The sequence below is a fragment of the Nycticebus coucang genome, chromosome 13 (genome assembly GCF_027406575.1).
Source record: "Nycticebus coucang isolate mNycCou1 chromosome 13, mNycCou1.pri, whole genome shotgun sequence".
NCBI lineage: Eukaryota > Metazoa > Chordata > Mammalia > Primates > Lorisidae > Nycticebus > Nycticebus coucang.
The window spans coordinates 34670896-34959253 of NC_069792.1; the positions used below are offsets into that span (position 1 = coordinate 34670896).

A 288358-nucleotide genomic window follows, 5' to 3' on the forward strand; every position below is an offset into this window, starting at 1 on the left:
GTAATTTTAGAATGCTAACCTTGGGAAAAATCATATTCTCCACTTGCTTGATTCTGTCTTTGTTTGATTGAGGAAGGCAATACCTGTCCTCTCATCTTCAATAAGAGTAACTAATGTCATTGAGTGGTACTTTATTGTCTTTAATTATCACCAGTCCTTTACCATATAACACCTCAGCATTATTAGAACGTAAATATTGAAACTGAAAAATATTTCTAAAAATCAATAGGTAAATGGCCCCAAATCCTGGGATTTCTAACCGGTTTATTGAATCACAACTATTAAGAGTTGATATTCTAGAAAGTTAGGTAGGTCTCTCTCATGGCTGAAGTTTCTAATTTCCTCCCTTGTCTATAAACAAGAAAAATAGTAGTTACAGAAAAGCAAAAATATATACTGTATAATGTAGGGGAAGGTAAAGTCTTTTGAGATTTAGGGATTGAATCCTATACCCTAATAAAGATATTGTGTAAATTTCACCCATTTCCTAATCTTAGATCCAACTTATCATGTATAGGGGCCAGAGGGTAGGGGAGGGCAGTAGCAGCTGCCCAAGTGAGAAATTGCCTCTCTGATTTAACTCTATTGCTTTATTTCCATAATTATCTGGGAGACATTCCTACAACATGCTGATAGCATTAAGCGAGTCAAAAAATTAAAAGCCTCCATTATCAAAGAGGATATATGTTACATATTTTCTTAACAATCTATGACATTCCATGTCATTTTTAGTCAAAGAAGTATTTAAGCCCTTCAAGAAACATGTTTTCTGAACTTAAAGATTTTTGTCTACCATAAAACAACCACACATTTTAATAGATTCACAGTGAGACAAGAAAATAATTGGCTAACTTACATTTCCTCAAAAAATAATGCATTCAGATGGGAAATATAGTGCCTTAATTTTCAAATGGAAATTATCTCACTCTAGGAAATAAACACACTTTTCTTTCCAAGTTATTGCTTATTTTATATGCAAAAGAAAATGAAAGAAAAGCAGGCAAAAAAGCTAAGCAAACCAAAGATACTCAGTTTCCAATTAAAGTAAAATCTTGTCATCTCTATAGACCATAAAAAATTCCATTTAGATCTTTTTACATATTGGGTCACCTTTAGGACTCATTAGTTGTAACTTTGGTTTAGAATGTTTCTTGAAACAAATGACTCTCACTTGCTGCATGTACAGCTTGTATGTCGAAAGCTGCATGTCCATTTCTGACTAGTGCTTCCAGAGTGAAAGTACATCTGTAAACTCTTGCCCCCCTCCAGAGAAAATGTTATAAGTCCAGTTATTCTACAGTGATTTTCCTTACCTACTTCTTTCATGTAATCATCAAAGTTTTCACTGGAGACAAGTTTCCAGGTGCCCACGAACGCGTCACACATATTGTGAGTTTTCTAGGATTATTCTTCGAGGTGAGAAAAAAGCTACAGCTTTCAGGAAGGTGTTATAACCCTCTTGTGTCTGTTTAACTCCCTTTTAAAGATGTTCAGAACATGTGATCCTAGGAATAACCAATTGGGAATGATATCAGATTATTTCCTTCATTACCAGCCTCTGCATATTTTCCTCTGAGTTATGTTTTTAATAGAAATTTCTCAACTTGGTTCTCCCTGCCAAATTGTCATTGAACTTAGAGTACAAATTATTTTTAACTGCTAACAGGATATTTTAAATGTTCTTGTTTTGACAGCTTAATGCTCAGTGCATTGAATTTCCCTCTATTATTTCCATACATATTTAGCCCAACACAGAGGGAGGAAATCATCTTGGGATAAACTTTAACCCCCTTTTCTTGGATTTTTATTAAAATTGCAATTATGTAGTTCTTTCTAAATTGAGGAATGTTAAGAACCACCTTGGAGATTCTTAAGTAGGTGTGAAAGCTCTTTGGGATAGCACTGTCTCAGGAATTACCCGGCAATTAAAACCAAATTAATAATGGGATTTGAAAGTACTTCAGATTCCCAATTTCAAATGTTTTGCATGAATAAATAAGTATATTCAATTCATTCTTCTGGACTATCAATTTAATTAAAATAATGATTTAGTTTCACTCTTTCCATCTCCCAAATGACAACATAGTATTGATTTCTACAGGTCTCTTAAAAAGTAGGTCCCAATTTAAAATAGACTGAGAAAATTTATTTAGTTCCTGAGCTATCTTACATGCTCTGAATTTACCAGGTGTAAATAGTGTTACTTTTACTTGAATGATAAGAAATGGTGTGATTGCAATCAAAATCTATTTTTTTCTTTTACATAGTGACTAATCTGTGAGATTCATTTTCTAAAGTAATCATGTTTTTTGTGTTTTTTTTTTTTTTTTTTGAGACAGGGTCTTATTCTGCCACCTGGGTAGAGTGTGGTGGCATCATAGATCATAGCAACCTCAAACTCTTGGGCTCAAGCAATCCTGCCTCAGCCTCTGAGTAGCTGGGCCTACTCCGAGTAACAGGTGCCCACCACAACACCCAGCTAGTTTTTCTATTTTTAATAGAGATAGGTCTCAGTCTTGCTCTGGCTGGTCTTGAACTCCTGAGCTCAGGCAGTCCACCTGCATTGGCCTCCCAGAGTATTATGATTATAGGCGTGAGCCACTGCACTTGGCTATAATCATGGTCTTCAATCTTTCCACCCCATACCACAATGATGAAAAATGTTCATATGTGCAACAAATTCCCTATCCAGATTTAGGAAAGAAGAAATTAACATATTGCAGGATGATGTATCCCACTGAACAGTATCTACTGAGCACAGGACTGATCCACAAGCCCACTGGGGACTGTTACATGCATAGGCTACCACCCGGGTTGGGCTTTCATTAGAGATTTATCCATTTTCCCATTGAACAAGATCATTCAGATGGAAAACAAATAAAAATGACTAAATTTAATAGAGGGATAGTTTTGATGATGTTTTTAATTAATAATAGTTTACTTTTTTAAATATATGTTAATGCTTTATTTTTAGTAACAAATTGCTTCAAATAGCTTTGCAAATGATTATCACATTTAAATATACTTGTATATTACCTGTATTGTAATTTAAACATGCTTTAAATTTAGAGATGGATTGATACTTTACTTTCTAGATACACATGACTCATGGCTCTTAAACACTTGAAATACGACTAATGTGATTGTGGAACTGAATTTTAAATTTTACTTAATTTTATTTAAAATGTAGGAAATGAAAGTTGGGAAACTGTTACATATGTTTGGAACAATTTGAGTAGGTCAGTCTACTTTTTCAACTGTAAATTTTATAAAATCTAAATGTTGGTCAACTATTTCAAAAGAAAATTTAGAGTCTGAATTGAAATGGACTGTTAGCATAAAATACATATCATGTTCTGAAGATAATATAAAAAATGTATCACATTGTATTAAAATTTTTACACTTATCACATGTTGAAATGATATTTTAGATATATTAGGATAAATAAAACATATTAATATTACTAAAATTATTTTTCCTTTTTACATTCTTAATATGGCTATTAGAAAATTTTAGATTATCTATGTGGTTTGCATTATGTTTCTCTTGGACAGTGCTGTTTTAGAGTGCCATAATGATGCCAAGATTCATTTGGGGATTTTTTGTATATATGTATTTTTTATTTCATATTAATGTAAGAGTACTACAAATGATTAGATTACATTGACTACATTTCTAGATAAAGTCTAAGTTGTAGTTGAGTCCTTCATCCAGGGGATGTGCTGTATACCCTTATATTGTGCCTATTGGATGAGACCTTATCTTTCCTCTCCTTCCTCCCCTTTCCTCTGTCCCTTCTCTCTCCCCCCCCCACTTGAACATACTTATGTTTTTCTCTTGTGTGGGTATGTAGTTGTTTTTCTATTGGTTTCATATTAGTATTGAGTGCATTGGATACTTGTATTTCCATTCTTATGACACTTTTCTAAGAAGAATATGTTCATCTTCATCCAGATAAATACAAAAAAGGGTAAAATCTCTATCTTTTTTTGTGGCTGGTTAGTATTTCATGGTATACATATACCATAGTTTATTAATCCATTCATGTATTGATGGGCACTTGGGTTGTTTCTGTATCTTGGCAATTGTGAATCGAGCTGCAATTACCATTCTAGTGCAAATTTCCTTGCAATAAAATGATTTTTTTCTTCTGCGTAGATACCTAGTAATGGAATTGCCTCTCCATAATATGGTTCATTTGTTTATTCAATGCGTGAGTCAGGCACCATGCTGACCCCTAGTGATTCAACAGTGAGTAAGCCCCACCCCCATAGGCACTTACTTGCTCTCTTAGAACTTACATTCTAGTGCTGGAGAAGGTATTGTAATAATATACAAGGAGGCAAATAAACCACCAGCATGCCTGTTAAAAAATTTTTTTAAAACTTGAAGAATATTTCTGTGGACTAGTAGCATCATCTTCCTATGTTATCATATTTAGTGCCTGATCATTGCTGGAGAAATGGCATAGTTGAGATTTTCGAGAAACAAACACTGGCCTTTTTAATAATTTCATGTAAATAGGAATAGCAATAGCCTAAGGTAAAGGGCCTTGGAACTTAAATAGCAATGGAAGTATTAGGATTTGAGGGAGTAGTTGAGTCTCCCTCATGAGATAACATGAGAAAATTCCATGTTATCATTCATGGAGAGTAACAACATAGGCTCGGCAGAATTTCTTACCTGAAGAAATGTTGTCCTTTAAAGGCAGTTTTGTCTATCTTCCAAACACAGGTACCATCCTATGTAATGCTAATATCCTTACTATGCATAAGTCCACAAAGTTATGTTTCATGTAAGGGAGAGAACTTTTTCTAGACAATAAGCTGTCTAGAAATTGAATGCAGAGGCCCATATCTCATCCTCTGAGGAATAAGCAGGAATACAGGCAACTGCTCAGTTGCTCCAGAAATTATCTTCATCTCAGTCCCTAACACTTAATCTTGCTGGCATGGATAACGTGGAATCTTCTCTCATCAAACATTAGCCATGTGAATGAGGTAGCACAAAATAAAGAGATCACACTAAAAAGAAAACCTGAGAACGTGGCCTTGGATTCAATGCTCTTTGAACTATATTCTCCCCATGTATTAATAAAGAGAATGTGAATTTAACCAAAATTTCAGTGCTTATTCTTTCTTAAAAACTAGTAGAAATTATTTTCAAACACTATTGCATTGTATAAAATTCACACCGGCAAACAATTTTCAAAAGTCTTTTTTTCAAGCCTGCTATGTCTAAGGTACTGAACTATGTGGGAATATAATAGTAAACAAGACTTGGTTTCTGTCTATCTTTTATGATCCAATTTCTCATTCCAGTTAACAGCCTGGGCCCAAGATAAAACATAAGCCTTTTTAAAGTGTTAATTTTGATAATTATCTTGACATGAACATTTCTTTTTTTTTTTAATTGTGCAAGAATCTTGCTGTTCTAAACATTTTTACACTTTTATTATCTTTTATTAGCATATCACATATACAACAGAAAAAATACTTTTATCTCATCTCCAATCTCTCTTCATTCCTGAATTTCCTACTCTACCTTGAACTTCATCCCATCCACAACTTAAAATTTCCTAGAGTGTTGCTCTTTACCAAATATTTGGATTAATGAATTATTCAACAAAAGGCATGAGGTATGAGCATGGGCTATCATGCTTAATGCTTGTGTATGTGTTTAAAACCAAGAAAGCCAGGGACCCCTGAGTTTTAGAAAGATGAGTACAGTGGCCCTAGAAAGAGTGGATTCTAAAGGTTGCAGTGAGAAGATGCAAATCTGCTTACAAGGCAAGAGTTGAGAGGGGCTGAGCAAGGATAATGCCAGTGACACAATGAAGAAGCAGTAGAAGAAATTGAACAACAGTATAGAAAAGGTGCAGGAAACTACTCCCTTCTGGAGGAGCCTAGTGCCCTGCCCAGAAACAAGGTAAGTGGAAGATAATTTGATTTTGATTATGGAAAGAATTCCAACAGAGGTGACTGTGCCTTTACTCGCAAATACTCAGACCCACCATTAAAATGCACATGCCAGGTGGGAAGTTTCCTCAGAGCTGTGGGTAGAGGTTTTTAGTGGCCAGAGCTTTGTTCCAGGGCTGTGGAGGTTGGGGAAAGGCCCCCAGATACTCAGGGCTGACAGAGTATGGGCACTCTCTGATTCCAGCCCTCTGCCTTGCACTTTGCTCTTCTATGGACAGTGTCCATGGAATGCATCCCTCTGACCTTTGCCTGTGTTTATTTCTTTTAGAGGAAATGAGGGTATTTTTTCTGTCAATTTTTAAGTTGAAGAGGAAACATACCACTCTCTGAATAATGAGAAGTAGAGACAAAACACTGATGAGAGGGAATGTTTGCACAGCATAATTGTAGCAGCTTAAGGAAGGGTTCAGGCCAAGGCTCTCCTTTTATTTGAGACAAAGTTCCTTTCTTAAACCAAAAACTGTATTACCAATGTTTGGGGGCTTGTTAGATTTTTAAGACAAAATTTAGGAAATTTAGGTGTATTTTAGTTTGGTTTTCTCTCCTAACAGATTAGGGGGAACATTTAATATGAGGATTGTTTTATACTTCCCATCCTAGGTTTAAGAGGCAAAGTAAAGGTGACCCTGTATGAGTCTGTGTGTCACTCACTGTATGTAGGTTTACAAGGAGCCATCATTGACTTGTGACTCTTTGACTTCAAATGGGGGCAGTTTTGGAAAGCATGAGTAAGCCATAGGCTGTGTAGCAGCTAAGGGCTTGTGGCTAATTATAGACTTGCATTGTGCCTTGGAGGTTGTGGCCTAACTTCTTCACTTGCTGTCTTACTCATTAAAGAGACTCCTCGTCTGTAGCGTAGTGGGTACAAGTGGGAACCAACAAAAGATCTGGCAAAGCATTTTCTGAATGTGAAGAGTTACCTTCTTTATCCCTATATAATATGGCAAGCATCACTATGAACTCATTGCAGGCAAAAGTTAAAAGCCCAACTAAGAAAACCAGAAAGGAACGTAGAAAACAAAACGTGTGAATCATAAGATATCACCAAGAAAATGTCCAGGGGGTGACAAACAGAAACACACACACACACACACGTGTCAAATTTGTTCTTTTCTTTTCCTAGATTCTTTCCTCTTCTGAGTCCCACATTTGAGCTCTTTGAGGATGGGGCTGTGTTTTATCCATCCTTGTACAACCTGGCTTTAGCCTGAGGTCAGACAATTAAGTTCAACCATATCCTAGAAAAAGTGCTAGCTACTTCCTTGTTGAGTACCACTATGGTCACCCTCAAAGTACTCCTCATAGGAAGCTATGCACTGATGCTAATGCGTAGTCCACCCTTCAAAGAATTTTGGAACTTTTTTCTGAAATGGCCATCAGAGCTGTCATCACTATGGTCACCCTGGAAGTACTCTCATTGGCCATTTGGTGACCATAGTGATATTCAGCAATGATGTATATAGCACTTTTTCTAGGATGAGTTTGCGAACTGTATTGACTGCATATATATGACACATGGTAGTTCATTGTTGAATTAGGAGAATTGATCAGGTTAACTTAGATGGCATTAAGGTATAAATAGGACACAGAATAATCTATATTTTAAAAGATGATCCCAATTAATCCCACAATTTTGTTTGTGACAGAGTCACTCTTTTCAATCCACAAGGAAACACACCCTATCTCTTCCAAATATCTGTCATTGCCTCACCTTTACCAACCTCAACCCACTTACATTAATTATGATTTTTAAATTGCACATATACTATGTAATTTAAAGAATACAAATGGAAGTAAAAGTCAAGATGATACTCAGCAGCGTGCTCGCTAAGTGCCTACTTAGAGTGCCAGTTACAGTGCTTGATGCTCTGGTCTGAGAAGGAATAAAACACAGGTGGGAAAGCATTTGAGGGTAACACAGAGTCAGGAGCGTTATAAATAAAGAACCATGGAGTGAGATGCTTCACGCAGCCTTGATCAAAATAAGGTTGAAGGATGGCTCTGGGTGTCCTGGGCAAAGTCAGGTGTAAGAAGTCGGGTGTGGCAAGGCAGACACCACTTGTAGGGGCACCAAGAGGGAGCCCAGAAACAGGAGGAAGCTCTACCATATGATAAACAGAAAGGCATAGGTGGCTGAAATAAGAGGATAAGAGACAGTACAGCATTAAGCATGGTCAGAGCCAGCAGGCCCTCGCCTGTTGGGAGCCGACCTCCTGGGAGGCAAGGTCCCTTAGTTTTTTGTGTTTTTTTTTTTAAGTTATCTTTTATTTCATGGTACTGCTTTTCTTTTTTGGCTGGGGCTGGGTATGAACCCACCATCTCCAGCATATGGGGCCAGTGCCCTACTCGGTTGAGCCACAGGCACCGCCCAAGTTCCCTTAGTTTTGAGGAACCACATCTGAGGCAAAGACCGAATGCAACCTGGCCCCAGCTGTTTTCCTGTTATGGCTTTTGTTCTTGAACCAGATTACAATGGAGACATGCCCTTTTGGTCATCCCAGACTGCTGACAATGCTATTCTGCTTTTAGGCTGCTTTTAATCAAGTTATGCAATTATGACAAAATCATGCCTTCAAGCATGAAGCCGTGCAGTAAAGTTGAGGTTGCCTTGTCCTATTGAGGAAAGGTCCTCCTGATCCTGCTATTTTCTGTGTTTCTTTTTTCTATCCCGCACAAGTCTACTCCTGGGTTCCTAATAACTTGGCTAGGCTCCTGGCACTCGCCAGCCAGCCTGAGGGTATGGTGTTAAGTTAAACAGAAATATGGAATAATGGAAGAATTTTAATGAGATAACATGGTCATGTTTGAGTTTTTCCATGATTATCCTGGTGGAGGAGTAGAAAACTGATTGGGGTGGAAGGTGGGGATTAGTGCAGAAATTTGAAAATAAAACTTACTAATAAATATCCACCCTGAAATTATCACTGAACATTTTGGTTTATACTTTGTGTATACATATTATAATATTTTCTAAATGACATAATAGTCCACATTACTTTGGAATGAACTTTTTCACTTAATAAAATATTCACAAAATTTATTAACATCTAGTATGGATCAAGCACTATTCTAGATACTGGAATACAATTACAAACTCTAAATATCATTCTGTATCGTAAGTATAACAGTCCCATACCATTTTTAATAACTACAAAGTATTCCACAGTATAGAATATATACCATATTAGAAACTCATGCTGTACAATAAAATGTTTTGTTCTAGTTTTGGTTTTATTTTTTTGCTATTATAGGGAATACTGTACTATAATGACCATCTTCATACAAATATCAGACCAGATGTTTCCAGTGATTTCCTTAGGCTACATTTTTAGAGATGAAAATGCCAGGGTGAATAAACAGATATTTTAAGGCTTTAAAAATATATGGGCAACTATTTTTGCAACATACTTGTACCAATTGATAATCTTATTTCACATGGATACATGTCATAAAACCATTCAGACATTTTAGAATTCAAAAAATGTTTAAAGGTGGAAGGTATTTTATACACACAGAGTGAGGCTACTCTAAAGTTTTGCGAGAAAAAGGACCTAAAGTTGGGCAATCAGTAGTGACAGAGCTGCATGTATGTTTTCTGAATCCATTACTCTTTCCATTAATCTGTGCTCCTCCTATCAGAAAGCCTAGAATTGTTAATAACCAAAGATATTTTTAATCACATCATAAACTTTAGAAGAGTGTAATGTGGAACTGGGTTTAAGGAACCTGAGATCTTAGTTCAGCTCTTCTCAAGAGTGATAATTCTAGGGTCCTGTTGCACCCTGTGCATTGTGACTGTATGTCTGTGATTCCGACCTCTAGACTGTGAGCTCCTTGAAGGAGGAATGTTACATCCAGAGCGCTTCTGTCAAATAATAGGCACAGTTTCTGGTTCACATTAGATACTTAGGAAATAATATGTGCATGAGAGAGTGAAAGAGAAATTAGGGAGGAGAAGGAAGAGCAAAAAAGAAGTGGGAAAAATATCAAGGAAAGAGGGAAGAAGGGAAATAGAGAAAAGGCTCACTTACGATGAATAATGGGCACCCTGAGGTTGCTGACAAAATATGAACCATGTGCTGGAATGAAAATACCAGGCAGTAGCAGATGCCACAATGGACACTAACCGTGACTTGATGCTGACAAAGAGACAGAACAGGAGTGGTTCATCCAGGAACAATTTTGATTACAAGGCCACATTGAGTATTCCTTCTGGGAGGCGCTTTTGCTGTGAGACTTCCCCTAGTGAACTCTGATCGAGTAAGCAAGCACACATGTCAGGCATCTGGGAACTACATCTGCCATCTGGGTGTTAACTTCCCTCCTGATGATGACAATCCTTTCTCACTGGGTGAAATGAGCATTCCTGTGCTTATTCTGTGGCTTGCCAAGACTCTCTATGTCTAGATGCTATTACTCCTGTTGCAAGATTCTGGATGTTGATTCTGTGCTATGAAGATGCTGACATTCTTTATAATTTTGACATTCTATTACACCTTTTGTTCCATGCACACTAGCATACCTGTGACATTTTGTGGTTGCCTTATAATGGTATATAATAGAAAGATCCAAGAGTGTTGGAGTTAAGATGTGTTCAAATTCTATTATTCTATTATCACTGTTCACTAGCTTGTGACCTTTGGCAAGCTAATTAATTTCTACAACACTCAGCTTTCTCGTCTGTACAACTGGAAATCTGTGTCTTATCATTATTGTTTAAATTAGCAATCTTAAAGGTCAAGTATTTTGCATGTTGCCTAGCATATATTTGCATATGTTGCTTAGCATATAAATCACTCAACATGTGGCAACAGGAATGGTAGTAGTAATGATAATAATAATAACAATAATAATAATAATATAGCCCACCCCTAAAGACAAATCACAAACTTGGAGAGGTGAGTCGTAGGCTGGGAAGAATTGAAAAACTTCCTCTGATGAAGAATAGCCTTACTCAGAATCATCTTGGGTCTTAGAACTCTCCAAAGACTGAACATTTTTCACCAATGACTCTGTAGTGAAAATTTAGTTTTGAGACCAATTGCAGCTGTAGAAATTAACGAAATTCAAAATGAGTTTTCATGATATCCATAATTCAGAACAAGAACATTTTTTTGAGAGGTAATACCATGTTAATACTATGTCTCTGCTATGGTGGAAAGTATTCCTCCCCAAATAGTAATATTTTTAATGCTTACAAAATTTAGATAGAAAAATTCAAACTACATAGATAAGAGAAAGTGATTATTTCACTCTCCAGTGATCATAACTTTTAATTTTAATGAGTTTTTTCAGTCTTTATCTCTACAGAAGTAAACATACATATGGAATATGAATATGGATTTAATTAAAGACATCAGGTAATATGTCAATACCGTGTACCTACATATGCTTCCACAACCATTTTCTACATTTAGTAACACACCGCCCCATTGTTCTAGACCATTTTGTGTTGCTTTTGTGTTGCTGAAAATGGGTAAGCTATAAAGAAAAGGAGTCTATTTAGGTCATGGCTCTGCAGGGAGGGAAACTCAAAGGCATGATGGTGGCTTCTGGCGAGTTGTGTTGTGCTACATCATCACATGGCAGAGAAGGTCGAAAAGAAAGTGGCCATGTGTGAAGAGAGGAGAAACCCAGAAGTGTCCGCACACTACCCAGAAGTGTAGCAACCAACTCTCATAAGATCTAATCCAGTCTTCCCAGAGAGAGAACTCACTCTCACTGGTTACCTAAGAACAGGGCCAAGAAGGACCTGCCCCCAGCACTGGAACCCTTCCACTAGGCCCCACCTCACAACACTGCCATGTTGGAGATGAAATGTCAGCGTGAGTTTTGGTGGGGACAAGCAGAATCCAAGCCAGTCATCTTTTCATGTCAATGAATATGCCTCATTTTTTGAAATTGCTACCAAGTATTCTGTTTTTAATAGTGCCACTTTTTAATCAGTGCCTCCACTTTTCATTGTTAAAAAAAAGGTAGCAAACATTCTTGTACATATATATCTTTGTCTAGTTGTGTAAATATTTTTATATAATAAATGCTCTCAGGTGGAATTGATGGACCAATGGCTAAATGTTACTGAATTATCTTCTTTAAATTCCCACCAATAGTGTGAGATGGCCTATTTCCTCTTACTGAATCTGGCTTAAAATAAGGCTTGTTTTCATTGAAACTTATCATTTGGAATAGTCAACATGGCCACAGAGCAAGTAGATTAAAAACACAAACTTGAGTACTAGACCAAGAGCCAGAAGCCTACAAAGGCCTGGTTCGTATCAGTCAGTAGCTCCCCAGCACATATCTGGTGACAGACTGACTATCTGACTATCTAGCCAAGATCTTCAAGGCCTGGCTTGGGAAAGGTAAAAAAAAAATTGAATGAGGAAATAAGAAACTTTATATACAAACTCTGGAATTCATAGTCTTCTGCTTAAAAAATAAAAAGGTGTGTAAGTGAAGAGTTTGAAGATACTTGTCTTGAGAAGGACTTTTTAAAATTCCAGTCAGAAGGAAGGGGAGTATACAACAGTCAACTGTGTATTTTCATCTGCTTTCCAAATACGAGGTATAAAATTGCAGGAACCATATTTGGGTCGTAACTACTCTCTCAAGGCCAATCAAGACCTCACAAAGTATGCTTTTTCCCTTTTGTGCCTTTTAAGTGGTTGAAAATTTGCATTGTTTCCAATGGAGGTGATTTTTTTTCTTTAGTAAGTATAGGAAACAGGTTTGAAATATTATATTTCTTCTAAGACAAAAAGACATTGACATTGTGATTCAAATTCTTTGAATGCTGGCTCTCTTAAGTCTTTAAATCTCAGAGAATGCTTTCCACACATTAAAGAATAGATTTGTCAATCAGGGAACAAGTTTCTTTAATATGGACATAAAAATAAAGAAAAAACCAGCACAAAATCTACTCTAACATTCAGGAAATTATAATGAAAATTTACAGTTTTCCGATGTTGTTATTTCCATGCTAGAGTGCACCATGGGGAATGTTTGCCCTTTTCATAACCTTCCCCTGGTGATGTACACCATGAACCTGCCTCCTGATCATTAATTAGTACCGCATGGTGCAAAAGATTCTATCAATAGCCGGGCGTTGTGGCGGGCGCCTGTAGTCCCAGCTACTCGGGAGGCTGAGGCAAGAGAATCGCTTAAGCCCAGGAGTTGGAGGTTGCTGTGAGCTGTGTGAGGCCATGGCACTCTACCGAGGGCCATAAAGTGAGACTCTGTCTCTACAAAAAAAAAAAAAAAGATTCTATCAAGAATAATTTATTTTGCCTACATAAAGATATAATTCTTCAAAGGCATATCAATGAAAACTGATGCCGAAAAGCTTCTATGAACATCTCTGTTAAAAATTGCTATAGTGTTAAATAATAATAAATGAAAAATTCCAGGCAGCAAAAGTTTCATCTAACATAAATAAAATCCATCCCTTGCTTATTTCTGAGTAGATTAGCCAGGTGTTTGTGTGTCAAGAATCATGCATTACTTTGACCTGAATTAATTTTTTTCCCAAATATTTCCTTTATCTCCTTTTTTCCTAACCCAGAAATTATTTAATATTTTGGCAAAAAAATCTGTGAAAGTTGTTAAGTTCATTTGTACTTCGAAGCCTGTGATTTTTCAAATAATCAGTGAAGTTTAACTATGTTTTTAATATTTGCGTTGTTCTCCAAGATATTCCCTGGAATACACTTTCATTTCTTAGAGTTATGTTAATTATTTATTTCTTAAATCCTCAAAGAAAAGGGTTCTGGCTTAGGAAAAAAATCCAATAGGATTTTTTTTTTTTTATTTTGCCATAGTGTCTTTGAGTATTAAATATGCGTTTCTTTTCTTTTCCTGGTTTAACCCCCCAAAAGAAATCCTTTGAATTATATTAGCAGGCAAGACTATGAGCTTAAAAATTTCCAGTGATACAAAGTAGAATTTTGCTTTATTACAGGTTCCTCTGGGATTTTGATTTCTGATCATCCTAAAATTTGGAAGCAGTTATTCCAACTCTTGCTCTTTGCCCTAGTTGTCTTGCCAAAGTCTGCAAATGTAATTCTGACATTCTCACAAATCAGACCAAGGGATATTGTTCTCGCTTCCTTTTAGAAGGCTTTTTCCCCCTTTGTCCTTTGACATACTTCTGAGTTCCTCTGAACCACAGAACAGGGGCTATTTTAAATCGAGGCAATGACACACTCTCAGTTCCTATATCCATGTTTTTCACTTGGGTGTATGTGTTGTCTTAATTCAATGTAACATTTGCTATAGAAATAGTACAGAGTGCAGCACAGTTATTTCATAGTTGTGAAAACATGTAGAGCATAAAACCTTACTGAACAGATATTTTTTCTTTTAATTGTTGGATGCTTGCTTAAGAACATGGTTTGGATAAAACATTCTAAGTACATAGAAGGCATATAATAATTTTACACATAGGCTCTACTCTTTAATGTTTTAGGCTAATCTTTATAAGATGTTCTTTTTCCTTCAGGGAGTATTGTTAAAAAACTTACTACTTCTATTGTTCTCCTGGATTTCCTCAATTAGTGCAATTTTATAATGATACTTTTTCTAAAAAGTTAGAAAAATTGTGCTGCTCTTATTGACCTCTTATAAATTTTCTTTATTTTATAGATGAAGCAATAGAACCCAAATATGTCATATGGCTTATTTAATATCACACAGATACCAACTCAACCAGCATCACAAAAGAGTTAACTTTGCTCTCTTCCATATTGAAATCTTACTTTCCTAGTGTTTTTCTCAATTTTTCTCAATAAAACTGAAATTTGATTTTCCCTATATTGTAGTCCAATATATACTTTGTTAGTAGTTGTAATATTCACCATCTGTATTGGACATACTTAAGCAACTCTTTAGATTTTCTTGGTAGTGTTATCTGTTGGCACCTCAGCTATTTCCTCTGCCCCAGCTTCCACTGCAGCCAAGACAGTACATCAAAAACAATACTGCACTGTGCCTTTAAACAGATATACCAGGAAGCCCAGCACTATCCCCACAGTCATCTTCTCCACCCTCTCTCTGTCTGGCACTGCTGTGTCTACTTGCAAGTAACTCAGTGTCTAAAGGACCTTAGCAACTGACCTGGGACAGGCACTAGGGGAATCTCAAAAATGTGTCCCATTCCTTCCCCCTTTTGCCCACTTGTGGCCAGACCTTGAACAGAGCAGCACTCCCTAAAGTGAGGTATACAGGCCACCAGTTTCAGAAGCCCCTTGAGAGCTTGTTAAAAAATACTGATTTCTAGAGCCCACACAGCAATTAGAATCCCTTGGAGCTGGACACAAAATCTGCACTTTCTACAACCTCTCCAGGGGAGACTGACATTGGGAATCCCTGCCACAGACTACTCAACAAGTAGTTCTGAAACTGAATCAATTAGCTCACTTTCTTGGGAACTTTTTAGACTTAGCCTTCGAGACCCATCCTCCAGAGACCTGAAGGTCCATGGTCGAGCAGGGAGTCCTGACAGAGCTGGCGTACCTGGGACTGGACACTCAGATTCGGGAACCACTGCCTAAGATTGTCTTCCTGTGAAATTATCCTTCTGCTACTTGAATAAGTGAAATAATTAGTTCACAAACCTTTCCTGGTGTAATTACAAAGGGATAACTGAGTTGTGATTTCATTGAATTGCCACAGAAAGATTTTGAGAAACAAAAAGGCTATGATGAAAAAGAAGGAGGTCCCTCACACAACTTGGGAAAGCAGCATGGCAGATGACCACTGCACTTGCTGCATTAGGGAGTGAGCTTATGCAGAACACCACCTGCCTGGAGATCAGGGATCACCTTTTATCTAATCACTTGCATCAGAGCCATATTCCAGCTCCTCTCTCATTTGACTCAGAAATCTAACAGAACTCCCTTTAGCCTCAATAGACCTGTGATTCCAGTTCAGAAATCAAGGATCCCCATTTTTCCATTTGCTCACCTGACAGGATTTGTGGGGTTCATTAAGCTTGACAGGATCCAATCCAATCATGAACCTCTGGGTGTTGGAAGTAGGAGTTAGGGCAGAGGAATTTGGGATGAACCTGATTAAACAGATGAAAGTTGACAATTCCATGGCAGTGTTTCCCAAACCTGGCTCCACAATATCACTTGGAGAGCTTAAAACAGCAAACAGTAACAACAACAGCAACAACAAAAAACCAGACTCCTGGGACTTGTCCACCATATTAGAATTTAAAGATTATAGTAGAGATAGTTTCTGTGACTTAAAATGAGATTAAAGAGATAGCCAACTGGTAGCAACCCTTGGCAGAGGCTCCTGAGCAGAGGAAGAAAAACTGGATGGAATCAAACTCCATGAAGTCAAAGATGGGGAGCTGAGCCAAGAAAGAAGTTCAGCAAGGAATGCTCTTCCTTGGAGGAAAGGAAACAAATTAGAGGTACAAAGCCTACCTACCAGAGGACAGGAGACCCCTCCCCCAAGCAGAGGGCCTGCCACAGGCTATCTGTGAAAAAGCAGGGAACAAAAGACCTCTCATTTTACCTCACTGGAGAGAGCTGCTAAGCTCCAGGTCTCTTATGAACCTAGACACCACCCCGCCAGGCATAAAATTGAACATATATTTCCCCCGACAAGTCCAAATTCCCAGTCCATCCTTTCCCCATCGCAAGGTGGTCTGAAGTTCTGCACCCTGCAGAGCACAGAGTGTTTGGTCTTGTCCTGAGAGAACTAGGCATAGAGTGGACCGCCAACCATCAGGATGAAATCTGTGACTAATGAGGAAGAAAGAGGATGTGGGAAGAAAGGGACACTAGGCAGGAGGGGGAGCAGTCCCCTGGTTATGACTATGTCCGGCCAGTGGTAGTGTTGACCCTCAGTTCGGGCTGTGTCTGGCAGGACAGGGTGCAGAACCCCTGGCTCTGACAGAACTCACAGCAGGAAAGTGGTTTCCCCATGTGGACTGAGTTTGGCAGACTGGGCTGGTCCCCAGCCCCTGCTGGGCCTGCAAGCAGAGGCTTGATAGGTGTGGACTGCGACCTGATAGCAAGGGTTCAGGTCTTCCAAAAGAACCCTAGAGCAGTGGCTTACTGGGTGTAAACCTAAACCTGAAGGCTAGGGCATGGTCCACTGTCTCCAGTGAGTCTGGTGAGCAGAGGCTTACCAGGTGAGGACTGAGACCTGTGGATGGAGTGTGGTGCCCTGACTCTAACAAAACCTGTGAACAGAGGCTTGCCAGGCAGTGGACTGAGATTGGCAGGTGGGGGCATGTTCCCCTGACTCAAACTGGTCTGTCAAGCAGAAACTAGCCGTGTGTGGACTGAGATAGGAGGGCAGGGCCTGGTGCCCTGACTCCAACAGAGACTGCGAACAGAGGCTTGCCAGGCAGTGGACTGAGATTGGCAGATGGGGGCATGGTCCCCTGACTCCAACTGGTCTGGCAAGCAGAGGCAGCTGGACATGGACTGAGACTGGTGGGTGGGGGTGTGGCCCCTGGCTCCAGCTGGGCCTGTGAGCAGAGAAGCAGACAACAGTGTGAACTGAGTCTGGTGGGTGGGAGTGTGGATCCCTGGCCCCAATTGTGCTGTTGGAGACCCTTGAATTCCTCTCTGTTGGGCAGGGTTTGCACTGCCTGAGACAATTTGGTTGGAACCCATGTCTGGAGCTGTCCACTCAGGGACATCTGAGGTTGACCTTCGAAGTTCTGTAGATGAAAAGAACCGAAGGGTGGGGGCTGGGCACTGCAGCAGTTTGTATCTCTTCACAGTCAAGATTTAAACTCTATACTGTGGTAGGAGTAGGATAGGGTAGAGGTTGGCTGATATCAAAACAGAGCTAGCTTGCACTATCTCACCAAGTATGTCCTCAGAGTCTCTGGCTAAAACTCTGAAAGGGGCCTTTGTAAGGTTGTAGGAGATAAGCCACAATTACAGCGCTTTGGTAAGGGGCTATCTCTACTAGCTGGGAACCCCAATTCAATTTTACTCTACCAGTTCTAATAACCAAATGGTGGAAAATAAATATGGTGCATACCCAACAGAAGAACTCTAGCAATATGAATAACCAGAGTAGATCACCCCTGCAAGAAATGACAAAGGAGACACAACTGAAGATGCCATGCATAGACAAATGGCTGCAATGTCAGAAATTGAATTTAGAATATGACTTGCAAATAAGATAAATAGAATGGAAGAAAAGATAGAAACTGAATTCCAAAGAGTAGTTCTAAAGTCATCTCAAGAATTTAATGAATTCGAAGCCCAAGTCACCAAAGATATGAACATAATGAGAAAAGAGATAGCAGAGCTCGAGGAAATGAAAAAGTTAATTGAGGCGCTCCAAAATACAATAGAATCCCTCAGTAATAGAGTTGACCAGGCAGAGATAAGATCTCCGAAACTGAAGACAAAGCTTTTGAATGTTCCCAAACACTCAAAGAGGCAGACAAATGGAGAAAAAAGAGATTCTCCATCTTTCTTTAAGGCTGCATAAAATTCCATGGTGTACATATACCACAATTTATTAATCCTTTCATGGGCCAATGGGCACTTGGGCTTCTTCCATGACTTAGCAATCATGAACTGGTCTGCAATAAACATTCTGGTACAAATATCTTTATTATAATATGATTTTTGGTCTTCTGGATATATATCTAGTAGAGGAATTGTAGAATCAAATGGCAGGTCTATTTTTAGATCTCTAAGTGTTCTCCAAACATTTTCCAAAAGGAACATAATTAGTTTGCATTTGCACCAGCAGTGTAGAAGTGTTCCCTTTTCTCCGACATCCACACCAACATCTCTGGTTTGGGATTTTGTGATGTCGGTTAATCTTACTGGAATTAGATGATATCTCAAAGTAGTTTTGATTTGCATTTCTCTGATGATTAAAGATGATGAGCATTTTTTCATATGTCTGTAAGCCATGTGCCTACCTTCTTCAGAGAAGTTTCTCTTCAAGTCCCTTGCCCAGCCTGAGATGGGATCACTTGTTCTTTTCTTGCTAATATGTTTGAGTTCTCTGTGGATTCTTGTTGTTAAACCTTTGTTGGAGACATAACCTGCAAATATCTTCTCCCATTCTGAAGGCTGTCTGCTTGCTTTACTTACTGTGTTCTTGGCTGTGCAGAAGCTTTTTAGTTTGATTAGGTCCCTGCAGTGTATTTTTAATGCTGCTTCAATTGCTTGGGGGTCCTCCTCATAAAATATTCGCCCAGGCCAATTTCTTCAAGAGTTTTTCCTGTACTTTCTTCTAGCATTTTTATAGTTTCATGTCTTAAGTTTAAATCTTTAATCCAGTGAGAGTCTATCTTAGTTAATGGTGAAAGGTGTGGGTCCAGTTTCATTCTTCTATAGGTCACCAGCCTGTTAACACAGCACCATTTGTAAAATAGGGAATCTTTTTCCCACTGAAAGTTTTTAATTGGCTTGTAACAGATCAAATAATGATAAGTAGCTGGGTTCATCTCTTGGTTCTCTGTTCTGTTCCATACATCTACCTATCTGTTTTTGTGCCAGTACCATGCTGTTTTGATCACTATTAGTTTATAGTATAGTCTGAGGTCTAGTAGTATAATTCCTCCTGCTTTGTTTCTATTTCTGAGTAATGTCTTGGCTCTTCAAGGTTTTTTCTGATTCCATATAAAATAAAGTATTTTTTTTGATATCTTTAAAGTATGATGATGGAGCTTTAATAGGGATTGCATTAAAATTGTATATTACTTTGGATAGTATGGACATTTTAACAATTTTGATTTTTCCCAGCCTTGAGCATGGTATGTTTTTCCATTTGTTAACATCTTCAATTATTTCTTTTCTTAGAGTTCCATAGTTCTCTTATAGAGAACTTTCATGTCCTTTGTTAGATAAACTCCCAAATATTTCATCTTCTTTGGCACTACTGTGAATGGAAGAGAGTCCTTGACTGCTTTTTTGGCATAACTATTTTTGGTATATATAAAGGCTACAGATTTATGAATGTAGATTTTGTAACTTGAGATTCTGCTGTATTCCTTGATCACTTCTAAGAGTTTTGTACTAGAGTTCCTGGTGTTTTCCAGATATATAATTATATCATCTGCAAAGAGTGAAAGTTTAATCTCTTCTGACCCTATATGGATACCCTTGATCACCTTTTCTTCCCTAATTATGATACCTAAAACTTCCAACACAATGTTGAAGAGCAGTGGAGACAATGGGTAACCTTGCCTGGTTCCTGATCTGAGAGGAAATGATTTCAATTTAACTTCATTCAAAATGATATTGGTTGTGGGTTTGCTGTAGATAGCCTCTATCAGTTTAAGAAATGTCCCTTCTATGTCAATTTTCTTAAGTGTTCTGATCATGAAGGGATGCTGGATATTATCAAAAGCTTTTTCTGCATCAATTGAAAGAATCATAGGGTCTTTGTTTTTTAATTTGTTTATGTGCTGAATTATATTTATAGATTTATGTATATTCAACCAGCCTTGAGATCCTGGGATAAAACCCACTTGATCATGGTGTATAATTTCTTTGATGTGTTGCCAGATCTGTTTGTTAGGATCTTCTTGAATATTTTTGCATCAGTGTTCATTAGTGATATTGGTCTATAATTTTCTTTTCTGTTGGGTCTTTTCCTGGTTTGGAGATCAAGGTGATGTTTGCTTCATAGAATGTTTTCGGTAGTATTCCTTCTTTTTCTATATTTTGGAACTAGGACCTATATTACTCAATATAGGTTGAGTTAAAGGTTTTGTAGAATTCCAAAGTGAAGCCATCTGGCCCTGGCCTTCTTTTTAGGGAGATTTTGTATAGTTGATGCTATTTCAGAACTTGATATAGGCCTGTTAAACATTTCCACTTGATTCTGGCTAAGTCTTAGTAAGTGGTGTACTTCCAAGTATTGGTCTATTTCCTTCAGATTTTCATATTTCTGAGAATAAAGTTTCTTGTAATATTCATTAAGATTTTTTGAATTTCTGAGGTGTCTGATGTTATTTCATGTTTACCATTTCTGATTCATGAAATTAGAGATTTTACTCTTTTTTTCCTGGTTAGGTTAGCCAGAGGTTTATTTTATTTACCTTTTTGAATGAATCAAACCAACCAACCAACTTTTTGATTTATTGATCTGTTGTATAATCTTTTTGTTTTCAATTTCATTAAATTCTATTCAAATTTTGGTTATTTCTTTTCTTCTACTGGGTTTGGGATTGGAATGTTCTTCCTTTTCCTGTTGCTTTTCCTTTTCCAGTATCCCAGAGGTTCTGATAATTCATGTCTTCATTATCATTTCATTATCATTTTGTTCCAAAAATTTAGTAATTTCCTTCTAAATCTCATCTATGACCCAGCTATCATTCAACATAAGGTTATTTAGATTCCATGTTTCGTATGAGTATGCAGATTCCTGTTGTTACTGAGTTCAACTTTTATTCCATGATGGTCCAAGAAGATGCAAGGAATAATAGATTAAATTTGCTGAGGTTAGACTTGTGACCTAAGATGTGATTGATTTTGGAGTATGTTCTGCGGGCTGATGAGAAGAATGTGTATTCAGTTTTGTTTGGATGCAATGTTCTGTAGATGTCTGTTAAATCAAAATGTTAAATGATTAAGTTTAAATCTAGAATTTCTTTGCTCAGCTTCTTATTGGAGGATCTATCCAACACTGCCAAAAGGAGTGTTAAAATCGCCCACTATTATGGAGCTGGAGGAAATCAAGTTGCTTATGATTGTTAGAGTCTCTCTTATAAATTGACGTGCATTCAGGTTCGGTGTATAAATATTAATAATTGAAATCTCATCATATTGAGTATTACCCTTAACAAATATGAAGTGACCATTCTTATCCTTCCTTACTTTTCTGGGTTAAAGCCTATTGTAACTGTGAATAAAATTGCAACACCTGCTTTTTTCTGCTTTCCATTTGCCTGGAATATAGATGACCATCTCTTCACCCTGAGTCTACATTTATCTTCTAGGGTAAGATGAGATTCTGGTATACAGCAGATATCTGGTCTGAGGTTTTGTATGCAGTCAGCCAACCTGTGCCTCTTTAGGGGGTAATTTAAGCCATTGACATTAATGGAGAATATTGATAAGCCTGGTAGAATTTGTGGTATCGTGTTTTTCAAAAGTCCAGTGGACATTTTTAATCCTTTCACCACTGTGGAAGTTGGAATTTGATCAAAAGTTTCTGAGTGGGTTTACTTTTGTGGTGGAGGATTGCAGTGTTCATTATGGAGGATAGATCTGAGAATATCCTGGAGAGCTGGTTTAGTTATGGCAAATTTCTTCAACATGTGAATGTCATAAAATATTTAATTTCTCCATCATAAATTAAACTCAGTTTAGCTGGATATAGGATCCTGGGTTGAAAGTTATTTTGTTTTAGGAGATTAAAATATGATGACCACCCTCTTCTAGCTTGAAAGTTTTCAGCAGAGAGATCTGAATTCCTTCTAATATTCTTCCTCTAGTAGGTTATGGTTTTCTTATGTCTGGTTGATTTCAGAATTTTCTCCTTCATATTAACTTTAGTGAAGTTAATTATGATGTGCCTGGGGGGTGTCTTATTCAGGTTGAGTCATGCTGGGGTTTCGAAACTGTCTTCTATCTGAATTTCAGAATCTCTTGCCATGTCTGGAAAGTTCTCTTTCATAATTTCATGAAGAAGATCCTCTGTGCCTTGGAAAGCCACTTCATCACCTTCAGGGATTCCTATCAGCCGAATATTAGTTTTCTTCAAATTATCCCAGAGCTCTTTGAGAGAATAATTCATTTTTGTTCTCCATTTGTCTTCCTGTCTGAGAGTTTGGGAGTATTCAAAAGCTTTGTCTTCAATGTCATAAATCCTTTCTTCTGCTTGCTCATTCTGTTGCTGAGGGATTATATTGTATTTCTCAGATCTTTGAGGGCTGCAGATTTTTTCTCTATGTGTCAAAATCTTTGGTCATTTTTTCATTGAGTTTGTTGAATTCTTGAGACAACTTTTGAAATGCTCCTTGAATTTCTAATTCTAACCTTACCTCTATTCTATAAATCTAATTTGCAATCCAAATTCTGAATTTGATTTCTGACATCCCAGCTATCTGTTTATGAATGGGATCTTCAGTTGTGTCTGCCATATCTTTCCGGGGGGTGGGGGGGGGTTGATCTACTCTGGTTATTCATGTTACTGGAGTTTTTCCACTGATTCTGCCCCATGATTATTTTACACTGTTTGGCTAGATGAGCAGATAAAGAGAAGTGGGGTGGGGGCTCCAGGATTAGTGATTAACAAGCCCTTTGCCCAAAATCTGAGATTGATGTCTATACCTTTTCCCCTAGAGCTTTGCCAAGGACCCATACAGTGTTCCAGCTTGAGAAACTGGGGACTTGCTTAGTGTGGTGGGGATAAGGGGCTCTGTCTTGTTTTCAGCTGGTGTCTTTTCTACCCCAGTGAATCAGTTACTCTGGGTTGAAGTCTCAGCTGTGGAGAAATACCAGGAATTAAGTCACCCTGCACCCAACAGGCAACAATTGGAAAATAAAAATCAAACCTTCCACAACCACACACCCAGGGTAACAGTTTGGATAGTCATCGGGTGATTGGCCCAGTTCAAGAGATAGAAATCAGTTATTCCAGTCAGCATCAGTCTCAGGTGGGAGTGTTCAAAAGGTCTACAGCAACTAGATAGCACGGGTCTGCTGGAAGCTAAAGTATGACTCTAGTGCTCCATGAGAACAGAAGGACCCACCCAGAAAATAAATTAGTGTGGTAATTTTGATGCCTCCTTTCCCACCTTGCAACTCTGTCACACCCAGTCACTGGTAACCCTGCAGGGCTGTGACCCAGTTCTTTCCCATGAGCAGATGCTCCAAGGGTTTGTGCCTGCCATTAGTCACAGGGAGATCTATGTCTTCTCAGCCAGGCCATCCCTCTCTGCCACTATCCATCAGGGGAAGGTGAGGCCTGACAACCTAGGGTGCTTAATGGAGTCTGGGGCGCTTCACTCAGTTCCAGTTCTGCCCCTGATTGATGTTGCTGATAGAACAAAACAACTTTGCAGAATTTGTTTCTGTCCTGGCTATATTCCCCTGCAGACCAGATGCTGTTTGAGTTCACAGAACCTGCAACTCAGCCCTGGTCTGTGCTGCAGCCCGGTCTTGGCTGCAGTCTCTGTTGGGGCAGGTGCGGTTAGAGCTCACATTCAGCTGTTAGTTCCAGCCTCTGCCTGCACGCCTTCATCTCAGCTATGATACCCTGAGGGCTGGGTGCATCTTAGGCTCAGTAAAGCAGTCGCTTGGGTCAGCCCCACCCTGGGAGTCTGTCATCTCTGTGCTCGGGTGTTCTAGTCCTCATGCTCCACCCAGGCCAGTACCACCTCAGGTATACCCTTTACTCACAGGGCCTGCATTCCATCCCAGATCTGTTCTGCCCGTGGCTGCCACCAGTGAAGATGCCCAACTTCCTCTGGTTGCCCAGAGAGACAGGGAGTGTGTCTGCGGAATATCCCTAGGGATGTGAGCCCTATTATTCCTACTGCTGTGGCTGCTGCTCTGTGCCATAGGGTTCCACCACTTCTGTATGGTTCCCTCTCAGTTGACTGTCTTCTTCTCCTTACTCCCATGCAACAGAATCAGCACAGACCAGCAATAGCCCTTGCCCTGTCCACACCTCTCGAGAAAATGCCCAAGAATCTTGACTCCTAGGGTGACAGGCTTCCAGACATTGGGATGAGATTGGAGGGGAGTGCTAGGAGTTCAGAATTGCATGTAGAGAATATATACAGTGTTATACAGTTTTATGTCTGGCAGGAGAGTGCCATGGCACCCTAGTAGGGGAAGTAAGTCCAGTTTTTAGAGGGTCTCTCCCGTGGAATATAATGGGAGGAGTTTTGAACTCTGTTCACTTGTTTGTATGGAGTATACTGTGAGCCATTCTCATGGGGGAGGGGACACCTGTCCACTTGGCAATGGATTTTGTACCTTTTGTTTGTATCCTTGGGGTTGCAGCTTGCCTCAGCAAGGTTGATGTGCATTCTTCAACCTTCTCTCTACTCTCAGCTCCAAACCAGCCGCTTACTTGCTAAACTTCTGTCCTTTAACTCTCCTTCTGGATGGGAGTCTCTGTGGAAAGCTGGCTCCAGTCCGCCATCTTGTCTCACCTCCTCACTATAGCATTGTTTACAATATACTTGTCAGTTTAAAATTTTGCTGGGAAAAATAATGGACAATGAACATATAGGACAAAAAAAACAGAGAAATGGAAAATTTATTATTAAATGTATCAAATTGTGTTACATAATTACTAATCAACAGTAGGGAGAAATGAAGCAATAAATGTAATATCTTTTAAGAAGTGTTTAAAGTTAGGCCTATGTAGAGGGACCTTGAGGCGGAGCAAGATGGCAGCCGAGTAACAGCTTCCTTGCATCTGGGCACCGTGAGTCGGGGGAGATAGGACTCCAGCCATCTCTGGCTGGTGGGAACTGCCTATCATCACTCCTATGAGGATACAGGGAGTCAGCGAGAGACTTCTGGACCCCAAGAGGAGGACTAAAACAGTGGAAAACAGGCAAGTGGTCGCGTGTGTTCAATCCGTCTAAACCCGCCCACAACTGTAAGTTCAGTAGCAGCGAGACTGCAAACCAGAAAGGCCTTACCTGTGAACTGTTTTGATGTCCTTGGACTTGGCACTGAGTTGAACTGCCTTGGGGAAGGCCTGAGCGGGAGTGCGGAGAACTTTGGCCGTTGTCTAGGGCCCCAGTCTGAGCCGCTGAGCCAGACGGAGCTAATAGTGTTTGGCAGTGGGTCACACAGAACCATTGTCAGTGATCTGCCCCGGCAAGCTCCGCCCTCAGGGTCGCAGAGCTAGAAACGGGTGGGAGCTGGTAACCCAGCAACCAAGTAGCCTAAGGGTGGGGTCTGAGCTGCCTTACAGCCCTAACCCTCAGGGGCAGAGTGAGACCGCTTTTGGCACACTAGGTAAGTGGATAGCCACTTCAGCAGTGATTCCAGCAAGAAAGCTGGGAAAGCTTCTGCTCAGCAAGTTTACAACTTCAAAGTGCCTTTTAAGTGGGCTGAAGAGAGATTTAGGGTGTCTACCTGCTGGGGTTCGAGAAATCAGCAGCCTACAGTCGTATCAGAATTGTGACTAACATCTCAAACCCCAGAAGACCACGTGTTGCCCAGACAATATTCAATAACATATACAAACTGCTTTGTTTTTGGTTGTGTATTTTTTTCTTTTTTTTATTTGGTTGTTTTGTTTGTTTGTTTTTGTTTATTTTGACGTTGTTGATGTTATTTTGTTTTTTAATTTCAATCTTTTCCATACAGATCCCTTTTTCTTTCTCAAATTTTCTAGTTTAATTATAATTTCCCATTGCTGCCTTTTTTAATAACTACAACTTCATTTTTGCTAGTGTTTCTACCGCTATCATTTGGTTTTTCACCCAATTGTATCCCCGTAAAGTTTTCTGTTTGCTAGTTTTGGTTTGATTTATAGCATTTTTGTCTTTCCTCTCTACTTGGTGGAGGTGGGGTACTGGGTCTGATCAGGTTAGCAAAGAGCTGCTGACCTCAAGGGAACCACCCAACTGGGCACCCCAGAAGGTGGGGTTTTTTAAGGTTGTGTCAAAGTACCCTACTGTACACCTATATTGCCCTGTCTCCATCTTTCTGTGCCTCTCTTCTTTTTGTCAATATTACTTATCTCAACCCCCTCTCCTTTCTCTATCTTTCTTTTTTTCTTATCACTGGGTCCTCCTTTCTTTCATCCCTTTTTTGCTCTTCAACCTTCTCACCCTTCTGGTCCTGTAACCCTTAGTCAACAGGCACAAGAACTTAAAGAGAAAGAGGAAATGAAAGGAAAATTAGGGCAAGGAAACAGATAAAACAAATCACTCATGAGGAAGAATCAGCAGAAAACTCCAGGCAACATGAAGAACCAGTCCAGAACTACCCCGCCAAGGGACCATGAGGTAGCTACTGCAGAGGATTCCACCTATAAAGAAATGTTAGGAATAACAGAAAGGGAATTTAGAATACACATGTTGAAAACAATGAAAGAAATGATGGAAACAATGAAGGAAACTGCTAATAAAGTGGAAAATAACCAAAAGGAAATCCAAAAACAGAATCAAATCAGAGATGAACGATATGAAGAATATAAAAAGGATATAGCAGAGCTGAAGGAAATGAAACAGTCAATCAGGGAACTTAAAGATGCAATGGAAAGTATCAGCAACAGGTTAGACCATGCAGAAGAAAGAATTTCAGAGGTAGAAGACAAAGTTTTTGAGATAACTCAGATAGTAAAAGAGGCAGAAAAGAAGAGAGAGAAAGCAGAACGTTCACTGTCAGAATTATGGGACTTTATGAAGCGTTCCAACATACGAGTTATAGGAATTCCAGAAGGGGAAGAAGAATGCCCCAGAGGAATGGAAGCCATACTAGAGAATATTATAAAAGAAAATTTCCCAAACATTACCAGAGATTCTGACACACTGCTTTCAGAGGGCTATCGGACCCCAGGTTGCCTCAACTCTAACCGAGCTTGACAAGACACATTGTGATGAATCTGTCCAAAGTCAAGACAAAAGAAATGATTCTGCAAGCTGCCAGGAGTAAGGGCCAGGTGACCTACAGGGGCAAATCCATCAGAGTGACCGCAGACTTCTCTAATGAAACTTTCCAAGCACGAAGACAATGGTCATCTACCTTTAATCTACTTAAACAGAACAATTTTCAGCCCAGAATTCTATACCCTGCTAAACTAAGCTTCAAAATTGACAGAGAAATCAAATCATTTACGGATATACAAACATTGAGGAAATTCGCCACAACAAGACCAGCTCTACAGGAAATACTTCAACCTGTTCTGCACACTGAACACCACAATGGATCAGCAGCAAAGTAAGAACTCAGAAATCGAAGGACAGAACCTAACCTCCACACTGATGCAAAAGATAAAACTAAGCAATGGACTCTCACCAAATAAGACGAATAGAATACTACCACACTTATCAATTATCTCCATAAATGTTAATGGCTTGAATTCCCCACTGAAGAGACATAGATTGGCTGACTGGATTAAAAAACACAAGCCATCCATTTGCTGTCTGCAAGAAACACACCTGGCTTCAGAAGACAAATTAAAGCTCTGAGTCAAGGGTTGGAAGACAATTTTTCAGGCAAATGGAATTCACAAGAAAAGAGGAGTTGCAATCTTATTTTCAGATACATGGGGATTTAAAGCTACTAAAGTCAAAAAAGAGAAAGATGGTCACTTTATATTGGTCAAGGGAAAACTACAAAAAGAAGACATTTCAATTTTAAATATTTATGCACCCAATTTAAATGCTCCCAGATTCTTGAAGCAGACCTTACTCAGTCTGAGCAATATGATATCTGATAATACCATCATAACAGGGGACTTTAACACTCCTCTTACACAGCTGGACAGATCCTCTAAACAGAAATTAAACAAAGATATAAGAGATTTAAATGAGACCCTAGAACAACTATGCTTGATAGACGCATATAGAACACTCCACCCCAAAGATAAAGAATATACATTCTTCTCATCACCCCATGGAACATTCTCCAAAATTGATCATATCCTGGGACACTAAACAAATATCAACAGAATCAAAAGAATTGAAATTTTACCTTGTATATTTTCAGACCATAAGGCACTAAAGGTGGAACTCAACTCTTACAAAAATGCTCAAGCCCACCCAAAGGCATGGAAATTAAACAATCTTCTGTTGAATAACAGATGGGTGAAGGAAGAAATAAAACAGGAAATCATTAACTTCCTTGAGCATAACAACAATGAAGACACAGGCTACCAAAACCTGTGGGATACTGCAAAAGCAGTTTTGAGAGGAAAATTCATCGCTTTAGATGCCTACATTCAAAAAACAGAAAGAGAGCACATCAACAATCTCACAAGAGATCTTATGGAATTGGAAAAAGAAGAACAATCTAAGCCTAAACTCAGTAGGAGAAAAGAAATCTCCAAAATCAAATCAGAGATCAATGAAATTGAAAACAAAAGAATCATTCAGAAAATTAATGAAACAAGGATTTGGTTTTTTGAAAAAATTAATAAAATAAACCATTGGCCAGACTAACTAGAAATAGAAAAGTAAAATCTCTAGTAACCTCAATCAGAAACGATAAAGGGGAAATAACAACTCATCCCACAGAGATACAAGAGATCATCTCTGAATACTACCAGAAACTCTATGCCCAGAAATTTGACAATGTGAAGGAAATGGATCAATATTTGGAATCACACCCTCTCCATAGACTTAGCCAGGAAGAAATAGAGCTCCTGAACAGACCAATTTCAAGCACTGAGATCAAAGAAACAATAAAAAAGCTTCCAACTAAAAAATGCCCTGGTCCAGATGGCTTCACTCCAGAATTCTATCAAACCTTCAAGGAAGAGCTTATTCCTGTACTGCAGAAATTATTCCAAAAAACTGAGGAAGAAGGAATCTTCCCCAACACATTCTATGAAGCAAACATCACCCTGATACCAAAACCAGGAAAAGACCCAACCAAAAAGGAGAATTTCAGACCAATCTCACTCATGAATATAGATGCAAAAATTCTCAGCAAAATCCTAGCCAATAGATTACAGCTTATCATCAAAAAAGTCATTCATCATGATCAAGTAGGCTTCATCCCAGGGATGCAAGGCTGGTTTAACATACGCAAGTCCATAAACGTTATCCACCATATTAACAGAGGCAAAAATAAAGATCACATGATCCTCTCAATAGATGCAGAAAAAGCATTTGATAAAATCCAGCATCCTTTTCTAATTAGAACACTGAAGAGTATAGGCATAGGTGGCACATTTCTAAAACTGATTGAAGCTATCTATGACAAACCCACAGCCAATATTTTACTGAATGGAGTAAAACGGAAAGCTTTTCCTCTTACAACTGGAAACAGACAAGGTTGTCCTCTGTCACCTTTACTATTCAACATAGTGCTGGAAGTTCTAGCCAATACAATTAGGCAAGACAAGGAAATAAAGGGAATCCAAATGGGAGCAGAGGAGGTCAAACTCTCCCTCTTTGCTGATGACATGATCTTATACTTAGAGAACCCCAAAGACTCAACCACAAGACTCCTAGAAGTCATCAAAAAATACAGTAATGTTTCAGGATATAAAATCAATGTCCACAAGTCAGTAGCCTTTGTATACACCAATAACAGTCAAGATGAGAAGCTAATTAAGGACACAACTCCCTTCGTCATAGTTTCAAAGAAAATGAAATACCTAGGAATATACCTAACGAAGGAGGTGAAGGACCTCTATAAAGAAAACTATGAACTCCTCAGAAAGGAAATAGCAGAGGATATTAACAAATGGAAGAACATACCACGCTCATGGATGGGAAGAATCAACATTGTTAAAATGTCTATACTTCCCAAAGCAATCTACCTATTCAATGCCATTCCTATCAAAGTACCTACATCGTACTTTCAAGATTTGGAAAAAATGATTCTGCATTTTGTATGGAACCGGAAAAAAACCCGTATAGCTAAGGCAGTTCTTAGTAACAAAAATAAAGCTGGGGGCATCAGCATACCAGATTTTAGTCTGTACTACAAAGCCATAGTGGTCAAGACAGCATGATACTGGCACAAAAACAGAGACATAGACACTTGGAATCGAATTGAAAACCAAGAAATGAAACTAACATCTTACAACCACCTAATCTTCGATAAACCAAACAAGAACTTACCTTGGGGGAAAGACTCCCTATTCAATAAATGGTGTTGGGAGAACTGGATGTCTACATGTAAAAGACTGAAACTGGACCCACACCTTTCCCCGCTCACAAAAATTGATACAAGATGGATAAAGGACTTAAATTTAAGGCATGAAACAATAAAAATCCTCAAAGAAAGCATAGGAAAAACACTGGAAGATATTGGCCTGGGGGAAGACTTCATGAAGAAGACTGCCATTGAAATTGCAACAACAACAAAAATAAACAAATGGGACTTCATTAAACTGAAAAGCTTCTGTACAGCTAAGGAGACAATAACCAAAGCAAAGAGACAACCCACACAATGGGAAAGGATATTTGCATATTTTCAATCAGACAAAAGCTTGATAACCAGGATCTATAGAGAACTCAAATTAATCCACATGAAAAAAGCCAACAATGCCTTATATCAATGGGCAAGAGACATGAATAGAACTTTCTCTAAAGACGATAGACGAATGGCTAACAAACACATGAAAAAATGTTCATCATCTCTATATATTAGAGAAATACAAATCAAAACATCCCTGAGATATCATCTAACCCCAGTGAGAATGGCCCACATCACAAAATCTCAAAACTGCAGATGTTGGCGTTGATGTCGAGAGAAGGGAACACTTTTACACTGCTGGTGGGACTGCAAACTAGTACAACCTTTCTGGAAGGAAGTATGGAGAAACCTCAAAGCACTCAACCTAAACCTCCCATTCGATCCTGCAATCCCATTACTGGGCATCTACCCAGAAGGAAAGAAATCCTTTTATCATAAGGACACTTGTACTAGACTGTTTATTGCAGCTCAATTTACAATCGCCAAAATGTGGAAACAGCCTAAATGCCCACCAACCCAGGAATGGATTAACAAGCTGTGGTATATGTATACCATGGAATACTATTCAGCCATTAAAAAAAATGGAGACTTTACATCCTTTGTATTAACCTGGATGGACGTGGAAGACCTTATTCTTAGTAAAGCATCACAAGAATGGAGAAGCATGAATCCTATGTACTCAATTTTGATATGAGGACAATTAATGACAATTAAGGTTATGGGGGGGAAGCAGAAAGAGGGATGGAGGGAGGGGGGTGGGGCCTTAGTGTGTGTCACACTTTATGGGGGCAAGACATGATTGCAAGAGGGACTTTACCTAACAATTGTAATCAGTGTAACTGGCTTATTGTAACCTCAATGAATCCCCAACAATAAAAACAAAAACAAAAAAAAAAAAAGTTAGGCCTACGTAGAATTAGGTAGAGATGTGGGGCCAGTGAGGGGGCCAGAGAAAAAGACAAGAAGATAACACCTGTGACAATTTTGTGAGCTGCTTGCAGTAAAGAAAATAAGTTTTAAAGATCAGGAGGCTGAAGAGTTAGGAAAGTTAAAAAAAATACTTAGGTAATAAAAGAAAAATGTTCAGATATTAAGACTAGATAGGGGGAAGAACTCATTTCTTTTTTTATTGTTGGGGATTCATTGAGGGTGCAATAAGTCAGGTTACACTGACTGAATTTTTTAGGTAAAGTCCCTCTTGCAATCATGTCTTGCCCCCAGAACATGTGGCACACACCAAGGCTCCACCCCTCTCCCTCCTTCCCTCTCTCTGCTCTTTTTCCCACTCCTCCCTCCTTCTTTTTCTCTCTGATTTCCCCTTCCCGCACCCCCACCATGACCTTAATTGTCATTGATTGTCCTCATGTCAAAATTGAGTACATAGGATTCATGCTTCTCCATTCTTGTGATGCTTTACTAAGAATAATGTCTTCCACTTCCAATGCTGGCATGGATGTGGAGAGAAGGGAACACTTTTATACTGCTGGTGGGACTGCAAACTAGTACAACCTTTCTGGAAGGGAGTATGGAGAAACCTCAAAGCACTCAAGCTAGACCTCCCATTTGATCCTGAAATCCTATTACTGGGCATCTACCCAGAAGGAAAAAAATCCTTTTATCATAAGGACACTTGTACTAGACTGTTTATTGCAGCTCAATTTACAATCGCCAAAATGTGGAAACAGCCTAAATGCCTACCAACCCAGGAATGGATTAACAAGCTGTGGTATATGTATACCATGGAATATTATTCAGCTATTAAAAAAAAATGGAGACTTTACATCCTTCGTATTAACCTGGATGGAAGTGGAAGAACTCATTTCTTAAATGATTCTTTATACTGTGCACAGCACCACTGTAAGGAAATCAATAAAAAGTACTGTGTTTAACAGAACCTGATTCATTGCTTATTTAGAACTTCTAGGGATACTGGACCCTGTTTTGGATGCTCTGGAAACAACAAAACAAAACTAAAAACAACAATAGAAATTCCCTGCCCTCTTAGAGTTTACATTATCAAGAAAAGCAGCCTTGTTTTAAAATAATTTATAGTTGCATATAAATTAATTTCACAAACATTTTTTTTCTGCTTTTTGGTTTTTTTTTTTTTTTTTTTTTTTTTTGTAGAGACAGGGTCTTTCTGTGTTACTCAAGCTTATCTTGGACTCCTGGCCTTAGGTGATCCTCTAGCCTCTACCTCTCAAAGTGCTGGGATTGCAGGTCTGAGCCAAAGTACCCAGACTCATTTTACAAACTTAAAAAAAAGTAGTAACATTTTAAGGAGGTCTTTTATACAATAAACAAATGAAATCATTGTGAATTGTAATTTTTTTAAATGAGTTTTCATAGAAAGGATTTGCATAAATCAGTTTATCTTTTCATACTTCATGGTCAGTTCTAAGAGTTCTAAGAAAAAAAAAAGTCAAAAAAGCGGGGTAGTGTGCCTTGTCATTCTTTATTCCATTTTCAAGAGTGAGGCACACAGACCACTGACAGGAGGGCAGGCTTCTGAGGACTCACAGCTATGACCTCATCTTGCAGTGATTATATTCCCATATCAGACAGTCATTGAGCTGTGGCCTACCTTCCTTCTAGGAAGATATTTAAACTTGAGCAAGGAAGCTCTCTTTAGCTGAAAGTGCTTTTGAGTCTTCATTTCTCTCTGTGCTTCACCCTGAATAGATTCTATCACTGTGTTTTCAAGTTCTGTAATGTTTTCTTCTACAGTTTCTAATTTGTTCTTAATTCTATTTAGCAAATGTTTATTTCACATATTGTATTTTTTTTATTTCTAGAGGTTTTTATCTTCCATTTATCTCTTTATTATGCTCAGGTTCATTAAATTTTTGAGCATTTGGGCATATTTAGATGTTTTAAATATTGTGTCTGCTAATGTTATTTCTGTCCTTTCTGGGCCTGTTTCTACAGACAGATTTTATTGCTGACTAAAATTTTATTTTCTAGCTTCTTGTCAGGTATACTAATTTCTGATTGGATTCAGGGAAATTGTGAGTGTAATATTGCTAAGTGCTTGGATTTATTTATCTTCCTTTAAAGAATATTGGTTTTTATTCTTACAGGAATTTATGTTACTTGGAGATCAGCTTACTCTTTTCAAGGCTTATTTTTAAGCATTGTTAAGGTGGTTCTAGTGTGGCCTTTACTCTAGGAGTTTAGCCCTAGTGCCAAGACAAGACCCTTCTGGAGTCTTCCTTGTTCTCAGTTGAGTATGGAGGCTCTCCCACTCTGGCCACAGATAAAATAATTCACATCCTTTTGGTTATTCTTTCCCTGGGTTCACTGAAGTTTCACTCTGTGAACACACAGCTAAGGATTTTACCAAGAATAAAGGGGACCCTTAATATAGATTTCTAGAGTTCTTTTCTTTTTTTTTCTGTAGATTTCCTCTTCTCCAGAGCCCTACCTCACATCTTCCAGCTGTCTCATAGTCTCTACCTTTTAGTATTTCTCCCTGAACTCAGTGAAGCCATTGTGCCCCAGGCAGGAAGTTGGAACAATGATGGGACTGCACCTCAAATGTTTCCCTTTCCTAAGACATCATGATCCTGCTTTTTCTGTTCTCCAATATCTGAAAATAGCTGCTTCATATATTTTGTTCAGTATTCTATACATTTATGGCATAAAACTATATCCAATCCTTCAGACTACATTGTGGGTAGAACCATGTTCCCAAATTCTTTTTTATCTCATCTGTACATGCAGAATAGCATTAATACAATCTCATTTTGATGATGCACACCTTCTATTTTAATAACACTGCTCTTTATAAAAATATCTTGATGCCCAATTTGGGGAGGTAGGGGAGAGCAGAGATTTTGCCCTTTGCTAGTCCTGGAGTAGTTAGAATGGAATTAGGTACCAGACTAGAAGATTGAGAAGAAATGCTCACACCCTTCTGGGTCACAACATGCCAACTCTCTATACTTCTGTATTTGTATAAGAGTTGATAATCCTAGGTCAGTAATGCTCTAGGAAATGAAGGTCAGTATTACAAGGGAAGAAAGTAGGATGAATCTAGATTCAAAATTATGCCAGTGTGAGTTGTTCTAAGTTAGCCAAGTGTTTGAAAGTAATGACTTACCAAGACTTTATTATTTTGAAACACATTTTATTTATTTATTTATTTTTTATTTTTTTTTTTTTTTGAGACAGAATCTCACTGTGTCACCTTCCATAGAGTGATGTGGCATCACAGCTCACAGCAACCTCAGCCTCCCAACTAGCTGGGACTACAGACACCCACCACAATGCCCAGCTATTTTTTTGTTGCAGTTGTCATTGTTGTTTAGCAGGCCTGGGCTGGGTTCGAATCTGCCAGCCCCGGCATATGTGGCTGGTGCCCTAACCACTGAGTTACAGTTGCTGAGCCTTGAAACACATTTTAGACTTTTCCTAAGAGAACAGATGAAGTAAAGATTGCCAAGCATAACATCTTACATCTTGCATGTAATATCTTCTTTAGTCCACATTTGATAAACTTGTGCATAGCGTTCAGAGGTCACTACAAACACCATTATCAAAACTTCATCAAACAATAAATGCCAATACTTGTTTATAGGCACTGAAATAATTTTTATAGAATTCTTGAAGTCAAATTATTTTTCTATCCCTTCCTCAGCCTTCAATATCTTCCAGAACTAAATGATGAGGATGTTGGTTTTTATAGATGGCTATTTATAAATTATGAAAATATATAATAGTAAATCACCCAGTCATGGAGGAAATTGTTATCAGTGCTTGACTTTGGAATGCATTTTTATAAGAGTTGCTTTCTTTTCTTTTCTTTTTTTTTTTTTTTTTTTTTTTTAGTTTTTGGCCGGGGCTGGGTTTGAACCCACCACCTCTGGCATATGGGGCCGGCGCCCTATCCCTTTGAGCCACCGGTGTTAGTTATAAACTTATTCAAATAAAATTATTTAAAGTAACACATAAATAGAAATAATCCTGGGGTAGCCATCATCCTTGAAGTAATTCCAAGACTTAATTTTCTTTCAAAGCACTTTGTCCAACTATGATATTACTTAGTGAAGAAAAAGAAAAAAACGTTTACAGTGTGATATAAATGGATCTTGGAAGTACCATGAGCATCTCCATAAACTTGGGGGAAATTATTTAACTTCTGTAAAATAAGGATGTTTTTATCTACCAGATTGGGTTTTATCAAAATTTTTTACAAGTATAAGTGATGTAGTACCTTGCTTGACACACAGTAGACAGAAAAGTAGCAACCACACATCAAAAAGATTTTGATAAGAGGAATTTTTGAAACTGATACTGGATAACTAAAAAAGTTACATGGATATAACGCAGTGAGTTTTACAGCAGGACTTAGCTATTACCCCTGTGGCTGCCAGAGCAGAAGGGCCAGGGCAGAAGGGAAGAGGTGGAGTATTATAATGTCCATGCTTAGAGGAGGGATCCTGAAGCTGAGACTCAGACTTGTGAGGCCAGAGTATGCTGCCCAGCTGGTGTTGGTACTCCTAAAGATATTCAAAGAGGCTGGGGAAATGATTGGTTCACCTTATCTGTTTCTCTTCTCTCAGGCATCACTGTTCTTTTTGCCTGATGTCCTGTACAATTATTTTCATACAATTTGTCCATTCTTTTTGTTGTTTCAGGTGGAAGGGTAAATCTGGTCCCTGGTACTCCATCTTGGCCAGAAGGGGAAATTGCTGGTGCTTTATACATAAATTAGCCACTTTGGTGGATCAGTTTTATTGGTTCTGTCTTGTGTTTAGTTTCACAGTGAACTTACAGAATTGGGTCATTGTTTTGGCATTGTTTAGTAATGAAATGCTTCTCATAACTGCAAGGTTGACTTTGCTGAAAATGAGATGCAAAATTTGTGTTGGGTAGAGTTACAGTGTAAGCTGAATTTAAAGATTCACTAAATTTCTCAATTGAACTCCAGGATCACTCTAAACCTCTCTCGCCTTTGGAAGAAACCTGTTTTTCAGTGTCTGAAAACAGTAACCTTCCTTTGCCTAAAGGCCTTATCTGGACATTGCCTTGTAAGAGGGTGCCTTTCTTCTTAGGACCCACTACAAACAAACTTGGTTCCCACTCGGCTTGTTCCAAGAGGACAAGAACGAGGTTACCTAAGTGGAAATTGCTTATTTTATAAAAGAAGTTAAAGATGCTAATTTATATTGACAGAAATCTGTGTAACATACATTGGAATGGATTCTCAGGATATTCAACCAAGGGGAATGAGCTATAGTACTTGATCAGTCCACTTTCATTCATGTGAGTTAATTTACCAGAGATTCTTGTTTTAATTTAGTTTTACTTGTGCAGCTAAAATTTTACAATAATGATTTTCTTTTTTGTGTGTGATGGAGTCTCACTCTGTCACCCTGGGTAGACTGCCATGGCATCATAATGCACAGCAACCTCAAGCCCAAGATTGGGGTATCCATCATGGGCTTAAGCTTTCCTGTTGCCTCAGCCTCCTGAGTAGCTTAGACTACAAGTGCCGACCACCACTTCTGGCTAATTTTTTTCTCTTTTTTCTTTTCTTCTTCTTCTTCTTCTTTTTTTTTTTTTTTTTACTAGAGACAGAGTCTTGCTTTTGCCCAGGTTTATCTTGAACTCCTGAGCTCAAACAATCCACCTGGCTCAGCCTCCCAGAGTGCTAGGATTATAGGCATGAGCCACTGCACCTGGCTTCTTATGATTTTCTTGATGAGTTGACTGAAACTTGCGTTCAATAGTGGACCAATATTTAAGGAGATTGAGATGCTAGAATGTTTTGGCCTAATGCCGAGAATAAAGTGGGCATGGTTAATAGGTGCAAAAAATTTAGATAGGTAGAATGAAAAATATGTGATAGTACATTAAAGCTACTATAGTCAACAACAAGTTATGGTATACTTTGAGATAACTAAAAAGGTGGAATTGGAATGTCCTTAATCCAAAGAAATGATAAATACTTGAGGTGATGGATACCCCAATACCCTGATTTGCTTATTATCCATTGTATGCCTGTATCAAAAGGTAACATGTACCCCATAAATATATACAACTGTTATGTACCCATAATAATTAAAAATAAAAAAATTTAAAGTCTGAAATTTTAAAGAAATTAGGATTTTTGGAAGAGTTTATCATATACTAGGCCCAGAAGACACTCCCTTCACTAAAGCACAAGAAAAAAGTGAGTGAGGGTAGTGGCAATGTTCTTTAAAAGCTCTGGGATAGTTGTTTGTAGATTGGATACCATAGTGGGAGGTGCCACCATCACACAGGTCAAGGTCTAGTTGTTTTTGTTTCTTCAATATCCAGCTCCAAAAGGTAATCTCTCTGATTAGGACATGGGAGTTTAGGTAGGATGGATTTCTTTACACATTCAAGTTAATAGTTTTAACTATGCATTTATTTATCATATTTATTATTTACATAGAAAGACTCCATAAGAAATTCATAATCTCAATTTCTGGGGATGCATTCTAGCATCATGGCTGACAAACATAGAGACTTAGTTTTGAACTCTGGCCCTGGTACTGATGAGCTGAGGAAATTAAAGTAAATATTTAACTCTCTGAGTCTTTATACTTCTATAAATATTTCACAAAAAAGACGAGGTTATGAATTGGAAGTTTAAACATAGTGTCTGTCTGGCACTTAATAAGTAAGCAAGAATCTGTTATTACATTTTCCATCTCAGGTTATTGTCAACCAAATTATTCAAATAAAACATTTTCCCAAATGTATTTACTAGATAGGGAATATTCAATATTAACTCTACTGTTTAAATAAATCTAAATATCCTGCATCAGTAGTACTTTTTTTTTTTTTTTTTTTTGGCCGGGGCTGGGTTTGAACCCACCACCTCCGGCATACGGGACCGGCGCCCTACTCCTTGAGCCACAGACGCCACCCAAGTAGTACTTTTCTAATGACTATTCTAGTATAGTTTGGCCAAATCTGAATTAAAGAATGTAATTTAAAAAAAATTTTTTTTCTGGCTTAAGAAAACTTTATACCTCGCTAGGAATAACTCCATATATATTAATTATCTTGATTAATGATTATTGAACTGATTGTACAAGCAGCACCAAGGTTGCAACATAAAAGGCTAGACTCTCTAGGACAGGTGTTGTGAAAAGGAGTAGTAAGAGTCCCTCCAAGATTTTCCCACCAAGACTGGTGTCCTCTCTGCTGATGTGTCTGCCACCCTGTTGCTAGGTATCTCCCATCCCAGGCGAGGCAATTATTCACCAATAAAGTGTTTTTAGATCTTTCTCTCCAGATAGAAACATCTATTTTATAACCTGTGGCTTATAAATTCCCAGAAATTAGTTTGTCCACGTGATACCTTTCCAATGTACCATTTCTTTACTGAGTTAATCAAGGCCAGAAAACATGACCTAGTTCTTCTATCTTCAGCTCTTGGGCAATGCCTAAATAACAATATAACTTTGGAGCAGCAATGTATGCTGTTCAATTTGGTTTACCTAGATAGTTGCCTCAGTCATCCTGAGGAACATACAGTTCCATCAACCACAGTGAATGACTTTCCACTTTAATGATTCTGAGCTAGGTAAAGGAAATGGGAAGAAGGTAGGCATGTTGTGTATCACTCCTGGAAATCTTTGGTTGCTGTTGTACTTTTCTAGATTTGTTGTTGTTCTGAGCACTCAGAGGTCCCTAGACTTCACTAGATTGTTGACAAATAAAATTGTATTAATGTCAATATCCAAGCATCATGTTCTTGTTCACACTTGATACATACATCCTCATACAGAACACAAGCCTTTTCAAAGTCCCCCTTATCCCAGACCCTGCCTACCATGGCTTCCTGAGAGTCACCAGAGATGTCCCTCCTGTGTCCTCCTGGTATCTCTTAACAATCACAAGACTTCTTGTGCTGGCTCCTACTGCCTATGGGAGTGTCTCCATTACCATAACAGGCAAGACACCCTAATACCAATGCTAAGAGCACTGCTGGCCAAAGCTCCTTAGCCACCCAGCGTGGAGGTGGCAGAGCAATGCTAGGCTCCATTCTGGTGGGCAGATTGTCCCCTATCTCTACAGCAAACTGTTACTAGGCCTGAAGCCAAGGTGTTCACATTCATGGTCTCGCATGGGGTCACCGAGAAATGTGCTCCTTCAGCTTCTGCCTGGAATCCTCTCTCTTTTCAGTTCAGAAAGCCCAGTGGACAGATACGTTTCTATGCCTTCCATTGTCTTCTTTATGTTCAGTAAAAATAAACAAGTATTTCTTTCACTTCTACCAGAATACTACGACCCCCTGTATATCAATTTAGACAAATAAGCCACAGGCCACAAGTTCAAATGGCCAAACTCTATACCCTCATCTAGACTATGCTATAGCATCTTGGCACCTGTTTTAAGACAAAGAGAAGTTTATTTATTTATTAGTTTGATGTAGTATTTCACTTGGTTCATAATTGTATACTGTGAAACTATCTACCTAACATCTTTAATCTAAATTCACTTTGTTATGATTATGTTATTAATAATCAGGAAATGTAGATTCTGGTTCCAGTTCTTTCTGAAACCATTTGGGTGATAGCTAAGTGTACAGTTAATTGAAATGGGCCTGCTCTTCCATTTACAAAATAATGTGGCCAAGTCCACGCACTTTCTACAATTCCTCCCAGGGCTAATACTGCATGACATTTGGTGCTAATGAAACAGAATATTCTCCTCTGAAGTGGCTTTCAGTGATAATGGTAGTGGTTATGAGGTTTTATATAATAATGGTTAGATATTATATTAGAGTGTCAGCTATTGCCTTTGGTTCTAAACATGTTTCTTATCCTTTCACACACAGTTGAGGTTGTAATCTGTAAGGTATGCTATGTATCCTAACTAGTTTATAAAACAATTAATATTATTTTCCCAATGTCATACTGATCATGTTGAATTTAGAGGATAGACATAAAAATGCATAATGCCTGTTCATTATCATTTTCATTAAAAATTAAATGCCTGTTTGAATATATTACTCCAGCCCTGCTTTGGCAGCCATCCTGTTTCTTATAGCTGCCAGTGCAAAAGTTCTATATAATTTAGGCATATTTGACAAAGCAAACAAACTTTTCAATGCCTATGCAAAGCATAAGAACAAGTCATAATATTTTACTTTGCAGTTTTATTTAAATGACCTCAGTTGTTTGGATCATAGCCTGAGAAAGCTTAAGGGTTTGAGGCTATGTTTTCTGGGACTCTCTCGTATGTCCGTGTGCAGATAACATCATTCACAGCACTTTCCTAGAAGACAAAAGAAGGATGAAATATTTCAGTACTGTTAGTGAAATGAACTTTTAGAAAAATGCAAACTAAGTAATATCCGTACATAGATTCTTTAAAAGTCTTGGAAAGAGATCTATATAGATTGTATGTAGGACCTATTTGGTAGCCGATTTTGTTGCATTATATATAATATATATGGAAAATCACACAAATATAGTATATATGGTAAATGTGTAGGGAATATATAATGCATATATGTGTGTGAGTATGTATACATTTATATGAAGAAAGCAAAGAGCAGTTTGGAATTTTATTTTATTAAAATATTTTAAATGCCTAGCCGGGCGTTGTGGCGGGCGCCTATAGTCCCAGCTACTCGGGAGGCTGAGGCAAGAGAATCGCTTAAGCCCAGGAGCTGGAGGTTGCTGTGAGCTGTGTGAGGCCACAGCACTCTACCGAGGGCCATAAAGTGAGACTCTGTCTCTACAAAAAAATATATATATATATATATTTTAAATGCCAACATTTAAGCATTTATTATTTCATGTACTCTACATTTTTCAAATAAGCATACTAACTTACATTGATGTAGTATTTTACAGTTTTCAAAGCATTGATACATACACATATTTAATTCTCTTAGAAAATGTCTTATGAAGACACTGTCTACATCTTGAAGGCAAGGAATCTGAATTTTGGAGAGGATAAATGACTTGTCCAAAGTCAAAGTAGTATTGACTGGCAGAGATGGAAATCCACATTCTTAGATTCTCAGTCTAGTGTTCCTCCTAATGAACTATGAAGCCTGTTTATTGCCTTTATCATTATAAACAGCAATAATATCAGTCATCCTTGGTCTTCCCCTTCTGACTTTATAAGAAATAAAATGTACTGTTCTTATAAAAAGAAAAATATATCCCTGTATTAAGAAATAAGGTTATATGTGTGTGAATATATGTGTGTGTGTGTGTGTGTGTGTGTGCATGTATTTTTTTTTTGGTAGAGAGAGTGTCTCACTTTATGGCCCTCGGTAGAGTGCCGTGGCATCACACAGCTCACCGCACTTAAGTGATTCTCTTGGGCTTAAGCAATTCTCTTGCCTCAGCCTCCTGAGTAGCTGAGACTACAGGCACCCACCACAACGTCCGGCTATTTTTTTGTTGCAGTTCGGCAGGGGCTGAGTTTGAACCCGCCGCCCTCGGTATATGGGGCCGGAGCCTTACCAACTGAGCCACAGGCACTGCTCAAGGTTAAATATTTTTTTATTATTATTTTTAAAATTAATAAACTTTATTTTTTAGAATAGTTGTATGTTTACAGTAAAATTGAGCATATATTAGAGTCCCCCCATACATCCCCTTCACTATCATTAATATCTCACATGAGTGAGGCAAATTTGTAAGATTAATGAACCAATATTGATACATTATTAATAAACTGATAAGAATAGATACCGCACTTGATCTTAGCCTGAAGGCTGAGCAGCAACGAAGTGCCATTATCAACTAAAGTTCACACCCTCCTTTAAGCTTTACTCTTTGCGTTGGGAAGTTCTATGCGTCTGATAAATGCATTGTATCACTAAAATTCCCACCGATTCACCCCTCGTTATCTTCTCCCAAACCCTAGGAACCACTGATTTTTGTGTGGTCTCTATCGTTTTGCTCTTTCCACAAGGTCAATGAGTTGGAAGAATACAGAACACAGGCTTTTCAAATTGACTTCTTCAATACCAACATGCACTCAAAGTTCCTCTTTTTTCTTTTTTGTGACTTCATGGCTCATTTGTTCTGATTGCTAAATATTATTACATTATATGGATGTCCACAGCTTATTCATTCATTCACTTTTTGAAGAATTCCTGGTTGCTTCCAGTGTTTGGAAATTATGAAGAAGGCTGCTATAACGATTCATGTGCAAGTTTCTGTGTGGACATAAGATTTCAACACCTTTGGTAGGAGAATTTGGTTGCAAGACTGTATGGTAAGATTAACTTTGTGAGAAACTCCCATACTGTCTTTCAAAGTGGCTGTACCATTTTGCAGTCCTTCCAACAATGAATAACCATCCCTTTTGTACCATACCCTTGTCAGCATTTGGTGTAGTCAATTTTTGGATTTTAGCCACTCTAAGACGTGTGTAGTGGTATCCCATTTTCATTTTCATTTGCAATTCCCTAATGACATATGACGTAGAGCAACTTTTCATGAGTTCAGTTGCCATTTGTGTATCTCTTTGATAAGGAATCTGTTCTTTTGCCCATTTAAAAAATCTTGTTATTTTCTTCCTTTTTTTTTTTTTTTTTTGAGACAGTGTCTCACTATGTTGCCCTCCATAGAGTGCTGTGGTATCACAGCCGGGTGTTGTGAAGGTTAAATATTTTTAAGCCTCTATATGAATCTTGCATATTCCCTTGGAACTATTATTTTATATTATGTCAAAAAATCATCTCTTTATTCATTTCGGTGTAGGTGGGGGTTTAGAAGGAAAATAGTCATTGGCACACATCCTTCCCCTCTGTAGAACTGGGAAAGATGCAGGAAGCCATCCTGAAAGGGAACAGGATGGATTCCACAGAGTATAGAGAATTAAGCCAACTGAATTTTAATCCCAGAACCACTACATTTTTCTACCTATATATTCTTAAATAAGTCAGTGTCTGAATCTCAGTGTCATTACCTGTCATATGGGCTAATAAATATTACCTCACAGGATTATTGAGAGGATTAGGTAAATAACAAGAAAACCGAGGGACATGGGCTGGGTGTGGTGCCTCACACTTGTAATTCTAGCACTCTGGGATGCTGAGGCTAGTGGAGTACCTGAGCTCACGGGTCGAGACCAGCCTGAGCCAGAGTGAGACCTCGTCTCCAAAAATAGCCAGGTGTTGTGGTGGGCACCTGTAGTCCCAGCTACTCAGGAGCCTGAGGCAAGAGAATCACGTGAGTCCAAGAGTTTCAGGTCGCTATGAGCTATGACGCCACAGCACTCTACCAAGGCCAACAAAGTAAGACTCTATCTCAAAAAACAAAACAACAACAACAAAAAAAAAAAAAAAAAACCTAGGGACGTGATAATAATTTAAGAGTAAGTATTAGTTCTTACTTGTGTTAACTCATTCATAGACCAAAAGGATACCTCTCCAGTTTCATTAAAATTCCTTTTCATTTGATATTGAGTTGAAAGAACAGTGAGATATGAATCCTGGAAGGGAGCAGAGGATTAGCAACAACCCTCAATTCCTGCTAACGTCTTTATTGCACAAATACATGCTTGCATTGGTTTATCTGTGAGTCAAGGAATCAGATTTTTAATAATACTTTTTCATTTTTTACTTCTTCAACCCATGCACATTTTATGATATGAATGATTATGCATTTATCAGATAACATTTTTCCTCATTCTTACAAAGTAAGAGAAAAAGAAAAATGGCATTCATCATTGTTTTAGAACAAGTTATTTGAGTGATTTTTTATCAGGGTTGCAATAGATGAGAAAAATAATGAAAACCAGTTCACTCACCACCACCATTTTTCCATCCACCAGTTTCCTTCTTATGGTGGCTTCCTTGCCATCCCAGTCCTGGATTTGAACCAAAGAGTCATTATCTAAGGTCACTTTGCTCTGAAAAATAGCCAAAACAAAATTCAGATCAGATTGTCATACTGAAAACCAAAATTTCATTAGGTGCTAAATTCTTTTTAGCCATTGTGATATTCTCAGATAGTTTTGAATGTGTTTACAATGCCATTTATTTTCAAGACTTGTTAATAGTAAATTTGTCAGCTAATTCTTCTGGGGAAAAAAGTTTGGCAAGAGTAAAAACAATATCTTGAAGAGTAAGTGATACTTTCTTTTTATTTTTTACTACATAGATGGAGTGCCATCTTTTTGAGTAAAAAATCATACCTAAGGGGTGGCGCCTGTGGCTCAGTCGGTAAGGCGCCAGCCCCATATACCGAGGGTGGCGGGTTCAAACCCGGCCCCGGCCAAACTGCAACCAAAAAAAATAGCCGGGTGTTGTGGCGGGCGCCTGTGGTCCCAGCTGCTCGGGAGGCTGAGGCAAGAGAATCCCTTAAGCCCAGGAGTTGGAGGTTGCTGTGAGCTGTGTGAGGCCACGGCACTCTACCGAGGGCCATAAAGTGAGACTCTGTCTCTACAAAAAAAAAAAAAAAAATCATACCTAAACTTCAATTTCAGAAATACATCCTTCTCTTTGTACCGCAACAATATTGTCCAGTTATTTCTTTCTAGTAGGTGTTTTTTAAATTTAGCACAGACATCTTTATTAAACATTTTCTATCAAAAATTTTCTCCCATTTTATATGTACAGGAATTTAAAGTTTCATATTCATTTAGTAAATGTCATGATAATGGCATGAAAGTCTCATTCATTAGGCTATTACTCTTCATACAGCCAAAAGCAATCCTCAAGTTCATTTGTTCAAACAAACAAATATTGAACAACTGTCATGATCAAGTACTGAGTTCTGTAAGATGGGAAATCCTATCTTTGAGAAAGTTACGTTCTGGTGCAGGGAAACAGACAACAAATAAGAAACACGTGGGTAAATTTTGTATTTTGAATAAATAACATATTTCAGTTGGAGCCCATGAGATACAAGTGAAATCTCTGTGTGTCACTTTGAGGTGGAGGCAAAAAAAAAGGCCTGTGTCTCTTTCCCTAGCTTGTTGACTGAAAAGCCTCGAATCTCCAGATGAAGCATCTACAAGGTAATGGAACCTCATCTGGCCTGGATCTCTGAGAGATTAAGAGTGGCAGACACCCTATCCACCCCAACTCATTCATACAAACAACCCCACCTCTACCCCAACGTGGAGGACTGTGAGTTGGAGTAGAGGTGGGGATTTTTGTGGGAATGGATGTTTGTGTGCATGTTGTATATGGACTGTGAGACGAAAATAAATGCCTGAGGCACCGAGACCTTGTGATTTCATTTGTTACCATGGCCTGCCTATAGCAGCTAATAAGTCTAATTCATCGCAATTCTGTGTGTGGCAAACTGCTACAAAATGGAAAGGGAGAAGTTTTGTTTCTGAGAGAAATAAATATTAATCTAAGGAAATGATACTTAAAATGTGTTCTGTTAAGCATTGCATGAAATTCATTAAAAATGCAATTACAGGTGTCTACCCCAGACATCAGAGCCACTGGGGATGGGACAAAACGGTAGGTATTTTTAGCTGTCCCAGGACATTTGTGTATTATTAACATTTAGCAACTTCAGAATTAGGTTTTAATGAAAAGCTTACCATAAAGACTTTAAATATGTTCTCTATAATTGCCTGCTTGCTTTGGTTGATTTCTTACTAATACACATATTCTTATAAAATTTAACTGGCTGGATATTGTAGCCTCACCTTGGTTTTACGGCCACTTGGTGTGGTTTCCTCAAACTCTTCTCCCAGTTTAAAGGAGATCTTATTATTTTTAAAGATGCTTTTGGTTTTTATGGTGATCACTTCTCCATCTGTACTGATGGTCACTCTGGGTTTTGCCAGACAGCCCAGTTTCCTGCTAGCTCTTCCAATTCCTGGAAACCGGGTAAAAGGACATATACTTAAATTCGCTGTTGGCTCCAAGAATTCACATTATCTGTATAATCTCTGCTAACCAGGAGGTTTGTGTGTTGACAAGATTTAATGCTTCATGAATTCACATATCTAAAACTAGTAGTTCTACCACTGTATGTTTTTTTTTTTTTTTTTGTAGGGGGAAAAAACCTTGTATTTTGTACACAAAAAGTCAGTCTCTAGTTGTTGTTAAGTGATTGAACTGTTTCTCTAGTCCAGTGGTTATTAATCTTGTTGATTTATAGACTGCTTTGAAAATCTGATTGAAACTATGGACCTATTTCTCTATTTTGAAATTATATTCATTCACAAACAACCAAAATACTTTCATATGTATTCTTCCAGATCTTTAGCTCTTCACTTACATTCTTATATGTACACAAGAGTTTCTTTCTCTATTATTATTATCTTCAATGTATTTTTATTACATTAAAAATATATTGCAATATATAACATAAATTTTCCATTTTAACCATTTTAAGTGTATAATCCAGTGACCTTAAATGTCACAATGCTGTGCAATCATCACCACCAGATATAAGACTTTGAAAAATATAAATATTGTATCTATTGTTATTCAACTTGCTTTTTCCTCTAATCTGTCTGTCTTATAAATATTTTCTAGGTCAGGATATATAGATATATTTATTTGTAGCTATATGATATTCCATAGTATGTACATACAAAAATTTATTTTATCTAGCTCACTATCCATGAGCAATTAATTTGCTTCCATTTTTGTTTTATAGTAAACAAAATTCTGCAGTGAATGGCCTGGCATACATAGCTTTGTCTATCACATGTAGGAGTATTTTCTTTTGTGTGTGTGTGTGTGGTTTTTGGCCAGGGCTAGGTTTGAACCCGCCACCTCTGGCATATGGGACCGGCGCCCTACTCCTTGAGCCACAGGCGCTGCCCAATGTAGGAGTATTTTCAATAGAAATGGCACTACATACACAGCAATACCTAAATGAAATTTATAAGAGAAGATATATTGGAGAAATACTATAAATGTGATTCATGGAATTGATATTGTAAAATATGACCATGAGATGTGACAAACTGGATAACAGTCCCCAAAGATATTAATATCCTAATCTCTGAATTTTATGAATGTTACCTTACATGCCGAAGGGGACTTTGAAGATGTAGTTAATTTAAGGACGTTGAGATGGGGAGATTATCCTGGATTATCAGAGTAGACCATACATATAATCACAAATTTCTTTTCTTTCTTTTCTTCTCCTCTCCTCTCCTCTCCTCCTCTCCTCCTCTCCTCTCCTCTCCTCCTCTCCTTTCCTCTCCTCTCCTCTCCTCTCCCTCACAGAATCTCATTTTGTCACCCTTGGTAGAATACTATGGCATCATAGCTCACAGCAACCTCAAACTCTTGGGCTCAAGAGATCCTCTTGCCTCAACCTCCCAATAGCTGGGGCTATTGGTACCTGCTAAAACACTCAGCTATTTTTAGACATGGGATCTCTGTCTTGCTCAGACTCGTCTCGAACTCCTGAGCTCAAACAATTAATTGACCTCAGCCTCCCAGAGTGCTGGGATTACAGGATTGAGCCACTGCTCCCAGCCCACAAATTTCTTTATAATTGGGAACAAGAGGGTCAGGTGTGGTAGCTCATGCCTGTAATCCCAGCACTCTAGTAGGCCAAGGTGGAAGATTACTTGAGCTCACAAGTTCAGGTTTGAGACGAGCCTGAACATGAGAAAGACATCATCTATATTAGAAATAAAAAAATTAGCTGGGCACCTGTGATCCCAGCTACTAGAGAGACTGAGGCAGGAGGATCACTTGAGCCCAGGAGTTTGAGGGTCAGCTAGGCTCATGCCACCACACTCTAGCCTGGGCAACAGTGACAGAGTGAGACTCTGACTAAAAACAAAGCATAATAACAACGACAATCAACAACAACAACAAAAAAAACAATAAAAAAAAGAGGGCGAGATGAGGGATGTTAGACCACAGAAGAAAAGATAGTGTGAAATGGAAGCAAAGATTGGAGTATTGCAGCTACACGCTAAGGAATGCCAGAGCCCCCAGAAGCTGGAAAACAAGACCTAAAGACTTCCAAAGATTAAAGCAAATATTTGTAAAATATCCTTGTTTTTAATAATTCTGTTTTTTTGTTTTAAATCATTTATTAAATCATTCACTGTTTAGTATATGGTACACTCATATTTTGTTTATGTAAATCCATGGTAAATTACATAAGGGATTATGCAATTCCAACCTAGCTTTGAACAGTCTTTTGGTGCTCAATCAATATTTATTTTTTCTATGTGAAAAATCAAAGGGTCCAATAATAAAATTACCATCTACAAAGCAAATTCTGTACTATCAAAACTCTAATTTTTTTGGCTGTGATAAGCAAGTAAACATAGCTCACCCAATTCTTTCATATATTCTTGGAAATTTTCACAAGAAATGGATTTCCATGTTCCTTGGAGCTGATCAACCATTCTGTCTGAAATAAGTTGATCTCAAAGAAAAGTAGCTTCATAGGGATATGTATGTTGTTGTTTCCTGCAATAGTAATGGAATCTATTTTTAATACAATTTTGCATAAAAGTGCAATGAGAAAAGTCAGGAGAAAAAATAAGAAACTTTCAATGTTGCAGTTTTCCCTGAGTACCATCAAAAGCAGATAAGCTCTTTTAATGTAAATTAGGAAGAAAAGGAAAACATGGTAGAGTGTTTAGTAGGCATAGATATAACTTTTCCAGCACTAATTTAGGCTTAAAACTAGATGTTACTTCCCTTCCCTAGCACCTGCCACGCACAATGCAACATACACGGGGTGGGGTGGGGGGTCCCTGGCCCACTAGGCTGTGCCACGGGACTCCAAGGACTCTCTCATTCTCTGACCATGGGTGATGCAGAAAAAAGCTAATTTGTTGGCCTCGTGAAAATTTAATATTCTCATTCCTGATGATTTAAACCAAAAACCAGATAGACATCATAGATGGTATTTGTTATTGAAGTGAAAAATTTAGTAAGGGATGGAAGGACCATTTTAAGCCATGTGCATACTGAGCAAGAAAAATGGAACGGAGAATAAAGAAAGAGATTGTGTTGTATGAAGTTTAGAGAGTGATCAACATGAGAACACCCAATATTTTCTTAGCAAATCCTCCTTAATTTAGGCCAGTTTCTGTTTCTTTTAGCTTTCACTGACATTCTGATGTTCACTAATGTGTGTAAGAAATCAGAACAGGGGACAACAAGGAATATAACAGCAAATACACAAACTAAAGGGAAGGAGACTCCAAATATTAACCTAAAGGACAAACACACCCTTTTACAGTGGCCCCTGAGGGCCTTGTTGTTATTCTAGGCAGAGCTTGATGTCCATGTGTTGGCACAGAGTTATTAAGAAAAACCTAAATTTTAAAACTTTTTAAAATAAGAACAGGGATATGGACTTTTATAATAATTCTTATTAAAATGTTAACTTTCCAAATTCCAGTACCTATAGAGGCCTGGACAAGTGCCTTACTGATAGTTATTCAAATAACATTTACAGAGCAACTAGAATTATCAACTTAATACAAAGGCTAAGAAACTTTCTATACACTATAGATTTAATATCCAGCTGACAGGTAAAAATAGCACACTTTCTTGGTTAGTTTTCCATTCCTAAGTAAGGCAATGTAACATTATGATTTTTTTTACATTAATGTATACAATTTATAAGGTTATGTCCATTCAGTTAAACACTCATGAGGCTGAAGCTCGGAAGTGATCCATCACTAAGGATACTGTGGGCACTAAAATTAGGCACAGAAGGCATGAAAACTCTCAGCATTTTTAAAGAAAGTGTTGTCACATGTGTTGGATGCACACTGATCCTCTATCCCAAGGAGAATCCCTGACTGAAAATCAGCTCCTTGAAGAAGGTGTCATGCTGGGAGAGCTGTTTGTCTCTCTTGATGGCCGATTAGACTAGCAGAGGCGTCAGTAGCTGAAGCATGACACAGAGCCTGTGTGTGGCCTGTCTCTCTGCCACCGCAACCCCCCCATTCAAGTGTCCATCCTGTCACCTCAGAGACTGGCTAATGTCAACTGGCCTAGACATTTGTCTACTTGGTGACAGTGATTCTTCTGTGATGGGTGTTTTCTGGTGTTCATTAATATGTGAGTAAAGAATCCTCACACGTAATGCCCACTCCCATATGTCCACCCACATACCTTCACAACAAACATCTTTGTCTGCAATTTTTCAGTCTGTTCCTTCTAATCCCTGGCCAGCTTATCTGACTGTTCACCTTTATCAATGAGTATATATATATATATACACATACATTACTGTCTCAAGCCACTGCTCCCTCCACACAAAATGGGTAACAGGTGTACATGTATATACTCTGAGCTTTGTCCACTGAGGTGATTTTCCTTCACCAGTTCCTCAAGCCCCCTCCCACCTCAAGTGTATTAAAATGACTGTTCATTTTCTTTTCGTCCCTCCACACACTAAACTGACCAACCCATTGAAGTTCAGGATTTTTCTCCTCCTTTAGCTGGTCACATGGGACAGCCATATTGTCCTAGGCATCAGGTGAGAGAAGGATACCACCATGGCCATGGTGGGTGACATGGGGATCTGGGCCACCTGCTCAGGCAGTTACCTTACGACTTCCAGTCTTGGTCAGGCTTGATCCTTAGATGCACAATTTCAGTCTTAAGATGGACTGCTACTGGGTCTGCCTGAGGTTATGGCTCATGTGTTCAGTAGAACCCAGCTCATAATGGACAGTTCCAAACACATTGTTCCTTGGTGTCCTGTAGTCAAGAATTTTGTAGACACGGCTCCAGTAACACACGTGGCAGTATTTTTTAAAAGGCATATGAGTCTCTGTTGTAGATGGCATGGCTTTGCTCCAGGACCTCAAAAGTCTGTGTTGTGGTGCTTATATGTGTGTGTGTACACATACACACACAGCAAACTGCAACTTTTCCTATCACTAACACCTCCAACATCATAAAGTTTGCCAAGCATAAACCCTAAGCGCCTGAAAACCATTTTCTGCTCCAGGCCCCACTCAAAGCAGGGAGGCTTTCACATGACCCAGTATGTAGGGTGGAACACATTCCTAAATATGGACTATGTCACCACAATAGGTAAAGGGTCCTACAAGACTTTTGGTAGAAGAGGCAAAATACAGCAATTTTTCTGAAAAGATATCTTTACATGCCACAGAACCAAACTGGACTGCCCCGTCACCAATGGTGGAAATTTCCTCAATCATCACCAGCCCTAACTCCCATACTCGGTACTGTATGTGCCTTACCAAGGCCTCCAGTGTGCGAACCACTCGTGCTTAGCCTCCCTGATCCACATGATGTTGTGCAAATGTCCAGAAGCCCAGAAGTCATCAAATTACATTATGACAGAGAGTTGGAGTTAACATAATCCTGGGACAAAACTGTAAATATACAGAGGATGCCAAAAAATGTGTATAGATTTTAAGAAAGGATAAAACTGTATTAAAATTGTAATACTCAAGGCATGCTTGACTTCTGCAATTGCATGAGGTTCTCAAACCTAACTCACATGTATCTTTTATTATTGATATATATTGAGTATTACAATTGTAACACAGTTTTTTCCTTTCTTAATATGGGTGTACTTTTTTGGCACCCTCTGTACATGCATTTTTGTCTGTTCTATGTAATGGAAATGGTTTCTGATCTTTCCTGATTGGGGAAGAAAAGAATGTCAAATGCATATCTTCATACCTTGTACCTGATGCTGTGATAATCTGCACTGGCAAAGCTATCAAACCAAGCACAGTCGCTGCAATTGCGGTTGTTAGTTGAGTTTTCAATAGCCTAGGAATTCTCCAAGATTCATTTCATTTTTGTAGTGGGTGGACTTGTGAATTAATCACTGCTATGATATGGACCACTACACCCTCAGTTCTTAATTCTTTACAGTAGCCCTAATTTCTGCCATTCTTCCCCATTGCCCTTACCAAATAGAGTATTTTTTGATTCTCCACCTTAGCCCAAACGGGAGAAAGGTAGGAGTGTGGGAGTGAAGTTTCCTGAGCTTCTGCTTTGCCTTCCCCGCTCCGATAAGCCTCGTTTGTTTCTTGAGGATTCAAGATCAAGGTCACTCTGCAGCCAACTGAGCCACCCTCACTATACATTCAAAGTCTATGGGAATGGCCTCCGGATGAGTCCACAGACACACTGGGCCTACTGAGAGCTCAACTTTGGCCAAGATTCTGTTTATTAGCTAGCAACCCCCTCGCCACCCCCTCAGGTCTTCCCTCTTAACATGATACTTTGGAGCTCTGTAGATCGATGTTAAGTCAGAATACCCTCAAAATAATCTGGATATTCCTCTTTCCCCATTGCATATGTTCTCAAGTAAATATCAGTCTCTTTTGAAGAAAATGGGAATAATCAGCAGTTGTTTTTGTCATGGCATTTCAGGGCTCTTTCTCCTGCAGGCCAATAGCATTTAGGTCTGAAACCTGTCTTAGGTCTGACATTTGGGACAAGAATCACTACTTTCTTTTTATTTTTTAAATTAATTTTATTTTTGGTTAGAGTTGGAGCATTGCTAAGTTTCTTAGGCTCTTCTTGAACTTCTGGTCTTAAGCAACCCCCACCCTGGCCCGCTGGTCTCAGCCTCCTGAGTTGCTGAGATTATAGTCATGAGCCATCATGCCTCACTAAGACCATTACTTTCTATAGGGTGACTGTCCTTGCCTTTTTTTGATTGCACATGGTAGGCAAAATCCTTAATGTCTATCCATTTGTTTTTACTACAGACTCAAAATGTTCTTTTAATCATCTTTATAACCCCCTCCAGGTCAAACCCTCTTAGCTATGGCTTGAACCTTGCCCCTGTTGTCCTAAGTGCAATGCCCTGGCCTCTAGCAGTCACGTGCTGCCATCTGACCCGCATTGCTTCAGATTCTCCTCATCCCCCTTGCCGTTCATGAGCCAAACTCTATACAACCCTCTAAGCAACCCAAAACACATAGTGATACTGTGGTCCCTCCCTTGGTAAACGGTATTTTCTGGATTCTCTTTTGACATGTAATCACCTGATTGCTCTTCTATCACATATGTATATAAACATATACACACACCATATATATTTTCTCTTTCTATAGAAAGTCATTGTGACTGTGTTGATACATAAAAGAAGTACAGGTTGCATACCTTTCCTACAAAAAAGGAGTAAAGAATCCCACCATATCAGAGTCTCCAGGCTTTGGCCATATTGAACTTGAATTATTTCATCTGAGAAATCTGAATTGTATTGGAGCCAGACAAGGCATGCTATGCACTCTGCAGATACCGGTGTTCAAGAAAGTCAGGTCTTAATCATTTGCTGTTCATTCAACAAACCCTTGAGTGCCTACTAAATAAAAGTCTCTATGCTGAGTCTTTCCCATCATTAAGTAGGTATCGAGAGAGAAAGATCCAAATGTTTCTAACGCTATGATAGAGAATCTGAAACTATGCTAAATTCCATAATGTGTTAATGGATATCTAGTTATATGGTAGGCAGCTAGAGAACAACTTGATAATTTAGGGCAGGGACTAAAAACTATAACTCATATGTTAAATCTAACTGCCACCTGTTGATAAAGTTTTATCAGAACGTAGTCATATTTAGTCCTTTATGTATTATCCATGGCTGTTTCCACACAACAATGCAAAGTTGAGCACGTATAACAAATAATGTATGACCTGCAAACCCTAAAATATTTACTGTCTGGCTCTTTAAAAAACAAGGTTTGTCAACCCGAATTTGAGAGTCTCAAGTCTGATTATTTAAAACTGGGGATCACAACTTATCAACTGCTATATTTGTTGCTTTGTGTGCTTGGGGTAGAAGAGTGGTAGATATGACTTTTTATTTTTAGCTTTTATATCAAGAAAAGATATTTTTATAATTATGTCATGGATAATGCCAACAGAAAATTTAACATAATGACCCAAACCCTGGCATTTTATAAAAGTCACATGAGCTAGTTATTAGTCAAGGATAGGTGACATATTTTTAAAATTTTCTGAGAGTGCTACAAAGCAGAAAGACACAAGAATTAAAAATTAAGTAAGCAAGAAAGAAACAGGGTAAGAAAAACTTCTCTACTTTTGCCTCTTCCTGAGCCTAAGTTCAAGACTAATGAACCTGTTAAATTATAAAGCTTTCTTCAAAAATAGCCCTCAGTGCCTTTACAGTTCTCCCACTTTTTTAGTCATCTTAGTGATTTGAAACCTTCAAGTTTTTCATGTGGTTCCAATGTACTTAAATCAAAATCATGCTGTAAGAAAAAAATCTATAATGGTTTTTTAAAGAAAAATGTATTGCAAATAGGGAGATGACACTACCAAAATGTAAGCGTGGTGGCAAACAAAAAATAGTGACTTAAATATCTGCACAATTCTCTTCTTGTATTGAGTGGGCTTTGTAGGAAGGGCCTTAGTGGAATTTGGGAAGGGCACAGTCTTCCCTGGTCATACTCAGTGTTTGCTAGTTAAGGACAAGGGGAAGGGGCTGGAAACTTGGCCATTCCTGAGGCTCAGAGTCTACTACGCAAAAGAGCAGCCTGAGCAGTAGACAGGAAGCGGAACTGAGCAGCTAGGAGGGCGCACATGGGCACCCAGGAGAGTGGGAGGGCACTGATCATGCCCATGGTCCTCACACATTCACTTAGCGTTTTCTAATAGGGTTGGGAATTGCAGTGCATTGAGTAGTGTCCCCCAAAAAGATAAGTGCAGGTTTAACCCCAAGTACTGAACTTGTAAATATGATCTAATTAAGTTAAGGATCTTAAGATGAGATTGTATTGGATTTAGGGTGCAAAGGAGAGAGAGATTGAGACACACAAAGGCAGAGAGAAAGGGCACATGAAGACTGAGAAATTAGAGGGTGGCTATAAGCCAGAAAGCACTAAAGATCACCAGCTGCCACCAAAGCCTAAGAGAAAGCTGAAGGATGGATTTTACTCCAGAGCCTCTTATAGACTCCCAGCTCCTTAATTTTGTACCTCTGGCCTCCAAAACTGGAAGAGAATTGCTACCAACTTTGTAGCAATTTGTGGTAGCATCCCTAAGAAAGCAATGCAGGGAGAAAATAGCTGTAAAGAATTTGGGATTCCTTGATGTTTAAAATAGGGAGCTTATTTCCATTTTTTATTTTTATTTTTTTGAAACAGAGCCTCACTCTGTCACCCTGAGTAGAGTGCCATGACAAACTCCTGGGCTCAGGCCAAGCTACTCCTCAGTGTTTGCTAGTTAAGGACAAGCTATTCTTAGCTTGGCCTGAGTAGTCCTAGCTACTCCTCAGCCTCTGGAGTAGCTAGGACTACAGGCTCCGACCACCACACCCAGCTAGTTTTTCTATTTTTAGTAGAGAAGGGGTCTTGCTTTTGCTCAGGCTGGTCTTGAACTCCTGAGCTTAAGCAATCTACCTAGCTTGGCCTCCCAGAGTGCTAGGATTACAGCCGTGAGCCATCATGCTGAGCCAAGTTTATTTCCTTTATGTAAATATCTTTTAAACTTATTTGAAATTGTCTTTATTTTGCTGAATAATCTCTATTTTGCCAGTTAAAAATAGTAATACCAGTCATCATATTTACCAAAGATATAGGTGAAAGTAATTATGATTATGAGAATACAAGGCTAAATGATAATAGTAAATATTATAACTATGTAATAAAATTATATGAATTAATTTTTTCTGAAGCACATGTAAGAAAAGTATTTTCCTATTTTTCTATTTTTTTATCTCTCCTTTCCCATTGCCTCCCCTCAGTTTTTTATATATATAATATTCAGAATCTAAAATTCTTTGGGGTGAATATTGAAGGACTTAAGATGTAAATGATAAAACAAATTAATTGATGCTGGTGAACAGAACTCTGCTGTGCTTTATTCAGTAGACTGCTCACTCAGGCCTAGTCTTGGGGTTGGGGCTAGCTTTCCCATGCTATCCTCTTTTGAGCAATCCTGTGATGCAGACAAATCAAAATAAGAGAAAGACTTCCTGGAGGGATGAATAAAGACTGCAAGGTCAGAGGTAGGCAGCTGGAAGGCCTGTGATTCAGATCCTGCTGGGTTCCCAGGCTCTCCAGCCCTTTGCTTTCTATAGCTGGAGCTGTTGGAACCACACCTGCTGCCTGAGCACTGCCCTGGGACTCCCTCAATAATTACCCTTCAATCAGATTATTGAAGAGTAGTATTTACCCCAGTGGTTTGCAAGCCTGACTTGCATTTACAAAAAATGCCTACTCCTATGAGCCACCCTAGATCTTCTTAATCAGAATTGCCCAGGACAAGAGCTGGGAATATATATATTTTTTAAATTTCTCCTGAGCAATTCTGACCCAAGTTTAAGGGTGAGCAATTAAGGACAGATGCTCTAGAACAGCGAGTTCTCATAGCATGGACCTTGGACCAGGCATAGCATCATCACCTGAGAAATTTGTTGTTGTTGTTGCAGTTTTGGGCTGGGGCCAGGTTTGAACCCACCATCTCCAGTATATGGGGCTGGCACTCTACTCCTTGAGTCACAGGTGCTGCCCATCACCTGAGAATTTATTGGAAATGTAAATTCTTGGGCCCCTCCCCAGACCTGCTGAATTGGAAACTCTTGGAAAGAAGCCTAGCTTTAACAAGCCCTCCAGGAGATTCTAATACAAGCACTCAGACTGACTCTCAAGAACAGAGTATAAAAGGGGGAAAATACAACTCAAGAAACCTGGTAGATATCACTTAACCAAGTGATCAAGTTGAACATCTCCAGGGCAGAGTCATACTGACATTATGCACCCCTGAGATGATGCAATACGGAGGTGCCTCACTTCCGTGGTCTTCTTTCTACACACTATAACCCAATCTAATCATTATGTAATACTGACACATGGAGTACAAAATACTTTTCAAACTGTCAAGGTCATGAGTAATAAGGAAAACCTAAAAAACTGTTACAGATTAGGGGAAAACTAAGGAACCATAATAACCAAATGTAATGTGGGAAGTTGAATTGGATCCTAGAACAGAAAAGAACATTAGTAGAACAATTGGAGAAATCTCAGTGAAGTCTATAGTTCAGTTACTATTGTACCAATGTTCATTTCTTAGTTCTGACAAATATATGCTATAATATAAGATGTTATAAGGGAAGCAAAATGAAGGGTCTATCAGTATATTTGCAACTTCTCTGAAATTCTAAAATCATTCCAAAATTTAAAAAAAATTAAGAAGAAACCAAGGAAAATTAAAAGACAGAAAACCCTGTGATTCAAAGATCTGGGTCACCTGGAAGCTTGTTGGCAATGCAGATTACCAGAACCCACCCAGATTTGCTGAATCAAAATTTGCATTGTTCAAAAGACTCCTCGGGTGAAAAATATAAATTACAATAACATTTGAGAAGCTCTCTTTGCCATAAACCAGGCATTTAACATTGGCTCAACTTTGGACCTAAAATGTGTGCCAGATTTGATTTGTGATCTAAGAGACCAAAATAGATTCCCCTGTGTCAACCAAGATGAACCTTCAGATTAAGGAAATAAAAATTACCTTCAGATCAAGAATTCAGGGCCTGGTTGACATGGCAAATTTACAGCTAGGAGAAAAACCATGCCTTTGCTAAACTCACTAACAATAGGATTAATCAGGCTGATTTACAACCCAGGTCAATATAACTTTGATTCCCAGCTAGGAGAAAACCCACACCCTTGGTAAACTCTCTAACGATAGGAAGTATGGGTTGATTTATAGCCCAGATCACTACAACCCTGATTGGGACCAGCCTTACAAATCTCTTTTTCTGGTATGAAGCTGAGCACAAACTGTGTCCTGTATAGCTCATTTTTTCATGTTAAGAGCCATACATATTTCACCTCATTATCATGCTAAAATCCCACCTCAAAGTGAACATGGGACATGTGTTACATATATGTTTACCTATTGTGAATATGTCCAGCTCCCCTCATAAATATGTATAGTTTCTCCCCCAAACTTGCTGAGTGTTTATGAGGCAGTACCCGTGAGGTGAAAACACCACCTGTCCTTTTCCTCTTTGAAGAGAGAGCACCTTTGGTACGTATTGGACTGCCTTTTCCCAGTATGCAAACTGACATTATCAGTAAAGTTCTCCTTTCTACTACGCAGCCATCTTGGTGGTCCTTTGGATGACAGATTATTGAGTCATTTGTCTACTTTTGAGCCCCATACTCAGTTTGGGAACTAATTCTAACCACTAACTTTCTTCCTGACTCCCTAGGCCTCAGTCTTTGCATGGTAACACCTCTGATGATGTTCAGACCATATCTTGAGTTTGCAAGACATTTTTGATTTTAAATGACTGGATTCTTGCCTTTGATCTTTCACTCTGGCTCTGCTACCTGCCACAGATTTCCCTCTTGCTGACAGCCAGTCGGCCTGGTGTTTTAAGTACTGCCTCCCAGAAATGTCCCCTTACACCATTCCCTGTGTCTCCCTTGTTGAGCAGTGCTGGGATCTACACCTATTGTCACTATAACCTCAAAGGTTGTACTTTACTTGCAGAAGTATCTAAAGGACAGAACTTCCCCATTAACAGCTCAATGAAAAGGACAGGACTTCCAGAGGTACCATGTTTCAAAAAAAGTTTCAATAGGATCTGAGATCAAAAGTGATAGCTAGGAGCCGCAGGGGCCTGGGAATAAAACTAGAAATGTAAACAATTTCTTCTGTGGCCACACTTCTTTTTATTTTTTTCTCAGTGAAGTCTCAGAAGAAAAAGCCTACTGATTCTATAAAGATAGTTTGCTAATGGAGTGTTATAGAAACCAGCTAGAATGGAGAAAATGGAAACTGTTCCTAGAGCTGTTGGCCTTGACATTCTTCTCTTAGGGAAAGGGAATAGGGTAAATTGCTGAAGGTTAAAAGCCAAGAGAACCTACTCCTTGAAAATGGCCTAGTCTGTTGTAAGGAGGGGCCTGCTTTTTGTGGGATAACACTGGACACTCATGTTGTGGTACCTTGGCAAGTATCATCTCCATGAAACATTGTCTCAAAGGAACCAGTTTACATGAGTTTTTCAGGAAACAGGAGCATCAGAATTCCCAATGACGGGAGCAGCTGAGGCAACTCCAGAATGATCTAAAAGTTAAAACTAACCCTAGTGAGGGGCCATGGGGAAAATTTGTGGGATTCCATACCTCTCTGAGCCATGAAAGAGCTCTGGATGGGGCTGGATACTTCCAAATCTACAGATCGTGGGTAGGTCGTGGATAACCAACATGCAGCTCCCTGGGCTGCTGAGAGTGCTCAAGTCACAGTGACCTGGAGACACGCATTTGTGCCACTAATCCATACTTAAAAACACACCATTTCTAACTATTATGTGTGTTATTTCTTTTAATCTCTTCTGAAAAAAATCTAACCTTGTTGCTGATGAGCAGCAACAGGGCAGGATAGACAGATCAATATATTTCACAATATCAATGATTGAAACAGTTGTGAAAGCTGGAGAGACCAGAGGGGAAGGGAGGGCAGGAGCAAAGGCTACCTGCGGGCACTGACCCTTTGCCTCTTTGCTGCTATAAAGAAGGTAACCTATGACCTAATGGTTGACTTCGGTACCAGCTGTAGGAAGAAAGCCCACTATTTTATCAAAAGGCTTTATGGAATAGTCTGATATCATCTCCTACCTGAGACATTTCAGCTTAAAATTTTGACATTTTAGAGTCTAAAACTTGCAATGAGATATCTAGTAATGAAAGACATGGTCATAGAAGGCAGAGCATTTCCATCCCTGGCTTTGGGATCATACTTTGTGCAACGAATTAGCTTCAGGCTAGGCGGCATATGAGTAATTTATTCCTCCCATGTTAATATCAACTGTAAAATCTAAAGTGAATGATGACATTCCAGGAACAATTGCATATGATAATTCTTCAGCAGGTTTGGGCAATGTAGAGGGCTGTCATGAGAGAATACATCATCTCACGCTATTTTAATGATGATGGTTCCACTGGAAAGGAACACAGGGCAGAAAACTAATTTAGTGTCTGGACTCCGTCTTCACTCTGTCTTCACTCCAAGTGAAGATGATGAGCAAGTACTATTTTGAAGTTAATTTAGGAGATTGTTGGTAACAGATGAAGAATTATGTTTCAGAGAAGTCTATAAACAAACACTAACAATTTTGAAAAGTAATTGAGTTTCCTCATTCATCTATGAGTTTAAATATGAAAAAATTGTGTAATAAGATGACTGGAACAAAGTGACTCAATTGTTAAAGTTTATTTTCCTAGATGGTGAGGCTGTGGTTCAGCGGTTTTTTTTTTTCTGTTTGTCTATTTTTCTATAATTTCAATTTATGTAAAATTGTTCTATAGTTAGAAGAATAAATTGTCTTAAAAAATAAGATACATTCAACAACGATTTTGTGGGGCTGATAGGATGTGGGAGTTTACATCAGAAATTGTTGTAAATTTCCCTCCTAACAATGGCTCCAGGCAGAAAATAGGCCATCAAAAACAGTCTTATACAAAAAAAAAGAGATGAGTACATTTTTAATAGCCTATACTATAGTCAGTTTAAATTGTCAAAGAAGCAGTTGGCTTAATAGATCTGGAGCACAGAAAATAAAGATTAGGATTAGGACAAAAAAAAAAAAAGAGTTGGTCGTTTGGTGATGAAGTTCCTCCCTCTAGGTTAGACTGTAAAATGAGAGGTTTAGATACAGAGTAAGGGGAAAGCTGACATATGAGGAAAGATCAGAATAAAAACCAGCAGGGGTGACTGAGAAAGGGGGAGTATATTAGATTCCTAGGGCAATTGTAACAACAGTGGCTTACAACAGATATGTATTCCTTAGGAATTCTGGAGGCTAGAAGTCTGAACAGCAGGTATTGGCAGAGATATGCTCCTTCTCAGCACTCTAGGGAAATGCCTTCCTTGCCTCTTCCAACTTGTGGTGGTTCCAGGCATTCTAGGCTTGTGGCTGCCTCCCTCCAGTTTCAACTTCCATCTTCATATCACCTTCTCCTCTTCTCTCTAAGGAAATTTGTCCTTGGATTTAGAGTCTACCGAGATAATTTAAGATGATCTCATCTGAAGACCCTCAATTTATCTACATTTGCAAAGACTAACGTTCCAAATAAAATCATCTCTCCAGGTAGTTTTCTCCCATTAGGGTGTAGACATCTGTTTTTGAGGGCAGCCATTCAACCATTATAGGAGGCGAATGTCAGACAACTGTGATAACTATGTGGAATATTGGTGCGGTGCCCGTAGCTAAATGGTTAGGGCACTAGCCACATACACTGGGGTTGGTTCAAACCTGGTCGGGTCCTGCTAAACAACAATGACAACTACAACCAAAAAATAGCTTGGTACTGTGGAGGGTGCCTATAGTCCCAGCTACTTGGGAGTCGAGGCAAGAAAATCACTTAAGCACAAAACTTTGAGGTTGCTTTGAGCTGTGACGCCATAGCACTCTACCAAGGGCAACATAGTGAGACTTTGTCTCAAAAAAGAATAAAAAAACCTATGTGGAACATGGTCCCTTTGTGTCTTTGTATATATAAGTCAAGTGATGAGAAGTCCTGCAGTTTAAAAAAAGGGGGGGGGGACATGCTTAATTTGGGGTAACACACTTTCTCCAAATGCTTTTGTCACTCTCCTCCCAGGGTACAAACACCATGATGAATAACACCCACTCACAGCCCTCATAGAGTCCAGTGGTAGAGAGAAGTATGTAATCAAAATAACTACACTGTGCTGGTTAAGTGCTAAAACAGAAAAATATCTTAAGTATGATAGAAGCTCAGTGAGAGGAAAAGTAATATTTTACAGGATCAAAGCAGAGGTCAGTGGGTGGAAATTGTGATTTAAAAACAGGGGATGTGCTAGCACTCTGGGAGGCTGAAGCAGGTGGATTGCTTGAGCTCAGGAGTTCAAGACCAGCCTGAGCAAGAGTGAGACCCTGTCACTACCAAAAATAGAAACTAGAGGGTGTTGTGGCAGGCACCAGTAGTCCCAAGTACTCAGGAGGCTGAGGCAGGAGGATCTCTTGAGCCCAGGAGTTTGAGATTGCTGGGGGCTATGATGCAGTGGGACTGTATCGAGGGTGACAAAGTGAGACTCTGTCTCAAACAAAAAAAAAAAAAAAAAAGAAAGAAAGAAAGAAAGAAAAAGAAAAAACCAAACAAACAAAAGAGAAAACCAGGGTGTGTGTATAATTCCAGGAGAGGTTTCATGAGCAGTCACTTGGAGGCCTGGATGTGCTTATGGAGTATTTAGGAGAGTGAGATTTTGGGTATCTCCTGAGGAAGCATTGGGCATAAGTGAAAAAGAAGTTGTGGGGCGGCGCCTGTAGCTCAAGGAGTAGGGCTCTGGTCCCATATGCCGGAGGTGGCAGGTTCAAACCCAGCCCCGGCCAAAAAAAAAACAAATAAAAAAAAGAAGTTGTGGCAGACACTGGGGCTATCAGCAGAATATTGGCCTTGTCTGGAAAATTAAAGGAAGCAAAGGATTTGTTTGTTTGTTTTTTTTAAGTGGAAAGGGACATGATTAGATTTCTGTTTTAGAAAGTTTACTCTATGGGGATGATTGATTAAAATAGAAACTAGAGTCTGAGAGACTGATCAGTGTAAATTACTTTAAGGCAGCATTTTCAAAAACTGATTTATTGAAAACTGGTCCAGTAAAATGCTTTTTGAAAAGGTCTGTGATCAAGTAAGTTGAAAATCGATAAAGGTTATGAGTAGTCCTACAGTTTTTTTAAATAAGAGCCTGCTTAATTCAATGTACATTTCTCCAAATGAATTTGACCCTTGCTTCTCACAGTGTAAAAGAACAATACTCAATTATTTCTTGTCTCCTTTTTGTTAAAAAGTTTAATGTTTCTAATCACTTCAAAAACTGGTCTTCTGTTTCCCAAGATTGCAAATAGTGTTTAAAAAGTTTATTAGACTTAAAAAAGAAAGACCATATTATAGAGGTTTTGTCAATCCAGAGCACTCGAGGGCACTCACTCTCTCCCCATTTTCCTTATCTCTCTGTAAGTTGGCCAAATCTGTCCCAATGGAAATTTCTAGAAAGAAAGTTGTAGATTCATTCTTTGAATGCAGCCCACTCTCATCCCTAGATTTGTTCCTTTAGGCTAGATACACAATTAGGCACCAAAATTTTACAATTTAGCAGGTGGTTGACCTGTCATGAGTATCCCGGTTCTAGCAAGGTAGGACTCCCTCACACATTCTTCCCTGAAAACAAGTTACTAGACTTAGTAGGAGTGCACATTGACATTTTATGGGAATAGCACTGGTTCTTACAAGCAGCCTTAATGCTTTTTTTTCACTTCTCCTTGGATACTATTATGAAGCCAGCCATACCCAAGTTTGTTTCTTGCCAACTTATCAAAAAAGAGATGAAAATCTGAAGCATTGTTTTAACAACTGATTTTTGTTTTGCTTGCCAAAACTAATATAGTCAGTAAGCACTGGAGTTTAGTTTCTCCCTTGAAATTATAGGAAATTTTACTATTGTGTTATAAATTTTTAAATAAAGCACAAATTAAGTTTTCTGATATACTCAATATTTCAGAAGGCTTAAAGTTAAAATTTCCTGGCAGAAACCTTGGAGGCCCCATAGTCTTTCTTGTCTGCCTTGCGTAAAGTCCCCCATAACTGTTCACTCCCCTGCCTGCTACTCACTGTGCTCTGGATGTTCTAAGCTTCAAAGTCTTTACATTTGCAAGTTTACCTGCCTGCAATCTTCCCTTGGATCTTCAGGGAGCTTCCCCTTCTCCTTGTTCACATGCCAGCTTAGGTGTTGCAAGTTCATAGAAGCCCTCTCTGCCCATCTAATTGAAATTGTCTCTACCCATAGGCACTTTCTAACACATCCCAGGGTTTTACTTTCTTGTTAGCACTCATCGCTAAAGTTGTTTTATTGTTTATTAATCTACATCAGCAAGCCTCCTCACCCCAGTAGAACACCAACTTATAAAGGACACATTTTTTTGTCTACTGGTAATATTTCAGGAGCTTAGATTTACACCTGGCACATTGTAGGTGCACAAAAAGTATCTGTTGAACAAATCTTTATATCTAGTCAAACTCTAGTTTCAATGTGCCTACTTTCCACCATAGGAAACACATCCTAAGCCAATTCTGAAATTTACCTCTCTGAACTCTTGCCTTTGCTTTTTTGTCTACAATAGGTTCTTTCATAGGTCAGGTCATTTCACTCATTTCACTTGATGGTCTCTTGAAATTTTTGAAGATACTTTTTATTCCTGTTTGAAATCAGACCTTCCTCAGTTCACCAGTGTTTATTTGACTAGTGTTGGCTCAGGGCAAGGACTGGGAAATAAAGATAAATATAATTCAGTCCCACCATGAAGAAATCCATTTGATTACTATTTGTTCTTTTAAAAAAAAGGATGACAAGCTATCATTATAATACTGGGCAATTCATTTCAGATTTAGAACAGTATGAAATCAAACTCACCAACACTAATCATTTACTTGACTCTGTTTTCTAGGCATACCTCATTCTATCATGTTTCCGTTTCTCTGGCTTAATAGATACCACATAGTGTACAGATTGAAGGTTTGTGGTGACCAGTGTCAAGCAAGTCTGTGGGCACTGTTTTTCCAACAGCATGTGCTCACTTTGTGTCTGTGTCACATTTTGGAAATTCTTGCAATATTTCAAACTTTTTCATTATAATTATATCTGCTGTGATCTGTGATCAGTGATCTTTAGTATTACTATTTTAATTGTTTTGCTGTGTCATGAACTGTCCCCATAGAAAATGGTAAACTGGATTGATAAGTGCAGTGTGTGTTCTGACTGCTCCATTGGCAGGCTGATTTGTCTCTCTTGCTCTCCTCAGGCCTCTCTCCTGTTTGACACATGGCAATTTTGATATTAGGCCAATTAATTACCCTACAATGGCCTCTAAGTGTTCAAGTGAAAGGAAGAGTCATACAGCTCTCATTTTAAATCAAAAGCTAAAAATTATTAAGCTTAGGGAGGAACACATGTTAAAAACTCAAGACAGTCCAAAAGCTAGGCCTCTTACATCAAACAGTTAGCAAAGTTGTGAATGCAAAGGAAAAGTTCTTGAAGAAAATAACAAGTACTAATGCACTGAATCTGTGATTGGCAAGAAAGCAAAGCAGCCTTATTACTTAAATGGAGAAAGTTTTAGTGGTCTGGATAGAAGATCAAACCAGCCATGACTTTCCTTTAAACCAAAGCCCAATCCAGCACCAGGACCTGATTTTCTTCAATTCTGTGAGGGCTGAGAGGTGAGGAAGCTGCAGAAGAAAAGTCTGAAGCTAAGAGAGGTTGGTACATGAGGTTTAAGAAAGGAAGCCATCTCCATAACATAAAAGAGCAAAGTGAAGCTGCAGGTGCTGAAGTAGAAGCTGCAGCAAGTTACCCGAAGATCTATCTCAGATCATTGGTGAAGATGGCTACACTAAACAACAGAGTTCAAGGAAATGAACAGCCTTATATGGAAAGAAGATACTATTTGTTATAAATAAAAAATAAAATTTGTGACTTTCATAACTAGACAGGAAAAGTCAATGCCTGGCTTCAAAGGACCAACTGACTCTCTTGTAAGGTATTAATGCAGCTGGTGACTCTAAGTTGATGCTAATGCTCATTTACCATTCCAAAAATCCTAGGGACACTAAGAATTTGCTAGATCTATCCTGCCAGTGCTCTAGAAATGGAACAACAAAGCCTAGATGATAGCACATCTACTTCTAACATGGTTTATTAAGTCCACTGTTGATACCTGCTGCTCAGAAAAAAAAAAATTCTTTCAAAATATTACTGTTTATTACAAGGCACCTACTCGTACAAGAGCTCTGCTGGAGATGTACAAGAAGATTAATTTTTTATGCCTTCTAACATAACACACATTCTGCAGCCTATGGATCAAGGAGTAATTTCAACTTTCAAGTCTTATAATTTAAGAATTACATCTTCTAAGGCTTTAGCCTTCATAGATAGTGATTCCTTTGACTGATCTTGGTAAAATAAGTTGAAAACTTTCTGAAAAGAATTCACAATTCTAGATGCCAGTAAGAATACTTGTGATTTATGGGAGTATGTCAAAACATTAACAGGAGCTTGGGAAAAATTGATTCCATCCCTCATGGATGACTTTGAGAAGTTCAAGACTTCAGTGCATGAAGTAACTATAGATGTGGTGGAAATAGCAAAAAAAAAAAAAACAAACTAGAATTAGAAGTGGAACCTGAAGATGTGACTGAATTGCTACAATCTCATCATGAAACCTGAACAGATGAGGACTTGCTTTTTTAGGGAAAAGCAAATAAAGTGGTTGCTTGAGATAGAATCTACTGCAGTGGTCTAGTGAAAACACCATAAACACTTTTGAAATGAAAAGAAATTATAATATTTCATAAACTTAGTTGATAAAGCAGTGGCAGGATTTGAGAGAACTGACTCCAATTTTGAAAAAAGTTTTGCTATGGGTAAAATGCTGTCAAACAGCATCACATGCTACAGAGAAAACTTTCATGGAAGGAAGAATCAAACTTCATCATCGCCTTATTTTTAGAAATTTCCACAGTAACCTCCACCTTCAGCAACCACCATCCTGATCAGTCAGTAGCCATCAACATTAGGGCCAAACTCTCCACCAGCAAAAAGATTACAGCTCACTGAAGGCTCAGATGATTATTAGCCTTTTGTAACAGTGAAGTATTTTTAATTATATAATATTATTATGATGTTATTTTAGACATAATGCTATTGCACATATACTACAGCATAGTATAAACATAATTTTTATAAGCACTGAAAAACCAAAAATCTCATGTGACTCACTTTATTGTGATATTTGCTTTATGGTAACAGTCTGGAACCAAGTCCAGAATACCTCTGAGGTATGCTTGTGTGGGTTTGGAAAACACAAACAAGTATAGTTATGGGCCCTATTCCTAAGAAGTTTCTATTCTATTTAAGAGAGTGCAAAAATCATGCCATTAAGATATTCTGCAACAGAATAATTAATGCTAAGCCAAAAAATGCTCATAATAATTGCTTTAGAAATACATTTTCTGGTGGTGAGGGGGTAAATAGGTTAGCATGGACTAAAATAATCCTTTAATTCCTGGAATGAATGGAAATGGATTTATTCCATATTCATGTCTGGAATAATTCTATGGTAAAGGAAAGTATTATTCTTTGAATAGGCTGCCATAAAGAGACAGCATTTCAGGTAGTAGAAACCATTTGAGGAAGAACCCAAGCATAAGTACATGTTCATAGAACAAGAAAAGAAAAATGACATGTAGAAACAAATATGGCTGTCTGTTGCCACAGAATTTAAGGAATCATTTCCTCTGCTGGCTCTAGCAATTGAGATTAAGACACTGAACACAGGATTTCAAAAGTTAAGTGAAAGGAGGATGGTTTGGAATGAATTGGCTGGAAACAGGCGGAGTCATCAGATAGAAATCAGAGGAGATAGTAACAAGCAAAGGAAAGGTTTAGAAATGAATGACCTGTTGGACATGAGTAGGGGTGCTCTCTCATAGAGGCAAAAAGCAAAGATGCCTCTGGATCTGTCAGCTTGGAGGAATGGACTGGAAGTTACATCACAGAGAAAGCAACCCCCGAGAAAAGAAATGGAGAAGTCAATTTTACAAGTCCTTATCCACAATTTCAAATGTAAATAGCTCTGAAAAGCCAACATTTTCAAAATAAGTTAGGTGCAGCTCACTTGATGGTGAGCTTAATCTGAATTAACATGAGGCTATTTGTTAGAATGAGTAGTCTCCCATTCTGCTGAGCAAATACATACTGTGCTTGACTACGGGGTGTTGCCTCTGTAAGATATGGTACATGCCTCAAGTTACCTTTCTCAGGCCTGAGAAACATCAGATATTACTGATTTCAAGGCCTATAGGTTGTGGAGAAGAAACTTTGTACCTGTAATGAGTTTAGATTAAAAGTTAGATTTGAGGTGTTCAAAATGAAAAGACTGTGTCAGGGCAGGAGTGGGTGTACAAAGATTACAAGTGTGGAAAATGGTTTTCAAATGAACTAGAAAATTTCTGTAGAGTGGGAATTTTCAATGGGAAGTTAAAATAATCCAAAAAAAATTCATCTCACAGGAAAAGTTGCTTAGTTAACTTTAATTTATTTAAACAAACTCCTCAGTAGGCTAAAAGTTAAGGTTAACTATGTATGGTAGCTCCACATAACAGATTTTCCCGTATCATTTTTCATCCAAGCAAACATCTGTGAGAAAATGTCAATGGTAAACTTTACAGAGTTTGTTATTTGTGTTTTATGTTTCCACTTCTGAGCTGTTACTGAGTTAAGTCAGTCCAACACGGTCAGCTGCCTGTCTTCTCATGCCTCATGCCAGTCACAGAACACCCAAGTTTCTTTTGAAGCTAGGCCTTCAGAGTGCAGCACCTTCCCTCAGGCTACTATGACTTGTTCAAACAGGTTTTCATGAGTTCTTTCTAAAAACTCACTTGTTCCCTTTATGTTTCTTTCTGAGTAATGTGGGGAACAAAGGAAGAGAAAAAAAAAACAACAACAGAATTTCTCATGCTTCATAGCTAGAAAGAAGAAATGGAGAAGTTGAACAGTTATCAACAATTCAGAAGTAAACGTAGTCCTTCACCAGCTCAGACTTCTGACATGGACCAGTTTAATTCAACATTGTGAATATCAAAGAGTGCGTTATCAAACTGTGCATCTGTGTGTGTGTCACTACACCATAGATAAATGAAGGGACAATTTGCAATTGTGTTTCTCTGTCCCTTTGCTATTCAGTCCCAACTCTACGCATGAACTTTATGGTCTCTGGGAGTCAATGAAAATAAAACATGTTATTGGATGTAAGGTTTGGGACCAAGTGAGTTCATTTGATCACATTCCAGGTTGTTCAATTACAGCGTGTTCATCTTTATGAGAGAAATCACACATAAAGTATACATAGTAATTGCTCATCTCTTTAATTTAGCAGGTGGTGGCAGGAATATTATGGCATTAATAAATTGCAACATATCCTACAATTAACATTCACTGTTTTACCAGAATGGAAAAGTGGAGTCCAGAAAGCCAGTAATTAAAATGAGATATTACCATGTTTTAATCCCAGTTTAAATCACTCAATACTGTATCTATCATTTATACAACTCATTCATTTACTTAATGCACATTTCACATGTATTTAAATTGTTGTGCTCATAGCATTACTGCCAGTGAGCACCAAAATAGGATGAAGACAATCTTTGAAATGGAAGGGAGTTTGTTTTTGATGAGTACATACTATCTGCCAAATAAGTTATTTTGTCACCTCATTTATTCTTGGAAACTATTCTTCTTGACATAGATATTGTTATTCCTGTTTTATAAGTATGAACTAAGGTTAAGAGAAGTGCAAGAACTTTCACAGAATTGATACAGCTAAAAAACCAAGAAAGATTTGCCATTACTGAGCATCTACTACCCAGTTGGTAGTGCCCTGGGCACCTGGGTACAACATTATACCAAAGGGACAAAGGTCCTTTCCTCTTACCTCTTTCTACAGTAACTGTAGCTCTTGGTCCTGATTGAGAACACACTAGAATAACCTGAAGAACTTCTATAACATGCCAATGCTCAATGTCCACCCCTGCAATTAAATCAGATCCTCCAGAAGTGAAACTAGAGCATTTTTTAAAGTTCACCAACCAACCATTTTAAAGTGTATCCAGGGTTTAGAATCTTTTCATTTATCAGATTATGCTACATACAAGGTCACTACCCTCCAAACACACTATACAGAGGTTAGAGATAAATGCATACAAATAGAACACAGAAAAAAATTTTAAGGGAATAAGAAAATCAAATTGTGTGGTATATAGTTTATAAAAGGAAAAATTACTTTTATATTGGGGCAGGTTTAGGAGAATATAACTTTTTTTTGTTTTTGTTTTTGTTTTTTAGACAGAGTCTCACTTTATTGCCCTCGGTAGAGTGCTGTGGAGTCATAGCGCATAGCAACCTCCAACTTCTGGGCTTAAGGGATTCTCTTGCTTCACCCTCCCAAGTAGCTGGGACTACAGGCACCCACCACAACCCCCAGACATTTTTTCTTGCAGTTTGGCCGGGGCCAAGTTGGAACCCGCCACTCTTGGTATGTGGGGCTGGTGCCCTACCCATGGAGGCACAAGCACCACCTGCAGGAGAATATAATTTTTTTAATGAAGAGGAAATAGTGGGACCATTTCAAGGGAGGGTTAATATTTTTTTCCTTTTTTTTAGACAAAATCTTTGTTGACCAGGCTAAAGTGCAATGGCCTCAGTCTAGCTCACCACGGCAACCTCAAATTCCTGGGTTCAAGTGATCCTCCTGTCTCATCCTCCCATGCAGCTGGGACTACAGCCACCTGGCACCATACACTATTTTTAGTAGAGATGGGGTATCCTTGCTCAGACTGGTCTCAAACTTCTGAACTCAAGTGATAAAGGAGGGTATACTTTTGAATAGAGGAATGGTCCTCAACTTTGGTGTGTATCAAAATCATTTATGCAACTTGGTAAAATGCAGATACCCAAGTCCTATGCTACTTCCACAAGCTTGAGTCTCTCCATTCCTTGTTAGCTTAGATGATTCTAATACACACTATGGTTTGATAATCATTAAACTAGAGGGAGAGAATTTTGAAGACATTATTGGCAGATAAAGAAGTTATTGTTCTTGAGGGACAAAGAGAAGTCAGAATTAATATGATATGTGTGGTGGGAGGGTGGGGACTAATAATGGTAAGGAAATCTGCATAATTGAGATAGAAGGTGTGATAATTGGTTTTACATGTTAATGTGGCTGGGCCACAGTGCCCAGATATTTTGGTCAAATATTATTCTGGATGCTTCTGTGAAGGTATTTTTTGGATGAGATTAACCCTTAAGTTTGTAAACTTTGAATAAAGCAGATTACCCTCCACAATATAGAATGTCTCATCCAATGAGACAAAGGTCTTACTAGAACAATGACCTCTCCCAAGCAAGAAGGAATTCTGTCCCCAGAGGGCCTTTGGGATGCAAACTATGACTTTTCCTGATCTCCAGCCTACAAATTTTTGACTTGGATCTCCATAGTCCCAAAAGCCAATTGTCTCTCAATCTCTCTCTCCTCTAAACACACACACACACACAAACATACACACACACACATATACACTCACTGTGAGTTCTGTTTGTCTGGAGAACCCTAACTAAAAGAGAAGTTAGAAAAATGACAGAATACACTGATGAAAGGCTTTGATGGACAACGTACAGAATTTGGTCTTTATCTGATTTGAACTATGAGATAGTCTAACTTCTTTTCAAATAAGCCAGCTGAGTCTTCAGAGTACAGATTTTGCCTTTGGTGCTCCCTGAAAGAGCAAACATCAGTCTAGAGCAGTGGTTCTTAACCTATAGGTTGTGACCCCCTTGTAACAATGAAAATACATCCTGCATATCAGATATTTACATTAAAATTCATAACAGTAGCAAAACTACAGTTATGAAGTAGCAAGGAAAATAATTTTATGGTTGGGGGTCACCAGAACATGAGGAACTGTGTTAAAGGGTCATGGCATTAGGAGGCCTTAGGAAGGTTGAAAACTACTGAGTGTGGGTGAATCCCTATTGTTCTTTTCTTTAAACTGGCACTACAGAAAGAGAAGTAGCTGTTTCGAAACGTAACTTGTCAGAACAAGACTGAACATTTCACTCAGTTGTTAAGTTTTCGTCATTGTTATACCAAGGAACCACTAACACATCGCAGGGATAAAGTACGAGAAGAGGCAAAACAGAAAGCTGAGTAATGAGGCTGTAGATGCCAAATCTTTGACGTGGGTGTTAACCTCCTGCTGCTGCCACTTTGTGTGATAATACATCTGTACCTTTTTGTTGTAGTGACCATGAAAAATAGCCTAGAATTTAAAAAAAATAAATCAAGGTAACTTCAAAGAATTTAAACAAAGAACACTAGGAATTTTATAACCTACAGTCTTAACTTGGTTTTAAAGATATCTTCTCCCATACATCTTGTGTCCCTAATGCATGGGTTTGTTAAAAACTGTTGTTGAAATGACATATACTTATTGCATTCTTATACCTGTGTGTTAAGCAAATTTTTCTGCTATAGATCTCTTTAGATTTTCTTCTTAGTTTGTCTGAAAGCTATCTGTTCTCTTTCCAGTGTTCTACACTGGTCTGTATTCCTCATTCATTCATATATTTATTCATCCCATTCAGGATTTATTAAATATATACATCCCTACTACCTACCCCAAGTCCCACACTGTGCAAGGTATGAGGAATACAGTGTTGATCAAGACAAAAGATAACAATCTTGTTCTCATTATATTTTTATGATATCTTAAAATGATGTCTTGAAATGAAAAAGATAAATCAGGAGAAATGGTCCAAATGACAGTGACCCAGACACCTGCTGGCTTTGCAAAGGAGCTGGGGGCTTTCTTTGTTGGTCTTCAATTTCTAGAATCTTCATGGAGCAGAACTTTCATGAGTGGAAATTCTAATTGACATAAAATACTTTTCAGGGGACATGCAATGTGAAATAGTTTCAAGATTCCCTCTCTCCTCAGCTGAAGATCTTCAGCTAACAAGTGTGTTTAAATCCCTACTATGGACAAGTTTGGGTGAAGATTTGACAAGTGAAAGCACAGACTTTTCACTCCTACAGCTTACAATACAGTAGAGGAATGATACAAGACTAAAAAATAACCATACAATTGAACCTAAGCTCTAATATTAGTGCAATGATTGAAAGGCACACATAGAAATGACTCAGGGAGATTAGTCTGGAGGTTCAGAGAAGGCACTCAACAGAAGTACCTTAATATCTTTTCACAGAAAATTATCAAGTTCTAATCATGCAGTTTCTCAGTTCACTTAGTCTCAATAATTGCTAGGAATAACATGATTCCTTTCTCTAAAACACTTTATAAAATGTCTACTATTAAATACTCCAGAGGAGGTTACTTGTGGCCAGACAACTCTATTCCATGATTGTGAGGCCGGACAATCCTCCCTTTGAGGATTGTCAATTGAAAATTGATCTCCCATGGGGAAAAAGTTGAGACAACCAAGACACACTCTTCTATAATGACATTAAATGTCCCTTCTAGATGCAGAAGTCCAAGCTGCTGCTATTTAGTCAAGACGCATGTTTGCCAAATGGGCTACAGAAATTGTTCTCCTTAGGATCACCTGGACAGCTTAAATACTGACTTCTGAGTCCCATCTCCAGGCATGTTAGTGGTCTGATTTAATTGGGGTTTCAAAAAGTTCTCCAAGTGATTCTAATATAAAAATATGATTTATAGCTTATAGAACCACCAGGTATCAGTGATCTCAATCCTCAGATGATTGTTATTCCAACTACATAAACTATACCTTTCAATGCTGTTACTGGGGGCTCTATTAGTGTGCGGCTTCTGGAAGAGAGGTCTTAGCACTCAGAATTCAAAAGGCCCTCTATGCCAGTCACATGTGATTGACCATGGTTGGCTAATACATTTTAGGGACTAAAAACTTGTTTTATGAAAGGTCTTGAGGCAAAGAATGTTTGAGGTACACTGTGAAATATTGTGTTTGGGCTTCAACCTTCTGACACAAAGTCTAGTGGGGATGTATACTGAAGCACATTCAGCTTGACAGGCACTTAAAGTAAAGCAAAAATCTGGGCTCAGCACCTGTAGCTCAGCAGCTAGGGCACCAGACACATACACCAGAGCTGGTGGTTAGAATCCAGATTGGGCCTGCCAAACAACAATGACAACAACAACAACAATAGCTGGGCATTGTGGTGGGCGCCTGTAGCCCCAGCTATTTGGGAGGCTGAGGCAAGAGAATCACTTAAGCCTAAGAGTTGGAGGTTGCTGTGAGCTGTGACACCACAGCACTCTTACCCAGGGCAACAGCTTGAGAGTCCGTCTCAAAAAAAAAAGGAAAAATCTGCAGTTACAGTGATTATAAATTTTGGACCAGAATGTCAGTGCTTGAATTTCTATACAAATTAAACTATATTTAATTTATAGTAAAAGTATCCAGTGATGTGATATTTATGAAATCAAGAATCCTCAGAAAATGCATGGTTTAAGGGAATAAAAAAGGAAGACAGATCTTCTACCTTGGAAGAACTCCACACACAGACACAGACACACACACACACACACACACACACACACTCTCTCTCTCTCTCAAATGGAACTAACCAAGGCGAAAATAGGCAAGTCATATTCTATAAGCCGCGTGAAGTGATCTGAGAGAGAAATGGATGTAATGATTAGGAAAGCTTCCTGGAGACAGATGAGTCAGAGTAGGTCTTACAGGTGAGTCAGGAGAGGACAGGAAATGTGGGAAATAAAAAGAAGGCATAACATGAAAGAAGGGTGGAGGGTTGGTCACAAGCATAAGAGGTTCAAGAAACAGGGAGGAAACCATCCAGTGGAAGTTGTATGGAGAGGGAGGGCAGGAGAGGAGAAAGGAGAAGGCCAGATGTGTAACCTTGGAGAAGAAAGCTGGGTTAAGACAATGCACCATGGTAGGAAGTACTTTTAAGTCCGAGTAGGAAAAAATTATACATTAACTTCTAGACAATGAGAAGAACCCAAAGTTTCTTAGCAGGACATTGCTAAGGTGGAATTTTGATTAACATTAACCTGTTTGTAGTTGCAGAACAGAAGCGAAATATTGGAGGGAGGAAAACTAGGCAGGAAGATTTGACAATAACTTACCTGTAAAGTCATGAGAGTCTGGTTTATCTTCTTTGAAGGCCCTTTTCCCAAATACAGTCACATTCTATGATGCAGGAGAGATAAGGACTTCAACGTATGATTGTTTGGGAGGACACAATTCACTCCCTAATAGCTACTGTGATCTCGATTATTCTTTTTGAGTTACCCAATATCTGCGGATCAGAAAGTTAAAGTATTTCTGAGAGTTGGGTTCTAATGTAGGTAAAAAAAAAATCTCTCCAGTTCCAAAAAGGATGAAAGTATTTTAAGCTTTAGGAATTATGGAAATGAAACACATCATACAACTAAACTACTTTTTATCCCTATAAATACTCTAATCATTTCAGATGCAATCAAATCACCAAATCCTACCTACCTAGAGTTTTATGCTTACCGTTCTGGTATTTGGTGGCCATCTCTTCAAATGTTCATTTCATTCATTTATTTGTGTATTTGTTTATTTATTTTTTTAATTGAGACAGAATCTTACTTTGTCACCCTCAGTAGAGTGCAGTGGTGTCACACCTCACAGCAATCTCAAAATCTTGGGCTCAAGAGATTCTTTTGCCTCAGCCTCCCTGGTAGCTGGGACTACAGGCACCTGCCACAGCACCTGGCTATTTTTTTTTCTTTTGTTTAGCAGGCCTGAGTTCAAACTCACCAGTCCCAGAGCATGTGGCTGACGCCCTAACCACTAAGCTACGGCACCCAGCCTATATTTATACATTGATTCATGTAATAAATATTTAAGTGTGTACTCTGGGCCTCAAACTGTGGTAAGTCCTAAGATAGAGCAGGGAACAAGGTGAGAAGACCCTGTGATGCAACACTTATAATCTAACTAGGAGCACAGACAAGCTAACAAGCAATCACAGCAATCTGATAAATTCAAGGAGAGGTCTGAGGTGCATGCCACAGAAGCTAAACATAGGGATAATTATCCAACCTGTGGGATTCAAAGAAGGCTTCCCTGAGAATATGACACTAAAGCAGTAACTTGATGAATGAATAGGAATAGCAAGAAAAAGAAAAGAGTGGAAAAGCATGTTACAGGCTGAGAGAAACAGCCAAGTACAAATGCTCCAGGTGTGAGACGTCCTGGTGCAATGTCCTTAAGGGCAGTTGGAAGAAGTTCAGTATACTAGAAAGTATTCTAGAAGTTCATTCAGTCTACTAGTTCAGGAAGTGCCAAGATAAGGAGTGTCACAACAGGAAAACAGAGTGAAGAAAGGCTCAGGTCACAGATGTGGTTTCAAAGAGATTAGGTGGTACAATAGGGCCCTGGAAGCTGTTGAAGAGATTTCTGTTGGTGAGATATTTGATCAGATACAGATTTTAATATGTCAATTTAGGCTACTGTGTGGAGAGTGAGTTGTAGGCAGGATGAAAAGAGACTTGCCCAGGAATTAAGAATGGATAATGCTTAGAGGTAGGATAATGACAGTCAGATGAAGAAAACGGGATGAATTTGTGAGAAAGCTAAGAAGAATGGAGGGGATCAAAGCTTCATTTAAATTCCACAGAGGAAAGTAAATTTGAGGGGTCTATTTTGTTCATTGATATATCCCAAATGCCTTAAGTAGTGCCTGGAAAATAGTAGAAAACTGATGAACATTTGTTGAATGGGTTGATTGGATATAGTATATAACCTGCAAGAATGTGAATATTACCCAGTTTCTTTGCTTGGAACACTGGGAAGCTAGTGGTGCTACTTACGGAAACAGGAAGCAATGGGGGCAGGGGAGTACAGGCAGAGCAATGGGATGGATCATGTTTTAGTTGTGTTTTGTTTGACACGCCTTTAGGAAAAGCATCCAAATGTAAATATGAACTAGGTAGGGAGAATTCAGAAGAAAGTTCTGGGCTGGGGAATCAGTAAATCATATTTTATATGATCATGGTTGAGATACCCAGGTAGGAGGTATAGACTTAAAACAGACGAGGATCTGGGATGCATCCTAAGGAACAGGATGCTTAAACATTGATGTTTAAGTAACCTGAAGAAGAAGAGCTTTCTCTTTCTCTCTCCAGAAACCCATTTTCCACCTTCTTCACCATACGTACACCGCCAGACCCCTCCCTTCCAGGAGCTCTTATTTTATAGATCTTGACACAAGAAGGGAAGAAAATGACCTCTTGTAATTTCTAAACTCCCTTAGTATTCTAAAATTTTGTGACTTGGTGATCATTACTTTACTCTCTATTTTAAGTCTTTGTAACAAAGATTATGGAGGAAGGCATGGTTCTGCTGAACCAATTTATCCTATGTTAGCATTTAATATTCTAATGAAAAACACTTCACATAGATCTTCACAGTCACCCAGTTTCATTGTAGTTATTATTTTTATCCACAAAGCAGTTATTAAGTTTAGAAAGGGAAGAGCCTGTAAAAAAAAGCATCTAGTATTATGCTTTTATTTTACAAAGGGAATTGGCATCTTACCTAAGACTATTTAGGAGCAAAGTGGAGGTTTGAAGATGATTTCCTAGCTTCCATTCAGGCTCATCCCATCATGCCTCTCCATATTGTACACTTCCATGATTTTCAGTTTCTGTGCTCATTGAGATTAAAATCCCATAGAGGCAGAGACCACATCACTTTTGCATTGTTTCTTGATCCTTCATGTGCATAATGTAGTGTTCAGGACACAAAGAAGGAAGCAAAGAACCCTGGGGCTAATGTGCTGGAGGTCTCAGGGTAACTATTCAAAATGATTGGACAATGCCCTTGCCACACAGTAAAACTTTCTTTCACCTAAATAATGCTGGTGTTGAAGATTCAGGCAACACAGAGAGGCCAAGTACTTTAGAGAGTTGTCACATTCCTTTGGCTCTGACTTCTTAATTGACCTACCCTATAGGTTAAATCAACCCCTTTCATGTGCAACCATGCAGTGTATCAAAATTAAGTATTACCTTAAAAATCAGAAACACACATAGAAATAATGTTAGCTTATGATACAGCTATTGTGAGGGCGTCATTCTGTCCTCTCAGTTATCTATACACGGGGCACCTAAGTTTATCAAGGATACCAAAGATAGTGGTGAGGGAGTGACGGATTATCCAAACACTGTATTTTCTTACTGGATGCTAAAATTATAAGATAATCCATATTTGAAGGCCTACTGTGTACAAAGGCTCATACCAGATACCTTGAATACATAATCTTATTTCAATCCTTAAAAAGACTATGAGGTACAGAAACCAAGAATCAGAGATTTGGGCTGATTTTCCTAAGGGTACACAGTCCATAGTGGCAGAGCCAGGAATTGAACTCAGGTCTGATCCAAAACTAATTCTCTTCTCAATGTGACACATTGAAATCGCTGAATTTCGTCCTTAGGCTGATCTCTCAGTAATTGGATGAAATATTTTTTTCCAAGAAAATACTTTATACTTGTGTAGGGACTGGGAAAGTAATCAACTTGTCCTGCCTCCCTCATGAAATACCACCTTCAGGCCCTGACTACGTCAACCCAATCCCTGAGGCTGAGGGAAGAAACATTTTTGAGCCGTGACCTCAGATAAAGTGGTTCTGGCCCCCAGCCTAAATTTCTCTCATAGGAGTTTAAGATTAAACAAGGTCAGAGCCACATTTTCATGTTTTATTCCTATGAATTGCTTGGATGAGGTTACTATCTCAAAACATTAAAAAAAAATAAAGAGGAAAACTGCTACTAAAAGTCTTAATACTGATGAGGAAGGGAAAATTGTGGGTTAGAAAGAAGTCACATGTTCCTTAGGGTGGGGAAAAAAACACATAATTTTAATTTTTAAATAACTAGATAATAAAACTTTGAGTCAGAAAATATATTAATTCATTGCCTATTCTGAGGCAGACATTATTCTAGGGTATGGGTGCACAGAACAGCATGAGACAGGCAATGTCTTACACCCTGTCATGTTGACATGTATGAATATTTGCTATATCATACAAATTATGGGGAATATTGGACAAATAAACACAAAACTTCAATATTTATCCTAGGGTTTAGAAAATCTAATTTTAATAATTTTTGAAAACTTTTAAAATCCAAAGTCCTAATGCTGGACAAATGGTTTAGATTTTTTCTTTTTCTTTCTAAATTAACATTATAATATTTGGGGGGGGTTGTTTTTTGATTTTTTTTTATTGTTTGTGAATCATTGATGGTACAAAGAATTAAGTTATACTGATTGCATTTGTTAGGTAAAGTCCCTCTTATAATTTTGTCCCCCTCCCAAGAGGTGTGCCATACATTGTAATCCCCATCCCCCTCCACCTTCCCCTGTCCCTGCTCCCTCATTATAATATTTTGAAAATGGAAACCTAGTTTTAAAGTGAAAATACATTCAGTGATTGATAAAACTTCCATGGGAACATTGAGAAGAATAATGCGGCCTAAGATAGTTCCCTATCTTTGATTGTTTTGTAATCTTTGGTATGTTAGGGAGTTTATCACAATTCTTGATCAGTATTCTTTATTACCTTGTATTAATCAATTGAAGCAACATCTTATACCATACAATACAGCTATCCTGTTAAACTCCAGCTTGGAATAACTTTTAAAATGCATTTTTTTCTTAAAAAAATTTTAAGAAAAGAACACAAAAGAAAATTATCTTATTTCTAAAGAAACTAGGGAATAAAATTAGCTCAAAGGTGATGAAGGACTCTAGAAGTTCTAGTTTTTTAAAAAATAATTAAGTAAATTTTGATTTTGGAAAATTGCTAGAATGAATTTTTGAATATAGTTTATCAGCATGTAGGAAATGAAATGATGATTTCTAAGGAATCATGAGTATCTTAATAAGAAATCATACATTTTTTTTTTTTTTTTTTTTTTTTTTTTGTAGAGACAGAGTCTCACTGTACCGCCCTTGGGTAGAGTGCCGTGGCATCACGCAACTCACAGCAACCTCTAACTCTTGGGCTTACACAATTCTCTTGCCTCAGCCTCCCGAACAGCTGGGACTACAGGCGCCCGCCACAACGCCCGGCTATTTTTTTGTTGCAGTTTGGCCGGGGCTGGGTTTGAACCCACCACCCTCGGCATATGGGGCCGGCGCCCTACTCACTGAGCCACATACATTTTTAATGAGCACAACCAAATATGCTATAAACACAGTGCTTTCATTTTTCTTTACAGTCAGTTACCTTTTTTATTAATATTAAATCATAGCTGTGTACATTAATGCGATCATGGGGCACCATACACTGGTTTTATAAACAGTTTGACACATTTTCATACACTGGTTAACATAGCCTTCCTGGCATTTTCTTAGTTATTGTGTTAAGACAATTATACTCTACATTTACTAAGTTTCACATGTACCCCTTGTAAGATGCACCACAGGTGTAATCCCACCAATCACCCTCTGCCTTGATATTTGTAAATCATTTCCAAAAATATTTTACAATACATCTGTAAATAAGATTTTTTTAATTGCACATGCAGCATTGCAGTTAACAAGTTCCATTCCTTGTTCTACAATAAGACTGATTGATGGTTGGAAGAAAGCTGGCAGGAATGCTTTATACCTGTTCCTGTTCTCTTTAACATTTATGTTCACAATTTAAACAGAGATACAGAAGGCATGTCATTAAATGTGCAGATGCACAAAGTTTAGGGTAAAAGTTAATGTATTTGAACAGAAAGATTAGATTAAAAATATCTTGATTAACCAGAACAATTGGAAAGGGCAGCCTTGTCTGGCTACAGCATGGAAAACTCATTACTACCCTTGCTGCTTTTCTCTTGGGTTTGTTAGAGCCAGAATCCAGAACTCATTGAGTACTGAGTTTCACACCACATGTAGCAATTCTTTACTACTGGGGGAAAATAATAGAACCATAATAATGGTCCATAAGGGACTAATTTTAATGGTAAATGACTGATAGACTTTGTTTTTGTTGCTGTTTTTTTCTTTTTCAAATGAATGAAAGTACAAAATATTAAAGTAGGAGAAAAATCCCGTAGAAATAATGTAATACAATTTAACTTTTTTTTTTTCAATACACAGATCTCCCATGATATACCAGGTATTTGGTTATCAAGCTTTTTCTATTTTTTTTCTTTTTTAATGTTTAAAATGGTGCCTAGAACTTCATCATTCAGAAAACATTTGGTGATTGAATGATTTTAGAGACCAAATGTGGTACCTCTCTTAAGTATTACATTTTATTTCCAGGAGTCACCAATTTCTAAAATGGCCTTCATTATACTACCGTAGTCAACTGCATTTTTCCATAATTCCCTACTTATGAGACAGAATATCATAAATATACTTTCCTAATGTGGACAAAATGAATATACTTGTCTTCCAAATATCTTAAGATAGTTAACATGTTCCCTTTAAGTACAATAGAACCTCTGTAAGTTGACCACCCAAAGGATTGCAACAAATTGATCAATACCCAGACATGGTCAACATAAGGAACTAGGCCTACTGTAATGATACATACATGTGGTGCATGTCTGGTCTTTGAAAATTAGGCCAACTTAAGGAGGTAGTCATTGTAGGGAGGTGGGCAATTATGGAGGTTCTACTATATTTGTTATTCTTTCCAAGTAGAAGTTAACTAACTCCTGAACCTTCTTCATATAACATAGTTTCTTATTCCTTAATCATTTTTATCATTCTTCTCTGAATGTGCCTCAAATTTTCAAAGATTTTTCGTTAAATGTAGTACCCTGAACTAAACAGCTCTCCAAATGAAAGCTGATCTGAGCACCATAGTGTGTTATTGGGAGATTAGATTTGCTGTCTGAAAGACTATGTAAGTAGTAATCATTTCACCTCAGTCTTAAATCAAGTAAAATCTTTAAAACTAAGGAGGTCCTAGGTGATATCTGTGTTAAAGATGTCAACTTTTTTTCAAAGTGAGATTGTATTTTCCATTTTGTTTCCTACAGCGAGACTTTTATTAGCTGAAGGATAAAAATAAAAGCGCCTATTATAAAGAAAAAGGGTGTTTTGTTTCTTTTCTAGAATAATTTACATTGGTTTTAAAGTCCCATACAGGCCTAATCAGATAGACGCTTGTTGTTCTGTGTTCAGCCCTGAGCTTTGGGAGCAACACCCGTGGCCTTGGACCTCCCTGGGCAGGAAGCCTGTGGGGGCCCTAGGTTAATACAGAGCACCCGGGAGGGGAGTCTGAGAAGCCAGTTAGGTGAAAAGCTACTGGAGCACAGAAGAAAGAAATCGCTTAACTTCCCTCTAGGCCAAATGGACTTGAGAATTGCACACATACTGTTGGCAAATAGAGAAATTTACCACTCTACACTGTGCTCTGGGAGGAGGAGAAACCGTAGGATTCTTCTCCCCAGAGGGAGGAGTTAAATAACCGCAAAGGCACGTAGGGATACATTCCTCTCAGCCCTCCTCACACACTGGAGGGCTAGAATAGAAGTTAGAGGGGAGTCTCTATACCCTCAGAGGGTATAGGGTAGTGATTAGAATAAAGATTCTGCCATGTCATCTTTCAGTAATTTGGATTTTGAGCTATTTTCTGCTCCCAGAAGGGCAGCAGTAGAAGTAGGGAAGCCACGTCTGCATTTACAGGAGCCCACTCCTCCACCGCCTGCCCTAAAAGGAGCCAGGCCTGCCCAGTCTGCTCATCTCTCCTCTAGGCTGCCCCCTGCCTGGGCCTGCTCCACACTAAGGCAGTGCCACCCAGCAAGACTCTGCTGCCCTCATGGTCACATGGACAAGATACTTTTGCCGTTTAAGTAGACACAAATTGGGTGATAACTTGCAGGGGCATGGCAGAGAAGGGGGACTGCTGGTGGCAGGGAAAAATCTCTCTAATGTTCTGACAATTCCATGCCGGCTCCAAATTTGCATAGTCCATTCAGCCATACACAAATCTGGCTTAAGGAGACCCTTTCTCCTTAGAAGGGAGGTTAGCAACTGTATCTAGTTCCTAGTGCATTCTCCTTTGGAGTCTTCCCTCACATTCTAACCACCCCAAGCCACTTATCAGAGTATTCCTTTAAACCCTTCACATTTCTGTCCCTGGAAGGAATTCCAGGGATGAAATTTTCTGTTTTATAACATTCTCAGTGATGCTCAGGGAAATAAATGCCCTGCTGGCCTGATAAAATAAGGGATAGACAAAGGGTCGACCCCACGTTCTTTTTACTGCAGTCTAAGCCCCACTTCCTTTCCCCGGATCAGGATGGTAAGTGGACTGGTCCCAATGGAGCCCATAGTGGTGTGGTGGAAAGGAGCTCTTTCCTTACCTGCCTTGTCACATAGCTTCTCTCTCTTGCCACGTGGCTACCTTTCCACAACTGTAATAAATGTAGGATGAAAGGTAAGTCTTCCCTGGTAATATAGGCTAACTCTTTGTAGAAATTTCAGTGTCTGATACTGTGTTCTTGAGAGTTCAAAGTAAGCCTTCTTACTTACAACACTACTGTGCCCTGGACTGGGGAGACTGAGTACTCTAAAAGGTTATAATTGGTCTGCAGGATGAGGTGATCAACCTCTATAGTCTAGCAAGGGAGGAAGTAATTTAACTTCTGAACTATTGAACCATAATTCACAAGCAGAAAAGATTCCCACTTACAGGAATATAATTTGAGACATCACTATATGGGAAAATACTGTGTTCTGGTTTTTTTTGTTTGTTTTTTCCCTCCGTCCAGCCTCATCTCTAGCCATGCCTTAATCTTTTTTCTTCAATTCACTTTGAAAAAAGTCAATGAAAAATATCTTCCCAGCAAAAGATATTTTTCTTTTCACACTCTCCACTGTATTTATATATGGCTGCATCATTGGTCTCCTGGTACAGTGAGACAAAGATGTACAGGAAAGCATTGGTCTCCTGGTACAGTGAGACAAAGATGTACAGGAAAGCATGTCAATGGAAAGAAATACAGAAACGGCTAATTGGGCATAATTGCCCCCACTGTTTCCCCCACCTTCCCCAGCAGACAATCACTCTTATTCTCTACTTTCCTTCTAGGTTACTTATGCTGAGATGATAGGATTTGGAGAGACCCACCCTACCTCCAAACTCAAGAGAAGAAGCAATAGTAACCCTCCAGGTCAAACTGACACTCAGCTCTGCAACTTCAGGTCATCACTGTGGCCTGAAGTTGTCAAGATGCTATGAGGTGCCCTAATCACCCTGCTGAGGAGGGAGAGACCTGACCACCCTTCCCGGAGCACAAGTCTCATCCACTCCATGTGTAGGATCATATGTCTTTCCTGAGAACCTCTCCCCAGCATGTAGAAGTGACGAGGTTTGGTGAAAATTGGGGAATGTTTTTGTTCCTAGTCTGCTCTACTTCTAGTCATTGTGAGATCGTAGGCAAGTCATAACTATTCTCTTTCAAATCTCTAAAATAGAGTAATTATTTCCCATACTTCCTGAAAGAATCAAAACATCACAGTGTATATTTCCTTCAAAAATGGAGAAATAATCTGTAAGATACCCTGGTCCAAGCTTAAGTTCCAAATATTGGGTGGATGTGTTAGTTGCTACGAACCCACTGACAAGAAATGAAGTTGCATAAACTAATTTTTTTTCTTTTGCTAGTATTGTAAATAAGATTCCAAAAGATGTTGGTGTTTACCATGCTGATTCAACAGAAGAGGATTTTTGTAGAAACTAAGGTAGTCGTCAAACAGGTTTTTTACATTGTGGTTTATTGTGCGTCTCTGTAGTGTAGCCAAATTAAACAATGACGAGGATAAACGGTGATGCAGCATCAAACACTGTGGCCACAGGAGCTGGCGTCTAGAAGAAGAAACAGTCTAATTCTGCAGTCTTAGAAAGGGAGCAGATGACTTAGCAATTCTGTCCACATTTCCTCTGTGAGGTGAGGTTAGCATAAAAAGAGAGCAAAGGCTGAGGTTATGCCTCTTTTCATCTGCAACGAAAAGAGGCTGATTGAACACAGCACACGCTCCCTCCAAGGCTGAGTAAGCTGTTCTAAACCATGACAGCCTGCTCAGAGGACTGCATTTATTTCAAGAAGTTTTGGAGATAAAATAAATTCCTTTACATCTGCTTGTCATAGAAACATTCCCTCCAGGTGATCACTGGCCATTTTCCTTAACATTACAAAGTGGTTTCAAATATCCTATCTTATTTTATGTGAGGAAGAATTATTCCCTTCTTACAGATAAAGAAACAAAATTTCAGAGAAACAAAGACACATAGCTAGTAGCTGACAAAGGCTAAACTTGAACCCAAAGTGTCTTTTCAAATATCATCTATGTTTTCTCTATGCCCGATCATTTTAGACTTCATTAGCAAAATGGTGACATCATTTAAGTCCACTGTGGTACATTCAGGGAAAACAACTAACAAACGCAAGGCAACGCGTGTAGTTTACAAAACTCATTTATTCCAGACTTTTCAGGGTAACCCCAATTTGACTTCCTAGTTGCTGTGCAACAACCCTTAAACCTGTCATAACGTACTTCCAAAAATATGCCCACTATTAATGGATTTTTTAAAAATTCTATAGAACTGGAACATTATTTTTTAAAGGCTGAAATTTTCTTACCTGTATGTTCTGTCTCTTGACTTAGAATGTGAGATTTTCAAGGACAGGACCAATGCAGCCATATCGTTTTACGTTTCAATGTAAAATGTCTGAGATATCCAGTTCTCTGCATGCTTCTAAGCTCTTAGTATTGTCAGTATTTTTATTTTCATCATTCTAGTGGGTATGTGGTGATTTTAATTTGCATTGCTCTAATGGCTAATGATATTCAACATCTTTACATAAGCTATTTGCTTTGTGTATATCCTCTTTGGCAATGTTTTTTGTCTAATTTCTAATTGGATCATTTACTTTCTTGCTATTGTTTAGAGATCTTTATATATTGTCATCAATATATGCTGTTTGACTAGCAAATGAATTCTGCCAGCCCAGTGACTCATCTTTTCATTTTTTATATGGGATTCTTCCAGGGCAAGTTTTTCTTTTAATATTTTAAGTTTAATTTCTTGATTTTTTTCATTTATGGATCGTCTCTTGGACCCCATATTTTTTAAGCACCTCCTTATCTCACTCATGCCCTCTATCATATCTGAAAAATTTTGTTCTTAAAACTTCCTGGCTCTGTCATCCATATTCTGGGGCACTGCTTTTTAAAATTTTTTATTCTGCTGTTAAGTTCCCAGTCCTATTCCAACTTTCAGGCAATTTATTAAATTCTATCAGCCTTCAATGTGGGTAGAAATATGGGAGAACTTGCTAAGGAGTAAAAGCAGAGGAAGCCATCCTCTTGAAGCATTTGTTTAGATTGGAATTTGTGAAATAGTTAAACCATTAGGAAATGAGGATTGTGAGGCAAGGGATAAAGGATAGATGGAAGATGTTGTATCTCAGAGAGTATGTGTGCAGTGAGACCACAGTGTGTTTCAGCAGACCCAAAAGTCTGTTGAACATGAAAGCACAGGCCTTGGGGAACAGGACAAGAAACGTTCCACAGAGATCTGACCTATCTCCCACAGAAAGGCTGTACAAAGATCTCTGAGGGTTGAATGAGTCTTGTGAGATGTGTTGGGAACAGCACAGGCAGCTGGCTCCTTGATAAGAGAGATAATCTCTTGGGGTTAGATAAGAGAAGTTATTTCTTTCTTCCCCACTCCCAGTAAGAGTATGGCATCAGCCTATCTGCCCAGCAAGGACCCAAAGACTTAATTGCCTCTTGTGGAAACTGTGTGCATGGTCAAACCTGCTGCTTGCTCTTGCATCCTGCTTCTTTGTTTCATTAACTGCATACCAATTCTTTAGTTTATAAATAACATAGAGTATAAATAGTCAAAGAACAACTTAGCTGATGTGGTTAAATAGCTAAGTTAAAGTAGTAAATACCACAAATGATGATACATAGTGCAGATTTTTTTTGCTTTCCCCCATGATTATTCATTTGCTAATTTGAAGACAATGTACATAATAAATACTGAGTTAACTCAGAGCACAGAGTCTTAGCTATCTCTCACATCAGTGGTGTTGGTCCCCTGGGCCCACTCTTTTTAAATCCTACATTTTTTTTTTTTTATTGGTGGAGCAAGATGGCGGCTGAGTAACAGCTTCCCTGCAACTGGGCACGGTGAGTCTGGGGAGATAAGACTCTAAGCATCTCTGGCTGGTAGGATCTGCCTATAATCATCCCTTTGAGGATACAGGGAGTCAGCAAGGGACTTCTGGACCCCAAGAGGAGGACAAAAACAGTGGAAAACTAGCAAGTGGTTTCATGTGTTCGATCGACCTAATCCTGCCGGCAGCCATAAGTACAAGCAGCAGTGAGACTGCAAACTGGAAAGGCCTTACCTGTGAACTGTTTCGGTGTATTTGGACTTGGCACTCAGTTGAACTGCCTTGGGGAGAGCTTGAGCAGGAGTTTGGAGAACTTTGGGCATTGATAAGGGCCCCAGACTGAGCCACTGAGCCGGATGGAGCTAATAGTGCTCAGCTCTGGACCACAGGGAGCCATTGTGAGAGAACTGCCCTGGCAAGCTCCGCCCTCAGGGTCACAGAGCAAGGACTGGGTGGGAGCTAGTAACCTGGTGACTGAGCAACATAAAGGTGGAGACTGAGTTGCCTTACAGCCTTAACCCTCAGGGGCACAGTGAGACTGGTTTTGGCACACTGGAGCTCGGGCTGTTGCCCTGGGTAGAGTGCTGTAGTGTTACAGATCATAGCAACCTCAAACTCCTGGGCTTGGCACCGCCCAGATCTCCATAAAAGCTGTGCTGCGACCCCCAACATGCGACCCATGCCCGCCGGGCCTCCATATGCCTGGAACAGGAACTATGGGAGCTGCGCAACCCTGTGTCATCCCTTCTATACCCTCCCTACCTCCACACCAGCCTGCTTGTCTGGCCAGGGACTCTGGTAGCCGCGTGGCCTCCGGAGCCCTCCCTGCCTCTGTACAGAGCCCTTCTCCTGGCCAGAGACTGCTGGAGCCTTGGGCTACCTGTGACAAAGTCACTGGGCGCAAGGCACTCCCAGAACTGGGTGCACCACCTCCCGCCCTGTTGCTGGATCCGGGTGTGTCACACGCCAGACCTGCTTCCACAACCAGAACTCCCTGGCTGAGGCAGCCCCAGAGGAACTACATAGGGTCACTCCCTACAAAGATCCAGCAACAATAGAGTGATCCCCATGGGGTCTAATCTTGGAAACACATCTCCCCAACTCTGAGGACAGCCAGAGGCAACAGTGAAAAACAATTATGAGGCTAAATCAACAGTAAAACTCTGGCAATATGAATAATCAGAGTAGATCAACTCCCCCAAGGAAAAATGGGGCAGACACAGCACAAGATCCCATGCACAAACAAATAGCTGAGATGTCAGAAATCAAATTCAGAATCTGGGTAGCAAATTAGATCGAATTAGAATTCCAAGTAGTAACCCAAAGAATAACTCAAGAATTCAATGAATTCAAAGACAAAATGACCAAAGATTTTGAGATATTGAGACAAGAAGTTGCAGCATTCAAAGATCTGAAAAACACAGTAGAATCCCTCAGTAACAGAATGGAGCAAGCAGAAGAAAGGATTTCTGACATTGAAGACAAAGCTTTTGAAAGCTCCCAAACTCACAAAGAGGAAGAGAAATGGAGGGCAAAAACACATCACTTTCTCAGAAAGCTCTGGGATAATTTGAAGAAAACTAATATTCGTCTTATAGGATCCCTGAAAGCAAAGAAGTGGCTTCACAAGGCAGAGAGTCTCTTCTCCATGAGATTATGAAGGAGAACTTTCCAGACATGCCAAGAGATTCTGAAATTCAGATAGCAGACAGTTTCAGAACTCCAGCATTACTCATCCCAAAAAGACATCCCCCAGACACACCATAATCAATTTCACTAAAGTTAATATGAAGGAGAAAATTCTTAAAGCAGCCAGATGTAACAAAACCATCACCTACAAGGGCAAGAATATTAGAATAACTGCAGATCTCTCCGTTGAAACCTTTCAAGCTAGAAGAGGATGGTCATTGACTTTTAATCTCCTAAAACAAAATAACTTTCAACCCAGGATCCTGTACCCAGCTAAACTGAACTTCATTTATGATGGAGAAATTAAATACTTCAATGACATTCACATGTTGAAGAAATTTGCCATAACTAAACCAGCTCTCCAGGATATTCTCAGACCTATCCTCCATAAAGACCAGCATAATACTCCACCACAAAAGTAAACCCACCCAGAAAATTTTGATCACATTCCAACTTCCACAGTCGCAAAAGGATTAAAAATGTCCACCAGACTCTCAAAACCCTTGTCAATATTCTCAATTAATGTGATGGTTTAAATTGTCCTCTAAAGAGGCACAGGTTGGCTGACCGGATACAAAAACTCTAGCCAGATATCTGTTGCATACAAGAATCACATCTTAGATTAAAAGACAAATACAGACTCAAGGTGAAGAGATGGTCATCTATATACCAGGCAAATGGAAAGCAGAAAAAAGCAGGCATTGCAATCATATTCGCAGACGCAATAGGCTTTAAACCAACCGAAATAAGGAAGGATAAGGATGGACACTTCATATTTGTTAAAGGTAATACTCAATTTGATGAGATTTCAATTATAAATACTTATACACCCAACCAGAATGCACCTCAATTTATAAGAGAAACTCTAACAGACATCAGCAACTTAATTTCCTCTAGTTCCATAGTAGTTGGAGATTTTAACACCCCTTTAGCAGTGCTGGATAGATCCTCCAAAAAGAAGCTAAGCAAAGAAATTTTAGATTTGAACTTAACCATTCAACATCTGGAATTAACAGAAATATGTAGATCATTTCATCCTGACAAAACTGAATACAAATTCTTCTCATCAGCCCACGAAACATACTCCAAAATTGACCACATCCTAGGCCACAAATCTAACCTCAGCAAATTTAAAAAAAAAAAACAGAAATTATTCCTTGCATCTTCTCAGACCATCGTGGAATAAAAGTTGAACTCAACAACAACAGGAACCTGCATACCCATACAAAAACATGGAAGATAAATTACCTTATGCTGAAGGATAGATGGGTTATAGACAAGATTAAGAAGGAAATCACCAAATTTTTAGAACAAAACAACAATGAAGACACGAATTATCAGTAACTCTGGAATACTGCAAAGGCAGTCCTAAGAAGGAAATTTATAGCACTGCAAGCCTTCTTCAAGAAAATGGAAAGAGAGGAAGTTAATAACTTAATGGGACATCTCAAGCAACTGGAGAACGAAGAACATTCCAACCCAAACACAGCAGAAGAAAAGAAATAACCAAAATCAGAGCAGAATTAAATGAAATTGAAAACAAAAAATTATACAACAGATCAATAAATCAAAAATATGGCTTTTTGAATAGATCAGTAAAATAGATAAACCTTTAGCTAACCTAACCAGGAAATAAAGAGTAAAATCTCTAATTTCATCAATCAGAAATGGTAAAGACAAAATAACAACAGACCCCTCAGAAATTCAAAAAATCCTTAAGGAATATTACAAGAAACTTTACTCTCAGAAATATAAAAATCTGAAAGAAATTGACCAATACTTGGAAGTACACCACCTACCAAGACTTAGCCAGAACGAAGTGGAAATGTTGAACAGGCGTATATCAAGTTCTGAAATAGCATCAACTATACAAAATCTCCCTAAAAAGAAAAGCCCAGGACCTGATGGCTTTACATCAGAATTCTACCAAACCTTTGAAGAAGAACTACCTATATTACTAAACTTCTTCCAAAATATAGAAAAAGGAGGAATATTACCCAACACATTCTATGAAGCAAACATCACCTTGATCCCCAAACCAGGGAAAGACCCAACAAAAAAAGAAAATTATAGACCAATATCACTAATGAATATTGATGCTAAAATACTCAATAAGATCCTAACAAACAGAATCCAACAACACATCAAAAAAATTATACACCATGACCAAGTGGGATTTATCCCAGGGTCTCAAAGCTGGTTCAATATATGTCAATTTATAAATGTAATTCAGCACATAAACAAAGTAAAAAATAAGGACCATCTGATTCTTTCTTTTTTTTTTTTTTTAGAGCTTTCAATGTTTTATTTTATATAGTGCTCACAACAACTCCCATCTGATTCTTTCAATTGATGCAGTAAAAGCTTTTGATAATATCCAGCATCCCTTCATGATCAGAACACTTAAGAAAATTGGTATTGAAGGGACATTACTTAAACTAATAGAGGCCATCCACAGCAAACCCACAGTCAATATCGTATTGAATGGAGTTAAATTGAAACATTTCCACTTAGATCAGGAACCAGGCAAAATTGCCCATTTTGTCTTCATTGCTCTTTAACATTGTAATGGAATTTTTAGCCATTGCAATTAGGGAAGAAAAGGCGATCAAGGGTATCCACATAGGGTCAGAAGAGATCAAACTTTCACTCTTCACAGATGATATGAACATATATCTGGAAAACACTAGGGATTCTACTACAAAACTTTTAGAAGTGATCAAGGAATACAGCAATGTCTCAGGCTACAAAATCAACACCCATAAATCTGTAGCCTTTATATATACCAACAATAACCAAGCTGAAAAAACAGTCAACAGTCTATTCCTTTCACAGTAGTGCCAAAGAAGATGAAATATTTGGGAGTATACCTACAAAGGACATGAAAGATCTCTACAAAGAGAACTATGAAACTTTAAGAAAAGAAATAGCTGAAGATGTTAACAAATTGAAAAACATACCATGCTCATGGCTGGGAAGAATCAACATTGTTAAAATGTCTATACTACCCAAAGCAATATATAATTTTAATGCAATTCCTATTAAAGCTCCATTGTCATATTTTAAAAGATCTTGAAAAAATAATACTTCGTTTTATGTGGAATCAGAAAAAAACTCGAATAGCCAAAATATTACTCAGGAATAAAAACACAGGAGGAGGAATCATGCTACCAGACCTGAGACTGTACTATAAATTGGTAGTGATCAAAACAGCATGGTATTGGCACAAAAACAGAGAAGTAGAAGTCTGGAACAGAATAGAGAACCAAGAGATGAATCCAGCTACTTACCGTTATTTGATCTTTGACAAGCCAATTAAAAACATTCAGTGGGGAAAAGATTCCGTATTTAACAAATGATGCTGGGTGAACTGGCTGGCAACCTGCAGAAGACTGAAACTGGACCCACACCTTTCACCATTAACTAAGATAGACTCTCACTGGATAAAAGATTTAAACTTAAGACATGAAACTATAAAAATACTTGAAGAAAGTGCAGGGAAAACTCTTGAAGGAATCAGACTGGGTGAATATTTTATGAAAAGGACTCTCCAGGCAATTGAAGCAGTATCAAATATAGACTACTGGGACGTGATCAAACAAAAAAGCTTCTGCACAGCCAAGAACATAGTAAATAAAGCAAACAGACAGCCCTCAGAATGGGAGAAAATATTTGCACGTTATACCTCCGATAAAGATCTAGTAACCAGAATCCACAGAGAACTCAAATGTATTAGCAAGAAAAGAACACATGATCCCATCTCAGGGTGGGCAAGGGACTTGAAGAGAAACTTCTCTCAAAAAGACAGACGCACTATCTACAAACATATGAAAAAAAGCTCATCATCTTTAATCATCAGAGAAATGCAAATCAAAACTACTTTGAGATATCACCTAACCCCAGTAAGAGTAGCTCACATAACAAAATCCCAAAACCAGAGATGTTGGTGTGGATGTGGAGAAAAGGGCACACTTCTACACTGCTGGTGGGAATGCACAGTAATACGTTCCTTCTGTAAGGATGTTTGGAGAATAGTTAGAGACCTAAAAATAGACCTGCCATTTGATCCTATAATTCCTTTACTAGGTTTATACCCAGAAGACCAAAAGTCACAATATAACAAAGACATCTGTACCAGAATGTTTATTGCAGCCCAATTCACAATTGCTAAGTCATGGAAGAAGCCCAAGTGCCCAGCGACCCACAAATGGACTAGCAAATTGTGGTACATGTATACCATGGAATATTATGCAGCCTTAAAGAAAGATGGAGACTTTACCTCTTTCATGTTTACGTGGATGGAGCTGGAACATATTCTTCTTAGCAAAGTATCTCAGGAATGGAAGAAAAAGTATCCAATGTACTCAGCTCTACTATGAAGCTAAATTATAGCTTTCACATGAAGGCTATAACCCAACTATAGCATAAGACTATGAAGAAAGGGCCAAAGGAGGGGAAGGGAGGGGGGAGGTTAGGATGGAGGGAGGGTAATGGGTGGGGCCACACCTACGGTGCATCTTAGAATGGGTACAGGCAAAACTTACTAAAGGCAGAATACAAATGTCTACATACAATAACTAAGAAAATGCCATGAAGGCTACGTTGAACAGTTTGATGAGAATATTTCAGATTGTATATGAAACCAGAACATTGTACCCCTTGATTGCACTAATGTACACAGCTATGATTTAACAATAAAAAAAAATCCTACTTTTTCTCTTTGTTTTTATTTCTTTCATTCTCTCCTTTCCACCAAGCACTGGGGATAACCATGGGTTATGTGGGGTCTGGCCCCCTATACTTTTATAGCCCACATTCTTGTCTACTCACATTACCATCACATTGGGTCATCAGAGGGCAAGAGAGGTAAATGCTTGTGTTCATTCCCCATTTGAATAAGAATTTGCTAGAGTTTGCTGCTGTATATTTAAGGTACTATTTAGCAAACTTACTCTGTAAAGGGCCAAGCAGCAACATGTTAGGCTTTCAGGTGATACTATCTCTATCATGACCACTCTGTAATTGCAGACTAAAAGCAGACATAGACAGTACCTAAATAAACAAGCATGTCACTGTTCCAATAAAACTTTATTTACAAAAAAATGAAGAATAGGTCAAATTTTGTCTATCGGCTGTAAATTACTGACCTCTGATTAAAGGACATGAAGAATGTGCTTGACAGTGCCCATTAGATCTACAAACATTGAAAAATATAACTCAATACCCATGAATTGACTTAGAGGAGGTCAGAAGCAAGAGAATCCCAGAGACTAGCACCTGAGATATGGTATCTGAATCTTAACTTACCAATCACCTGCTTGTTATATAAAATTTCATATTTCCCTTGTTATTGAACCCAGCTTTCTATTTAGCCAATTGAAAGCCTTTATTTGCAAGCAAAGACATCCTAATTGATAGAAAGCACATGTGTTTACAATTAAAATGACAATTTTTAATCAATTAATATTTGGAGACTTTCCTCCCCCAAATAGTTGACCATAGACAAATGCCTTTCTTTCCTTTTAATTTCTAAAGCTTTCCTTATGCTCTGACTTGAGTAATTTAACAATAGTGATAAAATCTCAAATCACAGACACACACACACAAAAAATCTTATTTCAATGTCACATTTGTCAGACTGGCATTTAGAGGGGCCTTAAATTTGAATCTCTGCATGTATTTCTCTAAATTTAATTTTTTAATAAATAATATTTTCAAACAATTAAAAACAAAAGTATGTATGTAAAAAGTCTCCCACTCTTGTTCTCCATCAAGTATACTTTTTCTTAGAGGCAATCAAAATTTCCACGGTCTTCAGAATATTTTCACAGATGATCTATATTACATATAACTAACATAGCACACACACAAACACGCATTTATGCTATATGTACTGTTCTACACCTTGACTTTTCCTACTTAATAATATATCTTAGACAATACATATTGAACATCAATCCCTAATACATTTTCTTCCGTATTACAATTGCCTTGAATGTCATTAAATAGATAAGCTTGTTAGTCTAACCTAGGATATGTTGCAGTAATAAACAATCCCCAAACCACAGTGGCTTAAAACTGCAAATGTTTATTTCTGTCTCATGCTACACGTTTATTGTGGGTTGATGGGAAGTTCTATTCCACATCTACATCATTGTAGACCCACGAAAATGGAGCCGCTTCTAACCGATCACGGTGGCAGTAGGAAAAAGAATTCTAGGATCATGCTGAAATTAAATGATTTGGTGGCAATTGTCATTTCTGTTTACAACATTGAACAATGGGTCACATGGCCACATCAACCACAATGGACCTAGGAAGTGCTGAAAGTACATCTGTACACATAATAACAACCAAAGGCTATATCAGACTTTTAAATCTGCTTTCTATTGTTAATCCTTTTGTTGTTTTCAATCCTTAAAAATTAAAAATAAGACTCTGATACATGTGGACATGCCATTTTGCATGTGTGAATATACCTATAAGAATGTATTGCTAGATGTAGAATTTTGCATGCATCCTGAGAAGTCCACATGTGGCCAAAAGCACCCTAGAAATCTAGTTTCTCTATACTTGATATATACCAAACACATATTATTAAAATTATGTTTTCCTTGTTTACGTGGCAGATGAAAGCAAAGAGATACCTCAATGGAGGTATTTCCTTTAAATATTCCAAGCATGCGTCATGTAATTTTGACTTGACTAAATGCAGTAGATAAAGAATATTATGTATGTGGCCTTCAGCTGCTTGAATATATTTTGTTATTATACGTAATTTCTTTTAGAATTATTCCAGGGACACGACTGGCTGCAGCTACATTCTCTGAGCTTGAATAAGAAATAGGAATGGCTACAATATTTCATATTTTAATTCTAATCCCAAAATGCTTATGAAATTACTTTTCAATTTCAGTCAAGTCGGGATTGATGTTGTGCTGAAGGCTGAGATTTCGAAGATGGAATTCTTTAATCATTTGTTCTTAATAGGTTTCCCAATAGTCCCATGGGAGGTTGATATGTGTCATATGATTCTAGGATTAAATTACTTTGGGAAACATCACATTAAGCAAAGCTAAATTTTTTTTTTGAGACACAGTCTCACTATGTCACCCTCAGTAGAGTGCTATGGCATCACAGCAACCTCAAACTCTTGGGCTTAAGTGATTCTCTTGCCTCAGCCTCCCAAGTAGCTGGGACTACAGGCACCTGCCAGAATGCCTGGCTATTTTTTGTTGCAGTTGTTTAGTTGGCCCGGGCCAGGTTCAAACCTGCCACCCTCAAAGTGGCTGGTGCCATAAACCACTGTGCCAAGGGTGCCGAGCTAAGCAAAGCTAACTTTTTAACCACAGGACTTTTCACAACCTCATTTAATATGGGTACAGACATTGTAAATTTTCAATAAAGAATATGTCAAGTAGTTTCTCAAATATATTTGACTGCAAAGTCAATATTTTATGAGGTCTGCCCAGATAGCCTAATTCTCAACAGAACATATTTAGGAAAGTATTTTATAGTATTAAAAACATAATCCAGCAAGGCATTATTAAACATTAGTTATATTCTCAACATATGTTAATGATTCAGTGGTTACAGAAAAGTAGGCTAAACTCCTCATTTCAAAGAGCCTACTGGCTCTTGGGAAATAAGACAAAATATAAAATAATCACTTCAATTTAAATGAAATATAAATCAGCATTTTCCTGAGACAAAAGATTTCATTAATTCTACATATAGAGTCTGGCACTTTTAATCAAATCAAGCTTCAATTTTGATGTATAATTACAATTTCATTTGCAAGGAAATAAAATATTCAGCACAAGAGTAAAACCTTTTCTATTAAAATGTCCCACAATAAAATTCTAAGGAAACAAATGTTAGCTCCGATGATTCATGCTTTAACTTTACTGTTTCCAGATTTCTCCCTCAATGGTGAATCTAAAAATTGCCTGACTAAAGAAGATTCATCTTATGGTATAGATCAGTGATCCACAACCTTTTTTTGATATGCATTTGTGAGCAATTCATGTATTATGGTCTCTGTGCAGTCAAATCTCTCTGCTAATGGTAATCTATATTGGCAGCCGCTCCCTAATGCTAGCATCACCACCTCAGCTCCACCTCAGGTCATCAGGCATTAGATTCTCATAAAGAGCAGCAACCTAGATCCCTCACATGCACAGTTTATAGTAGCATTCATGCTGCTATGAAAATCTGCTGCCACTTCTGACCGGACAGGAGGCATGGCTCATATGACAATGCAAGCAACGGGAGTGACTGTAATACAGATGAAGCTTCACTTGCTCTCCTACTGCTCAGTTCCTGCTTGTGTCTGAGGGTTGGGGACCACAGATTTAAATGACTAAAGACCCACTACCAGAATAGAGAAAAGGAAACAATCTCTAGGAATGAGTTTCAAATAGAAAGTGTTTTGAACTTCTTTATTTCCTAATTTTCTCAGCTGTGATACAAGTGCTTAGATTGACAAATATGCTCTAAGAAAAGTCATCACATAAAAATACCTTAAATCAAACATTATTTTTTTTTTTTTTTGTAGAGACAGAGTCTCACTTTATGGCCCTCGGTAGAGTGCCGTGGCCTCACACAGCTCACAGCAACCTCCAACTCCTGGGCTTAAGCGATTCTCTTGCCTCAGCCTCCCGAGTAGCTGGGACTACAGGCGCCCGCCACAACGCCCGGCTATTTTTTGGTTGCAGTTTGGCCGGGGCCGGGTTTGAACCCACCACCCTCGGTATATGGGGCCGGCGCCTTACCGACTGAGCCACAGGTGCCGCCCAAATCAAACATTATTTTGATGCAATTAATTCTGTATTCCTCTTTTGCACCTGCTAAGCTGTACTTACTAGGGTGTTACTACTGTAATGTCCTTAAATATATTAATATCATTGATGATTGTGTTCATAAATACATTGAATTGTCGTGAGTAAGGGTATAAAAGAAATGACTTTGACAAATGAGTGTTAGAAAGGGAAATTTTTTGAGAAATTTCTCTGATGATGAGAAGTCAAAGCTTTAAACATACATTCTTTAGCAAAGATCTGAAGATGGATTTCTATTCTTAAAGAAAAATAAGAAGTTATCTATTTTATTTCCATTTATTCTCTTTTTTTAACCTCATGAAAAAAAATAAAGTAACAGATGATTGCTAGAGGGTGTTTTACAAAGGAAAATTGAGTATTTTTCTGATATAAGGCAAAGATATAAACATGCTGATTCAAAATTCATGTATAAAAATAATTCACAGACTTACTTAACAATACTTGCCTGAGTGAAAAATCTGACTACTATTTCTATACCATTGTGTTTTGACCCTTTGGGGCCATAACTGTCAGCTTCTGCAGAGTCCCTTCAGGCCCCTAAATAAATGGACCCTTCACATACACCTAGCCACTTGCCAAGCCTCACTTACCAAATCTCTAGTTGATACTTAGGATGAGACATTCGGTATGTCTGTAAGTATTCAGGTTGTAATTATAAACATACTTAATTGATTAAAGAATTTTTATAAACTTGAATTTGTTGCTACTTTATTTGTCCAATTTATTACTACTAATAGGAATTGAAACTAATGCAATTACATGTCTTAGATAATCTATAATTTACTTTTTAATAATTCATAGTAATTTCTGAGCATTAGCCAAAATGGTAGTTTCATTTTAAGACACAATTTTTGCTCTGAATATATTGGCCATCAGTCCATTAAATAAAACTGTTATTGTAATTCAAAAAGCCACTGATGTGCTCAAGCAACTGCTTTATCACTCTATATACAGGGCAGACAAACATTCAATATGTCAGTTAAAACACAGACTTATCACAAAAAAGGATAAGAAAGACTAGCATCTAGTGTTCCTGGTTTATTTTTAAGACACACCCCATGGATGAAGCTCATAACTTCCTATGTGAGAACATAGATGTTGGTCATAATCTAGTTCCTCAGAAGTTTCCACCATCTTCAAAAAGCAAAGTTCTGTCCACTTCTGCCACTTGCACCGGGGCACAAGTCTGGCTTATGCCCACACTACTCAACTGCTTCCTATGACAGGTCTTTCTGTGCATGTTTCTCCATTTTTCTAGAAGGAGAAGCTGTGGTAAGATAAGAGACTTCAGAAGACACACCACGGAATAATTTATAAAGACATCAAATTCCATCTCATTCTTCCTATTATTTAAGATTCAGGAAAAAGTGAGGGTTTTCTTTTCCTGCTTTCCTAAATATTTCATTCAAGTTAATTTATCCTGGAGACTCTCCTACTCAGAGAAGAGAAATAACAAGACTTTTTTTTTTTTCAGGAATGGGAGAGCCCCACAGTTTTTGCTGGGAAGAAGCACTGAACTTCTAGGGCACCAAGGACATAATGAAGGCTGAACACCAGGCAGTGAGGTAAAGCCCACTCAGAAAATTTCTTCCGACTTCACTCAGCCCAGAGGGGCTGCTCACACGCAGGGCATGGACAGGGAAGATTTTTAACTATGACCAAAAAACACCTATTGCCTAATATCTTTACCTGTAGGACTACTCTCCTGCATTCAAAAATTTGATTTTATTATCAGGAGAGGGAAGGAGTTCACTACAACTTAACTGAGATTAAATTTCTTAGCATCCTGGGACATTAAGCTCAGGAACAGATTTAATTTGATTTTAAACAAACAAAAAAAAAGGGAATGTGCATTTCTTAGACCCTGTGCAGCAAATCCATTGTCACTATACATGCCCTTCCTCAACCCTGCCAGATACTCAGAGGTTTCAGCCAGATTCTTCTAGAGGAGAACATTAAAAATAACCTCTTACCAAAGATTACTGTGTAAAATGGGAAACTGGGAGGGTTTCCAGACTTGATTAACAGCATTATACAATTATTTACTTATTTTTTTTTTTATTAAATCATGATCTATTTATGTTATAAGTACAATGGGATTCGTAAGCTTTAAACCTTGCAAATAACACTTCACTTCAGACAGAGACTGGGTCCGCAGACAGCTGGGAAGCTGTAACTGTTTAGCTATATGAATCACAGCTGGTTTGGCAGATTTTTGTACCAGGAGTGGGGAACCTTTCATGTGGAAAGTCTGCATTAATTTAGCTATGATCAAATACAGCATCATTCAAGAAACTTCAATTAGATATACTTAATATGTACCTTATTTTGTAAAATCTAAGTAATATGTACTTAATAATTTTTAAAAATGAAAGCTACTTGTTAATTTTAAAGTTAATTAACCTTATAATGACTTTGTTGTGTCTGCTTTTTGTTGAGAAGCATTTGAATATTTGATTGCAGCATGGAGGTCCACAATTTCAGTTGATCCTATAGATGGGTATCAGTCATTTGTGACTTTAAGGCTTTCTTCATTTGGGTTATGTATGAAAATGTGGATCTGCAGGAATAAGGGGTTGAAAAGCAAGAAACCATTTGGGGGCACAATGCCAAAGGCCTGAATATTGCACTGCATTTTTCTGTGTTTCAATTAGTTCTTTCTTAGCATCAAACAATGACTTTTAAATGTCATTTACTACAGCTTAGTCAATTCCTCTCTAGTTCTTTAGGTGCCTTGTTGCTATCAAGTAAATGAGAATGAAATGTTAATTTGAGTATGATGTCTTGATTCTCAAAGTCAGTGAAACTTTCGTTGCATTCTTCAATTCTATAACAGCTGCATATTCTCCAAATGATTTGCATATATCATCCTGCTCATCAGTGACCTTTGCTAATAGGAAAAATATTAATGTAAAGTTTCCTTTTGAAGAAGAATTATCTTGAATAAAAGATAGCTTTTAGTGAAATGCTTATGTTTTTTTACCACATATCATGTATAGACATAGTTTTACATTGTAAAGAAATAGTCAAATCATTTTAATTTAACATAATAGCATGCAGAAATGCTGTGTTCATATAGAAATCTTCTTTCAATAATTTACATTGCTGATTCTATTTCTTCCTAAAATGTAACTATCTGTTCTCACGGAGATAAAATTTTGGCTAATGCCTGTCCCTGTGATATTCAACTAGCTAACACAGTTTAGAATGATATGGCACATCCACACTGGGTATCTGTTGGTTCAACTTTAGCATGTTACGGACTTGAAAATATCATGTTGCATGTGCATGAAGATAGGTCACAATACTTATTGCAAAATGTCAGGCAAAATAGATTTAGCAAAGAGATTTCTCTGATGCAAGACACATTGAAAAGAATGAAAACTTTTGGATCTCTTAATACTTTTTAAAACTGTGCAATAAACTTTTCATGCTTTCCTGTCATGGAAGGTGTGCCATCTGTACATATACTCACTAAATTGACTAAATTCAGTCCAACTTCATCACATTTTTCTTGAAAGTTGTTATAGATATCTATTCTCTATGTTCCGTTCACAAGAATGCCCAAAGTGAGTAACTCTTTAGAACAAAAAAATCTTTTGTAATGACCTGAATGACTTGAACCTGTACAGAGTTAGTAGTATTAGTCGATTCATCTAAAGTTATTAAATAATATGTATTTTCTTTTGAAGTTTTGCAGGAAGTTGCTCTGTTTTTTTTCTTTCCTTTTTTTTTTTTTTTTTTATTGTTGGGGATTCATTGAGGGTACAATAAGCCGGGTTACACTGATTGCATTTGTTAGGTAAAGTTCCTCTTGCAATCATGTCTTGCCCCCAGAAGGTGTGGCACACACCAAGGCCTTGGAAGTTGTTCTGTTAACTTGAAGGCTAATTATCACTTATGGTTCTTCTTGAAAAAAGTGGTTGGTTGTACTTTGAAATGCTATAGGGGTCCAAGCTTCCTACAATTTCAACACTGCATTCATTAGCAATTTCTACATCACTGAATGACTTCACTTATTTCCCAAGTATGTAAACTCCTTTATAAGTTGCTTCAGTGACATGATTTCCAGGTCTTAGTGATGCTAAAAAGAATTGTCAAGGCTTTTTTTTTTTTTTTTTTCGACCACTAAACAACTGAGTTTATTTTCTTACACACTTAAAGGTAGAATATTAAATCTTTTTTACATTTAATGAAAATGGCTTTCCCTTCAATTAAAGGGAAGTTTTGGGGTTTACATATTTGCTATTTTATAAACTTTTACATATTTGAATAGTTTTCTTTAAGTCTTTTTTATTATATCTGGGTTGTATCCAGATAAAATTATTTTGTTGTTCTTTTTTTGTCATAAATAAATTCTTTTTTAATTAAATCATAACTGTATACATTAATGCATTTATAGAGTACAATGTGCTGATTTTATATATATTTTGGAATGCTTACATCAAACTGGTTAACATTGCCTTCCCTTCACTTACTTAATTATTGTGTTAAGACATTTGTACTCTACACTTAATATATTTGACATGTATCCTTGCAATATGCAGCATACGTGTGGTCCCACCATTTACCCTCCCTCCATCCACTCTCCAACCTTCCCCTCTTCTCCCTCCTCTTCCCTCCTTCATCCTGGGCCATAGTTGTGTTTTATCTTACATATAAAAGTGTGGGTGATTACAGGAAAAAATGCTCATCATCTTTAATCATCATAAAAATGCAAATCAAAACCACTTTGAGATATCATCTAACTTCTACAAGAGTAGCCCACATAACAAAATCCCCAAACCAGAGATGTTGGCATGGATTTAGAGAAAAGGGAACACTTCTGCACTGCTGGTGGGAATGCAAGCTAATATGTTCCTTTTGAAAAGAAGTTTGGAGAACATTTAGGGATCTAAAAGTAGATCTGCCTTTCAATCCTACAATTCCTCTACTAGATATATATCCAAAAACCCAAAAATCACTTTGCAACAAAGATATTTGCACTAGATTATTCATTGCAGCTCAATTCATAATTGCCAAGTCATGGAAGAAGCTCAAGTGCCCATCAAACCATGAATGGATTAATAAATTGTGATATATGTATACCATGGAATATTGCACAGCCTTAAAAAAGATGGAAACTTTACCTCATTTATGTTTACATAAATGGAGCTGGAACATATTCTTCTTAGTAAAGTATCTCAAGAATGGAAGAAAAAGTATCCAATGTACTCAGTGGTATAAGGCTTTTGTTTTCACCTTTTAATTTCTCCAAAACAACCTTTTGTACTTCTCCCTCTAATTTAAAATATTTGTGGTCCTTACAAGTGTTATAATGGTGATGAGCATTACATTTCTTTAATATTAATATTGCAGTATCATAAAGCAAGAAAATCATTTTATCTTTAGCAGAAATAAGATAATATTGTAATTCCTGATCCTCATTAAAAAAAAAAAAATCTGCTTTCTTGCTTTAGTGTTCTCTTTGACATAATGGGCTGACTGTTAAGCAGACAGAATTTAAAAATACTATTGAGCTATACAGCCATTCACAAATTCCACTTCAACAGAAACACAGTGCACCATTGTCAAAAGTTTATATCAGACTGGTGTGCTCCACCCCCATAAACTCTTGCTAATCAGCATTGTGAGGTAGTAGCACCAGTCAGGCAGGGGATGTTAGAACTAAATCATGAGTGTAACAGCTGTCAGTTTAGCCCTTATGGCTTCCTAATGTTCTAATTGTGCTGGTTAATCTAGGAGGACTACTTCATTGAAACTTATTTTATTCTTTGGTATTTAAAATACATTAATTAAAAAAATAAAAATATAGAAGATGAACAAAAATGTATAAATAAAAATATAAAGATTTGTTCTGTAAAATTTGGATTCAGTCAGAAGGCTGCACTTAAGGATCTAGAAGGTCACATATGGCATTAAATCACAGGTTCCCCACCCCTGTTCTATACATTCAAGGGAACAGTCAGCTCTGCTACTATTAGTAGTTAAAGTGTGGCAGAGGAGCTCATGACTTGTGTCTGGAGACAAAAATCGCAACACTAGATAAACCCTGGTTTAAAGTTGAACCTATGGGAGGTAGGAAAGAGAAAATGATTCATGATCTTATATTCCTTTTCAAAACAGGTATTCTTTTTCATATTAATAGGTTTTATATGGAAAACAAACAGATACAAACAAACAAACAAAAAAAAATGAAGGTCAATAAAACCAAAGTAAGTAGTTTGGACTTGAAAGTTTTAGTTCCTCAACAAACTAAAGTTTATATTTTGTAATAAGAAGTACTAAGGGGCTTCAACATGTTTGACTAGAGGGTTCTCATACCTTCTCCAACAAAGAACATAAACATTTAGTAGAGAATAACACTTCTCATAGCTCATTCAAAAGATAACACTGGAATTCAACAGAGAAGTGACATGAACCACATAAAGCAAGGGAGACAGATAAGTGAGATAGTCTGCTCTTCCAGGATCAACTGGGAGGCTAGAAAGACTTTCTCCTGTGGAGAAAGGTTAAGTTAGAGACTGTATGGTCCCCATTCCCACCATGGACTCCTGAAATTCTAGACATGGGAGAGCCCTTTAACCCTCACAGGCCCTGAAACTAATGTAGGAGGCTACCTGGAGACTGCACGGTGGTGCAGTTTTAGGGAGGGTGCACACACTGAGTCTACTACAACACTGAATTGTAAGCAGCTATAGCAAGGGGGCATATCAAGAGCCCAGCTTCCAATGTACTGTACCCTGGCCTGGGGATAAACATCACCTGCAGCATCACATCCTCGGAGCCCCACTGACATCCCTTGAACAAAGCTACTGCCAAGGCTGGCTGCTGCCACCGGGGCTGAAATGCAGGTCATGGGCAGCAACCCTGTTGACAGGAGCAGTACACTGCCCATTGTCATGTGACCAAACAGAATCTCTCTCTCACAGCTACTGCCATTATGGGTGGCCATCGTCAGAACTGAAGCACAGTCAGGCACAGGATGCCAATACTGCAACTAAATGTGAGCACAGCATGGGCTGCCACTGCCAGAGTTGAAGTATGAATGAGGCACATGTTTCTCACCCATATGCATAATGTTGATGCACTGAAAGCAGCTCTGTCCTTCCCACTGGGGATCCTGGGGACACCCCAATTCTTCCTAGTATAGTCAGAATCTGCACCCACCATCATGGTCCCTGAGAATGTCCAACCATGTGGTCTGGGGGCCTGGGGATCACCTAGTTCAGATACTTATTTTGTATCTCAATACACAGTCTATTCTAAAGAATGTTCCATTTGCTGATGAGACAAATATGTATTATTTTCTTGCCTGTTAGGTTCAGGTATAATATACAGTTAAATCCAATGTTTCTTTGTTAATTTTATCTCTACATGATTTCTAATACCAAGAGTGATGTGTTGAAGTCCTTAGTTAATGTTATATTGGACCCCAATATCTTCCTTTAAATATAATATTTATGGAAAAAGATGTAAACTTGTTCCATGTATATATTTATTTATATATATATTATATATATGTTTAGAATTATTATATCCTTTTGCTGAATTGATCCTTTTCTCATATAATGACTTTCTTTGTCCTTTTTACTGTTTGACTTAGTTACTTTTATCTAATTTAAGTATAGTTTTTTTTCCCTCTTGGTTTTGTTTTCTATTTACAGAGAATATATTTTTTCATCCCTTTACTTTGTTCTGTAAGTGTCTTTAATGGTAAGACAAGTTTTTTGTAGGCCCCATATATTTGGGTCATTTTTTAAAAAGCCATTCATCAGTTTCTATCTTTATTTATTTATTTTTTTTTTTTTGTAGAGACAGAGTCTTACTTTGTTACCCTCAGTAGAGTGCTGTGGCATTAAAGCTCACAGCAACCTCCAGCTCTTGGGCTTAGGCGATTCTCTTGCCTCAGCCTCCCCAGTAGCTGGGACCACAGGTGCCCACCACAACGCCTGGCTATTTTTTGTTGCAGTTTGGCCAGGGCTGGGTTTGAACCTGCTACCCTCAGTATATGGGGTCGGCGCCCTATTCACTGAGCCACAGGCATCTTTTTTTTTTTTTTTTAATGCCTTAAAACCTTTATTTCAATCATTAATGTTCAATTTGAGCACAGCTGGTAGGGATAACTCATCTTTTTTTTTCTTAATTTCAGATTAATATAAGGGCACAAATATTTAGTTTACATTGTTTTTATTTCAAAGATAAAGTTCAAGTTGGAGTTGAGCCCTTCACCCAGGGGCATTCTGAACATCTCCACATCGTACACATTAACTGAGATCTTGGCAATTACTCTCCCTCTTCCCACCTCTCCTCTCCTTTCTTTGCCCTCCCTCCAACTTGAACTGAACCATATTTTTCTCTGTAAGGGAGTGTATTAGTTTATCTACTGGCTTCATATAGTATTAAGTACATTGGATGATTGTTTTTCCATTCTTGTTACACTTTACTAAGAATAACATGTTTCAGCTCCATCCAGGCAAACAAATCTCCATATTTTATCATGGATGAATAGCATTCCATGGTGTATATATATGCCACAGTTTGTTAATCCATTCGCGGGCCCATGGGCATTTGGGAAGCCTCCATGACTTGGCAACTGTGAACTAAGCTACAATAAGCAGTCTGTTGCAAATGTCATTGTGGTAAGTCATTTTTTTTTTTTTTTTATTCTGGGTAGATACCTAGTAATAGGATTGTGGATCAAATGGGAGGTCCAATTTTAATTCTTTGAGAATTCTCCATACTTCTTTCCATAAAAGTTGTATTAGTTTGCAATCCCACCAGCAAGGCAAAAGTGTTCTCTTCTCTCCACATCCATGCCAGCAGCTGAAGATTAGGGATTTTATGGTGTGGATTAATCTCACTGGAGTTAGGTAATAACTCAGAGTGGTTTTGATTTGCATTTCTATGATGATTAGGGATGACTTGCATTTCTCTGATGATTACAGATGGATGTTGGCCATTCATTAGACATCTTCAGAGAAGTTTGTGTTCAATCTCTTGCCCACTTATAAACGGGGTTGTTTCCTCTTTTTTGTTGATTGAGTTCACTGTAGATTTTAGTTATCTTTGTCAGATTCATAGCATATAAATATCTTCTCCCATTTTGAAAGCTGTCTGCTTTAGTTGTGGTACCCTCAGCTGGGCAGAAGCTTTTTAGCTTGATCATGTCCCATTTATTTATCTTTGGTATTGCCACAATTGCCAAGAGGTTCTTCTTCATAAAATCCTTTCCCAGGTCAACTTTATAGTTTTACCCAACTTTCTTATAGAATTTTCATTGTTTCATGCCTTAAATTTAAATCTTTTATCCAACGAGAGTCAATTTTTGTCAATGGTGAGAGATGAAGGTCCAACTTCAGTCTTCCACATGTGTCTAACCAGTTCTCCCAGCACCACTTATTAAATAGGGTTTCTTTTCCCCTGTGCATGCTTTTGTTTGGTTTACCACAGATCAGATGGTGATATGTGAATGGGTTCATTTCTAGGTTCTCTATTCTATTTTATAGATCGATATCTCTATTTTTATGCCAATACCATGCTGTTTTGATCACTGTAGACTTGTAGCATAATCTGAAGTCTGGTAAGTGTTGCCTCCAAATTTGTTTTTATTTTTTTTAATTTTATTGGCTATTTGGTATTTTTTCAAGTTCTTCAAAGTACGATGTTGTTGCTTTGATGGGAATTGTATTAAATCTGTAGATTGCTTTCAGTAGTATGAACATTTTAATAATGTTGATTCTTCCCAGGTAGGAGCATGGCATATTCTTTCACATGTTAATATTTTCTGCTATTTCTCTTCTCAGGGTTTCATTGTTCTTTTCATAGAGATCCTTCACATGCTTTATTACATATATTCCAGGTATTTAATATTCTTTGGAGCTGCTGTGAATGGTGTTGTATCTTTGATTTGATTCTCAGCTTGACTGTTACTGGCATACATAAAGGCTAATTATTTGTGGACATTGATTTTGTATCCCGAGATGTTATATTTCTTCATCACTTCTGAGAACTTTGTAGTTGAGTCTCTGGGGTTTACCAGGTATAAAATTATGTCATATGTGAAGAGCAAGAGTTTGACCTCCTCTGTCCCCATTTGAACCCCCTTGATCTCCTTCTCTTGCCTGATTGCATTGGCTAGCACTTCCAGCATTATGTTGAATAGCAGTGGCAAAAATAGGCATGTTTGTCTCATTCCAGTTCTAAGTGGAAATGTTTTCAGTTTTACTCCATTCAATATGATATTGGCTGTGGGTTTGCTGTAGATGGCCTCTATTAGTTTAAGAAACATCCCACTTATGCCTATTTTGTTAAGCATTCTACTCAGAAAAGGATGCTGAATTTTGTCAAATTCCTTTTCTGCATCATATAGTCTTTGAGAAAATCAAATGGTCTTTGTTTTTTATTTTATTTATGTGGTGAATACATTTATGTATTTACATATGCTGAATTAATCTTGCATCCCTAGGATAAAACCCACTTGATCATGCTGTATAATTTTTTTAATGTATAGCTATATTCTGTTTCCTAGGATCTTATTGTATATTTCTGTGTTGATATTCATTAATAATCTTGATCTATAACTTTGCTTTTCTGTTTTGGAATCAGGGTGATATTTGCTTTATAGGATGTGTTGGGGGAAAATGTTTTGGAAAAAGTTATGAGATATAGACTAATTCCTCTTCAAAAGTCTGGTAGAATTCTTGTGTGAAACCATCTGGTCCAGAAAGATTTTGTATTGCTGATGCAGTTTGAGTGATTGATATATAGATCTAAACAAAATTTCTAATTCTTTCTGGTGGAGTTTATGAAGATGGTATATTTCCAGATATTGGTTCATTTCCTCCACATTTTCAAATTTTTGAACATCAAAGTTTTTGTCATAATTATTGAGGATCTTTTGTATTTCTGTGGTATCTGTTATTATGTCCTCTTTTTTATTTCTTATTGAGGCAATTAGATGGCTTACTTTTCAATTTCTGGTTAGTATGGCCAAGGGTTTATCAATTTTATTAATATTGTCAAAGAACCAACTTTTTGTTTCACTGGTCTTCTGAATGATTCTTGTGATCTCAATTTTATTTAATTCTTCTCTGATTTTTGTTACTTCTTTTCCTTTCCTAAGTTTGGAGTTGCATTGTTTATCCTTTCCTAGTTGCTTAAGATGGTAAATTAGGTTGTTGACTTGCTTTCTTTCTATTTTCTGGATGAAGGTATCTAATGCTATGAATTTCTCTCTTAGGACTGCCTTTGTAGTATCTCACAGGTTTTGATAGCTTTTGCTTCGTTATCATTTTATTCAAGAATTCTAATGATTTCTTGCTTAATTTCATACTTAAGGCAGCTGTTGTTCAGCATAAGGCTATTTAGTTTCCATGACTTTATGTAAACATGAAGATCTCTGTTGGCGTGGAGTCCAAATTTTATTCTGTGATAGTCCAAGAAGATACAAGGAATAATTTCTATTCTTTTAAATTTGGTTTGTTTATATTTGTACCCCACAATATGATCAATTTTGGAGGATAATTCATGGGCTGATGAGAAGAATATGTACTCAGTTTTATTAGGATAAAATGTTCTATGTATGTCTGTTAAATCAATTTGTTCTAGGGTTGTATTTAAATCTATTACTTCTTTGTTTAGTTTCTGCTTAGGATCTGTCCAGTTCTGTCAGAGGGGTATTGAGAACTCCAACTATTATGGAGCTGGAAGATATCATATTGTTCAGATAATTTAGTGTTCATTTTATGTATGTTCATTTAGGTTGGATGCACAATTTATAAGTATAGTGGAGTTTTGCTCATCTTGTTACAGTCTCTTCATGTTGTATGCTTTACCTGAACAATATGGAGCATTCATCCTTGTTCCTTATTTTTGTTGGTTTAGATCCAATTGTATCTGCCAATAAGATCGAAAGACTGCTTTTTTTTCTGATTTTCATTTGCCTGAAATATTGTTTTTCATCCCTTCACCCTGAGTCTTGTTTTATCCTTAGATGTTAGGTGCATTTCTTGGAGACAGCAGATAATGGATTTATGCTTTTGTTTCCAGTCAGCCAGTATGTGCCTCTTTAGTGGAAAATTCAAGCTATTCTATAAATGAGATAATTTATAAGTATAGTGGAGTTTTGCTCATCTTGTTTTGTGGAGGTCTAGTACTCAGTTTTATCCCTTGTGCTGCTGAGAGAACTGGTTTAGTTCTTTAATTTCTGGTTGTGTTTTTCTTTGGTGATGGACCATTGTGCTGGTCTATTGGAGGAATAGGTCTGAGTACTTCCTATAGAGCTAGTCTAGTTATGACAGATTTCCTCAACATTTGCATATCAGTAAAATGTTTGATTTCTACTTTGCAAATGAAACTCAGTTTAGCAGGATGCAGGATACAGGATCCTGGGCTGAAAATTTTCTTGTTTAAGAATGTTAAAGGCTGATCCCATTACTGGGCATCTACCCAGAAGGAAAAAAATCCTTTTATCATAAGGACTCTTGTACTAGACTGTTTATTGCAGCTCAATTTACAATCGCCTAAATTTCCAAAATGTGGAAACAGCCTAAATGCCCACCAACCCAGGAATGGATTAACAAGCTGTGGTATATGTATACCATGGAATACCATTCAGCCATTAAAAAAAATGGAGACTTTACATCCTTCATATTAACCTGGATGGAAGTGGAAGACATTATTCTTAGTAAAGCATCACAAGAATGGAGAAGCATGAATCCTATGTACTCAATTTTGATATGAGGACAATTAATGACAATTAAGGTTATAAGGGGGGGAAAGCAGAAAGAGGGACGGAAGGAGGGGGTGGGGCCTTGGTGTGTGTCACACTTTATGGGGGCAAGACATGATTGCAGGAGGGACTTTACCTAACAATTGCAATCAGTGTAACCTGGCTTATTGTACCCTCAATGAATCCCCAACAATAAAAAAAAAAAAAGAATGTTAAGGCTGATAACTATCCTCTTTAGGCTTTAAAAGTTTCAGCTAAAAGGTCTTCTGTCATCCTTCATAGGTAAGACTTTTCTTATGTCTAGATGCTTACTGGATGTTCTCCTTCATATTGACTTTGGCAAAGTTAATATCTAGGAGATGCTTTGTTTGGATTGAATTGTTCTGGGGTTCTAAAACTATCTACTGTCTGAATCTCTGTGTTTCTCACAATGCTTGAGAAATTCTCCACCATGATGTCTTGAAGTACAGCTTCAGTAATTTTAGGACCATCCTCTTCTCCTTCAGGCATTCCTATAATTAAGATATTCAATATTTTAGAGTAATCCTATAACTCTCTCAGGGAATAATCTGGTTTTGGTGTCTTTTTATCTGCCCATTTGAATGACCAGGTTAGTTCAAAAGTCTTGTCTTCAGTTTCTGAAATTCTTTCTTCTCTATGTTCTACTCTGTTACTGAGGCTCTCTACTGTGTTTTGAAGCTCCTTGAATGCCTCTTTCAATTCCTTAAGCTCTGTTACATCTTTCCTAATTATGTCCAGATCCTTGATGACTTTGTCTTTAATGTCACTGATTTCTCAAGATGACTTTTGGACTATTTTTTGGATTTATTTTTCCATCTTCTCCTCAATTTCATTCATTTTATTTGCCATCCATATTCTGAATTCTATTTCTGACATTGCAACAATTTCTCTATAAATGGTATTTTCTGCTGTATTTCCCTTGTACTCTCTTGGGGGAGTTGATTTGCTCTGACTTTTTATATTGTCAGGATTCTTCTGCTGGTTCCTCCCCAAGTGTATTTTCAGCTTTTTAAAAAATATTAATTATACTGTTTAGCTGAAATATTAGGTCATCCCTTAGTAGTTTTTGAGAGATAATCTCAAAAGGCAGCACCACAGAAATCCATTTGGCAACTAAAACTGAGAGGGTGAGATCAGACCTGGAGGCCCCAGGAAATGAAGCTTACCACCCATTCATCAATGAGCTAGAGCTTGTGCTTGTGGCTCTTCTCCAGCAGCCTCGCAAAACTGCAGCTCTTTCAGGGCTGCAGTGTGAGAGTCTCTGAGGGCCAGCCTTGCTTAGATAGGAGAAACTGATTCTATCCTGGTGCCAACCTGACCTCTACCCAGTTTAAAGAAGCTGCCCTATTTCACTGAGTTTCTACTATAAAATATTCAAACTGCTGCAGCCCCCCACTGGAAAAAGAGAGAGGAGGGAAATCTGTGAACAAATCCACTGTTCCTACTCCCCACAGTCCCCTACCCCTACTTTCACAAATTCAAATTATTTGCAAACCCACACCCCTCCACCAGTGGCAGCTGGAGAATGGGAATCTACCAGACAGTTCCAACAGCTCCTGCTACAGCAGCCTGAACACTCCTTGCACAAACAAGTTCACAGAAGCCTTGGTTGTCACCCCATCCCAGTCCTGTCAGTGGACTAGATACAAAGATCTGTTTCCTGAACCTTCCCAGGATGGGTCACCTGTGGATAGGCCTGTCTTTCTCCAACTTGGCAGGAGGGAAGCTGAGGGTCACCAGGCACAGACTCCGGCGAAAGGCCTTTCCAGAGGTAAAGGGAAAGATCCCCAATAACAAGAAGAAGACTCAGGAGAGAACACTCAGGAGAGAACCACTCCAAAGATAGTCCTATAGAGCCACAATTTCTTCTCGCAGTGGGGAGGCCTCTCAGAGAATTCTCCAAGCAATCTGGCCTCTGCAGGGGGAAGTCCCTTAGGCAACCAGAAAGGGGGAAAGGTGGGGTGTGGGCTCATGATTATCAAGAGAAAATTTGTTCACTTTTGCTCCAGGCAGGATGGGGAACCACAGGTGGAAATTCCTAAGTATAGGAGAACTGGAACTTCATGGCTCTCTCATGGGATGAGATGAGAGGTCCTTCGATCTCCGCTGGCTCGAAGAAAGCCCACAGCAAGCCTCCCAGTTGGGGGGGTCTCCCTTCCCCTTCTGCACCAGGCAACTTCAGTTAGTCTCTCAGGACCTGATCTCTGTTATCTTTCTTCCATTTTCACCCTCACAGTTTATCTCAGTGGGGATAATGTGCACCTTGATTTCTTCTCCTTATGTTCAACTACCCAATTTTTACTTCTCTGAGTTCACTTCAGTCCAACTTTTCTCCTCTAGCTCAGTCCTAAGCTTGGTCCCCTCCACGGCCAGCCCCCAGCTGTCCTGTCCAGCTGGCCCTGCCCTGCTGCCTGCACTTCCTTGCAGCTGCGAATCTCACCTCCCCATGGCATCCTCTCTCAGGCTGGAAAGGACACAAGGGATCCATCGTCCTCTCCTCCTGGCACCACAAGCATCCCTGACCCCACTCCTTATCTGCAGTCTCTGAGATACAAGGTACCCCGGACCTCTCCCCCTGCTTAAGGAGGATACAACAGACCCACAAGCCCCTGACCACACAGACATCTGAGGGAAAAGTATCCATTTCTCTCTTGTTCAGATGTCACCGAGCCTGATGGGGATTCTCTTGGCATCTGCAGCTCTTGGGATTGCTGTGAGCAAATCATCTCTCACCCTGTAAACTGTGCCTTCCAAGACAGGTTGAGTCTCTCCCTCCTCAGGCAGGCAGCATCTGAACAGTCTCGCTCTGTAGCCAGCCTTTTGGGGGGTAGTTGGCTTTAAACACAGGTGCACCTTTGCATTGGGTATTTGAACCATAAATTGCTTTTTATTCATAACTTGGAACCACTGAAATTCCTAACAACATGAGAGATTTCAAATAGCATCCCATTGTACAAATACGATAAATTCAACAGGCATGTCTACAACTGTTATAATGATAAAATAATCTGCATTTAAGCAGTTGGTTGTCCTACCTTAGAGTTCCGGGAAGTCACATAACAGTCCTCTGAGGAAGGAACCTGGGACTTTCACCTGTTGTGCAGAGGCAGCGGATTTCCAGGCTGGTAGAGGATTACTGCTCTGTTTATGCTCCTGTCTGTCATCTCAGCATATGTTCAATATTGGTTTTATAGAGACTATTTGTACTTTATAACTACGTCCAAGAGTGGTAAACGGAAAGAAGTCACTTTTAATGAAAAGCAAAATGTGTAATTCTCAAACTATCTGGATCAAACATGCAAGGAAACGAGTAAAAAGTGAACATATGTGAACTTCGATTCCTCAATCAGGTGGTAACGTGTCCATAATGGTTTTCAAAGCACCCATGAGTGCCCAGGGTTAAAAATGAGCATATGTTCACTTTCATTACAAGAGATTTTGTTCATGTTGTTAATGAAATAAAAATATGCAATTTCCTTAATGTTTAGTCTTCTGTTATGAAGGAATTACAGTTTGATTATTTCTTTTGGTTACTACTTGATTTGCTTTGAGACCAAGTTTTTAACCATCTCCTTAAATGAAAATGTGCAGGATGAGCCTTTAGCCCTAGTTGTTGTCTCCTTAACTTGTTATCAAAGCTGCTTCAGCTGTGCTTGGGAAAGGTGGAATGGGTCAAGTAGTATACTCCCTAAAGGATGAAGACAGAAAGTATTTGATTACCCCATCTGAGGATTAGTTATGTTTTCAATTTCTGAGCTCTATTTGTGAGCTCAGAAGGTTCCCCTAAAAATTTACATTTTGGCACATTTTGTTGGCCATGGATGCAGCAAGCAGTCTATGAATTGTTTTTTCAGTTGAATTTTATCTCTGCTGTTGTCTTTTTTTTCCCCCATAATGGTTATTTTCATTCTTAAAGTCATACAGCTAATGTACGTTACTGAACATCTGCCTTGTGTCAGGCACGGCTCTCTGCACTGAGGTTATAGCTGTGAATGGACAAACAATTCAAAATCCCCTCACCAGGAAACAAAAAAACAGTATCAGTTAACGTTCATTGTATGCTGCTTATATGCCAGGCCACGTATTTCATGATTTTCAATTATTATTGAGCTAAATCCTCCCCACAACTTAGTTTGGAAACCAAGAAGCTAAGAATCTTCCCTAAGATTACACAGACATGAGACAGAACACCTCAGCCAGCTTCTCTGACCATCCAGACGGTTACAGACCACCCAGGAATGCTGAGCCTTGGAGCCTTGTTTTAATTTTTATGATATTTTTAAATTGTCTGTCTCCTTCAACTAAAACATAAGCTCCATAAGAGCAGGGACTGTGTCTGCTTGTTCCCCACCATAACCCCTGCACCTAAAACCTACCACTGTTTGTTCTCCAGAAATATTTGTTTAAATGACATGAAGATGATAAAAGAAATTAACAGAGCATTGAACTCTGGACTGTTTGACTCCAAAGCCTTTCTTACCAATGTCTCTACTGCCTCCATGAGTCCAGAAGTAGGAAGCAACCCCTTACTGCTTGAATTTACTCAAGTGAATTATTTTAAAGCCATATGTCCTCTCCCTTATCTTAACGAGTTGACGCATTAAAAATGAGTCTAACACGAACAACATCTGATTCTTTAAAAGAGTCAAAATGTTTAAACAGATTCTCCCCTGGAACCTATCCTGAGTTTTACCACTAGAGGAAAGAGGGAGAAGCCAAAGGTGCATTTGCCTTTGGTGGAATGGATTCTCCTGAAAGGGACATTCATGCTTTGGGGATGGAGGGTAAAGATGGACAGAGAGGAGCTGCCCTTTCAGGTGCTGGGAACCTGCTATTTGTAGAGTTTGATCGTCAGTGTAAAGGGATCCATTTCCATGGTGGTATTATTCATTTTATCCTAGTTATTTCCACAATCATCATATACTCTATAATATTACTCACCAATAATCAAGCAACTTAAGAGTACAAGAGCTATCATTCTAATCTATTAACCTTTCCTTAGGTGTTTAAAAGCCAGTCATTAGCAGTGTAGTGGCCTCAACCTCAACGGCAGAACAGTAAATATTTAAAGAGTAATCTTGCCCTTTGAAGTGTTTCTGGCTGGAATAAATATTTCTTCAGCTTGTAGCACTGCCCAGATAATCACTCCATAATGAGGCGGGATTACGGTCCAGTGCTGGAACAAGCAAAAATATTACTAAGTGCAAGGAAAAGTTTTATGGTGGATTTCTGTTAACCCACGCTTCAGGCTTGTATTTTAAAGGGGAATTATCAGTATCTGCTTCTATTACACAGGACACAGTAAATTAAACCAAAAAGAGAAAACTGGAAAGAATTTAATTCAGGCCAACTGTTAAAAAAGAAAAGTAAAAGTAAAATAAGGGGATCCTGGATATCTCAAAGAGTCCTACCCTGTCATCCAAACTTTACTAAAATTACAGGGTGGTTCTTCACTCTCTGTTAAAACTTTTAGGTATAAGCAATTTTGAAAGATAAATCTGCCATTTCATTATATGCAGCGCTGCCTTCATTTCACCAGGTTGTTTTCTGCACAAAGTGTGCTTATAATTGATAACCAGTCTCTTGCTTTGAGATATCAAGATACTGGTTTCTGTCAGAAGTTCAATGCTCTTAGTCACTATTTTTATTTTATGCAGAACAACATCCTGAATAATCTTTCTCCAAGACCCAAGAGGATCTTTTTTATTACAGTCTCTGATCTTGCCCTTCTGACTTTCACCTCTTCTCTTACTGTGTCCAGTATCATCTCTAAGCAAACTCCCCATCTTCCTAATTTTCATTTACAAAATTTAGCTGGCTACTCCAACTGCCCTCTGGGCATCTCTGCCAAGATTTCCTACTCTTGCTTAAAGCTCCATATGTTTCAAATATGCTCCTAATCATTGTTCAAATCCTATGAATTATGTCTCTACCGAGAGTTTTGGATCTGTTCCCTTCCTATGAGTTCATGGTGCCCACAGCCAAGTTGCCCTCACTTGTTCTTTCTTGAACTGCCATAAAAGTCTTGAAATGGCTCCCTCCTTTCCAATTGCACTCCTGTACGCAAATTGTCCTTCTCCCATCTCTAAATCCTGCATGCAGGCTGCTACTAATCTCTCTGTTGCTCACTAATCTTTTACCGGCTATTGGCAAAGTCCAGAGCCCAGGCTGGCATCCAGGGTCCTGCAGCTGAGGATTAAATATCCATGGGCAAGTTTCTCATCCATTCTAGGTTTAGTACCTTTATTTGTAAGAAGGGAGTAACATTCCACTTTTTCAAATTAAATTAAATCATATATATTAACTATCAGATTAATATACATTAAAACGCCAGCTCTTACCGAAGGAACCCCTTCAGTGGGGTTCTTCCTGCTGGCCTCTTGGACCTACCCTACATGCTTCCTAAATTGGACTTCCCACCCTTCCCTAGGCTTACAAATCCTTCCCTGACTCCAAGGATTTTTCATGCTGTTTCTTCTAGATGGTAGGCCAGTCTCACCTCTGTCTTTCCTATTTCATGCATTCCTGAAGGCCTTCAAATACAGAGCCCAACTTTTCCATGACGTGTATTTCCTTCTAAGGAGAGTATTCCCTCCAAATCTTTATAGAGAAATGTTGATCTATCTCCAACCTACTTTCTGCATTTTCTTCTTCTTGGTATTATAGCTATTGATTTATGTGTCTTATTAACCCACCCTGCACACGCACACACACACACACACACACACACACACACATTTTCTCCTTATACTGGATGTTGAACAGTAGGTAGGAAAAAGAAGCTGCTTGAGAGCCTAATTCTAATACCTACCTAAATATCCATGGGCAAGTTTCTCATCCATGCTAGATTTAGTACCTTTATTTGTAAGAAGTGAGTAATACTCCACTTTTTCAAATTAAATTAAATCATATACATTAACTATCAGGTGCTCACTAAATGCTGGCTCTTACTAACTATAACAGTCTGAAGGACAGAACTCCATCTTCCCTGCAATGCCTCACTCACCCCCTGCACGAATGTGTGCTCAGAATGTTGGTTGAACTGAAGGACCTTGTCTTTAGGTGGGTCCCTTTGCTTAATATTTACCGCAGAATTTGGGAGCATTTAGATGAGCTCTGTGCTGACCTACAGACCACTAAAGGGCATTTTCCAGTTAGATTAATCAGGCTCTAGGGTTTCACCTGGACCAAATGTCCCAGCTGTTACCCAATTAATATAAAGTTGCTCTTGGTATGGTGAGGCCCAGCCACTACCCCAGGGACGCTGGAGCCCTGTGACACTGAGCATCCAACAAAGTGAAAACTCGGCAAATACTGCCGCCCGACAGCCTCCGTCCTGGTTTCTAAGGCAGAAAGGGGCATCACAGTGCACACTCCATTGGCTCCCAGAGGCCATTCAGCTGAGAGGTCTCAAACTATTGTCTCATTGGAGCATCTTCATAAAAATGACAGGAAGAGTGAAACAAGGTAAGAAAATCTGGTTTTCCCAGCTGTATGCATGCCTAGTCATCAGGTAGGTACAGCAGACAGTCCCTATGTGGTATAATTCACAGCCTTGGCCCCATTTATATTGATTTTCACAGGCAGGTGAGGTGGTTTTCGTAAAGACAGAAAAGAATAGAGTAAATTTCCTAAATGTAAAAATACCAAAACAATCTAGGAGTTGCCTCCACTTCCAGTGGTCTTGGAATTACTCCCTAAAGCTGCTATCAATTAATTATAGAGATTAGCTAGCAAATGACAGAGAGGAGACAAGGATTTAGGTGGAAAGGTTTGTGGCCAAGTAAGACAGGATACAAAAGGGGGCAGGGATTTGTCCAATCGAAATGTCCATATCACCTTTTCAGATGTGTTTTCTAGCTGGTATATAGACTGTGAGCTTAATGAAAACCAACAAGGAAGTGAAGCTGCTTTTTGATAGTAGAAGTCACTCAATGATAAGTAAAATAGTTCTCTAATCTCCATCACAACCTCCTCCTCTCTCACTTCCAGCAGAAGTGAGGGCACACACACATCACACAACACACATGTACACACAGGGCCTTCTCCACTTCTGCCAAGAGCACTTACTCTGCACCAAGTTCCAAGAATATTTTTTTTCTCTATGGAAGCTGAGTGCAATAATTACTTTATATTTGGCTATCCTACTGTTTCTTGTCATGTTTCAAAAATAATTAAGATGGTTTGTGTGGATATGTAATATGACAAGAATTTAAATTAGAAGTGAAACAAAAGAAAAAATATGAAGAATCAAAGATGAAAACACATGAGATGGTAAAAGAACTAAAAAGCACAAAGCTCTACACATCTACTAACCACATATTTATCTCTAATCATTCCAGTGGCCAAGTTTGTAGAGAAACCTAGTCAGTCACATAACTGTCATCTACAAGAGGGAGTCCCAATCATTTGTGTGTATCTGAGTTATCCAAAGATCTCATAAAACTAGAATCCCTTGGGTCCCACCTACAGAATTTCTAATTCTGTAGATTTGAGGTGAGATCCTGGAACCTATAATTTTAGAAAGTTCTCATTGATTTATCAGACAAAAACAAAGTACCCAGGATAATAGCAGTCATTTTTGATGTCAAAATCATGGAAGACTTTCTTCAAGGGAATAACAAAAAGAACTTGTCAAATACAATGACATTCTTACAGAGATGCAAAATGAATTTCAGGGGTCACAATGTTGTTTACAATAACCTTCAAATAGGTTTTTACAGAATGATGTAAAAATAATTATGGTCAGATTTGGTGAAAGTGTGGGTGGGACCAAGAATAGAATAATGTTTTCTGAGAAGTTGTTTTGTTCCAAGTTTGGTCTCATCCAGAGTAGTGGCTAAAAAGGATTTCATTCAATTCCATTATCTTTCTACCAAGCAAAAAAGTAAAAGCCTCTTAGTAAATATGTCAGCAAAGCATACAAGATTTAGGACCATGACAGTACTTAGGTTTGTCTACAGACTATTATGTAGTTTTAGAAGAAGGTACCCTAGTTAATCTTATCTATAAAGTTTATTCTTCCTCAGTGCTTGGATTCTGATGAAGGGAGGAGGCAGAGGTAGTAAGAATGGAAGGGTGTGAGCTCATCTTTGCTCTTTGTGAAGACCGAAATCTGTTTTTAGTGAGCCCAACTCATCTTAAGTTCTCAATATAGTAAGGTCTCAATATACATGAATTTTGCATGATTATATAAAGTTGCATTCACTTTAATTTTGTAGCAAAAGAGGCAAATTTTATTATGTTTTTTTCACAGCTCATATATGTCACTTTGAACCTGAAGTGAATCTGCAAGAATTTGGGTTGCTATATAGAGTTTTGTTTTGCTTTATTATTATTATTTTTGTAGAGACAGAGTCTCACTGTACCGCCCTTGGGTAGAGTGCCGTGGCGTCACACGGCTCACAGCAACCTCTAATGCTCGGGCTTCCGCGATTCTCCTGCCTCAGCCTCCTGAGCAGCTGGGACTACAGGCGGCCACCACAACGCCCGGCTATTTTTTTGTTGCAGTTTGGCTGGGGCTGGGTTTGAACCCACCACCCTCGTCATATGGGGCTGGCGCCCTACTCACTGAGCCACAGGCGCCACCCTTTTTTTTGTTGTTGTTGTTGTTGCAGTTTGACCGGGGCTGGGTTTGAACCCGCCACCTGCGGTATATGGGGCCCACGCCCTACTCACTGAGCCACAGGTGCCACCCATGGGCTTCTCCTTTGGTTTTCTGGAAGGTGGAGAATATGGACTGGTATTGGGAGGTGGGAGAATCACTTGAAGCCATAAGTTTGAGAATGGACTGGGAAATATAGTAAAACCCTTTCTCAAAAAAAAAAAAAAATATATATATATATATATATACATACACACATATATAGTATAACAACTATATAGCATTTACATTGTACTAGGTATACTAAGCAAACTAGAAATAATTCAAACTATCTGTGTGTAGGTTATATAAAAATACTACAACATTTTATATCAGGAACTTGAGCATCCATGGTATTTGCTATCCACCAGAAGTCTTCAAACTAAAGTCCTCTGTATACCATGGCCACTGAGGCAGGACAGTATAATCAAACCAAAGCAAGATAAAAAAAAGAAGAAACACAGTTTGTTGTGCCGGTCTATAAGATAGAAGAGATTTGCTACCAACGCTGAAACAAATGCAATCTGATGCCTACATGAGTGTATAAGGCTGTGGGTGAAAAGGCTGAGATTTAGGGAGAAGGAGATCAGAGCTTAAACGGCCTTGCAAATGTACTAAGGAATTTATACTGTATCCCAAGGGAACTGAGCAACCATTAAGCTGGTGATCATTTACTTGCATTTAGAGAGATTACTAGAACCTCTAAATCCCTTCACACCTCATATTTCATCATTCTAAGGGTAAGATGAGTGATATTAGATATATTACACCTGAAAACCTAGGATGCTGAAAGTAATTTAGAATGGAGAAGGCTGCTGCTGCTTGCAAAAGCCCAAGCATCCTAAACAGGTACAGTCCTGACTGCCCTGAGTACACCAACTCAGTGGTGGCTGGGCATAGTGGGGCCATTGTGAGACCAGGGAGAGGAAGGTACTTCGCCAGCTGTAAAACACTAAATCAATGACAACGTTATTATGTAGTTCCTCAATATAAGCAGTACATTGTATTCCTAGCTTGTTTTTCACGTACCCTACCTCCATATCTCCATCATCCAAGCACCATTTCTAGGGGAAAAGAAAAGTGAACATACAGTGGTGTCTAAGCACTCTCTGCCTTGTTCTGCTGGAGATACAAGCTCCCCAAGAAAGGTAAGGAGGATACTTGCAAATGTTTATGTCAGTGGGCCAATTATTAACAGGTAAAGTGAAATATATTGGTGCATATATTTCAGGTATGTTCTCAGGTATGACAAAATAACAAGGATTTAATTTTATATATGTTCGTGATTAATGAATACCTTTTAAAAGCTGAAACTAACTGGAAGACAACTGACATCCAGGCCGTAATATATACACACAGGGCACCTGTAACTTTTTAAGGGAGAGTTAACCCACAGTACAGAGTACAGAAAGTCCTTGAATTACAAACATCTGACGTACATATGATTTGCACTTACAGAGGCTATTGCAGGTAACGGGTAATTTCAACCTACATACAAATTCAACTTAAGCACAAACCTATAGAACTTATCTTGTTCACAACACGAGGACTGTTCTAAATCAATTTATAAAGTAATCCTATGTTTTTAATTCTATATTACTATACTCAAATATTGGGTAATTAAGTATTTCAAGAAACAAATGTTTCCAAAACTAGATGCTTAACCTAAAGAGATTCCTATGTGTAGGTTGCCATCTAGTGTTAATTTGTGGAAGTGAAAAAGGCTGGTACAATAATTTTCCAAGCAGGCTCATCAGGTGACATAGGGATGGCTTACAGAAATATTTCCATTTTAAGATCTCAAATTGTGCCCTAAAACCCTCAGAAAATTGTGGAGTCAGGAGAATGGGTGGGTGGGGGTGTTGGTCACTTCTAAGAAATTGGTTACTTGTGGAGTCAGGAGAATGGGTGGGTGGGGGTGTTGGTCACTTCTAAGAAATTGGTTACTTTTGAGAAACAAGATGGTTTTTAATTCTGGCTACCTGACAATCTCACCTGAGAAAATTTTAACAATACAGATGGCCGGGGAAACACTCCAGACCTGGTAAGTCAGATGCTCTCAGGGGGCCACAGTGGTGGGATTTTCTACAAGCTCTCCAAGTGGCTCTTATGCGCAGGCGGGTGAGCACCACTGGAAAGGTATACATAGTTCCCCCTGCCTTGTACTGCTGAAAATAGCAGTATCGCTGGGCAGTGGTTCACACCGTGGCCCTAGCTGTGTCTCTTCAGGAGTATCGTCACTTCACTGCATCATCTTGAGCAAGGAAATTGGGATAATTAAATAACATCTATGTGCCTCAGTACAAAAAATGATAACCACTTCCCCTGTGGTTATTGTGAGAATTAACTATGATCACGAATATCAAGTGCTTACCATAATGCATAGTACATTGTAATCAACAAATATCAAGTGCTTACCATAATGCATAGTACATTGTAATCCGTAATATTAATAACAATATGATCAGTATGAATAATATGAGCTATTTAGAGAAATAAACTGACAGGGCCCGTAGCTCACTGGGTAGGGTGCCATCCACATACATCAAGGCTAGCGGGTTTGAACCTGGCCCAGGCCAACTAAACAACAATGACAACAACAACAACAACAAATAGCCAGGCCTTGTAGCAGGTGCCTACAGTCCCAGCTACTTGGGAGGCTGAGACAAGAGAATCACTTAAGCTCAAGAGTTTAAGGTTGCTGTGAGGTATGATGCCACAGTACTCTACCGAGGGTGACATAGTGAAACTCTGCCTCAAAAACAAAAAAAGGAAGAAAGAAAGAAACTACCAAAGTGATATGAACAAGTCACATATAGGATATATGTGCCAGCAGGGTTACACAGTGCAAGCATGCTAGGCCTGTACATAGAGGACATATTAGACATTGAAACATATTACCTATGGCATATTTTTATTTTTCTTAAACAGATAGTCTTGGTGGGATCGTGTTGATATCAATCTCAGTCTGAGGGCATCCACTCCTGAGAAGCACATTCCTTCTTATCCAGTGCTGACCTAAAGTGCTTTACTTCATATTGTTATTCCCAATCATTCCCATCTGTGTTTGGGTACAAAATTCCCAATTCCCCAGCAAATTTCATTTTTCTTGCTAGAGTCATATATCCTCTCCTAAATTAATCAGGGGCCATAAGCACACATACCATAGACATGGTGATGGTAGGTACTGGAGGCAGTGCCCAAGGAAGGGAAAGTGACTGCAATGTTGAGGTATCGTTGAAATCATTTTAAAAAATCTATTATTACTGTACCCTGGGCAGAAGGAATCTCATCAAAAGAGACACAGAGGAGTCCATTGAAGAGGTAATGTTTCAGTTTGGCTGGAGTTTTGGTGGGAATGGTAGGTGGGGCCAGATCATGAAAACTTGGCTGAGAAATTGGATGTAGGGACTAAGGCAGTGGTTCCCAACCTTTCTGATGGCCACAATGCATTTTCATTGTTACAAAGGGGTCGTGACCCACAGGTTGAAAACCGCTGAACTAAAGAAAGAGAAATGTCAATAGAACAAATGCTGATTTAGAAAAGCAGAGGGAAGGCAAGCAGTAGAGTAGGAGAACATTCTGAGCAAAAATCAGTTTGTTTTGAGACATGTTGACACAGGGCAGTCAGGAGGGGACACCCAGGAAGGACGGAGCTGGAGATTTGGGGTGAGAATTCAGAAGGGGCAGACGGGCTGGTTCAAGATTAGAGGTCAGTAGGGTAGAGGTGATGGCTGAAGTCATGGCAGATGCATGAGTTTGCCCAGAGTGACTTGACAGTCAGAAGATAAATCCCTGTGATAGCACAGTACAGAATAGCATCGCCACCAGAGGAAGCCAGCAAAGGGAGACTAAGAAATGGAAAAAAATGAAAATTCCATTGTGTGCTTTTAAAAACAGAGAACAAGCAAAAGGGAAGTACTGAAGAGAGGTTAAGTTAAAAGCAGAAAAGATTTGGCTTCTGTTAACTATTAGGACAACACTAGTGACCCCATAAAGTATCGAACCATTGGAGTGATAGAGGTTGAGCCAGACATGGAATCTGTAGTCCATTTTTTAATTGCTTTCTCATGTTCACTATAAGACTAGACCACACTTTAAAAAAAAACAAAAACCTTTCTGTTGTGAATAAGAAAATAACTGTTTCTTATGTAGGGCTATTATAAAATAATGCCTCTATGGATATACTTGTGCATGCCTTTTGGTGAACATATGTGTGTATTAAAGAGGGGTAAACGCTGAGGAGTGGAGTTTCTGGGTCATAAGGCAAGCATATGATGAGGTTTAGTAGATACTTCCATAGTTTCCCAGAATAGTTATGCCCATGTCTTCTCGGTGTTCGAGAAGGCAAGATGCTTCACATGCTCACAAACCCCTGGTATTGCTGGGGGTTATTTTTGTTGTTGCTGGATTTGTGTTTTGCCTTAGCCATTCTGTACATGTAGTGGTATAAAATTATTGCTTTAATTTGCATTTTTTGAATGACTAATGATATTAAGCACTTTTACATTTTCTTATTGTTTGGATATATTATTGTGTTAAGCATGTATTTAAGTTATTCACCCATTTTGTAATTGATTATCTTTTTCATTGCTATACAGGAAAGCACCAGATATCAAGACTTGTTATAGACCTTCAAAAGTCTATAACAATACTTTGCATTGCCAACACTGTGGGTTGTCCCTGTGATTCTGTTAATGGTGTGCGTTGATGATAGATGTATTAATGTAGCCCAGTTTATCAGCCTTCTTTAGGGTTAGGTGAAAAATACATTCTTTTTCTAGAAGCTTTGTTTTACCTTTTATATTTAGCTTTAGGACCATGTGGAACTGATATTTGTCCATGATGTGATGGGATCAATATTCTTTTCCTCCCTTTATTATGGATATCCAATTAATTCCACACCATTTATTGAAAATACTGTCCTTTCTTATGGAACTGCAGTGACATCATTATCATAAACTAGGTAGTTCCATAGGTTTGAGTTGACTGCTGGATACTCAGTTCCATTGTCTAGTCTAATCTTGCGCCGATAGCACTGTTTTAATTTTGGATGTCGGTAATAACCTTGATATCTGACACTCTTGTCTTCTGACTTTGCTCTTCTGTTGTAAGATGGTTTTAGCCATTTTGGCTTGCTTTATTGCCACATAAATTATCAACCCACCCACTTTATCTTCCTCCCCCAACTTTTTGGGGTTTTGGTTTAGTTTGTATTAAATCTGTTGATCAATTTGGTAAGCATTATCACCTGAGCAATATTGATTGTTCCAAATAATAAACATGGCGTATCTTTTGCTCAGTTTTTAATGGGATGTTTTTTTCTTGTTGATTTGCTTGAGTTCTTCATAGATTCTGGTTATTAGCCCATTATTAAATGTATAACTTGTGAATATTTTCTCCCATTCTGTAGGTTATCTATTTGCTCTGTTAATTTTTTTCCTTAGCTTTGCAGAAGCTCTTTAATCAAATCCCATTTATTTATTTTCATTGTTATTGTGATTGCCATTGAGGTCTTTTTCATAAATTCTTCACCTTGGCCACTATCTAGACAAGAATTTTTCCTATGTTTTTTTTCCTTAAAATTCTTACAGTTTCATGCCTTACATTTAAGTTTTTATCTATCTTGAATTAACTTTTCTGAGTGGTGAGAGATAGGGGTCATGTCTCATTCTTCTGCATATGGCTGTCCAATTTTCCAAGCACCATTCATTAAATAGGGCATCTTTCCAACAGTGTGTGTTGTTATCTGCTTTGTCAATGATAAAATGGCTATAGGTAGGTGGTGTTGCATTTGGTTCTCTATTTTGTTCCACTGGTCTATGTCTCTCTCTATTTTTATACCAATACCAGGCTGTTTAGGTTACGGTAGCTTGCAGTATAGTTTGAAACATGATAAAGCGAAGCCTCCAGATTTGTTCTTTTTAAGATTGCTTTGGCTACTCAGACTCTTTTCTGCTTCCAAATGAAGCATAAAATTATTATGTTTGAAATATGCAGTTGGTATTTTGATAGAGATTTCATTGAATCCGTAAATCACTTTGGGTAGTATGGATATTTTAACAGTGTTGATTCTGCCAATCCAGGAGCATGATATGTTTTTCTATTGCTTTGTGTCCTCTGTGATTTCTTTCCTCAGTGTTTCATAGTTCTCCTTGTATAGATCTTTCACCTCCCTGGTTATATGTATATTCCTAGGTATTTTATTTTCTTTGTAACTATTGTGAATGGTGTTGAGTCTTTGATTTGATTCTCAGCTGGACTGTTACTGGTATATAGAAAAGTTATTGATTTATGTGCATTTTTTTTTATCCTTAGAGTCTGATGAATTTATTTATCAATTCCAGGAGTCTCTTGATAGGGTCTTTGAGGCTCTCTAGGTACAAGATCATATTGTCAGGAAAGAGCAACAATTTGATCTCCTCTTTACCAATAGGATGACTTTATTTTTCTCTCACCTAATTGCTCTGGCTAGAACTTCCAGCACTATCTGAATAGAAGTAGTAACAGTCGAATCCCTTATCTTGTTCCAATTTGTAGTGGGACAAACTTGTCCCCGTTCAGTATGATGATGACTGTGGGTTTGTCATATATGGTTTTTATAATTTTGACGTATGCTCCTTTTATGCCTACTTTATCGAGCATTGAAAGGGTGCTGGATTGTGTAAAATGCTTTTTCTGCATCTATTGAGATGATCACCTGGTCTTTGTTTTTGTTTCTGTGGTGACTCACATTTATTGATTTGTGTATATTGGACCATCCTTGCATCCCTAGGATAAAGCCCACTTGATCATCGTGGATTATCTTTTTGATGTGCTGCTGAATTTGGTTTGCTGGCATTTCATGGAAGATTTTTATATTATTTATAATGATTATTATTCTAAAATTCTTTCTTTTTTTTGTGTGTGTCTTGTTTTGGCTTTAGTATCAAGGTGATATTGGCTTCATAGAATGAGTTGGGGGAGAATTTCCTCATCTCTGTTATGGAATAATTTCTTTAGAGTGAGTATCAGCTCTTCTTTATAGGTCTAGTAGAAATTGCCTATGGCTCCATCTGATCCAGGGTTTGTTGTTGTAAGATTATTTATTATTGCTTGGATTTTGTTGTTCATTATTGGTCTGCTTAGGAATTCTATTTCTTTCTAATTGAGTCTTGGGAATTTGTGTGTTTCCCAAATGTGTCCATTTTCTATGTCCATTTTCTCTACTTCTTCTAGTTGATTTCCATAGAGATTTTCATAGCGTAATACTTACACTCTTTTGGTGGGACTGTACAATACTATATTACAACTTTTATACAAAATGGCATGGAGATTCCTCAAAGAACTAAAAGTTGACCTGCCATTCCATCCAGCAATCCTACTACTATTTACCAAAGGAAAAGAAGTCTTTCTAGCAAAAAGACACCTAGACTCAAATGTTTATTGTAGCACAATTCACAATCGCAAAGATGTGAAATCATCCCAAGTGTTCATAAATTCGTAAGTGGATGAATAAAATGTGGTACATATATATGTATACTATGGAGTACTTCTCAGCCATAAAAAGGATGAATTAATGACTTTTGCAACAATTTGGATGGAACTGGAGACAATTCTCCTAAGTGAAGTATCTCAAATTAGAAAAACAAACACCATATGTTCTCATTATTAAATTGGAACTAATCAATGAGCACACATGTGCACAGAGGGAAGTAAAACTCAGAGGAAATCGAGAGGGTGGAGAGGAGGGACAGAAACTTACCTAATGGATATAATGAACACTATTTGGATAATGGACACACCTATAACTATGACTCAAGCATTACAAAAGCAATCCCTGTAATGAAAAACATGTGCATTGCCTTACAATTTTGAAATAATAAATAAATGTGGTATATTACTCTATTTATTATGATCTTTGCAAAAATTTTTAGCAACATTTTTGTAGTTTTCTGTGTGGTATCTTGTGCATGTTTCATTAGAATAATTTCTATGTATCTGACACCTTTTGAAAATCCTACTATAAATGTTATATTTGATAACTGCTATCTTATGTGTTGCTAGTTTATACAAAGGCAATTGATTTTTTTACATTGACCTTACCTCCAGTGACATCACTAAAGACATTAATTCTAATTTTTAGATTCATCTAGATTTTCTAAGTGAGCAATCAGACTATGAATTACTTTTATTTCTGCCAATCAATCCTTCTATTTTATTTCCTTCCTTGGTCTGCTTAGGAATTCTATTTCTTTAGAATTCCTTTAGGGCTACATATTTTTCCATGAACAATGCTTTACCTTAATCTCAAAAGTTACATCAAAAGATGCTCAGATAGTTGAGGATGTTCAAAAATGAAAAAAGATCAAACCAAAACACACAAGCAAAAACCAACAACTGAAACTCAGGAACTTGAAAACGATGAAGTAGGGGTTAGAATAATATTTAAAATATATAAAAGAACAGCCTAAGAAAAAGAGCATATTTAATCAATGAAATAAAAACAGGATATTTTAGAAAAGTTAATAGGTGGGTTGGAAGACACAGTTATGAAAATATCTTAAAACAAATCAAAAAAATGTTAAAGATCAAAATAAGCTCCATTGTCATATTTTAAATATCTTGAAAAAATAATACTTTGTTTTATGTGGAATCAGAAAAAAACCTCGAATAACCAAAACATTACTCAGCACTAAAAACAAAGCTGGAGGAATCACGCTACCAGACCTGAGACTGTACTATAAATCAATAGTGATAAAAACAGCATGGTACTGGCACAAAAACAGAGAAGTAGATGTCTGGAACAGAATAGAGAACCAAGAGATGAATCCAGCTACTTACCGTTATTTGATCTTTGACAAGCCAATTAAAAACATCCAGTGGGGAAAAGATTCCGTATTTAACAAATGATGCTGGGTAAACTGGCTGGCGACCTGTAGAAGATTGAAACTGGACCCACACCTTTCACCATTAACTAAGATAGACTCTCACTGGATAAAAGATTTAAACTTAAGATACAAAACTATAAAAATACTTGAAGAAAGTGCAGGGAAAACTCTTGAAGGAATCAGCCTGGATGAGTATTTTATGAGGAGGACTCCCCTGGCAATTGAAGCAGTATCAAAAATACACTGGGACCTGATCAAACTAAAAAGCTTCTGCACAGCCAAGAACATAGTAAGTAAAGCAAGCAGACAGCACTCAGAATGGGAGAAAATATTTGCAGGTTATACCTCTGATAAAGGTCTAATAACCAGGATCCACAGAGAACTCAAACATAATAGCAAGAAAAGAACACATGATCCCATCTCAGGGTGGGCAAGGGACTTGAAGAGAAATTTCTCTAAAGAAGACAGATGCCTGATCTACAAATACATGAAAAAAAGCTCATCATCCTTAATCATCAGAGAAATGCAAATCAAAACTACTTTGAGATATCACCTAACCCCAGTAAGAGTAGTCCACATAACAAAATCCCAAAACCAGAGATATTGGCGTGGATGTGGAGAAAAGGGCACACTTCTACACAGCTGGTGGGAATGCACGCTAATATGTTCCTTCTGGAAGGAAGTTTAGAGAATACTTAGAGACCTAAAAATAGACCTGCCATTCCATCCTATAATTCCTTTACTAGGTTTATACCCAGAAGACCAAAAATCACAATATAACAAAGACATCTGTACCAGAATGTTTATTGCAGCTCAATTCATAATTGCTAAGTCATGGAAGAAGCCCAAGTGCCCAGCGACCCACGAATAGACTAGCAAATTGTGGTACATGTATACCATGGAATATTATGCAGCCTTAAAGAAAGATGGAGACTTTACCTCTTTCATGTTTACATGGATGGAGCTGGAACATATTCTTCTTAGCAAAGTATCTCAGGAATGGAAGAAAAAGTATCCAATGTACTCAGCTCTACTATGAAGCTAAATTATAGCTTTCACATGAAGGCTATAACCCAACTATAGCACAAAACTATGGGGAAAAGGCCAAGGAAGGGGAAGGGAGGGGGGAGGTTAGGGTGGAGGAAGGGTAATGGGTGGGGCCACACCTATGGTGCATCTTAGAATGGGTACAGGCGAAACTTACTAAATGCAGAATACAAATATCTACATAAGAAAATGCCATGAAGGGGGCAGCGCCTGTGGCTCAAGGAGTAGGGCGCCGGTCCCATATGCCAGAGGTGGCAGGTTCAAACCTAGCCCCGGCCAAAAACCAAAAAAAAATAAATAAATAAATAAAATAAAATAAAATAAAAAATGAAAAAAAAAAGAAAATGCCATGAAGGCTATGTTGAACAGTTTGATGAGAATATTTCAGATTGTCTATGAAACCAGCACATTGTACCCCTTGATTGCACTAATGTACACAGCTATGATTTAACAATAAAAATAAATTAATTTAAAAAAGGCTTTTGATAAAGGTTCAACACTTGAATAACAGAAATTCTAGAAAGAAAGAACAGAGATTAAGGAAAAAGGGAAATTGTCAAAGAAAGGAAACACTAAAGACTTGAGGAATTTCAGGAATGAAAAAGAAATAACACAAAGAATTAAAAAGGCATAAAAGAATGCTTATCATAGGGAAATTAGAAACCTCTAAAAATAAAAAGAAAATCTTCCAGAGGAAGAGTATTCTGAATTGACCAACCGATCACCTTTCCATTAGCAACACTGAAAGGTAAAGAGAATGAAGCAGTGCTTTAAATATTCTGAAAAAAAATTAATTTCAACCTAGAATTCTGTTTTTCTGGATGTAGCTGAACTATAGATGAAGTAAGACAATTTCTCGCATGGAAAAGTCACAAAATTTTATTTCCCTAGTACCTTTTCACACAAAGCACCCAAGAGATGGGTTCACCAAAGAGTCCAGAACAAGGCCAGAACACAGAAGATTCAACATAAGGGAAGCAAAGGGGAGCCTTGAAGGACTATGCCCCACACCTAGCCAGAAACTAACCCAGAAGAAAAGGGAAAAGGTTGCAAAAGGTCTTTCTCCAGAGACAAAATAAATAGTACTAATAGAACAGAATACCTGAGTGTGAACAAATAGAAAAAAAAAAAAAGTTTTATAATTCTATGAGACACCTGTTAATTTCAGAAAGAACAAAACTTTGCATAGGAAAGAAACTTTAATCATGATACACTAATTTTTAGCTAACCAGCAAATAAAAGTCATAAGTTAAACAATGGATATTATTTTAACAACAAAATGTATATATACTATAGTAGAAAGATGTAAGGAAGGAAAGAAAGGTGACTCATGGGAGTCTTCCTCCATAATAGCAAGTTAATAGAGAATGGATAAGAACAATAAATAAAGATGTAGTAGAACATCACTGCCCCTTAAAACTGCAGCCCCCAACTCGAGTACTGGTCCATGACCTGTTATGAGCCAGGCTGCAGAGCTCCACCTCCACACTCATTTGGAAAAATTATCTTCCACGAAACTTAAGAACCTGGCCATTGGAAAGCAGCTTCATCTGTATTTACAGCCACACCCATCACTCACATCACCACCTGATCTGAGCTCTGCCCATCCACTTCCCTAGCCCCTAATCCAGGGGAAAATTGCTTTCCTTGAAACTGGTCCCCAGTGCCAAAAAGGTTGGAGATTACTACTTTAAAACAATGAAGATAAATACCAGAAATAGCTGCTGACAGGGCTTGGGGAGAGGGACTCAGGGGTGGATAGAATGGAATAAGAAAATGTTATTTTCACTCTGAGTTCTATAGTATTATTTGAAATTTTAAAGTGTGTATATGTATTAATTAGATAACAACAAAAATACTTATTTCTTCCAAATAAGGCAGGGTAAAGATAGGGACCTGAGGCAAAAGGGAATGGTTTTAAATTTCTCTTTCTTTCTCTCTCTCCTCTTTATTTCTTTCTTTCTTTTTCTTTCTTTCTTCCTTTCTTTCTTTCTTTCTTTCTTTCTTTCTTTCTTTCTTTCTTTCTTTCTTTCTTTCTCTTTCTTTCTTTCTTTCTTTCTTTCTTTCTTTCTTTCTTTCTTTCTTTCTTTCTTTCTTTCTCTCTCTTTCCTTCCTTCCTTCCTTCCTTCCTTCCTTTCTTCCTTCCTTCCTTCCTTCTTGCTTCCTTCCTTCTTCCTTCCTTCCTTCTTGCTTCCTTCCTTCCTTCCTTCTTTCTTTTCTTTCTCTAAATTTGGTATCTTAGGCTCTAGACTAGATCTTGAAGTTAAGGATAACTGAGTTATAAAGACACGTATCACAGGCTGACATTGTAAACCATTTCTAGTAATAGCTAGTAATTCATAATAAAGTTAAAGAGTGCTTTATAAAAAAATTATATCTTAGAATGAACACAATTTTGTTTAAAAGGGGGAGATAGGATGTTCACGTGTATGTATTTTTCTATGTGCATACACATACAGAAAGATAATATACTTTGCCTACAACATATACATGTTAGGCCTAAGAAGTCCCATTAAAGAACGATTTTCAAATATTGTGGGATAATTCACCAATCGCCCTTTTTCAATATCTAAAAAATAAAATTCAGCCACAAAATATTCAGTTGTATTTGGAATAAAAAAATGTAAAAGCCACCTATGGGACAACACTTTTTTTAAAAGTGTTTCTAAAACGTGGAAAAGCTATAGGCAAAAAGTAAAAATTTACATTCAATTACAACCTCAAGTTTCAAACATTTGTAATCAAACACAAACGCCTAGAAGTAATTTAAACTATAACTTTTAATAATATAAAGATCAATTATACTTTTATTTTTAAATGTTATTCATGACACTCTTCTTAATTAAAATAAATTTAATTGCAAAACAACTCATCTCATAATAAAACAGTGTCAGATGTTTTAAGTGCATGTGATCTACAGTACAAATATAGTAATTATAGTACTCAAATCTTAGTATATACTTAATTACACTTACACAAAATAAAATAAGCCCATACCCTGAAAACTTTAAAGAAGTACTTTTCATTTTGTCAAATACAAGGCTCATAGAAACCTATAGTAACACTTAGTAGTCAGTCCATGTGCCGTGAACTAAACAATAAATTAATCCTTTAAAAATTCCTATGAGCCATTAAAATTCTTTTGAGTTGGATAGGCCAAAGACTAGAAGGGAATATTTAAAAGCTAAATAGAATGCAGCAGCAATAAAATTAAATAAGGAGTTTGGGAAGAAATCAAATAGTTAATATTAACAACACAGCATAGTTGCCAGCATGATCAAATCTGTGTAAATATCTTTAAAATACTAATATTGGATTTACTAAAATGTTACTGTATCTAATTAATTCAGATATGGAAGAAGTATGGTTTGGGAAACAGTTTCTCCTCTCTTCTTACACAAGGACTTCAAAGCAAATCCAAATAGATACTGTAACAAAGTGCTTTTGAAAATGTATTCACTGCTGAAATGCCCTCCATAAGCAATGCTCTCTTGCAGCATGGTAATAGGAAATGGTATGGTAATGTGAAATATAAAAAAGAGAACTAGGTGATTTTTACTTCAACACCCGAAGCAAAAAAACAGCATGGTGGGCTTTTACTTATGTATCTATTATAACTAGGAATTGTTCCCTGCAAATTATTCATTCTTATAATGTTTGTTTGTGGATTGCCTCCTTTCGACAAGCACTGTACTAAGTGCTAACCGGACATTGATGAATAAGCGAAAAAGTTTCTCTGCAAAGAAATAAAACTTGGTCAGGAAAGTACTCTTTATATCCTTACAAATTTATTTAAATACGGCTTTTGAAACTAATGAAAATTTTCCTTAAAGGTAACTCTCTGAGTGTTTATGTATTTATATGCAGTGAGTAAAAATTTCAGAGGACCTTAGATACTCAGAAATGCAAAATTAATAATTAACTATTTCATTGATGTGGTCCTTATCTCATGAACTATACTTCCTGTGTGTTTTTTCTAAAGTATATTCTTACATGTACCCTTTTTTAAAACAATGAAAGAAACATTATGTATTCTGCAAGCACAGTCAGTAAAATACAGACCAAGTTCCAATTTTTTTAATCTGAACAAAGACAATTCAAACCAAGTATCTGAAACAGATATCCATCAGTGAGTCAGCAAATCTGGGGAAAAGTAACTGTGACTGAATATGAGGCTATTGTAATCATTCTTCATCATCTCGTTGAAAAGGTACTACCTCAATTTCTTTGATTATCTTTTCTGCTAGTGTTCTATTATTTGCAGCAACTACTCTTCGTGACATCAAGTCAAATGGTCCACCTAAGTGCAAATCAAATATGGAAAATAGTTATATCTGGCACAAAAATAATTCAATACAAAACAAGTATAACAATATATACTATGGTAAATCATAACATTTTAATACTTTTAATTTTCTTTTAAAAATCTACTCTGTCACTTAACTACAATGTTTAAGCTTTGTTATTATATAACTGAATTTCTAAGCATCTTTTTTGAGGAAATATCAGTTTCTGGTTTGATATCAGTTTCTTAATACCTCCACACTGTTTGAGAATCTATGCACAGTAAATCTGACACCAAGGCATTTTCCTACCACTGTCCTTCTCATTTCCTTATTACTTTTTGCTTTTCTCCTAAATCACTGTTGAATTCTGTGAGCCCAGGTTCATGATTCCCTTTAAAAATTTCACCATCAGCTCAAAAATCACTATGTATTTAACCTCTCTAAGGTCCAGGAAAGAAGGTGGTGATAGAAGTCCATCATTGACTATCACCATGGCCACCATTCAAAAACCTTTGATATAAGCCTCAGACTCAGTAACTACCCTGTTTCCCTGAAAATAAGACATCCTCCAAAAATAAGACCTACTTACAGGAAAGATAAGATGTCCCCTGAAAATAAGACCTAGTGCATCTTTGGGAGCACACCTTAAAATAAGACACTGTCTTATTTTCGGGGAAACAGGGTATGGAACGCTCTCTGTGATCTCTCAGGAATCCTTGTTGCTCACATCTGAAAAGGCTGAGCCATTTATCATCACCAGTCCCACATTATCAGGAGCTCTTATTCTCACCTCTATCTTCTAATGTTTGTTTTGATTTTGCACAAAATTACATAGTTTCTTTTTGCCTTAAAAGCTAAGGTATAACAATTACAAAAGATTTTTTGAAAATCTAATATATGGAGGGAAAGTTCAACAGATGTGGAGAGAAAACATGCTTCGCTGTCCCATAATTTTACCTGTAACGTCCAGTAGCACTCCACCAGCTTCAGTAACGATAATGGCAGCTCCTGCGATATCCCAGCAGTGGATTCCCATTTCAAAATACGCATCTGCTCCTCCAGTTGCCACAAGGCACATGTTAAGAGCTGCTGTTCCAACACCACGGATCCTACCAAACACCATTTAAGAAAAATAAAATTGGGTTTTTAAAAAAAATTTTTTTCCCTGCAAGATAGCTTACTAGAAGCATTTCAAACATACCTCATCTACTTAAAAGAAGCAAAATAGTGTGTAGACAATCACAGTTTGAATACATTATCCAGGAGGAAACATGACAGTTCAACGGAAAAGTGAAAGGAAACTCCAAAGTCTGGGAAGGAGGAGGGAAGCAGGCAGCCTGTATGGCTAAGAGCTGGCTGACAATTGGAGTGACTCCCCAGTACAGGACAGGGTGAGCATCTTTCTTCAGTCCTCTTTCCCACTGGGGAATCATATAATCCAGGCCACACGAGAGCATCTTCACCCTTCCAACCGCTTATCCAGGCCACACAAGAGCACCTTGATACTTCCAACCCCTTATTCTAACAAAGCAACTAGAAGACTGTGAGAAGGAGCTGCTTTAGAAAGTGTCCTAAGCCCTTCCTCAGACCTAAGTGGCTACAGTAAGATCACGTTCCTAATCCTACCTGTTAGCAAACTGTATGATACCCAGCAGTCTTAGGTGTTGGGGAGACTGAGGCTGCAGCTTGAAGAATGAGGGCTAGAGCAGGGGACTCCTCAACCAAAACTGAGAGGTAAACAGGAGGTAGGCTGCAGCCATTGGCGCTGAAACCAGGCACTGCCCCCACTCCTGGGACCTGACCAGGATGAGATGCTGTGGTTTCTTGATCCTTGGAGTTTCACAAGCCAATCTACCACTGATGAGACATGAGTGCTTCTCCCAAGGATCAGAGGTTCCAGAAATAAACAACCTAGTGCTACAATCTCAGCTGCCAATACCACGTTCAGGTCTGGATGTTGACTGGGACAACCTATTGCAACCACTGCCAACACAAGAGCAGAAGAACTAGAAGACCATCTCACTACCACTACTACTGCCCTTGTCCATACTGCCCTGGTTTCCCCAGAGCTTGATAGTCTGCATACCTTTCTGGTACACCAGTACCACAACTGGCCCCCAAGAAAGACACCTAGAGCCCCAAGGTTCAGCCTGCTTAGAATTGTCAGCACAGGTGCCAAAACACTGTGCCTCAGGTTGTAAGGATAGATACATTTAGCCCACCACCTCTACCCCTGAAACCTGAAGATGGGTCCCACCTGACCTCCCAGTCTACAGTACAGCTTTACCACAGCTAGATATATACTAACACACGAAGGAATCCACAGAGGCCACTAAGAAACATGCAGAGTCTCTTCTGCTACACAACCCAATAGAAAAACTGGAAGGACTTACCCATCCAACATAGTCACACCTTCAAGAAAAAATTCCCAACCAATGACAATAAATTCAAAAATAAAAAGAAACAACTCTTACATCACATGCACAAAAGACAATGTAAATGTTCTTCTTAGCAAAGTATCTCAAGAATGAAAGAAAAAGTATCCAATGTACTCAGCCCTACTATGAAACTAATTTATAGCTTTCATATGAAAACTATAACCCAATTATAACCTAAGAATATGGGGAAAGGGGAAAAGGGGAGGGAGGATGGGTGGAGGGAAGGTAATTGGTGGGACCACAACTATGGTGCATCTTACAAAGGTACATGCGAAACTTACTAAATGTAGAATATAAATGTCTTAACGCAATAACTAAGAAAATGCCAGGAAGGCTATGTTAACCAGTGTGATGAAAATATGTCAAATGGTATATAAAATCAGGGTATGGTGCCCCATGATTGCATTAATGTACACAGCTATGATTTAATTAAAAAAAATTAGTAAAATGTTTCAAATAAAAAAAAAAAAAATGTAAAGACCCAGGAAGTGCAAGAAAGCTAGGAAATGTGTCTCCCAAAAAGGAACACAGTGATTCTCTAGCACTAAATCCTAATGAAAAGAAATCCTTAAACTAAAAAAAAGAAAAGTATTGATTTTTTTGCCAGGCATAGTGGCTCATGCCTGTAATCCTAGCACTCTGTGAGGCCAAGGTGGGTGGATTGCTTGAGCTTAGGATTTTGAGAATAGCCTGAGCAAGAATGAGACTCTGTCTCTAAAAATTGTCAGGCATTGTGATGCATACCTGTAGTCCCAGCCACTTGGGAGGCGGAGGCAAGAGGATCACTTAAGCCCAAGAGTTTGAGGTTGCTGTGAGCTATGACACCATGGCACTCTACCACGGGTGACAAAGTAAGACTCTGTCTCAAAATGAATGAATAAATAAAATAAACAAAAATATTGATTTTTAAAACAAGGTCAATGAGATGCAAAAGAAATTAAAAACCAATATCTTCAGAGAATCATTTCAGGGTACAAATGAGAAATATACCAAAATGATATTTTTTTGTTGCAGTTGTCATTGTTGCTTTAGCTGGCCAGGGCTGGGTTCGAACCTGCCAGCTTCCGTGTATGTGTCCGGTGCCCTACCCAGTGAGCTACAGGTGCAGCCAAACCTCTATCTTTCCTTGAAAGTTTAAGGATAAATGTAAAAGAGGTATTTGCTTTTAATTTTTTCACTTATGAAACTGTGGGATTCTGAGGTTTAGAGTATGACAGTGGCATGCTGATTTTGAAACTATCTATTATGCCCCTTGGGGCAAAAAAGTCAACAAGGAGGACAAATAAAACATATAGGACCCAGTCCTTCAGCACTTCTAGGAATCAGAAAGCATGAACTCTCAAACACTGTATAAGGAGAGGGAAAGGTGAATAACAAATGAATTGTAACAAAGCCTGGCAAGACTGCAGCCATAGAGAATCGGAGTGAAGAGGCAAAAAAGACTTTGTGACAAAGAACAGAGAGAACCCACAGAGAACACAGAACCCAACCTCAGAAAGAGCAAGTGAGACAATGCTCGCAAAACTATGGAACACAGGGCCGGGCACAGTGGCTCACAGTCTGTAATCCCAGCACTTGAGAGGCTGAGGTAGGTGGATTGCCTGAGCTCACAGTTTCAAGATCAGCCTGAGCCAGAGCAAGACCGCATCTCTAAAAATAGCCAGGCGTTGTGGTGGGCACTTGTAGTCCCAGCTATATGGGAGGCTAAACAAGAGAATTGCTTAAACCCAAGAGTTTGAGATTGCTGTGAGCTATGACGCCACCGCACTCTACCAGGGGCGATGAAGTGAGACTCTGTCTCAAAAAAAAAAAAAAAAAATACAAAACACAGATCAGGACTTGGTAATTTATACTCCAGCTACAGAGAAAGAGCAGAAAACATGCAGAACCTGACCAGGCATCTCAGGGAAGCTGCAATGTTGGAGCAGTAGCAGATAAGATAAAAGACATGGTACCTCTTGGAGACAAAGAAGTGAAGAAAAAATAGAAAGTAATAGTGAAAAAATGAATGAGAACAAGACATGCCAGATCCACTTACCCCTGTACTTAACCAATATTCAGAAAAGAAACTGCACATACGAGAAGAACTGAGAAAACCAGAACCCTGATCACAGAATGAACAGAAACAGAAAAGACTAGATAGACACAAAATGACTACAAAACATCAGGCACTGATGATAAAAATGTTATTTTTTTGCTGTAATTTCTCTGCCCTAAAAAAGGTGAAGCAGAATAAAACTGAAACATCAGTCCTATCTGAATTAAATATCTTCAAACAAATACTTGTGAATATGGAAAAAAAAGTTAAGTTGGAATATCAAAATTGGGAGTAGAAATTGACAAAAAAATAAAAAAATAAACAAGATTACTGAAGTCAAGAAAGAAAATGGGGGAAAATAATAAAATTAATCAGGCATGAAGAAGAAATTAAAAGAATGATGCCCCATGATCATATCAATGTACACAGCTATGATTTAATAAAAAAAAAAAGTGAGCAAAAATGAGTTGCAAAGGAAAACGTAATAAGAAAGGATGAGGAAAAGCAAGAAAAAAGAGAAGGAGAATAGAGAGAAAGAGGCTGAATGAAAGATATGAGGAGATGGACCATTCCTCTGGCTGTCTCTGAAGAAGAAAATGAGAACAAAAGTGTACTCGCTTTAGAATTATATCTCAATAAAACTTCCCTCAAATTAAAAGAAAACAACATAGATCTAACATTGAAATAAAACCCAGAGAGAGAAATTCTAGCTATATTTTTACAAAACTATTAGCCAAAGGTTAAGAAAAGTAAAAAGAGCTCCAAGTAAAAGATGAAATAATGTAAAGGTCATGGTAATTAGTGGCATCAGATTTCTCAAGAGAAATATACAGAGAAAGGCAACATAAAGCAATATTCTATGCTTTTGTTCATTAAGGATATTATATCCTTTATGTCTCAAGGCCACAGAAAAACAGAACGAGATATTCCCAAACTCAAACTCAGCAAATACTGTGGACATGTGCCCTCTCCAAGGAATCTGCTGGAGCAGGATGAGCTTCCTCCCATGAAGAGGTGACTGGAACACCATACAGAAGGGCTGTGAGCATTTTATGAAGTCATATGAAGAACTGACATGAAAGGCAGGAGCATGGGTTGATTAATATGTAGAAATAATATGTTCTGACTAAGTAGAAAGAAAACAACTTTACGAATGGGATAAAAAGAGATAAAAGAGGGAAAGGAAAGTAATTGCTATTATAGGCAAGAGGAAGAAGCTAGAAAATTCTGGAACCTTTCCAGATAGCAAATGACTAAGTGAAAAAAGAATAATAAAGGTGTTATAAAAGCTTTAATACTAAAGAAAGCTGCTAGAATAAAATTTAATGCTTCATAAGTACAAAAAGAAATTGCTTTTCATAAGCTGAGAGGACATATTAAATACATACAATAACTATAATATATATGAAAGTAAGTATTTCAAAGTCCAAGCTGTAGGAACTTTAAATTATTTTGGCCCTTAAAGGAACTTTTTTTTTTTTTAATTTTTTTTATTAAATCATAACTGTATACAATGATATGATTATGGGGCATCATACACTCACTTCATAAACCATTTGACACATTTTTATCACAGTGGTTAACATAGCCTTTCCGGCGTTATCTCAGTTACTGTGCCAAAACATTTACATTCTACATTTACCAAGTTTCGCAAATACCCCTATAATATGCACCACAGGTGTGATCCCACCGATTCCCCTCCCTCTACCCACCCCCCCCTTTCCCACTTCCCCCTATTGTTAAGTTGTAGCTGGGTTATAGCTTTCATGTGAGAGTCCCAAATTAGTTTCACAGTAGGGCTGTGTACATTGGGTATTTTTTCTTCCATTCTTGGGATACTTTACTAAGAAGAATATGTTCCAGCTCCATCCATGTAAACATGAAAGAGGTAAAGTCTCCATCTTTCTTTAAGGCTGCATAGTATTCCATGGTATACATATACCACAATTTATTAATCCATTCGTGGATCGATGGACACTTGGGCTTTTTCCATGACTTAGCTATTATGAATTGGGCTGCAATAAACATTCTGGTACAAATATCTTTGTTATGTTGTGATTTTTGGTCTTCTGGGTATATGCCCAGCAGAGGAATTACAGGATTGAATGGCAGATCTATTTTTAGATCTCTGAGTGTTCTCCTTAAAGGAACTTGCATATGGGGCCTGAGTCACATAGAAGGCGGCTATAACTTAGGAAGCTGTAATATTTGTTTATCTGATTATAAACTGATAACTATAAATATATTGTGTTGTAAAATACTCTAATAGGCTAAAGGGCACCAGAGAAAACTTCCTTCCCTCTTCACTGTTTATTTTCATTATAAATTAACTTTCCTCTTCCCTCTCTCACAGCAAGACTTCAGGTCTGTCACATTGTCTAGGGTGGAATGTTATATACAATCTTTTAAATTAGAAAAGAAATGAAAATAAGCTGAAAGGAAAACAATAGTAATTGTTATAATTTCTAAACCAGTATTGCACAATAAATATTATAATGCTACTAAATTTGTTTTCTGCCTATATAAGCAAGACATTAATATTTAGTTTCAGAGTATTGACTCCCCTTTCTCTAGAGTCTGTGTTTTCCAGATGGTTATGTCTAATTTTTTGCTTGAATAAACTCTTTAAAATTAGATTCGAATCCTTTTGATTATTTCAGATTGACATATAATATACACAATAATTACAATGTAAGATGATATGACAGAACTGAAACCAAACCAAACAGCCACATCAATAAATCAATAGGCCTAACTTGTCCATTTAAAAAAAAGAGATTTAAAATTAACTTGTAAAGTGAAACTCAACTCTATGTTGTATGCAAGATATGCAGCTTAAAATGCAGTGATTTCAAGGGATAAGAATAAAGAATGGACAAAAATTTACCTCACAAATAGTAACAATAAGAAAGTGGAAATTTCAATTCTGATTTCAAAGTAGACCTGGAGCTAAAAGCACATGAAACAAGATGAATGATACTTTATAATGTGAAATCATACAACAGAGGTGTAAATTCTTTTGAATAAACATTAAATAACACAGTTTCCACCTGTGTAATAAAAAAGCTACAAGAGTTGCAAGAAGAAACACAGAGAAACACGCAAATAATTGAATAATCTAACCTATCACTCTCACTATTAGGCAGGGTAAATAGACCAAAACTAAACAACAATAGCAACAAAATAAGGTAAATTTTTTGTCTCTATGTTGAGCTGACACCTTGAAAATAGAACATATATTTTTTTCAGTGTATATGAAACTTTTATAAAAATTGATCACAGTAAAGCACAAAGAAAACATCAGTAAATTCCCATAAAATAGAATTATTACAGTACAGTGAAACTGCAGATTAAAACTGAAAAAATTTCATATGGCCTCTATTGTAGTTTGAATGTTTATCCTTTCTGAAATGCATGTTGAATCTTAATCCCTAACGTGGCAGTATTTAGAGATGGGGCCTTTAAGAGGTGACTGGGTTGAGGGGTTTGCCCTTATAAATGGATTAATTTATTCATGCATTCATGGACAGTAGTTTGATGCGTTATTACGGGAGTGGGGTATTAGTATTGCGGCTGCTGGTGACTACACAGTTCTTCTATACCTGAAAACGTGGAAGCAGCTTAGAACTAGGAATTGGAAGACACTAAAAGAATTTAAAGGAGCAGGCTAGGAAAAGTCTGAAATGCACTGAGTGGAACACAGATAGAGATCCTGGTAGGGACTTAGAAGACAAGAAAACTAGGAAAAGTTTGGAACTCCACAGAAATTGGTTAAGTGTTTGTAACCAGAATGCTGATAGAAATATGGACAGTAATGGCCATTCTGGCAAGGTCTCAGGTAGAACTGAGGAACAAATTATTGGAACATAAAGTAAAGATCATCCATGTTTATAAATGGATAAAGAAACTTGCTGAACTGTGTCTACGCCTGAGGGCTTCCTGGAAGACCAAACTTATAGTAATGAACAAAGGCATCCGGAAGAAGAAATTTCTAAGCAAAATATAGAAGGAGCTTCATGGTTACTTTTGGCCACTTATACCAAGTTTCAAGAACAAAGGCAATATTTAAAGGCAGAATTTTTAACTAAAAGGGAAGCAGAACAAGGATTCAGAAAATTTTCAGCCTGACCAAGAGTAAAAATGTGTGTTCTAGAGAATAAAACAGGGGCGTAGCCCAGCAAGGATTTAAAGGGACTAGCACAGATAGAAGGGAGCCAGGTGCTATTTCTGAAGATAGTGGAAGAAAGACCATAAGACATTTCAGAGATCTTCAAAGCCACTCCTAGAATTAGAGGCCCAGAGGCGGAGGAAGGCAGAATGGTTTCAGGGACAGGAGAGGTACATGGGTGGCTGCCCAGGAGAATTCTGGACTGTGCTCCCTGCACCCCAACTGGTCCACAGCCACTTCAGCTGAGGTCCAGTAAACAAACCCAGGCAAGGCTCATGCCACAGTTCTAGAAATGACGAGTTATAAATTTTGGCAGCCTCCACCCATATATTAATGTCCCCAGAAACCTAGGAGCCTAGACAGAGACTTGTCCCTGGGACAGAGCCAATGGTGAAATGTGGGGTTGGAGCTGACACAGAGTTGCCATACCTGCCTAGTGGAGCCATGGAATGGGATCACCAAGACCTTAGAACTGTATAGTCATCAGCAGCCGCAACATACCCCTGGGAAAGCTTCCGGCACCAGATTCCAAATCATGCCAGCAACCATGTGGGCCACACCCAGCACAACCCTAGGGGTAGGGCTGCTGAGAACTTGGGGGAGAATCTCCTTCCAGGAATAACAGGTGCAATTATAAGAGAAACCAAGTGGTCACCTAGCAACTGTTTGCTAAACAGATTAGCACAGATAGAAGAGAGCCAGGGAGCAAGGTGCTATTTTTCAAGATATTAGCAAAATGTTTCCAAAGGCATTTTAGTAATCTTCAAGACTGTCCCTTCTATCATAGTCCCAGAAGTCCAGGAGGACAGAGATGGTTTAGGGAGGAGACCTGGGGCATTCTCTACAGCTGGCCTTCTCAAGGCCAGCTTGGGTTCTTTCTCTCTGCAACTCCAACTGTGGTTAAACAACTTTAGATTTGTCTCATGCCACAGCTGTAGAAGCGACAAGTCATAAACCAGTCAGTATGCACATGATGCTATTCTTCAGGCTTGCAGAAAGCAAGAGCTATGAAAGCTTGGTGGACTCCACTCAGATTCAAAGAATATCACTGAAAGCCTGAGTGCCCAGGCCAAAATTTGTCCTAGGGCTACAGCCACTGCAGAGAGCCCTGCCTCAGCAATGTGGACCAAGAACGTGGCATTGCTGCTGACGAGGGGAGTCCCCACCAGCATAATGCCTAATAGAGCCATGCAAGTGAGGCCACGACAGAGTCCCAAGAATGGCCATACCTAGTGGAACTGTGGGAGCAGGACCCCCACCTGGACCCCAGAACAATAAAGTCACCAGCAGACTGTAAGTCATACCTGAAAAAGCTTCAAGTATCTGACTGCAGCCCCATATGAACAACCATATGGACTGCACCCCAATGTGGGCCCAACCCTTGCCCCAATGTGGCACCTGTGAAGACAAAAGAAATTATTCTCCAACTTTTGTTTTTTTGAGTCTCACTATGTTGCCCTTGGTAGAGTGCCATAGCATCACAGCTCACAGCAACCTCAGACTCCTGGGCTTAAGCAAGTCTCTTGCCTCAGCCTCCCAAGTAGCTGGGACTACAGGCGCCTGCCACAATGCCCAGATATTTTTTTGTTGTCATTATTATTGTTTAGCAGGACTGGGCTGGGGTCAAACCCACCAGCCCCTGTGCATGTGGCCGGCGCCCTAACCACTGAGGTATGGGCCCTGAGTCTATTCTCCAGCTTTAAAATGCCAAGTTTTTGTTTATAAAACTACCTCAGGCCATTTTCAAGATCCCTAAGTCATTAAAAATGATTCAGCAGCAGAGTATAAAAAAATAATTTAACATCTGTTTTGCTGTGTTTCAAACTTACTTCGGACCTGTTAATCCTTTCTCCTTTCTAATTCTCCTTTTAGAACAGGAATGTCTGTCTTATGTATATACCACCATTGTATCTTGGAAATAGGTAACTTGGGACTTTGGGACTATGGGTATCAAGTACATATATCTATAAAAAAAAACATGAGTTTTGGGGACCAGGGTGAATGTTATGGTTTGAATATATCCTCTCTAAAACTTGTGCTGAAAGTTAATCTCCAGTGTAGCAGTATTGACAGGAGACTTTTATTTTATTTTATTTTTTTTTGAGACAGAGTCCCACTCTGTCACCCTGGGGTTGAGTGCTACGGCATCGTCATTGCTCACAGCAACCTGTCTCTTGGGTTCAGGTAATCCTCATGCCTCAGCTTCCCAAGTAGCTGGGATCACAGGCACCTGCCACAATGCCCAGCTAATTTTTTTCTATTTTTAATAGAGACGGGGTCTCCCTCTTGCTCGGGCTGATCTTGAACTCCTAAGTTCAAGTGATCAACCCACCTCAGTGTCCCAAAGGGCTAGGATTACAGGCCTCAGCCATCAGGACTAGCCTCGCTGACAGGGGACCTTTAAGAGGTGATTGGGTTAAGGAGGCTGTGCCTTCATGAATAGATTAACCCATTCATGGATTAATTGGTTCATGGGTTATCATAGGAATGGAACTGAAGAAGAAGAGAGACCTGAGGTGGCATGGTCATCCCCCTCACCAGGTGAGGCCCTATACCCAGTACAGCCTGAGGACTGTGCTAAGTCCTCACCAGCAAGAAGGCCTTCACCACATGCACCCCCTAGACCTTGGATGTCTCAGACTTCATACTGTAAGAAATAAATTCCTTTCTTTATGCATTACCCACTTTCAGGTATTCTGTTATAAGCAACAGAAAATAGAATAAGACAATCTCTCCTTGTAAAAATGTAAGAATTCTACTCTGAGTAAAAGCAGAAATTCAAGCCAATTACAGAGTTTATGAAATTGGCTCAGTGAGAAGGGTGCTGGCCCCATGTACCGAGGGTGGCAGGTTCAAAACCAGCCCCAGCCAAACTGCAACCAAAAAAAAAATAGCCGGGCACTGTGGCGGGCACCTGTAGTCCCAGCTGCTCGGGAGGCTGAGGCAAGAGAATCGCCTAAGCCCAAGAGTTAGAGGTTGCTGTGAGTCCTGTGACATCATGGCACTCTACCAAGGGCGGTAAAGTGAGACTCTGTCTCTACAAAAAAATAAAAAAGAAAAAGAAAAATAAAAAAAAGAAAAATAATTATAATGAAAAGAATACATGTCAGATTCTATGGGATACACCAAAAGCAATGATCAGATGAAAATTCATAGTCTAAATACTTATATCAATAAATATCAAAAAATTAAAATAAATTTTCTAATGAAAAAGGAGGGGGAATGGAGACAAAATGACCCAAAATAAAGCACAAGGATGAAAATATTAGAACAAAGAAGGAAAAAGTAGGTAAAAATAATCAAAATCTTGGCTTTTTAAAAAAAAAATAAACAAAAATCAAACTAAAAAGCTTCTGCACAGCCAAGAACATAGTAAGTAAAGCAAGCAGACAGCCCTCAGAATGGGAGAAAATATTTTCAGGTTATACCTCGGACAAAGGTTTAATAATCAGAATCCACAGAGAACTCAAACGTATTAGCAAGAAAAGAACAAGTGATCCCATCTCAGGGTGGGAAAAGGACTTGAAGAGAAACTTCTCTAAAGAAGACAGATGCATGATCTACAAACACATGAAAAAAAGCTCATCATCCTTAATCATCAGATAAATGCAAATCAAAACTACTTTGAGATATCACCTAACCCCAGTAAGAGTAGCCCACATAACAAAATCCCAAAACCAGAGATGTTGGCGTGGATGTGGAGAAAAGGGCACACTTCTACACTGCTGGTGGGAATGCACACTAATACGTTCCTTTTGGAAGGATGTTTGGAGAATACTTACAGATCTAAAAATAGATGTGCCATTCCATCCTATAATTCCTTTACTAGGTATATACCCAGAAGACCAAAAATCACAATATAACAAAGACATCTGTACCAGAATGTTTATTGCAACCCAATTCACAATTGCTAAGTCATGGAAGAAGCCCAAGTGCCCATTGACCCACGAATGGACTAGCAAATTGTGGTACATGTGTACCATGGAATATTATGCAGCCTTAAAGAAAGATGGAGACTTTACCTCTTTCATGTTTACATGGATGGAGCTGGAACATATTCTTCTTACCAAAGTATCTCAGGAATGGAAGAAAAAGTATCCAATGTACTCAACCCTACTATGAAGCTAATTTATAGCTTTCATATGAAGGCTATAACCCAACTATAGCACAAGAATATGGGGAAAGGGCCAAGGGAGGAGAAGGGAGGGGGGAGGTTACAGTGGAGGGAGGGGCCACACCTATGGTGCATCTTAGAATGGGTACAGGCGAAACTTACTAAATGCAGAATACAAATGTCTACATACAATGACTAAGAAAATGCCATGAAGGCTACATTGAACAGCTTGATGAGAATATTTCAGATTGTATATGAAACCAGCACATTGTACCCCTTGATTGCACTAATGTACACAGCTATGATTTAACAATAAAAATAAAAAAAAGAATAAGACAACTGCATAAATAGAAAAAAAAGAAAAAAGAAACAAAATAGATAAACTACTAGATAATTTAATCCAGATCCAAAAAGTGAAGTAAGAAAAAAAGCACAAATACAAAGGGTGCCAAAAAAATGTATACACATTTATAGAATGGGGGGAACTGATTATTAAAATTGTAATACTCAGGACACATTTGACTTCTGTAATTACAAAAGACACAAGATACAAGATAACATTGTTGGCACATATTGCGTATACAATTTTAGTGTAGTATTTTCCTTTCTTAAAATGTGTATACTTTTTTAGCATCCTCTGTATATAAACTAAGAGGTGACAAGGAGAAAATAACTAGCAATAAAAAGTCTACTTGCAGACTGCAACGCAAATAATTGGAAAACCTAAAGGAAGTTAGCCATATCTTAGGGTCTGGAAATGTTCCAGATTAAAAGAGGCTAAAGACAAATGATAACTAAATGTAGCTCTGATCATAGACTTATGTCTGCACTGGAGAAAGAAAAATGCTATAAAAGACATGATTAGGTCAACCAACAGACAACAATATGGATGTTATATCAAAAGTATATTTATAAGCCAATTGTACCATGGTTATGGAAGAGAATATCTTCATTCTTAAAGGGCCATAATATATTTAAATTATTCTAAAATGGTTCAGGGGAAAAAATGTATGTTTGCACACACATATACAGAGAGAGCAACAGACAGCAAGTACAAGGGCCAGTAGGCACACATGAGTGACAGGGAATAGTAAGAAGGTAAAGCAAATGGAATAAACTATTCACAATAGGTGAATCTGAGTAAGGAGCATCCTATTGCTCTTTCTAATACTTTATTTCCACAAATTTTTGTTATATTTGAAATTATTTTCAAATAAAAAGTTTTCTACATGACATTAAAAATTAGAATTATGTTACTGATCCTATGCCTGTTAATAAGAATTTCATTTCTAAAGGAAAAGTCATGCCTTTAAAATATTAAACGGTCTGAAACTTTATGTGGGAAATAAAAAAGAGCTTACCCATGAACAGGAATGCAAAAAAGCTTTTCCATATTAGAAACAGTTGTTTTCACAATATCTGGTGTTCTGGTAGAGCCCAACTCAGTCACCAGGAGTGATTTGGTAATATCTAAAACAAAAGTTTTAAATAATCACTAGATTTTAATAATTAAATTCTAGGAAAAATTAACATTTGTACTTCAGAATAAAATAGAACATTTGAATCTCTAGTTTTATCAAATTTGTTTCCAAGGTTTTTATATATCAAAATACTGATAAATATATTGTCCCCAAGTGATCTTTATGAGCATTAAAAAGTCCAACTTCAGAGACCATTCATTCCCCTAAGAGTGAAGAATATAACCAATTTTCCTGCATATATGACATGTTTAGAAGGAAATAAGCAAATATTTTAAGTATAAAAGGAGAACCTGAAACTTAAATGCAATAAAAATTATATAAAAATTTTATATATAGATTTGAAAATTTTTTAAAAGTTACAGTTACATAGTAGGTCTTATCTGACTCTCAGGTACTAACTCAAGTGATTTTTCCAGTGTTTTCCATTCTTCTCTGACCTGAATGAAGCTCAGAACACACTCAGCACTCCCAGCATTTCATCTCCCACCAGCTGAGATGTGTGATCATCAGCTGTGTTTGTTCCTAACATTATTAACATAGTTGTGCTACTTCTAACAGTTGCATAATTTAATATTATGTAAAGCGAAGAATGACTATGCGAAGGCAAGAATTATTTCTATGAAAGCCAATACATTCCTTCATTGCTAAGATGCACATTTTTTCACATTAACATCCCAAAAGTTAGGATGCATCATCCAATTCTTGGAGTCTTCAGCGTTCAATAAAAAGAAAATGAAGGACAGGCTCCATGGCTCATGCCTGTAATCCTAGCACTCTGAGAGGTCGAAGCAGGGGATTGCTTGAGCTCAGGAGTTTGAGATCAGCCTGAGCAAGAGCGAGACCCATCTTTACTATAATAGAAAAATTAGCTGGGTGTTATTGCAGGCATCTGTAATCCCAGTTACTTGGGAAGCTGAGGCATGAGGATCACTTGAGCCCAAGAGCCATGGCCTTCAAGCCCAGAGCCACAAAGTGAGACTCTGTTTCAAAAAAAAAAAAAAAAATGAACTAAAAATCTGCTCTCAAATTGAGTGTTTGACTGAAGGGAAAATATAAAAATCTAGAAAGATTCTGCACTCAGGTTGTTTTGGAAGTATATTTTAGGTTCTTGCTGCATTTAAAAGAATCTGAAAGTGTAAACTGTGGAAAATACTGGATGTGGTTTATGGGAGAAAGGTAACTCAAAACATCAATCGGCTGTGAGAAAGAAAAAAAACACTTTTTATCTGAGGAATTTAAGCCCCTTTAAATTATCAGGCGGCCCAAAGAAGCATTTAAAATATAAGAGTAGTCACGTCTCATTCCCCCTTGAGCTAAATAATTACCTGTTGAAGGCACTGGCTATGCGGGCTCTAGACTAACTGACGCCAGGTAGCCATAAAATGCCATGCACCTTATGGTTCAGCAATGTACAGGCAATTGCTAACCAACATTATTTCTGTAAACCAGTGAATATTCTTGAAGAACAACTTTTGTAATCTCCCCTTCTTCTGATTCATCTTTTTTTTCTTTAAAAACTCTTTTGTTTTTTGGAACACTCTCCAAGACAACCTGGAAATGTGTCCCAGGCTTCAGTCTTCAACCTTGGCCCAAATAAACTCTTCATATTAATTTTGCCTAAGCCACTTCCTGCTAGCTCAACAAAGAAAAAGAAGACTGAAAATCCTCATACAGTTCATGAAAAATGAATATGAGAATATGGAGAAAATAAATGTATTTTATGAGTCAGTGAACATTTGGAGAACCCCATAGGTGAAATAAAAAAAAAAAATCAAATAAGAGTATACAATATTAATTGCAAAAAGAATTAGAGACTAAACCTACCTTCCTGCTCTGAAACCTGTAGTTTTTGACCATTGCAAAAGGCACCTTTTCCTTTCTTGGCAGTGTACATCTTATCTTCCACACAGCTGTACACAACTCCAAATTCCACCTACAGAAGGAAAACAAGTTTCTTTTACCAAACCTGAGCATTTTTCTTCAATAAATCAATACATTTCCAGCCTAATCAGACAAAGGGGTCATCAGACCTGAAATCCCCACTCCCCTCCCATCCACATCCAGAAGAGCTCCCACTTTACCTCTCTCCCTCCTGACCTAGATGAAGACAGATCTTTTGTATTTTCTAAGGTGCACACTTTCTCCCATGTTATGAGTCCTACCCTCTCATACAGTCTCTAAAACACTGTTCCATCAATGACCTCTCTCTCCTTAGATTTCTCTTTTTGTGCCTTCCACCAAGATTCTCCCTCCCTTACAAAACCTTCACAGTGTTATCTATTTTTCCCTTCACTGGCAGAGTAGTACCCACTTCCATGTCCTGTTTTCCTCTTCACACACTACACTTTGGCTTCTGCCCTCATCATTCATTTGTCTGAAACTCCCACACAGAGAACATCAATGAGCTCTTCCTCAATTCATTGAAGAACTGGAGACAGTGGCTGTCCATCGTCAAACCTTCTTCAGCACTTAATTTACTACCTCCATGTTTCTGGCATCACTCTTTAGTTCTCTCTTGCCCATTAATCCATGTCAGAGTCATTATGTTAGAACCTTCTTCTCTGTCCCACCTTATAAGTTGTGTACTTCAGGATTATTTTCTTCTTCCATTTCCCTCTCAGTTCTCCATATTCTTACAGGTTGGCCTATTCCAGCCCACATAACCCACTACCACCTAAATGTTGGCTCCCATCAACCCTCCATCACAGGTAACAACCTATGCTTCAGAAGCTAGTCCTGTAGAAGCCTCTATCAAAGAGATCAAAAATCACTCATTACCTGCTCACCTCCCAGTCCTTCTGCACAAATTGCTTCTTTTAAATATTATCTTAAAAATGCTTCCTGATTTGGGCATTTCCTTGGCTATTCTCACTGCCTCACCTTAGTTGAGAATCACCCACTCCCTAATATAATCTCTACATTGCTGGTATTATCTGTCACTTGTCACTTTGAAACCTTTATTAATTTCTCACTAAGGAAAAAATACTAAATTTTCTCATGTAGACAGGCCACAATGCCTCACAGTAATGCCACAACTAATTTACCCCACCACCCTCTTCTCTGACCACTTTCAGAGTTTCCCCCTCAATGAACATCTTGCTGTGTCCCATATACATCATACTTTTCAATTTCTCCAAGCTCTTCTTTATGGTTAAAAATGCTTTCTTTTCTTTTTGATCTAGCAAATCCCTAATTTTCTAAATGTCAGCTCACATGATCAACCCACCTTGCACTGTGGGTCTTAGATTCCCCCAATTCACTCTTTGCAGAATTGGCTCCACCTCACTTGGTTCCACACTAACAGGTTCCACACTGTTTATAATTGTAACTCATCACTGAACTGTGAGTTCAATGACAAGGACAGCACCTAGCCCAGGGAACATTATATACAAAATGCTCACTTAACTCCTTTTGAATATTTTACTGATTTATACAACCCTGTGGCTAAGCTTTTATTTGTATTAATTTGTGCTTTGATTTTTAGAACATTCTTAGCTGTTTTGTGTACATGTTGATCAAACACATCTCAAGTTCACTGAAGACAGGTAGTGAGATGTTAATAGACATTCATCACTGTTTGACCAACCAAATAGCTAAACAGCAAGGAAATGCAGTAGCTATAAATGTTACTCTACTGGGCTTTGGACATGAGTAATCAAAATGTTCGGGTTCTAAATGTACTTTGGGTTTTCCAACCATGGTGTGGACCCACTACTGTCTGGTCTCTGAATATCTGTCTTCACTGACATCTATTTAAGCATTCCTTTCTCAAATCCCACCTTTTACTTTAGGAGGCACTTTAGATCATACATCAACTCCTATCATATCTGACCCTATCATATGTATAATGGTGACGAAATAATGAATTGTGTCTCAGTTACCTGTGTATATTTTCTCCTTATAGCTTCTGATTCTCAGAAAACATTATTTTTTTTCACTAAATAAGTACTAAGAGAAATTTAATAGTCCTTCCTGTAGCTTATATTCAATATAATACAGTTATATAAATTGAACATAAAGACATTCTAAACTTATTATGAAGACGCATTTTTTCTTGCTCAGAAAATTAGAGCAAGGCATTTTACCAACCACACATTTAAAACAACATACCTTTTTATTCACAGTAAAGCCAATCGAAACAGCTACAAAAGGAAATCTTAAATGAAAAACAAAAAAACTAATTTACCAAGACATAACTTACTTTTAATAAAATTAATAAAATTTATCTTTGTTTGTTTGTTTGTTTTTGCAGTTTTGGCCGGGGCTGGGCTTGAACCCACCACCCCAGTATATGGGACCGGTGCCCTACTCCTTGAGCCACCAGTGCCACCCTAAAATTTATCTTTTCATAAGGTAAATTCTTATAAAATATTTCATGTAAAAAGTCTCATCCTTCCTCCTCCAAAAATGTTAGACATAGAACAGTAGGTACAGTATGCAATCCTTTGTGTAAATAGAAGGGAGAAAGGGGAGGGATTTTATATATACAAATATACACATACAGGATGCTTCCACGGGCATGAAACATCTCTCCTAAAAGGATTTGTGTGAAACTGATGATAATGGCCATGCCCGTAGGGAGATGGATCCTGCGAAACCAGGACAGAAATGGGAAAAGCATCTTGTACTACATGCCATTTTATAACTTTAGGGTGCCAAATGCCAGGAGTATAGTAACTATGTAAACACATTTTTCAAGAAAAATAAAAATAATTTCCTTTACCTTTTAAATTGATTGTGGTTAAAAAGAAAACATTACTTGCAGTTATTTCCCCCATAGCCTGAACCACCGATAGACACAACTCCTGTACTGTATGGAATAAACTGTTGTTACTTATCTCTGCTCCAACTCCAAACCTGGAACTTGACATCTAAAAAGTTAACTGGCTGCATGCCAGTATAAACAGAGGTGTAATTTCTGTCTCAAAAAATAATCAAGATGAAGAAAATAGATAAAACAGTTTCCATGTAACTACTGAAAATAAAAACTAAAATATTTGAGTTTTTATTTTAACAAAAACAGGATCATACTGTACTCACAGTGGTATACAATATTGTCATATTACAATATATCATTAGCATATTTTCAGATTTAAAAGACATAACATTTCAATCACATATATGCCTTAGCTTTTTAGACTTAAACAATTCCGTATAAATATAACATCAATGTGTAGTTCCACTAAACCAGGCTATTCATTTTAACTCTCACAAGCAATTCCGTTAGACTTTCTTCTAGTGATAATATACTGTGTTATAACATACTTACTCTTCCAGGCACTATGCTAAATTTTTATATAAATGTACAAATCATTAAGTCCCAACAACAAACAATTCTATGAGGCAGGTGCCAATTATATCTACATTTTATAAATTTTTAAAACACTGAGACTTAGGAAAATTAAATAACCCCAAAGGTCACAACAAAAAAAGAACCAAAATTGAAGCTGAAGTGTATTGATCATAACAGCTCTGCCCTTTGAACCCTATTTGCTCTTCTGGACTGAATTCATTCTATATCCTGAAGTGACAACACTCCAGGAGTGACCTACTTAGTTTCTTTACCAATATCAAACCATCAATGTTTTTGCATCCACTTTTATATGGTTCCAACAGTGAGGGAAAAATGGTAAATAGAGCACTGTGAAGTACAAGACAGGATCACACATTAATCTTTCTTTATCTTCTCTACAGCTGATAAGAAGTCTTCATAATGCTCTACTGTTATGCTTTATGTGACTCCCTTAAGAATAAAAGCATAAATAAATTACACAATTCTCTTAAGCATATATGTTTCTCAACAGAGTACTCTCCAAGGCCAACCAGTTAATATACAAACAGTGATTACATTAAAAACATTGAAACATACCTATGTACAAAGTTAGTTGTTCCATCAATAGGGTCAATGATCCACGTGGGGTTGTCAGTTAAGATGCTTTTTTCCCCAGCTGCCACAGACTCCTCACCAATGAAACTAAAAGTAAGAATAATGGAACCCCAACTTTACATCGCTTTCATCAATTTCTGAGCCGTAACACCCCCTTAGCTACAGAGTCTACTATAAAACACTCTGTGCCCTACTTTTCTAATATTGCTCCTTTTTCTTTCCCGTAAAGATTAATAAAAGTGAGGAAGCTTCATTTCCCACAGAATAAATTCATGTAAAAAATTATAGAATTCATTCCATAATGTCCCACCAGGGTTAGTAAAGGCACATGCATGTGCACTAGTGAGCACGCGCACACCAGAAAGGAGCACTGAGAGCAGATGAGAATTGTTAAGAAAATGTGGTGGTTTTAAAAATAAGCCCACACATTCTCTAATCCCTCTTCCTTTAAGAAGTAGAGGAGCCTAATACCCTTTAGTCTTGAGTGTGAGTTAAACTAGAGACTCCTTTCTAACCAATAAGGCAGAAGTGACCTTGTAAAACTTTGGAGGTTCCTTCATAAAATGGCCATGTGGTTTGCGTCTTACTCACTCTGTTTCTCCCTCCCTGACCCACCGGCTCCTCATGCCAAGAGAAGTCAACTGCCATGTTGTGAGCAGGTCTGTGAAGAAGGCCTCATGGCAAGGAACTGAAAAACCCTGACAAATCCTGAAAGGCTGAAATGTGTCAGCAATGACACAAGTGAGTGACCCTTCAGCCCTTAGTCCAGCCTTGAGATGACAACAGCCCTGATAGTGCTATGGCTGTAACTTCAGAGGAGACCTTGGCCAAAACCAAGCAGCTAAGATACTCCTACGTTCTAAAACTCTAGGAAATCGTGAGATTATAAATGTTTGCTGTCTGCAGCTTTAAGTTTTTAGGGTAATTGCTCTGCGGTTATACATGATTGATACTGACAACACTAAGTAATCAGTGAGAAAGCAAATCACCCAAACTACTGTGTGTGTGCCTTACACTATGCAGTAAGTCCTATGGAAATTCCAAAGATGGTGTCTGGTTCATTGGTTTTCTTCTTTCCTATTTCCTTTTTTGTTTACTTTCCTTTAATTAACACTGAAATGTAGCTTTTTGTAGAAAAGTCATTTTCATGACTTTCTTTTCTCTCTTTTTCTCTTAGCTGAAAACCTTTTTACTGTAAGGAAGTATATTTAGCTACAGCTTTGATCATTTTTTCTTCTAATGGTCTTCTAAAAGACCAAGAATTGCCAGTGGCATGCCTAGAAAGAAGTACAAAATGACAAAATGACAGTGATAACACTGTAAAATGATACCAATGTTTTGCTAAATTTCTGTGTCTATAAAAGAGCCCTGGATTAGGATTTTCTCTTGAACTCACTAAAGCTACTGCTACTCTACCATATTAAGAATTTTATAGTATACAGAATAAAATCAAACTTCCAAATCATGGCAGCGGCAGCCATTTGTCATTGGCTTCCCAATGTTTGGGATAAACATTCCTCTTTATCCATATGTTTGGATAAACATTCTTCTTACTGTGAAGAAATGCTAGCATTCCCTCTTCCCTACTCCCTGGCAGCTTGAGTTGGACAAGCATCCTGAGCTCAGAAACCACATGCTTCTGTCCAGAATCTGTCATCTTAAAGCTAATGAGATCAAGATAGAAGGCTAATTAAAATAGTTCAAAACCATCAGAGTCAAGAGTGAGGCCACCAGCAGCTTCCTAAGGCAGGGCTCATAGTCACCTAGGCGTACACCTCCTCCTCCTTCCCTGGGCTCCTCCCTCAGCTGCCCACCACCCTCAACCTCCACTGCTTCTCAGCTTAACTAAACTCAGTTTCTGTGTCTAGAATGAAATTGTTGTCTAATATTGACTTCAACTTCGGTTTCATTTTTTCATGTGAAATTGAATAAAGAAATACCTGTGAGATGGAAACTTTTCCTTTATGGAAGAGATGAGCATTTTTTCAATTTTTTGGTCAGTTGCGGTCACCAAATCAACAGGAGAGCTTTTCAGCATAACGTTCTTTTCATTTTTTAGAGCTTCACGGACCACCTACAAGGATTTTTTGGTAAGCAAACAGAAAAGGCATAAGTAGTTTTATTACACCTGTGGTGCATCTTACAAGGGTACATGTGAAACTTAGTAAATGTAGAATATAATTGTCTTAACACAATAACTAAGAAAATGCCAGGAAGGCTATGTTAACCAGTGTGATGAAAATGTGTCAAACTGTTTATAAAACCAGTGTATGGTGCCCCATGGTCGCATTAATGTACACAGCTATGATTTAATATTAATAAAAAATAAAATAAAATAAATAAAAAGTAGTTTTAAATCAAAAAGATAAAATACAGAAATGGTTTAAGGTATTCTATCTAAGCTGGGTGCGGTGGTTCATGCCTATAGTCTCAGCTACTTGGGAGGCAGCAGCAGGAAGATTGTTTCAGCCCAGGAGTTCCAGACCAGCCTAGGCTACAAAGCAAGACCCCATATCACAGAAACAAAATAAACATTCAATCTGTCTTACTTTTAATAGTTGGAACCTGTAAGTACAAAATTATATAATCTCACATCCTATTTCAGATTCATGATGGTCATCACAAAAAGTTTAATAATATAAAAATTAAGTATTCACTCTATTTAAAGGGTGTGGGAAAAGGAAAACAATTGCATATTAATCAAAATATGCATTTTATTTAACAAGACAGTCACACATTGTATACACTCACAGCATTATGGCTGACAAAGTTTTAGTCCATACCTCTCCAGCTTGTCTTGCTAGGGTTATAGCATAATCCATGCATTCCTGCCAAGGATCGGCCATCTTCTGAAAATATTTAACACATATCAGCACAAGGTAGTTATAATTCTCTAATGATAATTATTTCACAAAAGCATCTTAATTACCAACAGACTTTCATGTCAAGATTCACCCCCACCTTATTCTAGAAGTCAATTTTTCCCCCAATATTTACTCCTAGGCCTGGATTAAAACATTTTTTACCTAAATTACTTCCACTATAAAAATATTTTCATAACAAAATTCTGTATGAAATTGTCTACCAATTTGTCCATAGAATATCACATTAGAAAAACTAATCAAAACACTGGTTTGGAGAATAAATTAGAAAGAAAAGAAGAAATATTTTCTATGATAGGTAACTATTTGTGTAGAAAATAAAGTAAAAATAAGGAATACTGGTAATACCAAAATAAAAGAAGTTTAAAGGAAAGAAGAAAAAGCACATGTATTAACTAAGTCTCAAGCATTTAGGTGCTTTGCACATGAGATTTTCTTTACACCTTTAATAAGGGTGTAAAGATAAAGTACATAAGGCTCAGTCAAAGATAAAAAATAATTTGCCCAAGAATACACAGACAGATGACACAGTCAGAATTTGAACTCTATCCTAATTTTAAAGTTTATTGTTCTTTATATTGTAACAGTCTGAGAAGAAAAGATTATAGGCCTCCAGAAATAATAAAAAAGAAAATGGAAAATTTATTTCCCTAAGACTTGGGAAGGCGGGAGAAACAACATATTTTTGTCCTCTGAACTCTCCAGCCTTTCACTGACTTCTGAAGAATAACTCTTCACTGACTTGACCATACTCTAAAATGTCGCCTAGCACAGTGAAGCTTTTTACGCTGTCAGACTCAAAATTCTGTGTGGTCATTAATGAAGCTACCCTAGTTTTGTCTCCTTTATAACTGAGAATAACTGACATAGAGTTGCATCTTGACAACTACTCAGACATCCCTACTCTGGCTCACATTACAAGAAAGGGCAGGGGGAAGGACCCATTAGTGAGTTTCTGCTGGTTGCTTTTCTTCTTGATAAAAAACATTTTATAATTTTTTAAAAGAAGTCTACTTTGTAAATTAAAGTATCTCCTTAGAGCTTTTCAAGAATTATTTCCAATTATTTTTTTTCCTTTCTTACTCCCATTCCACTCTTCTAGTCTTTTCAGCTGCACCTGCTTCCTGCCATGAAGGTTCTAGCCACTCACACCTACAACTTCCAAAAGCAATAATACTGTGTATCGTTCCTATGAATTTGTCAGGGCCAATTTCAACAGCACCATGTGTTCTATGGATTCTCATCCCGGAATTCACAGTTTGTTTAATTGCCTGTTTGCTGAGTATGTCTTATATGCTACGCACTGCACCATGGATAGAAAATGCAGGTCCTATTCACACTAACCTTCTCATGGAGAGTCACATACTAATAAAAACATTACTGATTACATGCAAAATCATAAGTGTAATCATCAAAGCTAAGAAGAGAAAGGCAATGAGAAGCATTTAACAGGGGAGCTTTTATCGGCATCTAGCATCAATTCAGGTTTTCTTGAGGACAGGATTAAAACAAGGTACAAAGGACAAGTGACCAGGCATTATCAAACTCAACTGTAGGATATCTGGTCCCTGAATAACTGAAAGCCTAAACTTGAAAGCTCAGAGATCAAAGGAAACAGGCAAGGAAGTAGCAGGGACCATCCTTTCCAGGGCCTTAGAAGATTCAGATGAGAACTTTGAGGAAGCACTTCTTTGTGGCTACTGAACAGAAAGGACTGGGGTGTGGAGCTAAGGGCAGAGAGTGAGTGTAAGAGGATGTTTAGTAGAGTTAGATTCAGGATGCAAAAGACCAGAGGGGACCTGGTATCAGCTTGACCTGGGGACTGGGGAGGTTGTTACTGACAGAGAAGTTAAGAGAGTCAAGAGAGATCTGCTTTGTGAAAACATTGGGGAGACTTAGTAACCCATTGGATATGGTATCTGAGGAGAGGAAGACTTTAAGGATGCCCAGATTTCCCACTTTGGCAACTGAATGAATAATGGTGACATCTACTGAAACAGGGAGCAACAAGACAAGAGTGAAGATTGAGATTCGGTGGCAGGTTGGAAGATCTAGAGTTTAATTAGCAGAGGATGAGGGGACTCTGTGAATTCAAGAAGAGATGTCAATTAGACAGCTGAACACATTCATCCTAAGCTATAAATACATAAGTTATTTGAGTAGGCAGCAACTGCAGTCCTCAGTCTGCACTTGATCGAGCCAGCATGATTGACAATCATGGAGAAATGTGATCCCACAAAAAGAGGGTGATGTGATACTGATAGACTGAGTGGGAATACAGCAAGGCCCATCCATTCAGTCCCTTCTTGGCCCTCTGTGCAACACGTCTTCCTCCATGGGATGGGGTAGGACCCTTTCTGAAATGGGGGTCTTAGGACCTAGAATCAGACAAGATAGGTCAGAGAATTTCTTTACGGTCCGCTCCCAGAAGGAAAGGCTGTGAAGGTTCCTCCCTTGGGAGAAAAAGGAGCAAGTGAAAGGAGGACTGGTGAAATAGAGAAGGAAAAGGTCAACGAGACCCTCAAGAGACCCTCTGAGGCCTGCAGCCCTCAACATTTTAAGTGCAGATCGTAACGAGGGCTACTAGAGGATGAGCCAGTAACTGTGGAAGAAATTCTATACACACATCCTAGTATCACAACGAAAATTCCTCGATGGAAAGGGGCCATAGTCACTTCATTTCCCAAAGACATAATAAACACGTGAAAGTTTCAAACTGTGTCTGTCCTGATCACAGTCTTCTCAGCAGTGGGGGCCACACCACCTTCCCCTCTTTCCCCTGCCCCTGCAGCGCCAGATTGCGCAGGAAGGGCCCTGGGGAGCTGCCCCATCACTGACGGTGACTACCTAACCTTGGGAATGTGTCAGGTCTCCCAGCTTCTTCGGAGTGGTAAAAATTAAAAGGAGGCACTTTTTCTACATAAGCTTCCACAGGGTTAGAACCGCGGGGCACAAGTCACCCAGAGGCGGCCTCCGCCCCAGCGCCGACCCCCGCCCGGTCGACCGCTCTCGCCTGAGTCCCTCGGCGGAGAGGGGCCGCTCCGCGCCGCCCAGGCCCACAGCGCCCACCGATCGCCCAAAGGGAGGCGAGGGATAGCGGGCAATACGGTCTCACCGTAGCTGCAGCGCGTCCTGCTGGCTTGAGGCCCGCGGTGATCCGCTACTCAGCTCTAGGAGGAGAGGGGCTGCCCAGGACAGAAAGTTCCACCTTCTTAAGCCCCACCAGTGGGGGCGTGGTCACCGTGGACCCCGCCCACGGATGCAGCCCCGCCCCCAGAGGTCCCCTGAGAGGCTTCCGCCTAGTAGGGCAAGGTCATGACCTGCTTGGCAGGTGAAACGTGGCCGCTTCTTTCTCACTGTTAGCTATTCGAAGGTCCTTTCTCCTGCTTGCCTCTTCTACACTATTTTAATTTCTTTACTCTTTATTTTGTCAGTTTCTTCTATGGTTTTCCATTTATTCACGTTTCCCATTTCCCTTTTCTTCTCAGATTCTCTCATTTATTCCATACTACTATTTTGACAAAGCACCAGTTGGAGTTAGGACTCCAGTTGTGCAGCTTTTATTTGGTAAACTTATACTAGTTTCCCTCCCTTCCTCCCTTCTTTCCTTCCTTAACCTTTTCTCTCTCTCTCTCTCTCCCCCTTCCTCCCTTTCTGTCTCTCTCTCTCTCTCTCTCGATAACTGATAACCAAAAGCAACTATTCCTATTCTCAATATTTCCTTTATATACCATTTATTGAGGACTCGATGTGCTTCAGGAAATTGTGCTTTTATATGCATTATTTTACTTAAATGTTGCCACTATGAAGATAGGATTAGCCTCATAACACAGATGAGGACACTGAGGCTCAGGGTAGTTAAGGATTTGTTCTCAGGTTACACAGAAAGAACAGGGAATGAAATTCTGACTCCAAAATGTTGAGGCTCAGAAAACCGTACTCCAAAATAAATGCCTCAGAAGCAAAAGATCTGCCCTCCTGCCTCTGGGTACCCTCTACTCCCCCAAGGCCAGCCATAGAAACAAGAATTCTTCCTCCCTAAGGCAGGTTATAGAAAGAAGAACCCCTATTCCCCAAAGCCATCTATAAAACCTAAAATAATTACTTTAACTTTCCCCCTGACTTTCTGTGTAAAAATTGACCATAAAGAAATTATCAAACCCATCTTTTCTAATTGTAGGTCATAATACCCCCATTCCAAAGAGTGCCCAGTCCAATATTCAGAAGGAAAGAATGCCGCACAGACAGGCCAGAAGAATCTAAACAAACAGGCATTTCTGGGTTTCCTCGCTCAGTCTATTAGCATTAGATTGGACCCTGTTTGTTTCTCATATCTTCACATGGCTGTCCACACTTCGTTAAATATAAGCATAAATATGGACTCTGCCCCGTATCTTTGAGTCTCCATTCTGAAGGCTCCCAGATCATATAAAACGATGATCACATAAATTTGTATTCTTTCCTTCTATTAATCTTCTTTTGGTCAGATGATTTTCGGGAAACCTTCAGAGGACAACAGGGAAGTTTTCCCTTGGTCACTGTGAAAAGCCACACACAGAGAATATGTGGCACAATGAGGTTGCCTTATATGAGGTACAAGGGCTAGTTGGTGGTCCTCAAACTGTTTCCTCTACTTGAAAGGGTGGTGGCAGCATGTGTGTGTGTGTATATATATATATATGTATCTATCTATCTATCTATCTATCTATATATATATATATATCTCATATAATCCAAAAGGATTGCACAGATGTCCTAGCCATGACAGGACCATAAAAGTGAGTTATTTGGCTCCTTGCTTATGAAGTAACTATTTCCCTTAGCTTAATCAAAAGACAAGTTATTAAGGGAGTAGAATGATGCCCTGTCTGTGAACACGATACTCCTCCAAAGCCTCTATAGCCTTATTCAGTACATTTTATTTCCCATCCCCTGCCTAAAATGCTGAGAATGTCTACACAACCACTTTTTTTCTGGTCTCTTCTCTCAAGCAAGTCAAGCCAGCCATGCTAGACTTGGTACTCTCTGAACATCTCTATTCAGGCTTCTCCAACACTGATGTAAATCCTACTCTTTCTTTTGAGAAGCCTCCTTGACCACCAGACCCTTGTGAATCTCATCTCCTTCCATTCTGGCAATACTTGCTAGAACTTACACCAGTATTAGATCTTGTTTCTCTCATGTGTTACTTCACTTTCTAAAAATGTCAAACTCTGAGGACAGTATCCTCAGAGTGCAAAGCATAAAACTTAGCATCTAGAAGGAGCATAATACAAATAGAATTTTACTATTAACAAAATGATTTCACCTTAAAAAAGGTTGTCACTAACATATTGCAAATGAAATAGTTCTCAAAGATGAATGATATAAACTGTGAACCCAAATTCTATACCTCACAAAGAGCAAAAAACTTGTCTTTATTCTTCTAAAGAATGGTACCCTTAGAGTCTGATTTGGATGCTGTTATTTGCCTATCAAATGATATTTTTGTTTTCTTGCTTTTTTTAAAAAAAGCCTTCATAGGCTAATTTTTGGTTCTTCATGGTGAATAATCTTAAAGATCTTGCCAATGGTGTGCTGGTGAATGCTGATTCGTAACCAAAGGAAAGCCTCCAGGCTTGTGTAGAAATATCATCAGTCTTTTTTAAGTCATTTGTAAATAATCCTGGTGCCACTGGTAATTGCTAAATTACCATAACCAATTTGAAGTAAGATAGATAAAAGATGGAATGTCTTATTTTTTCAAGTTAAAACCATTTGAGTTTCTTTTGTCAGATGTGCAGGAAGTCCAGTTTTTCTCTACAGCCCTCTGTTGCTACTTCACAATGCTTCTCAGGCAACTCAGTTTTCTCCAGTTCAAAGAGGCCATTCTGCTCCAAATGCCTTAGTGAAAGGTAATGGAACATCTGCCACTGCACAGGGAAGCTTCGTGTTCAGAGGTGGCTGTAGCAGTGAGCAGACTGGTCCCATGCAGTCCAAAGAAACTTTTGTCCATTCCTGTGAAGGTCATTCAGGTGGCTGCAGAGACTTCAGCACCTGATGCCTGTCTTGGGTTCCCTAAAGGGGCATTTTTTTAAAGCTACAGTGACATCTGTAGCCATCATTCCCAATCCCAGAGAACATTTGCTGTGCCAAGGTGTTTGTGGGAGGCAGGGGATGGGTTCTGGCCTCAGCCACACACTGTGCCAGGATAAAATGGGCTTCTTGGAGTAACGTATACCTCATCTGCCTTCCATCCCTCCCTTGGGGTGACTTCTATCTTGGAGGCCTTGGTAGCCTGTCCTGTCAGCTGACCCCCCTCTACGAGACAGGCTGCACCCCAAAATGGAAGAAGTGAGATCCAAAGCCCCGACACCTCCCCCAGACACCTGAGTATACAGGAGAGAGGTCTGGGGAAGGACCGCAAAGTGGTCTGGTCATCCTTCCCCATGGGCAATTGTACCTAATTGCCGTGTTTGTGTAATAAAGAGGGACTACCACAGGAATTACTTCTTCAGAAATTGTGGGCATCTTTCTAACTCTACTTAGTCTTTGGAATAAACTTCTTTAAATGACAGATCTTTTCATTAAAAAATTGTCAGGTTCCACATACAAAGACTTTCTTAGTTAATAGTTAATTGTTGGCTCGGCACCCTTAGCACAGTGGTTATGGTGCCAGCCACATACACCGAGGGTGGTGGGTTTCAACCCAGCCTGGGCCAGGTAAACAATGACAACTGCAAGAAAAAATAGCCAGGCGTTGTGACGGGCACCTGTGGTACCAGCTACTTGGGAGACTGAGGCAAGAGAATCTCTTAAGCTCAAGAGTTTGAGGTTGCTGTGAGTTATGATGCCACAGCACTCTACCCAGGGAAACCAAGTGAGCCTCTGTCTCAAAAAATAAATAAATAAAAAGTTAATTGTTAAAGTGGATTTTAATTTAAAATGAACAAATTTACATATGATGTACAGTTACTCAAGAGCAGAGTGTCCAGGATATCTAATAAGATTCCATGTTTTAATAAAACATAAGCTAGAGATTCAGACATTGGTAAGACCTCTGACATCCCCCTGAAATGTCAGCCTTTCAAAGATATAAGAATATATATCATATAATTGCTATTATACAAACAGTGTATCATGGATTTATCCTTCTTAAGGGCTAGAAAGAAACACTTAAAAAAAAAAAGAAACAAAAACTGGTCTAAGCTCTTTAGCTTTGAATCTTTTGTCTAGGCAGGTAGGGCTGTGTAAAATAGTTGGGGTGAACTCAACCAATGAGGAAGTCTGCTTTATGCCTCTTCTTTTTACAAAAACAAAACAAACAAAAACAAAAAGAATAACTTGGATCACTCATCCCCATCCAAAGTTTTAGACAAGTTTACTATCCAAAATCTATCTTCTCTGATTCATCTATAAAAAAAATAAAATAGATTCCAAATTCTGTCTATGCACTTTCAACTGCTTTGTAAGGTATAACATTATTCAAATAGCCATAGAGTAAGCAAAAATAATAGTAGAACCTACTGTGTATTAGGAAATTTGTGAGGACCTTGCTCATATTAATTTATTTAAGCCTCAGAGCAATAATGTGAGTTAGGTACTATCATTTATCCTCATTTTCCATATAAATTTGGGCATACAGAGATTAAGTAACATGACCAGTGTCAACCAGCTGGCAAGTTGACAGAGCCCATACATAATCTGGCTCCGGAGTATATGATCTTGATCTTTATAAATATTACTGATTGATCAATTAATTCAATAAATGTTGAATGAGTGCCAGCTATGTTCAATACATGGTGCAAAACTTGTAGTGGTTTCAAAGAATAGTACAGGGTCCTTGCCCTCAGGAAGCCCCTAATTTGCTTGTTGCCCTAATTATTATTTTTTTTTTTTTTGATACGGAGTCCCATTTGTCTCCCTTAGTAGAGTGTTCTGTCATCCCAGCTCACAGCAACCTCAAACTCTTGGGCTCAAGCGATTCTCTTCCCTCAGCTTCCCAAGTAGCTGGGACTACACGTACCCTCCACAATGCCTGGCTATTCTGGGGTTTTTTTTGTAGAGACAGGGTCTCACTTTTGCTCAGGCTGGTTTCAAACCTGTGAGCTCAAGCAATCAACCCGTCTCAGCCTCCCAGAGTGCTAGGATTATAGGCATGAGCCACTATGCCAAAATGCTTGTTGCCTTAATTAGAATGCAAAAGCAGTCTGGGTATTGTCCTGTACCTAAACTTTCTTCTCTTTAACCCATTGCCCTGTCCATGGTGCTAGATACTAGAATTTTAAACCAAAATCACAGACTTACAGAGTTGAGCAAGATCTTAACCTCAGTTGAATTTCTTTTTTTAGGGAACTAAAAATTAAAGTGCAGTGAAGTGTCTTGTTTGAGGTCACAAGTTTATTAATTAAACACAACTAGAAATGTAGTTTCCTGTTTCTTATGTAGTAAAATATATTTATTTAAATGTATGTAAATTAAGCTGGGCAGGGTGGTTCACCCCCATAATCCTTAACTTTGGAAGGTTGAGGCAGGAGGATTGCTTGAGGTCAGGAAACCAGCCTCCGCAAGAGCGAGACCCCATCCCTATAAACAATAGAAAAATTAGCTGAATGTGGCAGGGGCCTGTCATCTCAGCCAGTTGTGGCTGAGACAGGAAGATTGCTCGAGCCTGGAGTTTGAGTCTGCAGTGAGCTATGATGATGCCACTGCAGTTTAGCCAAGGTGACAGAGCAACAACCTGTCTCAAAATAGAAAAATAGTATGTAAGTTACATGTGTATAAATTTAATTATGCATGTATTTTATACTCCTAAATAGAGATTTCTGTTTGAAGGAGTTAAATATTCCACAAAATCAATTATCATTTTATAAATCAAATAATCATCCACTATCATGTCAAAGCAAGTATTTTATAAATCTTGGTAATCAGATTCTGGAGTTGGTGATATCAGAGAAAAAGCTGACAAAGAAAACAAAGATTTTTACTAGCTGGCAAAGAAAACAAAAATTCTCTAATATTATGAGTAAGATGTTCAATGACATTTATAGGAAAATGTGTAAAGTTTTAGGCTCTGTCACACTTAAGATATTGCTATTTCAAACTAGCAGCAGATGTATCATGGTTAGCGGTTTAAACTTTGATAAAATAATAATAATACTTAACATTACACTCAGTAGGTGCCAGACACTCCTGTAAGCAGATTAAATATGTACACTCATTTACTTCCCCTGCCATCTGATGGAGTTGACACTATTGTCATCTAAATGAGGACACTGGACTGTAGGGAGACTAAGAAATTTACATACAATCATAAGGCTAGTAAATAGGGAGAGGGGATCGCTTAGAATGATATTTCCTATTCATGCCCACATTTTCTTCACAGAAGAGTGTAGACTAAACCTAGATACTAAAAATTTCCATTAAAATACAAAAGTGGCACAAAAAGAACATATTATTCATTTGGGCCCTACTCTGTGTTTCAATATTCTATTTGAATAAGCATGGAGAAAATATCATGCTAGACATGACAGGGAGTATTAATATGAATAAATATAATTATTTTGTTTAAGAATGTAGAGCTGGGCAGTGCTCAATGGAGTTGAGCTCAACGGAGTAGGGTGCCAGCCCCATATGCCAGAGGTGGCGGGTTCAAACCCAGCCCCGGCCAAAAACTGCAAAAAAAAAAAAAAAAAAGTTAAGAATTTAGAGCAAAATAGGAAGGATATGACCGGAACACAAATAGCTGTAAAGCAAGCCAGGTTGGCTGGCATGAAGAAGAGAATATTCATGACATACCGGGTGGTGTGACTGCTGCAAAGACTGTGCTTAAAAAAATAGGAGAGGAGATAAAATTGGGAAGATAGATTAAGATCAGATAGTAGAGGGTAATAAATGGCTCACGGAAAAATACAAACTTTTTTGGAAGGCCAAAAGGCTTCCTTGCAGGGAAATTACATGGTCAGGAAGATTACTCTCTCAAGGATTGGAGGCTGCACACAGACGCCAGAAGTTTAGATAGGTTCCAGGAAGAAGCAACATAGTGCAGAACAAAAGTGGTAGCCCTGGGAATGGAGATGAGACTGATAAAAGAAATCACGGGACACTGGCCATCAGAAATAGGTTGACTATAAAAAATGGAAAAGGAAAAGGGCAGAAGAAAGTAGGAGAGGGAGGAGAGCGGTGTAAAGTGTAGTGATGCCTTTGAGATGAGATGTGGAAGGCAGGAGGAAAGGCAGCTCTGGGAGTGGTGATGCTGCATTGACTTTAAGATAAATATTAATTTGGGCCTAGCACAGTGGCTCAGCATGTCTGGAGTCCTGGCTACTCGGGAGGATCCCCCAAGCTCAGGCATTCGAGGTTGCAATGAGGTAGAAGGATGCAACTGCACTCCAGCCTGCTTAAAACAAACAAAATAAAGGAGACATGTTGATTTATTTTTGATTAGCTAATGAAAGATCCAAATAGAAATTTATATGTTCATTTACTGAGTGAGCAAGTACCAAATGTCTGCTATACGGACATCCTTTCTTTAAAAACTTAGAATGCATTGTAATCAGTACAGTTGGAGTTTTCTATCCCACACTCCCAAACCAACATAGTTGAAAAGTCTACTTCCACTAAATTCCTGCATAGTATTTACCATCTATACCATGCATGAGCTGCTTAGCATGTATGATTATACATGTATCTATATCTAACTATACATATTATATACTATCTAACTATATATAACTCTCTGGATAACATACACATTCTCTCTCTCTCTCTCTCTGTATATATATATAGATTCCTCTCTCTCTATATATATATATATTCCTCCCTCTAACTAATGTCAAATTTTACACATATCAAAAGACACTTGAGAGCAGGTGTAATTTTAAATATTCTTCAAATCTCCCACAGAAGTGAAGGAATAAAAGAATGCTTTAATTGTTGGAATATGGAAGTCTTTTTCATTCATCATTTACACTAAAGAGACATCTATTTTTAGCCTTGTAGCTCAGAAGGATCAGTAATATTTCACATCCAGAACACATGGCTACTGTACAAGAAGCCATAGAGGCTAACTCTGCCTTGGCCTGAGTTGATGGTGAGAAAGAGAGCTGAATGATGGTGAGTGCTAAGAAACTATTTAAGGTCCCACTTTCAATAGCAACTGTTTTATAAACAGGAAGAGGCAACATACACACTTTAGCAAAGGAGTACCCAAACAACAAACCCAAAGCAGGAACTAAGAGACCCAACAGAAGCAGCCCCACATTAGCTGTCCTTAGGAACATTAATCCCATTCTGAAAGTCAAATAAATCCCTGTAAAAATTAAAATAAAACTCAGAGATCCAATTATTCTCTCTAAGTCATTTGCCTTTTCAGATATTCTACGCTTGATGACTATTCCCACTGATACTGGTGTAAGTAGGACAAGGAAAGTGAACACAATTTTAGCAACAGTAATGTACAATGTACCTGGTAACCCTAATATCTTACTGAATCTATAAGAATTGAGAGATATTATTATCAGAGCCACGAATATTGACATGCAAGTCATCAAAGTGGCCAAAGTGATATCTCCTCCTGGAAGCAGGAAAAGAGATAACCCCACCCCCTCCTGGGCATGTGAGGGCATTACAAATCCAAAAACTTGTGCTTCAGGTAATGCCAAAACCTGAGACAAAAGAAATCCACACGTTGGCATAAGAAAAAAAATAGAATTGATCTCTTCAATCTCACAGCCAAATGCAGATTTATTTAACAATATCACTGGTAAACTAAACATTTTATGACTAAACAGGTCATTTTTATCAAGACACTTTCTTTGTACAGTTGAACTGATGTTGACTTGGGTAATACTTGTCTTTATGGGATCAAAGTCTAGTAGGAGTGACTACTGTGTGTTTCAAGTATAAATCTATCTATTAAAAGATACAAACTGTTTAACTTGCAGGTAAGAAAATTTAAAAGCCATGGCATTTATCAGATTCCATGTATCACAACAGAAACCTAATCCCTTTCATCTTGACTGCCTCATTTCTGCTACTGAAAACATCAGCTTCTTATTTTCTGTAATTTAAAACATTGGTGTCACTTTTTAGTTCTCTTTCTTTTACACTAATTGTAGTCAGGATCAAAAATCTAAAACAAATACTGCAAAGGCCTGGAGGTCTTTTGTTATTTTATTCATTCAAAAATCAAATAAATATTCAGTGAACATCCCTTTGTCTCAGGCACTGAGCTGGTCGCTGGCTATACCATAATGATCAAGCCAGAAGGAGTCTCTGCTCTCTTAGAGCTTTGCTGGGCTGCCTGTTATCACTAGTTATAAACTGCAGAGCCCATGCAGTCTTGGCAGGATCCTTAGGCTTCTAGTAATGCTTTTACAACTTTAACTTTCCTATTATCTGTCAGGCAAAAACCTGTGTCCATAGTAGAAAAATAATTTCCTAAATGGTTACTGGGTAACTTGGGAACACTGGAAAAGTAGGTGGCTGGTACCAAAGTTATACCCTGGTTAAGGGGCCACTGCTACTGAACACTTGAATCCTGACACAGTGAGTCAATGAAAGGATACTGCATTAATTCCAATCTCTTATTCCTTCTTTGTAATGTAACTTTCAAAGTTAAGGACAAGAACATTCAATTGACCCAACTTAGGTCATATCTCTTGATTTCCAAGAAAAAATAAAGCATCAGACTTCTTGGACTTTAGCCCACAGATTTACCCAATTGTGTATTTCCTTTTTTTTTCTTTTTTTTTGGGGGGGGGCAGGGGACAGAGTCTCACTATGTTGTCTTGGATACAGTGTTGTGGCATCATAGCTCACAGCAACCTCAAACCTGAGGTCAATCCTCTTGCCTCAGCCTCCTGAGTAATTGGGACTACAGGTGTCTGCCACAATGCCTGGGTATTTTTAGAGACCGGGTCTTGCTTTAGCTCAAGCTGGTCTCAAAATGAACTCCTGAACTCAGGCAATCTACCTGCTTTGGCCTCCCAAGATGCGAGGATTACAGGATGAGCCATCAGAGGCAGTCAACAATTGTGTATTTCCAAGCAAGAGGACAGTGTTCTGGTGTTAAACAGAAAATAAACAAACAAACAAAACCCCTAACACAACTGTCTACTCTGCAGATCTAGTCATCTCTAACACATGACCATTTCAGCAGTTGCTTAACGAAATCATGATACAATCTGTTAAAGGAAAGTACAGTTTTTATAAGTATTTTATGTAATAATTTCCTATTTTAAACTATGAAAGGCATTTTTATTAGACATTTTGATAAGCTTTTTTAAAAGTCTATTGTTTATGTAGGTTGATATTTTGAACAAAATAGACTTTAGACTTCAGGAATTTTATTTCCATGTACCACATTAAGAAATACAAGATATCTTGTCCCAAACGTAAGAATAGGGAATGGCTAAGGAGAGCAAGATGGCGGCCGAGTAATAGCTTCCTTGCATCTGGGCACTGTGAGTCTGGGGAGATAGGACTCCAGGCATCTCTGGCTGGTGGGATCTGCCTATCATCACCCCTGTGAGGATACAGGGAGTCAGTGAGAGACTTCTGGACCCCAAGAGGAGGACTAAAACAGTGGAAAACTGGCAAGTGGTCGCGTGTGTTCAATGAGTCTAAACACGCCCGCAACTTCCACAGGCATGAGAACTTAAAGAGCAAGAGGAAGTGAAAGGAAAATTAGGGTAAGGAAACAGATAAAGGAAATCACCCATGAGGAAGAATCAGCAGAAAACTCCAGGCAACATGAAGAACCAGTCCAGAACAACCCCACCAAGGGACCATGAGGTAGCTACTGCAGAGAATTCCACCTATAAAGAAATGTTAGGAATGACAGAAAGGGAATTTAGAATACACATGATGAAAACAATGAAAGAAATGATGGCAACAATGAAGGAAACTGCTAATAAAGTGGAAAATAACCAAAAGGAAATCCAAAAACAGAATCAAATAAGAGATGAACGATATAAAGAATATAAAAAGGATATAGCAGAGCTGAAGGAACTGAAAAAGTCAATTAGGGAACTTAAAGATGCAATGGAAAGTATCAGCAACAGGTTAGACCATGCAGAAGAAAGAATTTCAGAGGTAGAAGACAGTTCTTGAGATAACTCAGATAGCAAAAGAGGCAGAAAAGAAGAGAGAGAAAGAAGAACATACACTGTCAGAATTATGGGACTTTATGAAGCGTTCCAACATACGAGTTATAGGAATCCCAGAAGGGGAAGAAGAATGCCCCAGAGGAATGGAAGCCATACTAGAGAATATTATAGAAGAAAATTTCCCAAATATCACCAAAAATTATGACACACTGCTTTCAGAGGGATAGCGGACCCCAGGTCGCCTCAACTCTAACTGAGCTTCTCCAAGACACATTGTGATGAATCTGTCCAAAGTTAAGACAAAAGAAAAGATTCTGCAAGCTGCCAGAAGTAAGCGCCAGTTGACCTACAGGGGCAAATCCATCAGAGTGACCGCAGACTTCTCTAATGAAACTTTCCAAGCAAGAAGACAACGGTCATCTACCTTTAATCTACTTAAACACAACAATTTCCAGCCCAGAATTCTGTACCCTGCTAAGCTAACCTTAAAAATTGACAGAGAAGTCAAATCATTTACGGATATACAAACATTGAGGAAATTCGCCACAAGACCAGCTATGAAGGAAATACTGCAACCTGTTCTGCACACTGACCACCACAATGGATCAGCAGCAAAGTAAGAACTCAGAAATTAAAGGACAGAACCTAACCTCCACACTGATGCAAAAGATAAAACTAAGCAATGGACTCTCACAAAATAAGATGAATAGAATACTACCACACTTATCAACTATCTCAATAAATGTTAATGGCTTGAATACCCCACTGAAGAGACATAGATTGGCTGACTGGATTAAAAAACACAAGCCATCCATTTTCTGTCTGCAAGAAATACACCTGGCTTTAAAAGACAAATTAAAGCTCTGAGTCAAGGGTTGGAAGACAATTTTTCAGGCAAAAGGAGTTCAGAAGAAAAGAGGAGTTGCAATCTTATTTTCAGATTCATGTGGATTTAAAGCAACTAAAGTCAAAAAAGACAAAGATGGTCACTTTATATTGGTCAAGAGAAAAATAAAACAAGAAGATGCTTCAATTCTAAATATTTATGTACCCAATTTAAATGTTCCCAGATTCTTAAAACAGACCTTACTCAGTCTGAGCAATATGATATCTGATAATACCATAATAACAGGGGACTTTAACACTCCTCTTACAGAGCTGGACAGATCCTCTAAACAGAAATTAAATAAAGATATAAGAGATTTAAATGAGACCCTAGAACAATTGTGCTTGATAGACGCATACAGAACACTCCATACCAAAGATAAAGAATATACATTCTTCTCATCACCCCATGAAATATTCTCCAAAATTGATCATATCCTGGGACACAAAACAAATATCAACAGAATCAAAAGAACTGAAATATTACCTTGTATCTTCTCAAACCATAAGGCACTAAAGGTGGAACTCAACTCTAACAAAAACGCTCTACCACACACAAAGGCATGAAAATTAAACAATCTTCTGTTGAATAACAGATGGGTGCAGGATGAAATAAAATAGGAAAGATTAACTTCCTTGAGCATAACGACAATGAAAACACAAGCTACCAAAACCTGTGGGATACTGAAAAAGCAGTTTTGAGAGGAAAATTTATCGCTTTAGATGCTTACATTCGAAAAACAGAAAGAGAGCGCATCAACAATCTCACAAGCCATCTTATGGAATTGGAAAAAGAAGAACAATCTAAGCCTAAACTCAGTAGAAGAAATCTCCAAAATCAAATCAGAGATCAATGAAATTGAGAACAAAACAATCATTCAGAAAATTAATGAAACAAGGAGTTGGTTTTTTGAAAAAATAAATAAAATAGATAAACCATTGGCCAGACTAATGAGGAATAGAAAAGTAAAATCTCTAGTAACCTCAATCAGAAATGATAAAGGGGAAATAACTACTGATCCCACAGAGATACAAGAGATCATCTGTAAATACTACCAGAAACTCTATGCCCAGAAATTTGACAATGGGAAGGAAATGGATCAATATTTGGAATCACACCCTCTCCCTAGACTTAGACATGAAGAAATAGAGCTCCTGAACAGACCAATTTCAAGCACTGAGATTAAAGAAACAATAAAAAATCTTCCAACCAAAAAATGCCCTGGTCCAGATGGCTTCACACAAGAATTCTATCAAACCTTATTCCTGTACTGCAGAAATTATTCAAAAAAACTGAGGAAGAAAGAATCTTCCCCAACACATTCTATGAAGCAAACATCACCCTGATACCAAAACCAGGAAAAGACCCAACCAAAAAGGAGAATTTCAGACCAATCTCACTCATGAATATAGATGCAAAAATTCTCAACAAAATCCTAGCCAATAGATTACAGCTTATCATCAAAAAAGTCATTCATCATGATCAAGTAGGCTTCATCCCAGAGATGCAAGGCTGGTTTAACATATGCAAGTCCATAAACGTTATCCACCATATTAACAGAGGCAAAAATAAAGATCACATGATCCTCTCAATAGATGCAGAAAAAGCATTTGATAAAATCCAGCATCCTTTTCTAATTAGAACACTGAAGAAGAGTATAGGCATAGGTGGCACATTTCTAAAACTGATTGAAGCTTTCTATGACAAACCCACAGCTAATATTTTACTGAATGGAATAAAACTGAAAGCTTTTTCTCTTAGAACTGAAACCAGACAAGGTTGTCCTCTGTCACCTTTACTATTCAACATAGTGCTGGAAGTTCTAGCCAATACAATTAGGCAAGACAAGGAAATAAAGGGAATCCAAATGGGAGCAGAGGAGGTCAAACTCTGCCTCTTTGCTGACGACATGATCTTATACTTAGAGAACCCCAAAGACTCAACCACAAGACTCCTAGAAGTCATCAAAAAATACAGTAATGTTTCAGGATATAAAATCAATGTCCACAAGTCTGTAGCCTTTGAATACACCAATAACAGTCAAGATGAGAAGCTAATTAAGGACACAACTCCCTTCACCATAGTTTCAAAGAAAATGAAATACCTAGGAATATACCTAATGAAGGAGGTGAAGGACCTCTATAAAGAAAATTATGAAATCCTCAGAAAGGAAATAGCAGAGGATATTAACAAATGGAAGAACATACAATGCTCATGGATGGGAAGAATCAACATTGTTAAAATGTTTATACTTCCCAAAGCAATCTACCTATTCAATGCCATTCCTATCAAAATACCAACATCCTACTTTCAAGATTTGAAGAAAATGATTCTGCATTTTGTATGGAACCGGAAAAAACCCCGTATAGCTAAGGGACTTCTTAGTCATAAAAGTAAAGCTGGGGGCATCAGCATACCAGATTTTGGTCTGTACTACAAAGCCACACTGGTCAAGACAGCATGGTACTGGCACAAAAACAGAGACATAGACACTTGGAATCGAATTGAAAACCAAGAAATGAAACTAACATCTTACAACCACCTAATCTTCAATAAACCAAACAAGAACATACCGTGGGGAAAAGACTCCCTATTCAATAAATGGTGTTGGGAGAACTGGATGTCTACATGTAAAAGACTGAAACTGGACCCACACCTTTCCCCACTCACAAAAATTGATTCAAGATGGATAAAGGACTTAAATTTAAGGCATGAAACAATAAAAATCCTCGAAGAAAGCATAGGAAAAACACTGGAAGATATTGGCCTGGGGAAAGACTTCATGAAGAAGACTGCCATGGCAATTGCAACAACAACAAAAATAAACAAATGGGACTTCATTAAACTTCTGTACAGCTAAGGAGACAATAACCAAAGCAAAGAGACAACCTACACAATGGGAAAGGATATTTGCATATTTTCAATCAGACAAAAGCTTGATAACTAGAATCTATATAGAACTCAAATTAATCCACATGAAAAAAGCCAACAATCCCATATATCAATGGGCAAGAGACATGAATAGAACCTTCTCTAAAGATGACAGACGAATGGCTAACAAACACATGAAAAAATGTTCATCATCTCTATATATTAGAGAAATGCAAACCAAAACAACCCTGAGATTTCATCTAACCCCAGTGAGAATGGCCCACATCACAAAATTCCAGGTATTTGCATCCCACTCCGGTTTTGCAAGAACAGCCTGCACTTTCAGCAGAGGCAGCTTTCTCTCACCCAGTGGTACAAAGCGGCGAGCGGAGGTTTCCAACCGCTGCTCCTGAGTTCAGCTTATCCAGCAAACCAGACAAGAGCACAGATGCGCAAGTTCTCTTGTCACTTTCTAATTGTCATGCTTCCTCTGACTTTCCGCCTCAGTCACCGCCTGTGCTTCCATGGCCCCTGGCACAGCCCGTAACAGTGGTAAACTCATCGTTGGCCCTGCTCGGTGACCTTTCTCCGCACAGCGAGCGTACAGCTTTCCATTAGGAGCATTCCAGACCCTCCAATGTTGTGGGAGCATCCCTGTCCCCACGCAGCAGCGCACAGGCACAGGCACCTGGCCAACGAACAGCCCCACGCCACACAGATGAGGAGGGCACGCAGACGGCCCTGAGGAGGCGTCTTTCCCCTGCTCCATGCACTGGCTTCCTGGCTCCAGGCTCGCTCATCACTTGTTGTGTGAACGGGCCATCCTGCAAAGTGACCCCCAAATGCTGACACAGCCAAGGAAACACAGAAGGAGGCAGACAAATCCAGTTAGTTGGCATAAGATCATTTAATAGGGGGACTTGGACGAAGTTGGTCTTGGGTAAGCACAAGACAGGTAAATCTCTGCACCACAACGCCCCCAGACCCAGGGCCTGTATGGAAGGGAAGACGTGCTCAGAAAGGAATGTGTTGGTGGCTGAGAGAATGCTGCCGGTGTCACAGTGGACTAGCAACAAAGGTTGTTTTGGAGGAAAGGTGAAATGGGTGAAGAGGTTTTTCTATATAAAGATAACACAGCGCCCTGACATTTTGGAGGCCTGCCCAGTCAAGCCAATTAGCATTTAAAAATAAAGTCACTCTTGTCCCTACAGAAACGACTCAGTCTAAATGTGGCAATGTCACTTGGACAAAGGGGTTATGTGGCCACCTACAACCAAAATGGAAGTAGGAAGTGCTGAAAATATTTGAGTACCCCTAATAACAACCAGAGGATGTACCATCAGTTTTCTGTTGATGACCCTTTGTCTTTTGCTATCACAAGTAAATAGTGTGATAAATGTGCACATGTCACTTTACACATGTGACTATCTCTATAAGATATATTCCTGGAAGCAGAATTTCACATGCATCTTTAGAAATCCACCTATGGCATAAACCATCGGGGAATTTAGTTTCTCCACACTTGACATATACTAAACAGAGATTCCTAAAACCACACTTTTATTTTGGGGGTGAGAGTTGAAGGCAAAGATATATTTCAGTGGAGGTGTTTCCTTCAAATATCACAAGAACATGTCATATAATTTTGATTTGACTAAATGCATCCAGTGAAGAATATTGTGTGCTTAGCCTTTAGCTGCATTAATAGTTATTCTACATAACTTCTTTTCAAAGACTTCCAGAGACATAATTAACTATAGCTAAATTCTCTCAGCTAGAGTAAGAAACAGGAATGATTACAATATTTTTTATTGTAATTCTAGTCCCCAAAAGTTCATGAATTACTTTTAAATATCAGTCAAATTAGAATCCAAGCCATTGTACTGAAGGCTGAAATTAGAAGACAGAATCCTGTAATTAAAAAAAAGAACAAAATTACATCAGCCTTCAAAGAAATCATGGTAGACTCCTTTAAAATAAAAAATGTAATCAATTCCATTTGTACTTTGCTAATATTCAACGTAAAAATTTTCCTTAAGAAGCAAGGAAAACTAAATATACAACATTTTAATACAATGTTTTAAAAGAAAAAAAAAATCCTCTAATTATTTGTTCTGACTAAATTTCCAAATAGCTTCATGAGTGGTTGGTATATGTCATATTAAAGTATGATATTATGACCAAATTAGTTTGGGAAACATCAGGTTAACCAAAGTTAACTTTTTAACCACAGTCATTTTCACAGCCTCATTTAATGTGAGTGTAGAAATTATAAATTTCCAATGGAAGATATACCAGGTAGTTTTTTTTTATTTATTTTATTTTTTTTTTATTAAATCATAGCTGTGTACATTGATATAATCATGGGGCATCATTCACTAGATTCACAGACTGTTTACCAAGTTTCACATATACCCTTGTAAGATGCACCGCTGGTGTAATCCCACCAATCCCCTTCCCTCTACCCACATCCCCCCTCCCTCTCCTCCCTTTCCCCCTTCCCCCATTCTTAGGTTGTAACTGGGTTATAGCTTTCATGTGAAAACCCTAAATTAGTTTCATAGTAGGGCTGAGTATATTGGGTACTTTTTCTTCCATTCCTGAGATACTTTACTAAGAAGAATATGTTCCAGCTCCATCCATGTAAACATGAAAGAGGTAAAGTATTTGAACATGGAGCTAATGTTTTATGAGCTTCTACCTAGATAGCCTAATTCTCAACAGAACGTATTTAGGGAAATATTGGTTTATATTATTAAAAACATAATTCAGCAGGGATTATTGAACATGAATTATGTTCTAGCCCTATGTAAATCATTTTGTACTTACAGAAAAGTAGGCTAAAGTCCTAATTCCAAATAGTCTGCAGGCCCTTGGGAAATAAACAACACAAAAATTACAATGTCACAGCAATTTACACAGAATATAAATAAGCATTTCTTGAAATGAAAGATTTGTTTAATTTTTAATGTATAGTCTGCCAATTTTATTCAGTTTAAATTTCTCTTGTGGTGTCCAATTGTCATTTCATTTGTAAAAAAATAAAATATTCAGCACAAGATAAAACCCCTTCTTTCAGTCTGAAGTGTTCCCCCAAGAAATACTAAGGAAGCAAAGTTTATCTCAGATGATTTATGTTTTAACTTTACTGTTTCCAGATTCCTCCTTCAGCAGTGAATTAAAAAATAGCCTGACTTTAGAGCAGGTATCTTATGGCTTAGATGGCTGAAGACCCACTACCAAAATAGGCAAAAAGAAATGATCTCCAGGAACAAATTTCAAATTAAAAATAGGCAGGTCATGATGAAAGTTTTGAGATATATGAAAATCAAGAAATGTAAAATCCATGCACATGGAAACAAATGAAGCCCTCCCAGCCCAGCGAGTTGAAATGTGCATGCATGAATGAAAAGGGGCACTGTCAACTGTATCTCTTGGAAGTGAAGTAATAGATCATAACACAGTCTGCCTCAAAACTTTTGTAGTGACCCATGTATGTAAGTGTCTTGGACTTTTTTATTTCCTAATTTTCTCAGCCATGACACAAATGTTTAGATCAAAAAATGTGCTCTAAGTTTAAATCTTTCATCTAATGAGAATCAATTTTTGTCAGTGGTGAGAGGTGTGGGTCCAGTTTCAGTCTTCTGCACATGGATAACCAGTTCTCCCAGTACCATTTGTTAAATAAGGATTCTTTTCCCCATTGCATGTTTTTGTTAGGCTTATCAAAGATTAAATGACAGTATGTGGCTGGGTTCATCTCTAGATTCTCTATGCTATTTCATATATTGAGGTCTCTATTTTTGTGCCACTATCAGGCTGTTTTGATTACTATGGCCTCATGATATAACCTGAAGTCTGCCAACATGATCCCTCCAGATTTGTTTTTATTTCTAAGAACTATATTTATATTCAGGTTTTTTTTCTGGTTCCATATGAATTGAAGTACTGTTTTTTTCAATATCTTTAAAGTACGTACTATTAGTGTTTTGATGGAGATTGCATTAAATCTATGGATTGCTTTGGGTAGAATGGACATTCTAATGATGTTGATTCTTCCCAGCCACAAGCATGGTATGTTCTTCCATTTCTTGACATCTTCTGCTATTTCCTTTTTCAGAGTTTCATAATTTTCTTTATAGAGATCTTTCACTTCTTTTGTTAGATATATTCCCAGGTATTTCATCTTCTTTGGTGCTGTTGTAAAAGGAATAGTCTTTGATTTTGTTCTTGGCTTGACAATTGTTGGCATATATGAAGACTACTGATTTGTGGGTACTGATTTTATAAATGAGAAGCAATTATATTTACACTAGAAAGTTTATTGTGGCTCAATTTATAATTTCCAAGTTGTGGAAGCAACCTAAGTGCCCATGAACTTATGAATGGGTCAATAAACTGTGGTATATGTACACTGTGGAATATTATTCAGCCATTAAAAAGATGGTACTTTATATACCAAGAATGGAAAAATAAATATCCAATGTACTCCATACTAACATGAAATCAATATTTAAAGAATTACATGTTCATTAGAACAATAAAACAGGAGGGGAGGCCAGGGTATATGGCAGAAGGGGGAGGGCAAGAGGTGGGATCTCACCTAATGTGCACACTGTGAGGATGTATAACACACCCTCTGTGTGAAGGGCGCTTACACAAATGGAACTATTCCCTGTGAGGGAGAACAATATAACTTAAATATTTTACCCTCATATTAATTTGAATAAAGTTTAAAAAAAATGTGCTCTAAGGAAAACTACCACATAAAAATACCCTTAAAGCAAATGTTATTTTGATGTAATTAATTCTAGATTCCTCTTAAGTTTTTCTCTTGGCACGTTACCACTGCAATGCCCTTAAATATGTTAATATTATTAATGTTTGTATTTATAAATACATTTTTATTGAGTTTGGATATAAACAAACTGACTTTGAAATTTCTTGAAAAGTTTCTTTGATGAAGTCAAAAGTCAAAGCTTTCAACACACATCCTTTGGCAATGAACTTAAGATGGATTTCTATCTGTACAGAAAAATATAGACATGCATATTTAATTTTTATTTACTTTCTTTTCTTTAACCTGATGAAAAAAATCAAAGTAAAGATAGATGGTTGTTAGAGGCTATTTTACAAAAGAAAACTGAATGCGTGTTTCTTCTGAAACAAGTCTGAGATATAAACATTCTTATTTAAAGTTTATAAAAGTATAATGTACAGACTTCTCACCTAAAGTCTGAGAGAGAAAAGTCTGACTATTGTTTCTACACTGTTATATTTTGACCCTATGGGCCAGTAACTGTTGGTCCCTGCAGAGCCCCTTCAGGTACCTAGACAAATAGACCCCTGACTAGCCACCTTCTCGACTTACTTCTTCCATTCCCTAGGTTCTAATTACAAATACATTTAGTTTATTGAAGAAACGAAATTTAAAACATAATCCAACTTATCACTACTAATTGGAACTGAAACTCATACAATTACATGGCTTTAGATAATTTCTAATTTACTTTTTATTATTTCATAGTGATTTTTGACCATTAGACAAAATGGTAGAGCTTACTCTAAGACATAAAACTTTTGCTCTGAATCTATTGTTAACAAAGTGAGTCTGTTAAGTAAAAGTATACTTTTAATTCAAAAGGCCAGTTGTCTGCTCAAGTAATTGCTTCATCATTTCCTATATGGAGTACAAAATTCAACCCATCAGTTAAAATATAGACTTATCACAAAAAAAGAGGGACAGTATCTAGTGTCCCTTATGTGTTTTAAGATAAACCCCATGAATGAAGCACATACTTTCTGTATGAGAATCCAGATGTTGGTCACAATCTAGGCCCTTGGAAGTTTCCATCATCCTAAAAAAGTAAGGCTCTGTCTACTTCTGCCACCTGCACCTGGACACAAGTCTGGCTTATGCCCACGCTGCCCAACTGCCTCCTATAACAGTCTTACTGTGCATGTTTCTCCATTTTTCCAGAAAGGGAAGCTGTGGTAAGATAAGAGACTTCAGTAAAACACAACACAGAATAATTTATAAAGACATTTAAATTCTATCTCATTCTTCCTGTTGTATAAGACTTAGGGAAAAGTGAGATATCTTTTTTCTTGCTTTCCTAACATTTTTGATTCAAGTAGATTCATCATGGAGGCTTTTCCAACTCACTGAGAAGAAATAATAGGACTCTGTTTTGACAGCCTGGCCTGGAAGGCATTCTGGAGCAAACCTCTGAGACAAGAGTGAGAGGAATTGACAGGAGAGTCGGAGGACTAAGAACGGGTTGGCTTAGAGGAGTGGTAGAATCCCCGAGTCTCTTGCTGGGTAGAAGCACTGAACTCTGATAGGGCACAACAAGGATATGGTGAAGGCTAACGATCAGGCAGGGAATTGGAGCCCACTCTGGAAGACTCATGACTTCACTCAGATCAGGAGGCCACGGCTGCCCACACACAGGAGTTGGGCGGGGAGAACTGTGACCAAAAATACCCACTGCCTAATCCTTACTTGTGGAAACACTGTCCTACTTTCAAGATTTTGATTTGACTGTCAAGCAGGGGAAAGAGTTCACTACAACTTGACTGAGATTGAATTTCTTAGCATCCTGACAAGGTAAAGCTCAGAGCCAGGTTTAACTTGATTTTGAACAAAAAGGGACTGTGATATTTCTTAGACCCCACATAACAATCCATTGTCACTACATGTGCCCTGCCTCACCCATTCCAGATGCTGAGGGAATTATTCAGCCTGATTATTTGGTCAGATAACCTAGAGGATAACATCTCTAGGTAAAAATCTCTCAGTAAAGGTCATTGTTTAAAATGGAAATCTGGGAGGGCTTTCAGATTTGTTTAAATCAGATTTAATTCAGATTTGTTTTATATCATTTATTATTTATACAATAAGTAGAATACAACTCACAAGTTTTAAACCTTGCAAGTCCCACAGCACATTAGCTATGAGAATTACAGCCAAAGATTGGTTTGGAATATTCTGTACATTCCACACGATGTCATGATCTGGTCAAAGCCTCAAGGGGACAATCGGCTCTGGCACCATCAGTGGTGTGGGGCACAGCAGAGGAGCTTAGAGAATGTATCTAGAAACCAAAATCTCAATACTGGATAAGTGAAGCTGGGTTTAGGGTTGAGCTTATAGGCAGCAGGAGGGAGAATATGATTCGAGTTTGATCTTTGAGGTGATGTTTCCCCTTTACAACAGGCTTTTGCAATGTACTGGATTTCTGATCAGTAATTTGAAACCTCGTAGGTCTGTGTTCATGGATATTTTGAATGCCTGAGATAATTCGGTTCAACAAATACTAATTAGCAATCTGCCATGTACAATGCACTGTACCAGACATGTGAGAGAGATAAAAAGTTCAGAAGACAGTCCCATTCCATTCTCTTATAGAGCTCACAGTTTAACCCATTATGCTAGAGGTTGAAAGTTTCAAATTTTTTGCATGACTTTTCAACAAGCTCCCAGCATGTCAGTATCTGCAGCAGTGACTAATTCTATGCACCTTGTGTGCACAGGAGGCAGACGTATGTGAAAACCATGCCTCAGTGATGACTGTGAACAGTAGGCTATAAATAACTCCCACATCACTACCATTCCAATAATGGAATGTGAGGCATGAACAAGATTAACAGGAACGAGAAGGACACAAACATTAGTAAGTCTAATTCAAGAAACATTTGTCATATATTAAAAGAAAATAACATTACTTAGCTACACTCTTTTAAAAGCCTTTTACTAACTAAGCTTTTATCTGCACAACAACCCTCTGAGATATATACTATTATTATTTCTACTTTTTAAATGAGAAAATTGAAGTCTATAGAAGTTAAGAAACTTGCCCAAGGTTCTATAAATAAGAAGGGTGGATCTAGACTTTGAACTCTGAGGCACCAATCCTAGAACTCAAACTCTAATCTCTACAGTGAAATATAAATAATGTATAATTAAAGACTTAGAAAGAGGTTAGGTTATACTGAGAGGAGGGGAGAGCCCACGAATAAGGACTTCTTGATCCACTTCTTAAGAGAAGTGGCAAAATGGACAACCTAAGTATTAATTTTACTTGCAGAAACAAAATCCTTTCATTTATTTATTAACTCTAATACAGACTGATTCTTTGGAGTCTTCAAAGAGTAAATGTGTAATGTAAAAGTCTCAGCAAAATAACTAAGAAAATGCTATGAAAGCTAAAAAAAAAAAAAAGAGTAAAATGTTTTTTGTTTAATTATTTTGTAGAATATAAACTTTTCCATGTATATTCTCCTATAGATGGACATTTCTCCTATCCTTGCCATAAAAATATAATCTTCTTCTTACTGTGTTTGACTTTGAATAATACAATTTCATTAGTCAGTCTTTATGTCTACAGTGAATTAGGATGTTTAAATAGAATAATAGGAATATCTTGAATTGATGTCACTTTTTCTCTCACAAAATCATAACCCTTCATGAAGACATGGTCTTCTCCACTTTCAGGAGATACATTTCATTAACTTACAGAAACACATATTTAATAGAAGAAATTAAGTAAAAAAAGAATATGTGATTTTTCTGGAGTTATTAATTACTCTTGTGTAATCACTCTTGTGGAAATTGTGTTAGGATATGTAACTTCACTTCTAATCTAGCTACCATACCACAAGAAATAGCAAAGTCAGTGAGGTTTAGTTGGGTAATGGAATACAATAGAAACCATGTAAACAACAAACAAAAAAAGCTAATCAGTATGTTGTCCCTAAAATTATTCCTAAGACATATGTGATGGAAAGATTATTAATATCCAAAATAGCCACTTTGTAGGGTTTTTTGATTATAAAATGTCGGTTTCTTCATTATTGTCACAATTGTATGTTACACCATATGTCATGTCATGTTTACCATGATGGAGATACTCATATCCTTTGCTAGGGTTTGAGCAAAGGAGGAAAGAGAAGGAAAGAACAAGCACTTTCAGGAACAGAAGTCTGGGAGTTCAATATTAAAGTGTCAGTTTTAATCACATCAACCCTTTTTTTATATATATATGTATATCTTTAGAAGGTGGGCAAATCCAGTCTTATCAGAGGACATGCTTTGGGCAGGTCTGCCCTTTTCTTACCTGAACTTTACTCAAGGCCCAGCGCATCTATGATTGAACTCATTCTAACATTGCCTTCAATGGGGGCTAAGTCTTTAGTCAGAATGAGAATCTCAAGGCCAAACTGCAGAGTCCTTGGGTGTTGACTTCTACAGTTTTAGTACAGTTCAGTTATTTTCACAGGGCCTGGAAGATGAGCAGCTATTCCTCCTGAGTGAGGTTAGTGAGATGCTGCTTCAGAAGCAGCCATGCCCTAACACAAGAGTGATTGTAATCAGAGAATCACTCCTGGTTACAGGCTCCTGAATTCTGTCACTACAGTCTTTCTGCATTAAATAGCCTCAGAGGCCAAGGGCCCCACACCCAGAGATATCTACTCACAACACCAAGGGACCTTTGGAGCTAGCCCCTTGCTGCTGTGTGTTTGGGAATTTGAACAATTGAAATATTTGGTTTGGTTTCTGATTCAAGAGTAAGGAGTGAGGGCATTTTGCACGAGTCCTGTGTGCATGTTGGCCATGTTTTCCGCTAGTTCTGAGTCTCCCCAGCCTCTCCCATGCACTATATTGCCAAAATGTCGCTTTCTAGCAAGCTGACTCTGGACAAACTGGACGTGAAGGGGAAGTGGGTCGTTATGAGAGTGGACTTCAACGTTCCCATGAATAACAATCAGATAACGAACAACCAGAGGATCAAAGCTGCAGTCCCAAGCATCAAATTCTGCTTGGACAGTGGAGCCAAGTCAGTTGTACTTATGAGTCATCTGGGCCGGCCTGATGGTGTCCCTATGCCTGACAAGTATTCCTTAGCGCCAGTTGCTGTAGAACTCAAATCTTTGCTGAGCAAGGATGTTCTGTTCTTGAAGGACTGTGTAGGTCCAGAGGTGGAGAAAGCCTGTGCCAACCCATCTGCTGGGTCGGTCATCCTGCTAGAGAACCTCCGCTTTCATGTGGAGGAAGAAGGGAAGGGAAAAGATGCTTCTGGGAAAAAGGTTAAAGCTGAGCCAGCCAAAATAGAAGCTTTTCGAGCTTCACTTTCCAAGCTAGGGGATGTCTATGTCAATGATGCTTTTGGCACTGCTCACCGAGCCCACAGCTCCATGGTAGGAGTTAATCTGCCAGAGAAGGCTGGTGGTTTTTTGATGAAGAAGGAACTGAACTACTTTGCCAAGGCCTTGGAGAGCCCAGAGCGACCCTTCCTGGCCATCTTGGGCGGAGGTAAAGTTGCAGACAAGATCCACCTCATCAATAATATGCTGGACAAAGTCAATGAAATGATTATTGGTGGTGGAATGGCTTTTACCTTCCTTAAAGTGCTCAACAACATGGAGATTGGCACTTCTCTGTTTGATGAAGAAGGAGCCAAGATTGTCAAAGATCTAATGTCCAAAGCTGAGAAAAACGGTGTGAAAATCACCTTGCCCGTTGACTTTGTCACTGCTGACAAGTTTGATGAGAATGCCATGACTGGCCAAGCCACTGTGGATTCTGGCATACCTGATGGCTGGATGGACTTGGACTGTGGTCCTGAGAGCAGCAAGAAGTATGCTGAAGCCGTCTCTTGGGCTAAGCAGATTGTATGGAATGGATCTGTAGCGGTATTTGAATGGGAAGCTTTTGCCCGGGGAACCAAAGCCCTCATGGATGAGGTCGTGAAAGCCACTTCTAGAGGCTGCATCACCATCATAGGTGGTGGAGACACTGCCACTTGCTGTGCCAAATGGAACACAGAGGATAAAGTCAGCCATGTGAACACTGGGAGTGGTGCCAGTTTAGAGCTCCTGGAAGGTAAAGTCCTTCCTGGGGTGGATGCCCTCAGCAATATTTAGTACTTTCCCGCCTTTTTGTTCCTATGCATAGCTGCTAAGTCAACTTAGTGTTTTTTGCATCTCTGCTTGGGATTAGCTGAAACCTACTTCATGTCAAGATTTAGTTATTATCCAAGAGATGCAGTGCCAGGAACTTAAAAACAGTTGCACAGCATCTCAACTTATCTTTACTGTACCCTGGATTTGCCTATATTCTTCAAGATCCTGTTTGAATTTCTTAGTGACTAAACCGTTGTGCATTCTAGAGTGCAAATACTTATATTTGGCCTGTTAAAAGAAAGTGAGTTGTGTTAGTTAGCTTAGTTCTCTTTTTGCAGTAGCTTATTCTGATTAGCTTTGTCACTATTTTACTACTCAGCATGGAAACAAGATGAATTCCAGTTGAAGGTAGGGAGACAAAGTCCACGATCTGTTAAATAAACAATAAAAATATCCATTGAAACTGGGAAAAAAAAAAAAAGAGTAAGGAGTGAGAGGTAGAGATAGGACTTCAGGGTCACCAGAAGGTGATGGCAGCACAGGGCAAGAGATGTGAGGGACAGTCCTACAGACCTGACGTGGTAGACACAGATTGTCAGCAGTCAACAGTGTGACAGCTGAGAGGTGTTCTTCATCACTTCTGGGAAGTGGGTCTACTTAAAGAGGCTAAGTTGGCTGGACAGTCACTGAAAGGCACAAGATACTCATCTACACAGAGACACATACACTTGGGATTCAGAAAAAAGTGTCTTTGCAGATGTGATTACATTAAGGATGCTCATATGAGGAGACTGTCATAAATGCCACCACAAGTCTCTTTGTAAGGGAGAAGCAGAGGGAGACTCTCAAATAACATGTGAAAACACAGGCAGAGATTGGAGTGATGCCACCACAAGCCAAGGAATGCAGGCAGAAGCCACCAGAAACAGAAGGAGCAAAGTACTCCTCTGCAAGGAGTACTCCATCGTTGACATTTTGATTTGGGCCCAGTGATAGTCAATTTCAAATTTCTGGACTATAGAACTGAGAGAATAAATTTCTGTTATTTAAATTATCAGATTTTGAAAATGCACTACAATAGCTGAAGGAAACTAATACAAACTATTATCTAATCCCAACACATTTATACACACACATACTCTCTCACATAAACTGGGGATTTAGGAAGAAACTGGACCAATAATCCATATCTGAACCTGGTCTGGTGCAGAAAGGTTGATTTGAGGGAAGTTCCTAAGATTGGCTCCAGAAAAACACCCTCCTCAATGTCTGAAGTTGAAATGGACATTGTAATGAGCCATGTCATTAATGGTGCCATATAAATTGTATGCTCTTAAAATAACCCTCTTAAAATACAAAAAAAGCATTTTTGCATGCTGTTAGCTCATTATTTTTGTTCTCCCCATTCACCAGAAAAATTGTGCTGATTGTTTCCTACTAATAGCATCTAAGCAATTAGTGCTTTCGCCTAGTATAGCACTTCGGATTTTTGCTGTTTTGGTTCGTTTGTTGTTTGTTTGTTTTCTGTCACCCAAGCTAGAGCACTCTGTCACTGAAGCTAGAGGACCATGGTGTCATATCTCACAGCAACTTCAAACTCTTGGGCTCAAGTGACCCTTTTGCCTCAGCCTCCCAAGTAGCTGGGACGATAGGCACCTGAAATGATGTGCAGCTAGCATTTCTATTTTTAGTAGAGATGGGGTCTCACTCTTGCTCAGACTGGTCTTGAACTCCTGAGCACAAGCAATCCACCTGCCTTGGCCTCCCAGAGCACTGGATTTTAGGCATGAGCCACTGTTCCATGTGTAACACTTCAGTTCGTTTGTCAGTTGTATGTTTTTAATTATTTCATGTCATCGTGTATACTGTATTTAAGATTACTGAGAGTTCTAGGAGATGGAAGGAAATTTGAGAGTTTATCCATGCTTAGCATATTGGTTTTTACATCCCTTCCATTGGACATGTGGACCTGATTTAGACAACTGCCCTTAACCCTGGCCTCTGTTGCCTTGACACCTCCAAGAGCAGGTTGAGGACCATAATAGAGTGGTTTGTAATTTCTATGTTGATAGAGTAATAGTTATTACTATTGGGCTTTGGATACGTTCAGGACAATCTCTCCATTTGAAGAACCAATAATTGTACTAATTTTATGAAAGTAGATGAATGTTTTTCCCAAGCCCCGCCAAACTGTCAACTTCATTTTGCTATTCACTTTCCCAAATTTGTAAACTGGTTCTCCTCTCTCCAGATCCTCTCTGCATGTTTTTTTTTTTTCTCAGATACCAGAGGAATCAGTCATTTCAAATATGAAGATAAAGTCTCTGGTTGTAGAGATGTATAGCCACCTGTCACCTAATTGCCATCCTCTCTTATCTGTGCTGCAACCGGTCAGTAATGGAGCTCACTTCTGACCAATTCTGATTATCACAGAAATCTTGTTTCATTCCTAAAGACTCTTTTCTGGTCATTTAAAAAGATCAAATCACAGGCAACGCCTGTGGCTCAAAGGAGTAGGGCGCCAGCCCCATATGCCTGAGGTAGCAGGTTCAAAACCAGCCCCAGCCAAAAACTGCACAAAAAAAAAAAAAAAAAAAAAGGTCAAATCACAGTTTTAACTTGAAACTCTCCCCCATGGCCGCAGCTTGGCAAGACCCAACTATCTAGTTCCAGTGTTTTTCCTATAGGGAGGGGGCATGATGTGCTCCATCCCCTCTTCCCTTTTCTAAGCGCAGGTTCCTTCGGTGCCTTGAAAAGTATAAACTCATCCTTACTTAGGGGCATGTGGGTCTGTTGTGTGGTTGGAGCCTTCCCCTTGGTTGTCCACAGTTGCTAATCTGGAGTCCTTAGGGAGGGGAAGAGGCTCCAACATGCACTGCTAAAGTGTGGCTTCAGCCTTTATTTCATTTATTTATGTATTTATTTATTTATTTCAGACACAGTCTCACTTTGTTGCCCTTAGTAGAGTGTTGTGGCATCACAGCTCACAGCAACCTCAAACTCTTGGGATCAAGCAATTCTCTTATCTCAGCTTCCCAGGTAGCTAGGACTACAGGAGCCCACCACAACACCTGGCTATTTTTAGAGATGGTGGGTCTGGCTCTTGCTTTGGCTGGTCTTGAACCTGTGAGCTCAGGCAAACCACCCACCTAGGCCTCACAGAGTGCTAGGATTACAGATGTGAGCCACTGCACCCAGCCAGGGCTTGAGCCTTTAAAGCTCCCCTCGCTCAGCCCGAAGCTTGGTCCCCTCCACTGCCAGCCCCTAGCTGGCCCATCCACCCGGCCCTGCCCTGTGGCCTGTACTTCCTTGCTTCCCATCCTGTGGTTTCCCAGAAGACCTGCAGCTGCGAATCTCACCTCCCCACGGCATCCTCTCTCAGGCTGGAAAGGACACAAGGGATCCATCGTCCTCTCCTCCTGGCACCACAAGCATCCCTGACCCCACTCCTTACCTGCAGTCTCTGAGATACAAGGTACCCTGGACCTCTCCCCCTGCTTAAGGAGGACACAACAGACCCACAAGCCCCTGACCACACAGACATCTGAGGGAAAAGTGCCCATTTTTCTCTTGTTCAGATGGCACCGAGCCTGATGGGGATTCTCTTGGCATCTCCAGCTCTTGGGATTGCTGTGAGCAAATCATCTCTCACCCTGTAAACTGCGCCTTCCAAGACAGGTTGAGTCTCCCCCTCCTAAGGCAGGCAGCATCTGAACAGTCTCGCTCTGTAGCCAGCCTTTTGGGGGGTAGTTGGCTTTAAACACAGGTGCATCTTTGCATTGGGTATTTGAACCATAAATTGCTTTTTATTCATAACTTGGAACCACTGAAATTCCTAACAACATGAGAGATTTCAAATAACATCCCATTGTACAAATACGATAAATTCAACAGGCATGTCTACAACTGTTATAATGATAAAATAATCTGCATTTAAGCAGTTGGTTGTCCTACCTGAGAGTTCCGGGAAGTCACATAACAGTCCTCTGAGGAAGGAAAATGGGACTTTCACCTGTTGTGCAGAGGCAGCGGATTTCCAAGCTGGTAGAGGATTACTGCTCTGTTTATGCTCCTGTTTGTCATCTCAGCATATGTTCAACATTGGTTTTATAGAGACTATTTGTAGCTTATAACTACGTCCAAGAGTGGTAAACGGAAAGAAGTCACTTTTAATGAAAAGCAAAATAGTGTAATTCTCAAATTATCTGGATCAAACATGCAAGGAAATGAGTAAAAAGTGAAAATTTGTGAACTTCGATTCTTCAATCAGGTGATAACGTTTCCATAATGGTTTTCAAAGCACCCATGAGTGCCCAGGGTTAAAAATGAACATATGTTCACTTTCATTACAAGAGATTTTGTTCTTTTAGTTGTTAATGAAATAAAAATATTTGATTTCTTTATGTTTATTCTTCATTATGATGTTTAAAAAATTGTAGGAATCACATTTCGATGATTTCTTTTTGTTTGTTTTTATTAAATCATAAACACAAAGATCATGTATACATTAATGCATTTATGGGGTACAATGTGCTGATTTCATATAGAATTAGTAACACTTATATCACACTGGTTAATATATATCTCATCTCATTTACTTAATTATTGTGTTAAGACATTTATACTCTATACTAATAGATATGACATGTACCCTGGCATTATGCACCATAGGTGTGATTCCCACCATTCACCCTCCCTCCATCTGACTCCCCCCCCCCGTCCCCTCCTCCCTCCTGCATCTTGGGCCATAGTTGTGATCATTCTTCATATGAAAGTGTGAGTGATTGGGCGGCGCCTGTGGCTCAGTCGGTAAGGCACCGGCCCCATATACCAAGGGTGACGGGTTCAAACCCGGCCCCAGCCAAACTGCAACCAAAAAATAGCCAGGTGTTGTGGCGGGTGCCTGTAGTCCCAGTTACTCGGGAGGCTGAGGCAAGAGAATTGCTGAAGCCCAGGAGTTGGAGGTTGCTGTGAGCTGTGTGAGGCCACGGCACTCTACCGAGGGCCATAAAGTGAGACTCTGTCTCTACAAAAAGAAAAAAAAAAAAAGAAGAAGAAAGTGTGAGTGATTGTAAATTGGTTTCATAATAGTACTGAGTACATGGGATATTATTCTTCCATTCTTGAGATACTTTACTAAGTAGGATATGTTCCAGCTCCGTCCATGTAAACATAAAAGAGGTAAAGTCTCCATCTTTTTTAAGGCTGCACAATATTCCATGGTAAACATATACTATAATTCATTAATCAATTCATGGGTCGATGGTCACTTATGGTATAGAATTGAGAACCAAGAGATGAACCCTGATACTTATTATCATTTGATCTTTGATAAGCCAATCAAAAATATAAATTGGGAGAAAGATTCCCCACTTAACAATTGGTACTGGGAGAATTGGCTGGCAACTTGTAGAAGACTGAACTGGATCCACATCATTCACCATTAACAAAAATCGACTCTCACTGGACAAAAGACTTAAACTTAAGACATGAAACTATAAAGATTCTTGAAGAGTGTGCAGGAGAAACATTTGAAGAAATTGGCCTGGGAGAATACTTTATGAGGAGGATCCCCTGAGCAATTGAAGCAACACCAAAAATACATTCCTGTGATCTGATCAAACTAAAAGGTTTCTGCATAGCCAAGAACACAGTAAGTAAAGCAAGCAGACAGCCCTCAGAACGGGAGAGGATATTTGCAGGTTATGCTTCTGACAAAGGTTTGATAACTAGAGTCCACAGAGAACTCAAACTTATTAATAAGAAAAGAACAAGTAATCCCATTTCATTGTGGGCAAGAGACTTGAACAGAAGCTTCTCTGAAGATGATAGGCACATGGCCTATCATTACATGACATGAAAAAATGCTCATCATCTTTAATCATTAGAGAAATGCAAATCAAAACCACTTTGAGATATCCTCTAACTCCAGTAAGAGTGGCTCACATAACAAAATCCCCAAACTACAAATGTTGGCGTGGATGTGGAGAAAAGGGAACATTTCTGCACTGCTGGTGGGAGAGTAAGCTAATATGTCCCTTTTAGAAAGAAGTATGGAGAATACTCAGGGATCTAAAAGTAGACCTGCTGTTTGATCCGGTAATTCCTCTACTAGGTGTATATCCAAAACATTAAAAATCACTTTATAACAAAGATATTTGCATCAGATTGTTCATTGCAGCTCAATTCATAATAGCCGAGTCATGGAAGAAACCAATTGCCCATCGACCTATGAATGGATTAATAAATTGTGGTATATGTTTACCATTTCTTTTTGATCTAAGACCAAGTTTTTAACCATCTCCTTAAATCAAAATGAACAGGATGAGTCAATAGCTCTAGTTGTCTCATTAACTTGTTATCAAAGCTGCTTTAGCTGTGCTTGGGAAAGGTGGAATGGGCCAAGTAGTATACTCCCTAGTGCAGTGGTTCTCAACCTTCCTAATGCCGTGACCCTTTAATACAGTTCCTCATGTTGTGCTGACCCCCAAGTGAATTATTTTAGAGCTCTATATCCTCTGCATTGACTTAAGGAGTTGATGAATTAAAAAATGATGAATAAAAAAGGAGTTGATGAATAAAAACACAAACAAGATCTGATCCTTTCAAAGAGTCAGAATGTTTAAACAGAAAATAATTTTATGGTTGGGGTCACCACAACATGAAGAACTCTATTAAACGGTTGGTGCATTAGGAAAGTTGAGAACCACTGCCTAGCGAATGAAGACAGAGGGAAAGTATTTGATTCCTCCATTTGAGGATTAGTTACGATTTCAATTTCTGAGCCCTCACGATTATTTGACATGGGTTCCCCCTAAAAATTTACATTTTGTACATTTAATTTGCCAAGGCTGCAGCAAGCAGTCTATGAATTGTTTTTGCAGCTTCATTTATCTCCATCTTTTCCTTTTCTATCATGATTCTTTTTATTCTTAAAGTCATTCAGCTAACATGTATTTATTGAATGTCTTCCATGTGCCAGGAATGGCTCTATGCACTGAGGATACAGCAGTGAGTGAGCAAACAATGCCAAGTCCACTCATTCGGAAACTAAAAACCGTATCAGATAGCGTTCATTGCATGTGTCTTGCCTGCCAGGCCATGTATTTAGTGACTTGCAGTTTTTATTGAGCTAAATATTCCCAACAACTTAGTTTCGGAACTGAGAACTAAGAATCTTGAACAAGATCACGCAGACAGGAGAGAGAACCCCTCAGCCAGCTTCCGTGGCCATCTAGGCAGTTACAGACCACCCAGGAACCCTAAGCCTTGGGGCCATATTTTGGTTTTCATGACGGTATATTTTTCATTGTCTCCTTCAACTGTCACACATGGTCCATGAGAGCAGGGAGTGTGTCTGCTTGTTCCTCACTATAACCCCAGCACCTAAAACCTGCCACTGTTGGTTCCCCAAAAATACTTCCTTAAATGACAGAACAAAATAAAAGAGCAGAGAGTTGAATTCTGGACTCTTTGACTCCAAAGCCTTTCTTACCAATGTCTGTACTGCCTCATGGGTGTCCAGAAAATAGGAAGCAACTCCTTACTGGTTGAATTTACTCAAGTGAATTATTTTAGAGCTCTCTGTCCTCTCCATTGACTTAAGGAGTTGATTAATTTAAAAATGATGTATAAAAAAGGAGTTGATGAATAAAAACACAAACAAGATCTGATTCTTTCAAAGAGTCAAAATATTTAAACAGATTCTCCCCTGGAACCTATCCTGAGTTTTACCACTAGAGGAAAGAGGGAGAAGCCAAAGGTGCATTTGCCTTTGGTGGAATGGATTCCCCTGAAAGGGACATTCATGTTTTGGGGATGGAGGGTGGAGATGGACAGAGGGGAGCCGCCCTTTCAGGTGCTGGGAGCCTGCTGTGAGTAGAATCTAATGTCAGTATAAACGGATCCATTTCCATGGTATTTTTTTTATTTATTTTATAGTAGTTATTTCCTCAATCATTATATGCCCTTGTGTAATTATTTGCCACCAACCAAGTGACTTAAGATTAAGATAGGTATCATTCAAATCTATTAATTTTTCTTTGCGTGTTTCAAAGTGTAGTGGCCTAAGCTTCTTGTCCTCTGAAGTGTTTCTGGGTGCAAAACTGTTTGTTCTGATTGTAGCACTGCCCAGATAATTACTAAGTAATGAGATAGGATCACCTTCTAGTGCTGAAACAAGCAGGAAAAATTAATAGATGCAGGAACAGGTGTTCTGGTAGATCTCTGTTGTGTGTTTTATATTACACAGTACATAGCGAAAAAAAAATAGGAGAAAATTGAAAAAACTGTTATGGTATACCAATAATTGAGAAAGCAAAAACAAAAACAAAAAATAGTTTCTGTTGGGTTTAAAAGCTCTTAGTCACTATTTTTATTTTATACAGGTCAACTTCTGGAATAAATCTTTCTCCAAAGAGAATCTGCTTTTATTAAAGTCTCTGATCTCATCCTTCTGACTTTCTGCAATCACCTCTCCTACAGTGTCAACTATCACCTGTAAGCAGACAACTCTTGGTCTCCCTAATCCTCACAAAACTCAGTTGGCTATTCCAACTGCTCTCTGAACATCTCTACCAAGATTTCCTACTCTTGCTCAATGTTCAGTATGTCTCAAATGCACTCCTGCATCACCATCCCCCTAATCATTACTAAAATCCTACAAACGATGTCTCCAACAAGAGCTTTGGATCTCTTCCTCGCCTCTAGTTCATGGTGCCCACAGCCAAGTTGCCCTCACTTGTTCTTTCTTAAACTGCCATAAAAGTCTTTGAAATGGCTCCCTCCTTTCCAATTACTCCTGTAGGCAAATTGTTCTTCTCCCATCTCTAAATCCTGCATGTAGGTTGCTACCAATCTCTCTGCTGCTCCCCAATATTTCACCAGCCGTTGGCAAAGTTCAGAGCCCAGGCTGGCATCCAGAGTCCTGCAGCTGAGGATTAAATATCCATGGGCAAGTTTTTCATCCATTTTAGATTTAGTACCCTAGTACTAAATGTCTATGCACAGGCAAGTTTAGTACGAATATCTATGGGCAAGTTTTTTATCCATTCTAGATTTAGTGCCTTTATTTGTAAGAAGGGAGTAATACTCCACTTTTTCAAATCAAATTAAATCATGTATATTAACTATCCGGTGCTCACTAAACTCCAGCTCTTACAAACGAACTTCTTCAGTGGGGTTCTTCCTGCTGGCCCGTTGGACCTACCCTACTTGCTCCCTAAATTGGACTTCCCACCCTTCCCTAAGCTTACAAATCCTTCCTTGACTCCACAGGTTTTTCACACTGTTTCATCTAGATCAGTGGTTCTCAACCTTCTGAATGCTATAACCCTTTAATACAGTTCCTTATGTTGTGGTGACCCCCAACCATAAAATTATGTAATGAGACAATAATATGTAATTTTATGTACAATTGTGTAATTTTATGGTTGGGGTCACCACAACATAAGGATCTGTATTAAAGGGTTGTGGCATTAGGAAGGTTGAGAACCACTGATCTAGATGATAGGCTAGTCTCACCTCTATCTTTTTAAATTTCATCCATTCTTTAAGGCCTTTGAATAGAGAGGCCAACTTTTCCATAAAGTCTATCTACTTCTCTTAGGGAATGTTTGCCCTCCAAATCTGTGTACAAAATTGTTGGTCTCACTCCATTGTACTTTTCCTATTTTCTTCTTTTTGGTGTTATCATTACTGATATACACATTTTATTTCTCTTTCACACACATGCATGTGCACACACACGATTCCTACACATGCAAACACACTGCTCCCCATGCTGGACATGGCACAGTAGGCAGAGGAAGCACCTGCTGGGGATCCTAACTCCAACACCCATCTGCACCGCTGTAGACAAGTTTCTTGTCCATTCTAGACTTAGTTCTTTATATGTAAAAAAGGAGTAATGCCCAAGGTTTTAAAATTAGATCATATACATTAACTATCAGGTGCTCACTAAACGCCGGCTCTTACTAACTGTAACTGTCTGGAGGACAGCACTCCATCTTCCCTGCAAAGCCTTGCCCACCCTATAGGAATGTGTGCTTAGAATATTGGTTGAACTGAAGGACCTTGTCTTTAAGTGGGTCCCTTTGCTTAATACCACAGAATTTAGCATTTGGATGAGCTCTGTGCTGACCTACAGAGCACTAAAGGGCTTTTCCCAGTTAGATTACTCAGGCTCTAGGGTTTCACCTGGACCAAGTGGCCCATCTGTTACCCAGTTAATATAAAGCTGCTCTTGGTATGGTGAGGCCCAGCCACTACCCCAGGGACGCTGGAGCCCTGTGACACTGAGCATCTGACAAAGGGAAAACCCAGCAAATGCTGCTGCCCGACAGCCTCAATCCTGCTTTCTAAGACAGAAAGGGACATAACAGTGCACACTCTAATGGCTCCCAGAGGTCATTCAGCTGAGAGGTCTCAAATTATTGTCTCATTAGAATTTCTTTATGGGAATGATGGGGAGAGTGAAACAAGATAAGTCCCAGCCTCACCCATATCCAATCCTCAGGTAGGTACAGCAGATAGTCCCTATTGGTATAAATCCCAGCCTTAACCCCATTTGTAGTGATTTTGACAGGCAGGGTGGTTGCCTGTCAAGAGAAGAGAGTGAATTTCCCAGATAGAAATACATCAAAACAATCTAGAGTGTGCCTTCATTCCCAGTAATTCTAAGAATTATTCTTTAAAGCTATTATAAATACCTTCATAAGAGTGAGCTAGCAAGTAACAAAGACAAGAAGTAAGGTGGAAATTTGCAGCCAAGCAAGACAGGGCACAAAAGAGGGTAGGGATTTGTCCTATCAAAACATCCACATCACTTTTTCACATGTGTTTTCTAGGCCGTATATGTACCATGAGTTTAATGAAGAGCAACAAGGAAGTACAGTTGCTTTTTGATTGCAAAAGTAAAACTCATTGACTGATAAACAAGTACAATAGTTCTGATTTCACATGCACAACCTCCTCTTACCTCCAGCATGACTCACACACACACACACACACACACACAGGGCTTTCCTCAGGCCCTCCAAGAATCTTCACTCTGGAGTGCCACATAGAAAAGTTTTGTCTTGCTCTGTTCTTTTTTTTTTTTCTTTTTTTAACAAATGAAGTACTAGGTTGGCTGGTCCTTTAATTTTCTGAAAAGGACAATTTGGTCCAGTTCTAGATAATCTATTATTTGCATGCATGCATCAAGTTTCTGTTGTCTACCCCTCAGTATGAAATGGCAGAAGAGGGGTGCTATTAGATGTTGAGACATCATTTACAGAGATCTGGTTATGTGTCAAGCACTCTGCTGGATGTTGAGAATATAAGAATGAGCAAAAGTCTCCCTCCATGGTGTTTATAGTCCTGTCTTTACCAACAAAAAGCAATCATCACATAGGTCAATAGTCTGAATGAAGAAATGCACAACATTTAGGAGAGGAAATAAATGCATGGTTAAACAGCTAGGGAGGCTTCCTGGAGGAAGTTGTGTGTAAGCTAATAAAAAATATGTAGATAATGTGTAGGTAGAAGTTAGACATATGGAGGTGGGTTAAGCATGAGTGGCTATGGGTTCAAGATGAAGGTGGCGGAAAACAAAAAACAAAAAGGAAAACTCAGTTTGTTGTGAAGTTTAAGGTAGAAGAAGGTACGCTGTTGAAGCTGAAAAAGATCCAGTCCCATCTCTGGGTGGGTATGTGAGGCCTGGGGATTGGGACGGAAGGTTGAGAGAGGGAGGGGAGACAGGTCTCAAATGGCCTTGTAATCCATATTAAGGAATTTAGACTTTACCCCAAGAGAACTGAGAAGCCACTGAGTGGGTGATCATTTACTTGAACCTCTAAATCCCTACACCTCACCATTCACCATATGTGGGGTCAGATGAATGATGTAAAGGGGCTAACACTTTAAAATGTAAGGTAGTGAAAGAAATTTAGAATGTAGAATACTATTGCTGCTTGGAAAAGCCCAAGCACCCTGCACAGGTGCACCCCGTCCCAAGTGCTTTGAGTACAGCAGCACCTTGGATGTGGCTGGGCAAACTGCAGCCACTTTGAGATCAGGGATGTGGGGGTATTTTGCCCATCACAAAAAGACTAAATCAAGGATAATGTTCTTATATTGTTACACAACATAAGTAGTACGTTGTGTACTTTTTCTTCTATTGTTCCTTTTATATTCCACTTTTATATCTCCATCATCCAAGCAAACAGTTTCTAAGGAAAAGGTCTATGTGTCTCCTGCCTTGTACCCCTGGAGATATGACAAGCTCCCAGAGAAAAGTTAAGTAGGATATTTGCAAACATTGTGATTAGTGGGTCAATTTTTTAACAGTAATACTGAAATATATTGGTCTAAAGTGCTCTCATATATGATAAAACAGTACATATTTCATCTTATGTTTGTGATTAATGACTACTTTTCAAAAACTGAAGTTAGAAGACAACTAAAATCCATAGTATATACAGGAGGCCCAAAGCTCTGCTTAAGGGAATGCAAATTAACCCACAATACAGAGTAATTCAATTTATGAAGACTTCCCCGGGTTTTCACACTATAATATCAAATATTGCCTAATGAGGGGATTTGAAGAAAAGGAAATGTTTCAGAAATGGAAATGCTTAACATGATTCTTATGTGTAGTTTGCCATCTAGTGTTAACTGGTGGGAATAGAAAAGGCTGAGACAACAATTTTCCAAACAGGCTCATCAGGTGGCAAAGGGTTGGCTCACAGCAACATTTCCATTTTTTAAGATCTCAAACTGTGCCCTAAAATCCTCAGAGTTTGTGGAGGCAGGTAAATGGGTGAGTGGGTGGGTTGGATACTTCTAAGAAATTGGTTACTATTGGGAAACAAAATGGTTTTCAATCCTGGCTACCTGATAACCTCGCCTGGAAAACATTTTGACAATACAGATGGCTGGGAACACTCCAGACCTGGCAATCAGACGCACTCAGGGGGCCCACAGCAGTGACAAGTTCTATAAGCTCTCCAGGTGGTTCTAATGTGCAGGCAGGTGAGCACCAGCAGGCAGTGGTTGACACTGTGGACCCCTGCTGTGTCTCCACAGGAGTTTCACCACTTCACTGATGCATTACCTCGTGCAGGGAAATTGGGCTAATTAAATAACATGGCTGGACCTCAGTATGTAAAGAATATTATCCCCCCCTGAGGTTATTGTGAGGATTAAACATGATCCTGAATACCAAGTATTTAGCATAATATACGGTACCCTGTGCTCGCAAATGCTAAATGTTATTAATAACAAGGATGACATATTATGTAGGACATATTAGAAATAGTTGCATATGCAACTATTCCTCTTAAGTAGGTGGTCTTGTTGGATTGCATGCTAACACACAGTTCAGTTTGAGGGTGGCCATTCCTGAGAAGCACATTACTTTTTAATCTAGTGCTGATCTGAAGTGCCTTATTACATGTTAAATTATTCCTAATAATTCCCGATCTGTTTTGGGGTTCAAAACTCCCAGATCCCTGGCAGATTTCATTTCTCTTGCTTGGGTCGGATGTCCTCGGCTGAATTAATCAGGGGCCAGAATCACACTGTCTACAGAGGTGGCCTCAGTAGGTACAGCCCTGCTATTGGGGGCAGCTCTCAGGGAAAAGAGAATCACCATGACTTAGTGGTACCATGATTATTAAAGAAAATTCATAAAAGCTTCTGCACAGCCAAGAACACAGTAAGTAAATCAAGCAGACAGCCCTCAGAATGGGAGAAGATATTTGCAGGTTATGTCTCTAACAAAGGTTTAATAACCAGAATCCACAGAGAACTCAAACCTATTAGCAAGAAAAGAATAAATGATCCCATCTCAGGGTAGGCATGGGACTTGAAGAGAAACTTCTCTGAAGAAGACAGGCTCACGGCCTGAGCATATGAAAAAATGCTCATCATCCTTAATAATAAGAGAAATGCAAATCAAAACTACTTTGAGATATCATCTAACTATAGTAAGATTAGCCCACATCACAAAATCCCAAAACCAGAGATGTTGGCATGGATGTGGAGAAAAGGGAACACTTCTACACTGCTGGTGGGAATGCAAACTAATACATTCCTTTTGGAAAGATGTTTGGAGAACACTTAGACATCTAAAATTAGACCTGCCATTCGATCCTATAATTCCTCTACTAGGATATATCCAGAAGACCAAAAATCACATTATAACAAAGGTATTTGTACCAGAATGTTTATTGCAGCCCAATTCATAATTGCTAAGTCATGGAAGAAGCTCAAGTGCCCATCGATCCACAAATGGATTAATAAATTGTGGTATATGTACACCATGGAATATTATGCAGCCTTAAAGAAAGATGGAGACTTTACCTGTTTCATGTTTACATGGATGGAGCTGGAACATATTCTTCTTAGCAAAGTATCTCAGGAATGGAAGAAAAAGTATCCATGTACTCAGCCCTACTATGAAGCCAATTATAGCTTTCTTATGAAAGTTATAACCCAATTATAGCCCAAGAAGAAGGGGATAGGGGAGAGGAAGGGGATGGGAGGAGGGAGGATGGGTAAAAGGAGGGTAATTGTGGGACCACACCTATGGTGCATCTTATAAGGGTACATGTGAAATTTACTAGGTGTAGAATATAAATGTCTAAACACAATAAGTAAGAAAATGCCGTGAAGGCTATGTTAACCAGTTTGATGAAAATATTTCAAATTGTATATAAAACCAGCACACTGTACCCCATAATTGCATTAATATACACAGCTATGATTTAATAAAAAAAAAAAGACAGAAAATTCATCTATCATTACTGGAGGAAGGAATAGCATCTGAAAAGCCTCCAAGGAGTCCAGTAAAGCACTAGTATTTCAGTTTGGCTGGAGTTTCAGTGGGAACATTAGGTGGGATCATATCATGAAAAGCCTGGTATGATAAATTGGATGTAGGAACTGGGGAAAAAGAAATATCAGTATGTATGTAAGTACAGTAAGTGCTAATTTGGAAAGACAGAGGAGAAAGCAAAGAGTAGGATAGCAGAAAACTCTGAGAAAATTATTTTGGTTAGAGACATGTTGATAGAGGGCAGTCAGGAAGGGGTATCCAGAAAGAAGCTGGACATATGGGGTGAGAATTAGGAAGGGACAGATAGACTGCATCAAGATTTGGGAGTCAGTAGCATGGAGGTGATGGTTGAAGTCATGGGACATGCGTGAGATTCCCCAGAGTTAACTTGACCGTCAGAAGATAAACCAGCGAGGATGACATGATCGTCAACAGAGGAAGTCAGCAAAGGAGACTGAGAAGTGGACAAAGAGGACAATTCCAAAGCAGGACTTTAGAAACAGAGAGCAGCTGGGGGAAGACCTGCAGAGAAGGCCTAGTGACTTCATAAAGTGTAGAACTATCGGAGGGAGAGAGGTGGAGCAGACTGAACATCATCCACCTTGTTGTGTACAGCTATAGTCCATTTTAAAATTGTGATGTAGCATTTGTTAAATGGTTAGAGCACACTTTAAAAAGAATCCATTCTGGGCGGCGCCTGTGGCTCAGTGAGTAGGGCGCCGGCCCCATATGCCGAGGGTGGCGGGTTCGGACCCAGCCCCAGCCAAACTGCAACCAAAAAATAGCCGGGCGTTGTGGCGGGCGCCTGTAGTCCCAGCTGCTCGGGAGGCTGAGGCAAGAGAATCGCGTAAGCCCAAGAGTTAGAGGTTGCTGTGAGCCGTGTGACGCCACTACACTCTACCCGAGGGCGGTACAGTGAGACTCTGTCTCTACAAAAAAAAGAAAAGAATCCATTCTGTTATTGATGAACTTTTAGATCATTTCCCACTTAATGGCTGTTATAAAGTAGTCCTATGTGAACACAGTGGGTAAGTGCCAAGGAGTAGAGCTGCCAAGTAATAGGGCAAATATATATATATTAGTAAATACTTATATTTTAGTAGATACTTATGAGTTTCCCAAAGTGGTTATACCAATGTCCACCCCTGCCAGTAGTGTAGGAGAGGGCAAGGCATTTCGCATGCTTATCAACCCTTGGGTTTTCGTTGTTGCTAGATTTATGTTTTGCTTTAGCCATTTTGGTATATGTTGTGGCATAAAATTATTGTTTTAATTTGCATTTCTTAAATGTCTGATATTAAGCACTTTTTCATTTGCTTATTGTTTTAGGATATTGACTCTTAATGGTTTATTTTAATGATAGAAGTTTTAATATGGCACAATTTATCATCTTTTTTAGTGTTAGTACTTCTTATATGTCAATTACTAAGTCTGCCTATCAACATTGAAAAGATACGGTATCTCCCAGAAGCTTTCTTCTACTTTTTATAGTCAGGTTTAGAATTTATCTGGAACTGATTTTTGTACATTATGTGATATGTACAATATCAATATTCTTTTTTTCCTCCCTGAACACAGATATCCAATCGATTCCACACCACTATGGAAAAGACCATCCTTGCCTTACTGCATTGCAGTGACATCATTATCATCAACTCTAAGTTCTATATTTTAGGTTGATTTCCAGACATTCCATTTGTCTATTTGTCTAGCCTTGGGCTAATATCACTCTTTCAATTACAAAGGTCACAACTCCTGACATCTGGTAGTCTAGTTTTCTAACTTCACTCCTCTAAGATGATTTTACTTTTCTTGTGTTGTTGTTTTTGTTTTTTCTGAGACAGAGTTTCACTGCTTCCCTGGGTAGAGTACCGTGGCATAATCACAGCTCACAGCAACCTCAGTCTTTTGGGCTGAAGAGATCCTCTTGCCTCAGCCTCCCAAATAGCTAGGACTATGGACACCCGCCACAAAGCCTACTTTTAGTAGAGACAGGGGTCTTGCTCAGACTGGACTTCAATTCCTGAGTTAAGGCAATTCACTGACCTTGGCCTCCCAGAGTGCTAGGATTACAAGCCTAAGCCATAGTGCCCTGTCTTTAAGATGATTTTAGCTTTTTATTCTCTCTCTACATTTTCAAAAAAATTGTCAATCCTCTCCTAGTGATGAGTAAAAAAAAAAAAAAAAGAAAGAAAATTATTAATCTTCACCTTCCTCTCCCTAACATTAGAATTTTGACAAGGATTATACTTCATCTTTAGATCAGTTTAGGAAGGACTGACATCTGAGCAATACTGAGTGACACTGAGTGTTTAAAACCCTAAACATGGCACATTACTTCAGTCACTATCATCTTTTAAAATATTTCTAACTAATGGTTCATAGTTTTTACTATATGGAACTCTTGTATATCATTCACCAGAATGAAACAACTGCTAAAAGAGTTTGGGGAGAGGAACTCAGAGGTGGAATAGAATGAGGTTATAAAATGCTATTTTTCATTCTGAGCTTCTAAGCATTATTTGAAATATTAAACTATATACCCATATTAATTGGATAACAATGAATGAGTATATACTTTATTTTCTAAATAAAGCAGGGTAAAGATAGGGACTTGAGACAAAAGGAAATAATTTGATATGTGTATTTTTTTTCTTTAGTTATGACATCTTAGGCTCTAGATTAGATCTTGAAATTAAAGACAACTGAGTCATAATGACATATATTGCAGGGAAACCACTGTAAACCATTTCTAGGAATAGCTAGTAATTCATATTAAAGCCAAAGAATAATCCACAAACAAGCATATGATAGAACTATCTCACTTTGTTTAAAAAGAGGAGGACTGTTCAAGTGTATACATTTTATATTTGTGTGTATGCATATTATAGAAAGATAATATAACCTGCCTATAACATATACTTGTTAAATCTAAGAAATCCTATTATTCAAAGACTTTTGGGATACTTCACTTGTCAATCTACCTTTTTCAGTATCCAAAGAAATTTCACCAGCGTAATATCCAATTGCATTTAGGATAAAAAGATGTAAAAGCTACCTATAGGAAAAAACTTTTTATACTTTTAGAAAAGTTGGAAAAACTATAGCCAAAAACTAAGAAAATATATTCAATTAAAAACTGTAATTTTCAAATACTTACAACTCAATACAAAACCCTTACAATCGTTTAAACTATACATGTTAATAATATAAACACCAATCGCACTTTTTATTTAAAATTTTATTTATGGTTGTCTTAATTAAAATAAATTTCATTGTAAAAAACAACCTATCATAGAATAATACAAGTATCAGATGCAACCATCCCACTACAGTAATTATAGTATTCAAACCTTACCATCATGTACACTTAACATTCTGCTACATGTATGCAACAGTAATTCTCTACCTTGCTTGAAGTTTATAGAAGCACTTTTCATTTTATCAAACATAGGCCTCACATAAACTTATAATAAAATTAAGTTGTCATGTCAATTTCACATGATGAGGAACGAGGCTAAACAATAAATTCATCCTTTAAAAATACCTATAACCAGCGCAATTTTCTTTTTGAGTCTAGTAGGCCAAAGACTATTGAAGACCATTTAAAGGCTGATTAGAACCTAGTAGTGAAGTTAAACAAGGAGTCTGGAAAAAACAAGTAGTTCAATATCAACAGCACAGTATTTGCCAGCACGAACAAATTAGTGTAAACATCTTTAAGACATGAATGTTGAATCGAGTAAAATGTTATACTCTATCTAATTATATCAGATACCTGAGGAGAGTGCTTTTTGGAAACAGTTTTATTCTGTTGCACATCAGGGACTTTAAAGCAAATCCAAACACACTGAAAAAGTGGTTGGAAAATGCATTCATTGAAGAAATGATAAACAATGGTATTTGAGACACGGCTTTGCTCTGCTGCCCAAGTTAGGGTGCACGGGTGTCACATCATCATAGCTCACTGCAACCTCAAACTCTTGAGGCTCAAGTGATCCTCCTGATTCAGCCTCTGGAGTAGTGACCACAGGCATGTGCCACCATACCTGGTTAAATTTTCTATTTTTTGTAGAGATAGGGTCTCACCATGTTTTTCAGGTTGGTCTTGAATTCCTAGCTTCAAGCAATCTTTCTGCCTGGGCCTACCAAAGGGTGGGAACTATAGGTATGAACCACCAGGTTTGGCCAGACAATGCTATCTGTATAGCAGTATAGTAAGGTAATGTGTAATGTTAGAAAGAGAACTAGAAGTTTTTTACTTCTGCCTGGGCCTACCAAAGGGTGGGAACTATAGGCGTGAACCACCAGGTTTGGCCAGGCAATGCTATCTATAATGCAGTATAGTAAGGTAATGTGTAATGTTAGAAAGAGAACTAGACACTTTTTACTTCAAAACCTAAAGCAAAAATACAGAATAGTGGGAGCTTATTACTTTATGTATCTATTATAACTAAAAAATGTTTCCTTCAAATTATTCATCCTTACGATGTCTGTAGATTGCCTTCTATTTCATAGGTACTATACTAGGTGCTATGTAGACACTGATGAATAAAATAAGTAAGGTTCTCTGCAAAGAGAAAAATTAAGGTCTAGGAAGTACTCATTATATCCTTAAAGATTTAAATAAACATGGCTTTTAAAACTAAAAAGAAATATTTTTCCAAAAAGGTAACTTTCTGAGTATCTGTGTGTATGTATACAAATATCATAAGTCAAAATTCCAGAGGACCACAAGTACTCAGAAATGCAAAATTGCTAATTGATTTTTTCAGTTGGTGTCCTCCTTATCTGATGAACTGTACTTCCTGTGCATTTTTCCTAAAATACATTCTCACATGCAGAATTTTTTAAAACAATGAAACAAATATTATAGCTCTTTTTACATAGTCTTAGTAAACATGGACTGTGTTCCAATTTTTTAATCTTGACAAAGACAATTTAAACCAAGCGTATCATACATCTGAAACAGATATCCCTCAGCAAGTCAGCAAGTGTGGGGAAAAGCAACAGTGACTGAGTGTGAGGCTGTTGTAATTATTCATCATCTCGTTGTAAAGGGACGACCTGAATTTCTTTGGCTATCCTTTTTGCTAATGTTCTACTACTTGCAGCAATTACTCTTCGTGACATCAAATCAAATGGTCCACCTAAGTGCAAATCAAATATGGAAAATAGTTATATCTGGTACAAAAATAATTCATACAAAACAAGTATTACTAATACGTATTATGGTCAATTACAACACCGTGATACTTTCCGTTTTGAAATACTTTTATTTGAAACTTTCAGTTTTCAACACTTTCATTGTTTAAAAAAAAAACTACTCTATCACATATCTACAATGTTTAACCTTTGGCATTCTATGAACAAGTTTCTAAGCGCTCTTTTTGAGTAAATATTAGGCCAATTAGGCAAGTTGAAGGGGGAAATCCTAAGTCACACCAGTCAGAAAATGTCACCTTTTCTGTTTCTATTTCTGTTGTATACTCTTATTACCTGTTCATTGTTTGAGAATTTATGGACAGTAAATTCCTACCACTGCCCTTCTCATTTCCTTATTACTTTCTGCCTTTCTCCTATAAGGCTGATAAATTCTGTGAGCTCCGGGTTCACCCTTCACTTTAAAAATTTTACCATCTGGCGGCGCCTGTGGCTCAAGGAGTAGGGCGCCAGCCCCATATGCCGGAGGTGGTGGGTTCAAGCCCAGCCTTGGCCAAAACCATAAAAAAAAAAAAAAAAATTTACCATCAGCTGAAAGTAAGTATTTAACCTCGCTAGGTCCAAGGCAGAAGATGATGGTAGAAGTTCACACATGGTCATTCAAAGTATCAGCCTCAGACTCAGTGACTATGTAGACGGATCTCTCTATGGTCACTCAGGAATTCCTGTTATTCACATCCAAAAAGGCTGAGCCATTTATCATTATCAGTCCCAAATTACCTTTAGCTCTAATTCTTGCTTCTATCTCCTAATGTACATTTAGATTTTGTACAAAATTACATAGTTCCTTTTTGCTTTAAAAGCTGAGGTACAACATATATAAACACAGATGTGAAGAGAAAAATGCTTCGCTGTCCATAATTTTACCTGTAACATCCAGTAACACTCCACCAGCTTCAGTAACAATAATTCCAGCTCCTGCAACATCCCAGCAATGAATTCCCATTTCAAAGTATGCATCAGCTCCTCCAGTTGCCACAAGGCACATATTGACAGCTGCTGTTCCAACACTCCGGATCCTAACAAATAGCATTTAAAAATAAAACTGGAAAACAATAATCCTTTAAAATAAAGTTTTTTCTCTTTACTCCCAAAAGAATTAACTTCATTTTGAGAACTAGCTAAGATCGTTTGGACTAATGTAGAGGATAAATGTAAAAAATGGTGGTAATCATCATGATGTACTACATAAGTCACAAAACTAACCCTTTTAAAGCAGTAAGATAAAAAATTAAAACTGATCTTTGGAGAGAAAAAAACTGAAGAAAATGTTATAATTCTACTATAATGGCATGTAGGTATATTCCTATTTTTCTAATCACAGGCACTACAGCTTATATTATTTTATTCACATATACACACCACAGGGAAAACACTCCCTATGAGAGTGTAAAACATCCTGATATTTTCATTCCCAACTAAGTGTGCATCATACATGTGCCTAAGTAACAACAGCAGGACTGCACTCTTCATAAATCTTGGCCTGCCTCGGGAGATGACTGCAGGTTTACCCTTTCATAGCTTCTCTTCCTTGCTACGAAACTGAGTCAATACCAAGTTAAGAAAAATGTGGGTACTACTGGATAGCTATTATAGTAATAAGTGATTCACGAAAAGAAATCATTAATAAATGGTAAAATTAGTGGGTGAAAGTTTGACATTTACATAGTGTCAAAGTATCCCTCCACAAAAATACAGAATAATTACAACTGAAAAAAATGACAGCTTTACAATTTCTTCCCTTACGGAATGATCAAACTTAATATTACTCATAATGGGACAAAAAGGTACATGCCTCCTGATATGACTCACTGAGAAAGACAGAATGGTACTTCTGGGCAGCGCCTGTGGCTCAGTGGGTAGGGTGCCAGCCCCATATATGGGGGTGGCGGGTTCAAACCCAGCCCTGGCCAAACTGCAACAACAACAAGTACGGTACTTCTATGCATTCCTGCCAACAATGCATAATCTAAAAACAACTGTGGGAATGCAGACAAATTCAAAGCAACACGCATACTACAAAATAATTGGCCCATACTTTCAAAAAATGTCAAGGTCATAGAATACAAAGAAAGACTAAGGTCTAGAATAAATGAAGCTGATGAAAAATTATAACTAAATCATGTGTTAGATCTTGTTTTAAAATTTTTTCAAAATTTGAATAAAATCTTTAGATGTATTAGGTTACATATCAATGTTAATCTCCTGGTTTTTATAATTGTACTGTGGTTATAATAGAGAATGTCCCTTTTATTAAAAATAATACACTGAAGTGTGTATTCAGAAGCAAAAGGTCAAGATGTCTGCAAGTTATTTTCAAATGGTTTTTACACAAACTCCATTGTAACTATTTAAACCTCTGGAAATAAGGCAGTGAGTTCTGCTCACTGAGAATATTCCATGGTTTATTATTTTTTTAAATAATGGAAAATTGATGACTAATGTAGGATTTGCTTAGCATCTAAAAATAAAAATGAAAAAATATTGCAACTAAGTACATCTTCTACACCAAGGGAATTTTTTTATAAAAAGGATTTAAAATGACATGATGTTTCTCATTTGGTATGTTCTTCTGTTTATGTTTCTAAATAAATTTAAGAAAGAACTAGCAAGTACAACAAATTTCTAACAGATGTTTATTTCTCAAATAAATCAAATTAATTTTACTGGATTTTTTAATAAAGGTATATTATTCCTCCTTTTCACATAAGATATGCAATTGTTCATCTCTCACATTACAGAAAGCAGGTAATAAGATCTTTCACAAATAATCTGGTATTCTACTCAAACAGAATCCTGGGCTGCCAGAAAGACAGTGATACCTAATAGCAGTGCTTCTGTTTACTTCTAATAACATCCTGGTCTCTCAGGAAAGGGGTCTTGTAGTCACCAGGAGTACATTCTTTTAGTGACAAATATTATCAAAGGATTACTAAAAAGCTTAATAATAACCAGGTAATTAAGGCTCTGGTTTAGAATCTGCACTGTGTTCTGAATCCTTTCTTAGTCTGATCTTCCTACACAGTTAATATAGTAGATAGTAAAAAGACTGTGGTGTCACAAAGATTTGAGTTTGCTTCCACATTCAGCTGCTTAAAAATCATAAGTTTGATGTTTCTTCTTTAAGTTTTAGCTTTCTTGTCATCAAATGGGGATCCCAACTTACCTTAGGCCACTGTTATATGAATACAAATTATATGTGTAAAGCACTTAGCAGAGTGCCTGTCATATAAAAGGTCTTTAATAAAAAGTAGCTATGTTTATTTAGAAATTATACTCTAAACCAGCGGTTCTCAACCTGTGGGTCACAACCCACAGGAACTGTATTAAAGGGCCATGGCATTAGGAAGGTTAAGGACCACTGCTCTAAACCATGATGATAGAAAATATTATATAATATAGCACATTTTATCTAAATTAGTGCCTAAAAAGTAAATGAAGGAAAAGGATACACAATAATTGACTTTGTCTCCTAAATGTTATTTCCTACTTCAGAACAGTTTAAACTGCTTTCATTTGTTTAAGATATTCATTAAGATTATGACTCTCTTTAGTTTCATTTTGTTTTTAATATGTAGTTTTGAAATCATATTGAAAAACTAAACAATCAGCTGAATAAAGCTGAAAAGATAAAAGGAACAACTAAGTCAGTGCTCCTCCTTGGTAATATTTACCAAGATTTTCTTTTTTTTAATTTTGAAGTAAAAATTATATTATACAGGGTATCCATAAAGTTCGGTACTTTAGCCAATGGCAAAATTAAAGGTTAAAGTTGTAAACCACTTGCAGCTTTCTTATGGCTAACATAACCATTTTATTGCCTGGGACTAAAGTCCCTGCTTCAGAATAGCCACTGCAGCAGCAACTTTACTGCTCTTCCCACAAGGACATCATTCTGGGAGGGTCTATACCTACCTGACAGCAATTCTCTCTTTTTCTCTACTCATCCTGATATAGACCACAGGTTTGCAGCCCATAATTAGTTTGTACAAAGGTTAAATTATACTTTGAAGGTCCTAATTCCTGAAAGGAAGTCTAATATTAAGAGAAAAAGAAATGATTTCAAAGCAAGGGTTTTAGTCATATCTCCATCTGTCTGTGTGATCTCAGGCAGCCAGTTCACCCTTCTGAACCTCATCAATAAATTAAGCCTGGCTTACTTGATGATCTTCAATCAGTTCTATGAGTCATAACCCAGTGATATTTCCAAAGGAAAAGATAGGAACAGTGAAATAAAGTAATGAATATTTGTTACTTCAGAACAAAATCTGTTGTATAATAGATTTTTATTATGGCTTTTCATGCAAACAACTACACTAAGTGTCAGACAAATGCTATTTAATATAATATCGACTATATTAAATTTGAGGACCTTAAACTTCTATATTTTCTTGAAAATTTAAGGATAAATGTAAGGATAAGTATTTGCTTTTAATTTCTTCATTTATGAAATTGTCATTACAGAAGGATTCTTGGGTTTAGAGCATAATAGTGGCATGCTGATTTGAAACTCCCTATTACACTCCTTGGGAAAAAAAAATCAACAAGGAGGACAAATAAAACATATAGGACCCATTTTTTCAGCACTTCTAGGTATCAGAAAGCATGAACTCTCAAACACCCTACAAGGAGAAGGAAAGGTGAATAAACAAATGAATTCTAGCAGAGCCCGGCAAGCCTGTGGATACAGAGAGTGAGGGTGAGGAGGCAAAAAAGACTTTGTGACAAAGAACAGAGAGCACTAGAGAGGATCCACAGGGAACACAGAACCACCCTCAGAAAGAGCAAGCAAGACAACAAATACAAAAATACTGAACACAGATTAGGATTTGGCAATTCATATTCCATGCAAAAAAAACATGCAGGCCCTAACCAGGTTGCCTCAGGGAAGCTGTGATTCTGGAAGAGAATCAGATAAGATAAAGGAGGGGTCTCTGAGAGACAAAGAAGTGAAGAACAAATACAAGGACTGAAAATTTAAGGATCCTGCAGAAATGAATGAGAAACAAGACAAGCCAACACTACCTATCACCACTACTTAAGAGACAGTCATAAAAGAAATGGCACAGAAAGGCAGAACTGCTAAAATGAGGAGCTCTGAAACCAGGAACACTGTTCACAGAATAAATAGAGATTAAAAAAAAAAAAGTAGACTAAATCTACACAAAACAACTGGAAAACATCAAGCATTTCTAGTAAAAATGTTGTTTTTTTATTTTTGCTGTAAATTCTCCTCTAAAAACCAACAATGAAACAGAAGAAAACTAAAACATCAATCCAATCTGAATTAAATATCCTCAAATTATATGTGTATGTGGAAAAATCATTATATCAGAAATACAGAAACTATGAACAGAAATGGGTCCCCCCAAATTAAAAAGTAGAAAAAGATGATTGATTTTAGGAATAAATTGGGAAAAAAAAACAAAATTATATCAGAAGTAAAGAATAAATTACAAAGGACCTAAGAATGGTATGCAAGAGAAAACCTCAATTAAGGGGTAAACGTCTAATAAAGGGAAATGAGGAAAACAATTAAAGAAAGAAGTAAAAAGAGACAAGAGATGGGAGATACAATGGAGGTAGAACATTCCTACCAGTGTCGCTTCTCGGCCTTTTGGCTAAGATCAAGTGTAGAACATTCCTACCAGTGTCTCTGAGGAAAAAATGGTAAGAGAAGAACACCACTAATATTTAAAATTGTATCTTGCTGGGTACGGTGGCTCACGCCTGTAATCCTAACACTCTGGGAGGCCAAGGCCGGTGGATTGCCTGAGCTCAGGAGTTCAAGACCAGGCTGAGCAAGACCTGAGACCCTGCCTCTAAAACTAGCTGGATGTTCAGCTACTGGGGAGACTGGGGCAAGAGACTCACTTGAGCTCAAGAGTCTGAGGTTGCTGTGAGCCTCAGCAACCCTCACTCTATTGAGGATGACTCAATTAAGTGAGACTCTATCTCAAAAAATAAATAAGAGAATAAATAAATAAATAATAAAATTATATATTAAGAAAACTTTCCAGAAATAAAAGAGATATGAATTTATATGCTGAAACAGAAAATTGATCTACGATGGGAAATTCTAGATATATGCTTATAAAACTTTGCCAAAGATTAAGGGAAAAAAAGAACCTCCAGGTAAAAGATGAAATAATGTAAAAGCTAAGAAAATTAGACTAGCATCAGATTTCTTAAAAGCAATATACAAAGGCAACAATGAAGTAATATTTTCAAGAAATATACACTTTCTTTCATTAGGATATTATATCCAACCAAATTGTCCTTAATGTCTCAAGGCCACAAAAAACGGACTGAAATATAACCAAACTCAGAGAATACTGTGTACATATACCCTCCCTGAGGAAATCTACTGGTGGATGAGCTTCCTCCCATGAAGAGGTGACTAAAACACTTAACAAAAGAACTGTGAGCATTTGACAAAGTCAAATGAAGAATTAAGATTAAAGGGTAGAAGCATGGGTTAAAGAACACATAGAATTAACACTAACAGAGAATGCACTGTGCAAAATTGGATAAAAAAAAGAAAATGGAAAAAGAGTAAAATCATTGACTGTTAAACAGGAAATAGGAGAAAGCCCAAAAATTCTGGGAACTTTATAGGTAGTAAAAAGTTAATACAGGAAAAGAGCATTAAAAGTAATATGAAGAGTTATAATACAAAAAAACCTCTAAAATAAAATCTAACCTTTCGTAAACCTAAAAAAGAAATTGAAAGGAAAAGCAGAGAAGGCACATCAAATGAACACAGTAACTATAACATACTACACATGACAATTATGGCATAGAATAATACAAAAGAAATGAAACCAAATAAAGCACTCATATCAATAAATCAATAGGCCTAACTTGTCTGTGAAAAGAAAAGATGATCAACTTGACTTATAAAGCAAAACCCATTTAGTGCTGTATGTAAGAGACAAGTTTAAAATGTAGAGATTCAAAGGGCTAAAAATAAAAGGCTGAGCAAGCAAATTCATCAAGCAAGTAGGAACTATGTATATACAAAAGCAGGAATTGCAATTCTGATTGCAAAGTACACTGTAAGCACAAAAAGCATGAGAAAAGACAAATAATATTTTATAATGTTAACATTATACTATAAGGGTGAAAGATATAACTATTTTGAGTAGTAATCAAATAACCTAGCTTCTAACTATATAAAATAAAAACTACAAGATGAAAGGAAAAATACAGAGAAACACATTAATAATAGAAGGCTTTAATGTATCACTTTCAACGTAAGACAGAGAAAGTAGAGAAAAAAATTTAATAAAGTAAATCCTTTGGCTTTATATTGAACATTAGACCCTGAAAATAGAGAACATCCTTTTTTTCAAATGCATATGGAAGTTTAATAAAAATTGACCAAAGAACCAGCCCACGGTGCATCTTACAAGGGTACATGTGAAACGTACTAAATGTAGAATATAAATGTCTTAACACAATAACTAAGAAAATGCCAGGAAGGCTATGTTAACCAGTTTGATGAAAATATTTGAAATTGTATATAAAACCAGTGTATGGTGCCCCATGATTGCATTAATGTACACAACTATGATTTAACAACAAAAAAAAATGACCAAAGAATAGGGTAGAAGGAAACATCAGTAGGTCCCACAAAGGAGAATTATCACAATGTAATACAACTACAGATTAAAAATAAAAATTAATACCTTACTGGGGTATTTGCAAAACTTGGTAAATGTAGAATGTAAATGTTTTGGCACAGTAACTGAGATAATGCCAGGAAGGCTATGTTAACCATTGTGATGAAAATGTGTCAAATGGTCTATGAAGCGAATGTATGATGCCCCATGATCATATCAATGTATACAGTTATGATTTAATAAAAAAAAATAATAAAAAAATAAAAATAAAAAAATTAAAATTAAAATTAAAAAAGAAAGGCTTCTGCTACAGTTTAAATGTTTTTCCCCTCCAAAATGCATAATGATATTTATGGCAGTATCACTATGGCTATGTGGCAGTACTGAGGTGGGATCTCTAACAGATGATTGGGTCATATGGGCCCTGCCCTCAAGAATGGGCTGGATTCATGAATTAATACGTCATCATGGGAATGAGTTGTTGATAATGAACATCTGAAAATGTGCAAGTGGCTTTGGAACTGAGTAATGGGCAGAGGCTGGAAGAATTTGGAAAAGTGGCTAGAAAAAGCCTAGATTCCAGTGAGATCTTAGATGACAAGAAAACTGTAACAATAACAGTCAGTCCATCTTAAAGCTAACTAACAACTCTCTTTTACAGTGCCTAATTGTGTGCTTGCAAAAGAATTCCAGGAACTAGCCTTGAGCAAGTAACTATAGAACCAAGATTGTGGGCACCCTCAGTTAACTTGCAATTCTACTGGGTCTGGGGTGGATGGCTCTTTACTCCAGATAACCATCAGAACAAGATATGCTCACCCAGAACAAGCCATGCTGCGCAGCACGTAGCCAGCTACCCCCCAAGCCCCTTTATAAACCACTTGGTCAGCTGCGATGTTGGAGATAGCCTTTCTGAAGGTAGTCTGCCATATCCCCAGGATGTTTTCTCCTTAATAAACCTGCTTTTCCTTCCATCAACCCTTTGTCTCTCAAGTCTGGCTTTTGAGTGGTAAGCAATTGAGTCAGAGTTCAGTTATAAAACTAGAGGAAGTTTGGAACTTAGAGACTGGTTAAACAGTCATGACCAAAATCCTGATTAGAAATGTGGACAGCAATTGCCAGTCTTGGGTTGAACTGAGGAACAAAGTATTGGAACATGAAGTAAAGGCCATCCATGTTATAAATGGACAGAGAAACTGGATGAATTCTGTCTATGCCTGAGGGTCTTTTGGAAAGGCAAACTTGACAATGATGAACAAAGGTATTTGGCAGAAGAAATTTCTAATCAAGATATAGAAGGAGCTTCATGGTCACTTTTGGCCACTTACACTGAAATTCAGGAGCAAAGGAAAAATTTAAAGACAGTATTTATAACTAATAGGGAAGCAAAGCAGAAAGATTTGGAAAATTTTTGACCTGGTCAAGTAAACAGTAAAAATGTGTGTTCTCCAGAGGAAAACAAGGGTATAGCCCTGCAAGCGTTTAAAGAGATTTCACAGATAGAAAGGCGCCAGGTGCTATTTCTCAAGAAAACAGAAGATCTCAAAGGCATTTCAGAGATCGACAAGGCTACCCCTAGAATTACAGGCCCAGAGGCAAAGGAGGGCAGAATGGTTTCAGGGCACAGGACAGGTATACTCTCCATGGGTGGCCCCAGGACAACTCTAGACTGTGTTTCCTACACCCCAGCTGTTCCACAGCCACCCCAGCTGAGGTCCAGTAAACCAAACCCAGGAGAGGCTCATGCCACAGCTCTAGAATTTACAAGTCATAAATTTTGGTAAGTCATGCAATTCTGCAGGCTTATAAAAAGCAAGAATTGTGGAGGCTTGGCAGCCTTCACCTAGATTTCAATAGATGTCCTCAAAAACCCCGACAGAGACTTGTACCAGAGGCAGAGCCAATGGCAAAATCTGGGGTCGACACTGACACAAGGTTGGCAACACCTAGTTGAGCTGTGGAAATGTGACGACCACGACCAGGACCTTAATGCTGTGTAGTTACCAGCAGCATGCAACATACCCTTGGGAATGCTTCGGTTACTGAACTCCAACTCATATACAACTGAGTAAAGCTTATAGGAGCAGGGCTGCTGAGGCCTTGAGCCCCTACCCCCACCCAGTGTGTCCAGGAGGCAGAACATGTACTCAAAAGAGATTATTCTCCAGTTTTCAGATTTGCCATGGGCCCTGCTCAGTTTGGAACTTGCTTTGAACCTGTTAGTCCATTCTTTTTGCCTATTTGTCCCTGTTAAGATGGGAATGTCTGTCTTATGCATGTACCACCAACGTATATTGGAAGTGGATAACCTGTTTTAATTTCACAGGCTTACAAATGAGACTCTGGACTTCTGAGTTGATGTGAGAATGAGTTAAGACTTTGGGATCGCTAGGAGTGGTGGATCAAGCTGGAAAGCCAAGGCAGGAGATCAGGAGTTTGAGACTAGCCTGAGGAACATAGCGAGACCCCTACCTACAGAAGAACAAAAAATCAGCAGGGCATGGTGGTGCATGCTGGTAGTCCCAGCTATTCAGGAGACTGAGGCAGGAGGACTGCCTGAGCCCAGGAGTCTGGGGTTGCAGTGATCTATGATAACACCACGGCCTTATAACACAGGCAACAGAATGAGACCCTGTCTCCAAAAATATAAGAAAAAGGAAAAGAAAAACTTTGGGACCATGCAGATGGAATGAATATATTGTATGTGAGAAAAACATGAATTTGGAGGGTTGGGGTAGAATGCTATGTTTTGAAGGTTTATCCCCTCAAAACTCATGTTGAAATTTAATTCCCAATGTAGTAATATTAAGAAGTGGGATCTTTAAGAGGTGATTGGGTCATATGGGTTTTTCCTACATGGATTAATAGATTAGTCCATTCATGGATTAGTACATGAATAGATTAATGGGTAATCATGTGAATAGGACTAGTGGCTTTATAAGAAGAGGAAGAAAGAGCTGAGCTAGCATGCTCACTCCCTTGTCATGTGATGCCCTTTACCGCCTCAGGACTCTGTAGAGAGTACCCACCACCAAGAAGGCTCTCACCAGATATGGCCCATTGACCTTGGACTTCTCGCCTCCATAACTATAAGAAATAAATTCTTCTTCTTTATGCATTACCACATTTCAGGTATTTTTTTTTAATCAACCAAAACTGGACCAACACAGACTCTTCTGAAAATTTAAGAATACAATTTTGGGTGAAAGAGGATACACAAAATAAATTACAGAATTTATGAAAAATAATTATAATGATACAAGTACATATGAGAATATATGGGAATACACTGAAAGCAGTGATCAGATGAAAATTCACAGCCTACATACTTACAGCAATAAAAATCAAAGAATTAAAATAAATCTTCAACTTAAAATGAAAAGAAAGCACAAGGATGAAAATAGGGCAGAGGAAAAAAAATCAGTAGATAACATTAATAAATCAAAAGCCTGATTCTTTGGAAAAATACAAGGGTTATCTGGAAAGTATCTGCCCAGGTAATACAAAAACAGTATTAACAATGGCTGGAAAATTTCTGCATAGCTCTCATATAATAGACAAACCACTAGGTCAAGTGGTTAGTGGTCAAATCAAGACAGAAAAAAAAAAGAGAGAACAAAGAAAAAAAAGCACAAATTTATAAAATAAGAAATGACAGGGAGAAATAAATACTGATAAAGAGAAGCCAGAAATTAATTATAAGAGTCAACCGTACAGATTTCTATGCAAATAATTTGAAAACTTAAAGGGTTCTGTCAGTTAACCACCTAAGGGACTGTAACAAATTAGCCAACATACGAGGTGGTCAACATAAGAAACTAGGCCTACTGTACTGATATATACATGTGGTAGATGTTTGGTCTATGAAAATTAGGTCAACTTAAGGAGGTAGTCAACTATGGAGGTTCTACTCTAATTTCTTAGACTGTGGAAATGTTCCAGATTAAAGGAGGTTAAAAAGACGCGACAACTAACTGTAATGCTGACCACAGACCAAATCCTTCACTAGAATAAGGTGAATGCTATAAAAGTCATTCTTACATCAATTGACAAACTGAACACAGATGGTAAATTAGATAAAAAGTATATTTATGTAGTCAATTGTACCATAGTTATGGAAGAGAATGTTCCTCTTCTTGATGCTATGATGTACATAATTAGTCTAAAATGGTTTAGAGAAAAAATGTATTTGTATACACACAGCACATGTGTGTGAGAAAGAATAATAAACTGGTAAAGCAAATGGACAAAAATATTCTCAACAGGTAAATTTGGGTTAAAAAAGACAAAAAAATCTACAATTTTTTGTAAATCTGAAATTATTTTCTAATAAAATGTTTTCTAAATCACATCACAAAATTACAATTATGATACTGATAACATCTATGAATAAAAATTTCATATATAAAGGAAATTTCAATGCTTTAAAATGTTAAAAGATCTTGCCAAGTGCAGTAGTTCACGTCTACAATCCCAGCATTTTAAGAGGCCAAGGCAGGAATATTGCTTGAGCCTAGTTCAAGCCTAGTGTGGGTAACTTAGTGAGATACCATCTCTACAAAATAATTTAAAAATTAGCAAGGTGATAGTGTGTGCCTTTAGTCCCAAATAATTGGAAGCTAAGGTGGGAGGATAATTTGAGCTCAGCAGTTCTAGGCTGCAGTGAGCTATGCTGGCACAACTGTACTTCAGCCTAGGCAACAGAGACAGAGCAAGATCCTGTCTTAAATTAAAAAAAAAAAAAAAAAAGTTGGGGATCTGGAACTATAAGTGAGAACAGAAAAGAGCTTACCCATGAATAGGAATGCAAAACAGCCTTTCCATATTAGAAAGAATAATTCTGACAGTCTCTGGTATTCTGGAAGAGCCCAACTCAGTCACCAAGAGTGATTTGGTAATATCTAAAAAAGAAAATGTTGAAAATATTAACAAATGGAAAAACATACCATGCTCATGGCTGGGAAGAATCAACATTGTTAAAATGTCCATACTACCCAAAGCAATATATAATTTCAATGCAATCCCTATTAAAGCTCCACCGTCATACTTTAAAGATCTTGAAAAAACAATACTTCGTTTTATATGGAATCAGAAAAAACCTCGAATAGCCAAGACATTACTCAGAAATAAAAACAAAGCAGGAGGAATTATGCTACCAGACCTCAGACTATACTACAAATCGATAGTGATCAAAACAGCATGGTATTGGCACAAAAACAGAGAAGTAGATGTCTGGAACAGAATAGAGAACCAAGAGATGAATCCAGCTACTTACCGGTATTTAATCTTTGACAAGCCAATTAAAAACATTCAGTGGGGAAAAGATTCCCTATTTAACAAATGGTGCTGGGTGAACTGGCTGGCAACCTGTAGAAGACTGAAACTGGACCCACACCTTTCACCATTAACTAAGATAGACTCTCACTGGATCAAAGATTTAAACTTAAGACATGAAACTATAAAAATACTAGAGGAGAGTGCAGAGAAAACCCTTGAAGAAATCGGTCTGGGTGAGTATTTTATGAGGAGGACCCGCCAGGGCAATTGAAGCAGCTTCAAAAATACACTACTGGGACTTGATCAAACTAAAAAGCTTCTGCATAGCCAAGAACACAGTTAGTAAAGCAAGCAAACAGCCCTCAGAATGGGAGAAGATATTTGCAGGTTATATCTCCGACAAAGGTTTAATAACCAGAATCCACAGAGAACTCAAACATATTAGCAAGAATAGAACAAGGGATCCCATCGCAGGCTGGGCAAGGGATTTGAAGAGAAACTTCTCTGAAGAAGACAGGCATGCGACCTTCAGACATATGAAAAAATGCTCATCATCTTTAATCATCAGAGAAATGCAAATCAAAACTACTTTGAGATACCATCTAACTCCAGTGAGACTAGCCTATATCACAAAATCCCAAGACCAGAGATGTTGGCGTGGATGTGGAGAAAAGGGAACACTTTTGCACTGCTGATGGGAATGCAAATTAATACATTCCTTTTGGAAAGAGATATGGAGAACACTTAGAGATCTAAAAATAGATCTGCCATTCAATCCTGTAATCCCTGTACTGGGCATATACCCAGAAGACCAAAAATCACATCATAACAACGATATTTGTACCAGAATGTTTATTGCAGCCCAATTCATAATTGCTAAGTCGTGGAAGAAGCCCAAGTGCCCATCGATCCACGAATGGATTAATAAATTGTGGTATGTATATACCATGGAATATTACGCAGCCTTAAAGAAAGATGGAGACTTTACCTCTTTCATGTTTACATGGATGGAGCTGGAACATATTCTTCTTAGTAAAGTATCTCAGGAATGGAAGAAAAAGTACCCAATGTACTCAGCCCTACTATGAAACTAATTTAGGGTTTTCACATGAAAGCTATAAACCAGTTACAACCTAAGAATAGGAGGAAGGGGGAAGGTGGGGGGAGAGGTGGTAGAGGGAAGGGGATTGGTAGAATTACACCAGCGGTGCATATTACAAGGGTATATGTAAAACTTGGTAAACGGTCTGTGAAGCTGGTGAATGATGCCCCATGATTATATCAATGTACACAGCTATGATTTAATAAAAAAAATAATAATAAAATAAAATAAAGAAAATGTTTTAAATAATCACTAGACTTCCATTATTAGAATTATTGAAAAAAGTTGACACTCATAATTCAGAATGAAATAAGACATTTTTATCCCTCACACAAGCATTATCAAATTTGTTTCTAAGTCTTTAAATATTAAAATACTAATAAAACTATTCTCCCAGGGTGGTCATTTTTATAAGCATTAGAATGTCTAGCTTAATAGACCAATACAAAAAGTATAAAATATAACCTATTTGCCTATAAGTATGATACCTTTCATGGGAAATAAATATACATATAAATATATGTTAAATACAGACCATCCAATGCTTTCTCTCTAAAATGTCTAATTAAAGCTCAGAACATGCTCAGCACTCCCCACACTTCACCTCCTTCCACCAGCAGAGATGGGTGGTCACCAGCTATGTTCATCCCCAGTATTTTTGTAACTGTTAATGCACTTCTGATAGTTACATAATTTAACATTACACAAAGTGAAGAATGATTATGTAAAGGGAAAAAGTTGTTTCTATGATTATGTAAAGGGAAAAAGTTGTTTCCTAACACATTTCTTCCTTGCTTAGATGCACATTTTACACATGTTAACATCTCAAAAATTAGGACGCATCATCCAATCCTTGGAGTCTTAAGAGTTCAATAAAAAGAAAATGAAGCAAAAAACTGTACTCAATTTAAGTGTTTGATTGGGAGGGAATATAAAAGTCTAGAAAGAGTCTGAACTCAAATTGTTTGGCAAGTATCTTTAAGTTCATGCTGCACTTAGAATCTGAATGCGAAAACTGTAGAAAATGTTGCATGTGGTTTATGGAAGAAAGGGAACTCAAAACATCAATCAGCTTTGACAAAGAAAATAGAAAACTTTTTATCTGAAGATTTCAGGCTGCTTTAAATTATCAGACCCTCTCTTGGCATTTAAAATATAAAGGCAACCATGTTTCTAGGCCTTGAGCTAAAAATAATTGCCTCTTTAAGGCACCCTCCCTTTTTCCTTTATAACTTGAGACTTAGTTTTCTGGAGCTCTGTCCAAGGCAACCCAGAAGTATGTCCCAGGCTACAGTTCTCAATCTTGGCCCAAATAAACTCTTTATATTAATTTTGTCTCATCTTCCTCCATTTAGGTCAACAACAGTCACAGAAACAGACTTAAAATGCAAATCATCCTGCTCATAAAAATGTATCTGTATCTTTTAAGTAACTCCTAGCTTTAAAGGCCTTTTGCCCTTTAGTTACTTTTTAATAACTGGTCCCAATGGTATCAGATTGGAAGAATTCTATGAAAACTCTTGAGATACAGTGCCTAACACAACAAACCTTGAACTCCACTAGAGTAAAATGCCAATCTTCATCACCTTGCTCTCTCCATAACCTAATACAACTCTGAGCCTAAAATGTTTGGTCAATTACATTTGCTTTTCCTGCTTCCACTCCACATTCAAAATACAAAATGAAATAAAAAAAATAAAGGCCAGGTGCGGTGACTCACACCTGCCATTCTGGGAGGCTGAAGCATGAGGATCCCTCAAGCTCAGGAGTTTGAGACTAGCCTGAACAAGAGCAAGACCTTGTCTGTACTAGAAACAGAAAAAAAATTAGCCAGGTGGTGTGTGGCAGCTACTTATAGTCCCACCTACTTGGGAGGCTGAGACAGGAGGATCACTTGAACTGAACAGTTGGAGGTTGCTATGAGCTAGGCTGATGCCACAGCATTCTAGTCTGGGAAACAGAGTGAGACTCTGTCTCAAAAATACATACACACATACATACATAAATAGAAAATAGATACAATTTATGAATTAGTTATAACTTGGAGAACTCCATAACAGAAATTAAAAACCAACCAAATAAGAGTACACAAAATCAATTGCACCAAAAATTGGAGACTAAACCTACCTTCTTGTTTTGAAACCTGTAGTTTTTGACCATTACAAAAGGCACCTTTTCCTTTCCTGGCAGTATACATCTTATCTTCCACACAACTGTACACAACTCCAAATTCTATCTGCAGAAGGATGACAAGTTTTTACCAAATCTATTTTCGTCATTAAATCAATACATTTTTCTAAGACACTAACAAGAAAATTTGAAATACTAATAATGTACCAAAATAGCTAAACAACAAAAGACTTACAAGTGTTTCCAGAGTAATCAGACCTGAAATCCCCACTCCCCTCCCATCCACATCCAGAAGAGCTCCCACTTTACCTCTCTCCCTCCTGGCCTAGATGAAGACAGAGCTTTCCTATTTTCTTTTTTTGTTTGTTTTTTCAAATGTTTTTTTATTTTTTTATATATTTTTTTTTTTTTGTAGAGACAGAGTCTCACTGTACCGCCCTCGGGTAAAGTGCCGTGGCGTCACATGGCTCACAGCAACCTCTAACTCTTGGGCTTACGCGATTCTCTTGCCTCAGCCTTCAGAGCAGCTGGACTACAGGCGCCCGCCACAACGCCCGGCTATTTTTTTGTTGCAGTTTGGCCGGGGCTGGGTTTGAACCCACCACCCTCGGCATATGGGGCCGGCGCCCTACTCACTGAGCCACAGGCGCCGCCCAGAGCTTTCCTATTTTCTAAGGTGCACACTTTCTCCCATGTTATGATTCCTACCCTCTCATACAGTCTCTGAAACACTGTTCCATCAATGACCTCTCTCTCTTTAGATTTCTCTTTTTGTGCCTTCTCACCAAGTTTCTCCCTCTCTTACGAAAAAACTTCACTATGTTATCTATTTTTCCCTTCACTGGCAGAGTAGTGCCCACACTACACTTTGGCTTCTGCCCTCATCACTCATTCTTCTGAAACTCCCACACACGGAACATCAATGAGTTCTTCCTGACCATGTGCCTCATCTAAGAATTGGACCTGTCCATAGACAACTCTGAAGGCTGTCCATCGTCAACCCTTCTTCAGCACTTAATTCAGTACCACCATGTTTTTGGCATTACTCTCGGTTCTCTCTTGCCCATTAATCCCTATAAGAGTCATTATGTTAGAACCTTCTTCTCTGCCCCACCTTAAAAGCTGTGTATCCCAGGGTTTTTTCCTTTTTCCTTTGCTTCCATTTCCTTCTTAGTTCTCCGTGTTCTTAGGTTGGTCCTTCTCAGACCACAAAATCCACTATCACCTAAATTCTGGCTCCCATCAACCCTCCATCACAGATAAAAACCTATGTTTCATTCAAAGAAGTCAAACTCACTTATTGCCTGGTCACCTCCTATTCCTTCTCTACAAATCTCCTTTTTCAAATTTTATCTTACAAACACTTCCTGATTTTGGCATTTCCTTGAGTAGACAGGCTACCAGGCCTCCCAGTAAGGCCACAACTAACTTACCCCATCACCCTCTGCTCTGACCACTTTCAGAGTTTCCCCCTCAATGAACATCTACCTGTTCCCAATATAAATCATGCTCTTCAATTTCTTCAAGCTATTCTTTCTGATTAAAATTTTTTCCCTTTTCTTTAATCTGGCAAACCCCTAATATTTTAAGTGCCAACTAACATGACCAATTTCTAAGCCCTGTCTGTTGGGAAGATTTTCAGAACCTATAGTGGGTAGAATGGGTTATATTCTGTGTTCCCATGGTATTTTTTTCTCATGGTCCTGGCACATACAATCTTTACCTGTTCACACAAGTAAGTCAGCACTGAACTCTGAGTTCTAGGACAGGGACAGCACCTAGCTCAGAGGTCATTATATACAAAAATGATCACTTAGCAACTTTTGTATTTTCTTGCTGATCAATACAACCCAAAGGCTACGCTTTAGTTTTAATTTTCAGGTATTTCTTATTCTATTTGCATGTTGATGAAACATATCATAAGTTCCTTGAAGACAAGATATTATCACTGTTTGACCAACCAAATAGCCAAACTGTAAGAAAATGCAACAGCTACAAATTTTGCTTTAGTGCACTTTAGATAAAAGTACTCAATTAGAGGTAGATTCCTAAATATACTCTGCATTTTCCAACCAAGCTTTGACCCTGCTACTTCCTGGTCGTTGAACATCTCTCTTCACTGACACCCATTAAAAGCATTCTCGGTTCAAATCCTACTTCCACAAAGCATTTTCGATCACCCATTGAATTCTATCACATCTGATTCTACCATAACAGTGCCTAAATACTGAATTGTACTTCAGTTACTTGTATTTTCTCTTTACAATTCTTGCTTCTCAGAAAATAATAAATATTCTTCATTAGAATATTCTTCATTCTAAATTTTGATAGTCCTGTGCCTTATATTCAAAATAATGCAATTATATGAATTGAATATATGAATAAAAATCTGACTTTATTATGAAGATAGTCATTCCTTCTCAGGACAGCAAGGCCTTTTATCAACTAATACCTTTAAAACAACATACCTTTTTATTTACAACAAAGCCGATCGAAACAGCTACAAAAGGAAATCTTAAAAGAAAGATAAAACAAAAATTTATAAAAATAGAACTTATTTTTAATAAAATTTATAAAATTCATTTGTTCATTATATAAGTACTTATAAACATTTTCGTATAAACAGTCTGATCCTTCCCCCCCTCAAGAAATGTAAGATGCAGGGTACAGTATACAATCTTCCCTTTATATAAGACAGAAAAGGGAGGTATTATATATGTATACACATACAAGATGCTTCTATAGGCATAAAACATCTGTCAAAGGATTTGAAAGGAATTGATAACAATGGTTACTGCCAGAAATGGATCTTGGGAAGCCTCAGACAGAAGTGGAAGAGCACCGTGAACTATATGCCATTTTACATCTTTAGAATGTAAAATGCCATGAATATAATAAGCAGATAAAAACATTTTTTCAAAAAGTAAAAATGATTTTTCAAAACTTTTGTATTGATTGTAGTTAAAAAGAAAAGACTTTTTTGAACATTTTTCCTATAGCCTGGATCCTTGATACAAAGAGGTACTATATTATACAGAATAAATAGTTGTTACTTCTCTCTACTCCAGCACCAAACTTGAAGCTTCACTGCTGAAAAGCAAACTGTTAACTACGACCTATTTATATGGTTGCATGAAAATTAGAACAAAAGTAGTAATTTCTGAGTTATAAGAAAAACAAGATACAGAAAATAAGAAAAAATAAATCCAAGGTAATTACTGAAAATAAACAGTTTAAAATATTAAATGCAGTTTTTATTTTAACAAATATAGGACTATAATATAAACACCATAGTACACAATCTTCTCTCTCTCTCTCTTTTTTTTGAGATGTAGTCGTTCTCTGTTGCCCAGACTAAAATGCCATGGCATCAGCCTGGCTCACAGCAACCTCTAACTCCTGGATTAAAGCCATCCTCCTGCCACAGCCTCATAAGTGGCTGGGACTACAGATGCCCACCACAACGCCTGGCTAACTTTTACTACTTTTAGTAGAGATGGGATCTTGCTGTTGCCCAGGCTAGTCTTGAACTCCTAAGTTCAAGAGATCCTTCTGCCTCAGCCTCCCAAAGTGCTAGGATTATAGGTGTGTGCCACCACATCCAGCTTAATCTTCTCTTCTAATATTTCGATATAGTATTAGCATCATTCCAAATTTAAAAGATACAACATTCTATCACAAATAGATTCTAGAACTTAACTTTATAGACTTTAGTGATTCTATATACAGCATAGATGTATACAACTACATGGCAACTTCAAGTATAACATCTATGTATACTCTCACCAAACAAGGCTATTCATTTTAACTCTCACAAGTAATTCCATTGGGCTTTCTTCTGGTGATAACATATGAGTTATGTAATATACTTACATTGTGCCAGGCACTAAACTAAATTCTTATAGAAATATTCCAACCACTGAGTTCCAATAACAAACAATTCTACAAGACAGGTGCCATTAATAGAGTCATTTTATAAATTGCTTAAACACTGAGGCTTAGAAAGATTAACTAACTTGCCCAATCACAAAAAAAAAGGCACCAGAATTGAAGCTGAAGCCTATTAATCTTAACAACCCTGCATTTTGAACCCTTTTTGCTCTTCTGGACTGGACTTATTCTATATTCCGGAGTGACAACATTCTAGGAGTGACCTTCTTAATTTCTTTACTGACATCAAAGCAGCAATGTTTTTGCTTCCATTTTTTATATAAATCCAACAGTGAGAAGAAGAATAGTAAACACAGCACTTTGCAGCACAAGATAGGATCACACAATATTTCTTCTGCTCAACATCTGGTGAGAAGTCTGTATAATGCATTTTGCTCTACTATTGCATTCTATATAGACTTCCTTAGAATAAAAAGCATAAACAAATTACACAATTCACTGAAGTGTGTGTGTTCCTCAGACTTTAAAGGTCCATACAGTTAACAAACATTAATTATATTAAAAAATTTAAAAACATACCTATGTACAAAATTGGTTGTTCCATCAATAGGGTCAATGATCCACGTGGGGTTGTCGGTTAAGACACATTTTTCCCCAGCTGCCACAGACTCCTCACCAATGAAACTAAAAGCAAGAATAACAGAACCCTAACTTTACATTGCTTTCAACAATGTCCAAGCCATAACAGCCCCTTAGCTACACTATAGAGTCTACTATAAAATAAAACTCTGTGCCCTACTTTTCTAATATTGCTCCTTTTTCTTTCCTGTAAAGACTAATAAAAGTGAAGAAGCTTTATTTTTTTCCCTTAGAACAAATTCATGTAAAACATTACAAAATTCAAAATTCCATGTCATACCAGGGTTAGTAAAGGCACATTCGTGTGCACTAGTGAGCAAGCACACACCCGAAAGGACATTGGGAGCAGATGAGAATTGTTAAGAAAATGTGGTGGGTTTAAAAATAAGTCTACACATTCTCTAATCCCCCTCCCTTCAAGAGGTAGAGCCTAATCCCGATATAGGGTGGGTGGCACCCCAGCCAGTGTGGCTGGAGCTGAGGGAAGGACCTGCTGTCTCAGCCCTGAGGGTATTGGTGCAGCAGCAGCTAGCAGAGTAACCAACTGGTTGGAGCGGGGTGGAGGGTGCAGGAGGCTCCAGTGGCTGGAGGGGCCTGACAACTGCAGCAGGATGAGGAGTACCTCCAGGTTGCCAGCTCAGGGAACAGGTGGTGTCTCCACTGTCTCCCTCCCTTCCCACCTGTGGCTGAACAAGGAACCCCTCATTTCCCAGGCCTGGTCAATTTCATGTAAGTTTCCTAGGCTAGGTAACCAAAGGGATTGTATCCATTCATTTGTTAGGCTTTAGGTATACCCATACACAAAGGACCTAGGGTAACACTTTTTCTGACTCGGGTTTTTCTCTCTGTCAGAAGCTCTGGTGTTGTTTCTGTGTTTTTTTTTTTTTTTTTTTCTATAAAACAAATCCTGTCTTACCACTGATCTGTGGTCTATAATTTGATTCTTTGAATCCGCAAGACCAACGATCTACTGAAGAAGAAATTACCGTAACAATACCTCCCAGCTTTAACTGTGAGCTAGCCTAGTGACTCCTTTCTAACTGATAAGGCACAAGTGACCGTGTAAAACTTTAGAGGTTCCTTCATAAAATGGCCATGTGGTTTGCATCTTATTCACTCTGTTTCTCCCTCCCTGACCCACCAGCTCCTTGCTCTGGGAGAAGCCAACTGCCATGTGAGCTGCTCTGTGAAGAGGCCCCCATGGTAAGGAACTGAAAAAGCTACCAGCTGACAACCCTCGAGGGGCTGAACTGTGTCAAGCATTGACACAAGTGAGTGACCCTTTGGTCTTAGTCCAGCCTTGAGATGACCACAGCCCTAATAGTGCTTTGGCTGAATTTCATGGGAGACCTTGGCTAGAACCAAGCAGCTAAGATACTCCCATGTTCTAAAATTCTAGGGTACTGTGAGATAATAAATGTTTGCTGTCTACAGCTTTAAGTTTTTAGGCTAATTTGCTCTGCAGTAATATATGACTACACAGACAACATTAAGTAATCAGTGAGAAAGCAAATCTCCCAAACTACTGTGTTGTACAGGCCTTCCTAAATCATGCTATGCAATAAATCATATGGAAATTCCATAAATGTAGTGTCTGATTTATTGGTTTTCTTCTTTCCTGTTTTTTTAAAATTTATTTTCCTTTATTTCATACTGAACTATCCTAATAAGCATCATCTTCTTCTTTATTTTTTGTCTTTTAGCTGAACACTTTTTCACTGGGAGGAAATATATTTAGTCTCGGCTTTAAGCATTTTTTCTTCTCAATGGCAAAAAAGACCAGGAAAGACCAATGGCCCAACTAGGAAGAAGTACAGAATGATGCTGCTAACCCTGTAAAATGATGACAATGTTTTGCTACATTTCTGTGCCTATAAAAGAACCCCCAAATAGTATTTTTCTCTCAAACTCACTAAAGCTACTCCTACTGTACCATAGAGAGAATTTTACAATATAGAGAATAAAATCAAACTTCTAAATCATGACAGTGGCAGCAGTTTGCCAGATTGACTCCCCAGCATACAAACATTCCTTTTACTATGAGGGAATCCAAATATTCCCCCTCCCCTACTCTCTGGTAGTTGAGCATGAACAATTTAAGCTCAGAAACCACATGCTTCTGTCCAGAATCTGTCATCTTAAAGCTAATGAGATCAAGATAGAAGGCTAATTAAAAGCATTCAAAACCATCAGTCAAGAGTGAGGCCACCAGCAGCTTCCTAAGGCAGGGCTCCTAGTCACCTAGGCATACACTTCCTCCTCCTTCCCTGGGCTCCTGCCTCAGCTGCCCACCACCCTCAACCTCAACCACTTCTCAGCTTAACTAAGTCATTTTCTCCATCTAGAATCAAAATTCTGCCCTACTATATTCAACCTAGGCTTCATTCTATCATTTGAAATAGAAAAATAAATACCTGTGAGAAGGATACTTTTCCTTTATGGAAGAAATAAGCATCTTTTCAACTTTTTGGTCAGTAACAGTAACCAAATCAGCTGGAGAACTTTTCAGCATAACATTCTTTTCATTTTTTATAGCTTCACAAACCACCTGAAAAGATTTTTTAGTAAGCAAACAGGAAAGACATAAATAATTTTAAATCGAATAAAAAGATAAAATATAGAAAGGTTTTAAAACATTCAAACTGCTTTAAGTGATATTCTTTAAAGATATTCTTAAAAATGTCCTGCAAAAATGTTTTGTTTTTTTTTTAAATAAGGTTTTAATGGTGATGACCTATGAGGGACAAGAATTCTAAATACTCTTTCATCCTATTTTACAAAAACAAGTGTCATAACAAAAAGTTTAATGATATAAAACTGGAGTAGTCACTCGATTTACAGTGTTTAGTAAAACGTTTAAAAACAAATGTTATCAAAATACATATTTCACTTAACAAGGAAATCACACACTGCCCTCAACCATCATGTTATGGCTGACAAAGTTTTAGTCCATACCTCTCCAGCTTGTCTTGCTAGGGTTACAGCATAATCCATGCATTCCTGCCAAGGATCAGCCATCTTCTGAAAATATTTAATACATATCAGCACCAAGTAGTTACAATTCTCTACTGATAATTATTTCACAAAAGTGTCTTAATAAGCAACATACTTTCATTCTAAGATTCATCTCTGGCCCTAGTCTAGAGGTTAATTTTTTCCCCAACATTTACTCCTAGGCCTGGATAAAAACATTTTTTACCTAAATTACTTCTACTGTAAAAATATTTTCATAACAAAAAAAATTCTATGAAATTGTCCTTCAGTCTATGTATAACATAGTAGAAAAGACAAAACAAAACAAAACAAAATATTAGTTTGGACAAGAAGAACGAAATAGTTTTAAAGCTAAGTAAATGTTTGAGTAGAAAATAAAGTAAAGGGCGGCACCTGTGGCTCAGTTGGTAAGACACCGGCCGCATATACCGAGGCGGGTTCGAACCCGGCCCCGGCCAAACTGCAACCAAAAAGTAGCCGGGCGCTGTGGTGGGCCCCTGTAGTCCCAGCTACTCGGGAGGCTGAGGCAAGAGAATCGCTTAAGCCCAGGAGTTGGAGGTTGCTGTGAGCTGTGTGAGGCCACGGCACTCTACCAAGGGCCATAAAGTGAGACATAAAGTCTCACTTAAAGTCTCACCATAAAGTCTCTACAAAAAAAAAAAAAAGAAAATAAAGTAAAAATAAGAGAAAGAACACGTAAAATACAGAAACAGACCCCATTTGAAAGGAAGAGCAAAAGATGTAGGTACTAACTGAACACCAGGGAGTGAGGTACTTTATACAGAAGATTTTCTTTTCATAAGGTGGTAAAGATAAAGAACAGAAGGCTCAGTGATGAGAAATAGTTTGCTCAAAAATATACAGATGACACAGAATTTGAATTCAATTCTGATTTTAAAGTTCATTGTTCTTTCTATTATAAGATTCTGAAGAAAAAAATTCCAAGTCCCCAAAAATAATAAAAAAGAAAAAGAAAAATTTCTTTCACCGAGATTCAGACAGGAGGGGAAAAAATAACAATAACATATTTTTGTCCTCTGAACTCTCCAGCTTTCCACTGACTTCTGAAGACTAAAATAACTCACCACTGGCTTGACCACACTCTAAAATTTGTACCTAGCACAATGAAGCTTTCTAAGCTGTCAGACTCAAAAATCTGTGGCATCATTTATAAAGCAACCCTAATTTTGTCTCCTTTACAACTGAGAATAAATGGCAGAGAGTCGCATCTTGAGGACTACTCTGACATCACATTATAGGAAAGAGGGGGAAGACCTATATAGCAAGTTTCTGCTAATTGCTTTTTTCCTGATGAAAGCATTTAAAAACATTTTTAAAGGTGCCTACTTTCCTTATTAGGTATGTAAGTAACTCCTTAGAGCTATTCAATAATTATTTCCAAACTTTTTTTTTCATTGTTATTTCCATTCCATTCTTCTAGTCTTAAGAGAACTAGATATTCTGAACTACATCTGCTTCCTGCCATAAAGGTTCTAGCTGAATAACTGAAAGGCATAAATGTGAACGCTCAGAGATGAAGAAAAACAGGGAAGGATGAGGCTTGGGAGGTAGTAGGGACCATCCTTTCCAGGGCCTTAGAGAGAGGAGTCTGATTATAGACAGCCTTGAGAAAGCACATCATTGTGGCTACTAAACAGAATGGGCTGGAGGGTGGAGGGAAAGGCAGAGAGGGTGTGTAGGTAGATGGGTAGTAGACTTGGATTTAGAATGCAGAAGACCAGAGGAGACCCCATGTTTGACTTAAACCTTAGGAAGGAGGTTCTGTTGGCAGAGAAGTTAATCAAAAAGTCAAGAACTATCTGCTTTGGTAGATGACTGGGGAGACTTAGTAAGTACATTGGAAATTGGGTATGAGGAGAGGAAGAGTTCAAGGATGCCCAGATTTCCCAAAGGGGAAATCCTGTGTTTCTCTTTCTACTTTGGCAATTGAATGGATAATGGTGAAAGCCTCTGAAACCAGGGGCAGCAAAAAAAAGTGGAGTTTGGGATTTGAGTGTTAGGTTGGAAGATCAAGAGTTTAATTGGAAGAGAATGAGGTCCCTCAGTGAATTCAAAAGAGATGACAATTAGGCAGCTAAATATATGGATTGTGAACTCAGAGGAGTTTGAAATAAGTTTCAAATCCTGAGTTTGGATTTCACTGGACAGGCATGATTAACAATCATGGAGAAAAGTGATGTTATAAAAAACTTAAATGATCTAATACTAATATTAGATCACAGCAACGTCCCTCTGTTTAATTTAGAGTCTTCTTGGCCCCTCTGTGCAGCATTCTTTTCTCCATGGTATAGGATAGGACTCTTTCTCAAATGGGAGGTCTTATAACCTACAATCAAACAAGATAGGTCAGAAAATTTTTTTATGGTCAGCTGCAAGACGGAAAGGCTGGGGAAGATTCTGGCCTTGGAGAGAAAAAGGAGAGGTGAAAAGAGGAGAAGAGAAGTCAGAGAGAAAGATTCCATTCTCCTGCAACAGCCCCAACATTATAACAAAAGACTTAGCAAGAGCTATGAGAGTTATGAGCCGGGAACGTATAACATATAAATATGTATATATGTGCATGTATAAAAATCATATGTAATATTGTTGCAGGAAAACAGCAAATTAAAATTGACAGACACACCAAAAATATAGAGGAAGGAATACTTTAAATGCGGGCGAGAACTCAGGTGCCTCAAGGCGTAAAATGCTGAGTTCCGGGGAACAGTTCTTTCCAAACTCTTTTATATTTTCTTCTTAAGCTCAATATCAGCTGTATAGTTATAGTTACAACAAAGAGTACAAAGAGTTAATGATTATATTTCTCAAGAAACAAGGGTGCTGTTATTTGTTAGATAGTTTTTTTTCAAGGTTATTTTAGCTCACTGTAAAGTTTGTTCTTATCTTTGGAGGAGGAGTTCTGCAGCTGCCTGATGCCTTCTCAAGATTATTAAGAAGTATAAGATTTATTATTCTTTCTTCAATATATACAGAGGATGCCAGGAAATGTATACACATTTTAAGAAAGGAAAAAACTGTATGAAAATTGTAATATTCATACAGTTCTGCAGCTGCCTTCTGCCTTCTCAAGATCATTAAGAAGTATAAGATTTATTATTCTTTCTTCAATATATACAGAGGATGCCCGGAAATGTATACACATTTTAAAAAAGGGAAAAACTGTATGAAAATTGTAATATTAGATATATACTGATAAGATGAATACAAGTCACATTGAGCACCTCTTGCATTTGCAGAAGTCAAAGGTAACTTGAGTATTACAAATTAAAATATATTTTATGATGGAAAGGGGCCATAGTTTATTCATTTTCCCAAAGACATGAAACTTTCCAACTGTGTCTGTCCTGATCACAGCCTTCTCAGCAGTGGGAGCCACATCACCTTCCTCTCTGTCCCTTGTCCTCAGCACTTGACAGCGCACAGGACGGGAAATGGGGCACTGCCCCATCCCTGACAGTGAGTACCTGACCCCGGGAACCTGTCAGGTCTCTCCGAGTTTCCTCCGAGTGGTAAAAATTAAAACGAGGCACTTACTCTATATCAGCTACCACGAGGATAGGATCGGGTGGGTGAAATCGCTACAAAAAACGGTCTGTACCGCTCCTGGTGCCGCTCAACACCGCAGGACACAAGTCACCTAGATGCGACCTCCGCCCAGCACCGAGCCCCGCCCCGACCGCGCCCGCCCTCGCTCCTCAGAGGGGAGAGGCCGCCCACGCCCACAGCGCCCCACAGATCGCAGAGAGTGGCAAGCGATAGTGGGCAACGGTCTCACCTCCAGTTGCAGTGCGTCCTCGCTGGATGCCCGACGTTAACCGCTACTCAGCTCTTCCGGAGGCACAAAGGCTGCTCAGACAGGAAGTCCCGCCCCTTTAAGCTCTGTCCTTGAAGGGTGTGGTTGCCGTGGGCCCCGCCCCCGACACGCCTATCAGAGGAGCCTGCCTTCCCTGGCTGGGTTGCGACCTGCTTGCCAGGTGAGATGTGCCTGTTTATTTTTTTTTGTTTTTTTTTTTTTTTTTAGAGACAGAGTCTCACTGTACCGCCCTCTGGTAGAGTACCGTGGCGTCACACGGCTCACAGCAACCTCCAACTCTCGGCCCTACGCGATTCTCTTGCCTCAGCCTCCCGAGCAGCTGGGACTACAGGCGCCCGTCACAATGCCCGGCTATTTTTTTGTTGCAGTTTGGCCAGGGCTGGGTCCGAACCCGCCACCCTCAGCATATGGGGCCGGCGCCCCACTCACTGAGCCACAGGCGCCGCCCGTGCCTGGTTTTTTTTCACTACTGACTCTCCCAGCTTCCTTTCTCCTGCATGCCTCTTCTACTTTATTAAAAATTCCTTTCCTTTTTATTTTTCCCATTTCTTTTTTCGTCTTACATTCCTTAATGTTTTCCCATTTTTCTTTCTTTCTTCCTTCCTCTCATTTATCCCATACTACTGTTTTGACAAAACAAAAATTGGAGATACAACTCTAGATGTGCAGCTTGTTTTGCCAAACTTATACTAGGAAAACTGATATAACTGGTATCCCAAACTAACTGCCCTCATTCTTGACATTCATTCACATATCATTTATTGAGGCCTTAATATGTCTCAGGAAATTGTGTTTCCATATCCATAACTTTAATTAAACTTTGCAACAGTTCCATTAGGAAAGTATGATTAGCTTCATTATAAAGATGAGGAAACTGAGGCTAAGAAAAGTTAAGTGATCTGTCCTCAGTTCACTCAGCAACAGCAGAGAGTGAAACAGATTGACTTCGAATTGTTGCGGCTAAGAAAAACATTCCCCAAAATGAACATCCCAGAATCAAAAGTTTTTCTCTGACCTTCTGCCCGCCTGCTTCTGGTCTTTAATTCTCACCCAAGGGTAGCCACAGAAATTAGAATCCCTCTTCCCCAAGGCAGGTCATAGAAAAAAGAACCCCTTTTCTACCAGCTTTTCTGTGTAAAAATTCAATGTAAATTATCTGATTTTTTTTTTCTGATTGTAGGTCATAGGACCCCCATTCCAGAAAGGGCCCTGCCCAATATCCCGAAGGAAGGAATAATATAGAGTCCAAGAGGAATATAAATAGCCAGGCTTTGCTGTATTTCCCCACTCAGTCCATTAGCAGTAGATTATACCCTTTTTGTCTAATCATATTTCTCCACAGAAATTTTCTCCATACTTCATTGACCTTAAGCATAAACATGGCTTTTCCCCATTTCTTTGGGTTTTAGTTCTGGAGGCTCTGGGCTACATAAAACTATGGTCACATAAATTTATATCCTTTTCTCCTACTGATCTGCCTTTGGTAAGCTGATTTTCATCAAACATTCAGAAGCCAAAGGGGAAGTTTTCCCTTGGCCCCTGTCAAAGTCCATAGCCAAAGAATATATGGCACCATGAGGTTGCATTATATGAGGTACAAGGGCTAGTCAATGGTCCTTCAATGTATACTTTTCTTGAAAGGGTGGCCATATGATATATGTGTACATACATATGTAATTTATAATATATGAAATCATAATGCAGTATGGAGATATAAGATGTTCTAACCATCTTATATGGACCAGGAAAGTGAGTTATTTGGTTCCTCACTTAAGGAGTGATTGTTTCTTAGTTTAATGAAAAGACATGATGTCATCAACATGTTGCAAATGAAACAAGTCTCAAACACGAATGATGTGATCTGTGAGCCCAATTCTCGCACTTCATAAAGAGTATGAAATTTGTCTGATTTGGATACCTGTATTTGCCTATCAAATGATACTTTTGTCTTCTTGATTTTAAAAGCCTTCAGAAACTAGTTTTTGTATTCTTCCTTGTCAATCACCTTAAAAGGAATGTCTTGCCAATGCATACTAATAAATAAGTCTTGATTCATAACTAATGAAAAATTTCCAGACTTGCAGTAATCTTATCAATTATCATTAAATCTTTTGTAAATGATTATGGTCCAACTGATTTGGCAAAGCTACTAAAATCAGTATAACCAATTTAAAGTAAGATACATAAAAGATGGAATGTCTTATTTTTTCAAGTTAAAACCATTTGAGTTTCTTTTGTCAGATGTGCAGAAAGTCCAGTTTTTCTCTACAGCCCTCTGTTGCTACTTCACAATGCTTCTCAGATAACTCAGTTTTCTCCAGTCCAAAGAGGCCATTCTGCTCCAAATGCCTTAGTGAAAGGTAATGGAACATCTGCCACTGCACAGGGAAGCTTAGTGTTCAGAGGTGGCTGTGGCAGTGCGCAGACTGGTCCCATGCAGTCCAAAGAAACTTTTGTCCAGGGCTGTTAAAGTCGTTCAGATGGCTGCAGAGACCTCAGCACCTGATGCCTGTCTTGGGTTCCTAAAAGGACATTTTTTTAAGCTACAGTGACACCTGTAGCCATCGTTCCCAATCCCAGAGAACATTTGCTGTGCCAAGGTGTTTGTGGGAGGCAGGGGATGGGTTCTGGTCTCAGCCACACACTGTGCCAGGATAAAATGGGCTTCTTGGAGTAACGTATACCTCATCTGCCTTCCATCCCTCCCTTGGGGTGACTTCTATCTTGGAGGCCTTGGTAGCCTGTCCTGTCAGCTGACCCCCCTCTATGAGACAGGCTGCACCCCAAAATGGAAGAAGTGAGATCCAAAGCCCCGACACCTCCCCCAGACACCTGAGTATATAGGAGAGAGGTCTGGGGAAGGACCACAAAGTGGTCTGGTCATCCTTCCCCATGGGCAATTGTACCTAATTGCCATGTTTGTGTAATAAAGAGGGACTACCACAGGAATTACTTCTTCAGAAATTGTGGGCATCTTTCTAACTCTACTTAGTCTTTGGAATAGACTTCTTTAAATGACAGATCTTTTCACTAAAAATTTCAGGTTCCACATGCAAAAACTTTTTCAGTTGATTGTCAAAGTGGATTTTGACTTAAAATAATTAAATTTACATATGCAATGGGCAGCTTCTCAGGGGTGGGGAATCTATTTTTTAAGATTTCATAAGATTTTTTATGCTATCTTACAAGATTTCATGTACAGCATAGGTTGGAGGTGCAGCTATTGATTTGTTAAGACCTCTGATATGCTCCTGCAAGCTAACAGCTTTCCCAAATATAAGAATATATGTCTCTGGGCACACTGTCTCACACCTGTAATCCTAGCACTCTGAGAAGCTGAGGCAAGAGGATCACTTGAAGTTGGAGACCAGTCTGAACAAAGCAAGACCCCCATCTCTACTAAAAATCAAAAAATTATTCAGGCATTGTAGTATGCACCTGTAGTCTCAGCTACTTGGGAGGCTGAGGCAGGAGGATCACTTGAACCGAGTGGTTTGAGGTTGCTGTAAGGTAGGCTGACACTATGACACTCTAGCCTAGGCAACAGAGTGATACTCTGTCTCAAAAAAAAAAAAAAATAGAATATATGTCATAGAATTCTTATTCTTAGAGTAGTACAGCATAAACTTGTCCTTCTTAAGGGATGGGACAAAACCTTTTTTAAAATTAGGCTAAGCCCTCTACTTCTGAATTGTTTGTCTAACAAGTCATGGTTGTGTAAAATATTAGATATGAACTCAACCAACTAGTCAGTCTGCTTTCTGCCTCTCGGTCTTACAAAAACACCAAAAAACAGTAACTTGAGTTACTATACCTCCATCCAAATTTTCAGACAATTTTACTATGCAAAATCTATCTTCCTGATATATCTATAAAAGAAATAAAATATATTAAAAATTCCATCCATGCACTTCCAATTGCTTTGTGATGTATAACATTATTCAACTATGCAAAGAATAAAAGTATTATTAATAATATAGAGCTTAGGATATGTTAGGCATTGTTCTGAGGACCTTGTTCATATTAATTTATTTAATCCTCACAACAAAACTATTAAGTAGATGCTACTATTTTACCCATTTTCTCCATGAATTTGGGTATAGAGAGATTAAGTAACATGCCTAATGTCACTAGCTAGTAAATTGAAAGAGCTGGAAGTGTAGCCAAGCCATAGTCTTGCTTCAGAGTATCTGATTCTGATCTTTATAGATCTTATTCATTAATTCAATAAATGTTTAATGAGCACCTACTTCGTTCAATGCATTATGCAAACACTGTAGGAAATTCAACAAAAACTGGCCCTCAGGAAGATCCCAGTTTGGTTGTTGCCTTAATTAAAAAGCGAAAACAGTATGATTATTCTCATCAATCTGAACCTTCCTCACTTTTCCCCACCCTCTTGTCCATGGTACTAGGGCCTAGATTTTTATACCAGAATAACAGCCTTAGAACAGTGAGCAAAATCTCAAACCTCAATTAAAGCTTTTTATTTTACAGATTTTAAAACTGAAGTGCAGGTAAGTGTTTTGTTCGAGATCACAAGCTTAATATGTCCAACAGAAAGGTACGTCTCCTGTCCCTCAACTACTAAAATATGTTTATTAACATGTATGTAAATTAAGCTTGTACAAATTTGATTCTGTTTTAAACTTCTAAGTGGAGATTTTTGTTCAAAAGCATAAAATATACCACATAGGCAATTATTTTATAAATCAAACAACTATCTATCATCATGCCATACAAATCCTTTATAAATCTTGATATTCATATATTGGTTTTGGTGACATCAGACAAAAAGAAACTTGGTTATATTATGAGTTGTTAAAGAAGAAAGACATTCCCTGAATAACCCAAGTAGGAAACTGTTGACAGTATTAGGCTCCATACACAGTTATGATATTGGCATTTCAAACCAGCAGCAGCTATCTCAGTTTTGAAAGTTAAAACTCGGATAAAATAACTATAGTAGCTAGCCCTGTGCACTTACTATGTGTCAGACATTCGTCTAAGCACATTGCATGGATGATTTTATATAATTCCCAGGACAGTCTGATGGAGGTGTTACCGTCATCTCCATTTCTGAAATGAGGAAACTGAACTGTGAGGAGCTTAAGGAATTTCCACAAGCCTAAAGCTAGGAAATAGAAAAAGCAAAATTTTTTAGAGTGGTAGTTCCTGTTCTTGATGCCTATACCTTATTTCTAGAAGAGTGCAGATGGGAACTACATATTAAAAGTTTCCATTAAAAATTTAAAAGTAGTATAAAAACATACTATTCATTTGGGCCCTTGTCTGTGCTTCAACACTGTATTTGAATAAGCACATAGAAAATATTGTGCTAGACTTGATGGAAGGTAATAGAATGAAAAAACATACTTTCTGTTCCTAGGATTTACAGCATTTGAAGGGTACAACAGGAACAAAAACAGTTACAAAACAAGCCCAGTGGCTGGCATGAACAAGGGCGCATTCATGACGTACCAAGTCAGGCTGCTTGATTGTAACGTAGTCTGTGTGTAAAGAAGAGGGAGAGGAGAAGAAACTGGGAAGCTAGATTAAGGTCAGAAAGTAGAGTGTAATAAATGCCTCACTAAGAATACAAACCTTATCTGAAAGGCCATAATGTTTCATTGCAGGGAAATCACATGGTCAAAGTTAGATTTGGGGAAGATTAATTGGCAGTGCTTGGAGGCCAGAAGCCAGTTTAAGAAGGGTTAGGAAAGAAGCATTACAGTGCAGAACAAAAGGGATAGCGCTGGGAATGGAGAGGAGACCTATCAGAGGATATTATAGCACATTTTCCATTGGAAATAGGTTGACTATTAAAAAACATGGACAAAAGGAAGAAGAAGAGCTGACTGTGTTTAGGATAAAAGGTAATGCTTTTGGTGGGAGATGTGGAAGACGGGAGAAAGTGCAACTCAGAGAAGACATTGTGACATATACTTTAAGACATATTGATTTTGATGAGCCAATGACAAATTAAAATAAGAATTTATATATTCATTCACTAAGTGATCATTTGCCAAATGTCTACTATGTATATATCCTTTCTAAAATAGGAGACATTGTAATCATTGCAGGAGCAGTTTTCTAGTGCTTTTCTCATTCAACAGACAGAAATAAAGTATCATAGTCACATCACACTATAAAACTTTCCTCAAACCAACACAATTGAAAAACTATCTCCTTCCTCAATACTAGTGTGTAGTATTTTACTTTTTGTGCCATTGGGAGATTAACAAATATGAACATATATTCTTTTCTTCTCCAATAGGAAGAGGCTTTTGAGAAAATAGTATTTTGCTTTGAATCTTTGAATCTTTGATCTTTGAATCTCCCACAGTGCCTCTCCCAGAGTGAGAATTCAGTAATTTTTTTTTTTTTTTTTGTAGAGACAGAGTCTCACTTTATGGCCCTCCGTAGAGTGCAATGGCATCACACAGCTCACAGCAACTTCCAACTCCTGGGCTTAAGCGATTCTCCTGCCTCAGCCTCCCGAGTAGCTGGGACTACAGGCGCCCGCCACAACGCCCGGCTATTTTTTGGTTGCAGTTCAGCCGGAGCTGGGTTTGAACCCGCCACCCTTGGTATATGGGGCCAGCGCCTTACCGACTGAGCCACAGGCGCCGCCCAGAATTCAGTAATTTTTTAAATGTTACAATAGGGAGTACTTTTTTCTTTTATCATCTGCAATATATCTCTTAGCATTGTAGACCAGAAAGATCAGTAACATTTCACATCCAGAACACATGGCTACTATAAAAGGAGCCACAGAGGCTAACTATGCCTTGGACTGTGAAAAAGAGAGCTGAATGATGGCGAGGGCTGAGAAACTATTTAAGGTCCCACTTTCAATAGCAACTGTTTTACAAACAGGAAGAGGCAACATACATACTTTAGCAAAGGAGTACCCAAACAACAAACCCAAAGCAGGAACTAAGAGACCCAACAGAAGCACCCCCACATTAGCTGTCCTTAGGAACATTAATCCCATTCTGAAAGTCAAATAAATCCCTGTAAACATTAAAATAAAACTTAGAGGTCTAATTATTCTCTCTAAGAATTTTGCTTTTTCAGGTATTGTATGTTTGATGACTATTCCAACTGATACTGGTGTAAGTATGAAAAGTAGGGTGGACACAATTTTCGAAACAGGACTATGAAATGTACCCGATAACCCTAATATCTTACTGTATATATAACAATTGACAGGCATCAATATCAGGGCCAATAATGTTGATGTGCAAGTCATCAAAATGGCCAAAGTGACATCTCCTTCTAGAAGCAGAGAAAAGAGATATCCCCCACCCCCTCCTGGGCATGTGCAGGTCATTACAAAGCCAAAAACTTGTGCTTTAGGCAATGCCAAAACCTGAGACAAAAGAAATCCACAAAATGGCATAAGAAAAAACTGTGTAACTGACCCAAGAATTATCAGCAAAGGTTGTTTCCACACTGTGGGACACCTGTAATTCAATCTTGCAACCGAACGCACATTTATTTAACAGTACAACTGGTAAAATAAGCATCAGGATATTTCTGTCAATATGCATTGATGCCTGGAAAAGACTGTCTTTTGTTTGTTTGAGCACTTTGACTCTGACATTCTTTATTTCTTCAATGAGTCTTTCCTGCCTACCTTCAGAATCCCAGAGTTGAATGGTCAAATTCGTTTCCCCTTCTTCATCTGTCACCAGCTTTATGCTAAAGATGGTAATGTCCGATGAGGTCTTGGTCACATCCACTACTTGCAGCATGTTAGGATCTTCTAATTGCTGAAGTTAGGTTGTATTTCGTTGTAGCTTGACCTTACCATAATGATTTCTTCAGTCTTTGGGAAAAATAGTATTTCAGTCTTCTCTATAGTCGGAAAACTTCGAAATGACTTCCTTGCTTCAGTCAAAGACAGAAGAAGCAAAAGGAGGGTAATAAAAAGTTTTCTAATCATTTTGAAAGTTTAAATAATCATATATGAAAAAATCAGTTTTTAAAAACTGTAGAACATTCTTTGAACAGATGTTCCAGTGACGGTCTGAGATATGGGTTGGGTAACAGTTGTTTTTGCTGGATCAAAGTCCAGTAGGAGGGACTGCTGTACTTTTCAAGTATAAAGCTACCTGGTGAATGACATAAACTGTTTAACTTGCAAGTAAGAAAATTAAAAAGACATGGCATTTATCAGATTCAATGCATCACAGCAGAAACCTAATCTCTTTCCTCCTGACTGGCTCATTTCTAATATAAAGAAATCTTATTTACTGAAATTTAAAACATTGGTGTTATTTTTTAGTTCTCTTTCTTGCTAGGAAAAATTTACACCAAAAGCAGTCAGGATCAAAAATCTGTATGATAGCAAAGAGGCCGGGAGGTCAGTATTACTATTTTATTCACTCAAGTCAAAATCAAATAAATATTCACTGAGCATCTGTTTGTCTGGGGCACCTAGCTGGTCACTGGCTATCCCACAAAGATCAAATTAGATGCAGTCTCAGCTCTCCTGGAGCTTATCTGGGTTGCCTGTTATCAATTAGTTACAAAACTGCACAGGCCATAAAACTGGCCTTGGCAAAACCCTTCAGTTGCTAATAGCTTTTAAACTGAAACTACTTTCGATGTTCTTCGGTAGGAAAATAATTTCCTGGATTGCTGGCAGTAACTTGTGAAAATAGGGAAAGTAGTTGACCGGTATCATGGCCAAAGTTATACCCTGGTTAAGGGGCCACTGCTACCAGACACTTGAACCCTGACACAAGGGGGCAATGGAAAGACACTACATTAATTCTAAGCTCTTATTCCTTCTTTGAAACACTACTTCCTACTCACAGTATGGGCATAAACGCTCAATTGACCCAACTTGGGTCATGTCCCTTAGTTGCCAGAGATAAGGAAAAGCATCAAGGTTTTTGGACTTCAACCCCAGGACTTACGCAAACAGGGGGAAGGTGTCCTGATGCTAAGCAGACAGATAAACAGAAAACTAAATACAACTATCTACTATTAGTTAGTGGCTCATGCCTGTCATCCTAGCACTTTGGGAGGCCAAGAAGGATAGTGTGAGGTGAGGAGTTCGACACCAGCCTGAGCAAGAGTAAGACCCTATCTTTACAAAACCTAGAAAAATTAGCTGGGTGTCATGACACATGACTGTAGTCCCAGTTACCAGGGGGGCTGAGACTACAGCCTCCCCGCCCCCAGGTAGTTTAAGGTTGCATTTAACTATGAATAGGTCATTGCAGTCTAGCTGAGGTGACAGAGGGAGACGGTGCTTCAAACAAACAAACAAACAAAAACTATCTACAATTGAGCCTAGAGATTTAGCAGTCTCTGAGCAGATAGCCATTTCAACAGACGGCATGTGATCACAATGCAACCTGTATTAAGTACATTAGATCATATTTGGTGCTCAAAAATTGTCAAAGCCATTTTTATCAGACATTTTAACAAATTTTTTAAAATTATAAGATTAATTTTTAATGAAACAGACTTTAGATATGATAAATTTTATTTCCATGTACTACATTTAGGAAGACAAGATACATATATTAATGGTGAGATTAGGAAATAAAACTAAACTGTTCACTGGCTTTAAAATTTTTTTTTTTAGTTAAATTGCCAGGGAACTTCCCTATTTTAATATTATAAAAAGAAATAGAAACTTCTTAAACCAAAGTTATATTTATAATTATGTGACTATCTTGATTCATAATTTTTGTTGCCTGAGTCACAGATGTGAAGTATGTCACTATTTTTCCCTTAAATTCTTCTATCTGCTAATTTTTTTCTTCAGATTCTCCAACCCTCTCCCTACCTAAAAACTGTAAAGAATAAACCTTGGAAAATCTAGGGGGAAAAAAATCTGACAATGTGTCATTCATATGTACCCAGATTCTCCAAAAATTTCATTTGAAAATGCACTTTTATGAAAAATGTATGTATGGATTAAAAATCTTTTGAAGGATAAGACATTAGTTTGAAAATAGCTCCTTTATTAGAGCAACATGAATTCTGCTCAAATTGAAGCAAAAACAGACATTAAATTTATGGTAAAGCTGGATGAAAAAACAACGAAATCATTGACTCTTTATGAAAAGTTTGAGGACAATGTTCCAAAGAAATCAGCAGTTGACATACTGATAACTCACTAAGTTTACACAATTCTCACCAAAAAAATTATAGTGGAGCAAGTTTTCCAGTTGACAGGTGCCAAAACTGTTGCACTGTTGAGAGCAAAGCTTTCAATGGAAATTTTACACAAGCAAGATCAAGATCCTGAAGCATTTCTTCAAAACACTGTAGAAGATGAAACATGGCTTTACCAGCATGATCCTGAAGACAGAGCACGATCCATGAAGTGGCTACCAAGAGAAGTGGTCTTGACAGAAGAAAGGTGGACTCGTCAAGAGCAAAGGTCATACCAGCGATCATTTGGATAGTCAAGGCATTTTGTTGTTGACTTTGTAGACAGCCAAAGAATAGCATCTGTGTATAATGACAGTGTTTTGAGAAAGTTAGCCAAAGGTTTAGCAGAAAGATGACCAAGCAAACTTTACCAGAGTTCTTTATTATGGCAATACTCCTAATTCATTCCTCTCACAAACAAGGGCAATTTTGCAAGAATTTCAACAGGACATCATCAGGCACTTACCTTACAGTCCTGACTCATCTCCTTCAGGCTGGTTTCCTAATCTTTAAAAATCTGTAAAGGACACTTATTTTTCTTTAGTTAATAATGTAAAAAAGATTGCCTTGACACGATTAAATCCCCAGAATACTCATTTCTTTAGGGATGGACTAAGCAGCCAGTCTTATTGCTTATAAAAAGTGTCTTGAAGTTTTTGGAGTTTATGTGAGAAATAGTTTATATTTTCTTTTTTCATCTTTTTTTTTGCAGTTTTTGGCCAGGGCTGGGTTTGAACCTGCCACCTCCGGCATATGGGGCCGGCGCCCTACTCCTTTCAGGCACAGGTGCCGCCTTTTCATCTATTTTTTAAACAAACATATTGAAGTTTCCTTGTATTTGCTGCCTGATTAAACTGAATTTATTTGTATCATAGTTTTATTTCACTACCTGAATTTTAAACCTCTTCACCCCTTTCTAGGTTTTCTACTTAAAATTTTAGTTGTCTGCAAGCAGGTGGGAAAATATTGGAATGGAATGGGGACAGTCAACCCTAAAATTTCATGAAGTACATTAACTGAAAGCCGTGAAAGAAAGTCCAAGATATCTGATTTCAGAGTAATAATGGAAATAGGGAGCTTGGGGACTAATAGTTCACTCTCATGCCTTGTTCTCTGTAACTATTCATGTTGCAGCTGCTGGTCTCTAATACTGAGGAAGCTATTACCTGTGTCTCTTCCAGACTAGTTTACCCAGCTACCTGGGACATGACCTAACTTACTACCTTTAAGCCTATTAATGTAGGTCCATCCCCCTACTTCTTCTTTCTCCCTTGGTCTAACTCAATCACTGCCATCCTTAATTCCTATCTTCTCAATCCCCAAATCATGAGACATGGGTTGATCATCTTAGTATAAGTAATGATAATGAATATTAAACTATTTGTTTTGAAATTTTCTGGTCTCTAGGAATATGTATATGTAAGGCCATCTACCTCTACTTTTATAGTTTCTGGTAATAGCTATTAAACATAGTTACACTTACTATCTACTAATTTGGCACTTTCACTACTTTGTATTGTTAAGTACAGGCATACCATCTTTTACGGAACTCTTATTTTATTGTGCTTCACAGATACTGCATTTTTTATAAATTGAAGGTTTGTAGCATCCACCAAGTCAATTAGTGCTATTTTTCCAACTGCATATACTTTGTGTCTCTGGTGCTCCTTTCAAGATTTCAGCTTTTTCATCATTATATCTATTATTGGGATCTATAATTAGTAATCTTTGATGTTACTATTAAAAGTTGCAGAAATAGCAAAAGAACGAGAAGTGTAAGTAGAGCCTGAAGATGTGACTCTTGCTGCCATTTCATAACAAAACTTGATGAAGAACTACTTCTTCAAAAGTGGATTAACAAAAGTGGTTTCTTCAGATGGAATTCACTTCTGGTAAAGATGCTATGAACATAGTTGAAATGACAAAAGAAAATTTAGAATACTCTACAAAATTCATCGATAAAGCATTGGTAACTCCAATTTTGAAAGACATTCTAGTGATAAAATGCTATCAAATAGTACTGCACATTACAAAGAAATCTTTCATGAACTGAAGAGTCAACTGATGAGACAACCTTCATTGTTGTCTTAATTTAAGAAATTGTCACAGCCACCCAATCTTCTGCAACTGCCATCTTGATTTATGAGCAGTTATCTGTATCAAAGCCAGACTCCCCACAGAAAAGATTATCTTTTGCTGAAGGCTCAGATGATAGTTCTCATTTTTTAGCAATAATGTATTTTTAAATTAACACATGTATATTGTCTTATTGACACAATGATATTTGCATATTTAATAAGACTAAAGAATAGCTGGCTCAGCGCCTGTGGCTCAAGCGGCTAAGGCGCCAGCCACATACGTCTGAGCTGGTGGGTTCAAATCCAGCCTGGGCCCACCAAACGACGACTGCAAACCAAAAAAATAGGTGGGCATTGTGGCGGGTGCCTGTCGTCCCAGCTACTTGAGACGTGGAGGCAGGAGAATCGCTTGAGCCCAGGAGTTGGAGGCTGCTGTGAGCTGTGATGCCACAGCACTCTACCCAGGACAACAGCAAAAAAAAAAAAAAAAAAAAAGACTAAAGTATAGCATAAATACAAGTTTTCATACACCAGGAGACCTTCAATTTGTGTGACTGTATTGGGAAATTTGCTTTCTTATGCTGCCTGGAACCATATCCACAACAACTCCAACTTATGCCCATATATATAGCCCTCTCCATTGTATCCATTATGGCAACTAGAAATCCAGTCCTCACATGAAAATAATATGAAAAGGAGTAACAGCTTCCCTGCAACTGGGCACAGTGAGTCTGGGGAGATAAGATTCCAGGCATCTCTGGCTGGTGGGATCTGCCTATAATCATCCCTTTGAGGATACAGGCAGTTAGCAAGGGACTTTTGGACCTCAAGAGGAGGACAAAAACAGTGGAAAACTGGCAAGTGGTTTTGTGTGTTCGATCGACCCAATCCTGCCGGCAGCCATAAGTACAAGCAGCAGTGAGACTGCAAACCAGAAAGGTCTTACCTGTGAACTGTTTTTGTGTTTTTGGACTTGGCACGCAGTTGAACTGCCTTGGGGAGAGTTGAGCAGGAGTGCGGAGAACTTTTGGCATTGTCTAGGGCCCTAGACTGAGCCGCTGATCCGGACGGAGCTAATAGGGTTTGGCTGTGGGCCGCAGGGAGCCATTGTGAGACAACTGCCCTGGCAACCTTCGCCCTCAGATTCATAGAGCAAGGATCAGGCAGGAGCTACTAACCCAGTGACTGAGCAGCCTAAAGATGGGGACTGAGCTGCCTTACAGCCCTAACCCTCAGGGGCAGAGTGAGACAGTTTTGGCACACTGGAGCCTCAGGCTGTTGCCCTGGGTAGAGTGCAGTAGCGTCACAGCTCATAGCAACCTCAAACTCCTGGGCGTGGTGCCATCCGGACCTCCATAAGAGCTGTGCTGTAATCCCTGACTCACGACCCACGCCTACCCGGGCCTCCACATGCCCTGACCAGGAACTGCAGCAGCCATGCAACACTGTGTCCTCAATCCTGTACCCTCCCTGCCGGTACAGGATTGAGGACACAGTCTCAATCCCGCTTGTCTGGCCAGGGACTCTGGTAGCCACGTGCCCTCTGGAAACCTCCCTGCCTCTGCGCAGAGCCCTTCTCCTGGCCAGAGACTGCTGGAGCCTTGGGCTCTCTATGCCAAAGTCACTGGGCACCAGGCACTCCCAGAACCATGTGCACCACCTCCCACCCTGTTGCTGGATCTGGGTGTGTCACACTCTGGAGCTGCTTCCACAACCAGAACTCCCTGGCTGGGGCAGCCCCAGAGGAACTACACAGGGTCACTTCCTACAAAGATCCAGCAACAATAGAGTGATCCCACTGGGGTCAAAATCTTGGAAAGACACCTCCTCAACTCTGAGGACAGCCAGAGGCAACAGTGAAAAACAATCATTAGGTGAAATCAACAGAAAAACTCCAGCAATATGAATAATCAGAGTAAATCAACTCCCCCGAGGATCAATGGGGCAGACACAGCACAAGATACCAGGCACAAACAAATAGCTAAGATGTCAGAAATCGAATTCAGAATCTGGATAGCAAATAAGATCAAATTAGAATTCTAAGCAGTAACCCAAAAGATATCTCAAGAATTCAATGAATTCAAAGACCAAATGACCAAAGATTTTGACACATTGAGACAAGAAGTTGTAGCCCTCAAACATCTGACAAACACAGTAGAATCTCTCAGTAACAGAATGGAGCAAGCAGAAGAAAGGATTTCTGACATTAAAGACAAAGCTTTCGAATGCTCCCAAACTCGCAAAGAAGAAGAGAAATGGAGGGCGAAAACAGATCACTCTCTCAGAGAGCTCTGGGATAATTCAAAGAAAAGCAATATTCGACTTATAGGGATCCCTGAAAGCGACGAAGTTGCTTCACAAGGCACAGTCTCTTCTCCATGTGATTATGAAGGAGAACTTTCCATACATGACGTAAGATTCTTAAATTCAGATAGCAGACAGTTTCAGAACTCCACCATGACTTAACCCAAATTAAGACATCCCCCAGCCACATCATAATCAATTTCACTAAAGTTAATATGAAGGAGAAAATTCTGAAAGCAGCCAGATGTAACAAAACCATCACCTACAAGGGCAAGAATATTAGAATAACTGCAGATCTCTCTGCTGAAACCTTTCAAGCTGGAAGAGGATGGTCATCGAAGTTTAATCTCCTAAAGCAAAATAACTTTCAACCCAGGATCCTATACCTAGCTAAACTCAGCTTCATTTATGACAGAGAAATTAAATACTTCAATGACATTAACATGTTGAAGAAATTTGCCATAACTAAACCAGCTCTCCAGGATATTCACAGACCTATCCTCCATAAAGACCAGCATAATCCTCCACCACAAAAGTAAACCCACCCAGAAAATTTTGACCAAATTCCAACTTCCACAGTTGCAAAAGGATTAAAAATGTCCACCGGATTCTCGAAAGGCTTATCAATATTCTCAGTTAATGTGAATGGTTTAAATTGTCCTCTAAAGAGGCACAGGTTGGCTGACTGGATACAAAAACTCAAGCCAGATATCTGCTGCATACAAGAATCGCATCTTACATTAAAAAGACAAATAAAGACTCAAGGTGAAGGGATGATCATCTATACTCCAGGCAAGTGGAAAGCAGAAAAAAGCAGGTGGTACAATCCTATTCACGGATGCAATAGGCTTTAAACCAACCGAAATAAGGAAGGATAAGGATGGACACTTCATATTTGTTAAAGGTAATACTCAATATGATGAGATTTCAATTATCAATACTTACGCACCCAACCAGAACGCACCTCAATTTATAAGTGAAACTCTAACAGACATGAGCAACTTGATTTCCTCAAGTTCCATAGTAGTTGGAGATTTTAACACCCCTTTAGCAGTGCTGGGTAGATCCTCCAAAAAGAAGCTAAGCAAAGAAATTTTACATTTAAACTCAGCCATTCAACATCTGGACTTAACAGACATCTACAGAACATTTCATCCCAACAAAACTGAATACACATTCTTTTCATCAGCCCATGAAACATACTCCAAAATTGATCACATCCTAGGCCACAAATCTAACCTCAGCAAATTTAAAAAAATATAAATTATTCCTTGCATCTTCTCAGGCCATCATGGAATAAAAGCTGAACACAATAACAAGAGGAACCTGCATACCCATACAAAAACATGGAAGCTAAACAACCTTATGCTGAAGGATAGATGGGTTATAGAAGAGATTAAAAAGGAAATCGCCAAATTTTAGAACAAAACGACAATCAAGGCATGAATTACTAGAACCTCTGGGATACTGCAAAGGCAGTCCTAAGAGGGAAATTTATAGCACTGCAAGCCTTCCTCAAGAAAATGGAAAGAGAGGAAGTTAATAACTTAATGGGACATCTAAAGCAACTAAAGAAGGAAGAACACTCCAACCCCAAACCCAGCAGAAGAAAAGAAATAACCAAAATCAGAGCAGAATTAAATGAAATTGAAAAGAAAAGAATTATACAACAGATCAATAAATCCAAAAGTTGGTTTTTTTTTAATAGATCAATAAAATAGATAAACTTTTGGCCAACCTAAAAAAAGAGTAAAATCTCTAATTTCATCAATCAGAAATGGTAACAATGAAATAACAACAGACCCCTCAGAAATTCAAAAAATCCTTAACAAATACTACAAGAAACTCTACTCTCAGAAATATGAAAATCTGAAAGAAATTGACCAATAGCTGGAAGTACGCCACCTACCAAGACTTAGTCAGAATAAAGTGGAAATGTGGAACAGGCCTATATCAAGTTCTGAAATAGCATCAACTATACAAAATCTCCCTAAAAAGAAAAGCCCAGGACGAGATGGCTTTACGTCAGAATTCTACCAAACCTTTAAAGAAGAACTAATACCTATATTACTAAACCTCTTCCAAAATATAGAAAAAGAAGGAATATTACCCAACACATTCTACGAAGCAAACATCACCTTGATCCCCAAACCAGGGAAAGTCCCAACAAGAAAAGAAAATTACAGACCAATGTCACTAATGAATATTGATGCTAAAATACTCAATAAGATCCTAACAAACAGAATCCAACAACACATCCAAAAAATTATACATCACGACCGAGTGGGATTTATCCCAGGGTCTCTAGGCTGGTTCAATATACGTAAATCTATAAATGTAATTCACCACATAAACAAACTAAAAAATAAGGACCATATGATTCTTTCAATTGATGCAGAAAAAGGTTTTGATAATATCCAGCATACCCTCATGATCAGAACACTTAAGAAAATTGGTATAGAAGGGAGATTTCTTAAACTAATAGAGGCCATCTACAGCAAACCCACAGCCAAAATCGTATTGAATGGTGTTAAACTGAAATCATTTCCACTTAGATCCGGAACCAGGCAAGGTTGCCCATTGTCTCCATTGCTCTTTAACATTGTAATGGAAGTTTTAGCCACTGCAATTAGGGAAGAAAAGGCGATGAAGGGTATCCACATAGGGTCAGAAGAGATCAAACTTTCACTCTTCACAGATGATATGATCGTATATCTAGAAAACACTAGGGATTCTACTACAAAACTTTCAGAAGTGATCAAGGAATACAGCAATGTCTCAGATACAAAATCAACACCCATAAATCTGTAGCCTTTATCTATACCAAGAATAATCAAGCCGAAAAAATAGTCAAGGATTGTATTCCTTTCACAGTAGTGCCAAAGAAGATGAAATATTTGGGAGTATACCTAACAAAGGACGTGAAAGATCTCTACAAAGAGAATTATGAAACTTTAAGAAAAGAAATAGCTGAAGATGTTAACAAATGGAAAAACATACCATGCTCATGGCTAGGAAGAATCAACATTGTTAAAATGTCTATACTACCCAAAGCAATACATAATTTTAATACAATTCCTATTAAAGCTCCATTGTCATATTTTAAAGATCTTAAAAAAATAATACTTAATTTTATATGGAATCAGAAAAAACCTCGCATAGCCAAAAGATTACTCAGCAATAAAAACACAGCAGTAGGAATCACTCTACCAGACCTGAGACTGTACTATAAATCGATAGTGATCAAAACAGCATGGTACTGGCACAAAAACAGAGAAGTAGATGTCTGGAACAGAATACAGAAACAAGAGATGAATCCAGCTACTTACCGTTATTTGATCTTTGACAAGCCAATTAAAAACATCAAGTGGGGAAAAGATTCCCTATTTAACAAATGGTACTGGGTGAACTGGCTGGCAATCTGTAGAAGATTGAAACTGGACCCACACCTTTTACCATTAACTAAGATAGACTCTCACTGGATAAAAGATTTAAACTTAAGACATGAAACTATAAAAATACTTGAAGAATGTGCAGGGAAAACTCTTGAAGGAATCGGCCTGGGTGAATATTTTATGAGGACTCCCCAGGCAATTGAAGCAGAATCAAATACACTACTGGGACCTGATCAAACTAAAAAGCTTCTGCACAGCCAAGAGCATAGTAAGTAAACAAGCAGACAGCCCTTAAAATGGGAGAAAGTATTTGCAGGTTATTACCTCTGATAAAGGTCTAATAACCAAAATCCACAGAGAACTCAAACATATTAGCAAGAAAACAACACATGATCCCACGTCAGGGTGGGCAAGGGACTTCAAGAGAAACTTCTCTAAAGAAGACAGACGCACGATCTACAAACACATGAAAAAAGGCTCATTATCCTTAGTCATCAGAGAAATGCAAATCAAAACTACTTTGAGGTATCACCTAACCCCAGTAAGAGTAGCCCACATAACAAAATCCCAAAATCAGAGATGTTGGCGTGGATGTGGAGAAAAGGGAACACTTCTACACTGCTGGTGGGAATGCACACTAATATGTACCTTCTGAAGGACATTTGGAGAATACTTAGAGACCAAAAATAGACCTGCCATTCAATCCTATAATTCCTTTACTAGATTTATACCCAGAAGACCAAAAATCACAATATAACAAAGACATCTGTATCAGAATGTTTATTGCAGCCCAATTCATAATTGCTAAGTCATGGAAGAAGCCCAAGTGCCTATCGACCCACGAATGGACTAGCAAATTGTGGTACATGTATACCATGGAATATTATGCAGCCTTAAAGAAAGATGGAGACTTTACCTCTTTCATGTTTACATGGATGGAGCTGGAACATATTCTTCTTAGCAAAGTATCTCAGGAATGGAAGAAAGCATCCAATGTACTTAGCCCTGCTATGAAGCTAAATTATAGCTTTCACATGAAGTCTATAACCCAACTACAGCACAAGACTATGAGGAACGGGTGAAGGAAAGGGAAGGGAGGGGGGGAGTTTAGGATGGAGGGAGGGTAATGGGTGGGGCACACCTATGGTGCATCTTAGAATGGGTACAGGCAAAACTTACTAAAGGCAGAATACAAATGTCTACATATAATAACTAAGAAAATGCCATGAAGGGTATGTTGAACAGTTTGATGAGAATATTTCAGATTGTATATGAAACCTGCACATTGTACCCCTTGATTGCACTAATGTACACAGCTATGATTTAACAATAAAAAAAAGAATTTGGATTAAACTAACACAAATACTAAGAAATTAAAAAAAAAAAAAAGAATATCAAGATTAGAAAATAGACCAAATAAGCATTCTGAGTTTATTCTATTAACTACACCTGAAGCTACTACACATGTCTATGACATTTATAATAGAAAAGGGGAAAAGAACAGATAGAACTAATTTCTATTCCTGCTGAATAGTAGTACTTTGTTGGGTACAGATGGAAGACATTAGTTAGAAGTATTCATTTGGGGCGGCACCTGTGGCTCAAGGAGTAGGGCGCCGGTCCCATATGCCAGAGGTGGCGGGTTCATACCTCGCCCTGGCCAAAATAAAAAAAAATAAAAAAAAAAAAAAAAAAGAAGTATTCATTTGAATTGGTAAAAATTTGGCATGTGTTTGTCTGGGTATATATATAGAGACAGATGGTAATGAAGTGGAAATAATCCATTTTTTTTTTAAATTATAATACACTCACACTATCAAAAAAGATGAATCTTATTACAGGAAGTCTTTGATCAGAAATATGTCCAATGCAGAAAGATAGATGACACTTAGAAAAACATTTTCCCTTCCTAAGCCTGACATTCTTCATTAATATTTTAGAAGACTGAATGAGATAATCTCTAAATTTCTATAATTCATGTACACACAACAACTGATACATCATATTTTAAGTAGATAGTAAACCACACTTTATCTCCGTGATGGCAGGCTTGGCCATATTATTTGCTTAAAGTAAAAATAATTCATGTATCTCAGGGCTGAAATTTCTATCGTGTCTTCTCCCTCTTCCGTAAGAATAGCAAAGTCCCCCAAAGGGGTTGTTCCTTCAGCTTCAATCCTGGGATCCTGAAATGAATATGATATGGAACAGTACAACAGCCAATCAACTGCTGACATTAATCCATCAGCAAATACACTTCTGTTTTTATTACTACAGCATAATCTAGTGAAAGCTAATTAAATAGAAGAATGCGCTAATAATTGAATTTCAGTTGATAGTTAAAACTTTACAACACAAAAAGTCAAATTTAATAGAAAACTGATAATGTAAAAAGTAACAAAATGGAAATAAGCTAAAACACAACTTTTAAAAATAATAGTATTTATATAACAAGACATTCACTTAAAATGTATGTGTAAGTTGCCTTCTCATTTCTGGCTTGAATCACTGAACAACTACTCTAAGTAAGAATCAACATCTTTCAAAAATTGTTCTTCATCATTAAGATATTCCAAGATAATAGTTCCGCCATTATATAAGGGACAATCCTCCTTAGCAATCCAGGTTTCCAAAGTTTGATCCAAGGGTAAGGCTTCTCCTGAAGTATTGTGACATAACCTCAATTTCTGCAAAAGGAGAAATAAATCATACTGTAATAAACAGGCTTGTATTCAGGCTTTACAACTTCAAGATCTAAAAATTTTAGGGAAAAATTGTTAAAACCCAATGTTACCTTAGCTGTAAATTTGTTATTGTCATTTTTGAGATTGGCGAGAGAGGCTGCAGAGTCTATGACCCTTCCAATGCTCCATCGGTAGCAAAAGAACATTGCTTTGCTCTTCTCTTTGCTGCCCTTAGGCAAGAAAACCTGAAAATAAATTCTTTCTGTCTGTAAAAAAGAAAGTTAAAATACAGATTACATATATGGAAAATAGACATCCATTTTTTTCTGGTGACATCCCTTCCTCTCTTTAAATCAGAGAAGGATTGCCCTGTAACAATGCATCTGTTAGTTGGAAATGGGTCATAGTAGCCCAGCATCCACCTAAATTTATGGGCATACGATCATGACTCTGGCTAGGGTGATCTGTTCAAAGACAGGCATGTGTCCTAAGGTAGGTCTGCCAGGGATTTCATATTCCTGAGATTTTATGTTTAAAAGCTGAGGGGAGGAAGAGTTGTCTTTTTCCTCCATTTTATTTTTTTCCCCTCAGTATTTAAAATCTTATTGAATTAAACATGGAGTTGCCTAAAGCTAAACTCCACAGCCCACAGCCATTCCTGAGCCAGTATGAAAAAAATCCCCTTAAATGGGAAAGAATGAGGCCAATACAGAAAAAGACAAGAAAACATAAGGATTCTTTTAACATAAATTGAATGCCTTAATTTGGTTATTCCCTAAGACCAGATCAATCTGTCATTTCCCATTATATGAGGGGAAAACATTGTTTTCATTGTGCTATCATAGTTGGCATTGAGTTTTTGTCACTTGGAATTGAGAGATTCCCAATGCATATAACATTTCTTTTTGTGTGAAAGACTCCATTACATATGTAGAGACTGCAGAACTTCGGAGAAAAAAAGAAACATAAAAATCAAAAACAAGGCTCAGTGCCTGTGGCTCAAGCAGCTACGGTGCCAGCCACGTACACCTGAGCTGGAGGGTTTGAATCCAGCCCAGGCCGCCAAACCACAATGATGGCTGTAACCAAAAAAAAAGAGCCGGGCATTGTGGCAAGCACCTGTGGTCCCAGCTACGTGGGAGGCGGAGGCAGGATAATCACTAAAGCCCAGGAATTGGAGGCTGCTGTGAGCTGTGATGCCACAGCACTCTACTCTGGGCGACAACTTGAGGCTCTGTCTCAAAAAAAAAAAAAAATCAAAAACATAAAACCCCAAACCACATTCCATTAACAATAGAGAAGAACTTGGAGATGATTTGTCTAGTATTTTATACATTATCTGCCCCCTTTTAGAGTATTTTCTTGCTTAATTAACAAATGCAGGAAGTTAAATATAGGAACAGAGGTGCTTCGCCTTTAGTATTCCCCTAAAAACTGCTTCAAAAAGTGTTAGCTTTACAGATCAATTTGTCTTAAAACAAACATTTTGGCACAATTGGAGCATCTTGAAGTTGAGTGGGAAAGACCACAATTACTTTGAAAATTAATAGCTTCTACACTACTCCCTTCTCAGCACTAAGGAATTTAGACTGTTGAAGACCTAGGAGACTGTCATTATTTTAGATAACAACCATTATGACAAAAAATAACAAGTCATTAGAAACTCAAGCTATAAGCCAACTCTATAAGCAAACAATCCCTGCTCCCCAAACAAAGAAATAAGAACATAAACATAAAAGAGAAAATCTTAAAAATAATATGGTCTTATGTAAAAAAAGATAAATGTATCTGAGAATTAAAAATGGAACAGAAATGCAAAGTGATAGGGGGGTTAAGACACTGGCACTCGGGTGGCGCCTGTGGTTCAAGGAGTAGGGCGCCGGTCCCATATGCCGGAGGTGATGGGTTCAAACCCAGCCCTGGCCAAAAAAAAAAAAAAAAGACAGTGGCACTCAGGGTTCCAGAGGAAGAAGAGACACTGAGGAGTGCAGCTTGTGGGCAAATGGGAAATGAGAGCACCACAGGGAAGCAGACGCTAGTGTGGGACCCATGCTCTAGGAAAGCAAGCTAGAGAAGTTACCACTGACTGCTGATTTAGGATATTGCTTATATAAATTAATTGTGAGGCAGAAAAGCACAGATTTAACCACGTGACAGTGAACAAAGCCAAGGTCTTCTAGCTCAATAAATGCATCTGTAATAATCTGAAATTTCTCTATAGGACAGAAGCACATACTACCAATCTTAAATTTGGATTTGAATGGTACTCCTGGGTCAGGGGAAAGTAATTGCAAATTGCTAACTGGCAAGTAAAGAAAAGTAGAGTTATAGAAAGAACCTTCTACTTAAGATGAACATGCAGAACCAGTAAGTAAATTTCAAAACAAACTGCAGATAACTAAACTTTAAAAAGACATTAAAGTAAGTTATTTTTGGTGCCCAAGGAGATAAAATAAGGAATAATATCCATAAAAAGCAATAAGCACTCATGAAACCAAAACATACAGAAATGAAAGAAAAACATGTAAAAGTGCAGTTCCTGTAAAAGTGCAGAATAAGCACTCAAATAGTTTTACTATCCTCAATAAAAAGGCTTAATTAATTACAAGATGTATTTGAGGAAGTCATTGAGAATGCAACAGAAAGACACAAAGAAAAAAATTATATAGCTCCAAAATATGTCAACAAGAATTTGAAAAGGAAAGAAATAGAAATGGTGAAGAAGTGATATTCAGAGACAAATGATTATGGTTTTCCAAAAAATAAGAATGTACCTGAATTGTCAAGCTGGCTAATCAAAATAAATCAAAATAAAATAAAAACATTGTTCTGAAAATAGAGAATATCACAAATAAAAATCTTAAAAGCTACCAAAAAAAAAAAAAAAAAAAGATAGTTAACCTTAAAGCAACAAAAGTAAGGCTGACAACAGATATCTTCCCAACAACAGATGACAGATACATTAAAAGAGTTGAGAAAGTCTAATAGACAATCCAGCTAAAAGTGAGGACAAAGTAAGGGCATGTGCAGATAAAAAAGGCTGACGGAGTTTATGACTACTGCCCCTCATTGAATGAACTACTAAAGAATGTACTTTAGCAAAAATATAAATGAGTTTTAAGGAAGGAGAAATTAAAAAAAAAAGTATTGCTAAATTTAAATAATTCTTAATTTAAAAAAATTTTTGTGCTTTAACAAAGATAATGGGATAGGAGATATTCAGCTGGATAACACAGGTTGGCAAGCTCTTTATCTTATTCAAGAGGTAACAATAGCAAGTAACTTTAAACTTTTAGGAAAAAATGATAATTATATACAGTAAAATAGTAAGTACACACCTGCTATCACCATTATTATAGGGCATATTGAAGATAATAGATAATGTATTATAAAAAAAACCCTGATATAATTATTGAAAACAAAATTGAAGCTATCCTTACTTGTTAATGGGGTGTGATGGTACAACTAAGAAATTGAAAACACTAGTAGGAAAAGTACTTCTAAAATTAATAAAAGAAGTTAGTGATGTAGCTGAATAAGATGAATATACAGAACTCTAAGTTTGTTTTTTTTTATGAGAAGTGTTTGGAAATGTAAGTAGAGGAAAATATACTGTTCACAGTGGAAACAGAAACCATAACATAAATAGCAAAGAATAAGGAATATGCCTTGCATGAAGACAAATATGTCACAGAAAGCAATAAAACATTTGAATAAACAGAAAGAAGTATGAAGGTACTGATAGAAAGACAATGTCATAAAAATGTCATTTTTCCCAATATTCCTATATATCATATAATGTAAATCTAATGTGAACCCTTCAGAAATAGATCTATCTCAGGTCCAAAGCCTAATTTATGTAATAATTAGTGATGGTAAAACTTGCTAAACAATTGGAAGAAAATAAAATTAAGCCATTAGTTCATAAGTTTATATCATATAACAAAGAAAGAAAAACATAAAAAACAAAATCAGATGAATTAAAGACAAGAAAAGAGAAAGAAATAAAACAAAAAAAATAAAAAGCTTTAAGGAAAACCAAAACAGACCTTAGAAAAAGATAAAATACTGATATGCCAGTGAGAAACTAAGTAAAATCAATACATTTGACAGATTTCTTTCTTTTTTCCTTAGCAGAGTTGCTTAGACCTGACATTTGATAGATTTTTGGAAAAAAGAATTTACAAAGCAGATTGATTATTTATAAATGATAAATATTTACTATAGTCTAAGAGCATCTATATGTTAACTAAACAAAATAAAAAGACAAGATACAAGAGAAAGGATCAAAGGATGTGTATTGTCAATTCAGAGAAGAGCAATTCCAAATGACTAGAAAACAAAATAAAAGATGCTCAGCCTGAATAGTAGTAAGAGAAATGCAAATTACAGTAATTATAAGATATCTTTTTATAGCCACCAGACTGGACTTAAAAATTGAGTCCTAACAGCTATTGGAAATCATGGGAGGAGAAGGTAGTCGAATGTTTGGCTACAAGGGGCAGTATATTGAACTGGTTAGGATGGTAGGCTCCTACCAATACTTAACACCAGACTACCAATATGTAAAATGAGGATACATACATCACAAAAGGGTGGTAGTAGTGCCAGCTACTCAGGAGGCTGACAGAAGAGAATCACTTGAACCCCAAGGAGTTCGAGGTTGCTGTGACCTAAGCTAACACTGAGGCACTGTAGGCTGGCCACCAGAGTGAGACTGCCTCACTAAAGAAGACAAAAAAAAAAAAATCTAGAACGTTAAAACAATACTTTGCATAGGTAATCAGCCAATAAAGTTTGACTATTATAATTATTGTTGTTAATACACATACCCTTTGACAAAGCAAACAAAATTTTGAATATTTATCCTATAAAAATAAAAGTACCAGAGTGACACTTCTTAGCACTGTAGTCAAAACTGGAAACCAAATGAATGTTTATCATTAAGAAAATGACAAGGGCGGCGCCTGTGGCTCAGTTGGTAAGGTGCCGGCCCCATATGCCGAGGGTGGCGGGTTCAAGCCCGGCCCCGGCTGAACTGCAACCAAAAAATAGCCAGGCGTTGTGGCGGGCACCTGTAGTCCCAGCTACTCGGGAGGCTGAGGCAAGAGAATCGCTTAGGCCCAGGAGTTGGAGGTTGAAGTGAGCTGTGTGACGCCACGGCACTCTACCGAGGGCCATAAAGTGAAACTCTGTCTCTACAAAAAAAAAAAAAAAAAAAGAAAATGACAAAATAAGTCACAGTACACCTACACACAGAATATGATGCGGCTTTCAAAGAAAATTATTTGCCACTCTTATCAGCTCAGTTGAGGAAATTTCTACCAGGCATTAATGAAAGGATATGGAGTAGAACCTCTGTAAGTTGATCACCCAAGGGGCTGTATTAAACAGGGGCTGGTCAACATACAGGAGTGGTCAACATAAGGAACTAGGTCTACTGTACTAATAAGTACATATCCAGGCTATGAAAATGGTCAATTTAAGAAGGCGGTCATCTATGAGGTTACACTGACAGATCAGCTTATGTAATCCACCAAAAACCTTCTATTTTCATTTTTAGCTTTAATCACCATATAACACATTAAATATTTAATATCTGTCTAACTCCAGTGGAATATAAACCCTGTAAATGTAGAGACTCTGTTCCATTCACTGCTGTATCACCAGGGCCTTGTATATAAAAAGTATTCAGGCCAGGCGTGGTAGCTCATGCCTATAATCCTAGCACTGGGAGGCCAACATGGGAGGATCACTGAAGCTCAGCAGTTTGAAACCAGCCTGAGAAAGAGTAAAACCTCCCATTTACTAAAAATAGAAAAAAAATTAGCCAGGCGTTGTGACAGACTTAGCGCCAGCTACTCAGGAGGCTGACAGAAGAGAATCACTTGAACCCAGGAGTTAGAGGTTGCTGTGACCTAAGCTAACACTGAGGCACTGTAGGCTGGCCACCAGAGTGAGACTGCCTCAAAAAAAAAAAAAAAGTATTCAAAGAAACATGTATGGACTAAATAACTAATAATTTTTTCAAAATGAAGACTGAAAAGAAATTCCTTATGCCTTTCAAACATATAAGTAGAATACATTTCCATTTATTTATATATAAATGTATGCACATATATATGCATATATATGTGTATATGTTTGTATATATTATATATAAAAGTATGTCTGTGTAAAGACATAGACATGCACATCTCTATTGTAACTACTATATCTCTAAATACACACAAAAATTTATGATAAGAGGAAAAACTTAGATATAAAGACTTATCTATAATAATATTATTATAGACAGAGCACTCCACAAGTGCTATCTATCTATATTATTACATAGATGGAGAACACTGTCTCTGAAGTCTGACAGTCTGGTTTCAATTTGTAGTTCTCTACTCAGTAGCTACATCCCTAGCAAGTACTATGCCTTCTGGGTAGGAGTTTACAGTATATACCTTATGAGCTTGCTGCAAGGATACAACATGCTAGAAGAGTGCCTGGAACAAACCAACTGCTATCAAGGTTATTTTATTATATTTTAGGCAATAAAAATCTTACAAAATAATGTGAATGATATTATTAGATATCCAATAATAATACTATTATTGTAATTATAATATCCAGAGCAGGTCCTCTCAACTTTGTCACCGTTAACACTTCAGACCAGAAAACTCTCTGCTTTGGGCCATGTCCTGTACTTTATAGGATATTTAACAGTACCTCTGACCTTTACCCACCAGATACCAGTAGTGCCCCATTCTCACCTGTGACAACCCAAAATGCCTCTGTTGCCAAATGTCCCTTGGAAGACAAAAATTGCCTTCAGTTAAGGACCTCTGCTTCAGGGAGACGGAAATTGATGAAGGACATTAGGAGATATGTCCGTGTTTTTACATTTGTTAAAAATGCTATTTTAAGAACATCCAATAAATATTATAAAATTTCAGAAAAAGAAAATATTAAGGATAATCATAAAAAATAAAAAATACTATTATCAATGGTTTGTAAACCAGCAGAATAAATTCAGTCAATACAAAAGATAACAGGAAAGAGAAAGAAAGATTCAAAGGAAAAGAATGATGAGCAGGATACATAAGATGAAAGAAATATGTTCAAATGCACCAGTGATCACAATAAATATAAAAGTATTCAACTCACCTATAAAAGAGAGATACTATCAAACTGGATTAAAAATACAAAGTCCAGCTATATGTTGCTTACAAGACATACCCTAAAACAAAATAACATAGAAAAGTTGACTATAAAGGGATGAAAAAAATGTAATATTTAAATATTTACCAAAACTAGTGAAACAATACAATTCAAAATAGAATTAAAAGCAAAATTCATAAAGAAGATGTAACAATGAAGAAATTCTGTGCACCTGATAATACACAATTCAGCAGAACCATTATAATTGCAAATAAAAAAACCCACTAAAATAGCCGGGCTGTGTGGTGGGGGCCTGTAGTCCCAGCTACTTGGGAGGCAGAGGCAAGACAATCGCTTAAGCCCAGGAGTTTGAGGATGCTACGAGCTGTGACTCCATGGCATTCTACTGAAGGCAACATAGTGAGACTCTGTCTCAAAAAAAAAAAAAGAAAAAGAAAAAAGAAAAAAAAAACCCACCAATAAAACTATATCCATAAGGCTCAGAGCCTATAGCCCAATGGTTAGGGCACTGGCCATATGCACTGGAGCTGGTGGGTTTGAACCCGGCCAGGGCCTCCTAAACAACAATGACAACAAAAAACAGCCAGGCATTGTGGTGGGGGCCTGTAGTCCCAGCTACTGGGAGGCTGAGGCAAGAGAATCACTTAAGCCCAAGACTTTGAGGTTGGTATGAGCTGTGACGCCATGAAACAATACTGAGGGCAACATAGTGAGACTGTCTCAAAAAAACAAACAAACAAACAAAAAACTATATCCAGTGTAAAGTGAGAGGTTTTTATTTTTGTTTTTGAGACAGTCCTGCTCTGACATCACAGCTATAGTACAAGGGCATGATCATAGCTCACTTAAATTCGAGTGATTCCTACTTCAGCCTCCTGAATAGCTGGGACTATAGTCATTTGCCACCATGCACATGACTAATTTTTCTATTTTTTGTAAAGCAGGGTGTTGCTCTTGCTCAGGTTGGTTTTGAACTCCTGGCTTCAGGTAATCCCCCAGCCTTGGCCACTCGCCACTCAAAGTGCTGGGATGACAGGCATGAGCCACTGTGCCTGGCCTACAATGGAAGATTTAAACACATCTAAGAAACAGATATATCAAGCAGACTAAAAATTAGTAAATACACACACATACATACACATGTGGATACACATGATCAGAAAGAGAATACAAATAATAAAGTAGACAGTGCATTTGGATAAAGGATATAGAAAAGTTCTCTGTACTATGGTTGTAACTTGTGTGTGTTTGAAATAATGTAAGAGCAAAAGTCATTGAAGCAACAAAAGAACAGAGTTCAATAAAACCAAAAGATGGTTCTTTGAAAAGACTAAGAAAAAAAATAAACCTTTCGCTACTCTAGGGAGGAAAAAAGAAAAGTACAAATGAAAGATATTAAGAATAAAGTGGAATGACTAAAGGCAAAATAGTGATTTTGAATAAGAAAAAAAATTAACTTTATAATAATAAATTGAAAAATCTACATCAAATAGAAATTTTTTAGAAAACTACTATTTGCTAAAATTGACTTCAGAAGAAATATCCATATAAACTAAGATTTAACACATTGGAATAGTATCAAAATTCTTCCCTCAAGAAAAATAAAACAGATCTACAGGTCGTGTTACCAAAACCTTTAATAACAAATAATCTCCACCCTTGACAACTATCTCAAAGAATAGAAAAAAACTCACTCAATCTGAATATAATCTTACTATAATGTCACTAAAAAACACTAAACAATATGTTAGCAAATCGATTTAGCAGTACGTTTTAAAAGAATTATATTTCAGTCAAGTAGTTTATCCTGGAATATTTGGTGATTTAACAACAGAAAAATCAATTAGTATAATTTATCACATTGATAGGAAAACAAATCTTACTAGATGTAAGAAAAAACTTCTAGCAAAGTTTAACACCCATTCATGATATAAATTCTTAGCAAATTAGGAGTATAAAAGAAACAGTTATCCTATAAACGCTACTATCAAAAATTTACTGCAAGGCCAGGAGTAGTGGCTTACACCTGTAATCCTAGCACTCTGAGAGGCCAAGGCAGGTGGATTGCCAGAGCTTTAGAGTTCAAGACCAGCCTGAGCCAGAGCCAGAGCCAGAGCCAGAGCCAGAGCCAGAGCCAGAGCCAGAGCCAGAGCCAGAACTCTTCTCCAAAAAAACAAAAATTAGCGGGGTGTTGTGGCAGGCACCTGTAGTCCAGCTACTTGGGAGGCTAAGGTGAGAGAATTGCTTAAGCCCAAGAGTTTGAGGTTGCTGCGAGCCATGATGCCCAGGCACTCTATCCAGGATGACAGAGTGAGACTCTGTCTCAAAAAAAAAAAAATCTGTTGCAAAGGTAATACTTAGAAGCATTTTCATTAAAGTCAGAAACATGATGAAGATGTCTGTTTCTATCCATGTTATTCGACATTCATCTGAAGATCTCAGCAGTAAGACAAATAATGACAATAAAAAGAAGGAATAAGATAAATTGAGGGAGATCAGCCCACAAAAACTGGTATTTGCAAAAGATATGACTGCACAGAAAACATTCTAGAAAAATCTACAAAGTATGGGAACTATTAGGAATTTATTTGGTGGACAGAAGGGCAATATACACCAAACAATAATAAAACAATAAGGGGAATTTAATTTTCCAAAAAGGTATTATTTACAATGAAAGCAAAGTTATTTAGAGCCTAAGAATAAATCTAAACAAAGTATATAGGTATTTATGATAGGCATTATAAAGCATAAATAGAATGTTACTTCTATAATTACAAATAAAAGAAGACCTAAAGAAAAATTGGAAAGATAAACCATGGACATAGATGAGAGTCAAAAATTCTAACGATGTCAATTCTCTAAGTTCAGCACAATTTCTATCAAAACCACAATTTCACAGAATAGGATAAAGTAATCCTAAAAGTTTTATGAAAGAATAAATGGCCAGGAATAGACATAGTTAGCTGAAAGCACTACTGGAAAGAGACAAATCAGTGGAACGCTGGCAGTAAGTTGACAATGTCTAGTAAAGCTGAAGATGAGAAAATCCCATAACTCAGTTTTTCTATATCTAGTATATCCCTGAAGTAACATTTTTCAATATGGTGGTTCTAATCCTTCAGGGGTTAGAAAATCAACCTAGTAGATTCTGATCAAATCTAATCAAATCAATTGAAAGGAGTACACTTCGTATAACACATTTTAAGGCTAAGTATCACTTTATGAAACTGCGTTAAGGTATACGTGTATATATACACATACTGGGTTGTTACATAAAATAATTGATAAGTTTTAAAGGTACAGTCCTAGAGAAACTCGTTCCATACACAATGTTGTTCACTAAAAAAAAATCTGAATTTTGCTTATTAATGGAACAAACTCAGATATATTTGTAGTATGGAATAATGTGCAGCTGTCAAAATGAACAAATTTGACTAAATGTCTCAGCATGGATAAATGTTAAAAACATGATGTCTAGTGGGGAAAAAAAAAGTTGAAGAAGAATAGAAGAATGAATGCATATAATTTCTCTTCTGTTCACCCCTCCCCGTGTAGAGATAAAAGAGTCCTTCTATGTTGCCCATGCTGGTCTTGAACTGCTGGCCTCAAGTAGAACATCCTGCCTCAGCCTCCCAAAGTGGAGTTTTCTCTAAGTGAAAAAACTCACAAAACTATATATCATTTATGCAGACATAGACCATGTAATATTAGGAATGATACATATCAGGTTCAGGTTAGTTATTACTTGATGGGAGGGAGGATAAAAAGAGGCCTTTGGCTACATTTGGAAATTTTTAAAAATCTCTAAGACCAACCTGAGGCAATGACTTATCCCCATCAGCATGCATCTTTAATTTCATCAATGCAACCTTTGCTGCTGTTTGACTATTTTTGGCACCTTTCCGTCGTTTACTTGTTGTCTCTCCTGTCTTGGAATCTAAGAGGTAAGTGTAAGCATGTAAGCACATAAGAGCTATTGCACTGCTTTTTTCAGAGTTTATTTATAAAGTGCTTAGTAACTATGGCCCTGAAATGTACATAGATTACACACAATAGAAATATATAGAGACCCACATTCATTGGTAGGTTTATATATTTTATGACCAATGGGAAATGTAATTGAGGTTGATCTAAGCAAACCTCCACAATCAAAAAATTCACCGTTACATGCTTCTTTCCAACTTAAGCCTATTTAATGGCTTATTGTACCCTCAATGAATCCCCAACAATAAAAAAAAAAAAAAGGGAAGACTTCGATAAGGTACTATCCTTGCTACAGGATGAAAATTTTGAAGTAATGTATTGGCAGAGAGATTGATCTAAGTCATGGATACTTTCTTTCCTACTACATGTATCTCATATTACCATTAAGGCAGCTGACTAGACATTAGTCTTTTGAAAAAGCAATTTAGTACTTCAATCTCCTAATACCATTTCTAGCCAATGTAGCTAATTAGCTGATTTAAGTGGAATTACCAAAAGAGACCTCATGGGAATACTTACAAATAATTTCCAAATTTTCATTGGTCAGGTAAACATTGTGAAAAGTACTGTCACAAGTATGTCATCAAAATACAAGTTATTATCATCAGGGCTGTTACTTAACTGGTGAGCAAACTTAAGAAGCAGGAGCTCTAGAACTTAGGGTATACAGCAATACAGAAAGCAACAAAATGAGCTTTCTAAATACTTACCAATAATATCTTTAACAAGTTTCTGAGTGGCAGACATACGAGGCTTTGGGATTTCCAATTTTTCACACTCATGATCTGACTGATGACGGTGTCTACGAACAACAGAAGAGTGATACTAGTTCATGTATTTATACGTAACTAAACAGATACACAAAGCATGAATGGTTTAAGTGATCACCTTAGGCAAAAGTTTTTCTCACAATAAGGACATAGAACTGCCACAAGTTCTTTTTCAGCACAATCCTTGAATGAGCATGGGTAAGATTTATGATTATCTGTCTTCAGTTTTTCATTGATTACAGTCACCTGAAAATGTAAAAAGGGTAAATGGCATTATATTGCACATACAGCAAGTCAATGTGTCTCTGTTGGAAGACAAAATCCATATGATTTTTGGTTCAACTTATCAGAGCAAGTTACAGACTCTTAGACAAACATTATAATGAATGCTCATGTGAGAAATGATTACTGTGCTGACTGTTCTACATTTTCATATTTTTCCTACTGTGGTATATTTACCTTCTAAGTAAATTAAAATGACTATTCAGATACTCTCTACAATTTTAAGCTACTTGTAAGATGCCCACACAAAGATGTCCCCATAATATTATGCTCAGGTATCATCTCATCAACCTTCAAATGGCAAGTCAGATTTACATTCTATGTTGATTTTAAGAGATTAAACACTAACTCAAGGAGTAAGACACTTAAAAATGATATATTTATCCATGAGGTAAAAAAAGACAGTTTTTGTAATCATTTTTCTTTATGCTCTTTCATATTTTATTATCAGCAAATATACCACAAGAAGAAAAGATTTTGTAAGATTAAAAAAAAAAAATTCAGTTCAGCCAGGCTATTCTAAGCATTAAGTATCCAGGTTTTTCGAGTTGAATAAACTTAGAGAAATACAGTAGAACCTCCATAGTTGACCACCTCCCTACATTAACCACCTCAACTTGACCAAATTTCCATAGACCAGACATGCATCATATGTATGTAGCAGGCCTACTTCCTTAAGTTGACCATCTCTGTATGGTGACCAGTTTGTTACACGGTCCCTTTGGTGGCCAACTTACAGAAGTTCTACTGTAATTACTTCAAAATTATAACCAAAAGACATTCCTTTATATAAATGATAGTTAGATCATGTTAGAATTAACTTCTTAGTTATCATTCCAATTTTGCTGCAATGGCCTAATGGTATTTCAGTATTTTATTAATGAGAACTAATAATCTAAAGAGACATTCATAAAAATCAGATGATACCATAAATAAAAAAAAAAAAGCACAGGACATATTTAAAACTATAAGAAACATCAATTTTTACTGTATGATTGTTGAGTATTTCCTTCTAATTAATATTGCATAAAACCAACATATTAGATCATTTTAATTTTCAAGTAGTTCATTAGATTTCAACAGGTCAGATTTTGACGTCACTTAAACTTGAAATGGTCAGATTTCAACTGTAGCTCATGTAACCTTCATTTGCAATAACTGAGAAAACAGATGTGAAAATCCTTGGCAAAGTACTTGGTAAATGGTGGGCAGGAAGAAATATCCACTGAAAAGTGTTAGAGGCAAATGCTGCTTTCCCACTGGAGTCTATTCAGCTTAATTCCCTCTCTGCCCCAAGAGAGGTAGAACTTATTTAATTGTCAATTTTAAGAAAATTACATAAGGAATGGTGCGCACAGCTTTCTTTTTCCTACTGGAATTGGTCTGCCTAACTTAGCAGTGCTGTGACTGGTGGGCAAGTCTGCCTATCCTTTGCATATCCATTCGGCTCTATACTAACCTTCATCATTCAACTTATTCTTCCTTAGTAACAGAGCTATTTTTTTGCTTCTATCTGGTAGACCTTTCTTAATTTATGACCTCTTCAGAATTAGGATGAGGATTTTGTTAGACTACAGGTTTGTTCTTTGTGGTCTAAGGTTGACGTAACTACCACCATGATTTACTACTGCAGATCCTATCATCAGGCACCAGTGAAAATGAACACAAGGGCGAAGGAAACAGTGAACTGGGGACAGTATGATAAGGACATTAATTCCAATCCGTATTTATAAATAGATAGCCTGCTGTAACTGGGCTACCTAAATAGAAATGTTTAAGAATTATGAGGACCAGGGCTGGGTTTGAACCCACCAACTCCAGTATATGGGGGCATCGCCCTACTCCTTTGAGCCACAGGCACTGCCCAGGACAAAAATTTTTAAATACCAAGTAGATCAACTTATCTTTAAGCCAGTGAAAAATAATATAAATGAAGCAAAAGCTTCTCTACGTAAGCAGCTTAATATGCCAACACTGACTGGCTTTAAATCTAATCAAATTCTGAACAAAAGTACATGAATACAAATGTTTTATCAGACTGAAAAAATATTAACATACCTCAGGACAACCATGAGACTCCTTGCTTCTGTGTTCAAGGCTTAATTAATTAAAAAAATAACATTTATATAAATGCAATCAAATAACATACTTAAAGGTAACTGTAGTATTTTGAGATATTTTAATGGTTAGTATTCTTAAGATACATTACAGCCATACTACATTAACACTTTGTATATATATAAAAAATGGATAAATTAAAGATGGAGCATCTATTTTCAAATGTTTCAAAACAGATGTTCAATTTTAATGAATAAAAGCAATTCACTACTCTAAATTACCTTTACTTTCAGTACTCCGTGGTATATAAAAATACAAACAAATCTTTGAATTTTTTTTTATCCCTAAAAGATTAACAGTAGTAAAAAGTGAAAGAAATGCTTTAATTCTGAATGATTTAAAAATATACATTACTTTTATATACTTCTAACAAATCTTTCTGAATTATATTCTGAAAAGCATTGAGTGCCTAATTTAATAAATGCTTACTACTTGAAAGTTTAATTGTAAGGAAAAAACATTTCAAAAATCTTTGGTTAATTCCTAGGTTTCACTTTGCTTTGATATGACATGAATATCCATTTTACAGAATGTATCAACTGAGCTCTTTTCATTTTATTAAAATAAAGAGCAGTAATCACAGTTGGACTTTTTTTTTTATCCCATTCTTTATATTGCAGACAATTATTTTATCCTTAAAAATACAACTTTTATATAAACTTACATACCTAAAGATTAAAGATTAGTCACATATGTGAATTAAGTTAGCAGAGATATGACTAATCTGCTTCTTTTTCCCCCCAAGTAATTGCTATACTGAACATCAAATATCATTGGCTAAAATAACAACTATTTTAAAACATTTTACTTTTTAGAAATAAATCCGATATTACAATTATTATTTTATTATTATTACAATTATTAAAATTACTACCAAATGCTGTATCCTGTAAAAACTTACCAAAATATTCCCGAACAACCATCACAAATAAATGGAAGAAAATCTAAAATTGAGGAAAAATATATGTACCAGTCAGTATCTGATTTTCATTTAGTTTTTTTAAGCAAAAAAGAATCTTAAAGTATTAGACTACCTCTATAGGAGAACTTCCTTTTTGACTAAAATCTCAACATAACACGTCACTACATAACCACTGTTAAACAAGTTACCACAATCTCGACAACTCTGAAATGGGTTACAGGAAATAGATGTCACTTGTATTAGCTTTGCTAACTCAGGCCAAAATTCATTCTGGCCTCCTTTTTTGTTTCCCAGATTTACTTGGTGTTATTTTTGACATCAGTATACTGTTAAAAATTTTGCACCCAGAGTAAAAAACCTAGGTTTCAATTCTGGATTCACTGTTTACTAATCTAGCAATGCTAGGGAAGTTACTTAACAGCAAAGATTTATATATATATATAAATATATATATTTGATACAGTATATATGATACTATGTAGTATATAGTGTATTTATACCTAAATGCATGTGTGAAGAGAGCTGTATCTATGTCATATGCCACATTTACTTCACAGTTTTTGTAAAAACCAAGTGAGATACATGTCAAAGATAAGAATAGTTACGATTCTTCTATTCTTGATAAGAATAATACAGCAATTAATTTATTTTGAGTATGCTCAACTCAGAACAATACTGTAGTGATTGAGTAGAGAGCTTTCAAAAGAGATTCCAGAAGTTCAATAAATGACTGGAATTTCAAAATTAATGGATGAATTCCCTGCTTCCCCCCCACACTTCCTGCTTCTGAAGAATACCTGAGTTAGGACCAAGTAACTAAGTAACAATTTAGTTAGGAACTGAACTTTTGAAAAGCACATATAAAAGTATTTATTCTCGGGCGGCGCCTGTGGCTCAGTGAGTAGGGCGCCAGCCCCATATGCCGAGGGTGGCGGGTTCAAACCCAGCCCCGGCCAAACTGCAACCAAAAAAATAGCCGGGCGTTGTGGCGGGCGCCTGTAGTCCCAGCTGCTCGGGAGGCTGAGGCAAGAGAATCGCGTAAGCCCAAGAGTTAAGAGGTTGCTGTGAGCCGTGTGACGCCACGGCACTCTACCTGAGGGCGGTACAGTGAGACTCTGTCTCTACAAAAAAAAAAAAAAAAAAGTATTTATTCTCAGATGTGACAACTAAACAGTACTCACTAGATGTAATCATTCTCTTAAGTTGTTTTCAATATACCTCTCATTAAATTATAGTTCACAGCCAAGAGAAGATAGATCTAATCACACTACCTTCATAAAATGAAAAGTGGAAGGTGCTGGTCAGTTCCACTTTAGGGAAAGCTACAACTGCCTCAAAAAGACCTCATCTCACAAGTATCTTAACTCCAAAAAAAGGGGTCCCTAACCAAAAGGGAACCCTGGATAATTATGCCTATGGAACAAGAGATCCAGAATAGTTCTTTCCTCCCCTGAGAAGATGGCTTCATAAACTGTCACTGTCACTACTAAAGCATGAACTTGTTTCATATCAAGAAATTATGAATAGATGTGTCAACAGGCGGAAAGAAACTGAAGCATTGAGTACTGTATTCTGCAAAATGTTTATGTCCTTTTCAATATGGAGAAAATGTACATGTTTGGTATTGTAAGACTTTAAATATTAGATGCAAATAAGGAGGATCAGGGGAAAGAGTTAAGATCAAAATAATTTCCTGGCACCTAATACCATCCTTTTATCCATCCAGAAGCTAGGTGAAACTTAGGATACTGACTTAATATACTCTAATCTTAGCCCCTTTCTACTAGTCCAAAAGAGATAGGCCTTGGCCTCATCTCAATTGACATTAAAGGTAAATGAAGGTGGAAAGGATGACGAACTATGTCACACATAGTATATGGGTACTGGATTCACTAGGGGGAATCAAGCATACCAGATACACATAACTTAACAGTCAAAACCCAAATGGCTAAGCTTCCACATGAAAAGACAGCAAACAAAAATGTTTTCATTGCCGAGTGCCTAGTGGACACAGCCAATGGTGGAAGATACACATACAGAGCGCTACAAATAATAATAAGGTAGCAGGGACTGTTGCCTGTCTTTTCACATGTGTCTGCAGCAGACATCACTAGTCAATATGGCACTTCACTGAAACCTCAGGACTCTGAGGTTTAACAGTGATTCGGGCACTTACTACCAATGACTGAAGCTACAGTGGAAGATGAAACCTGTTTGCCACCTTATGTAGTATGGCACACATTTGGCACTAAAGACTGAGCAGTCTGTATGGCTCTAATGCTTCAAAAACTTGCCTCTTCTACGTTTATGTCCTCCCAAACCCTATGCCACATTGCTTCAGGCTATGTTTATTACAAAGTCTCTCAGTTTAATAGAGACCATTACCTACTAGAATTATTGATGCTCTCTAAAATGCAACTTACTAGTCTAAAAGGTCTTCTGTGTAAAAGACTATAGTTTATACCCATATGTGGTTCCCACACCAAAATCGCTGATCTGTAAACGTTTATTCAAACAACGATGATCAGAATCACGGAATGTCAGAGCTGGGAGAGCATAATGATCACCTGATGGAACAGACAGAGGATCAAGAGACCTCTGAGAAGATAATCAAACCTAAGACCCTTTCTGAGGAGCCCATGAACATCAGGTTAAAAACGGCTCATACCCAAATCCTCCTTCTCACAGATAAGAGACAAAGTTTGGGGAAGTGGCTTGCCCAAGGTAGCAGTGGCAAAGCCAGAGGAGAACGCTCCCAGACTTAAGCTCCCTTCCTCACTGAGCTTAACAAAAAGGTGTGCGCCACGTGACCCAGCAGTGTGCTCCCTGCTCTTGGAACTGCCCAGGTCCCTACCAAGGAGACCACAAGTCTCTCCAAAGGCTCAGGGGAACCCAACCCATGTCACTGCAGACCCAGAAGAAACGCGCCCGTCCCGTTCCTCAGACACAGCCAGGCCCTGCGGCCTCCCCTCACCCGCCGCCACCATCCGTTGAGTCAAAGCGGGACCCAGGTCTCCCGCGGCCGAGGAAGGGGACTCCCCGATCACCTCGCTGCCGACAGTGCTCCATCTGGCAGTGTTGACCGACGTCCAACTCCGCCATGTCTCCGGCACCGCGAGGGGCGGGGCCCAACGTAGGAGGCAGGGCAATGTCGCGCGCGCGGCGCCTGCTGGGAACGTAGCGGGCCCAGGGCGGAGCCTGCAAGTGGGGACCGAGAGCGGAAGCCGGCTGTGCGCGGGGTTCTGAACGCCGCAGGAGCGGTCTAGCTGCCGGGTTCCTGGCCCAAACAAAGGCTCTTTGTTCGTTGAATGTTTTTTTTCTTGAGCGCAAAGCCTCTCGTCTTATTCTTAAGAAAATAAATATCGGGCGGCGCCTGTGGCTCAGTCGGTAAGGCGCCGGCCCCATATACCGAGGGTGGCGGGTTCAAACCCGGCCCCCGCTGAACTGCAAACCAAAAAATAGCTGGGCGTTGTGGCGGGCGCCTGTAGTCCCAGCTACTCGGGAGGCTGAGGCAAGAGAATCGCTTAAGCCCAGGAGTTGGAAGTTGCTGTGAGCTGTGTGATGCCATGGCACTCTACCGAGGGCGATAAAGTGAAACTCTGTCTCTACAAAAAAATAAATAAATAAATATCCAGCTGCCTTTCTGGAAGATAGCCGGAGGCGGCCCTTGCGTGCAGCCACCAAAATCGGCAACGATTTCAGAAGGATTGTTTTTTTTCTTTTTTTAAATTGATTTAACCCCAAGAACCAGCACAGTACCTGACGCAAAGAATTGTAGGAATCAAGTGAAAGAGACGAACATTAATTATTCGATTCCTTACTCATCCCGACCCGTGTTACTTCGTTAAAGTAAATGCCCCTTGAAAGGGAGCCATTCTTATCCAATGTACTCAGCCCTACTATGAAACTAATTTATGGCTTTCATATGAAAGCTATAACCCAGTTACAACCTAAGATTATGGGGAAGAGGGAGGGGGGAAGATGGGTAGTGGGAGGATGATTGGTGGGATTACACCTACGGTGCATTTTACAAGAGTACATGTGAAACTTAGTAAATGTATACTATAAATGTCTTAACACAATAACTAAGAAAATGCAGGAAGGCTATGTTAACCAGTGTGATGAAAATATGTCAAATGGTCTATAAAACTAGTGCATGGTGCCCCATGATCGTATTAATGTACACAGCTATGATTTAATAAAAAAAATGTTTTATTTAGAAATAAAAAGAAAGGGAGCCATTATGCTTTTTAAAAAGCAAGGTTTTATTTACTTTTTCTTGTCTTTCTTTTTTTTTAAATTGTGGTAGGAGAAAAGAAATATAATTTTTGAGGTCTCTAGTGTGTACCGAACCACAAAGCGTTCTCCAGTTACAGGGTCCAGACTCATTTAAGGTAACTACCTGCAGAAAGCTTGTGGAGGTTGCCCTGGATGTAAAGGAGTATCACATGCTTGGTGAACCCTCTGGAAGGTGCTGTGGGAGAGGCTATTTTAGGTGGGGTACCAGTGAATGCCATTCCATTGATGTGCAGCCGACGCCATTCCGACTGGATGACTGACAATCAGTTGTACTCATAACAGGAACTAGAAAAGAGCAAAGTATTCAATGCCGTCTGTATAACTCTGGGGATTCCTAAAGCAATATTCATGGAAGAAGGGAGAATGATGGGACTGGAAAACAGGAATCATTACTTCAGGATTTGCTCTTGAATAAATCTATTTAATATTTCCATCTCAGAATTACCTGGTTCTCTAGAGAAACTTTAGGGTTTAATCTGGAAGCATCCTAGAATGTCATCTGACTAGCCTCGTTAGGTTTTCTTTCTTTTTTCTTTTCTTTTCTTTTTTTTTTTTTGAGACAGAGTCTTACTATGTCTCTCTCGGTAGAGTGCTGTGGCGTCACAGCTCACAACAACCTTCAACTCTTGGGCTTAAGCAATTCTCTTGCCTCAGCCTCCCAAGTAGTTGGGACTGCAGGCGCCCGCCACAACAACCAGCTATTTTTTTGTTGCAGTTGTCATTGTTGTTTAGCTGGCCCAGGGTGGGTTCGAACCTGCCACCCTTAGTGTATGTGGCTGGCACTGTGCTACGGGTGCCTAGTCAGCTTATCTGGATTTTTTATGTTTATTTTAGCTAAGCACATCAATCAGTATCAATTTTCCTAGAATTTTACTAGGTGCTCTAGATAGGTGGCAAATATATATTTTATCAGTTCAATCATAATGGAATTGTTTTCATTTTTTTAGTTCTTGAAGACCTCACAGAGTATCAGATGACTAGAATAGTGAAGATTGCTAGTGCCGCTTCCCCATCTCTATTTAGTCTCCTTTGCTTTTTTCTTCTCTAGGTGCTATGTAATACATGATTTTACCATGATTTTACCATTGGTCCATTTATCAGTTTACATCCTCACACAAGTGAAATTCCTATGGCGTCAACATCAAAGACTCCTATGCCATTCTTGGCCCTGACTTTCTCCCTCTCTATTTCAATTTATCTGATGGATGTATCCACATGGTGTCATTTGTCTTGTAAGACTTAAGTCCAAAAGGAAGTGCTTTCCTACCATATCACCCCCACCAACCCTCTATGTAGGCAGTCTGCCACAGACTTACTTCATTCATCTAATCACCCTTGGATTTATTCACCACTTCTCCTTTCTTACTTTTCTCATGGAGGTAGCCATTAAACTTACAAGTCTGCCTCAGAAATTATACTCTTCAATTTCTCTGGTTATCTTTCCACCAAAAAAACTTAATTTCTGGCCTAAGTGCTTTCCTCATTATTCACAAAGTCCTTTAACTTACTCAGTGAAGGTTTTGACAGTTTGACCTCCATCTTCCTTTCCAGTCTCAGCATTAACCTCTTTCCCACAAACTCCCTACACTTCAACCATTTCCTGAATATATCTTCTGGTTCTTTAACATGGCCATACTTTTGAACATGTCTTTCCTTTTCCATAGAATGTTTTCTATACCAGGGTTTCTCAAATGTTCTTGAAAAGTAGAATCAGGTGGATTACTTGTTAGTAAATACAGCCGCCTATACCATTCCCCTAGACTTATTTAGAGAGCATGGGATGATCCTGGGAATCTATATATATATATATTTTTTTTTAACATTTTATTTTTTTATTGTTAAATCATAGCTGTGTACATTAGTGCAATCGCCTGTACCCATTCTAAGATGCACCAAAGATGTGGCCCTACCCATTACCCTCCCTCCACCAAAACCTCCCCCCTCCCTTCCCTTTCCTTGGCCCTTTCCCCATAGTCTTGTGCTATAGTTGGGTTATAGACTTCATGTGTAAGCTATAATTTAGCTTCATAGTAGGGCTGAGTACATTGGATACTTTTTCTTCCATTCCTGAGATACTTTGCTAAGAAGAATATGTTCTAGCTCCATCCATGTAAACATGAAAGAAGTAAAGTCTCCATCTTTCTTTAAGGCTGCATAGTATTCCATGGTATACATGTACCACAATTTACATTTTTAACAAGTGTCCTCACATTGATTCGTATCATCAAGTATGTTATGGAATACTTTTCTTTCTTACTCTACCTTCAGAATGCAAATTTTTTTTCTTTATCCTCTTAATCTGGGAAGGCTTTCTGAATGCACAGGCAAAATTCAGTCCTCCAAGATATCAGGCATCAGCTTCAGTAGTACTAGCAACATACTTTTCTTACTAGGACTAACTAGGTCATATTCTAATTTACCTGCCCTCCTTCCCGAAGTTTTCAGTGGCTTCTATTAGCTATAAAATAAAATCAGTACTGAAGTCAATTCAGCAAATGTTTTGAGCATCTACTCCGTATCAGATACTATGCTATGTCTACTACAGAGTTGGTCCCTGACCTCAAGGAGCTCAGATAATCTAGGAAGGAATGTTTCTGCATTTAAAACCTTTCAAATCCTGGCCAACATACCTTTCTCTTACAATCTCTTAAAAGCCTCTTCACACTCTGTATACTTTATATTGAATAATGAATGAAAAAACATCTTAATTCTCTTATTCCCTGGACAACTTGAATTATTACAGGTTTCCTGTGTGTCCCTGGCTGCCTTACCTCTATCTTTGTGATAATCTGTCTGCCATGAAACATGCTTTTACCATCTATACAAATCAAATTCCTCCCCATCCTTGAGTGTAAACATCAAATTTGATGTTCTCTCCAAGTCTTTCCTTCATTCCTCCCACTTTAAAGGAGTCATTCCTTCTTTTGAACTCCTATTGTATTTTATATGTACCTCTCTATTAAACTTAATTATTTCCAAATTTTATTATAATTATTTTGTGAATATTTCTCCCTTGCTAGGCTATAACCACTCTGATAGTTAGATTAATGTAGTATTCATTACTATAATCCCCTCAATCTACTATGATGCTGTAGGCCTTATCATAAACATTTGATACAAATCTGCAAAATAATTAACTGAAATTTAAATTTTTGCTTCATATTTGATGAACGTAGAGTACAGCAGAACCTCCATAGTTGACCACTTCCATACATTGACCACCTCCTTCAGTTGATGTAATTCTCATTCATGGGTCATTATAAAAGTTGTGAGATACACAAAAATCCCGAAATATAAAATCCACATGGACTGAAACAAATGAAGCCTTCCCAGCAACACTGATAAGCTGAGCAAGTTGAAACTTTCTTGGGTGAATGAGAAAGGATGCTGTCAACTGTGTTTCTTGGAAGTGAAATTATGGACCATAACACAATCTTGTCTCAAAACATTCATAGTGACCCAGGTAGACCAGACATGCACCACATGTATGTGTGAGTACAGTAGGCCTACTTCCTTATGTTGTCCACACTTCTCTATGTTGACCAGTTTGTTACAGTTCCTTGGGTGGTCAACCTACAGAGGTCCTACTGTAATTTTCCCAAATTTTAGAAAGGAAAATAAATACAAAATAACCACCTGAAAGAGTAATGTTGCTAGAGGAACTATGAACATAGAAGAGATACACAAGAATGTTCAGGGCCACACTATTTGTTATAGTCCAAACAGAAAGCCAATGCCTACCAGTAGTAGAAAGGGTAAACAAATCGTGTATGTCAACCAATGTCATATTTTACCACAATGAAAATGCATTAACTACAGATGTATACAAGAACATTGATGAAACTTGAAAATACGATACTGTGTAGATAAACAAAACCTGAAAGAATGCATACTACGTCATTCCATTTATGTAAAGTTCAAAAGAAGCATTACTAAATTATATTGTTTAGTGGTATACCTATAAAAGAAAAATACATTGTGGTGTGCCTATAAAGAAAAATCAAGAAAGCAGACACTATGAAATACAGAAGTGTGAGTATCTGTGGCAGTGATGAAGGGAGCTTTTATTAGGAAGGGATACATGAGACGGTAGTGGGTAGCCTATTTTGTGATCTTGGTTGTGGTTATATAGATGTATAACTTTGTTATACATCTGTTTGTTATTCTGTCTTTATGTTTGTGCACTTTTCTACATATTTGTTGTGTTTTGCAATAGAAATATTTCTTTAAGGTAATTTTCTAGAGAATGGGAAATTATTTTAATTAAACGTAGGCAAAAAAGTATTACATATGTGGCACCACTTAATGCTATAAAGATGATAAAAGGTCATTTATAACATGTGTTTGGGGTACCAATATTATAGTTTACTTTTTATTTGATTACAATAGAAATGAACTCTGGCATGATTTTGCTGGCAATACCAAAAGATGTGATTAAGAACACAGACATAGCATCTGTAGTTATCCTTAGTAATTAATCTTTATAAAAGAAATTGATAGCTTTATGATAACACATTTTCAAATTGAGAAAAAAATGCCTAATCTATTGTCATACATTTGAAATAATAAAAAAGCTTATTTTTGAAGTTCTACATTATATGGAAATTATTATTTACTATGTATTGTTATTATATGTAGGTTTACTTTACATATAAAGGCAGGGTGTACTTTACTGCCTCACTAACACTGGGCTTCACCATGCAACTTGCCTTGGCCTCTAGAACATTGGCAAGGAACCTTACCCAGGTACAGGACCTTACCCAGGTACAGGACTTACATGAGCTTCTGTGGTTTGGCTTGGTCCTTGTACACTAGTACTCTATCATGAGAAAAACATAAGTGAGGTAGCTACTGCCAATGCCAATCTGGGCCCCGGAATGTATACATGAGGAACAGACCTAAACCCAATCCACAACCTAGAGTACGTTCAACCAACACACAGCCAACCCCTTTTCTAGCCAGATAAATCTCAAGAGACTTTCAGGATTGTGGGAGTGAGTATAGATGCTTATTATTGTATGTCCTGAAGTTTTGGGGTATTATGCTACATAGGATCATCATGGTAATAGCTGACTAATATATAGACACTCAATAAAACAAAGAGTAAGATATTCTATAATTCACATGACAAAATCATTTCTCCTTTCTGAATATCTGTTTATCTTGCATATCATGTTTAAGATCAAATCTTGACTAGTTTAAATTCAAACTTTAATAATAATGGCAGTTGAAATTCTTTGGTTACTTACTATGTACAAGGCACTTAAATGGACTATTTAATTTAATATTTACAAAAACACTTGTAGATATTATTATCATTTCCATTTTATACATGGCTTATAAAAATGATTCAACTCCTGCCTCCCTCTTTTTAGTATCTAAAACTATTCTCCTCCTTCATGTCAGGCCTCTCAATTATTTATACTTACCATTTATCCCCCTGCCCAACCTCATGAATCAGTTCTTAGTCTGGATGCTTCCTCTTTTCCCCTCATTTCCATGGTTGTGGCCTCATCGTCTTTTAGCTATCAGAAAAGGTTTCCAAGACCTGCCCTGGATTGGATCTGGTCTTCTGTTCCATGTGCTGTTTTCCTGCCATTGCTTTAACAAATTAGCATCAATCTAGTGACCTAAAACAAAACAAATTTACTAAAGTTACGGAGGTCAGAAATCCTAAAATAAATGTATTGACAGGGCTACATTTCTTCTGAGAGCTCCAGAGGAGGACCCAATTTCACATCTTTTCCAGCTTCTAAAAGTTGCACACATGCGTTGGCTCATGGCCACTTCCTTCCTCTTCAATGCCAGGAACGTGGCACCCTCAAATCTCTTTCTCTGCTCTCCAAACTCCTCCCATTGCTCCTTCTGCTACATCTCTTTCTCTGGTTCTAACCCTTCTGCCATCCTCTTTTAAGGTCTCTTGTGATTACGTTGGGCTTACCTGGATATATCAGGATAATCTCATTACTTGATCCTTAGCTTAATCACCCCTGCAAAGTCTTTTGTGCCATGTAAGGTAACATGGTTACAAGTTTCAGGGATTCGGATGTGGACAATTGTGAGGACCATTGTTTTAACTACTACGGTATACATTCTCAAATTTTCTCTCTTCTCTTCCTTTCACTTCACTTCGCTTCACTTCACTTCACTTCACTTCACTTCACTTCACTTCACTTCCCCTCCCATTCCTATCCTCTCTTCTCTTCTTTTCTTTTCTTTTTTTGAGACAAAGGCTCACTCTATCGCCCTGGGTAGAGTGCCATGGTGTCATAATAACTGACAGCAACTTCAACTCTTGAGCTCCAGAGTTCCTCTTGCCTCAGCCTCCTTAGTAGCTGAGACTACAGATGCTCTCCACAAGGCCCAGCTACTTTTTTTTATTTTTAGTAGAGATGGGCTATTGCTCTTGCTCAGGCTGATCTCAAACTGCTGAGCTCAAGCAGTCCACCTACCTACACCTCTCAGAGTGTTAGGATTATAGCCATGAGCTAACGTGCCAGCCATAACATTTATCACAATTTCCAAGTTTATATTTGCATGATTATTGATTAATATCTGTCTCCCATTTGTTGCTTGAGGACAAAGACTGTCTTGTTCATTATATCTCTAACTTATTTCTCAATGTTTAGCAAATGGTAAGACCTCAAAAAAATCTGTTCACTAAATCAATGTATGAGCAAGTCAACACTGGCATACAGCTTTCTCAAAGCTTTTACCAGCATTGATAAAAATATATCATCTTTAGAACAAGGAACACAAACAAGGTAGTTTGTTTTACACTCACAGGCTGATCACGGGGTGAAATGCCTAGAAATTTTTGCTTCATTCTGTTACACTTGAAGCATTAACGAGGCAAATTGGGTCATATTTAAAGAGGGCAACAGGATAGTGAAGGAATGAAAACTGTTACATAAAACGGTTATGTTTAGGGCTCTATCAGTAGAGATAAGTAAGGGTATGATAAAAAGAAAAATCTATGATCAAAACTAAGATCACTACTCTCACGACAGCAATGTGTGTGTGTGTGTGTGTGTGTGTGTGTGTGTGTGTGTGTGTATGGATGCTCCGCAGGCTGTTTTAATAAGCATCTTTTTTCTTAGAAATATTTTGCTCCAGCAGGTAATTTTATAACATTTTCTCCAGCAACTGTTCTTTAGAGAGTTAATTTCAGTACTCCTGGTAAGCATATATAAAATTATTTTGAAATGATGGCTTAAACTGCATTTTGGCATAAAGTAGATATTCAAGTAAATTAATCTAATTAACCATAGAAAAATATTTTGATGGTGCAATAAGAGCTACTTATTAACTTTAATCTTGGAAATTCCCACCAATGAAAAGAAATAAAATATTAAAAATATTAATTATTTTCTAGAGAGCATATTTTTTAATATTAGAAAGTGATTATTTCCTTTTCTAGTACTATTTCCCTTTGCCCAAATTAAGATGAGCCAGACATTTTGTGAGAAGCTTTACAAACTGGTCTCAGAGGTATTATGCTTAGAACTGTATGTGCCTTTTCTGTGTCATCAGAATGATAGCACAGATTCTTGGATATAGAAAATACTTTTCCCAATATTTTTATATATGGTACCACCACTTGGATATTTTATCGCCTATGTTGTATGTTTATATTCATTCATTTATTCAACAAATAGTGACAGAGTGCCTACAATGTGCCAGGCACTGTTCTAGGAACTTGGAATACACCGGTAAAAAACAAAACAGATAAAAATCCTGCTTTCATGGGCAGCATTTTGGGGAGTGGGGAAGAGATGAAAAATAATAAAAATCCCAAAACATCATACAACATAGGATGGTAAATACTATAGAGAAAAATGTAGCTGGACAAGGAATAGGGACTCTTTAGGGGGTGAGAAGAGAGGGTTGCAATTTTAAATATAGTAAGACAAAAAGGTGATAAAGCCCTTTAGAAGGTGAAGGAATGAGCAAAACGGCATCTGGGGCTAAGTTCCAGCAGAGAAGTGGCCAGGGCTAAGGCTCTGCAGTGGTCTATTTCAACTACAGTGAGGAGGTTGGTGTGGCTAGAGCAGAGTGGACTGGAGATATTATGAGCTATATGGACACGGAGGTCCAGGTGAAGTAAGGTAAGGGTCAATAGACATTTGTGAAGACCTTGGCTTTTAATTGCAGTGAGGTAGAAAGTCACTGGAGAGTTTTAACCCAGGCTCATTCTGGCTGTTGTATAGCAAAGTCAAGGTGTTTATGGGGAGGTCAGCTAGAAGTCTACTGGAGATACCTTAGGTGAGTGATAACAGTGGTTTGAAGCTTGGTTTTAGTGCTGGTGGTGGTGAGTGGGCAGGTTTCCATCACAGAGCTCATGAGATTCACTGATGGATTGGATGTGGGTCAAGGAGGACTCCAAGTTTTTTGTCCTGTGCAGATGGAAGCCTACACTTATTATTAACTGAAAAGGAAAGAAGCAGGATTGGTGAAATCTATGTGTTTATAGGTAGCAATCTCATGTGTTGTACTCAGGTATAATGAAATTCTGGAGGTAAAGGAAAGTGTAAAAATCAACTTTATATACGTAATACAATAAAGGTGACATTGAAGTAGGAGGGCTGTATCTCATTTTTTATACATTAAATGGTTGGTGTAGAAAACATTTTGTAGTGAAGTCTGATGAACCTTATGTGCCTTAACTTCCTCCTAATGAAGAAAGACAAAAGTATAAAATATATGGATAAAGAGCTATGCAGGCAAGCCCCAGTTACAGGCACCATCTATCTTTATTATGAATGAGGGCAATGAAGCGTTTACTTTTGCAAAATTATTATTTTTTCATGACTAGTTTTGTATTCATTATTATGATTGAGTAATGTATGTCATGAATATTTAGTCCTAAGAAACAGACAGAACTGCTGATAAAAAGAATGTGTAAATGCTCATTGAGCTGCTTAATAAATAACAATTTGATGATGATTCTGCAGTATGTTTAAAGGGCAATTCTTCTTCTGTTGCTTTTGAGAGTTCATTTGGTATTCCAAAAATGGATGTAATTTCAAGGGGTGGCCAAAGTGTATCAATTAGCCTGACAACTAGGTCTTTTTAACAGATCTATAAATTTCCAATTTCCTTTGCCCTCTTAACCATGGTAAATCATCCTGAACAAGATCATTCTTTTGAACAACAGCTTTCTTATTAGCCGAGATCAATTGAGATTAGAAAATGAAAAATACACTAGATACTGAGAACACTTTATGAAACCACATTTATAGGATGAATATTGAATGAAGATTAATGTGTTATTTTCAGCTTCTAAATCATTGATTTAAAAATTTATTTTCTATATCCCACTGCTGGATTAAACACTAATATATATTTAGATAGTTTACTTGCTTGCAAGTATTATCTTTCCCTCATTGAGTTTTGTATTAATGGAAGGGAATGATTATTAATTCAAATGTATCTTGCTTTGCATGCCACATGTGTTTCTAAAAGTACTGCACATTAAATTGGATAAATTGATTATTTTTCCCATTGAACTATAAATTAATGACTAGACTCTTTGTTTTAATGTCCGATCAGTTTTAATTTGCTCTTTAGATAAATTGCAGGATCCTTAGCACATCATATGGACCCTGAGATCTGGACACTACCTTCTCTTTAAAGGCAATCTCAAGACTGCAATCTCTCTTTTCTCTCCACGCCCCAACTACACTGACTTTTATTCAAACACTAATATTTCAGATTAAAAATTTTTGCATCTATTGTTTAAAATTTTAATGCACCAACATTCTCTGCTTTAAAAAATATAGTACATATAGCAATTATTTTCTTAATTTATTAATTGCCTGTCTTTTCTTAACTAGAAAGTAGGCTCCAAAAATGCACAGATTTTTGTATTCCTTGTCACTACTGAATCTGTACAGCTAGAACTGCTGAATAAATAAATGAAGAAATGGGTAAACGAATGAGGGATTCCTTACTCCAGAACACAAATATTTCTTTTGTAAAACCAGTTAATTTAGTAATAATTAGGCATTTTTATATTCAAATTCCAGTTTAAATGCTACTCTTTGAGGACATTCTTCTTTGCCCTCAAGATAAGATTAGTTTCATCTATTACTTGTATTCATAGTTCCTGTACTTCTCCATAGAATTTATTAGAACTTTAACTTATAGAGTTTATTGCTTGTGAGATAATTTGCTTAAATTCTGTCATACCCCCTATATTGTAAGCTCTGTTAGGACAGAAGATGTTTCTACATTATTCTGAATTGTATCCCCAACACCAGCATGAACCTGGGACATGGAGATGCTGGATAAGTATCTGTTGAATAAAACTGTGGATGGGTGGTGGTTAAGCAACTACTCATTGTAACTTTCAAACCCTCTGTTCCACCTGTCCAATGTTCCAACAAAAGAGTAATTGACCACAAAAGAATGCTTCATTATACTGGATAATTTCCTGTTACCCCTCTGTGAGTTCAATAATGCTATAGGATCTCTTAAAATTAAAGCCTTATAATAACAACCTCTCATTCCACATTATTTAATTAAACAACTACTTGATGAGTTTCTCCTCTGCTTCAATTCATGCAGTGGGAACAAAAGTCAGATAAATAGTGAAAAGACCATTGGTTTACAACAGAAAGATCTCTTCCATTTTTACTGCTTGTGTGAATTTGGTCTAGATTTAAATTTAGCTTTGGTTCTTAATCTGTCAAATTGAAATAGCTATCTATACCTATATTGTGGGTTTCCATAAGCAGTATTAATAATGCACATATTCATACATTGCCCACATGTTGGTGTTCAAAAGATGACAGCTGTTGCTACCCACAAGAAGGTAAACTTCTAGAAGGCAGATTATCCTTGTGTTCCCTTTACCTTATATGTGGAAGGCACCAATAAAGGTTGTTTAAACTGACTAGCAGTGGGAACCATAGCAGAATGTGTTACTTTTCAACTCTCCAGGGACTTAAAATCTAATTGAGAAAATAAGTTCCCAAACATGTTCAAGAAATATTTAGATAATATAATCTAAATGAAGAAATATAATCCTTATTATGGTTTATAATAAATACATACAAAATTAGAGCAATATGCATTACAGACCACAAGTTCTTTGGATGGCCAGGCAGGAAATGATAGGAGGAGGTAGCTAGTTACTGGTTATAGTTACTTGGAAATGATAAGTTCACTTTTGTGTGTATAAGATATATACCAGTAAATCTGTGAACATTTTTCATTTCTTTTGCAAAATTTGATGCTGGCTATACATGTACCACTATTGGATAAAATGGATTAATTTAATGCTTTGTGTAAGTATGATGGCAGACAAAATTGGGTTATTGATCTTGGATATCAAGGTGAATTTGTTATAGTAATAGATACTTTTTCCGCCCTTTAACGTGGTTGGCTAATGGGTGCAAATAGGTTTTGAAGATGTTGAGTAATGATGCTCAAATAGGGTTGAAGGATGCAGAGTACATGGTAGTCCTTAAAAACTATAACATAGACTCAATTTCATCTTCCACTTCTTTGTGGCATGCTTAGCACAGGTTTTCAGCTGTATTACATCATCTATAATCATTACATATTGCTGTCCTTTCATCTTAACCAAATTCTTTGCTTGCAGCTCTTGTAGATGGGACTGAGATAGTAAGCATGAAAGAAAGAATGTTTCTTTCTCTAGGATATTCTTTTCCTTTTGTTGCTTAGTAATCTATATAATGACATTTGACATAGATCCAAACACAAGAGCAGTCCCATTTCAGGTTTTTGATACACTGAAAGCTTCAAATTTCTAATTATAGAACTGAACCCAACCACCAAAGGCACTCAGAAGTCCTAACATATTAGGACTTTTCCTAATAAGGAAAAGAAATGGCCACCATCTTCTATCCACTAGCCAGGTACCAATCAACCTGCCAAGACTATACAAATGCAGAGACAAGCCTAGTCAGAACAGCCGCTTCTACACTGGCCACACACCTACATCATAGTGGCAGACAAATGTCCTGGAAGCTGTGCCTCGGCACAATCATACTTATAGGACATGGGCTTAGAGGAAAAGATCTGAATATTCGTATTCACAAAACAGAGGCCTGAATACAGAAGCACCATGTACACACAAACACACACACACATACACACACACATTCTCGTGGAATAAGGCACTTTTGTATACCCAGCTAGGAAAAGCGCACTTAAACACACCTGCTTTTGGGCCCTGCATGATATCCCTGGAACATTGGTTTGTTTTTCTCTGAGCCATTCACAAACCAGTTCATCGCTGGGCACGTCCCTAGTGTGGATAAAGCAGCAACTCTGCTGCAGCCTCTCCCTGTCCTTTCAACTTTTCTTTGCTCTCCATTAACTCCCCGAGGGCCGGGTGGCGCCAAGCTACCAACGTCCGACTCCGGTGCCCTCCCGGCTCGGCAGCCCCGCCGAGGGGCGGGGCCGAGCAGGCGGCCAGGAAATGCCCAGGAGTGTGTGTCACCTGCCTCAGACGACTTGTTGATTCCCAGGAGCACCGCCTTTTCGGCCTGGGTCCCCGGGAGGATTGTCTGGCTCACCTGTCTCCCAGGCGCGGCCCCGGGGAGCTCCTGACACGGCCCGGGACAGCTCGCCCTCCAACTCCGCGGCCATGAGCAAGTTGGGCAAGTTTTTTAAAGGGGGTGGCTCCTCTAAGAGCAGCGCTGCTCCCAGTCCCCAGGAGGCCCTGGCCCGACTGCGGGAGACTGAGGAGATGTTGAGCAAGAAACAAGAGTACCTGGAAAATCGAATCCAGAGGGAACTCGCCCTGGCCAAGAAGCACGGCACGCCGAACAAGCGAGGTAGGCTCGGGTCTGGCCCGCGGCATGAGCGCTCACCCACCTACCTCCAGCCCTTCCTTTGGGGAAGGGCCACGCACTCCGGTCCCCCAGGCGGCCAGGTGTGTTCCTACAACCTTTCTAGGAACTGCTATTGACCCCCGGGGCGGTGGCTAGGATGAATTGAGCAAGACCCTCCTACGTGGCAAAATGCAGGGCTTCCAATAATCTCAGTAATCAAGATTACTGAATAATATTTTAAAGCAATATTTAAAAGACTCAAAACTAATGCAAAAAAAAAAAACATGCTGAACAAAATATAAAATTATTAAATAAAGACAAAATTGGTATTACTAAGTTTTTCTTTTGCCATCGGTTCTTATATTGTTCTGTACAGCACTTCTTTATTTGAATATCTTTTTAAAAATGTGATATTCTGTGGTTTTCTTGTATTACTTTTGAGTTTTAAAAAAGATGGCATTGAAGTATTATTTATCTTGATTGCTGAGTTTTCTGGCACTCCCATAAATTTTGTTCTTGGTTCACCTCTCCCTAGCCCAGCCTTTCCGACTCTAACAATGAACATCAAGTTTTCTGCTGTATGTTTTTATTTTAAGTCGCACATTTTAACATGAATTTAAATCTTTAGTGAAGCATATTCTAGAATATTCTGGCTTACCTTTCTCCTCAACTGTTGAAAACTTTGGTTGAATGTTCTGCAGTTGAGATCTTAATAAAAAAGGTTCAGAGATTAAATATTAAATTTTCTATCAGTGACTTTTGGCACACATAAGGAACTTTGAGTCAATAATGATTCTTGGTGCTCCTGTTGCACCTTGTTCTTTGCCAGAATTGATTAGTTTCTTCAGTATAAAGCTCTCTGTATAGGAATATATCTAAAGAGCACCTGTGACACATATAAAAACCCCAAGAGAAGTTGAAGTGATTTGCTCTTGTAACTCTAGGTCAATGGCAGACCAGAATAGAAGTGGTAATACAGGATTCTGTTTACCTCCAAAGCCCAAATATTTGCATCTTCAAGTTAGTCTTCTTTGGTCATCATGAACCTTGAGAAAATTTAGCTCACTCTAAATGATGCTGCCATGGTTTAATGCAAGTAAAGGAATGATGTCTTAAGGAGTTGACCTTGAAAACCTTACCTCTTCCCATAAAAGTGTGCCAAATACATTTATGCCCACTTATTACTGACAATAAAAAGGTCGTTTCA

The 288358-nt window shown here is 38.0% G+C and overlaps 8 protein-coding genes, 1 long non-coding RNA gene and 1 pseudogene across 20 annotated transcripts in view; 3 read left to right on the plus strand and 7 right to left on the minus strand.

Moving 5' to 3' along the window:
- Positions 1-1477, minus strand: part of FABP4 (fatty acid binding protein 4) — a 4444-nt gene extending 2967 nt beyond the window's left edge. The window contains exon 1 of the mRNA XM_053559359.1: positions 1314-1477. Within this exon, the coding sequence (XP_053415334.1) occupies positions 1314-1386 (73 nt within the window). The 5' untranslated portion in view covers positions 1387-1477. The remainder of the gene's footprint in view (positions 1-1313) is intronic.
- A 4340-nt stretch (positions 1478-5817) lies between these two features.
- LOC128563207 (uncharacterized) lies at positions 5818-153416 on the plus strand. The gene is made up of 3 exons (XR_008373762.1): positions 5818-5929; positions 99735-99825; positions 153352-153416. It is a non-coding gene; the product is annotated as an uncharacterized LOC128563207 (long non-coding RNA).
- Positions 41177-49445, minus strand: FABP12 (fatty acid binding protein 12). Its single transcript, XM_053558402.1, has 4 exons — positions 49292-49445; positions 46680-46852; positions 44820-44921; positions 41177-41315 (listed from the first exon to the last, which is right to left on the minus strand). The coding sequence occupies exons 1-4, from the start codon at positions 49362-49364 to the stop codon at positions 41241-41243; spliced, it is 423 nt and encodes a 140-aa protein (XP_053414377.1). The 5' UTR covers positions 49365-49445; the 3' UTR covers positions 41177-41240.
- Positions 133407-161043, minus strand: LOC128563205 (inositol monophosphatase 1-like). Its single transcript, XM_053558401.1, has 9 exons — positions 160984-161043; positions 157770-157835; positions 156927-157060; positions 154969-155073; positions 153210-153255; positions 150924-151032; positions 148980-149088; positions 135818-135969; positions 133407-134874 (listed from the first exon to the last, which is right to left on the minus strand). Exons 2-9 carry the CDS (start codon positions 157830-157832, stop codon positions 134759-134761), a joined length of 834 nt encoding a protein of 277 aa, XP_053414376.1. The 5' UTR covers positions 157833-157835; positions 160984-161043; the 3' UTR covers positions 133407-134758.
- A 7732-nt stretch (positions 161044-168775) lies between these two features.
- LOC128563333 (sodium/bile acid cotransporter 5-like) lies at positions 168776-169624 on the minus strand (annotated as a pseudogene).
- Positions 169625-185303: 15679 nt separating this feature from the next.
- LOC128563208 (phosphoglycerate kinase 1-like) lies at positions 185304-187101 on the plus strand. Its single transcript, XM_053558403.1, has one exon. It carries the CDS (start codon positions 185370-185372, stop codon positions 186639-186641), a length of 1272 nt encoding a protein of 423 aa, XP_053414378.1. The 5' UTR covers positions 185304-185369; the 3' UTR covers positions 186642-187101.
- A 17563-nt stretch (positions 187102-204664) lies between these two features.
- LOC128563211 (inositol monophosphatase 1) lies at positions 204665-241861 on the minus strand. 8 transcript variants are annotated; one of them, XM_053558406.1, is made up of 10 exons: positions 241800-241852; positions 234119-234189; positions 230284-230349; positions 229743-229876; positions 227269-227373; positions 225267-225312; positions 222796-222904; positions 219082-219190; positions 207532-207683; positions 204665-206591 (listed from the first exon to the last, which is right to left on the minus strand). In XM_053558406.1, the coding sequence occupies exons 3-10, from the start codon at positions 230344-230346 to the stop codon at positions 206479-206481; spliced, it is 831 nt and encodes a 276-aa protein (XP_053414381.1). In that variant the 5' UTR covers positions 230347-230349; positions 234119-234189; positions 241800-241852; the 3' UTR covers positions 204665-206478. The 8 variants fall into 8 exon arrangements, with proteins under 8 accessions (XP_053414381.1, XP_053414383.1, XP_053414384.1 ...); XM_053558408.1 differs by lacking the exon at positions 241800-241852 and adding an exon at positions 232965-233095 and having other exon boundaries at positions 234119-234306; XM_053558409.1 differs by lacking the exon at positions 234119-234189 and having other exon boundaries at positions 241800-241861.
- Positions 238496-242108, minus strand: SLC10A5 (solute carrier family 10 member 5). The gene is given in 3 exon segments (XM_053558404.1): positions 238496-241623; positions 241625-241934; positions 241937-242108. Coding segments are annotated over 3 exon segments (1290 nt in total). The 3' UTR covers positions 238496-240815.
- An 11730-nt stretch (positions 242109-253838) lies between these two features.
- Positions 253839-287228, minus strand: ZFAND1 (zinc finger AN1-type containing 1). Of its 4 annotated transcripts, XM_053559315.1 has the most exons (9): positions 287091-287228; positions 279775-279975; positions 270026-270068; positions 269065-269104; positions 266843-266970; positions 266665-266756; positions 265786-265907; positions 254911-255066; positions 253839-254803 (listed from the first exon to the last, which is right to left on the minus strand). In XM_053559315.1, the coding sequence occupies exons 2-9, from the start codon at positions 279797-279799 to the stop codon at positions 254633-254635; spliced, it is 777 nt and encodes a 258-aa protein (XP_053415290.1). In that variant the 5' UTR covers positions 279800-279975; positions 287091-287228; the 3' UTR covers positions 253839-254632. The 4 variants fall into 4 exon arrangements, with proteins under 4 accessions (XP_053415290.1, XP_053415292.1, XP_053415291.1 ...); XM_053559317.1 differs by lacking the exon at positions 279775-279975 and having other exon boundaries at positions 287091-287165; XM_053559316.1 differs by lacking the exons at positions 279775-279975; positions 287091-287228 and adding an exon at positions 273021-273794.
- CHMP4C (charged multivesicular body protein 4C) overlaps positions 286779-288358 on the plus strand; it is a 45773-nt gene continuing 44193 nt past the window's right edge. For both annotated transcript variants that reach the window (XR_008373905.1, XM_053559318.1), the window contains exon 1: positions 286779-287154. Coding sequence is in view for 1 of the 2 variants with exons in the window: in XM_053559318.1 (XP_053415293.1) it covers positions 286965-287154 (190 nt within the window). In the remaining variant the exon portion in view is untranslated. The remainder of the gene's footprint in view (positions 287155-288358) is intronic.

Excerpts from the sequence above, each read along its gene's own strand:
- FABP12 (XM_053558402.1), bottom strand. The coding sequence starts at position 49,364 with ATGGTTGATCAGCTCCAAGGAACATGGAAATCCATTTCTTGTGAAAAT. Across the intron at positions 46,853-49,291 it reads AGAATATATGAAAGAATTGG|GAATTGGAAGAGCTAGCAGG; the intron begins GTGAGCTATGTT and ends CCCGGTTTCCAG. Across the intron at positions 41,316-44,819 it reads TGGATGGAAAAATGGTGGTG|GAAAGTGCTGTGAATGATGT; the intron begins GTGAGTGAACTG and ends TTTGTCTTCTAG.
- LOC128563205 (XM_053558401.1), bottom strand. The coding sequence starts at position 157,832 with ATGGCCGATCCTTGGCAGGAATGCATGGATTATGCTATAACCCTAGCA. Across the intron at positions 157,061-157,769 it reads TAGCAAGACAAGCTGGAGAG|GTGGTCCGTGAAGCTCTAAA; the intron begins GTATGGACTAAA and ends AAATCCTTGTAG. Across the intron at positions 149,089-150,923 it reads ACAGGTTTCAGAGCAGGAAG|ATATTACCAAATCACTCCTG; the intron begins GTAGGTTTAGTC and ends CTTTTGTTTTAG.
- LOC128563208 (XM_053558403.1), top strand. The coding sequence starts at position 185,370 with ATGCACTATATTGCCAAAATGTCGCTTTCTAGCAAGCTGACTCTGGAC.
- LOC128563211 (XM_053558409.1), bottom strand. The coding sequence starts at position 230,346 with ATGGCTGATCCTTGGCAGGAATGCATGGATTATGCTGTAACCCTAGCA. Across the intron at positions 225,313-227,268 it reads ACAACCAATTTTGTACATAG|ATTTCCTTTTGTAGCTGTTT; the intron begins GTATGTTTTTAA and ends CTTTCTTTTAAG. Across the intron at positions 219,191-222,795 it reads ACAGGTTTCAAAACAAGAAG|ATATTACCAAATCACTCTTG; the intron begins GTAGGTTTAGTC and ends TTTCTTTTTTAG.
- ZFAND1 (XM_053559314.1), bottom strand. The coding sequence starts at position 273,148 with ATGGCGGAGTTGGACGTCGGTCAACACTGCCAGATGGAGCACTGTCGG. Across the intron at positions 270,069-273,093 it reads GGAGCACTGTCGGCAGCGAG|ATTTTCTTCCATTTATTTGT; the intron begins GTGATCGGGGAG and ends CCTCAATTTTAG. Across the intron at positions 255,067-265,785 it reads GGGATAAGTCATTGCCTCAG|ACAGAAAGAATTTATTTTCA; the intron begins GTTGGTCTTAGA and ends TCTTTTTTACAG.